The sequence below is a fragment of the Hemicordylus capensis genome, chromosome 3 (genome assembly GCF_027244095.1).
Source record: "Hemicordylus capensis ecotype Gifberg chromosome 3, rHemCap1.1.pri, whole genome shotgun sequence".
NCBI lineage: Eukaryota > Metazoa > Chordata > Lepidosauria > Squamata > Cordylidae > Hemicordylus > Hemicordylus capensis.
The window spans coordinates 36,284,080-36,525,613 of NC_069659.1; the positions used below are offsets into that span (position 1 = coordinate 36,284,080).

The 241,534-nt window shown below is 45.3% G+C and overlaps 1 protein-coding gene across 14 annotated transcripts; it reads right to left on the bottom strand.

Annotated features, from left to right (window-relative positions):
* Positions 1-1,479: 1,479 nt before the first annotated feature.
* On the bottom strand, positions 1,480-237,561 carry SPATA13 (spermatogenesis associated 13). 14 transcript variants are annotated; one of them, XM_053312442.1, is made up of 16 exons: positions 174,834-174,961; positions 116,639-116,729; positions 102,181-102,267; positions 101,709-101,786; positions 76,633-78,438; positions 58,378-58,734; positions 53,562-53,706; positions 36,083-36,219; positions 35,081-35,260; positions 28,043-28,222; positions 27,112-27,291; positions 24,070-24,302; positions 15,906-16,035; positions 14,557-14,929; positions 10,675-10,749; positions 1,480-8,969 (listed from the first exon to the last, which is right to left on the bottom strand). In XM_053312442.1, the coding sequence occupies exons 2-16, from the start codon at positions 116,705-116,707 to the stop codon at positions 8,788-8,790; spliced, it is 4,212 nt and encodes a 1,403-aa protein (XP_053168417.1). In that variant the 5' UTR covers positions 116,708-116,729; positions 174,834-174,961; the 3' UTR covers positions 1,480-8,787. The 14 variants fall into 14 exon arrangements, with proteins under 14 accessions (XP_053168417.1, XP_053168418.1, XP_053168419.1 ...); XM_053312443.1 differs by lacking the exon at positions 174,834-174,961 and adding an exon at positions 130,345-130,367; XM_053312444.1 differs by lacking the exon at positions 116,639-116,729 and having other exon boundaries at positions 174,834-174,970.
* Positions 237,562-241,534: the final 3,973 nt, after the last annotated feature.

Sequence of the window (241,534 nt, forward strand, 5' to 3'; positions counted from 1 at the left end):
TGGTAGAATACAGGAGGGGGTAACTGTACCTAGGTACAAAACAAGTGATGATGTATTAAATATCATCATGTCTCTGGGTTGTTGGCTTATAGGCACACCTCATACAAATTGAGTTGAGCCAGGGGCTGATGATTTCCACCACCACCACCACCAGAACCCTTTATCACAGACTGGTTGAATAGCTAACCTCTCCATTCCTCATGATTAATATGCTGCAGGGGAAGGGCAATTTTCACCAGTCCCCCTTTTCTTCTGCAGTCCTCTGTGCCTCCTGAAAATATGTCCCTGAGAGTCCTGCAGCCATCAGGGACATATATTTGGAAGGCACAGGGGACTGCAGAGAGATGAGAGAAAATTGCTCCTGTTGCGCAAGTACAATGTTTTTCAGTACACACATTAGTCTGGAGGGCAGTCATTGGCTAGAAAGAACACTCTGAAGAGCCATCACGATTACCTGCTGAATAGACGTAGCAGCAACACCATTATATTCATTTGCAAAAGAGGTGTGCCCAACACAGCCATTCCTGGTCACACCACATCAGGACATGATGTGACCACTTTCCTTCTGAAAGTGGCAGGGTGGGTGACTGAGCAGCAAGGAGCATTCTGCCACTTTTACTCACCTTAGATGGAGAGCAGGAGCAAGGGGGGGCATTTAGGACAGCTTGTCTATGGTCACACCAGAGCGGGACCTGGAGCCAGTGCACTCTGTAACAGGGATTCCCAGATGTTGTTGACTACAACTCCCATAATCCCAAACTGCAATGGCTAAATGTCATTGCAGCTGGGGATTATGGGAGTTGTAGTCAACATATGGGAATACCTGTTACAGGGAACACTGCCTGGAGTCACAGTATGCCCTAAGATTTGGCTCTGATGGCATCAGAGCAATGAGTTTACTTATTTGATTTTACCTTCGGTGGAAGTAAAAATTGGGTGCATGCTGTGTTTAATGTCTGTGGTAGCTCTCAGTTGGGGCATCGAAGACTTATGCCCCAAGCATTACTGTATGGGAGACGTAGGCCAGCCAATCCATTTGGATCTGGAATGGCAAATCATTGTGGAATTCATAGGAACATAGGAAGCTGCCATATACTGAGTCAGACTATTGGTCTATCTAGCTCAGTATTGTCTTCACAGACTGGCAGCGGCTTCTCCAAGGTTGCAGGCAGGAATCTCTCTCGGCCCTATCTTGGAGAAGCCAGGGAGGGAACTTGAAACCTTCTGCTCTGCTCTTCCCAGAGCGGCTTCATCCCCTGAGGGGAATATCTTGCAGTGCTCACACAACAAGTCTCCCTTTCATATGCAACCAGGGCAGACCCTGCTTAGCTATGGGGACAAGTCATGCTTGCTACCACAAGACCAGCTCTCCTCTCCTCATATGCAAGCTAGCTGTGTAACTCAGTGTTGTTGTTTTTTAAACAGCTCTTTCACAAGACAAGCTTATAAACCAAACAAACAAAAACATGATACTTTCGCTGTCATGATAGTGAACTCCACATACAAGATTTTATAGACTATGAAAAAAATCACAAAAATTAAAACTGTACAGCGAAATTATATAAGACACAGCTGAGAAATGTTAACATGCACATTCTTAATTAACACATGTAAAGTTAGAACAAGGTAAAAGGAATGTGTATATGTATTAATTTCCAGAAAATAGGTTTTGTTTTTGTTTTTACAAAAAAAGCAATTGAATGCAAAGAAATCTGGCAACAGAGATTACTTCACAGCAAATATATACGAAGGTAAAGGGATCCTATACATTATACTTTAGCTGTCAACAGCCAATAAATTTTTTTCTGAAGCCATGATCCCTGGCTTTCATATGTAGCAGCACATAGATGTTAAGATGCATAAAGCATATACAGAAGAAAAGAACATGTTATAGAACACTTGTCAAAATAAAATATACAGGCAAGTTAAACAAGCAGCCCTAATCATTACCAATAATCATAAATTACAGAATCATTCAGAAGGCATCTCCCATATGCAAATACTATACATATAGAGAAAGAAAGGCAGTCAACAAAAATATACCATTTAATTATGGCTAAGGTCCTTTGGCTCAAACTCCAAGCAATAATCTAAAATGTTTTTGTAAAAATGCCCCACATAACTAAATGAGGGATATTTCAGTCATTCAGCTCCTTCACTTGTTCTACATTGAAATGCAAGCCACTGTTAAAACTAGCTTAATTTATTTGCAAGAAGAGATACGAGTAGCAAATTAAAGAGTTAAGGTTTGGCGTTAGCTTAGCCTAACAGAAACAAGAGAAAGTGTTTGGGTTTGGGTTTTTTTTGCTTTTCATGCATGAAGTTAGGAGTCATCTGCACAAGTCTTTGCTAAGCGGTGCTTTACTGAAGCGAGGCACTCTTGGGCTCAGTGGGTGCATGGGAATATGGAAAAAGAACATTAAAAACATGCACGGGTTGCTGTGGAATTCAAAAGCAGTTCAATCCTGGCTTGAGGGTGGGGTTGATATGCAAATTCAAATACCTTATTAAAAAGGACATTAATTTGGTGAGACTCTGATCCAGGCAAACTTACAATAAGATGGAAACACAGTACTCGTGAATGTATAGCTGATTTCCCTGTAGACCTGGGCAAGGAACCATCCCAAAGGACTCCTCCAGGAATTCTTTGCCACATTTGAATTTTTTAAAAAATTAAAACAGGATAACAATTTATAAACAAGAAATAATAGTTCTGCATGCCTGGGAGAACTTTGGACATGTGTGTCTTAAATAGCAGCCCTCAATGATGCACAGCCAAAAAAACCCACCTAAAACTGAGACGAGTTGCAAAAGCTATTTGTGTTATGACAAAGGGATGCTCTGTGCAGAGAAGAAACACTCTACAAGTACAAGCCACTGGAATAACCTGAAGTGGCTCTTCGGATTTTGGTTAGCAAGCAACACTGAATTTTCTGGGTAACTGCTACTTGGATTGGTTGGGAGCACTGGAGTAACATGTGTATGAAAAGATCGTGCAGGAGTCTACACCTGGCCTATGGCTGGGATCCAGAGGTGCCCCTCCACTGACAGAAGGGCTGTTTCTGATTTAGGGGAAGTGCTTCATGAGAAATGTGACCCCAAATCCAGAGGAGTTCCTCTGTTTGCACAAGTTCTTGTGCAGGGCAAAGCACAAGCTCTTTTCAAAACCTTTGTATGGCTCACTAGAGTTTATGTGCCGCAACCAATATCTTGCTTATTCGCCATATTTCTTGTACTATAATGCAACCCCCAACACATTGTGGCTCTGCACTGTGACAAATCTCCCACGGACACGTTTGCCAGAGTTCACAGAACACCCCACTTCTGCTCACTGTTCTTTGGATCCAAGCCCACTTTTCCAGCCTTCAGATTAGGTGGCCAAAAAAGTCATGGTGCCGTTAAACAGCCCAGTTTGGTGTGCAAAGTACTGTGCAAAGCATTACTGTAGGTAACATCCTGAGTGACCTGAATGATACAATTTCCCCTCTCTTTGTCATGTTTGAGTTTCCTGACCAAAGGAATATCAGTGCATCTACAAGCAAATCCAAAACTTCCTGCTCCTTTCCATTGCTAATATATCAAAATGTGACCTTGGGGAAAGAGACACTGAGGCCCTTTACACAGTCAAAAACTGTGTTCTACCCGGGCTCGGGAGCTGTGTGTGCTCCCAATTTTTGGTTGTGTGGAAGGAAGGTAGGAGGGAAACCTGGGTATAAGTGATTGTATGGAAGCAAGGTAGGAGGAAAAGCTTCCCAGGTTCTCCTCCTACCTTGCTTCCACACAATCACTTCTACCCAGCTTTTCCTCCTACCTTGCTTCCACACAACCAAAAATAGGGAGCACACAAAACTCCCTAACCTGGGTAGAATATATTTTTTGATTGTGTGAACGACCTCACTGGGTGCAATCCTGTAGCAAGCAGGGTGCAGTGCTTCCAACAGAAGTCCCTTCCAATCCTCCCTCGAGGTCACAACTATAGACACAGCCTTCAGCACCAAGCTATGAGGCTCTCCACACGAGAGTGGAGAGCTGGATGGGGTTTGGCATGGAGTGTGGGCTTGGCCCACTCTCCCCGCAGACAATCATACAGCTCTCTCAGGGCGGCTGGATTGGCCACCCACATGATAACTGTCTCTGTCACGATCAAGGGCTGCCCAGCCCCCAGAAGTCCCAGAACGCCCCGCTCTGGGGAGCCCCTCAATGCCAGGAAGCTTGCTGCAGTCTCCCAGTCAGGGGTCTCCTCATGAGTCGCAGTGGCGTGGAGCCATGCCACACCCACAATCACAAAAATGGGAATTGCAGAGCACTCGCTCTGCTGACCTCGTTTTAGAAGAGGGATATTTAGGTGGGCTAGCCACGGGGCTCGCCTGCAAGCCTGGTGGTTCCTACGACCGCTGGAAAACAGGCTGGGCTCCCTTAGCCCACTTTCAAGCGGTCGTGAGAATAGCCTCTGAATAGTTAGTGGGAGGCACATGCTTTTTTAGGAACATTCAGAGCATTTCAGAATCATAGGACTGTAGAGCAGGAAGAGACCTCGGAGGTCTACCGTTCCAAACCCCAGCTTGGTGCAGGTATCTAGTATAATACCCCCGTCATACAGGATCAAGTGCCTTTGCTCAACTCCTGCTACCAGGGCTGGCCTTAGGGATGGGCAAGCTGGGCTGTTGCTCAGGGCGCCTGTCTGAAGGGGGCACTGAGCTGTGCTTGCACAAGCCAAAACAAGTTGGAGGGGCAAAGGCACTCTGCTCTCAGGGTGCTGTTTAGCCTAGGACCAGCCCTGCCAGCTTCTCAGAGCAGTCTGTGCACCAGGGGCCAAGGGAAAAAGAGCCTAGTGGATGATCCTAGGGCAGGCACAGGTGGGCAGGGGTCTAGGGGCCTGACCCCACTCAGAGATATTCCAGATGCACATCAATGCACAGCAGTACGACAGGAGTTGAGAGGAGAAAAGACTTCTAAGCAAACCAACCCACACCCTACTCTCTGTAGCTTTGGACAACAGAGACCGCGGATTATCTAGGAGGGGTGTGTCCAGCACCAATTCTTTGCCTTCGTGGCCTGGACACCTGGTCTGAGGCAGACACAGCTACTGCATGTGGAGGTGGGTCTGCTCTGTGGATGAGTCCAGTTTTAAAGGTTCTCCTCAGGTTTAACAGTTATATAGCGCCAAATCTTTACAGTTTCAAACTCCACTGGTGGGGGTCCAGCAGACAATTCCACACCTGTAGAATATAAATGCCAGGTGAGAGGAGCAGTGAGCCCGTGGCCTCCCATTTGTCCTCTGGAAGCAGGTGCTTGGGCAATTCAAAGGGGCAAGCCAGAGAACATTTGTTTGTTCCAAACGTAGATCTCCATTGCAATGGTTTTAAAAATGCTACTCTCTGATTCCGCTTCTCCAGCTCTCAACCATTTCTTTCATTTGAAAAAAGTTAATATTGAAAAGCAAGCAGGGAGGTTCACAACATGCTGGACAGTTCCCTTTAGCCTCAGTGCCTTTTTACAGCCAGTGCTGAGCTTTGTACAGAAGGCAAATCTAACATACCTGACTTTAAAAGCTATCGCCAGTTTCAAAATGCTTATTAGTTAAAACATCACTTTCATGGACAGGAAAAACACAGGCGCAAGCATTTCTTTTAACACACATCCTCAGACAACAGATTTACCAGGTTTTCTGCCAGTATTTGTATCTTATTAGAGATATGTTTTATTGGCTATTGCCACAGCTGCCATTCACGTTAACCATAAAAGCAATATATATATATTGTAGGCACAATCCAACCAGGGTGTAGCACTTTTGCGTCTTAGTGGCCGACATGAGATGCAGTCTTCTGTCAAGATAACCAATGCACTGGGGCTGCTGTGCTCCTAAAAGGCAGCTCTGGTGATCCTGTGGAAGCGTGCTCGTGCACAGTTCCTTAAAATCATTACTGCCACAGCTGCACTTTGCTACTCTCATTATATCCAAAGTTCATCATGGCAGTAGCATTGTGCAACTGCAATAGCACTGTTTTTAAGTAGCTGCACAAAATCATTGGGGCTGCCTTTTATGAGCATAGCAGCCCCAGGGCATTGGTTATGCCAGTTGGTGATGTGTGGACAAGCTCAATGTTGAACCAATTTGGTTCGACCATTCGGGGTCGAACCGAACCACCCCGTTTGGTCCAACCCCAGACCGAACCCACCTGAGGGTTGGGTTTTTAAAATTTTTTTTAACTTATCCCCTCTGGGGGAGTTGTTCGAGGCGGCGGGGGTGGGGTGTTTCCACAGAGGTTCCCCCTCCCCCACCGGTCTCCCTTATGCATTTGGCCACTCTTCGGCTGCTCTTTGGCCTTCCCCCCACCACCAAAATGGCCACCGTGCCGAGGGGGAAGGCCAATGAGCGACCAAACGTTTAAGAGAGGCTGGCAGGGGTAGGGGAAACCTCCATGGACCCCCACCCCCCGCCACCTTGAACTACTCCCCCGGAGGGGGCAAGTGGAATTTTTTAAAAAACAAAACACTACCGAGGGGGTGCCGGGCTGAACTGGTCCGGTTCCAGTTCGGACTCAAACCGAACCGGACCAGCAGGTTCTGTGTACACCCCTAATGCCAATGGAAGGCTGCACATCATGTCAGCCATTGATTTCAATGGGGAACTTTTAAATGTTCCCATTGGAACCAATGGAACTTAAAAGTGCTAGTTGACATTGCAAAAGCTTCCATTTGCCTTGTAATGAAGTGTGTGTGCAGTTGCACAACAGCGCTTTTTCACAAGTGTGCAAAACTGTGCCAACAGAATTGTGCAACCGACAGCCATTATTTCCAGCTCCATTTGCACAAGTTTGTTTGTTTGTGCAAGAGTGTGGTTGTGCAATTGCACACATGCTTCATTACAAGGCTAATAGAAGCTTGTGAAGTATGTCAGCTGCTGTACTGTGGTTGGGTTGTGTGTCTGTGTCTGAAGACTTTTCAAAATGGACTGTACATAAAAGGGAAAGAGAGAGAAACACTACAAGGTGAATAAACAGCCCAATGCTAAGCATGCTTTCTCACAGGAAAGTCCTACTAATTCCAAAGTGATTTGCATCCTAGTACATATGCTTAGGATTGCAGCCAAATACTTGTTCCACATAAGACTTTTCACGCTATGATAAAGATGCTTGGCTATAGCCCATTGTCCTTCATATAGTTTTCTACCAATAAACTAACTTGTGTTCACAGTTTTTAAAAAAGATCCTGAATCAACCTTCATTATCAAACAATGGCCCTGATCATCAGCACTGACTGGAAGAAATGTGGATAACTTTTGGAAACCAGTTTTCAAATAGAGAAAGTCTGTTACATAGGAAGCTGCCTTATACTGAGTCAGACCATTGGTCCATCTAGCTCAGTATTGTCCCAGTCTGTTTGTGTTGACAATGTGCGTTAGTACAAGCATTAATATATGACCACTGAGAAAAAGAATAAATACAGTAGCATGTGCCATAAGTTGCAATTTATGACCGTTTTCTCAGGGTAGCATATTTTGTAGCTAGAGTAAAAACAAATTTCATTTCACAGAACAGGAACAAAACAAAATAAGGGGAAATCCTTTTAATATTCCATAAATAGGCCAAATTTGACCTGAGTTTTGTTTTTTGTTTTTAAATAGTCTTCTTCAGTCAACCTTCATTTCTGATGCCCCCAGCTGTACCCTGGTGTAGGATCTGCTTGGCATCACTGCTAAGAAGCAATTCTCAAACAGCCCTCTTGCTTTACTGATGTTTGTAAGAATGACCAAACCAGAGAGCACTTTGGAAACCTTCTGAAGGCTTTTTTTAAGAGTCACTTGAGCCAGGTGTGTGCTTATGGGATTTAGGGACTAAAACCCCTTTCAAAGTTGGAGGTCTCTCAGATTTGTTACTCTGTATTATTCTTATTCATGTTATAATCATATTAGCGCCGTTCGAAACAGAGAACGCTTCAGCTTTCCATAGTGTAAAAGCAGGCATAATGGAAATAACAGAGGCAATTCTTATAGGCTAACAGTTGCATATAACAAAATAAAATGAAATCAGTTTCTTGAACTGTATACCATGCATGCTGCAAAGAACGGTGTTTGGTAATAGTCAACCCAAGATGCATCAGACCCTTCTTTCATTTTTTTGCAACGGCATGTGCAAATTTTTCTGTTTATCTTTTTATGTCGCCAAGTTCAAATTCTCTCCAGTTTTGCCGGGAAGATGCTAAGGCCTTTCAGGAAGTCCCAGTCCCATCTGACCAAATGGACAGAAACAAGCAGTGAACTAAAACAAAGAGGAAGGCCTGAGATCCACCAGTTCTTGCAATCGTGGCAACCTGATCAGATGAGATCCACGCACTTGCTCTGTATCTAGAAAAGGTGAAACCTCTTTGTTCACACGCCATGAGGGGGGAAATGCATGCCTTCCTATTTCTAAATTTGGCCATCAATTCATTATTAAGACAGATAAAATGGCCTAGAGATTTTAACCATTCCTTTGGTACAACATAAACAATACACCGCTGTTTGGAAATAGCAGCAACCTGCCCTTGTAACTGAGTGGTTCGTTCCTCATTAGCAACCTTTATTGACACAAGTCAACAAATGCTTCCGATCACACCACAGCCTTCTTCACTATACCGCTTGGACTTCATCCTTCTGAAACAAAGGTTATGGAGGAAAGTTGGGATCCTCTTTACTTCTTCCCTCCAGAACAAAATTCACCACTTTCCACCAGGACCAACAAATTGCTTGCTGGGCAATGGCTCTCCTTTAGCACACGTCCTTCCAGTATGGGGACCTTCAGCCATTCATTTCTTGAATGGTGTCAGTTTGTTAAAAGTGTGCCAGAAAAGTGATGGCTTCCGTTTCGGTTCTGCCAGGGCAAAGACTTGCTGCTGTGGAATGCTAGTGGGCACCGTGATGTGACGCTGATGGATGGGATGTAAACTCTGGTGTGGAGGTGGCACTGGGCATCCGCTGTAGCTAACACCTGTAGAATGAAAGCATTGAGAATGTGCGCAAGGTCAAAACAGAAAACTAGGGGTGACAGTGGATTAAAGACATGTGAGTCTTAGTTGACTAATTGGTCTATTCAATTTGCATATGCAAAAAACAATAACTCTGAAGCAAAAAGCATCCTTTCTTTGTTTTTAGATGAGGTGTACATAAACAGCAGGCATCATTTTAGAAGAGGCAATCCCTGCAGCTTGAGATAAAAGGAGGAATGCTTCTTACAATAACCTGCCGTTTATATAATAAGTACTGTATTAAAAGTAGTACTTGGTCTACTGCCCAGTTAATCTTTATGACTCAGACTGTCACAGCATCTGCCAATGGTGGCCAGTGCCACTGGAACTTGGGGGTGGAAGGTGGGCACAGAATGGGCAGCTGCAGCTGCAGCTACATGTCTCTCTATCCCCCCTCCTTGACTACCTCCGTTGTCCCCTGCCCTCTTCTTGCCCCGCCTTGGTTTTAATTTCAGTCGCACTGGCTGGTCATTTGCCAGGTTGTTGGGATACTCAGCCAATGACCACCCCACGCAGCTCAACCTGGCAAATGACCTATCCGCACAGCCCAAGTCAAAGCCAAGGCAGGTTAAAGCCCAAGAAGACAGAAAGGCAGCCAGGGCAGGGCGGGAAGAGAAGGCGAGCATGCGCACAAGAGAGATGCAGCTGTGGGCCATTTGGCGCCCACCTGCCTTGTGCCCCCAGCCCTGGCTACCACTGGCCCCTGCTCACAGTAACAACTCTAGAGTCCAGCCCCAGCCGAGCCCCGGATCTTGACACCAGCCAAGAACCTGAAAGCGCCCTGGGGCTGGAGTCTCCTGAGGAAGCTCTCGCAGGACCTGAGCTCCCCGAGGGAGCACCCTTGGAACCTAGGCCCATGACAGAGCCAGCCCACATCATCACGCCCACTGATATGCCCGGAACAAGGCCAGCAGGAGCAAATAGAGCAGTGGGGGAGTGCCAGACTCCAGGCCAAAGGCTGCCTCTATAAGGCTTCCACTCTCCAGGCAGGGTGGTGGAGCTCAGGAGGGCTAGTCTGGGTTCAGAGGTCCTTAAGGGGATCAGTCTGCACCTGGCTGGCATCAAGCCAACTTGCTCCCTCTGACTTCTCCAAGACCCTGCGGCCTTGCCTTGCTTCACTTGTCCCTCACCTCATGGCCAACCAGGCCAGGACATTAATCAGGGCACCTTTTTAGTTAATTAAAAGTATTTATAAATACATGCAATCTAATTGATTAATTGATCAGTTGTAGTACTACTGAAAATGAAAATAAATGGTTCATAATTTATGGCCAGTTTGCCTAAGACATTTTGCTCCAGGTCCAAGTTATGCCAGATGTCCCTGGGTGTGGACTCACGTAGATAAACATTACATGTGAACTATCACAGTTACAGCTGGCAGCATTATCTGCAATCTCACATCCTTTCCAGCCACTAAAGACACAGCAAGGGCTGTCACCCTGGACCTGCAATTTCCTACGATACAACAAATATTTATATACCGCTTTTCAACAAAAGTTCCCAAAGTCGTTTATATAGATATAAACAAACAGAATGGCTCCATGTTACCATCTTTCTCTGTCTAAGCAAGTGTCAAGCTCAGGACCCCTCATGTAAACAGGATCCTCCTTGTGTGAACCAGTCTTTGATCAAGCAAGGAAAAAGAGATTTAAAAATATATATATTCACCTTTAATCTTTCCGTGCCTTGATTTCCGTGCATTCAGCATGGCCTGTTTCTTTTGGTTTTCCGAGATCTCCATCCCTACATTTTGGGGCAGATATTTAAATGCAGTTTCAGCAGGGTGGAAAAAAATCAATGCTTTTTTTAAAAAGCAATTTAAATTAGACTTTAAATTTTTTTAAATGTAAAAAAACCACTAAATTTATTATTTTAAAAATAACATGGTTACAATTAAGTGGCATCACAAACATGCTAAACCTACACTTTGGCTGTCTTACAAATCCATTAATGGCTCTGTGTTACCACCAAGCCAACACAGTTTTATCCCATGAAAATGTAAACCACGCAGAGACTTAAGTTTGGGGTGGTGTACAAATATAATAAAATAAATAAATAAATAAAATAGGCTCTAGTCTGCTTGGCGCTACCCAGTATCTACCAGCTCTTGAGTCTTGAAATTTCTTGGCTTTTTAGTTTCTTTCTAAGCAGATTAAAGTCACATGTAAAAAGACAATGGACAGTAGGACGGTTGTTTTTGATGGGGCTGGGACAAGGCAGAGGAGTTACTTAAGACTATGAGACAGTGTGAGGAAGGAGGCAGAGCGGAAAGAAACACTGAAGCAACTGAAGAGCGCTGCAGGAGACTGCTGCAACTGCAGATGTGAAACATTTATGTAACACTTATGTTACATGTGTAAATATTATTTGGTTTAATAAAATGTAAGTGAACATAAGAAAATAAGAACAGCCCTGCTGGATCAGGCCCAAGGCCCATCTAGTCCAGCATCCTGTTTCACACAGTGGCCCACCAGATGCCTCTGGGGATCCCACAGGCAAGAGGTATGTGCATATCCTGTCTCTTGCTCTGCTCCCCTGCAACTGGTATTGAGAGGCATCGTGCCTCTGAGGCTGGAGGTGGCCCACAGCCACCAGACTAGTAGCCACTGATAGATCTGTCCTCCGTGAATTTGTCTACGCCCCTTTTAAAGCCATCCAAGCTGGTGGCCATCACCACATCCCATGTCAAGGAATTCCATAGATCAATTATGCGCTGTGTGAAAAATTACTTTCTCTTGTTGGTCCTAAATTTCCCAACCTTCAGTTTCATGGGGTGACCTCTGGTTCTAGTGTTGTGAGAGAGGGAGAAAAATTTCTCTCTGTCTACCCTCTCCACTCCATGCATAATTTTATGCACTTCGATCATGTCTCCCCTTAGTCGCCTCTTTTCCAGGGTAAAGAGCCCCAGAGGCTGTAACCTAGCCTTATAAGTAAGGAAGGTGCTCCAGGCCCCTGATCATTTTGGTTGCTTTCTTCTGGACCTTTCCCAGTTCTACAATATCCTTCTTAAAAACTGGAGTGCTACTTTGTGTGCACACGCACCCACAGAGAAAGCCTGGTTCCGAGCCACCACCAAATGAGTCAGTGGCACCTGCAACCAGACCTCTCCTGATGGTCTCAGCTGGTGCTGGAGCTCAGGATGAAGGAGGTGCTTTCTTCAATACCATTTAAGATGCAAGGGTACTTTAGTAATGGCATGAACATTTGAGGCTCTCAGTCTGTTGCTGAGCACAGGTTTCCAAGCAGTAGTGGAGCCAGACCAGCGGTGGCCCATGTCCAGCCACCACGGTGGCCCCGCTTGCCCTGCCCCCTACGTCTAACGTCAGACGCGGGGGCATGGTCTGGCTCCCAAATGGGGCCACAACGGCCCCGTTCAGGATTTCGATTCAGGCCAGCGCTGCATTCGCAGAATGGCCAGGAACGGCTCTTCCCTGCCTTAATGGCAGGGAGAGCGTCTCCTGGCTGCGCTGTGAATGCAGCGCTGGCCATCTAACTCTCGAATGGGGCTGTGTGGCCCTGCGAGGGAGCTAAACCAACCCCCACCCCACCTCATCTGATGTCTTTGAACCCGGTTGCCCAATAGTGGCTATGCCCCTGTTTCCAAGTACAGGTGCTAGTGCTTACCCTTAACACCTGCACGGCTTAGGACCCAGGTACTCCCCATATTGGCCAGGTCAGGCATGTCTGTCATTGGAAACACTCTTCTAGGTTCCCCAACGTCTAGAGTGAAGGTGCGTGGCAACCGGGGAGAAGGCCTTTAGTGCTCTGGCACCCCATCTATGGAATGCTCATTCTAGAAAGGCTTGCCTGGCACCTATTCGGGCGTAATTCTGGCACCAGGCATAAGAACAGCCCTGCTGGGTCAGGCCCAAGGCCCATCTGGTCCAGTATCCTGTTTCATACAGTGGCCCACCAGATGCCTTTGGGGAGCCCAAAGGCAAGAGGTGAGGGCATGCCCTCTCTCTTGCTGTTTCTCCCTGCAACTGGTATTGAGAGGCAGCGTGCCTCTGAGGCTGGAGGTGGCCCACAGCCACCAGGCTAGTAGCCATTGAGGCCATTCATACAATCAAAAACTGTGTTCAACCTGGGTTTGGGAGCTGCATGTGCTCCCAATTTTTGGTTGTGTGGGAGTATGGTAGGGGGAAAGGCTACCCAGGTTTTCCTCTAACCTTGCTTCCACACAACTGAAAACTGGGAGCACACACAGCTCCCAAGCCCAGATTGAACACAGTTTTTGATTGTGTGAATGGCCTCATTGATAGACTATGAGGTGGGTCTCACGATCCGTGAGACCCGCTTTTGTAAGAACTACGGGGAGAGCAGGCTAAGCCTACTCTCCCCACAGACAAGTGGGCAGGGAGCCCTGGGCGGCCGGATTGGCCGCCCACACGATGTCCGGCTCCGTGATATAGCTGGCAGGGGGTGGGGGGAGTGGGGGCCACGTGGCCCCCGCAAGCCCCAGTATGCCTTGCGCGAGCGCGCAGGGCATACTGGGGAGACCCCCGAGCCGGGAGGCGGCTTTTCACCTCCCGGCCGGGGGTCTACTCATGAGTAGGCGCGGCGCGAAGCCGCACCACAGCTACTCACAAGCCTAAAAAGCAGGTTTGCTGGAGCACTCGCTCCGCAAACCTGCTTTTTAGCAGGGGTTCCAGAGCGGGTTTGCCGCTCCAGAACCACCGGGCTTGGCTGCGAGCCCGGTGGTTCTGAGGGTCAACAAAAACTGGGCTAGCCTCTGCTGTGTCATGGAGCCGCGCTGTGGTGACTCACGATCCCAGAAACGGGTTTAGTAGAGCTGTTGCTGGTATCTGCCTTGTGTTTCTTTTTAGATTGTGAGCCCTACGCTTTTCCCTGTCCTTTAAAATCTCTGAAACCACTACTGACTATTCTGGTCACAGTATTTTAATGTTTTAATTCCCCATTCTCTCCTAGTGCATTTTATTGCTATTTAGTTTCCATGCGGTTTCTGTATTTTGATTTTTAAGCCTTGTGAGCTGCCCTAGGAGCACTCACATGCCGAAGGGAGGGAGAGTTTTTGAAACAAAGTAGCTTTGCTGCTGTTGCATCAGCAGAAAGGGAGGGTTTCTTCCACATGGCCACCAAACCTTTTGCTTGAGCATGGCCCTCTCTCTCTTTTGTTGTACTTGATGAACACCCCCTGCCTCCTTGCTCATTCAGCTACACTTTGTGTCTGGCAAATAGGCTGGGCCTTTAGCTTGACAATTCAGGGAACCCACCAAAAGCTTGAAGACAAGACTTCCTCTAATTTTTCTTTTGGTAGATGGTAAAGGTAAAGTGTGCCGCCGAGTCAGTGTCGACTCCTAACAACCAGAGAGCCCTGTGGTTGTCTTTGGTAGAATACAGGAGGGGTTTGCTATTGCCTCCTCCCGCACAGTATGAGATGATGCCTTTCAGCATCTTCTTATATCGCTGCTACCCGATATAGGTGTTTCCCACAGTCTGGGAAACATACCAGCAGGGATTCAAACTGGCAACCTCTGGCTTGCTAGTCAAGTCATTTCCCCACTGTACCATTAGTAGACGGACACATACCCATTTCCTTGTCCTCTTGCACTCGTCTCCTCTCGTTTGCAAAGGCCTCCAGCCACCTTTTCTTATCCCCCGGCTTTTTCCCACAAAACAGATGAACCTCTTCAGTGGCACTATTCACAATTTTGAAAGCATTCTTTACATTGATACTGAAGTCCTTGTCTCGGCCGTCCTCCACATCCAGCACTTCCCCCTCATCCATGTCCATCCGGCCCTTGTAGTAGAGCATGTCTCTTCTCAATAGATCTTTCTTGCAGAACACAAGCTGATGGTCAAAGAGAAAGAAAGTCCTTTGCTGGCTCTTGCCTTGTTTGGAGATTTTGGTCAGTTCTCCCGAGTGGATTAATTCTGAGCTTCTGCCTAAAATGTCTTGCCCCTAAAATATTGGCAGTGAATACAAAAGGGAATACTTTAATTCATTTTTATATACAATTATTAATAGCTTGCTTAGAATTAATTTGAAATAACCATACACTAAAAGCAGAAGATCCCAGGTTCTATTCCGGGCATTTCCAGGTAGGTCTGGGAAAGAATGATCTGACTTTGTATAAGGCAGCTTCCTATGATTAGCTGATCAATCCGTTGCTCTCTCTTGGAGTAACTGCAAGTTAATTAGCATATTCACCACAGACCAGGGCTTTTCAGTAGTTGTCTCCATGTTATGGAATGCCCTCTCCCTGGAGACTTATTTGACCTCATCCAGTGTTCTCTCTGTTTGTTTGTTTTTCCATCTGTGTGTGGAATGAGTTTTGTTCTGGGCGGCAGTATCAAGGCAGTGTGTGTGCATGTACATTCAGAATGGGGCTTTCCTGATTCAACCTGAGTGGGATCTAAAATGAACTGAGCAGACATAAAAAAAACTTGTGAGCGTGTGCACATGCACATGCCTTAGAGGGAACACTGGCCTCATCACTCTTCCTTTCTTGGAAGGCAGGCAAAAACATATCTGTTATTGTCATCTGTCAGGCTTTTGAGAGTGAGGGCTCTGTTGAGGCTGTGATTTGGAGATTCATCTGCTGCTGTTTCTGACTTGTTTTAATGTGTTTATTTTTGACTGATCGAATGTTTTAACCAATTTTATTTGGTTATTAGCTGAATTTCCTCTACAGCTTATAGCTGCACACAAACAGTTGTGTGATGCAACATTCTTTGGAAATAATGGACACTGCCTTTACACAACTTAAGTTTGGGCACCTCTGTGTCAGAGCAGAACTGCCCTGTTCTGCAGCCGCGCAGGTGGAGTTTACACACACTGCAGCAGTGCAGGCAGGACTCAGATGCTCGCGTATTGGTGTGCTGAATGTGGGCCAGTATCTTTAAGTGCTGAAAACTGCTTGGAAGTGCAAATTTACCTCCCAGCTGACGATGGACACCTGCCAACGGGCAATCTTGTCTATGCTTTCGAGCCTCCGTTTGCGCTCGTTGATCAGGCAGGCTACGTTCTTCATGGCTTCATAGGCTGCCTGTATATCGTTATAGTCGCTGCAAGGTAAAGGCATGGGTCAGTCATTTCATATTATTGTTTACTCCCTTCATGCCCTGCTTCCCAGAGACATTTGCCTGGCCACTGCTGGAAACAAAATGCTGTGCTAGATGGCCCTTGGTGTGATTCAGCAAGGCAGTTCTTATGTTCCTACGCAGTGAGCATGACTGCCCAGAGTTCAATACTTGGCTTCAAGCCCAGTTGAAACAGGACTGCTTACCGTTTAATTCCTTCTTCCCCCAACCACAGCTAGGCTTACCTGGCATGGACCGGAACCACAGTTACACTAACCAGGATTTTAAATTAGAGTGTAAAGCTAGTTTAAAACCCCAGAATCTTAGAGTTTTGTAGTTGATCGACGACCTTGGAGATCTTCTAGCCCAATCCCCTACTCAGGACAGGAATCCTAATTAATAAAGGTATTCACACAACTGGCAAGGCAGGCAGGAAGGGAAGGCACTTACCTTCCCCATAGAGGATCTTTTGTAAAATCTGCAGTGCGCTGCCACATGCCCAGACAATCCACGCTGCTCTGTGAAGCACAGATCATTCGAGGCCGGGACTCGTTTTCCTGGCCTCTGGCTATCCCCCAATGCACTGTGTGATGAGCACAGTGAAATGGGGGATGTGCCCGTCTCTGTGTGCACTTGGGCAAACAGCCTAAGCACCCACACGGCCCTGGCAACAGGGTTAAGGGGTTGAGGATGGGGCTTAAAAGTAAGGTTCGGCCAGGCAGGAGCAATGCGACACACCTAATTCAGGCTGGGCCGCCCTAGCCTGGGTTAGGCTACTCGTGAGCATAGCCTTCTTGAAAAACGTTGGTTAGTGTTAACCATGGTTAAGTTGGGTGCAGGTATAAGCCTTCACCCTGGTGCCTTCAAGGGAAATTCAAACTGAAAAACTGAGGGGCTGGAGGGGTTACATGTCGTCCCCTGCTAACTGAACAAAGAGCCACCTTTGAATGTGGTGATTCTTTATATTTAGCCGGGGGGGGGAGCAACTGTCCCTTTCCAACCCCAGCACAACACCCCTCCAATGACTGTTGCTGGTGTCTCCCTTGTGCTTCTTTTTAGAGCCCTTTGGGGACAAAATTCCTCCATCTTTTCTGCTTTTTATTTTTTATATAAATTGCTTTGAGAACTTTTGTAGTAGTAGTAGTAGTAGTAGTAGTAGTAGTAGTAGTAGTAGTAGTAGCAGTAGCAGTAGCAGTAGTAGTAGTCATCCTTTGGCCTGATCCTAATCCCCTTAGGGATGGTTAAGGGCTCAGAATACTGATGTCTGCTCTGTTTTTCTAAATTTTAAAGAGGACAAAAACATCTGTTAACATACGTTGGTGTTATAAACAACACAGGTCTCAACTGTACCATTGTTTTGGTGCACCCCTAACACTGTGCCCTGAGAGCTGGCGAACTGGAATGTATAAGAGGCTGAGCTGAGGTTGAGAACCACAACTTCCCTGACTCTTGCTTCTACCAAAAAATCACTTGGGAGTCCAGGCAAGCCACTTCTTCTCAGCCCCAGTTGCAATATGGGGGTAATACTTACTACCTTATAGGGTTAGTGTATGGATTAGAACTATATAATAAAATAATGATAATGATTATGATAGTTGATAGGTGATAATAATAATAATAATAATAATACATTAATAATCAACTTTATTTGTTAGCTGCTCCATAACAAATTGTTCTCTGGGCAGCTCACATCACAATGGTGAAAACAAAACAAACAAAATCTCCAATAAAAATACACAACACAAAACAAACACATAAAAATGCAAAACATTTTAAAACTATTTTTTAATATCAATTTGAAAAAGCCTGAGTGAACAGAAAGGAACAGGATGTGGTGACAGCCAACAACCTGGATGGCTTTAAGAGGGGTTTGGATGACTTCATGGAGGAGAGGTCTATCAATGGCTACTAGTCAGAGGGCTGTGGGCCACCTCCAGCCTCAAGGGCAGGATGTCTCTGAGTACCAGTTGCAGGGGAGTAATGGCAGGAGAGAGGGCATGCCCTCAACTCCTGCCTATGGCTTCCAGCGGCATCTGGTGGGCCACTGTGCGAAACAGGATGTTAGACTAGATGGGCCTTGGGCCTGATCCAGCAGGACTGTTCTTATGTCTTCACCTGGCATCTAAATGAACAACGTGATGACACCAGTTGAGATTTACTGGCGAGTGAAGCCATCCCATAGACGGGGTGCCACCATCGAAAAGGCCATTTCCCTAATAGCTACCCACCTCACTTAAATCGGGGGAGGGGCTCTCAGAGCAGGGCCTCCCCAAAGAAGATCTTTGGTCTCAGTCAGGACCAAACTGAGACACCGCCCCAAACTTTCGTCTCTGGGCAGTTAACAATAGCATAAAACAAGTTAAAACATATACGAAGACTTAAAACAATTTAAAAATTACCCACAAATTTAAACCTTAAAATTTTAAAGAATTGAAAAGGCTTGGGTAAAGAGATGGGTTTTCAAATGCTTTTTAAAAATTGTCAGAGATGAGGAGGATCGTATCTCAGTAGGGAGCGCATTCCACAGTCTCGGGGCAGCAACTGAGAAAGCCTGTGCCTGTGTGGCCACCAGCCGAGCTGGTGGCAACTGGAGACGGATCTCTCCGGATGACCTCAATGGGTGGTGGGGCTCATAATGAAGAAGATGTTCTCTTAGATACGAGAATCTAATATAATCTAGAGACGTTCTCTTAGGTAAGAGAATCTAATTCTCTTAGATAAAGCCCATTTAGGGCTTTATAAGTTATAACTAGCACTCTGTATTTTGCCCGGAAGCCTATTGGCAGCCAATGTAACTCTATCAGCAAAGGAGTGATGTGGTCTCTCTCAGATGATTCAGAGACCAACCTGGCCGCTGCATTCTGTACCAACTGAAGCTTCCGGACTATGTACAAAGGCAGCCCCACATAGAGCGCATTGCAGAAGATATGGGGCAAGGCACTCTCTGAGGGAACCTGCTCCCAAGCAATTTAGGGATATAAAGGTTAAAACCAGCACTTTGAATTGGGACTGGAAACATGCCAGGGTCAGTGCAGCTGACAATCATCATCATCATCATCATCACAATTTTGAATTAATAATACAATCATTACCATAGATATAGCAATAGCACTAGCACTTACATTTATATACCGCTCTATAGCCGAAGCTCTCTAAGCGGTTTACAATGATTTAGCATATTGCCCCCAACATTCTGGGTACTCATTTTACCGACCTCGGAAGGATGGAAGGCTGAGTCAACCTTGAGCCCCTGGTCAGGATTGAACTTGTAACCTTCTGGTTACAGGGCGGCAGTTTTACCACTGCGCCACCAGGGGCTCATAACTTTGGTATAACTTTGGTATGACATTTTATTGCATACAAGAAGCTCTCTTGCAACTTTTCTAATTAAACAGAGTATCTGGTTTAGATTATATTCAAGAACCACTCTTAGTATTTAGAGGCATACTTAATGGCTAACATCCTCACTAACGGTACAGAGGAACAGCATGAAAAGCACCTCCAAAGCATTTAGTAATGCTGAGTTACCCAGAGCTGCCCCAGAACTGCGCTGCAAGCATGGGGGGGCACTAATTTTTGCAACCCCCCCCTCCTCCAGAAGTGTTCCCTATGTCCCAGCAGTAGGTCTCTGAGGGTTGTGCAGCCCTCAGAGACCCATTTTTTGTTCTCATGGACCACTTTCTGGGTGAGGAGGATAAGCTAAAATTGCTCCCCTCCCCCATGCATGCAGCATGAATCTGGGTTATTAAACACTGCATAGGCGCTTTGCATGCTCTGCAGCATTAGTGAGAATATCAGCCAGTATCCACGCATTGCTTACTAAGATGCAGGACACTTCAGAAGGAACTAATTAAATTCTATCTAATTCCACATTTTCTGATGGCAGTGCCTAAAGCTTTAGGACACTGAGCAGCTGAGAAATGCTCTTAAGTCAAACCTTAAAACTGTTATTTTAAAAGTGCCAAATAAATCTCTGACTAATCTAATGACAATACTGAATGAAATAAAAAGATTTTTCTAAGACTGCAGTCTTATGGTAAATGGATAGGCTATAAATTCCTTTCTAATGGTCTGTCATCTATCGTAAACTTGCATTCTTTCTTCTACATTTTCCAGATTTTGTACAGCTTCAATTTCTGCCTTTTACATCTTATTAACAGGAATCTCATTGATAGTTTTAAAATCCACAGGTCTGAATAACTGCTCAAAATCTGAACAGGTTTCAGGACAACTGTACACAGAATTCTTCTTATACACACTAACTATGTCCTGCCTACTCTCTTCAGTTGTCTATTTTTTGCTTAAAATTCTAATATTTGAGAAAATCAATGAGCAATTGTAAAATGCACAAAAGAACTGCCATGGGTTCATTAAAAATAGCTTTAAAAGACATGGAGGAAAAGAGGTGTTTTGGGGGGGGGGGTGTCTATTGTTGCTAATCTGGGATCTTCACGTTGAGCCTGGACAATTGCTCAAACAGCAGTCCTTTTGTATGTGTAGATAGCACAATTGAACAGCTCAGATGAAGGGAAATCCCTGGCCCCTTTTCTGCACAAAGCTAAGACAGTTCTTTTCTTTTCTGAGACAGCAATGAATAAATGCTGAAGAAGAAAGTTGGAAAGGGAGCAAGAAGAGAACAATGCAGCCTGCCCCCCTCCAAAAAAGCCCTAGTCAGTTGAATCATGAGGCGTACTTTGAAGGGGGGAGGGAAGAACTTCTGAAGAGGATTATTGTGCTGAAAGAGAGTGTGGCATCAGCTGTGTAACTTCCTGGGCTGCCTGCACATAAACCACAACTTTAAGGATTGGCTCAGTGTCTGATCACTTTAGGACCTGGAATCAAAGCTTGTCCCTTGATGAAAAAAGATTTTGCCTGCGCAGCAATTGCTGGAGCGTTCTTCAGAAAATTTATATTTGTCTTGGGCTACTCTCCTTTGTCTATACTGCTTGTTTACCATCCATCAAAATCAATTTGAGGCAAGTGTTAAACCTATATCTTGGGGCTGATCCAAATCGGACAAGGAAGCTCTTCTTATGATCAGGGAGAAGAGCTTTGTGGCTAACGGCAGGGAAGGAGGGTTTAACCTTCCCTTCCCCGCAGATGGTCTGTGTTCCGTCCCTGGGTGGGCAGAGCGCCTGCCCAGATGAGCGGCGGCTCTCCTGAGGGCCGCTGTGCTTCGCACGGCCGCTCCGTGGGCTGGGCTCAGGGAAGCGCTGCTGCATGGCCCCCCAGCCCCCCAATACTTGTGTGGTGCATTACTGGGAGCCCTCCTCCCTCCTGAGTGTGCCTTCCGCAGCTGCTCACAGCCGCAGCAGACACACAATCATTTAAATGTGGATAAGGGAGAGCACAGTCCCTTAACTTCATTTAACGGGGAGGTTACTTTGGCGGGTTTGCCGCTGGGTAGCTACCGTGATCGTCCACAATCCCCGTGGTTCACACAAGCGAGCAAAACCGGGCTGGGCTCCCTTAGCCTGATTTTGCTCGCTTGTGTGAATAGTCTCAAGGTGGTACAGTTGTTTTACAGAACTTGATCACCTCAGAATTCAGGAGTCTGCTTGCTTGAAAACACTCAAGATTCCCGCCCACCCCCCACCTGGTATGTTGAGCTTTGCAAGTACAGGAAGCTTTTGCCATGGGAAAGCAAACAAGGGGGTGATAAAGGTTTTGTGAGAGGACCCTACTATCTCAGCAAATCTACTCTCTGCTTCAATTATCTATGCATGGACGGAAACATCACAAGCTGAACAACACAGTTGTTGCCTGTGGGCACAAACAATATTCTTCTTGTGCCTCCAAATAGTGCACAGTTCACATTTTTCTCTCATTTGCTCTTTACATGAGTAAGGGTTTGTTTGCTATTATCTAAATCCCTAAGAAAAACCCACCCAGGAGAATGGCAAACAAATTTCACCCTAAAGGAAATGTGTGCAGCTGCAAGGACCTATAACTGGCTATTTGCATGTTTCCTCCCCTCCTCCCCACAGCCGCCCGCATCGTCCTAAAATGATATTGCAACACTGTGCAGCAATTCCAATACTTTAAATATAGACTTAATTATTGCAACACAGAAAACACTGTTTCCTTTTGACTGTTCAGATATTCTAAGTGTGCCTTATTCCATTCAGCTAATGGGCAGACACATTGCTCAGTCAACGTAACCTTTGTGTGAAGGCTATGTATGATTCACCAACTATTTAAAGCAGAATGTTTAAAACTAGTTAATTAGTTTGACTTCCAGTAGGCTAAACAAAATTTAGGTGAGCTGCGGACTGTAACATAAAGGCACTTTTTAATGTAAATGGATATTGCCAACTCAAATGGCTAAATTAATCCCTTCGACACAGTTTAACCACCTTTTTATTCACAGCGCTGTTGGTCTTCTCTCACTCTCATTGTCAACTCAAATATGAAGGAGATATACTACCACTACTACTACTAGAAATATTTATATACTGCTTTTCAACAGAAGTTCTCAATGTGGTTTACACAGATAAATACATATACAAATTTGAGTTCGTGCTTGTGGTAACAGAATGAGTGAGTGCTAGCTATTGGGGCTATTCTCACGCGCAGACAAAACAGGGCAAAGGATGCCCAGTCTGGTCTTACTGGCGTGTGAGAGCGGCCGGGAGCCCTGTGGCTATTGGCGGTGGCAAACCCGCCTCTGGAGCCCGCCTTCAAAGTGAGGTAAAAGGAGCAAGTGCTCCCTTAATTTCATTTTTGCAGGTGTCTGCCAGCCCCAACTGCTTACAGCCGGGACAGGAAGACTGCATAATGCTGGAGGATCCCCATAATGCATTGCACACCTATGTGGTGCATTATGGGAGTTCCAAGCGCCTCCCGGCCCCCAAACCTCCCTGCTGCCAGCAGCGGCAGCAGATGGTCTGGGCGCGCAATCCATACAGCCAGCAAAGTGGAATGGATAATCTGTGAGGGAGATAAGCATGTGGAGGATTCCTTCCCTCGCCCCATGGAGCCCTTTCTCATGATCGTGAAGAGACCATATTACTCCTGCCTTAAGAACACTGCGCTGGCTGCTGCTACGTTTCTGGGTGAAATACAAAGTGCTGGTAATCACCTATAATACCCTAAATGGCTTAGGCCTGGGGTACTTCAGAGAGCTCATCCTTCTGCATGAAACCCACTGTTTCGTAAGATCATTTGGGGAAGTCCACCACCTGCAGTTGCCACCAGCTCATCTGGTGGCAACCGGGAGTTGAGCTTTCTTGATTGCTACCCTGGGGCTTTGGAATGTGCTCCCAGCAAAGATGAGGGGTTTCACCCCTCTGCCAGTTTTTTTTAAAAGGGCTTTAAAGACACACCCTTTAAATTTGGACTGGATTGTTTTTTTTAACTGTTCTAATTGTTGATTTAATTAAGTTTTAAATGTTGATTTTAAAAAGTGGAAACCACCTAGAAACGTGTTGAGTGGGCAGTCTAAAAATGCAATGAAGCTATTCTAATGAGCAGCAGAAACTGGGCTAAGGGAGCCCAGCCCGGTTTCTGCGGCTTGTGTGCACCAACAGGACCTGCACCGGCTCCCGCCAGCAGCTGGGTGGCAAGCCCACTGATGGAGCCCACCGCTTAACCCAGGTTTGGGGCATGAGCACTCCCAAAAATGGGTTACCAGATTGTGTGTCCGCTGCGGCTGCTTGTAGCTGCGGTGGACACACTAGGGGAGAGGGGGATCCCAGAAATGCACTGCCCACTCACGTGGTGCATTACTGGGGATTCCAGGAGGCAGGGTGCCATGCAGTGGTGCTTCCCTTCACCCAGACCCCGGGCAGGTGGATGGAAGGAGAGCTGCCACTCGTCTGCGCCACTGATCCGACCCCTCAGAGCCCTGGCTGTGATTGCCTGCAGGGAGATTAGCGCTTTCGGGCTTCCTCCCCGCAAAAGTGGGTAGCCTTCTCATGCAATCGTCAATGAATGAATGGATGGATGGATGAATAAGCAAGCCTATAAATGTGCCATAGCAAAAAGGGAAGAAAAAGAAAAAGAAAGATGCTTGCTTACCTGTGCTCCTGAGTGGTGTACTTGAGCAATTCGGCAAGCTGCAGAGGGTATTTACAGATTTTCTGAACGGGCGTGAGCAGAAAGCCATCAATGGCAATGTCAATCATTTGCTGAAGCAGGCGACAAGCCTCGAAGAAGTGGCGGTACTTGCCCTGTTTCATCAGGTTGGTCAGTTCAATGCAGGCACTGGGATGATTGTTACAATACTCAGAGTAGATAGCAAAGCCTTCTTGCTAAAAGAAAACAGCAACATTTTACTTGTAATAATTAAAAATATATATGGTAATAATTAAAAATATATATTGCCACCACTTCCTTTTCTTCCCTTCCATACTTTCTGAAACTGCTCAGAACTGAAGAGGTTAAGAGAAGAAGAAGAAGAAGAAGAAGAAGAAGAAGAAGAAGAAGAAGAAGAAGAAGAAGAAGAAGAAGAAGAAGAAGAAGAAGGGCGGCAAGTGAGGGTAAAAATCCACATACACCACACACGAGAACCAATGAAATGAAGGTATAAAACAGTGCATGAAGGAAAGACTGTCTCCTGAAGACATCCTTTGGATGTCAGAAATGCAAGCTGGGAAAGAGATGCACTCAAGGGGGATGGCGAAAAGCACAAAGGAAGAGCCATTCTGAATCAGACCAAAGGTTCCTCTAGTCCTGCATCTTGTCTCCCCCACTAGCCAACCAGATGGTCCCAGGAAGTCCACAAGCAGAGCAAGAAAGCAACAGCCCTCTCATATTGTTGCCCTCCAGTAACTGGTACCCAGCAACAGATACAGTGGTGTGGGCAGTTCTGCAATGTCCGCATTGCACTGTGGGACATATAAGCCACTGCCTCTGAAAACCGGTCTCACTTAGCTATGCTGGCTCCAAGTTATTGGCAGACCTGTCCTCGGGGGTCCACAAATTTAGGCTTAGCTCACCAGCCAGCCATTATTTATTGTCACCACCTATCCCCTCTCTTCCCTCAGATCCTTTTCTGGCACACAGGGAGAGGGCTTAGGAGAGAAGCGGGTCTTCTATCATTTGCACTGGGAGATGGAGATGGTAAGAAACAGTGGGAGCCCTCTTCTGCGGCTCTGAAAGGATTCCTGCTGTTTCTTGCCTTCTCAAAAATTTATTGCAAGTGAGACCTCTGGGGAGGAGATCTGTGAAACTGTAGATGCCTGCTTACCCTCCATATATGTATCTAAGCCCTTCAAAGAAGAACAGGAGTGGGAGGAGGTGGGACCAAAACCTACACTTTATACTTCACAGAGCAGCTCTCTCTAACCACATAGACACAGGAGCAGACAGTTCTCTCCCACGTATGTCTTTCTGTCTCAGTTTCCTCTGTCTTCTCCAGCTAGAAAGTGCCTTCAGAGGAAAAACTAGAAGAGTGTGTAAGCCACAAAGTATGGGAGCTTACTTTTTCCTCCCCTCCACAGCTATTGCATGAAGCACAGAGGGCAAGAGGACAGAGGGAGAGCCATAGTTAGGCTTTCCACCAAGACACTCTGGGGCTGGAACTTGACACACCACCCTGAAACACCACCATAGGAGGAGAGCTGGTCTTGTGGTAGGAAGCATGACTTGTCCCCTTAGCCAAGCAGGGTCTGTCCTGGTTGCATCTGAATGGGAGACTTGATGTGTGAGCACTGTAAGATATTCCCCTTAGGGGATGGAGCTGCTCTGGGAAGAGCAGAAGGTTCCAAGTTCCCTCCCTGGCATCTGCAAGATAGGGCTGAGAGAGACTCCTGCCTGCAACCTTGGAGAAGTCGCTGCCAGTCTGTGAAGACAATACTGAGCTAAATGGACCAATGGTCTGACTCAGTATAGGCAGCTTCCTATGTTCCTTTGTTCCACCTCTCGTTCAAAATGCCCCTGTGTAAAAACTGTTTTTAAAAACCCACAACCTCAGCTAGTGTGCTTGTACTCTATAGGCATATAGAGTGCAAGACGATTTAATATGCATACCATAAATGTGAGTAAATTTCAAACTGATGTATTAAACAACATTGCATTTTGATAAAATACTGTTTAATAAAATAATATTTTGAGCCATAAAAAGTTACAAAGCTTCCTAATGAATACAGGAACAAAGACTTCTACCTGGTCAGGGCAGTTCCTAAGGCATGCATGAGACTGCAGCCATTTGGAGAAAAATATTAAGGCTCTGCACACGATCCTAACCAGGCTCTGCGGGGAGCTTGCTCGGCAGCCGGATTAGCCACCCACACAACTACCAGCTCCATCACAGAGCCGGTAGGGGTGGCAGGGAGCAGGGGCTGCCCAGCCCCCAAAAGTCCTAGGTTGCCCCACGTGTTCATCAAGGGCACATGAATAGATTCAATAGCAATTTCTGCAATCATAGCTACTCCCAGAAGGGTGGTTGCATTTGCATTTGCAGAAATAGCAACAGAGTGCATCTATGAACCGCTGCTTCCCACGAGTCTCCCTTTGTACTGGGCTAACTGGCAATGGTTCACGGGTGGAGGGGGGAGCCAACAGCCAACAACCAGACTAATGTTGTGTGTGCAGTCCCACAACCCTCAATGACTTGATTTGGGGGAGCCCAGTTTCACAGAGAACAAGAGGATCAGCAAAAATCACCACTTCCCCATTATATGCATGAAGTTCTATGCATGTGACGTTAGCCTGGATGCTGGTCAATAACCACAGGAACAGACCTCAAAGGGGCTGGAAACCCAACCTATTTCTGTATGGTTTATTAGGAAGCTGGAAGCTTCTGCAGATGATACAGTACAGAGGTTTCTATCCATCTGTTACTTACAACTCCTTCCTCTGGAAAGGTCTATCCGGTAACGAAGTATGAACTGATTCTAACTGTTGTAGAACAAGCTACCCTAAGAGTGATGTTGATGCATGTGACATGAAATAAGCAAAGCCTGTATAGATAGCGGTATTTCGAAGCAAGGGAGATTCTTTAATGGGTTATACGGGCACTGCATTGGGCAGGGTTATCATACTGTAGTTATTCTTGATCATGAAACTACCTTTCCAGCAAAACATTTGCTTATCATATTCATGAATCAACCAACTTACATGCTGAAGAAAGCAGGATCCTATTTCACTTAAGTGGGGCTCTTCTTTGTTGTACTGCTTCTCTAGATCTCTCAAGAACTTTCTTTGGAATTTGTAAATGTCTTCAATGTTTCCAAAAATAGTGTTTAGTTGTGCTGCAGTAAACATTCCTGTATGCTTACGACACTGTCGAATGTACCCCTAGAAATGACACGGGAGGAGTTTGTCAGAGCAGATAAAGAAGAGGCTGAACCTAAGCTGGGTATCTAATAATATCCAGCATAAAAATGGCAGTCTTAATTGTTTCTTACGTGTCCTTTGAAACTCATATTAATGAAGGGTAATAAATGCGCATGTTGTCAAGATGCGTGGTTCGCATTCTAGTTCATTGTAGAATAAATGTGCTAGGGGACCCAGATACCAGCATCTCTCTCCGATATTGCCACTTATTGTCACGATATTGCCGATATTGTCATGATATTGCTACTCATCAAGTAGCAGTTGCCCCCTCAGAGCAACTCACTCGTAAATTTCAGTTGGCTCCCATACAGCAGTGCTAATTTCGCAAGCTAAGAAAACCCAGTGCTGTACTAGGGTGGTGGAACTCACAATGGTGGAACTCGCCCGAGTGGCGCAGTGGTAAAACTGCCGCCCTGTAACCAGAAGGTTACAAGTTCGATCCTGACCAGGGGCTCAAGGTTGACTCAGCCTTCCATCCTTCCAAGGTTGGTAAAATGAGTACCCAGAATGTTGGGGGCAATATGCTAAATCATTGTAAACCGCTTAGAGAGCTCCAGCTATAAAGCGGTATATAAATGTAAGTGCTATTGCTGTTGCTAATTTAGTCCTCTAGTCCAGAACATGAAGCAGGGCTATAAGTGGATGCATGTGATTATTGATACAAAGGTTTCCCCTGCTTAATCTTAAAAACTCTCTCAGATTCAATACTTACCTCACATATGTCCTTGAGGTGTTTGATATAGATCCGCTCTGTGTTCATGATTTCCTGAATAACATTTGTTCTCATCTGATCCTTGTTTTCAGCAATTTTTTGGCGGTGCTTCCCAGGGTCTGGCTCTTCATCTTGGAGGCTTCCACAATTCTCCGCAAGTTCTTCCTGATTAACCCGTAGCTGGAAACACAGGACAGAAAAACAACTGAGTTGCAGAAGTACAGCTGTAGGGCAGAGAATGCTAGAAACACAAAGCGATCAATAACCAGGCAATGCATTCAAATTAAATTTTAACACATATTCCTGTTAGATTCTATGCTACATATTGTGGCTACAAGCCCCACTGTTTCTGGAGCTGAAGCCACCCTGAAATCAGTGCGACTGAACTATGTTCAGTCTTCTAAGTCCACAAAAACATTAATGAGTCCACCAAAAAGAGTGATCAGCCCATAGATGTTGTCACTTGGATCTTAAATGAAAACAAGAACAAACCGTTGTAAAGCTTCGTTCTGAAAGAGATTCTTGCTCAGCACAGGAGATCACCTGTTTAAAAGCCTGGTTGTGTTCAACTTTGTGCAACGTTATGGTATACAGTTTGGAAGAGAGTCCTTGAAAGAACCATATTATGTACGCAGGTTCTCATGGACTTAAAGCTCTCTTAAACCCCCTTTATGCACAGTAAACTGATCTTATAGCAGACACATTTGTTTGGACTCATTTTGTCCAACATAAGAGGTGAATGAGATAAGCAGTGGTTTTAAACCATTGCCATCTAAAAAAAGAACATTAAGAAACCACTTCAAAATGGGCAAGATCAAATAGATGATCTAAAGAAGGGCCTCCAATTAATATCAACTTATCTTCCATAGAAAACCCTTTTAACCTTTATACTGACTGTTTAGCCTTTACAATAGGCTTTTAAAGTGATTAATTATTTATGTAGCAAGTAAAAAATAGCCCCATGAAACAGCACTTTGGAATGCTGAGTACCTGGATATTTGGCTGGACATAAGGAAATGGGCCCATTTCAAAAGATTGCTTTGGGAGAAAACAAAGGTTGCTTTTGATTTCTGCCTCATTTAAACCACTGTCAGGTTTACCTATTGTCACTATAAGGGGAGTGCAATGTACTAATTAAAGATGGGTGAGCCACACTCCCTCTCATCAAGTTGCCCTGGAAATAAGCATTGCTACTTCCTCACAAATTAGAAAATAGACTGGCTTATTTCTGAAGCAATCCAAATTTGGCTTACCCACCAACATCTTGTAAGCTCCAAGACCTGTCCCTTTGTCAGGGCTGAGTATCAGAGGGCAGGTTAAAGCCTGAAGCTGGTACCAAGAGAGCCCAGCAGAGGACTAGGAATGAGAGTCAACCAGAAACCAAAGGCTGGACAAGGAGTGAGAGCGGATTAGCAGGTCAAGAGTCAATGTCAAAGCCAAGGTTCAAAGTCAAGAGGACACCAGGAAGAAGGAGCAGAAAACTAGCCCAAGTCAGCGCCACAACTAGAGGTCAAGACCAGCAGACAAATGACCCAGGAATGGAAGACAAGTCGAAGGTCAGAGCCAAAGTCAGGGGTCAAGCTGAGCGGGAAATAGGACCAAAGAGATCCTGAAGCTGAGGCAAAGCCTGAGCCCAGAAAGGTAGCCTCTTGTTATTCCTGTCCCAGAAGACTCTAATGAAGCTATTTCCATGATCAGCAGAAAGCAGGCTAAGGGAGCTTAGCCCGCTTTCTACTGATAGGGGGAACCACCAGGCTTGCGGGTGAGCCCGGTGGTACCAAGGCGGCTCACCTGCCTAATTCCCCCTCCACTTAAATGAGGTGGAGCTCTGTTAACCTCATTTTTTGCTTGTGTGCCACTGCGGCGCATGGTGACACACGGGTAGACCCCTGACCGGGAAGCTGCAGCCAGCCTCCCAGCCTCGGGGTGTGTGTGTGTGTCTCCAGAAAGCCCCACACACTTGTGCGGGGCATCCTGGAACTTCCGGGGGCCGCACAGTCCCCAATCCCTGCAGCCTTCACCAGCTCAGTGCAGCTGGTAGCCATGTTGGCAGCCAATCTGCCCGCCCAGGGCTGCAGGCATGATCGTCTACAGGGAGAGTGAGCTAAGCCTGCTCTCTCCGCAAACCTGCCAAAAGCTCTTCTCATTGATCGTGAGAGGAGCTTCAATGAATAGCCTGGCTGGGCAAAGTCAGACTAGGTAGATAACTCCTTGATCTGGCAAGGCTGGTGTAGTTCAGCTAGCTGCCACATGAGGCAGCATTTTGCAGGTTCAAATTCCTAGCCTTAGCACAGGTAAGCCTTAGCACAGCCTTAGCACAGGTAGTCCTGACACCCCCTCCCTAATACCACCTATCCAGCCACTTTCTCCCCACCCCCCGCCTGCCGATCCCCCAATGTACTGTCTTCTTCAGCTCCGCTTACTGTGCTGGTCTGGTAGAAGCATGCCTGGGGTGAGAGAAAGAGGGAGATCTCTTCCCCTCTCCTCTCTGAAATGCTATGTAGCAGCACACAAAACCACAAGTAGCCCCCCGAGAAATGTAGCTTTCCTAAGGGCTAATGCAGTTCCAGTACCCCTTAGGGGATACATCTTCGGTCCCTAGGGCTACTTGTGACTCTCATGTTGCTACACAGCACATCAGGCACCAGCAAGGGGAGGGAGCAGAAACCTCCTTTCCTTCCTTGCTGCTGCCAGCTAGGGCAGCACAATCAGTGAGGTTTCAGGGGAAAGGAAAGAGTGATTGGTGGATGAACGGGAAAGGTGCTAGGTGGGTGGGTGGGAGGACTAGAGAGGAAGTAGGCTCTCAATTAGGCTTGTTCACACAATTGTTTGAATCTAGGTTTAATGTACATTTCCAGCATTGACGTGATGGTGTGAACCCATGCCGAGAAGGTTTATCGCCTGAGATCCCCACCTTGCCATGAGTTCACACAATCATGCTAATGTTGGTGATCCACATTAAACCTAGATTCAAAGAATTGTACAAAGAACAGGTCTCGTGTCAGAATACACAACACATTTTGGAATTTCACCATTCACGTACAATGCAGAGCTGCTGACAAGTGTTTCTCATTAGCAAAACATGGGGTAATTGGAGCAAGTTTTTACATCCCATGATCAGAAAGGGCGATGCCAATCTGAAACCACTGACTCATGGCCATTTCTTCTTACCCCACCCATTCATTCCTGTTTTCTTACAGAAACAGAAGTACCAAGGGCTGCTGTAGTATAGTGACTAACAGGATTTCCCCAAACTTTCACCTCTGCCATGAACCTACTGTGTGGCCTTAAACAAGCCACTGACTCCAAGGCTCAGTCTGTGCAACTTCACAAATCTCAATACCTGGCATACAGCCTGACCCTATGCATATTTATCCAAAGCTAAGTCCCTTGGACGTCAATGGAATTAACACCCAAATAATTGTATATAGGGCTGCAGTTTTAGTATCTTAATTGAATGTCCCACTCAACACAATATTCCACAGAAATGGCAAAATTTAGAGGAAGGACAGAATACTAATAAAAGCTCTGGTTTAAACTTTGATTATCTATCTTTGATTATCTATTATATTTGTATACTGCCCCAAACGTACACCTCTGGGCAGTTTACAATAAAATAAAACAAAAATTAAAACAATTTAAAACCACAATTCTAGTTTAAAAGCTTGGGTGAATAAATGCATATTTAGAGACTTTTTTTTAAGCTGTCAGAGATGGGGAGGATCTTACTTCAGCAGGGAGCACATTCCAAAGTCTCGGTACAACAACAGAGAAGGCCTGAGTAGCCACCAGACAAATTGGTGGCAACTGCAGATGGACCGCTCCAGAAGATCTCAATGGGAGTTGGGGCTCATAGTGAAGACAACATTCTCTTAAATGCTAAAATTAGCACTTAAGCTAAAATTAACTTCCTCTGTGTTATATTGGGCAAATCAATTAATTTTCCGTCCTCCTGTTCTTGAATGTAAAATGTCAACAAACACTTTTTTTAGTTTGCAAGTTACCCACAGCCTTTTATAATACACTGTCAGGCCTGCAGATGGAAGGCCCAGAAGTGAGTGCATAGCCAAAGTCAGGACAAAGGCATGGTCCAGAGCAGTGAGCAAAGATTCCCAGGGCCAGAGTCAAGTGCATAATCAGGTCAGGCAGAAGTCAAGACTCAGAGCAGCAAGCAGAGACCAGAACAGCCAGAGGCAGGTACATACCCAAGGCTGCACAGAGAGGCAGGTCCCAAAAGGCAGCAGGCCGAGAGAGGAGGCACAGGATGGCTACTCTACCGACATATTACTCAGACTGAGAAACCAGATCTGAGGCAGCAGTTAAGAAACCAGGGCCAGTGAGGCTCCGGTTGGCAGATACCCTGGCATGGCTAGGTTGATGAGCAGCAGTATCCTTTCTGGCCACTAGCTGACATCCTGACTACTTTACTCAATGAAGTCCCACTGAAATTAAAAGGACAAGTTCTTTTTTTCTTTATTATATGTTGATACCACACCATCTGTTAGCTCATGGGGATGTGTGTGTGTGTGTGTGGTGGTGGTTACAATAAATAAAACAAAGATCTAACAATCAATTAAAACCAGCAAAACAACCAAAAACTAAAACAATATAAAACAGTTTGGAATGGTTTAAGAACACGAGAAGGCCAGATTGAAAAAGGAAGTCTTAAGGGCTTTCCTGAAGGCCAGTAACATTGTTAAGCCCTGGATCTCGGCGGGGAACACATTTCACAGGCAAGGAGCAGCCATGAAGACGGCCTGATTCTGATGCACCACCAGACGAACTGGTGGCAACTGGAGATGAACGTCTCCAGATGACCTTAATGTGCGGTGGGGAATCATGCACAATAAGGCCCACTCTTAGCCCGCTCTCCCCACACACGGGCATGGAGCCGTCCCTGGGCAGCTTGAGCAGCCACCCACATGATTGCTGGCTCCGTCATGGGGCCAGCAGGAGTGGTGGGGATCGGGGGCCAATGGGCCCCTGGAAGTCCCAGGATGCCCCGGGTGAGTGTGCGGGACATCCTGCAGAGACCCCTGAGGCCGGTAGGCTTGTTGGAGCCTCCTGGTGGGGGTCTCCTCGAGAGTCAGCGTGGCACGAAGCCGCACTGCAGCACTTCATGACTGCAAAAACGCATTTAACCGAGTGAGTGCTCTGTTAACCTAGGTGGGCTAGCCTCCATGGAACCACCAGGTTCTAACAATCACTAGAATCCAGGCTGGGCTCCCTTATCCCGGTTTCTAGAGATTGTCAGAATAGCTTCTCTAACTTGTCCTTTAAACTTCAATGGGACTTCGAGTAAATTGAATCAGGATCTTAGTCATTGAGGCTGTTCTCATGCGCAGCCAAGACCAGGCTAAGAAAGCCCAGCCTGGTCTTTGCTGTGCATGAGAACCACCAGGATCCTGGCTGATCCTGGCAGGGCTTTGGTGGCAAACCCAGCTGCGGAGCCCGCCTCCTGAACAAGGTTAAGGAAGGGATCAGTCCCTTAGCCACGTTTCCCGACTTGTGGGCAGCAACGGCTGCTTTTAGCCGGCCCATCGCTGAGGGAATCTCCACAATGCACTGCACACTCACACAGTGCGTTGTGGGATTTCTAGGGGCTGGGATGATACATACCGGCCCCGCATCTCCGCTTTGCCAGAACCAGCAATGGAATGTCTGGGTGCACGATTCCCACACCCAGCAATGGAGCACCGATCATCTGAGGGGAAGGTAAGCTTTTCTAGCCTTCCTTCCCACGTGCCCTCAAGTCCTTCTCATGGATCGCAAGAAAGGGCTCATTATCTGGATGGTGCTGGAGTGCAGAGGACCAGGCCAATAGCTTCCTTTGCCTAGGAGTTGCAGTGGTGGTGCCAGGAGTAAGGCAGATGGCTCTGCTGCCCAATATCCTGGTTTGGTCTGCTCAAGAACTCATATGCAATTGTTTTTTAATGGCTGCCACATAGACAGAAATATCAGGATAGTTTCAATTTATCTAACCTGCCCATAATAACTATTGAGGCTATTCTTGCGACCACAAGAAAGCGGGCTAAGGGAGCCCAGTCCGCTTTCCTGCGGTCATGGGAACCACCAGGAGCTGTGGCTCCTGGTAATCAGCCCACTTAAGTCGCCACAGCGTGGCTCTGCACCACAGCGACTCGTGAGGAGACCCCCGCTGGGAGGCTAAAACAAGCCTCCCGGTCTCGGGAGTCTCCCCAGGATGCTCCAAGCATCCTGGGGCTTCTGGGGGCCTGGTGGCCCCTGATCCTCGCAGGCCCTACCGGCTCTGTGACGGAGCCGGTAATCGTGTGGGCAGCCGATCTGGCCGCCCAGGGCTCCGCGGGTGCTTTTGTGCAGGGAGAGCAGGCTTGGCCCACTCTCGGTGCCTATCCCTATCTGGCTCTCCACACTCTTGTGTGCAGAGCCTCATTAAGTAACATGGGAACCAGAATTTAGAATGAGGGAAACTTGTCATATAGACAAATGCAGGTGGTGATATGAGTTTCTATATTCTTTTACCACTTTGAGGGACAGAGGAAGACAATGCTAGTTGTGGATTTATCCTGTTGGCCGCATTCCTTAAGTTAATTTATTTGCTGCTACAAAATCCTTGGTTAAGGGTGCAAACATTAGCAACAAAAGGACGAGCCATATATGAAAGCCATATATGCTTGGCTCCTTCCGTGACACCTTCACATTTATCTATTTGTCTGTCTATCAAATTTATAGACCACCCCAGACTTCTGTCTCTGGGTGGTTTGAAGGTTAATTTGAAGGCTAATTTACATCTGTGCACTTTTTACAGAAACCAACCACTGTAACCTGCAAATGAAAGGAAGGAGAAGAAGGGGGCATTCTGGGTAGTGATATTACAACAGTTTGACGTACTTGAAACCAGTGGGCGGGGGGGAATTAAAAATGAAAATAATATAGTAGTATCACTTCAGTCTCAACATTACAGTGGGAAACAGAGCAGTATTGCTAAACTTAAGCAATGTACCAGCTACCCAAGGCCACACAATTGCGCAAAAGACACTGAGATTTGGCTTTACTCACCCTGACGAAGCTAGCAGGAAACCAGGCTTCCTTCTCCTCATTTCTTCCCCACCACCAATCCTTGTTGGATGCCTCAAGGACTTGGATGACGTCCCCAGCTTTGAAGGCTAATTCCTGATCGTCCATGGTCACATGATCCCAGAGTGCCTCTGCATAGACCATGCTCCCATCGCTTATCAGCTGAAATAGAAATTTGTGAAGGTAAAGGCTCTGTGGGACTGGCCAAAGGTAAATGTGTTAAGTAGCTTTGTATATAGACGTAAGCAGCAGGTGCAGTGACAGCAATACTGAGCCAATTCTTGTAGCTTCTAGGTATCAGCTAAGACAATCCTGCTGACATCCGGGCTAAGTGACTTCTGAATAGTCCAACCGAAATTAAGTACTCCTGCAGACTACTCCTTGAGTAGAACTATTCAGCATGTCAGTCATTGAGGCGGTTCTCATGAGCAGCGGGGAGTGCCTAAATGGAGTTAGCGGGGACCACAGACAAGCACGCCAGCAGCACGGCAACATGGAGCCGGTGGGGGCTGCAGGGATCGGGGGCTGTGCGGCCCCCGGAAGTTCCAGGCACGGGGCATCCTGGAGAGACCCCCAGGGCCAGGAAGCTTGTTTCAGTCTCCCACCGGGGGTCTCCTCGTGTGTTGGTGCGGAGCCACACCACAGCAATACACAATCAAATAGATAGGGTTAGCGGAGCACTCGCTCCGCTAACCTCGTCTAAGGGGAGGGCTACTTAAGCGGGTTACCTGCTTTGAGGAAACTGGGCTCAGCATCGTGCCTGGTGGTTCTCACGCTCGCCCCAAAACAGGCTAGGCTCCCTTAGCCCGCTTTTGGCCGATCATGAGAATAGCCTCAATATGTTTGGAAAATGATAGTAAATAAATTACATAATTTGGTCGTTCTCAGTAAAGAATAAGAGTGGATTAGAGACCCACAAATCTTAAACAGTAGGGCAGTAAATTAGGTGAAAAGATTCATGCACAAAAGTTATCTTCTTCTTACCTCGTTAATGGCTAGCTGTTCCCCTCCAGGCTGCAAGTATCTAGAACTGGCTTGGCAGAGGTCCTCATAACTATAATCCTCCTCACTACCATTATCATCCACTAAAGCAGAAGATTCTGTACCACCGTCTGTAGCACCTGGCCCAAAAGTGAAAAATTGACTAATCACATAGAGTTAAAGCCTTATGCGATGATATTATAAAACAAAATTCTACTTTAAAAAGCATCGTGCCCCGATTCCCACCTGCTCATGTACACTTGCATAAACCACAAATAAGCCCGCTGAAGAAGAAAAAAAGTTATGGCACTGAGAAATCAGAACCAATACTAAGAGCTGCTCTACACTTTACGTAGAATGAGCTGGTAGAATTCTGGATCACACCACTTCACACTGCACATGGAGGAGTTCAATGTTTTTGAATGTTCTGCCACATAAAAAGCTGCCATATAAACATGGTGATGCTAAATCTCTTTGATGTGTTGATTACATGGGGTTTGATCACAAGCAGGCAACATTCAAATACAGTAGTCCCTCGACTTACGTAAATAATCCATTCCGAACGCACGTTCGGAGGTCGAAATTTTCGTAAGTCAAGGAGCACACCACGGAAGTCTCAAAACACTCGTAATTCGAGGAAGCCGCATCTAAACATTCGTAGGTTGAGTAAGCTGATTCTAAACCGGCAACTACTTCCGGTCTTTTTTGTCGCTCGTAACTCGAAAAAAACGTAAGTTGAGTAGTTCATAGGTCGAGGGATTACTGTATATCACATGCTCCTCTCCCCCACCCCCCCTTACAGGCTGAAGTAGTTCAATCCAGATTCTATAAACTCCATCTACTACCTCTTGTATGTAATATATATAGATTGGCTCTAAGATTAGGCTCAGGGCATTTTTAATCTTTGGGGCACTGTCGCACATCAAAGCAGAACTTCAGCCCTTTTCCATCATGCATGCTGACAAAACACCACCTCTCTTCTGTATCAATGCAGCTATGTATCATCTTCCACAGTCATCTAGGGTCCTAGTCAGGAGTTCCCAACCTTGGGCCCCCAGATTCTGTTGGACTACCAACTCCCATCATACCCAACCACAATGACCTTTGACCATTCCACTGGGGATGATGGGAGATGTAGTCCAACATCTAGAGACCCAAGGTTGGTAACCTCTAGTTCAAGCGATTTCAATTATTTATTTACAGCTATTTACAGTGAAAATTACGTTCTCTTCCCAAAGTTATACACGATATTAAGGATGACCATAAAACCATTAGAATTCAAATATAAAAACAGTAAGCCATCTGTAAACCAAATATAGCGAAAACCATCCAAATCAAATGGAACCATATAATTGTACATATACAGAAAACTGCTAATAAAATCTCATAACACTGATTCCTCAGTAGTCAAAAACCTCCACTTTGACTCTGCAGCCCTCAAAAGCTAGGATATATGCTTTCCTGTTCTAATACGAGAATGTCTTCACTTCACAGACTACCTAGGGGAGGTGATGAGGCCATTGCCCTTGTGCGTGAATTCATTCTTATGGGTCCACAATACAAAGGCCCAGAATCTTCACTCTCATCAAGACAGAAGAGAAACTAGAGCCTCTCCAACTGGACTCAGGGTGGGAGGAATAAAACGGTTTTCCTTTATTAAGCCCGAAGATGCCAATTGCCAATTAGCTAAATATTATGCATAGTATTGAGGAAGGGCCTTGTCTGAAAATTACAAGTCTTTGGACAAGCAGCTGAGGAACACTGAGACAGAAGAGAGGTGGACAGAATGAAACAGGCTGGTTCACACAATCAGTAATTGGGTAGGACAAGCATCCTACCCAGGTTCAGGAAGTGTGTGCGCTCCTATTTTGTGATTGGGAGCAAGTAAAAAACTCGGTAGGAGCTGGGAGGAAGTGATAGGTCTGTGAGACTCCTGCTGAGTAGGAGGGCTCTGTCCCACCTAGCAACTGTTCCCTAGAGCTTTACTGCGGGTTTTCTGAGAGGCCAAACCATGAGTTTGAAACATGTTGCCCCCCCCAGTCGACACAAAACAGTGGATTTCAGGCTTCACTCCAATGCGTGATGAAAAACCTGAATTGTGTGTGAAATGCTCCCTGATAGCTTGCAGGGGCTTCGTGGTCAATTTGGCCGATATGTGGATGCACAGCCTCCATTCTGGATGAGATGTGAACCAAAAGCTGGATTTGAAAAACTTCCAGCAGTTTAATGAGGTAGGAGGAAAAGCTCTCCTACCCAGGGGTGTAGCTATAACTGAGCAGAGGGGTTCAAAGAACCCAGGCCCCTGAGCTCCTGAGGGCCCCCAGCTCCACCCCTCCCTATCTTCTTCATTATCTCCCTCACTCCAAGGGGCCCCTGGAGAGAAGGGTGAACACAGGTCCCCTCTCCTCTAGCTACATCCTTGACTCCTATCCCATGGCTGCCTCAAAGATGATCACTTCCCCTACCTGCTACTTTGTTTTTTTACTCTCATGTGATTGCAAAACGGGAGCACACATAGTTATCAAACTTGGGTAGGATGCTTGTCCTACCCAATTACTGATTGTGTGAACCAGCTTAAATAGGTATCAAGAGCAAGCCAAGAAGTATCCTAAAGGAACAGAAAGGAATCCAGAATGGCAAGAGGCCGTATTTTTGTTCCATTGTTCAGTATGGCAATCAGGTTATCTTGGGGGTGGGGGGAGAATCTACAAATACAACTGATTAGTTTCTGCCCATTTAGAAAGTAGAGAAGATACACAGCCAGACAGGCTGCTGCCAGAAAGCTACTGTAGGAAAGCTCAGAATATGTTTCTACAGGTCCAGTGGTGCTGGTTTGAACTTTTTTGAATCCTGAAATAATTACTTTTAAAAAACCTCTGTTGGGGGAAATAGGGGACAGCAACACTGGAGACACCAACTTAAAGGTCATACCAAGTGAAGAAGAAGAGGTAGAGGGAAATGAGTCAAGCTAATCAAGTAGATAATCTGTTAAACATCCAAAGTTACCAGAAAAAAATATACTGATGTCACTTTTCAGATAGCGAACAAAACAAGGAATTAAACCATGTAAAACTAGTGATCTTCAAAAAGATTATTTGGTTCCAGGAGTGGGTGCAAGCCCTTTTGGTTGTGAGGAAAAACACAAAAAAGAGCCTAAGTTGATTTATGGCACATCCACTTCAGGAAGAGGAAGGAGCCACCTTCTGGTTTCAAATGAAGAAAAAATTCTCCTGTTAAGTTGGCTGAAATAAAAATATATCATAATGAACGTAGATTACATTCTTCACACAAAGATGAAAGCATCAGCAACTTCAAAACTGGATGCCCTACCCTTTCTTTGGAGGCAAGGAGAAGTTGAGGCGCTTCACACAGTCGGTGTGAAGCGCCTGAGAGGGTTCTGCAGGGAGAGCGGGCTTAGCACACTCTCCCCGCAGATGAGCAGCCACTCATAGCTGGGTGGCTGGATTGGCCACCCACACAACTGCCGGCTCTGTCACAGAGCCAACAGGGGCGGAGGGATCGGGAGCCGCATGGCCCCCGGAAGTTCCAGGATGCTCTGCACAAGCGCGCAGGGCATCCTGGAGAGACCCCCAAGCCTGGGAGGCTCCTTGGTGGGGGTCTCCTCATATGTCGCCATGGTGTGGAGCTACGCCGTGGCAGCGCACGATCTGGAAACCCGGGTTAGTGGAGCGCTCACTCTGCTAGCCTGGGCTAAGGGGAGGGCTACTTTGGCGGGCTAGCCGCCAGAGAACCACCAGGCTCGCCTGCAAGTCCTCTGGTTCTCACGATGGGGGAAAAACGGGCTGGGCTTCTTTAGCCCAGTTTTCCCCGATCGTGAGAATAGCTTCGTTGTAACCGTATGACTTTTCATCCATGAACCTTAGGTAAGTTTATAACAACTGATCACAATTAATTATACTGGTACACAAGCGCCTTTGTATCCTGGGATGGAGAGGTAAAATCGAATTCTACCATGTTATTTCACTTGAAACCTCACCCCGCACTGATCTTCCATGGTTTCTCAAAGTTTTCCTTTTGTAGGATTTGTGCTAGTACTAGCATATTTTCAAGCTCAGAATCACCTGCTGAACAAGTTGTCAGTTTCCTAATAAATCCATGGGGACATGGCTAAGTTACGAAGAGCAGAAGCTGAAAAGCTTACATGAAATTGAAACACTATGGTCAATCCCACCCTCCCCACCCCTATATACAACAGGAGGCTTTGCTAACAAGAGATTTTGCTAACTAACAGTGAAACCCAGACTGTCTCAATTTCTCCAGGAAAGCTCTCTTTCAATAGTTTGTCTTCCATACAAGGGCCTTTCATGGGTTTGTTGAAATAAATGTTTTGAATTTCTACAAATTAAGCAAATGGCTCTCATTAGGGTCTATGGTAACATCAGGTACGCACGTGCCCAGTAGCAGTCTGCCAACAGTATAGAATTTTGGCGAGGAGAGAGAAAGCAGGAGGGGGAGCAACTGAGCAAAAGAGGGAAGGGGAGCAAACACTGACTGCTCCGTGTCCTCTGCCCATGTGGTTTTTAGCCCTGGAAACAGCTGAAAAGGGCCTCTGTCAGGATTGGTTAATCTGGCTCATAATTTCCATAACCACAGAAGCACAATTTGGCTAGGTTCAATATTAGTGCTGTTTTATTAATTGTGCTGATTGTAGCTGTTGCCTGCTGAGATAATAGCATGGTCATCATATGTTCAGAAGCACGTTACCAAATTAGTCTTAAACATTGCTGTAACAGTAATCCCCAGCTTTAGCTGTTGGCACCAGCCTATGCAGGCCATGGACTGGAGCAGGGAGGACAGAGCTAAATTGCTTTTCCAATGTTAAGATACTGTAGGCCAGGACAATATCTCAGACTGGACATCATGTCTCGTGCCCCCATGGCATGAACACCATGGGCCATCGAATCCCCCCACTTTTTGGAGTTCAGTTGGAGCTGCCACACCCATAATGATCCCTGTAACCAAGGTTGTTTGCTTTAATTAAAATAGCAATCACAGTTGATCATCTGCTTGTGCTGCTTGGAATTCTGGTAAAAGAAGAAGAAGTAAAAAGCCTTCTTGCCTTCTGTTTCCATTCACTTGTACAAAGACCAAGTAGACTCCCTCACTAGGTCATGAGTATTAAACCTGCAACATGGGAAGTACAGGAGAACCTTGTTACTCACAGGGGTTCCATTCCTCGGCTACTGCCATTGCTATGGGGAAAGCGGGGCTAGGTTCCAGGGTGGAGGGAAAACGGGGTGGAAACATCCAAAAACTGGCAAATTAACCCCCCCTCAAAAAAAAAAAAAACTTACTGTGCCATGCTCCACAGGGTCTGTATGTTGCCAGGAATCCTGTGTGCCCAGGAATGCCCTGAAATGCCCCACAAAACCATGTAAAATCATGGGGGAAAGTAAAAAAGGTCCGTTTTTGCAAGGAAATGAGCCATTTTATAAGGAAAGTAGGCAACCCCGAGACAAAATGTCGGGCGGGGTCACTTCCGGCCCACTAGGACCCATGGATACATGGGTTTTAGCCCTTTCGTACCCATGGATACTGAAAAAGGGTGTCAATGAGACACCCCGTGGATACACGGAACAACAAATAGCGGTTTTGTGAATAACGAGGTTCTCCTGTAGTAAAGACAGCTAGTGTTTAAAGCATGCTGGCACAAGGAACAAGAGGGCCTGTGAGCCTGGCTATGGCACAGAAGGAGGCCTGCATTCCTACCTATCTGTCCAGTGCTGCACAGTTGCTTGTTCCCTAGCTCAGTAGCCTAGAGGCAAAACCAAAGTACAGGAGAGCTTTGTGTTCACTGTACTACACAGCACAGTGGCCCACTCCATACTTTCCCCTTGGCCAAAAGTTGGCCAGTAAGTTCTCATAACAACACAGCTGATAAAAGTGCCCCAAACACTGAAATTGCTTCCTTTCTGCTTTTTGCTGTTGTATGACATCTGATCTTTAAAAAGAGCTAACAGAATCTTCCTGAAACATTTACATTGTAGATTTTGTTCCCCAGAAGGGCAAATCTGCCTTCATTCCTAGCCAACAACAAGGTCTTACTTTCAAATTTTATCCAGAATACATAATCCTGTTAGTCTATCATAATCTGAAATAGCTGCTATACTCCTAAAATGCAACATTACAAACAGAAATGAAAGATGATTAACTTACAAAAATGCATGTTTTGCCACATAAGACACATTGGAAAATCACTTTCTTGGAGGTCTGTAAATAGCTCTCAGACAATTTCATTCTCTCATTTTTACAGCCATGGTAAATAGTGAATACTGACAAATAAATTTTCTAGAAGGGGTGGGTGCTTATTGAAAATAACTAACTGGAATTTCAGTCCTCCTTTGCTCTCTATAACCTTAGAGTCTGCATATCTAGTTTGTTTTCCCTTGCTCTCTGTAGCCATTTATCTTTTGTTTACTGTCTGGAGTAAATATGTAGATATGAATGGGCATTTCTTATCCCTCTAATGGAATGTTAAAACAAACATTTTTTAAAAGACAATTCAAAATTGGTTCTCAGCTAATTTCATTTCTTTTCCTGGTCTAACTGCAAGCCTGACTAGTACAAGCATTATTTCATACCCAAATCAAGCCCTGTGATCATAACAGTTCAGACCGTACTGGCAAAAAGAAATAAATGGAGCTTATCCTTTGCTCAAACATACCTATCTGAAGACTGTCCAGGCTCCAAAACCGGGCCATTTCTCCTCTGGCTACCATCCTGCCGTCCAAAAAAAAAAAGGCCACACACAAAGCAGAACTTGGTTTTTAATAGCTAAAGCTTAGTACTAAAAAAAAAAATCAAATCACCGAGAACCAGGGAGGCTGCAAGCAACTGGAAATGCAGAAACAGCGCATTCATCGCTTTGAGCTTCTGTTTGTGCATTTCAGGCCAGAGTCTACTTTGAATCTGACAGCTCACTCTCTGTTCAGTGTAGCTGTGAGTTTAGTGCCTTCGGTGACATCATGGGGTACCCTTAGGGAGGAAGTTACAGAAAAGAAAAAAGCATGCACGCACACACACACCATTATACACAGCACTCAGTCACATAAAGCATGCACAGCCTACTGCACTTAGAGCTAACAAATTACAAATCTGCTTACAGTACAGATTTATGATTGTTATTCTGGATTAGACCGTCACTGGCATTCAGATACAGCTCAGTTTTTACTCCAACCCACAGGAAAAGCTTTCATCACCAAATAGCTGGATCCTTCTCCTAGCTACAGTATATGCAAAAAAAATGTGTCACCTGATGCAAGCTACCACATTATTGCAGAATGTATAAGTGTTTAAATTGCAAATGCAAGCTTAAAATATATGCAGAGGTGCTCTTACCCTGGACTTCCGGGCAAAAGCCCAGGGCCTCCACACCCCCTGGGGATCCTCTTTAGAGACAGAGGGGAGAGTGGGGAAAGAAACATGTGGGATGGGAATCTGTTAAGTTGTGTGTTGAAATGTTTCTGCTAATGCATATTTGCATAAATATACATGTTTTATATTCTTACTGTGAGTTCAGTTGCTGTTTGTGCCCTCAAGAACCCATGTGTAAAAAATATTGCATGTGTCACGGTGTGTGTGTGTGTGTGTGTGTGTGTGTAGGGGGATGGTGCTTAACTTGCAGTAAGGAAAGGGAGAACCTCCTGCGGGGGTGGAGGTGGTGGCTCCAAAGGCCTTTAGGTCCAGGCTCCAAAATTACATAGGCACATCTCTGAATATATGCATTTGAACCTGACGCTGGTAAAGATATACCACACTTCACTACCAATTAGCTGAATCTGTTTAGGATAGATTATTGTTGTTGTTGAGTGGTGCAAGAGATTTCCCCCCAATTGCTACGGTCCCAGTCCACCTTTGATACCTGGACATCCAGTTAAACGTAATAATATAAAAGAGATGCAGAGTCTTGTATCAGGGAGAAAATTTGATTTGCTATTCTAAAAAATAAATTAAGAGAAACTCAGGGGATGTTAACTTTAGCGGCAGAGAGGGGACACACGTGAAAAATGGATTTAAAAAAATATAAACTTTATCTTAAAATGGCAGGGCATTGACTGCAATGGAGCTGTGAGAAACTTTTTCAAAAACCTTATAATGTGTGTATGTACATATGCGTTCATCCTTCATCACAGTAATTAAAGAAAAAATAAAAAACAATTGAAAATCAGTTACAAAATTGCTCCTGGGCTGGGAATGGGGTGGAGAAGCTTGGCTACATGGTTCCAGTGACGCCAACAGCATTGGGCAATAGGTGCCTACAACAACTGTAAACCTATACATGAAAACAGCCTGGCTTGTCCTTCTGAAAGGAGGAATTGGGTTTTCCTAGGTGCAGCTTCAAGAAGGCCAAATGTTTGCAAAACCAACTTAAGCAAAAACTGCAGCAGGATAGGAAAAAATGTATAGGTGTGTCGTGGGTATCGAGGGCCCGCACCACCCTGAAGGCACAGGAACTGTTTCTGTTTCCTGTTTCCTTACACCTAAACTGCAGAGCTCTGCTCTGAAGGGCAATTTCATAGCATAACCTTTCTGTGAATTGCAAATGAAGGCTTAAAAGCTGGTGGAGGTGAAGGAGAAATCAGTAGAATACATGCGGCCAAACTTTCGGCTTCCCAATAGCCCAGTAAAGCAGTTACCTCGCTAGGTTTCAACACCTCAGAACTTGAAAAGTTTCTGAAGAGTTGCTCCCAGCATGGAGCACTTCCTTTCTTAAGAGTAGTGGAACTTATTCCCCACGGTCAGGGCTTATCTTTCCAGGCTGCTTCTGTGCCCATATGCCACATGGAGAGTGTGCCCATATGACAAGGATGGAGTACCAGTCTTTGGTAGCGAGCATGCACTGTCCCCTTTGATAAGCAGGGGTCACCTTGGTTTGCATTTGGATGGGTGGCCACGTGTGAGTGCTGTCTGCTGTAAGATTTTCGCCTTAGGGAATGGGCCATAGCTCAATGGAAGAGTGTCTGCTTTGTACGCAGAAGGCCCCAGTTTCAGTCCCTGGCATCTCCAGGTAGGGCTGGGAAAGACTCCAGCCTGAAACCTTGGAGAGCTGCTGCCAGTCATTGTAGACAATACTGAACCAGATGGGCCAATGGTCTGACTCAGTATAAAGCAGTTTCCTGTTCCACTTAGGCTAGCATCTTAGAATGTGTGTGTATGTATTTATACATACATACCCTGCCCTTCCAGTACACTGCTGCTCGGGGTGGCTCACAACATTAATAAAACAGATACAATGTAAAATAAGACTAATATTAAGTGATCTGAAGATAGTGGTGCCCATGCTGGTAACCTCCAGGCTTGACCACGGCAATGTACTCTATATGGGGCTGCCTTTGTACGTAATCCAGAAACTGCAATTGGTGCAGAATGCTGCTGCCAGATTAGTCTATTGGACGTCCCGAAGAGACCATATTACTTCAGTTTTAAAAGAACTGCACTGGCTAACAACAAGTTTGCAGGCAAAATACAAAGTGTTGGTTATCTATAGATATAATTCTCCTGGGTGTGCCAGGGAAAAATGCGTCCCGGCAGCTCAGCTGATTGGCTGAGCTGCGGGGGCGCCTGATTGGCTGGCGCACCCAGGAGAACAGCGGCGGCGGCGGCCATGGCCTCTGGCGGGCCCGGCCTGGCAGCGACGGGGACAGGCCGAGGCGGCGGGCCTGGCCGGGCGAGGCGAGGAGGCGGCGGGGGAAGCCGGGCGAGGTGGCGGCGGGCCCGGGCGGCAGCGGGCTCGGCCGGAGGAGGCGACAGGCCCGGCCGGGAGGAGGCGGCGGGCCCGGGGGAAGTGGAGGAGGCGGCGGGGGAAGCCGGGCGAGGCAGCGGCGGGCCCAGGCAGCGGCAGTGGGCCCGGCCGGAGCTGCGGGCGGCGGCGGCGGGCCCGGCCAGAGCCCAACTAGAGGCACAGATGCTCTGTGCCCGGGCCCACTAGTTACATATAAAGCCCTTAACGGCTTGGGCCCAGTGTATTTAAGAGAACGCCTTCTTTGGTATGAACCCCGATGCCTATTAAGATCTTCAAGGGAGATTCGTCTGAGGGTGCCGCCAGCTCGTATGGCAACAACTCAAAGGTAAGTCTTCTCTGTAGTTACCCCAGAGCTGTGGAAAGCACCTCTTGCCTAGATTAGAGCTGCTCCATTCCTGTTGGCTTTTAAGAATCAACTAAAGACACATCTCTTCAGCCAAGCTTTTTATCTATTTGGTAGTTTTTATGGGCAGCTATTTTAATCTGAACTTTTAATATGTTTTAATTGTTTTAAAACTTCTTGGTTTGTTCTATTTCTATTTCTGTAAACTGCCTAGAGACTTCAGTAGTGGGCGGCATACAAATACGTTAAATAAATAAAAATAATAATAAAGTTAAAAAAATTAAGTTAAACAAGTTAAAAGTCCAGACTAAAACCACAATTCAAATTACATTAAAAATAAATCAAAGCTCCCTTGGTTGGGCAAGGTGATTGAGAGGGAGGTGGCCGACCAGCTCCAGGCAGTCTTGGAGGAAACTGATTATCTAGACCCATTTCAAATTGGCTTTAGAGCTGGCTATGGGGTTGAGACAGCCTTGGTCGGCCTGATGGATGTGACCTTTACCAAGGAATCGACAGAGGGCGTGTGACTCTGCTGGTTCTTCTGGATCTCTTGGTGGCGTTCAATACCATCAACCAAGGTATCCTTCTGGATCGCCTGGGGGGGTTAGGGGGCACTGCTTTGCAGTGGTTCTGCTCCTGTCTCTTGGGTAGATTCCAGATGGTGGAGCTTGGTGACAGTTGCTCCTCAAAACGGGAACTGTTATATGGAGTCCCCCAGGGCTCCATTCTGTCACCAAGGCTTTTTAATATCTACATGATACCGCTGGGTGAAATCATCAGGAGATTTGGTGCTGGATGTTATCAGTATGCTGATGACACCCAAATCTACATCTTCTTTTCATCTTCCGGAAATGGCACTCATTCTCTAAATGCCTGCCTACAGGCAGTAATGGGCTTGATGAGGGATAACAAATTGATGCTGAATCCAAGCAAGATGGAGGTGCTCATTGTGGAGGCTCAGAATCTGAGGGGTGAATTAGATCTTCCTGTGCTAGATGGGGTTATGCTCCCCCAGAAGGAGCAGGTGCGCAGCTTGGGAGTACTCCGGGACACAGGCCTCACCCTGGTATCTCAGGTGGAGGCCATGGCTAGGAGTGCTTTCTAACAGCTTCAGCTAATTTGACAGCTGCACCCATTCCTTGAAGAGGATGACCTCAGAACAGTGGCGCATCAGCTGGTAACCTCCCAGCTTGACTATTGCAATGCGCGGGGCTGCCTTTGTACATAGTCTGGAAACTTCAGTTAGTTCAGAATGCGGCAGCCAGATTGGTCTCTGGGGCAACCCGGAGAGACCGTGTTATGCCTGTTTTGAAATAGTTACATTGGTTGCTGATATGTTTCCGGGCAAAATACAAAGTGCTGGTACCTTTAAAGCCCTGAATGGCTTAGGTCTGAGTTATCTTAGAGAGCACCTTCTTCTTCATGATCCCCAATGCACATTAAGGTCATCTGAGGAGGTCCGTCTCCAGTTACCACCAGTTCGTCTGGTGGCGACTCAGAAGCAGGCCTTCTCTGTAGCTGCTCCTGGGCTATGGAATGCACTCCCAGCAGAAATCCGTAATTCGAGATCATTACTTTCCTTCAGGAGAGCCCTTAAAACCTATCTGTTTGTCCTGGCCTTCGAGGATTTTTTAGCTGTTGAATTGTTTAATTGGTTTTATTCTGTTTTTATAGTTTTGATTTTAACTGTTACTTGTTTTAATCATTTTTACCTTGTTGTAAACCACCTTCAGCCATTTTGGAAGGGAGGTATATCAAATAAATAAATAAATAAATAAATAAATAAATAAATAGAAAGTTATTTTAAAAGCTAAAAATGGAGAACTATCCTTGTCACATACTGCCTGCATTTGGGTCACCTTTAAAAAATTGGTTTCAAAAAGCATTTAAAAAATGAAAGTATATGCATTTGATTTTGCTGTGCCACATTTCTATGATGTGTAGACCTCATGGCTATTTCATTTCAGAGACAATGAAGCTAAGTTATGCCAGTTCTCTAACTGAAGCATTTTTTCCTTCCACTGTTGGCTTGCTCAGAAGATCCTCGAGGCCTCTGCTGCATGCAAACTGTAGCAAGACACCCACAGATATCACATGGCTTCCTGAAGGCTGCTGGCTCAAAGGAAAAATGAGAAGCCAGACATTACATTGCAGTCTCTACACTTCTTGTTTTCTGATCAATCTGTACTTATCTGTCATTTGGAAGCAGCTGTCCTGTTGTGCAGAAAATGCCACCTGTCCTTCTGTATCAGCAGGCATAAGAAGAACCCTGTTAAATCAGACTAAGGGTCCACCTGGTTCACAATGTGGTTCCTAACACTGGCCAGTCAGGTGCCCCTAGGAAGCTGGGGATGGGGCTACAGCTCAGTGTCAGAGAATCTACTATACTTTCAGAAGGTCCCAGGTTCAATCCGTGGCATCTTCATGTAGGGCTAGGGGAAAGCCACAACAGCTGAAGAGCCAACATTGCCCACCCCTAAGCTGAAGAACTGTTGCCCATAAGAACATAGGAAGCTGCCTTATACAGAATCAGGCCATTAGTCTATCTAGTCTACGCTGATCAGCAATGGCTCTCCAAGGTTTCAGGCGAGAGTTTCTCTCAGCCCAACCTAGAGATACCAGTTTTTAATCTGGCCCATTCCACAGACTCAGAACAAATGACATTGGGCACAGTCCTTCCCTTCTGCATATGAGGCTCTATCTACTGAATCACCCATTGGTCCATCTTCCTCAAACTTCTCTGTACTGACTGGCATCCTCTCTCCAAGGCTTCAGACAGGACACTTTTGCAGACCTATTCAGTAGGGATGTGCATGGAACTGGTTCGGAGGCCCTTTGTGGGCCTCCGAACCAGTTCAAAAGGCGGTTGATTTTGCCGGTTTGATGGGGGGTGGGTGCTATTTTAAGAGCAGGGGAGGGTGCACTTACCCCTCCCTCTGCTCTTCCTCCGCCAGTGCTCCTTTCCCCCCAAAGTTCATCAGGGCGGCAGCGTACCTCCCTGTCACCCCGTTGCCCGCATTTACTGGATACAACCAGAAGTATCTGACGCGCAGGGGAGGAGCATGGGGCCGAGGTCTTGCGTGAGTTGCCCCCAATCCCGCAATGACTCACCGTCTTCAAGGGACAGCACGCTGCTATCCTGTGGGGGCCAGGCAGACGTTCCCTGGCCAGGGCAAGCAGCTACCTCCAGGGCTGCAGGGCTGGGAGGTTCTGTCACCGGCCACACTGGGAGGGTAGGTTCCTGAGTGCCAGCCCAATCTGTTGTGGCGGTCCGTGGACCATTGGGGGATCCCCGATAAGATGCTGTACCACTTAGCTACAAGCCCATCCCCTAAGGGGAATATCTTACAGTTACAGCAGACAACACTCACATGTAAGCACCCATCCAAATGCAAACCAGAGTGGACCCTGCTTAGCAAAGGGGACCATTCAAGCTTGCTACTGAAAGCTCTCTCAGGCAAACTGAGCTACATGGACAAAAGATTTGACTCAGTCTGAGTCCTACATACCTAGGAAAGGACACGAAGCATGAATGTGGCAGCCCTCCCAAGCACTTAGTAGTACTGAGTAGCATACTGCCCTACTCTACCAATGAGCTATAACCCCCTCCCCATATTGGTTTACGATGGTATTCAAAGATATTGAATATGTATGTAATCAACTTCCGTTTATGGCTATATTCAAATCTATTGCTTTAAAACGGTATCACGATACTGCACAATTTCTGTGTTTGGTTCTGATAACAACCTAATGGTAGTCATGCACAAATCACCACGTTTGCTTTTAGTTTTGGTTTGTTCCACTTCAAGCACTCGTTTCCCAATGGAATCAAAGTTAGCAGCCTTATTGTACACATCAGATAATCGCTTTGGCGGGGTGGGGAGTGGGACCTGTAAGGTAAAGTAAAGCAGGTCCTTACCTGCTCCACTTCCAAGCGGCGGCGGCACTGTCACACTCAAAAGTTCCTGCGTGGTTGCTGCGCTGACCTAGCAGCCTGTGTGCGACGCCGGGACACACATGGCCACTGCACTTGCACAGTGGCCATGTGCACCGTAGAGCAGTGCGCAGGCTGCTAGATTAGCACAGCAGCCACGCATGAACTCCACGCTGCAGCAGGAAAGTGATGGGCAGCAGAGGAGCAGGTAAGGACCTGCTTTACTCATCCTTAAAGGTCCACCCCCCCTGCTGAAACACTTCATGCACATCCCTGAAAGGAGTATACATTAGATCACGCAGGACTGCTTGGTCTGTTTTTGACTTAAAGTCTGTTTATTTTTAAATCTGTATCCCATCTTTTTATTTAAGCAAGGATATAAAGCAGGAATACAAATATTAAAGCCAATTCATATTTAATATTACCAAGTACTGGCTATTACCTATAAAGCCCTCAACAGCTTGGATCCAGCATACTTAAGAGAACAGTGTTATGAACCCTGCTGCCAATTAAGATAATCTGGGGAGGTCCAGTTATAGTTGCCACTGGCTCGTCTGATGGTGACATGGGACCGGACCTTCTCTGTGGCTGCCTCAGGGCTTTGGAATACACTCCCTGTCAAAATAACAGCTTCTCCATCTCTGACTGCTTTTTAAAAGAACCTCAAGACACAACCATTTTCTCAGACTTTTAATTAATATTAATTTTAAACTGTTACAGTTTTTAATTTGTTAAATTGTTCAAAAAAATTATTCTGTGAAATTGTTTTAATCGTGTTTATTCTACTTTATATTGTATTTTGGATTACGTTCACCGGTATGTTTCCCAGACTATGGGAAATACCTATATCGGGCAGCAGCGATATAGAAAGATGCTGAAAGGCATCATCTCATACTGCATGGAAGATGGGAGAGGTAAACCCCTCCTGTATTCTACCAAAGAAAACCACATGGCTCTGTGGTCTTCACGAGTCGACACCAACTTGACGGCACAACAACACTGGCTAAAGATACATATATTAGGTGGTATATAAATATGGTAAACAAACAACAAACAGAATAAATATTTAAACTTGGCTTTAGTGATCTGGAGCAGGCACTAAATTGTAGTTTTGAATTGTAGTTTTGGTGTTACATAGTTATCACCAGCCCAGATATTCTCCCTAACTAAGAACACAGCTTTATTTAAGGTTCTCAGAGTTAATTTAGGAGCATATTTGATGTAATCTTAATCTGGACTGCAGATTTACATTATACTGAAATCCACAACCTTATCTTACTTAAATTAAGTACCTGAGATTTCTTCCAGGGTGTGTATGAAAATCAAAGCAAGATTCTTTTCCAGTTAGTAGCAGTGATTTTGGTTTCCAGGCCAATGTTAATGAAAAATTAGTCTTTACAGTGAGGATGCTCTCAAGTATGTGAGAGAAGGCATTTGGCATTGACCAGAGAACATCTTCTGCTAAATGATTCATAAGCCAGTATTGAAGATAATGTGACAAGCAAGTGCTAATATAAAACTGAGGGTGAGGGAACCCCATGTGAGTGGTGACTAAAACATAAAAGTAAAATATATTTCTAAAGTCCTCACCATAACAGCACTGTATTCAAAACTGCCATTTACTAAATTTATCTCTGGGAGAAACTGATGCTGCTTAATGCCAGAAAAACTAAGTGGTGCTGTGCACTGCAGAATGACTTCAGTCGTAAGAAACAAGTAGATGGAAATATCAGCTTCAATTGCACTATATTTGCATGTTTGAAGCATGCAGTATAAATGGAAAGGAACTGTAACCAGGAAAGGAAGCTGGCAAGAAGAATGCCATTTTGTTCCTATAAGCATTTCCTTCTTCTACTGCCATTTTGCTTCTACTACTATTTATGGCCTATGAAGTGATTCATAATTATCATATTTCATGCCATATTTTAAATACAGGGCTGACATCTTGATTTACACTATGCACCTGTAGCCAAAGGAAGTACACATGCAACAGATGCGCTGCTGCTTCTATAGTACGGGCACCTCTGCAGCAGGTTGTAATTTTTATTGATCTCCCCTTCCTCCAGAAGTGCTCCACACCACTCACTAATATGTCCCCAAGGGTCATGCAGCATGTCGCACAGTATGGTTGCAGTCCTAAACCCATTTATTAACTAGAGAACAGTAACCTTCAATCAATTAATCAGTTAATCCAAGGGTTCTCAAACTTGGATTCCCAAGTGTTAAGACTACAGCTCCCATAATCCCCAGCCACAATGGTCAGAAGAGTTGTAGTACAACAGCCTTTTATCTTCTTAGCATGGATAGCTTTAAAAGGGGCCTAGACAAATTCATGGAGGACAGTTCTATCAAAGTCTGATGGCTATAGGCCAGCTTCAGAGGCAGGATGCCTCTACCAGTTGCAGGGGAGCAACAGCAGGAGAGAGGGCTCTCGCCTGTGGGCTTCTCAGAGGCATCTGGTGGGCCACTGTGGGAAGCAGGATGCTGGACTAGATAGGCCTTGGGCCTGATCCAACAGAGCTGTTCTTATCTGGTGGCCCAAATTTGATAACTCTTGGATTAATAAAGATTTTTTAAACTGGTTAAAAAGGCATTCTTGATTTAAAAAAATATTTTTAATTATTTTAAAATTAGTTCTATAAAAACTGCAGACAACAGGCACCATCTTGGAAGTGGCTTTTCTCCTTCACTCTCACATAATAGGGAATTGCTCTTTTAAGGTGGTCTAATATGCCAAATACATACACCATCTATCAACAAAGCAAGCATGTATTTTTCTTCAACAAGATTGTTTTAGTCATATGCAAATTTAAGCAGATTTAACAGAATGATTAAAAATAAAGTTATTAATTGATTAAGATTTATTAAATTGGATGACAGGCCTATTAAGGAGAATCCCAGTGAACTTAGTGGAGCTTACTTCTCAGTAAACAGGTAAAGCAGAGGTTCTATATCTGTGGTCCATGGAGTTTCATCCAGGTAGTCCACAGAGGGACTGAAGAACAACTGAGAATATCTGTAATTCACTCTTGTATTTTTTTTTTAAATTACATGAGTTATGAGCTGTGATTAATAGACTAACAAGAGTTTATTAAGTGGTATTCTGAAATTTTAGGTGATCCACGAAAAAAAGTTGGAAAATATAAAGGATTGTGATTTTTTTAAAAAACAAAAACACTTGTTTTTCTTGTTTATCCTCACAACTCTGTGAGGTAGTTGCTATTTTATAAATAAATAAAGAATATATACCTGCGAAGAAAGAATGGAAGCTGGGAGATTTTGACTTGCTTCTTAAAGCCACCTAGTTGTCAGTGGCTGAACAGCAAACATAGGTCTCCCAGGTCCTGGAAGTCTAATTTACTGTCACCGTAACACTCACCAATTAGAAAAAGCTTTGCATAATTTCAGGGGTTGTTTGCCCCCACACTCACAAGAAACTCACCATGGGATGCTCTCATTTGCCGTTTACATCCAACTCTGTCCAGACCAATAGGTGTGCTTTGTGAAAAGGTGAAGGGACGGAATCTGGCAGAAACAGCTTTATAAGGAGGGACTTGGTGTGCTGGTACTGGAGGGCGTGCGGCTGGCTAAAAAGGAAAGAATGCTTGTTACTAAGAAAGCCAAAGCTAAATAAAAGCCAACATTTTTTAGAAGCCATTTACACAGGCAAAAAGTGTTCTCTGCACCACACTATAGCAAATAAATATCGGGATTCCATGTAAATGCAAAAAAAAAAAAAAAAAAAACCCTGTGATTTTCCGCTCTTCTTTAAACTGGTATACAAACTCTTTCATGTGTGATATACAGGGCACAATCCTGTTGAACACATTAAAATCTCATTACATTAAATGGAAGAATTAAACACAGGTTTTTCTCTCTCCAATGTAAATAAATAAGACTTTAAAAGAAAAGATCGTCCTCTTAAGTTCTACTTGCATTTTATGTCACAATAGTGTAAGTGAGGTTCATCAGCATAAACATATATGTAAAATAATATATATTGAAGGGGGGAGTTATAGTATTTACCATCTGTAATGTTTTTTCCTGGACATTTCTCTATAATCTAGAGATAAATAAAAAATCTAGAGATAAATAAAGGCAGTACCATCACTTTGCAGCATGCTTATAGGAAATCAAACTCAAAAGCCCCAAATTAAAACCTCTGACCTTATAGTTGCCCAAACGTTTAATTACTATTAAACGTTAATTATATTTGGATTCTCCAAAGCAGTTCTTAAGAAATGCACTTCACACACTTAAGAGATTTATTTTTCTGTAAGCCAAACCTTGCAACTAAATGTGCACCTTGATTCATTACACTGAAAATCACTTGCTCTTATATACTGCTCTTTGGCCTATTTTTCTTATTTACTCTAGCTTTGTCCCCTTACCTAACAACTTTCACATTAAATTCCCAAATATCGCCACCATCTTCATATTTTCACAGCCTTTCAAAGACCCTTCCCCTCTTTGCAATACCTTAGAATGAATTACAACTGAAAGATTTCCTTTCCAGAAACCTTGGTTGAACTCTACTATGAAACAAGAGTTTTCCCTCGGATTAAATTGTTAAGCAAAACAAAAGTAATGTTAACAAATATTTTATCATCTCTTTCTTTTCTTTTTGGTACTTCACTGGGGATTTAGAGCTTTCAAGGAAAAATAAAACAGTGACAACCGGTCTTTAAAAGCTATTTATAAAATACTACTTAGGCATCTTTGTATTTTCACGTGTTTCTTCGTGATTTGTTGGCTTTATTTTAAATATGGATCTGCCCGTATTTATTATTTATGGATCTGAAGACTTCTTCATATGTTTGTTAATTTGCCTCATGTTATTCTTACTTTTCAAATGACTGATATCAAGCTGATATACAATTTCTATTTCAATTGCCCTATCAAACCACAGAGTTCAGTTCTAAAAACTGCTACTATTCAGAAGTCCCAGTTTTCAATTATTCATACTTTCAGGCAAAAGCAGCTGTGCATTGTTATGCTGGCAAGTGGAACCAAATACAGCTATTTTTTCATTCATGTATATTAAAGAAGCTAATTTTACAGTAAGGGTTTGATCCTACCCCTTTTCAAAGCAATTCAAAACAATTAATAAATGTCTGCTGAACTTCCAAAAGCAAAATTCAATCCTTGAAAATGTATTCCTGTTTTTTAAACAGTGGTAGTAAGAAGGAACCTTAAGTGGCGGAGCGGGGAAATGCAGAAGGTTGCCAGTTTGAATCCCCACTGCTACTATATTGGGCAGCAGCGATACAGAAAGATGCTGAAAGGCATCATCTCATATTGCACGGGAGGAGGCAATGTTGAACCCCTCCTGTATTTTACCAAAGAAAACCACAGGGCTCTGTGGGCGCCAGGAGTCGACACTGACTCGATGGCACACTTTACCTTACTAGTAACAAGGAAGAACCTACCTTCAAAACATCCATGTATTTTTAAATTTTGTCTTTATAATTCTAGCAAGGTATAAATTTAAATTCAGCAAGAATGCAAATTTAAAAGTACCGATACTGTATCCTACCTATGAGAACAGAGCATGTGCGAGGAATCACAGATGTGAAGGTTTTCCCCACTTTCCTATCTTTCTTTGAACAAGTTGTGCACTGCAGCAAGTCTGGATTAAAGAAGGAGGAAAACCTCCCACTTTGCTGGAATACTTGGAAAAAAATAATAAAATAAATGAAACCACATTTCCAGCCTATTAATAGTAACAAGGTTAGAGAGTTCTCATTTTCAGGCCATCTTTTAACTACAAAATTAGTGGATGAGTTGTTGCAAACTCAACCAAGTGCCCACTGTAACAGTAGAGCTAATAACTTTGGATAACTTCATGGAGGAGAGGTCTATCATCAGCTACTAGTTGGAGGACTATAGGCCACCTCCAGCCTCAAAGGCAGGATGCTTCTGAGTACCAGTTGCAGGGAGTAACAGCAGGAGAGAGGGCATGCCTTCAACTCCTGCCTGTGGCTTACAGCAGCATCTGGTGGGCCACTGTGTGAAACAGGATGCTGGACTAGATGGGCCTTGGGCCTGATCTAGCAGGACTATTCTTATGTTCCAACTAAGGTGCATATTTCCAGATCTTCTGCTGCAACCCATTCAAAGCAAAACTTCCACTTGTCTTTTTTGAAAAGTTTTACTGGGATGCAAAACCAGCCATTTTGCTTGAAAATATTCAAAGGATGATGACACACCCTTAGTAAATGTGCATATAAAAAGAATCTCCAGAAACTCTTCAAACTGTTCAGATACCTAGCGTGATTTAAACTAGGGCCTTCCAACTGTTATTGACTACAATTCCCATCATCCCCAGCCACACTAGCTGGGAATTATGGGAATTGTCCCCATCAGGAGGGCATAAATTGTGCAGCCCTGATTTAAATTTAAAGAGATTACTGCTTCTTTCTATGGAAATGTATGATCAGTCCAAGGATACCAGCTATGTTCAAATCTGTTGAGGACCAATTGTTGTTGTTTTTTACTGGCATTTGTTTTCAGGCATGTGGAGACTGACTCCTGAATCTTCCGTTCCTGAAAAGTAGTAACATATGGATTGGCTCTTATATTAAATCCAAGTCACATCATCAAAGCTCACTCATGAAAAAGCTGGCTCATGCTGAATTCTAGTTAGTTCTGGCTGTGCCAATGCAGTAACACACACGTCACTAGGAGGAACTGAGCTCAGCTTTTGGTATGCCTCTGCAAACCTCTCTATTGGTGTCCCAAGTGCAAATCTGGGCTGAATTAAGATCATGGGGTTGTACCCAGATGTACCTTGCATGAGTGGAAAGGCACTTCTGCTCAGACAACCTCCCCAATTACTTCCCATTCCCCCTTATCCCCGCAGCTCCTTGAACCCAGTCATTTTCTGTCCTGAACACTCAGTCCCCTGACCCTCAAGAGCAGATGCGGGATGGGAGTGTGCAGAGACTGCTGTAGTGGGGTGAGATAACCCCTTTGCATGAGTGGAACTCTACTTGGGCTTCTTTTGGACCCAACCCAAGATATCTAGCACACAGTTGGGTCCTTGACTGGAAGTTAACACAGGCCAAGTGTCACATGACCACCTAGGGGTAGAGTCCAGAGGGGTAACCATCTCGTAGCAGCTTAAAATAATACACTGGCTGTGGCATAAGCTCTTGAGGTACAGAGCCCACTTCATCACATGCATGAAAAAGTTTCCTATGTGGGCATATATATCACCCTAATATATGGTTTCTTCTTTAGCACTCAGAGTATATATACCTAGCACTCAGATGACCACTTCATCTGAGTGAAGTGACCATGAGGGGGGAAAGTTAATCTTTAAGGTTCTACAAAGATTCTTTGTTGTTTTGCTCAATTCTACCACTAACCAAAGCCCTCTTCAGACTTTGTTCTCTTCAGTCTTCAGACTCGTGAGTGCTCCCGAGCTGACGGTTACAGCTCCCAAGGCGGGGAGGAAGTCCCGCCCCAGAGCTGTCACTCACCTCCTCGAGCTGGGCGCTCAGGGTTGCAGTGCTGTATGTGTGAAGGGGGAAGCCCTGTAACTGTGATGGCCTGTACTTATATGAGCAGCAGCAGTACTTCCGTGCTCACAGAAGCACCAGCCATCACAGTTATGGTGCTTCCCCACTTCACAGAAATAGCACTGTAAATGTGAGCGTCCAGCTTGATGGAATGAGTGACAACTCTAGGGCGGAACTTTCTCCCCGCTTTGGGAGCTGTAACCGTGAGCGCAGTGGAACTCACAAACGTCTGAAGAGGGCTCAAGTCTGGGCCAGTTCCATCACATATTTCCAATCATATCACAACATTTTATCAGATTCATGACACTCATTTTTACTGTTTAAATGCCAAATTAGCACTTACTGTACACATAGTTCCATGTTAATAAACACTTTCAAAGTACTAATAAACAATCTGTCACATTCATATTGTTATTTGTATGCAAACACAGGCTATATCATTTATTACATATGCCATCTCTGGATGTAAACAAGGAACATTTTAAAACCTCAAGTGAAAGTATAAAGATACCATAAAGGAAAATGTTAGTATACAATGCAAGTGGAAATCATCCAGATAGCAGTATTAGTTAATCTGGTGTCATGCTCTTTAAAAAAAAAAAAAAAAAGTATTTGGTGGTGATTTGGGAGAAGCAGAAGGAAAGGAAAGATTTGTCCACTATTTTCTAACTTGAAGATTAGAGGCAAGGAAGGAGTAGGAGGAGGAGCGTCTTTTGAGTGCATTTTATGTCTTACTTGTGTAAGGAGATCTGATATTTCTTCTGTTGGGTTGTTCCCATAGAAACTGACCCCTCCAATGACAGAGATGGGTCTTCTTTTGTGCTCTCTTTGGTTGATTACTGTACAGGTTGCAGATTCTACAGAAGGCAATGCAAGCTCACTGTCACCATCCAAACAATCCACCTTCTGAGACTCCATAGCAACAGAATCTTCCGGTATTGAGAAACTCCTATTTGCCAACTGGCCATAATCTGAGAGGGGTCGAGGCCGAGATCGTTTTCCAGAGCCCCATCTCCTGGTTGTGACCTTCTGAGCATCTGTTCTTTCTTCATCTTGGAATGTGGGCTTCTTCCAGTGATCAGCAGTAACAACCTTTTTAAATGTGAACAAGTCAAATAAGCCAAGGCATTTCAGAAGTTAAACTATATCCTTTGCAATTGTGTAAGGCAGGGGTGGGCAATCTTGGCCCTCCAGCTGTTGTTGAACTACAATTCCCATCATTCCCAGACACACTTTACTGTGTTCAGCAACAGCTGGAGGCCAAGACTGCCCACCCCTGGTATAAGGACCAGATTTTTCTACACAAGGGTTAACTACGCATTAAGCACCCACCAATTTTTACACATGAAACAAAACACACTGAAGTAAATAAATATGACTGCGAGTTTAGAAACAAATTAAGACACAGCTAGCTGAAACGTGGTGGCTTGTGATAAGGCCAATTCAGAACCATTTGCTCTTTCTATCTGATGTTATAAAGTAAGATTTTTAAAAAAGAGATCTTCATTGAGAAATTCAATGGAAAGAAAAGATTTGCCATCTTGTTGTTTGATTTAAAAAAAATTAGAAGCGTTAGCAGGCAACCAACACAGAAAGCACCTTCAGAACCAACATATGAAAATCCCGTTGTGTTCAGCAACCGGGTTTTTACTGGAGAGTCAGTGTGGCATACCACAGTGTACAGGGGAATGGACTTTGGGTTACTATACTTGGGGATACTACTCATTGGCCAGCATCCAGATTAGCATGGCATGAGTACAGTAGTATGGAGTTCCAGACTATCATTGCACTGTTGCGGGGAAAGGGACAATTTTCACTAATTTCCCTATCCCTCTGAAGCCTACTGTACATCACAAGAATACATCCTTAAGGGTCACACAACTATCAGGGACATATTTTCGTGACGCATAATGGGCTTCAGAGAAAAGGGGAGATCGGTAAAAATTGCCCCTTCCCCTGCCCATGCAACAATGCAATGGTAGTATGTAACTCGACACTGCTGCACCCACACAGTGCTAGTCTGGATGCTAGCCATCATGTTAGGAAAGCCATCTCTTCACGGGTAATTTAAATATATCTTAATCCCTTAAAAACAAAGTGTATATAAAGTATTTGTACAGATATATCCAGGCAGAAAGGTCAATTCATTCCTAAATTTATTGATTTATTTTTTACATTTATATCCCGCTCTTCCTCACATGATTATTTTTATCCTCACAACAAACCAATATAATATAAGAATAAAGACCAACACATAACCAATATAATATAGGAATAAAGCCCAGAGCATGTTTTTCCCCCTGTGCAGCAGCCCTTTATTTCTCAAATAAAGATAAATAATCCTCACAACAACCCTGTGAGGTAGGTTAGGCTGAGAGACACATGTCTGGCCCAGAGTCACCCAGTGAGTTTCATGGTTGAATGGGGATTCGAACCCGGTCTTCCTAGTCCTACCAATATAATATAAGAATAAAGACAAAAACATAACCAATATAATAAAGGAATAAAGCCCAGAGCATGTTTCCCCCCTGTGCACCAGCCCTTTATTTCTCAAATAAAGATAAATAATAGTTATTCAAATTACAAATTATCTGTAACATGTTACTTGGAAGTAAACCCCATTGAGTTCCACGGGACTTGCTTCCAAAGGAACATGCTTCAGGACTGCAATACAAGACAATAATAATCAAATGTGATTATTAATAATTCAATATTATTAATACTAAACAGCTTGCCTTGCCACCCTCTGTCCTCAGTAATACTAGCAAATGTGCACCTTAAAACAGTGCCTTGCCTATGTTTTTGTTTTGGCTTTCTGGCAACCAATGTGCTTAAGACAGTATTTCAGACAAGACCTTTCCTCCACTCTGCAGTGGTTTTTGCAGTGTCCACTTGGTGAAGAGCCACAAGAAGCAGTTCACTAGCTCAGTGGTAGAGCATCTGTTTTGCATGCAGAAGGTCCCAGGTTCAATCCCTGGCAGCATCTCCAAGTAGAGCTGGGAAAGACTCCTGCCTGAAACCTTGGAGAGCTGCTGCCAGTCAGTGTAGACAGTACTGAGCTAGAAGTCTGCCTGTGGAATCTAACTCTGGAATGCGCTCCCTGCTGAAATAAGAGCCTCCCCACCTCTGACAACTTTTTAAAAGTCTCTATCGACACATTTATCCACCCAAGCTTTTTAGCTAGACTTGTGGTTTTAAATTGTTTTACGGTTTTAATTTCCATTTTAATTTGTTTTATGTTGCTGTAAACCACCCAGAGACAGAAATTTGGGGGCAATGCACAAATATAACAAACAACCCATCACAAGGCAGCTTCCTATGTTCCTAGGACTCATGGGATCCACATAAGATGCACCCAGCAGCTGCTTTGAACCCGCTACAAAGGTCTACAGGAAAGACACAGTGCAGTCACCAATTAGACACTTCCTTCAGATGACACAATTCCATCTGATTTATATCGAGCAGTGACTACAAATGTCATTGCATAATGAGAAAAAGTACTGTAGTTGCCGGCATCCTCCAGATGATAGCTGCTACGTAGCGTTGCCTCACTGTGGGCACCATGGAGAAATTTAACTCATGATTATGACAGTGGGCTTTTGCCTACTGATCCAGATCGTAACTATCGCAGGCATTCCTGCTACAAAACACTGGCACAGTGTTAAATCTTTATGGGCTGAGAGTAGTTTCCTTACCACCAGAGGGAGATCAGACCTGGTTTCCATTGTATGCTTGCACAATGAAAAGTGGGTCAAACATGCACACAAAATTCCTTTGTAAGTTAATATAGCAGCATTGCTGGCATTCATCCATGCTCCAGTTCATGACACAAGCAGGAAGTGCATACACAGTACAGCCCGCACGCTGACCACAATACCAGTCATGATGTGATTGCTGGAAAACAGTAGTAATAGTATGGGGACATGGCAGCTTCTATTATTTTTGCAATTATCATTTCACACTGACATTTGTGATTTAGCAGGAGGGACATTACAGGAGTACAGCAGGCTCCCACTTCGAGCAGAGTTTTGCAGGTAATTTTCACTTCCCTCACAAAGTGTTAACGTCTTGATTGTCCAGGCTCTAGCTGACAACTGAATGGATCCATTATTTCAGTATTACGCACATCAGAGCCCAGAGAGTTTAATGCCCAGCTATCTAGTTTTAAATACAATAGAAAACTCTTTTGATGCTATCCTAAAACAAAAACACCATGCACATGCAGTGCTGTAAGAAATAATTTTCATCGCCTAAATATTTAATATGGCCATTAATCAATAAATCAAATTCAGGATCTTGTGCTAAACTGCATCACTAAACTGCTGAGTCATCTGCATGTTTCCTTAGAGGCAAGCCCCATTCTGTTCAATGGGGCTTACCCCAAAATTAAGTATGCACAGGAATAGAGCTACAGAGGCCAAATCAAGGCATGTTTATATTCAAGACTACTCCCAGATAAGTGTGCACAGGGCTGCAATTGTACAGTACCTGCTTCCTTGGAAGTAAATTCTCCTGTGTTCTATGGTGCCTATTCCTTAGTATCCCTGCTAACTGGGCAAATGGTGCCTTGTAAAGTAATGGTTTAACAGGGAGGTAGCATTTCCCCCTCTTTTATTCCAGTATAGCACCTCTTCCAGTACTGGTTTGCTGGTGTCTCCCTTATTGATTGATTGATTGATTGATTGTTAAATCTATATACCGCCTTTCATTAAAAATCCCAAGGCGGTTTACAGCAAAAATTTAAACACAAGATGGTAAAAAAGATACAATTAATTAATAATTATACAATTAATTAATTATATGAGCCCATTGGAGAAAGGGAACCATTTCCTCATTGCTTTTGCTATGTAAACCACTTTGAGCACCTCAATATTTGCGGGGGCTCCATTCCACAACACAACTGCAGATACAGAAACTGCAAATATCTAAGCATTTGGGCAATTGGGAGTTAGGTTCCTGGTCGGGGGGAAACATCTTAAACTATCAGATTGGGGGGGGTGCGGGGGGGAGCTACCCACCATCATAGCTGCTCCTCCTGAATCACTCTGTACCCCCAAATGCCTACAAATTGGCTGAAAATCGGTGTTTGCTTTTTTTAAAACAGAGCCATTTTGAGGCTCTGAAACACAAAATGGCAGCTGGAAATTACCTCCATGGTCGTTTCCGGTCACGCCCAACCCATGGATACACAAGGTTGAAGTGTTTTTCCCCTTTCCCCCCACATATGCCGAGGTTGGGTGTCTTTTATTCGACTGCGGGTACGTGAATCCACTGATATTGAGGTCCTCCTGTATACAAATATTCTAAATAAATAGAATACATACATCTAGGATTGCAGCCCTAGTATAGTTCTAGTCCCAAAATATTTTATTAATGCATTACACAGTGCTAAATAAGTCATTCTTGTGCTATTTTACTTTTATTTTATAAAAGAGTCACATAGTCCTACATTTCAGATCAATCATTCAACCGTCTCCTCATATAGATCTAGAATGCCATTTGTTGGAAATCATGAGAAACTCTGATGAAGTACATAGAGAACTACTTTGCTTTACACCAGCTAAGGATCCCACTGGGCAGAAAAATCACTCTAATCAACAGTTTTCAGAAACCTACCTTGTAATCCAACACAGACACAGGAGTTCCACACACACACTGAGAAACCAAAGAGGTGACTAAAGTCATTTTCTTGCTGATTTCATTTCATTGCACATGAGCCACACAAAAGAAAGCACGACCCTCAACACTGCCAGCTAGACAGTCAAAATTTCACTTTTCATGACCTTGTACCTTTAACCAAGGAAAGAGCACGTCACATGTCCTCTTCTCATATGTTATTCATTGCCCTAGCTTAAGCAATAAAACTTGGTGAACAATCGGTGGTTACAACCTGTCGCACTCTGCCCAAATCGCAGTAGCAGAACCAGAGAACCATGTGTTCTGCGTGTGCTACACAGAGAAGGCTTTTACTGATGTTCTTTGATTTCTACTTATTTATTTGTATACTGCTTACTCCAGAAAGCAGTTAGGACTATGGCTAAGCAGCCAAGTTTTCCACAAATGTGATAAATAAACCAGAATTGCTTCACAAGCAAAATTATAAGATCACCACATATTTGATATTATCTTGAGTAAGTAATGATTATATTCGCTGGCAGTGTCTGCATCGTCTCATGAGGAAGGAAAAAGAGCTCAGTCCTCACAAGGAGCCACTAAGTGCACTGTGGATGAGGCTTAGCTTGCAGCATGGTGCGGACAGAGGGGGAAGCAGGTTGTCATTTCTCTCCCCTCCCTGCAAATACCTTTTCATGTCCAGGGATATGGCTGTGAGGGCTGCACAGCTAACAGAATTTAGGCCATTATCCTCACTGCATGTCTCCAGTATGGGCTTTATAAAGGCATTAAGTGTATCAATATCAAACAAGCTGCTCTTGAGTTAACACTGGTTTCTGATAAATACATATTAACAGCACAAATTTTATTATCACATTACAGTTTCATAGTTCTCTCTAAGGAGCTCAGGGTGGTACACAAGGTCCTATAGTTCATGTTGGACCAGGTCTCATGATCAGTGAGACCCGGTTCCTAGTGGTGAGCGGAAAGAGCGGGCTAAGCCCGCTCTCCCCGCTCACGAGCAGGCAGGGAGCCCTAGGTGGCCAGATCGGCTGCCCACACAATGGCCGGCTCTGTGATGGAGCCGGCGGGGGGTGGGGGGAGTGGGGGCCACATGGCCCCCGCAAGCCCCAGTATGCCCTGCGCGAGTGCGCAGGGCATACTGGGGAGACCCCCGAGCTGGGAGGCTGCTTTTAAGCCACCCGGCCGGGGGCTACTCGTGAGTAGCTGCGGCACGGAGCCGCGGCTACTCACGAGCAGATAGCCTGGGTTTGCGGAGCGCTCGCTCAGCAAACCCGGGCTAAGGGGTGGGCTACAGGAGCAGGTTAGCCGCTCCAGAACCACCGGGCTTGGCTGCAAGTCTGGTGGTTCTGACGGTCACAAAAATCAGGCTAGGATTTTGCTAGCCCAATTTTTGTGATCGTAAGAATAGCCCCGTTATCTGCATCACAACAACCCTGTGATGTAAGTTAGGCTCAGAAATATTGAGGCCGTTCACACGAGGTTGCCCATGTGAAATGCTGGGATCAAGCTCGATCTCAGGGCTGCCTTGGGAATTTACCCCAGGCTTAACCCTGGGTTTATGGGTGCAAATACATCCGTAGGTGAGGGTTCATGTGTGTGTGCAGGCTGCAGGCAGCTGGGCAGCAAGAGTGATCACAGCGAGCAGCAGAGTTGTTAAATGGCCATCACTCATGTGCAGGGAGGCAGGCAAGAGCCTGTCTCCTCACCAGCCCTGCACTGCGCCTAGATTTTTGGTCATGTGCACAACCTCAGTGGCTTGTTCAAGCTTACCCAGCGAGCTCTGTAGCTGAGTGTGGATTTGAACCCAGTCCTTCCTTATCCTCGTGAAATATACTAACCACGATGCCACACCAGCTCCTGATGAAGTTAATAACCTAGTGACCCACAATGCTTTGTGTGTGCCCGTTTTGACCACTGTGTGATTTTTCTGCTAATCTATACACACTAGTGACCTGGCAGCTAATGTTTTGGCTACTACTCCTGCCAGTGCCGAAACGCCAAATACCCCCCCAGCGCTGAAACGTTTTGGAGGCCTTACAATGGCCTCCAAAACATTTCGGGCACATGCCTACTTTCACCTCTCTGCCCCCACTACGCCAACAGGCAGATTCTCCATTTTTAGTCCCATCTAAGGCAACTCTGTGTTATGGCCCAGCCCAGGAATCTGTTTATAACACCAGAGCTGGCTGAGCCATCTATTCCTCCAGAAAAATGTCTATTCCAGGTTCTCCTCTTCCTTCCAGCCATCTCTTTCCTCCCTCTCATCCCCAAGACATTTAGGCATTAGCACGAATACGACAATACAAATAGGAAAGTATGATATGAAGCTGCCATTGGTCCCTGTGTCCAAACACTGGGGCCATTCATATGACCTACCGGGCGGGCAGGCAGGTGGGGGGACGGCTTCCCAAACCTTGCCTTCCCCCCAGTTGATTGTTTTGTTGGTGCGAGTATGCTCTGCACTCCCACATGATCAGCCCTGCTCTGTGCAGCATGGTACAAGGCAGACTGATCTGAGGCCGGGACTCTGTGAAGCCCACAATGCAGCACGTGACATGCGCACTGCATTGGGGGATTCCCCCAAGAGATGGGGGGCTCTAGACATCCATCTCTGTGTGCAGCCAGGCTGGAAGCCACCCGTGCTTGCACACGAGCAAGTAGTCAGGAGCGCTTATTCCCTATACCTCCGCCAGCCAGGGTAAATAGTGGGGCCAGAGCTGCCCTGCTGGGATCAGGCTAGATCCCGGCGGTACTCGCATGCAGCCTAACCAGGGCTGGGTGTCCCTAGCCCAGGACAGGCTGCGCGTGAGAACAGCCTCACTGTCTGCTCTTAACTGGCAGCAGCACTCCAAGGATTCAGAGCCAAACTAGACAACCTGTGTTTTGCATGATTCGGGGCTATATGCTCGGTTTTTCTAAAATAAATAGCAGCAATTCGGGGCCCTGATCTAGACTGGGACCATGACATGAGGGGGAGAGAGACGGTCACTCTTTGTCCCAAAATTTGAACTGGGACCAGGGGGATAGGCTGGAATATCCCCCTGCGGCCCCTGGAATAAAGCTCCCATTAGTACCAACGGGAGCTTTTCTTCCAGGTTAAATAGCAGTCATCAGGGTAGACATTCGGATCAGGACCATGGGAGCAGAAGTTTGTGTGGCTCTTATTGACATTGGGGAAACCAAGCATGTAGGATCCAACTGTGGCAAGCCTTTGCCTAATACTCCAGTCATCAACAGACATCTGTCCACCAGCCCTGACTGTTGAGTTGCATGCTGTAAATGCCTGTGTAAACAGGCAATTTGTCTTCCTGCAAGGACTTCCTGCAAGTCTTGAAAAATGGAGGAGAGACTCGAGTTGACAGATGCAGATTCTCAATTTAAGTCTGCCCACATCTGATGTTATCAGTCCTTCAACTCACGTTGTACTGCCACCTCAACCTAGGCTGCCACTTCCCTTTTTATTTCTACCCATTAAAGAGAAATAACTCATCAGTGTACATGCCGAGAGTTAATGTTCACCATTTATACAGTATATGTAAAGTAAAGGTAAAGTGTGCCATTGAGTCCATGTCAACTCCTGGTGCCCACAAAGCCCTGTGGTTTTCTTTGGTAGGATACAGGAGGGGTTTACCATTGCCTCCTCCCACGCAGTATGAGATGATGCCTTTCAGAATCTTCCTATATCGCTGCTGACCGATATAGGAGTTGCCCATAGTCTGGGAAACATACCAGCGGGGATTCAAACCGGCAACCTCATGCTTGCTAAGCAAGTCATTTCCCCGCTGCACCATTAGGTGGCTATGTACAAACGTTAAGTGGGAAATTAAATATTTCCTTCAGTGCTTGATTGTTTAACCTTTTGTACATACTTGCTCCTTTGTGGATAAAGCATCGGAAATGCACAGAGTGCTTTATCCTGATAAAGGAAACTCTTGCGGAACGCTTCTAAAACTAGAGAGGAAAACAGCAGGAGGTGCCAAAGCAGGTGGAAAAGATAAAAATTAATCTTGAATGTGTATGTCCCGTTATGCATAACCTTAAAATAAATGCACAGAATTACAGCCTATGATGAAATCAAATTGACATCTACCCACCTTCTCAGTGCCAGACATTTTCATACCTAAACTTGTGTTTTTCTATTTCCCATTACTTTGGGGGCAATTCTCTCTCTCTCTCTCTCTCTCACACACACACACACACACGCACACGCACACGCACACGCACCCCAGCAAAAAAAGGGCAATGCCCTGGAATCTGCTGCCTGAACTACCTCTTTTGATAAGACTCTATGAAAAAGTCTGGCCGGCACACCCCATAATGCATGCAGACAGTTAGGCTAAACAAACTGGGAAGATTAACAAATCATTCTGCATTTCCTTAGTTACAGATATGCTGTACTGATATGACTGAACAGAATCCCTGTTAATACTTTGTCCACAACCTTTTAAAATAGCATCATTTTTGTACTTGACATAGACTTATAGCTTAATATTACATCTGCATTATTATTTCCACAGTATATCTACAGAGGCAACTATTTAACATAAGCAACATCAACATCAAGTCCCTGTACATTGTAAATATTTTCCCCATCTTTAGAGAAAAGGCTTACATGAAGCCTTGCAGCCATTACTTTGACAAAACAATCTAGTTCTTGAAGCCAAACTCATCCAGCTCCCACTTGTGAGAGACTCCCATTGCTGGTTGTTTTAAGAAGAGTCAATCTGAAGAAAAAGCATTTCATTGCTCCCCGCCAGGAGATAACTAGCAAGTGTCTTCTCCTCCAAGTGGCAGTGGCTAGCTGTTCTTCAGATCTTATTCACTGCATCCAAGTCTTTTGGGTGACGTCTTTTAGAAGTCAGATAACATAAGCACATCTGCCAGCATTTTTCATGGCATATCAGGCCCATGTACTCTGTATTCACAGATGGTATCTAATAAACAAGGACATCTCCAAGCTAAGCCTCACTGGAAAAATGAATGAAATGCACTCAGTGGCTTCTCTGGGCTCTTCAAGAGTAGGACTTCCCATTTCAACATCCCTGCCTTTCAAAACATTGCCTCCTGTGTCTGAGTTGTACAACTCAAGCTTAGCCCTTCCTTCGCCGTCTTCTCTGACAGCTAACCCACTCTGATTCCCATGCACATTTCATTGTCCTTTCTTGGTTGATGACTGTGCCAAGGAATGCAACGTTCTTAACATCCAAAGCAGCTAAGGCAGATTGCGAGAAAAGAACAATGCTATCATTAATAGTCCAGCGAGGTTTCTCATTGCTTTGGCTACTTCTCTAATCTTCTGTGACTGGAACACCATTATTAAATTAATGCCTTTAATGTTTCATTTTAGTTTGATGGGAACAAAGAATGGATAGAAAGGTTCATAATCCAAGTGTCAGCAATGGCCCTGCTTCCCACATTCAAAATGGCTTCAAGTACTTGTGACAGGGGTTATTATCCATTCCTCGGAAAATACTTTTAAGACAAGAGGCAAACAATGTTTTGTCAGCCATTAACATTTCTTTTCTGTCTACCAACATGGTCAAAGTTTGTTTGTTTGTTTGTTTGCTACGAACACAACCTAAGGCTGCAATCTTAAGAATCCTTGTTTAGGAATATGATACCCATATTGAAATCAAAGAATCAGAAGTGCTATTTACACTCACAAAATTGTACCGCTGACATGTTGTTCAATCCTTCTTAATTGCATCAATGGCTTACAAGAGAGATGGCTACCCAACTCTTGTAATATTATGAGGGATTATGATTTCAGGAATTTATAAGACTAAAAATCACATTTATTGGAGGTGAAAGCTTGATCATTGCAGAGCCAAGGACCCCTAAGAAACATGGCTGGACTGCATTCTAGTGGTCCAGAAACTAAAAGATAAACCAGAAGCAAACATGTATTTCTCCCCCTCCCAAAACGAAACAGAAAGCAGGGACAAGTCCTGGAGCTTGTTCACACAATCCTAAACTGTGTCCTACCCAGGTTTGGGAGCTGAGGGTGCTCCCTATTCTCGGTTGTGCGTAAGCACAGTAGGAGGAAAACCTGGGTAGAAGTGATTGTGCATAAGCACAGTAGGAGGAAAAGTTTCATAGGTTTTCCTCCTACCGTGCTTCCACACAAGCACTTCTACCCAGGTTTCCCTCCTACCTTACTTCCACATAACCGAAAATAGGGAGCACACACAGCTCCCAAACCCGGGTAGGACACAGTTTTGGATTGCGTGAATGACCTCCTAGTCAGCTACACATTAATGTAATTAGTACTGTGTAGGTAGATAAATAAAAGCCCTTCTGAATACGTAATTTTGACTTTTTAAAAACAGAAGCATATTCCGAAATGTAAGGCAATAGATAGAGATGAGAAGAGTTGATATACCAGCTGTGCTATGGAGCTGTTCTCATGATTCGCATTACAGTAGGAGAGGCCTCCTGATCCAGACTGGGACCATGGCATGAGGGAGGGAGGGAGGGAGGGAGGGAGAGTGTAAGCCTTTATCCCCCTGGTCCCGGTTCAAAGGGGTGTGTGGGGGAGACAGCAGCCCCCCAAGTGACCATTGTGAGAATTCTACAAGCAAAGTCGGAAGAGGGGGAAACAAATGATCTTCTGTGAGCTGGGCAAGGAGGTGGGAGGCGTGGGGACTACCTCCCTTCCACCCTCACTCTGGAGCTGGGTACCAGTTCTGGGCTCACCACTGCCACTCGCCTCTAGACCCGGTTCCCAGACAATCATTTTCCACACTTCCTACCTTGCTTGTAGAATTCTCACACTGGCCAATCATGAGCACACAGCACTCCCGAATTAGGGTAGGAGGCTTCTCGTACCGAAACGCTGAGAGTGAAAACAGCCCTTATGTAAATAGTTCATGGCAGTGATCTCTTGGTCTCCCGTCCTGCAAAAGCAGAGCAGGGTGCAGAGCAGCCCCTCATAAGAAGACAATGCAATCTCCCCTCACTAACCAGGTGCCTCAACACTCGGTGCATCTCAGATGTTTATTAGAACATCCAGCAGCCTGCCCTTTCCCAGGCCCCTGTGCATAGCTCACTTTGCACTTCTTCTCGGAGCAACCTAGCCCAGTGGCTTGGAGAAAGGAGCAGGCTGTTGGATGCCTTTCGGGAAGGCATGGAGGGGCCTCAGTTTGCAGGGATGAGTCTGCTGAAGTCTAGCACACTTGGCGTGGACGCAGCACACTGAGCACAGAGGTGTCCTGGTGAAGAGTGGAGGCTACCCAGGCTTCTAATGAGGGACTACTCTGCTCCCTCTTCTATTTGTGTAGGGTGCAGGGTTGCAGATATCAGAATACCATATGGCACTCCATAGCTGGAACATAAATATAGGTGAGCCTGATGGTGATAATTAGGGATGTGCAAATCAATTCGGGTACAAATCGATTTATGCCCGAATCTAGCTGATTCGGGTGATTTGGAGACAGAACAAATCACCCCTGTGGTCCATTGGCTAGATTTGGGTCCAAATTGAATCGCGCCAAATTCTATTCAAATCGCTTCACAATTCAGATTCTTCCTATCATTTCCCCCAGATTCCCAGCTTTCATTTCATTTTTTTTAAAGGTGGGAGGAGGGTAAGCTCTAGCCCTTGTAGAAGGGGAGTTATGGAGCAAAATGTATATGGTCACTATTTTTCAAGTGTTTGGATTCTTTGGTGTATAATAACTTTCCCTCAATGAATCCCTATGAGGATTCATTACACATCTTCATTTCTTCTGTTCATTTTGACTGTCTCTGGACATTGCCAAAAGTCAACTGACATGTGCTAACTACACCCTGCTCCCAGTGGCAAGGCAATGGGATACTACTCAGTTTATGTTCTAGGCATTTTTTCAAGTGTTTAGACTCTTCGGTGTCTAATAACCTTTCCTCATAATGAATCCCTAGGAGGAATTCACCAAAGAATTTACACAACTCAAAAATTCCTAAAATAGAAACTGAGCACCCAGTGGCTTGCGGGATGGGGTGTAGTTGGCGGCCACTAATTCCCCACCCCCACCCAAAAGCAGTGGGGTCAAATGAACAGAAGAAATGAAGGTGTGTAATGAAGACACCAAAGATTCTAAACACTTCAAAAATTCCTAAAAAAGGAAACTGAGTACCCCAGTGGGGGGGGGGGGATGAGGTGGGTTTAGTTGACACATGGCAGTTGACAGTTGGCACTGTCCAAAGACAGTCAAACTGAACAGAAGAAATGAAGGCATATAATGAATCCTCATAGGGATTCATTATAAGGAAAGGTTATTAGACACCAAAGAATCTAAACACTTAAATATTCCTAAAAAATAAACTGAGTACCCCACTGCCTTGCAGATGGGAAGATGTAGTTGGCACATGGCAGTTGACTGTTGGCAGTCAAAATGAACAGGAGAAATGAAGGTGTGCAATGAAACCTCATAGGGATTCATTATGAAGAAAAGTTATTATACACCAAAGAATCCAATCACTTGAAAAATAGTGACCGCACATTTTGCCCCATAACTCCATTTCTACAAGGGCTAGAGCTTAGTTTTGTTGTGTTGGGGTCCATGAAAGCTGGGGGTCCATGTTAGGGTTAGGATAGGACAACTTCGAATCTTCATTATTTCCTATGCCCAAAATATACAAAATCAGTATAAAATATACAAAATCAGTAAAAAAATATACAAAATCAGTTAAAAAAAACTAAAACAAAATCATTAAAAATCAACCAAGTGCCCCACTGCCTTGAAATTTGGGTGGTAGGTGGCACCCATCGGGAACTACCCACCACCCAAATTTGGTGCCCCTAGGACCTTTATAAGTGGTGTGAATCTATCTGAATCATATCAAATCCAAATTGAATCTGGGGTGAGTCAGGGGGACAGATTTGGACACAAAACAAATCAGGGGTGATTCAATTTGGGCACAAATCAAATTTTTTAAAAAAATGATTTGCACACATCCCTATTATGCAGCATGTCAGCCACTATGGATATGTCTTTAAAACTACAAGGGGCTTTTCTCCCTTCAGATTCTTTGCTCTGCAGCAGTTGCAGCTTAGTTACAACTAGGCAGCACAACAGATGGATTATTATTGTTGCTTCATCATCAGTACAGCACCTAGCACAGCTCAGAGAAGCAAGAAAGACAGAGGAGCCTGCCCTGAGGTGTTTACAATCCAAATTTCACTGGTGGGGAAGGCAACACAGGGAAGGGAGAATGAAAACATTCTCATTCTCCAAACTAAGCTTCAATCTTTCCCCCATAGCTTTGGACCATTCCAGGAAACTATACAAGTATTTTGGCACTCCCCGGCAGGGTAGGCAACCTGTGGTTGAGCTACAACTCCCTTATCCCAGCCACAACGTATGGTCACTGGGGATGATGGGAGTTGTAGTTCAGCAACAGCTGGAATGCCAAAAGGTTGCCTACCCTGGCAGTCGAACTTTAGAGGGCTTTTCTCCCAAGTAGCTACCCCAGATGCCACTTGATCAAGCGGCAATAAAGGAGTTGCAAAATGCTGCACTGGGGTTCATAGGGGGGGAAATCAGAACACCCATTAAATGAAATCCCTTGGATATACCTAAGGAAGTTTTCTAGGTCAGAGGCAACTTCATGTAGCACATGGCTTGATCAAATTCCAAGCCCAAACTGGCAAACCTGCAAGGCAACTCTAGTCTTATCACATCTTACCACTAGATGGCAGGTTGAGAACATGAACAAACTATTCAGTCAAATACTACTACTTGGCAGCTTGCTTCCATAAGATGCCTTTGACAGAATAAGTCCAGGAAGCTTCAGTTTCTCATAGTTTTTCTATGTGAAATAATATAATCACTGAGTATGAAAACAGAACACTGATCTTGCGGCCTACAAGCCAACACCACAGGCATGCAGGTGCACAGATCAGCAGCAGCACTTTGCTCCAGAACCAGGAACACAAAGCTTCTCAGCTTTCATTTAAAATGTTTCTAGTTCTCATGGAGGCAGAAGACTCAATCAGTCTTCATATCTACGGCTTTCCTGCTTTTCTTACCAAATCTAAGAACAAGTTATACCACTGAAGGCAGAAAAACCACAGTTCAGAAAATCTGGTTCTCGGAGGGCTCTGGATCTCAGCAAAACCTTGTTTTCAAAATATGAAGATGCTTCACAGGGGGTGGGTGTGTGTGTCAGAATTTTCATTACATGAAATCCCTTGAAATACCTAAGGAACCTTTCTAGATCACTGTTAACTTTGGCCTACTATTGTCTACTTATACTGACATAATTTGAACCTGGGACCTTCTGCATGCAATGGCACTCAATGGGTGACAGAGAGACAGATTAATGAACATCTAGCTAGTGTATATTGTTTATTTCAAGGAGATAATTCGGATATTCTGTGTGTAGGATTCTTCAGCCTGGGCTAGAATACACACTAACATGTACAATCTGAAACATTACGATTTACAGTCTGAAATTATTTTGCAGACTTGCAATCTTGACATTCAATTATCTTTTGGATATTAGGGCGATTTGTAAGTGAGAAAAGAGAGACAGCCTGACATTCGGATCAATGAAGCACTGTTGCAACAGAACAAGCAGCAGAGTAGCACCAATACTTCTGAAGTGTTCCAGACTAATGTTGCACTGGTGGTAGTGTGCATGTGGGGGAATTTCATTGACCTCCCCTTCCCTTGGAAGCCCCTGTGTCACCCAAAAATATGTCCCTGAGGGCTGTGCAACCCTCAAGGACATATCTTCAAGTGGCACAGGGCACTTCCTGGGAAAAGGGTTATCATGGAAATCTAACCCTACCACTGAACCAGGGGCAGAGATGAGTTAGCTGAACGTTTTAGAAGCACCAGTGTTTCCTTAGGATGTCAGCCACTGTGTTTATATTCTCTTTTGCCTATTGCCATTTGACTGAACTGTGTTGCTATAGGTGGATCTTCCCCTTATTCTTATGCATCTGTAGTATAAAGTATTTAAATTTAACATGTTATCTAAAAGAATAAAGATACCTATCTAATAACTTTCAACTATTGCAGAATACCAGGCTTCAGTGACATGAATATTACACTCTATGAAAGTGGCCACAGAATGATTAGGGGGGCAGGAAGTTTGATTTGTGTAATATCTCCCTTGGTTTTGTAAACTACTGCTTTCAAGTAGCAAGAAAGCTGCTATATATTTGGTGAACCACAAGGCTTAAACACAGTTCCACACACTTACAAAAATTCAGTCTAAGCTGTATTTTACAGAAAACATCTGAGCAGCATCAGTAGCAGGCAGGTCCACCACAGGATTTCAGAAGACCAACAGCTGCCTTAAAATCACATCAGTAGGAGTGAAACCTCCTCACTGTACATGAGACTAGAAGACTAGAAGTGTGAGCACTGTAAGATATTCCCCTCAGAGGATGGAACAGCTCTGGGAAGAGCAGAAGGTTCCAAGTTCCCTCCCTGGCTTCTCCAAGATAGGGCTGAGAGAGATTCCTGCCTGCAACCTCAGAGAAGCTGCTGCCAGTCTGTGAAGACAATACTGAGCTAGATAGACCAATGATTCCTATGTTCCTATGTACATCTCTTTAGTCTTTCTACCCTGCATATTAAGAAACAGGAAGTAACATTAAAGTAAGAGTGATGCCTAGTTTAAGCTGACTATCAGTCTGGTAACCCAGGCTCCCTTCCCCGTTCCTACATAAATCCCCTGTGACCCTAATGTGGGCAGCTGGTGAGTGGGTGGGACGGTGGGTGGGTGAGTGGGTGTGACAATGCTCCACCACCAGTTAAAGCCACAAAATCAGGGATGAAAGCACTTTGCACCAAAAGGTCCAAATACTGCTTTTGGAATCAGCTATGGTTATTAAGTGCAGGTACATGTATTTACCCAGTTCCATTCCCAAAGTTCAGTTTTCAAAGCATTTCAAACTTTAGAGGGTGGGGTTTGTTGTCAAAGGGCCAGGCACTGGAAAGAGGGAGATTATTTATTATCTCTCCGTGTAAACCGCCCTGAGCCATTTTTGGAAGGGCAGTATAGAAATTGATTTTTATTATTATTATTTATTGACACAGTCAGACAAGTGTTATTGACTGGTTTGTTTTATCCAGACATCGAGTCCTTCCCAAGGACCTGGGATGGCTGAATTTTATTGTCAGTGTTGTTGCTGTTGTTATTATAGATATTGTCGCAGAAAATAGGCTGTTCCCAGTAAAGTTGTTTTTTGTAATTGGTTGATGGTGATTTCTGTGGCCCCTATGGTGTTGAGGTGCTCTTCAAGGTCTTTTGGAACTGCACCCAAGGTGCCAATTACCACTGGGATGATTTTGGTCTTTTTCTGCCACAGCCTTTCAATTTCTAGATCTTGGTTTATTATTATTATTATTAATAATAATAATAATATGGGAATAATGTGCAGGGCAAATAGGGCAAGCTGTTGTGGCAGGACACTCAACTCCCTTCTGGACCCCTGAAGTTCTGACTAGTCCACCAAGGTTTTTTTGAACTTTTATAAAACAAAATTTGAAGTTATTATCATTCAACATGAGGGCTAGAAACCTGCATTAAAATATACACGAGATTCTCAGAATGCTATGTGCAGCTCCAGAAATGAGATTCTATATGAAGCACTAGAAAGCAAAGTGGCCACCGTACTTTCCACATTATTCCAATACTGTAATAAGTATATTAATGACTATGACTGTGAAGCATTCATAATATTCAATAGGGGATGCAGCAAGTTAACACACACACACACAAAACACCAATCCATGACAACCTTGTAATTATTATCCTATTATGTCTCCAGCTGTCATTTCATAAACAGACCACAGCAAAGAACAGTTTCCCTTTGAAATATGCCTCTGACTACATCTCTTTAAATAATTTACCACCAAGCACAGCCACTCAAGCACAGCACAAGGGCAATGACACCTCTTGTGTATGCAGTGTCTGTCTGTCACTGGAGAAATCTTATCATGTTTGGGACCGACTCCAAGGTCACTCCTCAGCTTACCACCACCACTGGCATCTGGCTTGCGCTTCGTGTTGCTTGTCCAGGCACCAGCCAAGAACTCTCCTAGCTGCAGCCTGCTCTGCCTTGATCCCGTCACAAGGCAGTAATGTTGCAAACTGCAATAAAGCTGCCCTTGAAAATGTACCCAAGCACTCTCCTTTCCAGGGCTTTATTAATCTTCACAGGAGGCAAAATAACTTGACTATCACCTTCAAAGCAAGGTTCTTGATGAGGGAGACCCCTCCACACAAGCATTGCTCTACACACAGGCTCACACAAAGCAGCTAAGTACACCTGCTAGTACAAAGGAGCAGCAGCCAATGCCTATTTTACCCAGGACGTGTGGCATTCTGGCCCAACTTAAAAGATCTCCGTCTTACCTCTTCCTTCTTTTCATCAGCACTTGGAGCTAAATTGAGACTCAGCTGAGAGTGGCTGCTGATGCCGCTGTCTTCATTCGTGTCATCGTAATACATGGCTTGCACAGCATCCTGGAAGCCAACGGGGCTCTTCTCCAGCTTGATGGGAGGCCCCTCCCCTCTCCCCTCGCTTTCCACTGAGCTGAGTGACAAGGTGCTGCGCCGGTCGGGACAATGGACATTCATATTGCACTTGATGTTTTCAGCAGTTGGGCTCTGAGGCTTGGGGACGGCGGGTCTGGCAGGGACACTGGGCTGCCCAGAGCTGCATGTAAACTGGCTGGAACTTTTTGGTTCATCAAAGTCTTCATAAAACACTTCGTTAGGGATTGGGCCAATGTCCTTAAGCGGAGGCGATAAACACAAAGCATCAGGGAAGTCGCAGGATGATATTTGGTGGCCATTGGCATCAGGGGTTAACACAGCAGTCCCAGCATTGTCAGCCTCAGAAGTCAGGAGACTAGTTCTGGGAAAGTTAGTGTCTGGGCTACACCTGGTCGGTAGGCACCTTCGCCTGTCGTTTTCAGTGCTGCTTGAAACCCTACGTGAATAATCATCATGTAGCCTGCTATTTGGCCTCGTCCTCTGGTTCTGTACGCTGGATGAGGAAGTTTCACTCTTAGGACTGTCTTTCTTTATCGCAACATCAGTAACGTTGCTGACAAGTTTCAAAACTCTGTCAAAATCCTTGGCTCTAATCGGGCTCTTCCAGCGCTTTGATCTCCACTCTGAGTTCCGGTTGGTTTTATCAGAGTCAGCTGAAGAAATGCTTGTGGTCCTCTGTGGTGTCTGCTTATCATATGCAGCTTTGAGGTCGGTGAGGTTTGAGGTGGACTTCCTCTTGAATGAGCTCTTTTTCAGAAAGTTCAGATTATCTGTACTCTTGCTTCTCCTGAAGACCACCTTGTTGCTTTCAGAATCTTTCAAGATTATTTCACAAATCTGAGATTCCTGGATGACAGGGGAAACCGGCCTGGTACTGTTCTGATGATCCTGAGTTTTGTCTGTGTCTAATAAATTTATACGACCGATGCCATAAGCACGCCTGATGCTGCGTGACCGGCGAGTGTTCCTCAGGAAGGAATCATCGCTTTCCTCCCCATCAGAGTTATCAGAAGCCAAAGTATTCTCTGCTGTGCTTTGAAAATCATGGAGGGGCCCGGAATAAGAATACCTATTGGTCTGTACTCTCACCACCGTACTGTTTGGGACACGCTTTCTGATATTGTTCTCCAGCGTGCTGTCATTTAAGTTGTCTAGGTCTTCCTTGGCTTGGATTCCTTGGAGAACTGAGGATTTCAACTTCTTGAAAGACCCCATTTTTCTAATGGAAGACAAAGCATTCCATGTTGAGGGATTCCCCATAACTATCAGAGAATGAGGCCTTTCCACATTGGAGCCAGATCTTTTCCGAGGAGCAGAGAAAAAGCGCATGATTTTGGAAGGACTGACTTTATTATCCTGGCCGTCATCCTCATAGCTGTGACTTGTGTCACATCCCCCATTGTGACATAAAGAGGTAGAATTGCTCCTCGGTTCTTTATTATCCATTACTATACAGGTAACTGAGGTGCCATTTCCACAGCCATTCGGATACGTTGTCATGCTCTCAGCGCCGTAAGCATGAGGGTATAGGGTGTCGTAGCTCACATCCAAAACCTTGCTTTCTTCATCCTCTCCAGACCCCAGCCCTTTCTCAGTTGTGCATCTTTTTGAGCTGTTTTCACATCTGTTGTGTGAATTTAGCTCTCCAGTAGTCTGCACTGCCTGCACCAAGAAAACAAAGCCAGCATTTAGCATTTTTTTCCCACAGAAAAGAGGGAGTCTTTGTATAAAACACAAGGAATTCTTAAATAAGCCTCTCTCTCGGAGCCGAGAAAGGCTTTGAGAATGACACCAAGATTAACCTAGCCATTAATTAAAGGAATTATTGTCTGATGAGTATGTATTTGCTTTTCTGGCATGGATACTGGCAATCTGGTGCCATGGTTGGACTAGGAAGATCTGGGTTCAAATCCTCATGTAGCCATGAAGCTCAGGGGTGACCAATCATTCTCCCTCAGACTAACCTGCCTCACAAGGTTATTGTGAGGATAAAATGGTGGTAGAGAGGAGAACTATGTACCTAGGACTGAGCTCCTTGCTGGAAAGGCAGAATAAAAATCTGATAACTAGGCACAAGCCAAAAATATGATGTGGGAAAGGATTATTACATCAATGGCATTTTTTTCTTTGGTGAGGGTTTTCTTTTCCATATGATGTCACTGGGCCTGGGCCTCTATCTATTTTCCAGAGGGCCTATCTGTAAAACTCATTGGCTCATACGTCGATCTTTATGCAAGAGTTATACACAAGAATCTTCATGCCTGCTGAACAGATGGTGCTATCCACTGAAAGCACCAATCACCTGTTTGAGACCAGGGGATCTGGATCCAGAGCAAGCAGAACTGATTGAACTGATCTTGTGTTAAATGATTCAGGCAAGTATCATGGAGTAAATCACCCTTGCTGGATCAAAGCATTTGATGCTTTTCATTGGAAGGCAACCCTTGATTATATGAACCCATTGAGCTAATCTGTAAGAAAAGCCTCTTAGAAACCATAAAAGCTGAGAAGAGGCAACCCAAAGAAGCAGGAAGATAGACAGTTGCCCTGTGCATAGGCTTTAAGCAATGCCTCTCCATCACAATCTGTAGTGAAAATTAGATGTAGTGAATTCTTAGTTAGTGCTAAAGATAATGCATAAAAAAGAAAGACCCCATCAGCTGAAAATAAAGTGCCCCCAGTCACATAAACAAGGAACAAATGAACTTTCTACATAAGAGTCTCAGACACTGAAACACCTATTTAAGTTTTCAATCTTGTTTTTATTTCTCCCCCGGAAGAAAGATATATTGCATAAATAATATCTAGTGCATGCTTGATATAATTACTTGGAAACTCACAAAATCCCTTAATTTAAACTCCTTCTACAAAGAATTTATTATATTTAAAGCTTGGTTACCGCATGTGGGTGGGTGTAGGCTTCTGTGAAATGTTTAACATATCTTTTGTAATTTCATCCCCTCCTGCTACCTTATTCACATTTTCACATCTTAACCCTACCTCCTGCAATAAGAATAATTATCTTATGCTATGGCATATTTAACTTGAAACGGCTAGCATCCAAAATAAATTATCCATGAAATTACCCATTGAAATCAGTGGGATAAGTTAGTCATGACTAACTTGTCCCATGAATTTCAATGGGGCTGCTTATGAGCAACACAGTCTGACTACGAGCCAATATTTAGAGGGCATCACTATGCACCGGTCTGGGACAATATCCAAGATACATTTGAGGGGCTTCAGATTCTCCCAAATTGGCATTCCTCTACTTCTGATTAGATTTTAAAAGGGAAACTGGGGTTAGGGGGCGGGGAGAAAGAGATGGGTCAAGTCTATGGCTTTCATCAGAAAACATGATAAATGGTTTAAAGTGGCACACTTAATGGTAGAACACAAGAGGAAGAAAAGTGCAAACTGTGGAAAGGGAGAACAACTTTAATCACACAGGATATCACCTTATCATTTAAAACAGTAATTGTTTTAACAGCCACACCTCTAAATATATTATCTATCTATCTATCTATTTAATTTGTATACCGCCCACTACCAAAGTCTCTAGGTGGTTTACAACATAAAACAAACCAAGAACAAAAAACATATAAAAACAGGTTAAAATATACATAAAAACACCAAATAACTAAAAAGCGTGGCTGAAGAGAGGTGTCGTCAGCTGTTTCCTAAAAGCCAACAGGGATGGAGCAGCTCTAATCTCAGCAGGACGTGCATTCCACACAGTCTTTGGGCATCTACAGAGAAGGCAGTTGGCACCCTCAGATGAACCTCCCCTGAAGATCTTAATAGGTAGTGGGATTCATAACGAAGAAGGCGTTCTCTTAAATACCATGGGACCAAGCCAGTAAGGGCTTTATAGGTAATAACCAACACTTTGCATTTTGCCTGGAAACCTATTGGAATCCAGTATAGATCTTTTAGAATCAGAGTAATATGGTCCCTACGGGACATCCTGAAGACCAATCTGACAGCAGCATTCTATACCAATTGCCGTTTCTAGACTACGTACAAAGGCAGCCCCACGCAGAGTGCATTGCACTAGTCAAGCCTGGAGGTTACCAAAATGTGTACCACTGACTTAAGGTCACTCGCTTCCAGGAAAAGGTGCAGTTGGCGAACCAGTCGAAGCTGATAAAAAGCACTCCTGGCCATCGCCTCCCTGAAATATCAGGGAGACGGTTGGGACCAGAAGTACTCCCAAACTGTGAACCTGGTCCTTCTGGGCTAGTGTAACCCCATCCAGTACAGGCAGATCTATCCCATTTCCCGAACTGCAGCTTCCTACAGTGAGAACTTCCATCTTTTTTAGAATCAGTCTCAGTTTGTTATCCCTCATCCAGGCCTGTCTCAATTACTGTTTCAAGGCAGACATTTAAGGAAGTTATGCCATTGCCTGATGAAGCTGACATGGAGAAGTAGATATGGGTGTCACCAGTGTACTGATAACACCCTGCACCAAATCCCCTGGTGATCTCTCCTAGGTTTCATGGAGACAAAATGGAGTCCCGAGAGACACCATACAAAAGTTCTCACTTTGTAGAGCAACAATCTCCAAGTAACAGCTTCTAAAATCTGCCCTGAGAGGTATGAGCGGAACCACTGCAAAGCAGTGCCCCCTATATCCAGTCCCCGCAGGTGATCCAGGATACCATGTTCGATGGTATTGAAAGCCGCCAAAAGATCCAAAAGGACCAACAGAGTCACACTCCCTCTGTCAATTCCCCCTTGGAGATCATCCATCAGGGCAACCAAAGCAGTCTCCACCCCTTAACCTGCCCCAAAGCTAGTCTGAAATGGGTCCGGATAATCTGTTTCATCCAAGACTGCCTGGAGTTGAGAAGCCACCACCCTCTCAATCACCTGGGCCAACCATGGGAGATTGGAGACAGGTCTAGAATTGCCCAACTCTGAGGGATCCAGTGTAGGCTTCTTGAAAAGAGGTCTAATAATTGCCTCCTTTAAATAAGGAAGCATCCTACCTTCCCTCAGAGAAGCAACAATCTCCTTGCTTGATAGTATAAGCCATGCTGGACAAGGGTAGAGAGAACAGGTGGTAGGTTGCACAATTCCAATCAGCTTTTTCACGTCCTCAGCACTGTTCCCTCTAAGGTGTGTGCTCACAAGTTTTATGGATGCCCACTCAGTTCGTTTTAGATCCTGCTCAGGTTGAATCAGGGAGCTCTCACTCTGAATGCATGTGTGCACACACTGCCTTGATACTGCTGCCCAGAAAAAAAAACTCATTCTGCACAGAGATGAAATAAATTAGAGGGACCACTGCACTGATCCTCAGGAGTCACAAACTGAAACTGATCAATATAACTGATCCAATATAAACATACACACTAGAAGGGGTGGTGTGGGGGGACGGACTAATATATGTCTTGTTTTATACCGCCTTTCATTAAAGCTATCTCAAGGCAGTTCACAAAGTATTTAAACCTATTCAACAGCTAAACAATAAAAATATTAATCTGGGATCTAATCTAATTAAAATTAAAGCAAATCTAAATTAAATTAAAACAAATCTAATTAAAAGTTTAAAAAAACATATACACAATGAGACCCTAAAATGCAGAACGGGATTTCATTTATTTATGCATATACAGAGCGGGGGGGGGCAACAGCTCCCTCCAGGCTTTTAGCGACTCATTTTCTCACAGGCTGGCAAAGGCAGCTCGCCTTTCTCCCCCGTCGCCCGCCCTTGTCGGCTTCCAAAGTTCGCTTTGGTCTAACTTGCGGTCGCTGGTGGTGGAAGCACCTGCTAGGCTCCGCGGTGGCTCTTTTTTTAATCCCAGAGAAGAAGGGGAAAAGCAGGAAGAGGGCCGGCTGATGTGCTCGTGTCGCTAAGGAAGCCGGGGAAACCCATGCCTATATTTGCCCACCCCGCGCGACAAATCCTGGCGGAGGCGGCGGCGGCGGCAGCTTTACCTGGAAAGAAGGGCAGAACTGCATGCACCGGACGGCAGATCTCTCAGACAGAATCGGAAAGCGCAGCGAGCCGCCCAGGTCCTCCTAAATCCCTCACAGCAACCCAGGGGGAAGAAAGGACGGGGCAGGAGGAGGAGCAGCAGCAGCAGCAGCAACAACAGAAACTCCCCCTGCCGCTGTGGCGGCTGCTGCTGCTGCTGCTTTCCCCCTGGGTAGAGGCTAATCAGCTTCCACACATCGCTATGGTAGCAACCGGAACAGAGGGGAGGGGAAGCCCTATAGGAGCGCGCACAGGCGTGAGCAGCAGGCAGGCTGCAGGAGCAGCGCCCGCCGAGGAAAGTTGGTGGAGTTCAAAGGCGCTTTGAAGGGACAGCAAAGGCAGAGCGCGGAGGAGGAGGAGGGAGGAAAGAAGCGCCTCGGCGCAATGGGAGTCGGAGAGCACAGAGGCGTCCTTCCTCCTGGCGGACTGAGGGTGCCCGCTGGCCTGGGAGGCTCAAAGACCGTCCCTCTGTCCTTTCCCCTCACGTCCCCCTCCTCGAGCCTCCCGAGATAAATCCGACTTCTTTCCTCAGCGAGGGGGGAGGAAAAGATCACAGCTGATCCCCCCCGCCCCGGCCACCCGCTTTGGCCTCTTCACCCTGGAGACAGCAGAGTCCACGGCCCTTTATCTGCAAAACACAACAAAAGTTGACCCAGGACGTGGTGGTGCGGGGCGGGAAAGAGTGGGATTAAGTAATAATGCATCTCACTTAACAGACTGATTTACATTGGGGCAAACACTCATTAAGGCGTCGATTTCCCCCCTTTCCCGCCTTCCTTCCGACTCCGCTGCCAGAGACAAAGGCAGGCTGTGTGGCTCCTTTCGAAATCCATCCCATTCTCCTTTAAACAGCTCACAACAAGACTAGCGCGCTCAGTACAAATCAAACCACTCGGGGCCCTGGAGCTGAAAACGTGGTTTTTAAAATGCCACACGCATATAACTTGCCAAATTATAAACACTTATATCAAATTATGGCAATACTTTTTATTAAGATAAAATAGGTTTTATTCCCCCCCCCCAAGAGTGCTGACTAGTCCATATTGTCAATTTTTCTCTCTGAAATATGAGAGCGAGGGTTTGGGTTTTTTTTTAAAGCTGACATGGTGATAATAACCCTGTACAATAACTTTCCAATTAAGCCACCACAATTGTCATAAGCCTCACCCCTGTGTACTCAGTTCAAAAGATTGTTAAGATAGTTTTAGAATAAACAGAAGACTGGGTAAGATGAGAACCCCAGAGAGATATTCACATATAAATTAACTAATTTAATGCCTTGTTAACTGCACAGCTGAGAATGCTGCATTCTCATTTGCAGAGATATTTACTTCAAACTTGAATGAACTAAATTTCCCATGTCTCTCAAAAGATTCCATGTGCAATCCGAAAATTCCCATATATTCTAGCTCAGGCACTGAGCAGGATAACATCTCTTATGGATGTACACCCAGGGCTTCTTTGAATTGTGCACATCACCTTGCAAAGGAGGTAACAGGGCTGTCCTTACATTCTAATTGTGTGCATCGAATGCATGCCGGAGGTGGGGAGCAGGAATTGCCCCTGCTTGCTTGGCACCATCCCCACCCCATAGGCATTCAGCACAACTTCTGAAAGTGCCTACTTGCATACAGAGTTTTACTAGATGTATATGCAAAAAGCAGAGGGCAAATGCACAGTGCCCTGTGCATGCATAGTTTACATGCACATAGGCGCTTTCCAAAGTTATGAGGGGTGATTTGCGGAACAGGGAGGACCAGCACGCTCCATCCCACTCCACCTTCCACCCATGTTCATTGTACACTATTACTATTATTACTACTAGCAAGTGTGAACAGTCCTAACATGTTTCAAACGCATGCAGGGGAACAGCTGTACTTGAACAAGGGGAAACAAATGTCCCTGGGTGAGGGAAGGGGGCCTGCTGGCTGGGTGACAGTTTGATCTTTGCTCTCCCACTCATGCTCTCTGAAGAAGCAGAGGGGCCCATCTTCACTATTTGTCCCGGGGTCCATTCCAACCTTGCTAGGCCTTGGAAGCTAGTATATGTACTGTAGAGAGAGTGTGCCGTCAAGTCAATTTCAACTCCTGGCGCCCACAGAACCCTGTGGTTGTATTTGATAGAATACAGGAGGGGTTTACCATTGCAAACTCCTCCCGCGCAGTATGAGATAATGCCTTTCAGCATCTTTCTATATCGCCGCTGCCCGATACAGCACCAGCGGGGATTCAAACCGGCAACCTTCTGCTTGTTAGTCAAGCATTTCCCCGCTGGTTCACCCAATTTCTACTTTGTTTCCATCCATTTTCAAACATGGAAGGACTGCAGAAATCAGGCAAAAGTTACAAGCTGGCAAGTACCAAGCCGATGACTTCGTGGAGGGCATGTGCCCATCAAAGGTTGGAGGTACCACATTCATCAATTTCTGAACTGGCCCTCTGTTAATTTCTAAAGAAAGACAAATTGCATGCTGAATGAAGCACACATCAGCCCACTGAAATCAATGGTTTAGAAACACCTAACCCTGCATAGAATCCAGCTGAGAGTGGTGATTTTGTCAATCAGATATGACTGCAGTCTCATTAGATTAGGTAAGAAAATCTGAACTGCGTTATTTTTGGGTAAAACTCATGCAAAATTCATACTTGGGACTTAAGAGTCACAGATTTTGTGGATCACCCAAAGAAGAATCCTCATTTCTGCAGAAACAAAAGATGTGATGCTCTCTCCTAGCAGAAGATCACCATGTAAATGATTAATTGCTGGAAATTATTTCAGGGAATAAATTGAGGTGGATCTTGCATATCACGTGTTCAGGGACTGAATGTTATTTATCACAAAAGGCACTACAATGGGCTAGTGCAAACACAATGCTCTGGTTCAAATGTAAAGCTACTTGATTGCCAGATCTTGGTTTGGACTCTAGACATCCTCCCCTTCCCTCCTTCCTCACCCTTGCAAGTCCACCCCCTTCCCTGGTTAGTATTAACTACGGTGCAGTGTTACATGTGCACTGCTGTAACCATAGTTACTGCTACCATAGTATAACTTAAAACAGACTGAAAACAGGATTAGAAATTGGCTTAGGCTTCAGTGAGGAAAAAGCCCTCAGAGATAACAATCCCTGATCAAATGGTAGTCAGAAGAGAACTGAATAGTCAGCCTCATCCCACCCCTTAAGGCATGAACATAACACTTCAAGTCTCTCCTTTAAGGGAGAGATGTGAATTCCTGGTACCTAACTAAAGGTCTAGAAAAAGGGCAGCCAACCTGAGGCTCCCCAGCTGTTGTTGGACTCCAACTCCCACCATCCCCAGCCACAATTTATTGGCCACCCCTGGTCTAGAACATTCCAAGGTATGTTCTATGCAGGCTCATAAGGACTGCACACAGAAGCCACAAAGAACTGTAGCTAGTACAAACTGTAGTTAGCTTTTAAACAAGAGTGGAAACCAGGATTAAAAATTGGTTTCTATCTCTGGTTTAAAAATTAACCATGATTTGCAAAAACTAAAGTTAAAGGCTAAGGATGGTGAGCAGTAACTACTGTTACACTGGTTCAGATGTAATGGTGCACTGTAGCTAATGCTAACAAAGAAGGAGAGGGGTGCATAAGAACTCATGGAGCACTCTCTATCACCAAACTATTGTTTGGCAATTGAGAGGAGAGTTGGTCTTGTGGTAGCAAGCATGACTTGCCCCCTTAGCTAAGCAGGGTCTGCCCTGGTGGCATATGAATGGGAGACTTGCTGTGTGAGCACTGCAAGATCCCCTTAGGGGATGGAGCCACTCTGGGAAGAGCAGAAGGTTTCAAGTTCCCTCTCTGGCTTCTCCAAGATAGGGCTGAGAGAGATTCCTGCCTACAACCTTGGAGAAGCCGCTGCCAGTCTGTGTAGGCAATACTGAACTAGATGGACCTATAGTCTGACTCAGTATATGGCAGCTTCCTATGTTCCTATGTGAGCTGAGGGTCTGTTGACTCTTTCCTCTCACCATCTCGTTTCTTGAATGTTAACTCTATTGTCTATTTTCAGTGTGGTTAAGCAATGACATTGGTAACAGTGGCCTCATTCGCACGTAACGTGAAACCAGCATCGCAGACGTTCGTCCAACCACGGTCTGGCAACCTCTGGTTTCAGGACAGGGGAGCCCCTCCCTCTTCCTAGTCCACTGAGACCGCATGCCAGCAAGTTCTATAACCCTGGTGTCTCCAGACTGTGGTCAAGACATCAGCATGTCACAGGAGCAGCTGCTATTGGCCATGTTCTTAAAGGGGACATGCCAACTGTGATTGTGCCTTTTCTGAACAGTCCGCCCACCTTGGAAAGGGCATTTAAATCCCTTTAAATGCCATGCCAGTGCTTTTTCTGACATTGATAGCTCTGCCACCCTCCTCTGGGTTCAGACTGGTGTTCTGCCATATGCAAATCTGCTGCTGCAGAGAATTGCGAGAGGGGATGCTCTGATTTTCAGCAACCCCAGGAGAGTGAGGTCACCATTTCAGGGCACAAGCAAGGGTGGACATGTCCAAAAGGGTGAAAGGGCTGGCAGAGGGCATGCTTTGACAGCTTCTTGGCGGCAGTCACCAAGACAGGGAGAGCAGTTGCAGGGGTATCCGTCCCCACGGCTTTTCTGTGTAAAGCAACTTGGCTGGGCAGAATCTGCCATCTGGCCCCCATGGACTGACACTCTCGTGAGAGAGTGGCCCGTGGGAGAAGAGGATGTCACCGCACATTATTAGTGATTTGGCTCAACACCAGTGTTCCCTCTAATAGGGATTCCCAAATGCTGTTCACAACAACTCCCAGCAATGGCCTTTGGCTGGGGAATATTGGGAGTTGTAGTCAAGAACATCTGGGAATCCGTGTTAGAGGGAACACTGCTCAACACCCCTGTCCCCACCAATGGTTCTTCTCATGAATTGTGAGGGGATGTCTCCATGGCCTTACACTCTCACTAGTGAGCAGTCCTCTCAGGATCAGCATCCATCATTATCACAGAGGAGGAATCTCCCCTCTCAGTGTTGGCAATGCTGTTTCTGCTGCCTGGCCCTTCTCATGAGTAAGCCTGGGGACCGAACAGGTATAAGGGCTGGGGCTCCTTCCCCTACATCACTGTACAAAAAATAGACCTTAGGCATTCAAGAATCCTTGGTTGGAGCTGCCCATAAAACACAACCCTGGGTATCCCAACTCAGCCTTAAGTTTCGATTCCAGGGTTCTGTGGGGTGCCCTGTTGATATTGCTACCTGGAGTGCTTGTGAACATTTTTGTCGCTTCATTTCCGGGAAGCAAAGCACTTAGTGCCCATCCTAACATCCTGTCCCCTTTCCTTCCTGCTTGCCAGGAGTGGGGAACAAGGGACGGAGTGGGAAGAGGGCATACTCCTATGTGACTTTGTCATTTGACAAAGCCTGGGCTGGGATGCAGTACTGGGATACAGTTGCCCTGTTGCCGGACAATTGCTTTGTTGGATTCAAGGGGTGGGGTGAGTGCTCGGAGTGGCAAGCAGTGAGCATGGAGCAAGCACCATCTCTGTGACTGCGGTTTCGGGAACTGCATGGAACTGCAGTTATGGTGCCGTCCACATTTTGAAACCAAAGGTTCAAATTTGAGTTTGGCAAGGGAAACCACAGATTGCTTTTGCCATGAAACCACAAAACCACAATTGCACACATTAGGACATAACAGAATTCCAACTTCTGCCCCGTTTAACTCCGGTTTCGCGTTGCGTCCAAATCCGGCCAATGATTACTGCTGTTCAGGCTAACCAGCCTTCCTACTTGTCCAGAACTTGAAACCAGGGTACAAACTTTAGTTAAGTGGGAACCATAGCTAACCTATATCACACCAGAGTAGTGCAGGCAGGGCCAGTGTAGTGCAGTGGTTAGAGTGCTGACTAGGGAGACCTGAGTTCAAATCCCCATTCAGCCATGAGACTCACTTCATGACTCTGGACCAGTCACTTAACTCTCAGCCTAACCTAGGGTTGTTGTGAGGATAAAAATAACCATGTACACAGCTCTGGGCTCCTTGAAGGAAGTGCAGGATATAAATGTAAAAAATAAATAAATGGTTAATTGCTGATGTGAATATAATCTGTGGTTAAGACTGGTGATGCCTTAACCAGAGAATGGGAAAGAGCATGTTATCCTCCAACCAGCAACCAATTGCTTAACCATGGTTAACCAAGGTCTGCCAGTACAGGGCCTACAAGATGGAAATACACAAAACTGAACAAGACATTTATAGATGGTACTAAAAAGCTGCAATACACTGTTATTTGCAACTTATTATTTTACCCCCAACTGAACAATACAAGATATAATTAAATCAGTGCTTCTGCTAACATTATAAAGTGTAGGAGACGCATTTCTAATGAACAGAAAATGTGGAGAACAAATTCCAGATTGATGTGAGACAAAGAGCTATTAGTAACTGTTTGATTATGATGGTCACAAGTATTTATAGCAACAAAATATAAAGCATGTTTTAGAATTTTAAATCTCTGATTTAAAGAAGGTTTAATATGCATGTGACAAGGAATGAGGAGGATTATAAACTGGAGAAATGTGTGAAATGATTACAAAAATGTGACAGGAAACAAGGAAATATTGGAGGCAGTTTTGTGTCTAAAGAAGAAACAAATTAAGGAAAGAAGCAATAATATATGTTGTGGATATTGACAATTTGCATGAATCACTTATATAGTCCTTTTAAAAATGTGTTTCAATTTTTGCTGTGTTTATGTTCTCACCACCCTGCCTGTGTAATGTCATTTTTATCCCCTTTACAGATGGGGACCAGAGACTGAGGGGCTATTCTCACGATTAACAAAAATCGGGCTAGGAGAGACTAGCCTGATTTTTGTTAATTGTCAGAACCACCGGGCTCGGCTGCGAGCCCGGTGGTTCTAGAGCGGGTAACCCGCTCTGGAACCCCTGGAACCGCTCCGCATAGAGCGCTCCGCAAACCTGCTTTTTACAATAGTGAGTAGCCTACTCATGAGTAGACCCCCGGCTGGGAGGCAAAAAGCTGCCTCCCAGCTCGGGGGTCTCCCCAGTATGCCCTGCGCACTTGCGCAGGGCATACTGGGGCTTGCGGGGGCCATGCGGCCCCTGAGCTCCCTAGTCCCTGCCGGCTCCTTCTTGAAGCCGGCAATCGTGTGGGCAGCCGATCCAGCCGCCCAGGGCTCCCTCTCCGCTCACGAGTGGGGAGAGCGGGCTTAGCCTGCTCTCCTCGCTCATCCGAAGAAACCGGGTCTCACAGATCGTGAGATTTGACTCTGAGAGTGTATCTTGCCAAAGACTACCTTGTGTAAATGGCAGAGGAAAGATGCATCCAAATCACCCTGAAATTAGCTCAATTCCAGATGTGATCATTCTGTTGCTTTGTGTGGTAAATTCCCATTTTCACAGCTTATGTGCCCTCTTTGGCATATCAAATGGTATGTCAATCAGATCTTGTGAATTATTAAAGGGAAAGGCCAACACATTTAGTTAATAAGCCAGTAGTACACTGTACATCACGAAGATCTTCTTGTAGATGAAATTATCTCCCAACATATCCCGTAGTCCTAGGGATATCTGCCAACTCTGTAGCTTTCCCAGTAAACTACAGGACTGCCCTGTGAGAAGCTGAATGTGTGTTCTACTTGGTTCCGAGTCAAGTTCACATGACCCAGATTTGCTTAATGAGATTGGTCCTGTTTGCTAAGGGGATTTGGCAGATATGGCCCAGTGCCTCCTGTACAAAACCTTCACTAAGGAGCGTTTTTACCTGTGTTTTCTCAGGCAAAGAGTATTTTATTTTAAAGCAATGTCAGCTTGTGGACCTTTCAGATAATGAGTATTCACAAGCTTTTAGGCCCTATCAAGGAAGTAGAGATGTGTAGAACGGGTCGTGGTTGGAGTGTTCTGACCGTGAACCGGGCATTCTGTGTTCCGAGCTCGGAACAGAACACCCTTTAAATGAAGGGCCTGTTCTGAGCTTGGAACAGAATGACCCCATTCCTTGCTCGGAACACTCAGAACGTTCCAAGCACCATTTCGGAATCCAAAATGGTGCTCTTCTGGTCTCTGTACATATACGACGGTCAGAAGAGCACCATTTTGGATTCTGAAATGGCACTTGGAAGAGTCTGATGGAAAGGGGGTAATTCTGTCGGAACAACCGGCTTGACCAGTTGTTCTGACGGACCATTCCGTGGATCTTGCATTCCATTCCAAGCTCGGAACAGAATGCAAGGTCTATATTGTGCATAACCCTAAAAGAAAGTCATCCACTGCCTGCTACCCTTATAAGACTGGCCCTGAGAGAGTTACTGAAGCTATTCTCACGACCAGGAGAAATCGGACTAAGGGAGCCTAGCCTGATTTCTCCTGGTCTGCTGCAATGGGATCCGCGTGGCTCCTGGCAGCAACCTACCAAAAGTATCCCCTCCCCTTAAACGAGGTTAGCGGAGCGAGCGCTCTGCTAACCATGTATGGTTGATCGTGTGCTGCCGTGGCATGGCTCTGTGCCATGGCAACACACGAGGAGACCCCTGCTGGGAGGCGGAAAAAAGCCTCCTGGCCCTGGGGATCTCTCCAGAATGCCCCACGCACTTGCACGGGGCATCCTGGAACTTCTGGGGGTCAGTTGGTCCTCGATCCCCCCCACCCCTGCCGGCTCCGTGACGGAGCCGGCAATCATGTGGGTGGCCAATCCAGCCGCCCAGGAATGGCTCCCTGCCCATGTGTGGGGAGAGAGGGGCTAAGCCCGCTCTCCCTGCACTAACCCTAATGGCATTTGTTTCACACAAATTTTATGAAGTGCCTCATAGACTGACAGCCTGACTAAATTTACTCAAGGAAGTCCCATTGAAATGAAAAGGACAAGTTAGGCATGCTTAAGTTATCTTTTTAATTTTAATGAGACTCCCTAGGGTAACCTCACAGGGTTGTTGTGAGGATAAACATAGGAACATAGGAAACTGCCATATACTGAGTCAGACCATTGGTCTATCTAGCTCAGTATTGTCTTCACAGCCTGGCAGTGGCTTCTCCAAGGTTGCAGGCAGGAACCTCTCTCAGCCCTATCTTGGAGAAGCCAGAGAGGGAACTTGAAACACAAACCTTGTACAACCTCCTCTAGGCTCCTTGGAGGAAGAGTGGGATATAAATATAAAAATAAATTAATACAATCAATCAACTAAAATTGTCAGTCACTGACATTAAAACAAGAAGCACTGCAAGAGTTCTTGCAAAACAAGGAGGGTATTCTCACGATCAGTGGAAAGCAGGCTAAGGGAGCTTAGCCCACTTCCCACGGATCGTGGGAGCCACCGGGCTCGCAGGTGAGCCTGGTTTCCCCAAAGCGGGTCACCCACTTAACTCCCCCTCCTGGGTTTTTTGGTCATGTATTGCTGCAGTGTGGCTCCGCACCACGACAACACATGAGGAGACCCCCACCGGGAGGCTGAAACAAGCCTCCCGGCCCTGGGGGTCTCTCCAGGATGCCCTGCACGCTTGCGTGAGGCATCCTGGAACTTCTGGGAGCCGCATGGCCCCTGATCCCTGCAGCCCCCGCCAGCTCCATGACAGAGCCGGCAGTCATGTGGGTGGCCGATCTGGCCACCCAGGGCTGCCTAAATGTCTGAAGGGAGAGCGGGCTAAGCCTGCTTTACCTGCAAACCCACTCTTGGTGAGTCTCACTGATTGTGAGACTCGTCTCAAGTTCTTGCAAAACATGTGTTGCAAGACACTTGAAAACCAATATTTATCATCAATTTTATACACATACACCAAGTTTCAAACCTTCAATTGTTTATGCTTCTATTAATTTGCGTTGAACTTACATGACATTCAACAGAGTTATCCAAATGCAGTAGATTATTGACCACACATTTGTTGGTTACTGGCAACCCATTCAATTCCAGGGTTTAGTCAATGTGAGGAATGGGTTTGTAATACACACGTATGAAATTGCTGGGTTGCCTTTTTAATTTGAAAGGAAGATGTAGAATAATTTACACAATCGCTCTGTTATAAAGATTCCACCACTTCCCTAATGTTCACTGAGTTAACATCCGTGAAGTCAAGCAGAAAAGAATTTGTCCCTAATACGAAGACTGAAACGTACGACAAGTAAAGACAAATTTCAACTTTATGAGACAGCACACTTCTTCAAGTTTGCTGAGAGCTTATTGCACTCCACTCCAGTTGGCACCGAGATGTAATTTAGGTTGGGGAAGAAAAGCTTTGTGGAATGACGTAATCTGAGAAACAGGACCTCCGTGTACCAGGTTACCATTATACTCTACCAGAGCTGCTCTCTACCCTCCCACCTACACCATTGCAGCTGCATGCAACTTAATGATGGATTCAGCCTTTCAATCTGTAGAAAGCTATTTATATCCTCATTGAGCCTGCCTGTGACGCTATTGTTGTGCTCCCATCCTCAAGAGGCATTATTCAGGCAGCATGACAAGAAGAGACGGCTTCATACTAGAGAAGCGCAGTTTCTAATAAATAGATCATTGTACACAAACATAAAGAAAACTTCCTGTTTCCAGTTAAGAAGGCTGCAACTCTACATTTCCCCCCTCTTCTTATGACTCAACATTTTAAAAATGGGGAAGTGAAACCATGCAGATAGAAGGTGGGGGGGGGGAGAAACAGGCTGATGGAACAGACCGAGTTTCTTCAACTTTTCATTTCTCTGAATTATCTTCTGCATCCAGAGTGTTTTTTAAAGAAATTATGGCTAACAGATTTCTTGTTAAATAAAAGGTATATCTAGATTACAGTGAATCATATTTTAGATGGAAAGAAAGTAGATATAAAGATGAGCAAGAGTCTACCCCTTCTACACACTTTTAGTTATGGCCACCTTGCATATAAGCCTGGTTCACACAATTGTTTGAATCTAGGTTTAATATCGGTTACTGACATGAGCGTGATTGTATGAATCCACACCAATGCGGGGATCTCAGATTCATCTTGAACGGTAAACTACTCTGGCATGGCTTCACACAGTCACACTACTGTTGGTGATCCACATTAAACCTAGATTTGAATGGTTGTGTGTACCAGGCCATAACCATGAGGGCCAATCCATATGTTGCCATAATGGCATGGGAGTAACCCTCATGGAAAACAACATGCATATGAGAAAGGACCATATAGCTGGCCCTGCACACATGAGTTTTGAATCCTAATGTTGCTGGAAGCATTACAAATAAGATATGGGGAAGTGACTCTCATGCTTTTGTATGAACCTGTATGGCAGTATATCTGTAATTATCAGGTGCTGAAGCTATTCCCACGACCAGGAGAAATCAGGCTAAGGTAGGCTAGCCCAATTTCTCTTGGTCGTCCGCTGCCATGGGAGCTGCGTGGCTCCTGGCAGCAAACTACCGAAACTACCCCCCTCCTTAAAAGAGGTTAGCAGAGCAAGAGCTCCACTAACTCCGTTTAGTTGATTGTGTGTTGCCGCGGCACAGCTTCGCGCCACAGCAACACAAAAGGATACCCCCGCCGGGAGACTAAAACAAGCCTCCTGGCCTCAGGGGTCTCTCCAGAAGGCCCCCTGTGCTTGCATGGGGCATCCTGGAACTTCCGGGGGCCAGGCAGCCCCTGATCCCCATAGCCCTCCACAGCGCCATGACAGAGCCGGTAGTTGTGTGGGCAGCCGATCCAGCCACCCAGGACTTGGAGGTTGCTCGTGTGTGGGCACAAACCCTCCTGGAGCTTCGCATGTGTTGTGTGAAGCACCTCGCTGAGTGCAAACAACAGGAAAAGGACATTATCTTAATGGCCTGCTTATAAGCTTTCCGTAGACATCTGGTTTGACCTTCATTGGAAACAGAATTCTGGGCTAGATGTAACTTTGGTATGATCTTGAAATATGCATTAAAGTGCTTCTTTTAGTTTAATACCTGCCCTAACGCAGGCTCCGTAATGATATGGCAAAAATATAGAAGACACTGAGGCTCTACACATGATTGGTGTGTAGAGCCAGGAGGGATTTGGCAGAGAGAGCGGGTCAAGCCCGTTTTCCCCGCACATGAAGAAGCCATTCTCACAATGGGGGGAAACAGCCCAGTTTGTGTGAATGACTTCACTTTTTCCTATCCCGAACTCCCTCACAATCTATAGCCTTCCGTGCATACTGTACAATGCAAAAAAGGAATCGGTAGTTGAATCTCCAGTTTGCAAAGACTAGGCAAATCCGCCATCCACCAAAATACTTTTTTATATGGCAACTTTTCAATCGGTATATAAGAAATTATGTGCTTAACTCCAAAATTACATTGTGAATCAAAAGTAATCTGGCAAAGATTTTCCAGCTTCTATTCTTCTAATATTGCAGTAATAGAAGCATTTCTCAACTGCATAACTGACTTGCATGATGCAAGAAAAATACCCCAATGAATTTGGTTAGAGTCTGTTACCTTAGCTGCCTCTGTGGTTGTTATGTCAAAAGACTCTGGACAATTGCAGGTGGGTAGATGTGTACAGAAAAATTAACTGTATCTGTTAACTGTATCTGAGCTAGATAGGACAGCTTCATACATGCATTGTAAAGGGCAGCCCTTGTAGGTGTAGTAGCTCCTTGAATGCATGAGAGCCCCTGCAATTTATTTGTCTCTCTGAGTCACTTTGGACTTTACTACTGTGTAAAATAAACAGGAAGCACAATACAACTATCTCACACGATGAGGTCATTCACACAATCGAAAACTGTGTTCTACTCAGGTTTGGGAGCTGTGTGTACTCCCAATTTTTGATTGTGTGGAAGCAAGGTTAGAGAAAAACCTGGGTAGCCTTTCTTCCTACCTTGCTTCCACACAATCACTTCTACCCAGGTTTTCCGCTAACTTTGCTTCTACACAATCAAAAACTGGGAGTACACACAGCTCCCAAACCCAGGTAGAACACTGTTTTCGATTGTGTGAATGACCTCAATGAGGTGCTTCTCACTCATTGGTGTGAAGCACCGGGAGGGCCATTGCTTAGGCCAGGGCTCAGCCCACTCTCCCCACACACAAGCGGTCGCTCGTTGCTGGGCAGCCAGATTGGCCACCCAGATGAGCGGCTGCTCCGGTCAGGTGCTCCTGCGCCCGGCCACAGCTCCATCAGGAGCTCCAGCGATCGGGGAAAGGGGAGCACCACCACGCAGTGCCCCACCCCCAAATTCCAGGAATGCACCACACAGTGCCTTCCTGGGGTTCCCCACTTCCCTCTCCCCTCTCCCTCCACCCTGACTGTGCCAGCCATTGCTGCAAGCAGCCGCAGCTGACACACGATTGAAAAAACTAGGTTATCGGACCTCTCGCTCAATTAACCTTGTTTAAGGGGAGGGGTTGTTAGGCGGGCTAGCCACCAGGGAACCAGCAGCCTCGCGTGCAAACCCGGTGGTTCCCACGATTGATCAAGACTGGGCTGGTCTCTGATAGCTCAGTTTTGATCAATCGTGTGCATAGCTTCATAGAGGTCATTCACACAATCAAAGAGGCGATTCTCACGATCACCAAAAAGTGGGCTAAGGGAGTCTAGCCCACTTTCTGGCAACTGTGAGAACCACAAGGTTCCCACAGCGCTCCCCTAAGCCCAAGTTAGCGGAGCGAGCGCTCCTCTAACTGGGCTCTACGATCGTGTGTTGCCGCACCGCAGCAATGCATGAGGAGACCCCCGACCAGGAGACTAGAAAGCAGCCTCCTGGCTCAGGGGTCTCTCCAGCATGCTCTGCGCACTCGCACAGAGCATGCTGGAACTTCTGGGGGCTGCACAGCCTCCAATCCCCGCAGCCCCTGCCGGCTCCATGACAGAGCCGGCAGTTGTGTGGGTGGCTGATCTGGCCACCCAGGGAGGGCTCAATGATTGTCTGTGGGAAGAGCGGGCTTAGCCCACTCTCCACGCAAACCCTCTGGAGGTGGATCTCACCAATCGTGAGACCCGCCTCAAAATCTGTGTTCTACCTAGGTTTGGGAACTGTGTGTGCTCCCAATTTTCGGTTGTGTGGAAGCAAGGTAGGAGGAAAACCTGGGTAGAAGTGATTGTATGGAAGCAAGACAGGAAGAAAAGCTACCCAGGTTTTCCTCCTACCTTGCTTGCACACAACCGAAAATTGGGAGCAGACACAGCTCCCAATCCTGGGTAGAACACAGTAAGGCTATTCTCACAGCCTCCCCAAACTGGGCTAAGGGAGCATAGCCTAGTTTGGGGAGATCGTGTTCAGCACCGGGAGCCGTGCAGCTCCTGGCTGCTAGGTCTCCAAAGTACCACTCCTCTAAAACCAAGTTAGTGGAGCAAGCGCTCCACTAACCCCGTTCTTTTGATTGTGAGCCGCCACGGCGCAGCTCCGCGCTGCGGTGACTCAGAAGGAGACTCCTGTCTGGGAGGCTACAGCAAGCCTCCCGGCCTTGGGGGTCTAGTGCGCACGGCATTCTGGGACTTCTGGGGGCCGGGTCCCCCGATCCCCACCGCCCCTACCAGCTCTGTGATGGAGCTGGTAATCGTGTGGGGGACCACCCAAGGCTTATGTGCGGAGAGAGTGGGCTTGACCCGCTCTCCCCGCCAAATCCGCGGAGATCCATGTGGAGATCCTCAGTTTTTGATTGTGTGAATGACCTCTTTGTTTCACTGCATCTCCGCAGGCTACCGAGGCCAGGGACAGCTTACTTATTGCCCTTCATTGCATTTGGAGTAGCACAGAGATGTAATAGCATTGTTGTAGTGTTCAAAGCTGCTCACATTAATATTCATTCATTCATTCAGCCAGCAGTCTGTTCCTCTATTCTGGTGTGTTTCACTCTTGTTAGCTTTATGGAACCTTGCGATCAGCATACAAGAAATTCCACACTTAACTAGACAGAACTGCCATCCATCAAAACGGTGAGGCTCCTGCTCGCCCTGCAGATGATCAAGAGGCAGCCCTGGGCAGCTGGACCGGCTACCCACACAACTGCTGGCTCCGTCATGGAGCCGGTGGGGGCTGCGGGCATCGGGGGCCACACAGCCCCCGGAAGTTCTAGGATGCCCCGTGCGAGCACACAGGGCATCCTGGAGAGATCCCCGAGACCTAGAGGCTGCCTGCAGCCTCCTGGTCGGGGGTCTACTTGTATGTCGCTGTGCGCCGTGGCAACACACGAGCAAAAAGATGAGGTTAACCTTGTCTGAGGGGTTAACCTCATCTTTTAGTGGTAATTAGGCGGGCTAGCTGCCTTGGGAGCACCGGGCTCACCTGAGAGCCCGGTGGTTCCCACGATCCCTGGAAAGTGGGCTAAGCTCCCTTAGCCCGCTTTTCAGTGATCGTGAGAATAGCTTTACTGTCTTAAATGCGAACCTTTCAATCAGGATACCAAAAAATTATGTGCTTAACTCTCACTTTATAATATAGATTGTAAATAAAAAGTAATCTGGGAAAGATTTTTCCATTTCTTTTCTTCTAATATTACAATAACAGAGCATATGCACAACAGCATATTCACAACAGAAGCAGCACACAACAGTATAAATGATCTTGCATGCTGCAAGAAAAAAAAAAACCCCAATTAATTTGGTAAGAGTGTGTTACCTTAGCTGCCTGTGCACATTGACTCATCTACAAAGGAACCTCTGGATATCTACCACAAGTTTTCTTGTGGATCCTGGGAACTGTTCTAGAATATGCATTCAGTTCAAGCAAGGCTATTGGTCAGGACCATCTGACCTCATCATTGCTGAGTGTGAATTGAGCAACCCTATTGAGCACTCCCAACATCTTCCCATAGGAGGCTGTGCACGTGGGCAATGGAATAGTAGCAGCAGTAGGCATGGAATCTTTCAGGGAAGCTTGTCTACCATTATTTCTCACTGAGGAATATCTCTGAAGCTTTTGAGAAGCCCCGGGGTTCCCAGAAAAGCTGGAAAACTACAGCTCTGTTCTATGTTCACGTATGACTAAAGCTACTAGTTTTTTAAAAAGGGACTGAAGACTCTTGTATAATGCTCTGAAATTATTTAAAATTTAAATCTCATTAAAACTCCCTTTGAAGACCTAGTGGTTAACTCAGAACAGATTTCTCAAGAGTTTTTCATTGTGACATACACCCCCACATTTGCTTCTATTTTATTTTTTTTATTTTTGTAGGCGGTTCTGCTTATACTTGTCAATGCTGCAGAGTTTTTCCATCTCCTACCGCCAAGCTTTCTCACAGTCTGACGAGTTAATGTCTCACTACACATGTAGCCATTACACCATGACAATGGCAGCCTTGTGCTGTGTAATATAGTTGCAATCCTATGCACTGCCAGCACCGAAACAGAAATTAAGACAATATCAACAGGAAAAAAAGGAACAACAAAAGCCAGTTCACAGTTTTCCTAGTAATTCTACCACCCCTCTGAAATCACGATGCTGCACACTGACTATACACCTATAGTACTTACTCAGGGATGCCTGCATGGAACCAACATGGAATAGTAGGAATCCCAAAATGGTGTCACAGAAGCCATTTCATATTTCCTGCCATGGTCTATGGGTATGCTCCCAGAAAGATATGAGCATGCTCCTAGAAAGAGCCCACAGTTTCCCATGGTCTAATGGTTGGGAGGGCAGCAACTGATGCAGGCAAAAACTCCAGGACTCCCCTGTCCTAGGGGTTCAAAACAACCCTTTTCACAGGGCCAGAGCTGGGGCCAATCATAGAAGGAAGGAGTGCCATCCCAGTCACAACAAGCCCATTCCATAGCCCAATAGGAAGGAAACCTGCACATCAAACCTATTGGTCACAAGTCCCCCAGGAAGAGAGTTCAAGTCCAACCACAGTATCAAGAATTCCACGCAGACAAATCCATAACGATGCATACAATGAGTATCAGTGTGAAAACAATGAGCATTTCGCAAGGGAAGGGAAAGGAAACCACTTGAAGAGTGAAGAATTAACACTACAGTAGCAAATTCACAGAAGGCAATACCATGAGATGACGGGTAACTCAGTGGGAAATTTAAATTTGAGGTTTAAAAAGGGAGAGGCATGAGGCAACCAGTCTAGAAACAAGGCCTCTCATTCCAGGAAGCAACACTATGTCCATGTAGATGGAGGAGATGCTCATGATGGGGTCATTGTGGTCTCCAAGAGACTTAGCTCATGACACGCCCCCCCTTCCTCCCACCCACACCGCTCCATGCATCACCTGTGTAACTTGCAATCATACAGTTCAGTAAGTGTAGCTGTAGCACAGCTCAGCATATGATAGGGCCCCGGTTCAATCCCTGACTCCCAGGGAAATGGGCTGGGAAAGTCAAGCACACATACCTGAAACAGAGCAGTGACATCATTGTCAATCAGAAGGACTGGACATGGACTGATAGCATCACTCAGGATGCCTCTGACTTTCCCCTGTACCCATCATCCGATCCAATCACACTTTCCCCCACCCCACCACCATCCGGGGGCAAATTAAGCTCTTTGCAGCCCATAAGCAAAAAGGCTTTTGTCACCCTTTTACTTTAAACAAAAAAAGGTTTGCAGATAGATAGATAGATAGATAGATAGATAGATAGATAGATAGAGTAAAGGCGGAGGACTTTCTCCTCTCCCACTCTACCCTTGCTGTAGCCGCTGCTGCCCACAGAGAGGGGCCGCAAAATTTGAGGAGGGTTTAAATTTGCTGCTCCTCAAATTTTGCCGCCATAGGCAAATGCCTCCTCTGACTCTCTATTAATCCATCACTGCCACCACCCATATTCATTTGGTTGATTGTCAGTGTCTGCAAGTTAATTCTTTAGCACACCTTGCTAGCAATCTCTTAGGAACAAAGGAAGCTGCCAAGTCAGACCATTGGTCCATCTAGCTCAGTATTATCTATACAGACTGGCAGTGGCTTCTCCAAGGCTGCAGGCAGGAATCTCTTTCTGCCCTATCTTGGAGATGCTGCCAGGGAGGGAACTTGAAACCTTCTGCTCTTTCCAGAGCAGCCCCATCCCCTGAGGGGAATATCTTACAGTGCTCACACATGTTCTCCCATTCAAATGCAAACCAGGGTGGACTGTGCTTAGTAAAGTAAATTCATGCTTGCTACCACAAGAACAGTCCTGGCAACAACACTGTTTGGTTTAGTATCACATCAGCAGGAGTGTGTGTGTGTGTGTGTGTGTGTGTGTGTGTGTGTGTGTGTGTGTGTGCAGGACACGGAGTTGCTGACACCTCCCTTCTTACTCTTGCTAGTGCTCCAGCAACAAGGTGATGGCAAGGTAAGACCTTCAGCCCAGGAAGGATGTGGTATATACAGAACGCACTACCCCCACCCTCCAACTCTGAGTGACCCACAGCAAAAATGTCAGCTAACCACTAGGAGAACAGAGAGAGAGAGCTGACACAGGCACCACTTTTATTTAAAAGTATCAGTGTTGGCATTACGTTCTGACAGCATCACCACAACATGAGGTTGCCCACCGGGTTGGTACCAGACACCTTAGCCTCAGAAAGCTTCCTGACAGACATCAGAACAAGTGCCACTTTCTCCATCACTACATCCCTCTGCTAGATACTGCTGCACCTCCTACATTTCTGGCTGTCACGCACTGCTGAGAGGCCCAGGAGAGCAGGCAGAAGAAAAAGAGGACAACCTTGAGCAGGAAAACTGGTTTCCCATTAGTCACTGCTGCTGCAGGCTTTGCTTGTGTTTTGCATAGCTCTGGTGGGATGGAGGGGGCGTCCTTGCCCTGAAGAGTGTTCAGTGGCTATCGGGTTGCCTGTGGAGAGATAAGGCAAATATGGGGATTGTGATGAATGCTGAGCAGCAACTGCAACAGATAGGTCTTAGGGCGCGGCGCTCATTTGAGAGTTCTTCTCACCATCAAGAACATTTGGGGGGTTTCATGTTTAAGAAAGAGGGTGCTCTTCCATTCCTTTTGCCCCTGACTCACTCCACTACTGGTAGCCTCTTGTGAAGATAAGGTGGATGTTAATACTTACTGGTCTCATCCAGGGTGTTGCTTTGGTATTCTGTTTCCAGGGACTGCTTGTTCTGTTCTGTGTGCTCTGGCTCCAACCCTGCAAGGAAGAACGCACTGTGTTTGGCCAGCTATCCCAACAAGAGGAATACAACCGTGCTCATCCATCAACAGGAGTGGCTATGCTCCCCACAGCCTTCTCCAGTGCATGGGGGGCAGCTTATCTGAGTTGTGGCCAACAGCCCCTGCCCCCAAGTTTGCACAGTGCCTGCATACCCCTGCTGTATCTCCTGTGTGGGAGACACTGGTACACCATGCTGAATAAGGGAGGGATGCAAGACCAGTACACAGCTTCCTCACAATGCTGAACGAGGGGGAGGAATGCTGTGGCCATGAACATCTGAGTATTCTAGACCCCTTGGAGTGCTTAAGGTGGAGGGATGGAGCATGGGCAAGCATCATACTTTGAGGGATGGGTTCCCCCTCTGGATTACCTGTGTGGGATGCCTTCTCCTGGCAGCTCCAGTTGCCGCTGAGTGGAGGCTCCTGATGGCTCTTGCAGCAGAGTGCCTGTAAAGTTGCTGAGAGAAGACCAGGGTTATTCATCTGTCTTTGTTGGCCTGGGCTGTTTGGTGAAAGGGAGAACTCCACACAGCAGGTGCATTTTGCACAACGTTCCCCATCACCAATATATTTCCAGTTGTGCACATGTATAATCACAATTCTGCACCCTGTGGGAGGGGGGGCAGAGTGATGTAGCCCTACACCACGTATTTTGATATGTGATCTGCGTTCCATTTGGGGGCATGTATGGCAAGGAAGCAGCATCCTATATTTATCAAAAGTCCATTCCAAACTCCAAGGGACTGACCGCGAAACAGAGGAAGCCATGTTATATCATCAGACCATAGTTTCATCTAGCTCAGTATTGTCTACACTGACTGGCAGAATCCAGGTTCTTCAAAATTTTGGGCAGGAGTCAATCCCAGCCCTACTTGGAGATGACAAGAGGTGAACATGGGACCTTAGAGCAAGCAGATGCTCTGAGCTATCACCTCATCTCCAAAGGGGAATATCTTACAGCACTCACACAAATACAAACCAATGTGAACCCTGTTAGCAAAGTGGACAATTCATGCTTGCTACCACAAGACAGGCTGTCCTGTCCCATATGTGCTATCATATCCCTGACCCACTGGATGGAGATGGACTACTACTAATTTTTGCCACCCCAACAAGAAGCTACACATGACATCAGGGCAAGAAAAACCCTTAAACAAGTATGGATCTGAACTAAGGCACTCCTCTCTGACTCTACCACGACTTAGCCAGATTTTCTCTTTGTGCTGGCACAGAAGATATGTGTCAGCAGTATACAGTACCAGCACAGCAATGGCACAACATCAGTGTAGACCAGGGCTGCTCAACTTCGGCCCTCCTTCAGATGTTGGCCTACAACTCCCATAATCCCTGACTATTGGCTACTGTGGCTGGGAATTATGGGAGTTGTAGTCCAAAAACAGCTGGCGGGGGGGGCCTAAGCTGAGCAAGCCTAGTGTAGACAAACTACACTGATGTAGCTTCTCCTTCCATAATGGCAACAGGATTTGCTACTCAAAAGAATTTAGCAGAAATTCTATTTCCACATAGGAGGATATAAGTCGTGGATAAGATCACAATTCCTCAACATATGGAATAGGCCTTTGGTGAACACAGGATGTTCTTTCCTTATAATAAAGACATGAGAAGTATGCTGTAAGGGGCAGTTTACACGCAGCCTGGACATGTAGATTATCCATGCAACAGGGCACAGAAGTAAGTCTCAGATTTGCACGCACACATGGCCTGTAATGAGAATCTGTTTGCACTGCCTTACATAAGCTGTCATTTTGATTACTGGTTATAGGCACCGTGAGGAAGAGTAAATCTGTGATTTTGCACCGTGAGGAGGTGCAAGTAAATAATATATCAGAATATACTAATTATATTATTATTTAATACAATAATACAGTGAACTTCACTATTTTTCAAGCAGGGGACGCTTTGGCAAAAAAAAACCCTCCAATGTGAGAGCCATTTCCCTCTGTGCCGACCTCTGCACATAACTGCACTTTTCTCAGTGCTGAGAGGGCCCTTTAAGAAAGATGGGGTCCTCTCTTAAGAGCTCTATGAGGAAGACACTGAGAAGGACTACACTTCCCAGCACTCTGTGCACAACTTCCAGGATGGTGCTGGGGCTCAACAAGGCTTAGTTTGCCTTAAAGAAGCTCCCCAGCCCTTGGCAAAGCACAACACTGTATGGTTTGGAATGGTCATCTTTGTATGTTGCCAGAGGGACCGTGTAGAGAATTCAGCTTTAGCCAAAGCTTCACACAGGCACAATACATAAGTAGCCAGGAAGCCACACTTAGAGTGGATGGGGGCTGCCACTGGCCTTACGATGAAGAACACTGCAATAATATGTTACGTTAATCTCTTCTAATCAGAAGTTAGAATGCATGTTGAACAGCAGTTCGTGAAAAAGAATGTGATGTCTCTTGCAGAATTCTGATGTTCTTTGTCATTGCTTGCTTGCCAAGCATCCAAATCTCAATTTGGAGCTGAACATGTTGTATGACCATGTTGTACGGCCAGTTTATGTTGTAGACAAAGTGTACATATATGCATATGGACATGCATATGGGATTCATATTTTCGTCAGCATCATCAACACGAGAAAGATCAATTTTATAAGCACAATCAGCACCCCAGCTTTCAATATGACTTTAACAGCAAAACCAGTTTTCAGACAGAAAGGAAAACCTGATTCTCTCATTCTGATCTTGTAAGCACATAATATGCCACCCCCTCACCCACCCCAATATATCTCTTGCAGGAGTCCTTTAGATACTGTAAACCCAACACTGGTCCCATGCATGCTCCAGAGAAATAAACAAGACCTGTTCAGAAGCAACGTTTGGCAGATTGTGCCTCTTTTCAGCAGTGTAGGGTAACTTTTTCTAGCACGTATGAGACTTGCATAAAAGGCTTTCATTACAAACAGTGGGAAAATCTTTGTGGGTCTGAAGGAAATAATCTTTTCACACAATATGCTGGCAGCATTACCACTTTTTCCATGAAAAAATAAACATAAAGCAAGCAGGAGAGTAAAAAGCAGATCATTGTAACAAGCAGTTCCAACTGATCGAGGCATTAATCCAACAGCACCAAATCAAGAAAATGTCATTAAATATATTCAAAACCCCTTTGAAATGCAATTGATTGAATATTTTCATTTAACAGCCAGCCTTTGGGTTGTCAGATCAACACTTCCAATCCCCTAGACTGCAGCTTGACAAGTACATAAAACAGTCACCACAGCACTCTCTTCCCAATGCTCCATCTTTCTGAATACCACTAAAAACTATGGCCAACATTCAGACTAATGTTAAGCACACTGAGTCATATTCCAAACATGCAATGGAGGAGGGGTGATTTTTTGCCAATCTCCCTTTCCTTCTGCAGCTTTCTGTGCCTCCTGAAAATATGGCCCTGAAGGTCCTGCAGTCCTCAGGGACATATTTTCAGGAGGCAACTCCAAAAACGGTGTTTTTCTGACTTTTTTTTTTAAGAACAGTGATACAGCTCTGCAATTACTATACATGTGGATTGTTGTCAGCACCACTGCTCCATCTTTTTGGATAGGTGGGTTCTTAATAGAGATTTGCACGAATGGCTCATGAATGGCTAGTGGGTCAGGGAGTGACTCCCTGAAGGAGCCAGCTATTTGCATGACAACGCTGAGCAGAAGCTGCAGGGAACAGTGCCACAGCTCTGCACGGCTGTTCCTAGGGTGAGCACCGCCAGCAGAAAAGTGACAGGGCGGGGACGAGCAGGTAAGGAGCTCTTTACTGGCTCCTTAGGGGAACCACTCCCTGCCTCATTGAGTCGGTTTGAACGCTGGTGCCCGAACCGGTTTAGCTCTTTCCAGAGGAGGTGCTGAACCAGCTCATGCACATCCCTAGTTCTTAATATAACCAGTGATGTTGAAGGGGACTGAGACCAATCACCACATCTCTGCACTTGTGTGCCAGAGCACACCTACACCTTTTCTATTTCTTTTCCGGCTACTGTCATTAAAGGTTATTTTGCGGGGAGGTCATACCATTATTCAAGTTTTTTCAAATCAAATTGTGTTGCAACTTAACATCATATTGACATAGCACTAATAGAGTATTGGTAGAGTGTGTAAATACTACATCACTACTTATATGTATTTGTGCTTACATTGCATCAGTGCTTATATTAACTTTATTTGGATTAGGATAAACAACACAGGTGTGGAAGTAGCTATGCAATTCTGCTGGAGACTTAAAGTGGAAAAGTAATGACTGGGTGTTACTATAAGGGGCATGCCTGGAAGTGCCCTCAGATGAGTGTATCCGGTGGTATGCAAATGTGTGTTAATCAGTCTTCATTTCAGAACACAAGCAAGAGAGTAGGCATATTTTCAGCACCTTCAACAGATTCAGTTGCTAGGGTAGCTAATATTTTTTTCTGGCAGGGTTGGGGAAAGTCGGTAGCAGAAGCTTATCTATTACTGCAAGTGCACACGGAAAAAAGGCTCACCAACACAAGTATGTCATGTATCTGTTAAAGGCATAAGAACTTAACAAGCACACAGCTAGCAAATGCAATGTAATGTAATGCACACATACTATGTAGGCACGCAGGCACTGAAATTGTTGCAATACTTCACAATGAACTGGTGTCCAAGACATTCTTAATTATTAATAAAATAAATAATCAATCAATCAAAACTGGACATTCCTTCTCCCTCAAAACAAGGAATTCAGATGGTAGCCCCACATAATTAAGGTACTGCCTGAATACTCAGAAAGCTGAAATGTGACATACATGTATCCCAAGAGAGACCTTTGTGCATCTCTTTCTAGAAACATGGGCAAGAACTGCACCCCCAAATAGTCCAGGTACTTCCAATCCACCCAGAAATCTGAACTGTAGCACATACACAGCTCCCAAAACATAGATTACTAGAAAAATAATTGTATATTTTATTTAAAATTCTTTCCCTAGAACAGTAGAGAAGAAAATAACAAATTCTAAAATTAATTAAATAGCACTTTACATACTTCCATTTTAAAGTCTTCAGATAATGGTGCCATAAGAGATTGGTTGCCTTTGAAAAGGAGACTTCCTGAGCACATGGCTATAATTTCTACAGAATGAACCTTGCTCCACTGGGAGCAAAAAAATATTTTGCTTGGCTTCGGATAATTAAATGTTCACTGTTGCCTGCGTATTAACTGACTCAGTTCAGCAAGGTGATGAGGGCATAAGAGTAAAGAGTCCACAGTTTCAAGCAGGGGCTCTGAGCATTACGAAGACTTAAAACCCGAGTTAATACATAACAGATATTTGCAATGAAGTGTATAAGATCACCAAGTTAAACATACTGTATATGTTCAAAATCAATACATCCCCCTGAAAGCATGAATCCATCGCAATATATCACTTCATTTCATGACACATACCAATAAATTATTATTGTTATTGTATTTATCATAACACATGATGACAGACTCATCATTGCCATAGGCAATACATTAATCCACAAGAGGGAAAACTTTTCATTTATTAAAGGAATATACTGACTCTGTTAATAACAGATCCCTAGTTAAATATTATGCAAGTTGTGAGTAGTTTGCCATGGCTAAGAGATCAAAATAATTTTAGATGAATTTGATCACCCTAATAAAACAGGAAGATACTTATTGTAAAGAAGCAAAATTCTGTATTTATGCTGTAGCATTGTCATTGTTGTGTGTAGAGGGCAGGGTATGTATGAACAAGTGTTAGAACAGAAGAGTTGTTTAAATTGTTTAGTTTAATAAAAATTTGAAAAGAGAGCCTTACTGATCAAAGGATACAATCAGCTCTTTTTTGTTGTTGTTGTTGTAGGAAATTTTGCTTTTATCTTGATTACTTCTGGCTTTAGGTTTCCATTGCCCACAATAAAATTCCTGTTTTTAAGGATTTATTGTCAAACCTGCCGTGATCATCCCGCCAGTCGCCCTATTCAAATGCTCAAAATGGCTTTTTCAATCAGGTCTATAAATCACCACATCATCCAAATATGCAGACCTATGATTTTCATGCAGTTGAAGCACATGATCCATCAATTGCTGAAATGAATCCAAAGATTCATGTAAGCCAAAAGGCATAACTATGAATGGATATAACCAATGTGATGAAGCAAAGGCACTTATATTTGCAATTTTCTTTCACAGGATTTTGACAATAAACCCTTGGCTAGATCTAATGTATTAATACACTTAGCAGTTTCCAATGAATCCATCAACTCATCAGTTCATGGCATTGAATAATTGTAAAATTGTAAAATTCTATGCAGCCTTTTAACATCAATACAAAAACATTTCTCCATTCTTTTTTAACCAATAAAGCACTACGGGAGAACACTATGGTCTTCTTTCAAAGTCTAGCTATCAAGCATTCAAGCAATCGCAGCTTTTCCTTTGAGATGTTCTACTATTACTATTTATATTTCACTTTTCAACAAAAGTTTCCAAAGCGGTTTACATAGAATGAATAAATAGGTAAAATATAGATGGTTCCTTGTCTGCAAGGGGTGCACAATCTTAAAACAAACAAAAGATATGCACCAGCAACAGCCACTGGAGTGATGTTGTGCTGGGGTTAGATAGAGACAGTTGCTCTCTCCGTGCTAAATATAAGAGAATCACCACTTTGAAAGGTGCCTCTTTGCTTAGTCAGCAGGGGTTCTGGCACTCAATAAGATTTTATAGGAAGAGATGGGTTTGTCTCTACATCAGTCATAGAAGCTCTTCTCACAACTGGTGAAAAGAGCTTCTGGCAGGTCTGCTGGGAGAGCAGGCTTAGCCCACTCTCCCTGCAGATGAGAAGCCTCCAAGCCCTGGGCAGCCGGATTGGCTATGCATATGACTGTGGGCTCCATCACAGAGCCGGTGCAGACTGTGGGGATAGGGGGCTGCACAGCCCCCAGAAGTTCCAGGATGCTGCGCACGAATGCGTGGGGCATCCTGGAGAGACCCCCGGGACCGGGAGGCTTGTTTCAGCCTCCCAGCAGGGGTCTCCTCATGTGTTGCCGCAGCACGGAGCCGTGCCATGACGGCACACAACTAGAAAACCCGGGTTAGCGGAGCACTCACTCCACTAACCTGCGTTAAGAGGAGGGCTTCTTTGGCAGGCTAGCTGCCGCAAAAACACCGGGCTTGCCCACAAGCCCGGTGGTTCTCATGATGGATGAAAACCAGGCTAGTCTCCTTGAGCCCGGTTTTCATCCATCATGAGAATAGCCTCATAGTATCTTCTGTCCATGTGGACAAGATGATAAAATGGTCAAACCTCATTTGGAATAACAGTGTCCATTTCCGGGCACATTTTTTAGGATATTGACATACTGGATTGGGTTCAGAGGAGGGCAACAAACGACGAGGAGTCTGGAAACCAAGTCCTAAGAGACCAAAGGAAGCTGGGTATGTTTAGCCTGGAGAAAATTAAGAGAAGATATGATAGACATGTTCAAATATCTGAAAGGCTGTCACACTGAAGAAGGAGCGGACTTGTTCTCTGTCGCTCCTATTGGGAAGACTAGAACCAATGGGTTGAAATTACAAGCAAGTAGATTTAGGCTAGACCATAGGAGGAATTTCCTAATGGCAAGAGCTGTTGTTTGACAATGAAACAGTCTGTCTCGGGCAGTTACAATATAGGCTCCCGTTCGCTGGCAGTTTCCAAACAGAGGCTGGGTAGCCATCTGTCAGAGATGCTGGAGCAAATTCCTGCACTGAGCAGGAGATAGGACCTCCAAGGCCCCTTCCAACTCTGAAAGCCTAATTTGAGCTTGGATCTAATACTGAAAACACATCCCTCCGCTGAGCATGTCTCAGAGGAAAATTGCTTGATTCCAAGCGTATGTCTGTCCGCTGAGCCCCTACTTTGCACCTGGCTCCAGTTGGTGGACCACAGAATATGAGCAAAAAACCCCAAGTAGATCCAGCATGAATGAAGTCTGCCCAACCCTGATTTACAGCACACAACATCGAATGTGACTATTAAGGAGCTGTAATAGAGAAATTAGTGGTTTAGTACCACTGAGAACCAAAACCTAGGCACCATCATTGGCGGACTGTAAAAGGTGAATTCTCAGCCAGCTTACTGGAATAAAGGAGGAGAACAATGTCTGGCATTTCCTCCAAAAACCCACAAAGGGGAAAATAATAAGTTTTGAAACATGAAACTCATTTAGCAAACCTGTTTTTTCCTCCTGTCTCCCTGCTCTTTGATACATTCCCTCCAGCAACAACACTACATTTCTCTCTCTCTCTCTCTGTACGCACTGAGAAAATTGAGCCCAAATGTAGGCAGCTTCCCACAGTTGTTCTTTTAAAAGGATACTGGAGGACGTTGACAGCTCATGGGGCAAAGTGCCTCCATGTTCTACACAGAAGAAAATAAGTCCTTACATTGAAAGTCATGAAATAAAGCACCAACTTAATTAATTAGGCTCCCCAACTGCTGGGTGCGAATGGCATCATTAAAACAGATCTCAAGAGAATGATTAATATTTTGGAAATGGATGCTGTTCATTGCCGCAGAATAACTCCAATTCACTAACGTCTTCTCTTGAATAAGAAAATCCATTGAAATTAATAGCTATTCACACCCCACAACACACACTCATTGTCCTATGTTAGTTATCTTCACTATTTTTGATGTTGGGGCAATTTTGGCAAAAAACAACAACCCTCCAATTTGAGAGCCATTTCCCACTGTACTGACCTCCTCACACACTACTTTTCTCAGTACTGGGAGGGCTTGTAAAAGAGATGGATCCCTCTCTGAAGAGCTCTGTGGAGAAAGTACTGGGAAGGGCTACACATCCCAGCCCTCTGTGTGCACCTCCCAAGATGGTGCAGGAGCTCAAGGGGGTTCAATTCTCTTAAAGGAGCCGCCAGTGCTGGGCAAAGCCAAGCATAGCATGGCACAGTGAAAATGGTCCTCTCCACATTGTGCCAGGGGGATTATTCAGAGTATTGAGCTTTGGCAGAAACTTCACACATACCCAATAAACAATTCAAGGGAGGAGAGCTGGTCTTGTGCTAGCAAGCTTGACATGTGCCCTTAGCTAAGCAGGGTCCACCCTGGTTGCATATGAAAGGGAGACTACAAGTGTGAGCACTGCAAGATATTCCCCTCAGGGGATGGAGCTGCTCTGGGAAGAGCATCTAGGTTCCAAGCTCCCTCCCTGGCATCTCCAAGATAGGGCTGAGAGAGATTCCTGCCTTCAGCCTTGGAGAAGCCGCTGCCAGTCTGTGTAGACAGTACTGAGCGAGATGGACCTATGGTCTGACTCGGTATATGGCATGTTCCTATGTTCCTAGTCTCACTTAGGGTTGATGGGGGCTGCCTGCCACTGCCCTGCAAGCCTTACAGTGAAAAACATGGTCTGTGTTCTTGCACAAGAGACTATCTATCTATCTATCTATCTATCTATCTATCTATCTATCTATCATATTTTTACACCGCCCAAAACTTACGTCTCTGGGTGGTTTACAACAAGATTAAAAAGTAAAACATTAATTAAAAACAAAAACAAAACAAAACAAAAAATTTAAAAGCAAGAAATGTAAAACACACTTAAAAATTTTTTAAACAATATTCTAAAAATAACAATTTAACAATTTGACAATGCCATGAGGACAACTGGTCAGGAGTGGAACTGCAGGCTCTTCCAGCCAGCAGGCAGAAACCTCTGTGCAGAGCCCTTCTAGCTAGTATGTCAAGGGATCAGGACAGAGCAATAACCTCCTATATCACTGGTTGATTTTAACTGTTTTGTGATATTTGTGAACCGCCCTGAGCTGTTCTGTAAGGGCGGTCTAGAAATCGAACAAACAAATAAATAAATAGTAAATATATAGGCCCCAGGGCCTACTATTGCTGCTCAGTTTGCATAACTGGTCACCTGGGGAAAGTCATTTGGCTGCTCCACAGCATCTCTCAGTTTCCTCATCTGGAGGAGACTAGCCAGCCAATCTTCTTATTTCTATCTACTTCATTCATTTATTGGGAATATTTCCATCAGCCTACCAACATTTTAAAACAAAATACTAAAGTCACAAAAATTAGCACACAAAGAACAACAGAATGTAGTTCTAACTCCCCCCTGCTAACTGAGCAGAGTGGTGGTTCGCTTTCATTTAGCAGGGGAAGAGCAACTGGTCCTATCTGGTTCCAGCACAGCATCCCTCCAGTGGCTGTTGCTGGTGTCTGTCTTGAGTTTCTTCTTAGGCTGCGAGTCCTTTTGGGACAGGGAGCCTTCTTTATTTGTTATTTTTCTGTGTAAACCGCTTTGGAAACTTTGTTGAAAGGTGATATATAAGTATTATTTCTTGTTTACACAGTCAGACAGGTGTTATTGACTGGTTTGTTTTATCCAGACATCGAGTCCTTCCCAAGGACCTGGGATGCCAGAATTTTATTGTCAATTGTTATAGATATCGTCACAGAATATAGGCTGTTCCCAGTAAAGCTGCTTTTTGTAATTGGCTGATGGTGATTTCTGTGGCCCCTATGGTGTAGAGGTGCTCTTCAAGGTCTTTTGGAACTTCCAGACAGGTGTTATTGACTCGTTTGTTTTATCCAGACATCGAGTCCTTCCCAAGGACCTGGGATGCCAGAATTTTATCATCAGTACTGTTGGTTATTATAGATATCGTAACAAAATATAGGCTGTTCCCAGTAAAGTTGCTTTTTGTAATTGGCTGGTGGTGATTTCTGTGGCCCCTATGGTGTTGAGGTGCTCTTCAAGTTGTTTTGGAATTGTACCTAGGGTGCCAATTACCACTGGGATGATTTTGGTCTTTTTCTGCCACAGCCTTTCAATTTCAATTTGTAGGTCTTTGTATTTTGTTATTTTTTCTATTTCTTTTTCTTCTATTCTGCTATCCCCTGGTATTGCTATGTCGATTATTTTGACTTGTTTTTCTTTCTTCTTGACTACAGTTATATCTGGTGTATTGTGTGGCAGATGTTTGTCTGTTTGTAGTCGGAAGTCCCATAATATTTTTACATCTTCATTTTCTACAACTTTTTCAATTGTATGGTCCCACCCATTTTTGGCTACAGGTAGCTTGTATTTTTTGCAGATGTTCCAGTGTATCATCCCTGCTACCTTGTCATGCCTTTGTTTGTAGTCAGTCTGTGAGATCTTTTTACAACAGCTGATTAGGTGGTCCACGGTTTCATCTGCTTCTCTACAAAGGCAGCACCTGCTGTTTGTTGTTGACTTTTCGACTTTTGCTCTTATTGCATTTGTTCTTAGCACCTGTTCTTGTGCAGCCAGTATTAAACCCTCTGTTTCTTTCTTCAAGTTGCCATTCTTAAGCCATTGCCAGGTCTTGGTGATGTCTAATTTTCCACTTATATGGTGCAAATATTGACCATGCAGTGGCTTATTTCTCCATTTTTCTGCTCGGTTCTTGACTTGTTCTTTCTTGTAGGCCTGCTTTCTTTCATTGGTGTTGAATAGTTACTCGTTGCTGACCATTTGAAGTGCATCTTCTTAACTGTCCTTGATATATTCTTCAAGGCCTCTTTTCTCCTCCTCTGCTGTTTGATGGACTTGCAGTATTCCTCTTCCACCTGAGCTGCAAGGGAGGTATAGCCTGTCTACATCACTGAGGGGGTGCAGAGCATGATTGATGGTCATTATTTTCCTGGTTTTACGATCTAGCATCTTTAGCTCTGCCTGGGTCCAGTCTATTATTCCTGCAGTGTATCTGATAACAGGTATAATCCCAGGTGTTTATGGCTTGTATGGTGTTCCCGCCATTGAGTTTGGACTTGAGGATTTTTCTAACTCTCCTGATGTATTCACTTCCCATTTTTCTTTTAACTTCAGTGTGTGCAATGTTATCAGCCTGGAAAATGCCCAAGTATTTGTAATGTTCTTTCTCTTCCAGGTTCTTGATGTTGCTTCCATTGGGCAGTTCTGTTCCTTCTGTTTTTATTACTTTCCCTCTGTTCATTATTAATGCAGCACACGTGTCTAGTCCAAACTCCATTGCTATATTGCTATTGAATATACGGACAGTGTTTAGCAGTGATTCAATTTCTGACTGGGATTTTCCATATAACTTCAGATCATCCATGTACAGCAGATGGTTGATTTTACTTGATGTTTTAGATGTTTGGTATCCGAGGCCTGTTTTGTTTAGCTGTTGTTGTTGTTGTTGTTGTTGTTATTTATTAGTGGCAGTAGTAGTAATAGTAGTAGAAGGAATACTAAAACAGACTCAGTCAACAGCCAGGAATACAACTACAATAAAATCAAATGCCATTAAAAGCAGGAGAAAAATACAAATACTTTACTTGTTATGTAAGTGCAATCCAAGTGGGTAACTGATGAACTAATTGGACAGAGAATTCCAAAGATGAAGTAACAACTGATGGGAGTCCTGCTTATGACTCTACCTGTTCCTGTCTTGCTTGAATGCCTGATTCTCCTAGAACTACAGGAAGAAGCCATCACTCGGTGACAGAGTTTTTCCATAAGATCAAGAATTCCAGCATTACATGCTCACTTTCCCTCCAAAGTTTCCACTACTTCAGCTTTGTTGACCATCTCTTTCCTATTAGTTAGGATCAAGTCAAGGATGCACTTGCTCCTTCCACCTTCTGAAGGAGGAAGCTGTCAGCATGGCACATTGCTGAGATTCAATGTTAAGGAGAGTTTGTCTCTGAACAGATATCAGCATACATGAAATTCTCCATTACGACTCATTCTTATTTATTTGAAACACCTGTAATTTGCTTGGATTAGTGTTCTGCAGCATAATCCAGTTAGTGTTGTTCCTTTCTTCTGCTTTTCTATACCCAAATGCTCTCCACTGGGTTAACATCCATGCTCACTCTCTTGGATTGCTGTGCAGATGTAGACATTTTTGCCATACAGTGCTACTTCTGCTCCCTTTATGTTGCATCTATTCTATCTGAAGAAGTTCTACCCTTCAGTTGTTACATTCCAAACCTGGGAGTCATCCCATGAAGTCTCAGTTTACCTTCCTGAACTAGAAGCTCAAGCTTCTCTTGTTTATTTCACATACGCTGTGCATTAGTATATAGACATCACAAACCACAATTATTATACTCCAGCGTTTCTGCTACTTTTTTAACTGGGTGGCTTCACACAATGACAAGGATCCTGGTTAATCAGGATTAGTGAGCCCTGTAGAGCGTATTGTGAGAATCAGGCTTTCAGGGCAATCCTGGTGAAACCACTCTGGATAGCCAACATTTAAGCAAGATAGATAACCAGGATTCAGACTTGGTTATCTATCTTGGTTAAATGCTGGTTAACTGGAGTGATTTGACCAGGATTGCCCTGAAAGCCCGATTCTCACAATCCGCTCCACAGGGCTCACTAATCCTGATTAACCAGGATCCTTGTCATTGTGTGAAGCCACCCAGTTAAAAAAAGTAGCAGAAACGCTGGAGTATAATAATTGTGGCTTGTGATGTCTATATACTAATGCACAAAGTATTAACTTTTAATGCAAAGAGTATTAACTTTTTAACCAGGATCCTTGTCATTGAGCCGGGTCTCACGATCAGTGAGACCCGATTTGGGAAGCTCAGCGAGGAGAGTGGGCTAAGCCCGCTCTCTCTGCAGACGATCAGGGCAGAAGCCCTGGGTGGCTGGATCGGCCACCCACACGATTGCCGGCTCCGTGACGGAGCCTGTGGGGGCTGGGGAGTTCGGGGGCCGCGCGGCATACTGGGGAGACTCCCGAGCCGGGAGGCTGCTTTTCAGCCTCCCGCTGGGGTCTACTCATGAGTAACCGCAGTGTAGAGGCACACCATGGCTACTCATGATTTTAAAAAACCTGGTTTGCGGAGTACTCGCTCCGTAAACCCAGTTTTAGGGGCGGGCTACTTGAGCGGGTTACCTGCTCAAGAACCACTGGGCTCGCAGCCGAGCCCAGTGGTTCTCACAATTGTAGAAAATCAGGCTAGCGGAAGCTAGCCCAATTTTCTACAATCATGTGAATAGCCTCATTGTGTGAAGAGACAGCCATGGTGGAGTTTACAAGGCAACCCTCTAACCACCCTCCCAGCTTCTCCTGTAGCTCTGAAATCTGACTTTAGTACTTGCTACTACTACCACTACTACTACTGTTCTGTTTATACAATGTTTTTCAACAAATATTTTTCTACATTTAGACAAATAATAAACTAGTTGATCCCACACAGAGCATCTGTGCGGTAGTACACTCCCCCCACCTTCAGGCCCAGTTTGTTCTCCCCACAACCTTCTGCCCAAGTTAGTTTTTGCCCCACCCTTCAGGTGGTGGGGACTTCTCAGCTTTCTGCCTCAGTCTCCCCTGCCCTCCCCCCACCTTCTGCCCAGTCTCCCCTGCCCCCCCCACCTTCTGCCCCAGTCTCCCCCCTACCTCCTGCTCCAGTCTCCCATCCCATCTTCTGTCCGCCAGCCCACCCTCCTCCCGTCCTGCTCCTCAGGGTGGTGGGGCTTCGCCTACCACCCATCCTCCTCCATCCTGGCCTATCCTCCTCTGTCTTGGCACTCATTACTGGTGCATGGGTCAGCGTGCTGGAACTCTCACGGGATCTCGCAAGAGTTCCACCACGCATCCCCACGCATTCTGGCTTAGAGAATTAATTATATAAATAGATGAGATGGTCCCCTGTCCCCAAAGGGCTCACAATCTAAAAAGAAACATATGGCAGACACCAGCAACAGCCACTGGGAGGATGGTGTGCTGAGGTTGGATGGGGTCATTTGCTCTCCCCCTACTAACTGTAAGAGAAGCAGCACTTTAAAAGGTGCCTCTTTGCTCAGATAGTAAGGCTTGCTTTTGTATTTACCTTTGGGTTTTTGTTTTGATGTTCATCTTGCTGTTGTCTCCACTTTAATAGCCTCCCTTTTCTTCTCATTTTAGCAGCTTGTGGGGTTTAGCTGCCAAGACAGATGAAAGGTAAACACTTGAAGGATGCTGCAGAAATATTTAGGTAGTTCAGGGAGGTCCTAACCGAAGCCTTCAAATAAAGGCTAACATTCTAATTGAAATAGCTAAACTATGAAACTTTTTTACTCCTCCAATTCATTGAATTTTTAATTAAGAAAACTACTTGTAATAACAACGAATGTTCTTGTCACTTATTAGGTATAACAACAAGCAGCTGCTGAGAGCCAAACATCTTTTATGAACAGAGCTGCCTAGCTGTATTTGGTAGCACTCCTTACACGACTGAGTGAGGAAAGCAGGAGCTGGCCCACTATTGTGAAGTCTGGTTCAACAAAAGGATGCCTATCTGTTACATGCCACTGGGAAACTGAATGGAAGCTATCTCTGCACAAAGTAGTGTCCAATAACAGCCTACAAAAAGGATCTTCTGTCCCTGGAGTACTTGCATGTATCATACAGAGAATCTTCCTTGGGAGTCTGTCCAAGTACGAATGTGTCCAAAAGGTTCTTGGACTTGGTTGGAACAAAAATGGCTAATCTGCTGTTGTTTTTAAAGGCTGGTACATGAAATCATGAAGGGAACATCTCACAGCTCCGTTCACATATGAATTGTCACCAGAAAAGGAATTATATCTTGCTATTGCTAGTTATCAGCAACTTGCAAGCCCCCCTTGGCTTGCATGGGGTTGGGATCAGAAATAAGCAGAGATATTTCCCTCTGTGCACGTACGTGTGTGTGGCGTGTGTGCACACATATACAACATGTGCACGTGCACCAGGAACTTCTGTTCACTTCTGGTCCGAGGAAGCAACGGGGCAGCAGGGAGATACGCTGCTGTCCTGAAAGACCATTTGAATACACAGCCCTGGCGGGGGGAACGCGGTGGGAGGGGTAAGAGCACCCTCCCCTGCCCTTAAAGTTATCCACACAGACACCACCTTTGAACTGGCTCGAACGCTGGTCCACGGAACCGGTTCAGCGCTCCTAGAATGGAGCACTAAATGGTTCTGTGCACATCTCTATTCCTCGTCCCACACAAAACACTATTTGGGGCATGGAAAGTGATTTTTCTGCATATTTGCACGGCATATGCCCTGCTCAGCAGTTGTGACTAGAATGAGGAAATAAAATGGCTAAACTTCTGGTTCTGATGACCCTGTACAGAAAATACAAAATTCAGAAGGCTGGAGTCTGGAAAATCAAGGTGTCTCTGTATTGTACTCATCACTTTGTCCTAGCATTGTTAAAACTATCCCCCTCCTCTGCCTTTTTCCTCCACTGCCCTTCGCCTGCATGGCTTGTCTTTAAATCTGCAGGGCTGACAACAGGACCTATGTTATAGAGAGTGCCTGCCACCAGCTTATTTCTTGAATTTTAATTTACCTGAGCTACTTTGGGAGAACCACCTTAAGTGGTGCAACGGGGAAATGCTTGACTAACAAGCAGAAGGTTGCCAGTTTGAATCCCTGCTGGTACTATATCGAACAGCTGCAATATAGGATGATGCTGAAAGGCATCATCTCATACTGTGCGGGAGGAGGCAGTGGTAAACCCCTCCTGTATCCTACAAAAGAAAACCACAGGGCTCTGTGGGCACCAGGAGTCGACACCGACTCAACAGAACACTTTACCTTTACTTTGGGAGACCTTTTCTCTCTGAAAGGTGGAATAAAAATATAACACATAATAATACTACATACAGATGCAACACTGTTCCATTCCACTGCAATGCATGTCTATTGGAAGTAAATCCTGCTGGATCCAATGAGACTTAGAGTCAATTCACACTTACCTACAGCAGTATGGGAGCAAATGCCTTGTGGTGTAATCCCATACAGCTCTGGGAGTGTGTTATGTGAAGGAACTGCACAAATAGGGTCAATCATGTGGTTCTTTCCCATGAGAATGTTGCCCTCTCTTCCTGCAAGAGCATCGTGGCCGGGTGAGCAGCAGGTGCAGCTGTCACTCAGATGCTCACCTGGGAGCTATTGACATTGGCCCCAAGCAAGAGACCTAACACAAGCCTGTAGTGCAAAACTGAAAGGATGAGAAGAAAGAGGAAGGTACCACAACATTCAGGGTCTTTTCTGCAGTTTGCAAGGCAGCCTGTGCTACCCATGCCCCGAGATTCCCCTGAACGTCTCCTGTTTTGTCACAGACTATTAGTCAGTGTGGCCTATGCACAATGGCTATGCAATTATGGATTGGATGTCAATTGGAGTCATTCTCACCCCTCTCACCCAGTCCCTGCTGCCTCCTCGCTCTCCCTTGCCTCGCCCTTGCACACAGGGTGGCTGTTTGCCGGGTTGGGGAATTGGGCAAATTACCAGTCCACATGCAAGGGGTTAACACCATGGCTGGGTGCAGTGAGGGAGAGCAAGACAGCCAGGACTGGGCAAGAAGAGTGAGAATGTGTGTCACCTGAAGCTCGTTTATCCCCACCTGTACCAGCTGCCACTGGGTGGAGGGGGAAAGTGGACACGGACAGAAAAAAACATGCCTCAAAATTGAGGAATATCACCACAACTCCGCTGTGTCCCATCTTTTAAGACCAGAGGGAACCAAATGCAAACAACTTGAATTATTTTTAATTTTTGTATTCCCTGCCTTCTGAGTGTAATACTCCCCAAGGCAGCTAACACAAGATATTTAAAAGCATTAAAACAGTGTTGTATTCAGGGGCGTAGCCACCTTTAGGTGACCGGGTTCAAAGAACCTGGGCCACTACCCCTCAGGGGCCGTACCTCGTGGCCCCAACACACACACACACACCCGCGTCTGATCTCAGACACCGAGGGCCTGGCTTAGCTCCCGAGTGGGGCCACACAGCCCCGTTTGAGAGTTAAATAGCCATCGCTGCATTCGCAGCGTGGCCAGGAGCGGATCATCCCTGCCTTAACGGGGCCATGCAACTGAACAGGGCCTTGCCAGACCATGTCTGATGTCAGATATAGGAGGTGGGGCAAGTGGGGCAGTGGTGGTAGCTGGTTGTATTCTATCCAGTATCTTTTATGTTTTGTTGTTTAGAGGTTTGTCCCAAGGAGGATCCTGTAGAGAATGTGGGGATAGAGTGAGAAAGAAAAAGGGAGGGAAAGGAAAACAAGAAAATGGAGTTGTTTCTAAATAAACTCTTCGTTAAATCTATATACAATTATGTTGTGTTTGTGAGGGAAGCGGCTGTAAGACAACAATCAATATAAAAATATTTTTAGAAGCTAGGCAGATTTTTAAAAGCAATAATAGCTAAAATATATTTTAAAACCTGGCACAGTCAGCCTGGTCACCACAGTCACTAAGACAAGCCTGCACAACGTAAGGCCCAAGGGCTGGATCTGGCCCACGGGGACTTTTTTGCTGGCCCTAGGGGTGGGCCCAAAGTTTTGTGGTGCCTGAGGTGAGGTGCAAAATGCTGCCTTGCCATGGAGGGGATCAGCCGCCTTTCAAAATCAAGCTTTGAAAGTACATGAAGGGCAGGGAGGAGGAACGGTTGTTAGCAAGCTCCTCTTCTCTCCTCAAACTAATAATTGCTTTCATTAATATTTAAAATGACTAATTAATAATTGCTTTCATCTATATTTAATAATTCCTTTATTGTAACCATGATTGTGCTGAACATTTACCTCGGGGGCCCCCCCACACACACCAAGTCATGGTTGGTTCTGGCCCACTAGGGTATTTGAGTTGTGCCCCCCTGCACTAAGACAAATCTATAGGGCTCAACACATCTCTACATACATACTGCCAAGCAGTGGCGTCGGGAGGGCAGAGAGACTGTGTGTAGTACATCCATTCATTATTTATTTATTACATTTTTTATACCGCCCCACATTCATCAGCGAAGCCAGCTGGGATGCCCAAAGAGCATGTGCCCTGATATGGACATAGGAAGCTGCCCTATACCGAGTCAGACCATTAGTCTATCTAACTCAGTATTGTCTACACAGATTGGCAGCAGCTTCTCCAAGGTTGCAGGCAGGAATCTCCCTCAGCCCCCACCCCTGAGTTACAGTACTACCTGCATATACTTCATAACCTTGTGGGTTTCCAAATCATTGTGTGTAAATCTCTGTAGATATATCATGTACAAACAACCACTTTGTATATAATTGTGCTTTGGCAACGTACTGTATGCTTTGGTAGTTTGTTGGTTCAATAAAAAAAAATCTTGTCCTATAAAAAAAAACACCAAACAAACTTGTCCTATCTTGGAGATGCTGCCAGGGAGGGAACTGGAAACGTTTTGTTCTCCCCAGAGCGGCTTCGTTCCCTAAGGGGAATATCTTCTAGTGCTCACACTTCTAGTCTCCCATTCATACGCAACCAGGGCGGACCCTGCATAGCTAAGGGGACAAGTCATGCCTGCTACCACAAGACCAGCTCTCCTCCACTGTGCCTTCCCAGCTGGTTCTGTACTGGTGGGAAGCAAGACCACCCCATTTGGGGCCTTCTTGCTTCCCATTGGCCAGAGAGTCTGGTGAGTGGGTGGCAGGAGCCTGGCAATCAGGCAGCGAGGCAGGTGGCAGGACAGGGAGAGGGAGCTCCTGAAGAGTGAGTGGCTCATGCTCATAGAACATGTTCTCCCACTTATAGCACCACCTCTGCTGCCAAGTGCTGATGGGTTGCTCTCCAACTTAACTCTGAAGATCAGAGAACAACACAAAGACCCGTAAAGCCTTTCTTCGTTCAATCCGCAGCCTTTAAGGCATGTTGCTGAACCAACTCTCTCCATTCCTGGAACATCTTTGTTCTGACAAATGCACAGCTGAATGTTTGCGAGTTATACTTAACTTTCATCATAAACTGCTTAGAGTGCTTATCCCAACAAATGAGCAGAGTTCTGTTTATGTTGTAATTGCTTGTCCAGGGCTTTACTTATCAGGTCTATGTTCTTGTCAGGTCTATCAATGGCTACTAGTCCAAGGGCTATAGGCCACCTCCAGCCTCAGAGGCAAGATGCCTAAACACCAGTTGCAGGGGGGTAACAGCAGGAGAAAGGGCATGCCCTTGTCTGTGGGCTTCTGTGGGCTTCCCAGAGGCATATGGGAATTAATCAAATACCGTTTTTAACATGGTTTTAAAATATTGTTTTAGGGTTTTAAATTGTTGTAATGTTTTAACTTTTTGCTGTCATTTATTTTAAGCAATGTTTTAATTTCTCTATCGTCATTATTTGTTTTAACTAATGTTTTAACTTTTTTTTTAAATTATTCGAAATAACTTTTCTGTTATTTTTGTTGTAAACCGCCCAGAGACATAAGTTGTGGGCAGTATAAAAATATGTCAAATAAATAAATAAATAAATAAATAAATAAATAAATAAATAAATAAGGTGGGCTACTGTGTGAAACAGGATGCTGCACTAGATGGGCCTTGGGCCTGATCCAGCAGGGCTGTTCTTGTGTGTGTTTTTTAAGTGCTACCACTGCGAAATGCAAAGTTCTTTTTTTTTCGTTCTAAAAAGAACATTTGTGCAGTCCAAAAATGTAAGTCATGCAAAAGTTGTATTATGTTAGATGCTGTAGAAAGTGACCGATAATGAAATGAGTAAAGTGTGTAGTCCACACGCCTTAGAGGGAACAGCTCCTCCAGAACCTGTACCCTGATCAAGCAGACTCAATTCTCCTCCCTCTGCCAAAGACGTCAAATGCTTCCCACAGACTCCACTGCTATTCCCCAGAGTCTTCACCAATAAACATAAAACTCTTCTGCAATAGTGGTGTCAAACAACCAATTCTAAGGGTTTTCTTCCTTCTAAATGTCATGGAATGACTCAAGCCAACAAGGGATGTGTGCACAGACAAAGAAAATACACAGATGTGTGTTGTAGCAGCACATTCCATGCACGTGAGTTATACTCACATACCATTGTGCAGTTCTGAACTTTCCTCTTTAAAAGCCCTGAGCGTGTCTGTATGTGTTTAAGGATAAAAAAGAACCACCACCTTTTTTGCTCTGTGCAAACATTACAAGGGACCTAGGGTGTCTCATACAACACCAACAGTAGGATCCAAAAGAGGTTTTTCAGCAGGGAAGAGATTAACATACAATATTGCATTTTGCTGTCAAACAATTCTACTTACAAGATGGTTGTCGTCCTATCACCTCTCTGTCAGCATTCACCTTAAAATCCAAAGAAAGGCTCCCTCTGTCACTAACGTCATGATTACTCTGGAAGTCTGCATGTAGCTCATGGAAAGAACAAATGCTCCACCATTATTTGGTTCCTCCTTGGTCACTCTATGCCCTGTGGGGCTAATTTAACTAATAGCCCAATAATTATTTACTTGGTGAGCATTAATTATCTTATGTCATGGTGCTTCAAAACAGTAAAGACTTAAAACATTCGCTCACAGCAGCACCCTTTCCTCTCTGTGGTGGGAAAGAAGACCAACAGAATTTTCCATCCCAGCATGAGGTCAGCTGGCAAATTCTGCAGAACTTAATTACACTGAGGCAGAGGAGAGGAGAGACACATACCCCTGGATTACCCTTTGATCTTATTCATTCCCAGATCCTTTGTTAAGACCAAGTCACACATTATGTGCCTAAGAACTCTGATTGCTGTGTGCACTTTCTGTGTCTTCCTAGTGATCACAGTGTGAAGGGAAGTGTGAAGGGAAGATCAGTCTTTCTAAATTGCATAATCTGGCTACTTAAACAAATAAACAAATAAATAAATGTATTATTGTTATTATTGTTTACACAGGATAGGTGTTATTGACTGGTTTGTTTTATCCAGACATTGAGTCCTTCCCAAGGAGCTGGGATGGCTGAATTTTATTGTCGATGTTGTTGCTGTTGTTATAGATATCGTTGCAGAATATAGGCTGTTCCCAGTAAAGTTGCTTTTTGTAATTGGCTGATGGTGATTTCTGTGGCCCCTATGGTGTTGAGGTGCTCTTCAAGGTCTTTTGGAACTGCACCCAGGGCGCCAATTATCACTGGGATTATTTTGGTCTTTTTCTGCCACAGCCTTTCAATTTCAATTTGTAGATCTTTGTATTTGGTGATTTGGTGATTTTTTAATATTTCTTTTTCTTCTATTCTGCTATCCCCTGGTATCGCTATGTCGATTATTTTAACTTGTTTTTCTTTCTTCTCGACTACAGTTATATCTGGTGTATTGTGTGGCAGATGTTTGTCTGTTTGTAGTCGAAATCTCCATAATATTTTTACATCTTCATTTTCTTCAACTTTTTCAATTTTATGGTCCCACCAATTTTTGGCTACAGGTAGCTTGTATTTTTTGCAGATGTTCCAGTGTATCATCCCTGCTACCTTGTCATGCCTTTGTTTGTAGTCAGTCTGTGCGATCTTTTTGCAACAGCTGATTAGGTGTTGTTGTGGTTATTAGCACCTAACCTACCTCACAGTGTTGTTGTGGGGATAAACATAACCATGTAGACCACTCTGGGCTCCTTGGAGGAAGAGCAGCATATAAAAGAGTGGCATGCGCACACAAACACACACACACATGCACACACACTATTATTAACAATTTACCTTAGAAATGTATGACTACATTAAACCAGGGATAGGCAGATGTAAGACTTCTGGACTCCTCTTTCTTTTTGCCTGAGCCCTGGGAACTATCTGCACAAAATAGCCACTTGGGGATGCAAAGCCTATCACATAATGGCCGCTTGTACAAATACTTACACCAACAGAACATCAAACACACTCTAAATTACAAAATAATTTTGCTTCAAACAGAAGAGGAGCAGAAAAGACTGCTTTGTGGAGAAGGAACTGGAGAGAAATTGATGGGAGAGAAAGTAAAAGTAACCTTGAGCACAGAGAGAGAGAGAGAGAGAGAGAGAGAGAGAGAGAGAGATATGAAACCTGGCAGGGGCATGCTCCCACTCATCCAGCCAATCAGATTTGCACTATGAGCTGGAAGAGAAAGGAGGAAGAAGCAAGCCCAAACGCCTGGAGAACCACTTCAAAGTTGGGAGCTACCAGTAGTTCCCAAGCTACCTAATGCCCACATTTGCCCTAAACTATACAAGAGAAGTCCCAATAGAAATGTTCTTACTTTGCATGAATGCATCCTAAATTATTCTGCCACACTGCTGTAGGAGCCACTTTCCAACAAGAAAATCCTTCACCATTGGAGAATATGAGGCTATTCACACCATGGAGGAAAATCAGGCTAAGGGAGCCAAGCACAGTTTTCCTCCATTGTGAGAATGACCTCCATTGCGGGTGAGCCCAGTGGTTCAACGGCAGCTAGCCCACCAAAGTAGCCCTCCCCTTACATAGAAACATAGGAAGCTGCCTTATACTGAGTCAGACCATTGGTCTATCTAGTTCAGTATTGTCTGCACAGACTGGCAGCGGCTTCTCCAAGGTTGCAGGCAGGAATCTCTCTCAGCCCTATCTTGGAGGACACTCACATTTCTTAAAAGAGTGTGTGGTAGCCAAAATAGTGTGGCAGGGAGTAAGCAAGCTGTTAGGGTGGCCTGATTTGGAAAAACAGACTTGGGAAGAACTAACCTCGGGTTTGAGTGATAGAACCTCCTTTTGAGGTCCCAGAAAGAAACCTTCAAGGAAATGGGACAGAACGGGTGCCCTCATACTAGGGAATTGGAATGTTCCCCTTCTCGTAATCAGGTTAGTAAACCTGTATGTCATTTATGCAATGCTCCTGCATAGGAATAGAGAGGGAAGACACGACCAAGAGGTTCACGCAGATGAGACAGTAAATCTCTTCTGGAAAAGTTTGTATGCTTATGTGCAAAAAGACAAGAGTATCTCTTTCTAAACAGCAATGGGACAAATTGTGGAAATGGACGTCGGACGTAACCCCCCCCCCAATTACCTGATGTGCCTTGAAATCCCCCACCCCCGAGTTACAGAACTACCTGCATATACTTCATAACCTTGTGGGTTTCCAAATCATTGTGTGTAAATCTTTGTAGATATATCATGTACAAACAACCACTTTGTATATAATTGTGCTTTGGCAACGTACTGTATGCTTTGGTAGTTTGTTGGTTCAATAAAAAAAATCTTGTCCTACCTTGGAGAAGCCAGGGAGGGAACTTGAAACTTTCTGCACTTCCCAGTGTGGCTCCATCCCCCATTTATATGTGACCAGACCTTTCTTAGCTAAGGGGACAAATCATGCTTGCTACCACAAGACCTGCTAGGTTAGTGAAGCGAGGTTAGTGAAGCGAGTACAAAATTCCATTTATGCAAAGTTGCAGGAGATCTGTATATATGTAATTCTAGAAAAGTGCTTACCTTAAGGTAGCAACACTGAAAGATCTGCAGAAGCTAATTTTTTTTTCTGAGGTGTGTGCCTTCAATAGTGTCATGATAGTGTGCCTTCAGCTAGTGAGGCATATAATTCTTGGTAATGATGCACATTTTGTCCTTTCTAAATTTCTGTGGCTTGCCAGCAGGAACAACTTCATGCAGATAAGGTGGCAGTTTTTGTATTCCACAGACCATCTGTTCCAATCTGCATTTCATTAGCACTCATACTCACTGGTAACTGGCATATCACTGAGTGATATGCAATCTTTTAAACTACAATAGAGCTCATTAGTGGAGCTCTGGCTAATGCAAACACCTTTCAAACAGCAGACCTGTGAAGTCCTAGTGTTTTCATACACTAAGCAATGACAGAAGTGTGTATATTCCTAATACAAGCCTACATCTTGATCATGCAACATTTAAAGTAGGGCTTTCAGCCAAATGGATACTTTTGGTTGATTAATCACCTGCCTTTTAATTGATAAAACTTTCATATGTGGTGGCTTCATCTATACACTTATGAATCATGCTAATAACTGTATATGATGTTGGACTGATTGCATTGGCAGCAAGATCATAAGAACGTAAGAACAGCCCTGCTGGATCAGGCCTAAGGCACATCTAGTCCAGCATCCTGTTTCACACAGTGGCCCACCAGATGCCACTGGAAGCCTACGGGCAGGAGTTGAGGGCATGCCCTCCCTCCTGCTGTTACTCCCCTGCAACTGGTACTCAGAAGCATCCTGCCTTTGAGGCTGGAGGTGGCCTATAGCAGGCCTGCTCAACTTCGGCCCTCCTGCAGATGTTGGCCTATAATTCCCATAATCCCTGGCTATTGGCTGCTGTGGCTGAGAATTATGGGAGTTGTAGTCCAAAAACAGCTGGGGGGGCCTAAGTTGAGCAGGCCTGGCCTATAGCCATCCAACTAGTAGCTGAGGATAGACCTCTCCTCCATGAAGTTATCCAAACCCTTCTTAAAGCCATCCAGGTTGTTGGCTGTCACCACATCTTGTGGCAGAGAATTCCACAAGTTGATTATGCGTTGTGTGAAAAAATACTTCCATTTGTTGTTCCTAAATTTCCCTGCAATCAATTTCATGGGATGACCCCTGGTTCTCGTGCTATATGAGAGGGAGAAGAATTTCTCTCTATCCATTTCCTCCACTCCATGCGTGATTTTATAGACCACCATCATATCTCCCCACAATTGTCTTTTTTCTAAACTGTGTGTGTGTCTACCACAGCACAGTCCCAGATGCTTCATTACTACAAAAAGATGTGTCAGGATTTCTGCTCCCTGTTTGGAGTTTCATTTTAAAACTAATTTTGCAAACAACCCAGTAAAGTTGCATGCACAGCTGCCTTGCCTTTGGGAATATTTAACATCCATTTTTAGTTTTAAACTAGCATTTCAAAAAACGGCTCACAGCCAAGAGGTGGAGGGTCTTTGAAAAGCATTTAAATTAAAAACCTTACCTGGTACAACTGCAATGAAAAAGTTCAACTTCTTTGGAGCTGATGTGCTGGAGTATGCAACTTCTAGGTCACTCCATCATTATTGGCTACCAGTCCACTTCTGGGCTCAATTCAAAGTGCTGGTCATTAATAAATCCCTAAACAATTTGGGATGGTCACCATAAGTGGTGCAGTGGGGAAATGCTTGACTAACAAGCAGAAGGATGCTGTTTCAAATCCCCCTGGTACTATATTTAGCAGCAGCGATATAGGAAGATGCTGAAAGGCATCATCTCACACTGTGCGGGAGGAGGCAATGGTAAACCCCTCCTGTATTCTACCAAAAGAAAACCACAGGGCTCTGTGGACGCCAGGAATCAAAATCGACTTGATGGAACACTTTACCTTTACTTTAAACAATTTGGGATTGGGATACTTAAAGGAATGTCCCATTTGATTCTGTCTGCGCACAGAGGTTGACCAAGGAGGTTGACGGGAGGACAGTTGGTTTATGGGAGGAGGTTTATGGTAACAAGAATAACACGCTCCTCTTTGCTAAGCAGAGTCTCCCCAGGTTTGCATTTGAATGGGAGACTACATGTAAAATATTCCACTTAGGGGATGGGGCTGCTCTGGGAAGAAAGAGCGAGCTGCATGCTTGCATGCAAAAGGTTCCAAGTTCCCTTCCTGGCATCTCCAGATAGGGCTGGGGCTGGGAGAGACTCCTGTGTGTAACTTTGGGAAAGCTGCTGTAGGTCTGTGTAGACAATACTGAGTTAGATGGACCAATGGTCTGACTCAGTATATGGCAGCTTCCTATGTTCCCATGAGGCCCTGCACATCCCATGGTTGGCTGGGTGCATGAAAAGGCATTCTCTTTGCAGTGCCCAAGTTGTGGAATGTTCTGCCCTGGGACATTTATCTTCCTCTGCCTCAGATGCTATTCCACTTGCTGCTGAAGATATTGTTGTTTAAGAAGGCATTAAGCAGGCAGTTCCTCTGAGCAGAGGTTGAATATCCCTGGATGCCCTCAACAGATTATAGTAATTCAACCTGCCTACCCGGCCTGTTGCTGTTTAAATTGTTGTTCTAACAAATTGCATTGCCCTTTTTTATTGTTGATTGTTCACAGCCTTGGGCATTTCCCCCTAAAATGGAAAGTGTGGGTGGGGGGTAATAAACACCCCTAAATAAATCAGTAAATATAGGGAAAACATGTAGAGATAAGTACATTTTCTAACAAATTGTTGTGTTGACTGTTTTTATTGTGGATTGTTCACTACCTTGGGCACCTTTTCCTACAACAGAAAAGTAGGATAAAAAAGCTGCTAAATAAGTAATTAAGTATGAATATGACAAATATTTATATACTGCTTTTCAACAAAAGTTCCCAAAGCTGTTTACAGAGACATACATACATACATACATACATACATAAAATGGCTCCCTGTTCCCAAAGGGCTCAAAATCTAAAACAGAAATATAAGATAGACACCAGCAGCAGCCACTGAAGGGATGCTGTGCTGGGGATGGATAGGTTCAGTTGTTCTCCCTCTGCGAAACAAAGAGAATCACCACTTTTAAAAGGTGCCTCTTTGCTCTGTTAGCAGGGGACTAGGTAAATTTAAAAAAAATTGAAAACATGTAGAGATCAGCACTAGGATGCTGAGGAACTGGGACAAAATGCAAATTTTTAAAAAAAGGGGGGGGGCAGAAAAATGCATTGGCAGAGACATACACCAAGCTGGGAGAAAGGGGAAATTAAATTCAGCACACATGCTGGGGAGGAGGACACACCTTTACCTGCCATAATAGGTCTCCTAATGAGATGTAATTGTTCTCAGCAACTGTTTTATTCTCCAGAAAGAAAAGATGCTTTCGTTTTGTTGTTCTGAACCTTTCAGTAGTCAGCACAGGATTTAAAAAGTCCCCTTTTACTAGAATAATGAACCTGTCACACCTAAATGGTTGCATCTGAATCAGCAGATAAGGTCATAATATGTGAGCAGTTTTCTTTTCTTTTTGCTTGACTCCACTGAAAAACCTCTGCCCAGCTGTGTCAGGTATTTATTTGAAAACTAAATTGGACCCTGCTGTCATTTAAAAACATTTTAATAGCTCAAGCAGTGCATTTCTGGCCCCTTGTAGTGACTTAAAAGGCCTCAGTTTAGCTTTGAATGTTTCCCCATTTATAAAACAAATAACTTATGTTTGTGGGGTTGTTTCTAACTATTTGCAAAAAAAAAGTCTAATGCAAACTGTACACTGATTTCAACTAAAGGAAGAGGTTATGGCTGCTCTAGGATTTCTTATTAAACCTGAGGGACTGGCAAGAACTATAAAGAAAATGTGATATGTTAAAAAATAATAATACGCATTTTGCCACCACTTTTCCTTATGGGGGGAAAGGAAAATACCCACAATGAGGCCACACTGACTCATTTCCTCTTATCCCCTGGGAACCACATACTTGCCAACATATCCCTATTTTCCCATTCAGGTGAAGGGGGAAATAGGGACACATTGGCAGGTATGGAGCCATCAATATAATATACCCCTGCTAAATTTTTTTTCTTGCTAAATTGGCCATTCCCGGTGATCAGTGAGAAGTGGGATAACAGTGCAAAACTGGCCAGCCACTTCTTTTCTGTGCTGCCCATTATACTCAGATATCATAATCCATGCGCATAAGCAGGAACATGCCAAGCCCATCTGTGAAGTGGGTGGCCTCCTACGTTTGATCTCAGATACAGGCAGTACATTCACAAGACTTCCAGTCCTTCTTGGCTGAGGCTAAATTAATCACTGCTCCTCTCAAATGCACCTCTGCTCTTGAAACAATTTTGAAAAATTAAATATCTTCATCTGAGTGTGTAAAAGCTACTTACTGCATCCTGCTCTTCCAAGATTTTGTCACACTTCAGAGTAACCAAGGAACAGAATCTAGAATGGAACTATGTCGATAAAAGCAATCTGCCTTCTGAACTACCATATTTACCTGAATAGAAGGCAACTCTAAATGTAAGATGATGCTTTAAAAGATAGGGGCTAAATACAGGTTATACCTGTATTTACCCAAAAGAAAGAGGAATCTGAATCTAAGACAAACCCCAAATATTTAATAGAAAATAACTGGGGAGAAACCGCATCTTAAATTCGAGTAAATATGGTAGTTCCCATCCAAATGGTGCCCCAACAGCTCACCCTTTTGCATTTCCTATTTAAGTGAATAGCTTACTTACTTACTACATCTATATCCTTCTCTTTCTCCAAGGAGCCCAGAGCAGTTTACATGGTTATATTTAACCTCACAACAACCCTGTGAGGTAGGATTGGCTCAGGGATAAGTGACTGGCCCATGGCTGAATGGGGATTTGAATTTGGGTCTCCTAATCCAACACTCTAACCACTACACCACACTGGCTCCCAGCTGCCATTAATTCCTGTGGGGAAAAGTCAAATGTTGCACTTGAGGACAAAGATGTGGTCCCGTGATCCATAAACCAGGATGGCTGTCATTAGGGTTGCCATATTCAGCAGTAGTGGAGCAAGGCAAGGGAGAGCCAGACGAGCCACCTTAAGCCACGTGAGGAGCCAACAGCAGGAGGCAAAGCCACAGAACCTACCTTTCTTTCCCCTCCTTCTCTGCCCTCTCATGTGATTGCATACAGGCAAACCGGGTGGCACATTTTAAATCCGGGTAAATCTGGGTGGAATTTAGCAGCTGGGTGGAGGAGCCAAAATCCGGGGGCTACCCTCAATTCTGGGAAACAGGGCAAGGCTAGCCGTAGTCCTGGCAAGGAACAGCCCACAGCAGGGGCGTAGCAAGGTTGGAGGGGGCCCAGAGACAAGATTTTAAAATGGGCCCCTCGCTGATATACACACACAAACACACTTCACAATATATAGTGCACTCACACTCACATCCCCATTATGAATACGGTGAATATCTAGTTCACATTGAATCTAGTTTTTTTACTCTCTGCTCCTGCCGATCTCCAAGAGACTCAACATAATTCATAGGGGGTGCAACATGGGTGGGCGAGGAGTCATGTGATGTGCCTCTGGGGGGCCCCTCGAGGCAGTGGGGCCCCAAGACGACTGCCTCCCCTTGCCTAATGGTAGTTACGCCCCTGGCCCACAGCTGCCTAGCCCTCTTTTCATGCACAAAACAGGAAGAGGAGAGGACAGAGCCCACTGCTCTTTGAGGCTCATTCTCTTAGTGGGAAACCATGGCTTCCTGTTTCGATTGGACCAGACAAGACGGATTCCAAGAACAGCAACAAGAGATCTACTTTGTTGGCCAGGCAAGGTCTAAGTTAGGTGTTTACACTGGCACTGGCCAGTCTTCTTCTTGCGCTCTTTTGAAGAGGCTGTTCCCTGTTGACGCTCAAGATGTAATCCTGAAAAGCCCACCCAGCTAAGATTTTGTCTTGTCTTGAGCTCCTGTCCCCATGATGCCTGGTTTTAGCTCTATCCCTGCTAGGGAGGCTCTTCACACAAGCAGTGTGGACAGCCTAACCAGGCTTTGTGGGGGGGTTAGCTAGCTCTCCCTGCAGACGAGCAGAGAGCCTTCCCTGGGTGGCCAGATTGGCCGCCCACATGACTACCGGCTCCGTCACGGAGCTGGTAGGGGCAATGGGGATCGCGAAAGTCCCAGGTGTGGGGCATCCCAGGGAGATCCCCGAGGCCAGGAGGCTTGTTGGAGCTGCCTCGTTGAAGGTCTACTCATGTGTCATCGTGGCACGGAGTCACGCTGCAGCGGCACATGATCAACTAGATGGGGTTAACAGAGCACTCGCTCCGCTAACCTCATTTAAGGGGAGGGGTATTTTGTGAGGTTTGCTGCCAGAAGCTGCGCAGCTCCTGTGGCAACATACGATCAGGAGGAACCGGGCTAGGCTCCCTTAGCCCGGTTTCTCCTGGTCGTGAGAATAGCCTCAGGATCTTTTTTCTGCACAAAATGAATAGCTGAGTGATTTCAGTGGGGCAAGTTGATGTAAGTTGAATATCATCAATGGATATAAAGAAAGTTCTTGATCTGAACTAGGGAAGCTCGAACTAGAGATTCTCGAATGTTACATCACTTCCCCCGAGATTCTCTAGTGTTATATCATTTCCCTTGCATTTCTCTGGTGTTACATTACTTTTCTTCCGGGCAGGGATGTAGCTATAATGGAATGGATGAATTCAAAGAATGGGGACCCCCCCCCAGCTCTTGAGGGTCCCCCAGGTCCACCCCTCCAATTTTCTTCATTATCTCCCTCACTCCGCGGGGCCACTGGGGAGAGGGGTGCACACGGGCCCCTAGCTACACCCCTGCTTCTGGGTTTCACAGTGAGTACAATTTCCCAGTTTTAATTTTGGTGTTTTAACTGCCTTGTAATTGGAAAATAAACCTCGACCCAGACCTTCAAGGGTCCAAAGGGCCCTCAACTAATATTTGTGGGATCAAGTCAGACCGGGTCGACTCAATCCCAACATTTGCAAATATGCACAGGCCTCCTGAGTGACATTTAAAAATACAGTGTCTTTTAGGGGGCATGAACACAGTCTGACAGAGCAGGAGAAGCATGAAGGCTTCTTGGGGCCTGCCTCTCCAAGAAGCCTAGTCATGATGACTGAGTCCATAAGGAAGAAGAAGTGTCAGGAACATTTCCTGCCTATTCATTGGGACTTAAGGATCTGTAATCCTGCAGGCAGGAGTTGCCTTGTCCTTGTCCCATTGCCCTGCCCCTGTCAGCACTGCACATGGCAACTGTCTGACTCCTCACCCAAAACGGTTTGCAGAGGTTGCTCACATGGACCTTCTTTTGCTGACTCCTTCCTCAGCACCATTTCTAGGATTTATTGGGAGCCCTTGCAGCTCTCTCCATGGGTCTATTTCTCCGGGAGCAGCCCTGATTCAAGGCTGTGAGAGTCATATCCAGAATATTTATATCCCACTTTTCAACAAACAAACAAAAGTTCTCAAAGTGGTCTGAGTAGGACAGAGGCAGCCAACCCACACCGCCTACTGAGCGCTTGATCGAGGTTGAAGGAAAAGCACATCCCACGCCATCCTGCCTTGATCACAGCTAGCACACAACCATTTCCCTATCCTCCCACCTCGATATTTGCCAACACGTGACCATTTATTCTTGGGAGCATGCAAGAGCCTTGGAGCCTGGCCGGACACTCCTCCCACCCAGCTGTCAGTCATGAGAACAAGCCTAAAATATCATGGGTTGGCAGGAAAACAGATGAAGAGGCTGTGCCCTTCTCATTAGCACAAATGAAGCTGTATCCAGTACAGGGTGCAAGCTTACTATTGTGTCAATAAATGACACTGTGCCTGGGCCCCCAGTTTAGTTACGGCACAACACAGCAGCATTTTAATCATAATTAATGTCAAATGGCCTGCTTGCGGCATCAATCCAGTATGTGAAACTCCAAAATATGTTCTTGCTATGATGTGAAATAGCATGAATATGGCAAGCTGATCAGGTATTATACTGATCAGCTTTCTTTATGATTATTGGTTATTACAAACAAACAAATATTCCCAGGCTGCTAGTTCAACAGAGAGAACATTTGGACACATGTTACTTTGAACATGGGCATGTGGGAAGCAAGAGGACTAGATACTCTGTCCCGGCTCCCAAATCCCATGTACTCATTGAATGTTTGCATAGAGCCTTCACATGGAAATCTCCTTCTGTGCAATTAGGAAACCTGGGAATGGAAGATTACTGTCCATTGAGTGGAGAGAATTGTGTGCAGAGGGTTAACAGCCAAAAGTCAACTGAATGCATGGAGGTCAGGAGTGAGGACGTGCAGTACTGCTCCCCACCTGCCATCAAAGCAACATAGCTCAGTGAAAGCACTTCTGCTTTGCCTGCAGAAGGTTCCAGGTTCAATCTCCAGGCAGGACTGAGAAACACCTGTCTGAAAACCTGGAGAGCTGCTGTGAGACCAGGAATCCCAACCTTGGGTCTCCAGCTGTGTTCTCACTCATTTCCCCCCACCCCATCTGTGTGCAGAATGAGTTTTGTTCTGGGTGGCAGGATCAAGGCAGTGTGTACGTGCAGGAAGAGTGGGACCTTCCTGATTCAATGTGAGCGGACGTTAAAAAAAACTTGTGTGCACGTGCACATGTGCACACCTTAGAAGGAACACTGGTTCCCCAGCTGTTGGACTGCAACTCCCAAGGCCTTTGTAGCTGGGGATGATGGGAGTTGTAGTACAATAGCTGGGGACGACTAAGGTTGTAGACAACAGCGAGCTAGGTGGATCAGTGGGCTGACTTAGTATAAGGCAGCTTCCTATGTCCTCAAGTTTGAGACAGTGTGCTTTGGGGTGGGGTGGGGATTAGCCCTGCTAACTGTCAATAAAAGGGGAGAGCTGGGGGCTCTCAGGGGACCTGTTGGAGCATATAGATGGGTGGGAGGTGCCAAAAGAGGAAGGACGGACATTGGCATTCTAAAAACCAGCAGCATCTCAAACAACGTTCTTGAATTCTCTTCGCTCTCCCAGTCAATCTATTCTCCCACTTGACTAATTTAACGCCGATGAAATATCTACATGAATCTTCAAAGAGAAGGGGGGGGGAGAATTGGATACTTATGTTAGCAATGCCTACGTAACACACTCCTGTGGCTAACCTTTTAAAAACAGCAGTAGCAAGAATGATCACATAAGCACACAAAGATAACACCTACGGTATATGTCCAGATTTATTTATTTTTTTGCAAGGGCCAATGATCAGACATACAGAGCATATGCCTGTACAATTTGTATGCACACTCTAACCAAGTGCACATAGGGTGGGAGTAGGTCTTGCCACATTGCTACCCCCCAATACGCACATTCATTCAACCTAGTGTCATTCTCAATAATTAGTCTTGCAAATCCACATAACACCTCCAACCTCCCACCATAGAGCCCTAATGTCAAGGTAACCCTGGGTAAACAGCACTCTTCTTATGTCAGCCTTTGATCATGCCATGCGGCTAAAACATTTATTGTACATGTTACACCCCAGTCCTAACCACATTGACTGAACATATTTATTGCCTTGGAGCCAGCTAGAGAAAAGGAGGGATATAAAAAGAACAGGCAAATATTCAGAAATAAATCTCACTGACTGAGACACACCACTAAGTAAGTAAGTACAGGCTTGCTGTCACAGACAGCCAAACGAGATACAAATCTTCACACCCCACATTCTGCAAGCCATGGTCCATGCGCCCCTAACTTTGGAAGCCCTGAAAAGACCAAAGAGTATCCAATATCAAAGATCAGAATTAGACTCAAGGAGCTGTACGTATCAGAACACTCCAGGTTTGTAGGAACCTGTCTCCAGGTTTAACTTTTTCTAACCATGTATTTGTTTTAAAGATTTATCACACATCTTTCTTACGTACATCTCATTTCTACGCAGGTTTTATTTAAAGTACATCCTGCTGAGTCCAATGAAATTCACTTCCAAGTGAACGTGCTTAGAAGGTTGCCTTTTTTATTCAGCCATAGACTTTACAACAGAAGCATTCAAACAGAATAATTTTAAACCTTAGCATTTTGTGGAACAATTTTTTAAAACAATGCCTCCACCGCCAACTTTTGATTGCCACAATCACGCAATTCATTGCTCATGACACAACAAGCCAGTTTGCTTTGATGGTTGTGCCACACACTTTTTCCACACTCCTGTTATAACCTCCCTGTGAACCAAAGAAAAGGAAAAAGGAGAGGGAAAGGCAAAAGTGTCGGTGAACAAGCATAACAGCCTTACCTGTCTGAATACCACAGGAAGAGCCGTGGGGCACCTGCTGCAAATCCTTAACTGAAGGAAGGAACGGATCCCAAATTATATTTCTCCAGCAGCAGAAAAATAAAAGCTAGTGCTCCAGCTTTTCCCCAGCAATCCGCCCCCAGCAACCTTTTGGTTTTGTGACTAATATTTACCCTTCCTAACTAAGCCTGGGCGAAGTACAGTGGGTACCTCAAGCGTTCTAAATGGATTCTGAGTGCTCAGTACACCTCACTATTTTCAGTAGCAGAGGCTTCCACCAATCAACAGCTTCGAAACCAACATCTCCTCCTCCTGTTTCTTCCCAGCCCAACCTCTCCTCACTCTGTTGTAGGAGGCAGAGTTGGGAATGAGTGTCAAAAAAAGCATGGAACAAGCCCGTTTCATAATTTTTGCCCTCAGTCTGTCTGGAGACATCAGGTCTTCTCTTCCTCCTCCTCCTCCTCCTCCTCCTCAAGAACATATACCCAGATACTGCAGTTTGTTGACAGAGTAACCACACCTTACTGGTGTACTGGTGTATGTGTAATTCCGCCCCCCCCCTTTTTTTTCTTTTCTAGTTTCTGTATGAAAGAATCCACTGTGCAAAAGGATTTGCTCAGTCTTCAGCAGCCTGGAAAGATGTGGTTATGCTTGTAAATTGGGGGTGGGGTGGAGAGAAAGAGAATGGAGGAGATTGTGGGGTCTGGGGGAGAAACAGCCATTCGCAGGAAGCTGCTGTGGTCCATCTAGCTCAGTACGGTCTACACTGACTGGCAGCAGCTCTCCGAGGTTTCAGGCAGAAATATTCCCCAGCCCTACCTGGAGATGCTGCCAGGGATTGAACCTGGGATCTTCTGCATGCAAGCAGATCTGTGGTGTAGTGGTTAGAGTGCTGGACTAGGACCAGGAAGACCCAAGTTCAAATCCCCATTCAGCCATGATACTTGCTGGGTGACTCTGGGCCAGTCACTTCTCTCTCAGCCTAACCTACTTCACAGGGTTGTTGTGAGGAGAAACTTAAGGATGTAGTACATCGCTCTGGGCTCCTTGGAGGAAGAGCGGGATATAAAATGTAAAATAAATAAATCATCTTTGGCCTCAGTCTTACAGTTCCAAAGCCCTGATATTTTTCCAACAAGGGTAGAGGATCTTTAGGTCAGAACACACCCATCCCACTACCACAGGTCTGCACTTTACAAAAAGAGGGAGTTAATACTAGAGAACTAAATGAAGAAACACTGACAAATAAAACCTGTTCACCAGCCAGTGTGATCTGTTGAGAATACATTTCCACTCTTAAACACAATGCTCTAACAGACCTTGAACACGAAAGCCAAATGTATTACCTGAACTTGCCCAAGACAAGATCACATAAGGAAGATCACTTGCCCCTTTATACCCTTTGATCACCCTTATACTCACAGTTAGGATGAAGTGTGGGATCTTCCATCTTTTCAGCGCAGCTTTCTCCTGAAGGAGGCTGCATTTATGCCCTAGACACTGTTGAATCCACATTGGTGATTGTAAATATAGACTTGGATGTCTGTATGTGTATGGTAGTTCCTCTGGATTAATGAATGTGGAGATCAGGAATATGATCTTAGGTATCTGACATAAGAGAAAATTGTGGCTACGAGAAAAGATGTGTTCCCAGCTCCTCTGCCTTTATCTCCAGAGTTCAGTCATTTCTGACCAGGTGCAATGAAAATTGCAAATCCAAACAGACTAACCTCAGGGCCATATTTCATAGTTCAGTCTGGGGAGGTGCCCACAAGATCTTGTGATGACAGCTGCTAAATGCAGTCCATGCCATTTTGGAATACTGCCATGTGTGTCCAGTCATTCAGGAAAATTCATGGTTTTGTTAATTTAAGACATTTATATTCTGCCCTTCTTCACAAAGGACCAGAAGCTAACAGCCACTGGATGGAAAGAGAGCAATTTCCAAAACCAATATGCTAATGTGTGCCATGTTTGTATATTTTATTTTAAAGATTTATACTACACTTTCCCATTAAAAATGCTCCAGGTGCCTTCCAGCATCAAAACATTATTCAAATAATAAAAGAGCAAAATATAAACAAATGTTCCTTGATGGACAATGGTCATTTATTTTGCATGAGCACACAAAAAGCAAGTACATTAAATCTTTTCCCAATCAAAATGTGTACTACTACTACTAATAATAATAATAATAAACAACCTTATTTGTTAGCCACCCCATAACAGATTGTTCGCTGGGTGGCTCACAACGCAGGATTAAAATATACAATAAAAACACACAACATATTAAATCATAACAGACAAAAAGGGAAACAAGAAAATACAAAATACAATACAAAGCAGTTTAAAAACTCATTTAAAATTTGTTAAAAATCAGACCATATCAGATCTGAAAATCAGAATGTAAAAGGCCTGGATGAACAAAAAGGTCTTTACCTGGCGTCTAAAAGAACAAAGTGAGGAAGCCAGGCTTCCTCACTGGGGAGGCTATTCCATAAACAAGGTGCAACCACCAAAAAGGCCCTCTCCCTAGTAGCCACTGCCTCACTTCATTTGGCCTCCAAAGAAGATCTTAAGGTCCAGATTGGGACATTCAGTATAGGGCAAGGCACTCTCTCAGGTAACCTGGATTCCAAGACATTTAGGGCTTTAAAGGTTAAAACCAGCACTTTGAATTGATCCTGGAAACATTACTGTTCTGGTGTGGGGGTTGAATGCACCCAAAAGCAAGTCATACAAATAACAAATTGTGGTGTGGGTGTGTGTGCTTTGAGCATGACACCAACCGCAAAGGGGGAAAATCAACTCTTTGTGAAGTGTTTGCACTTTGGCACTACAGGAACAGACTAGCAGGAAAAATAATGAAGTCAATAATAACAAAAGGTTTGTACATACAAACGTTTCCGAACATAAGAAGCTATGTTCTGAGTCAGACCATTGGTCCATCTAGCTCAGTACTGCCTACATTGATTGGCAGCGTCCCTCCAAGGCTTCTGGCAGAGGTCTTTCCCAGCCCTACCTAGAGATGCCAAGGATGGGGCCTGGAACCATTTTCATGCAAGCAGATGCTCTGCCTCTGAACTACAGTCCCTTCCCCTAAGGCAGGGCTGAACAACTTTAGACCTCCTGCAGATGTTGGACTACAACTCTCAACATCCCTGACTGTGGCCATTGTGGCTGGGGATGATGGGAGTTGTAGTCCAGTAATAGATAGAAGGCCAAAGTTGTGCAGCCCCACCCTAACAGAAGTATCTTACAGCAGGCAGTGCTCACAAGTAGTCGCCGATCCAAATGCAAGCCAGGGCAAACTCTGCTTAGCAAAGGGGACAATTTATGCTCACTACCTCAAGACCGGCTCTTCAGCCGACAGGTGCTGGTCAGTTTCAGTTTCCCACTCAAAACAATAAGAGTACACATGTCCCCAATACCATTAGAGTCAGTATACTACATCATCATCATCATCATCATCATCATTTTTAAAAAAAAAAACCCTTTAAGTGAAAGTTTAAAATGGCATCCATGGTGGATTCAGCAAGTAGGGCTGAGTTTGCAAATTTTGTGAGGCATGCATGCTTACTTGGAAATAAATCCCAGTTGGTTCATGGAAAATTACTCCCAGGTATCTGTGCAAAGGACTGCAGTCTTGGAACACATTTTCTTGGATTCCAATTGACAACATACTTCACTCTCATGCCCACATTCTCACTACAGTTCACATTCTCCAAGCAACAGCAATGACCCTGGGACTCCCCTGAGACTTTGAGTGGGCTGTCTGGGAGGAATCCTAGCATATCCATAGGGGATGATGCTTCTGCCCATATATGGACACTGTGGACTCAGTGCCACAAAAGGTTGTCCTGGCGTGCTTGGAAGCACCTGTTTGGCAGAGTGTCCAGTGCGTAATATTGTGTGTCCACAGTTTGGCAGAGTGTCCACAGTAATATTGCTTTAAAATATACACTCGAAAAGGTGATTCAGAGACAGAAGGGTGATTAAAATACCAAAAAAGTATCATTTTCAGTAAAATGCATCCATTGGTCATGCGGCACACCCTTAAGGAAACATTGGAGTAGAGGTTTGGTGTTGGTGCCAGCACTCAGAAGTATAAAGCACAGGTCATGCTAATCTCTGCAATTTATTCTGGATATTCCTGTTGGTGCTTCTGAAAATCTCAGCTGGTCAGAACATTCTGTCCATATTTCAAAGGCACAGCAATATCCGTTTCCTTTTCTCTCACTCAATTAAGATCCCCCCCGCCAATATAATTATTTGAAGAGAGATAGCCAGAACCCTGCTTGATGTATCCATCTGTCACAAAGATATGCGAGTAGCTGCAATGATGAATAAAACGCCAAGATTATTCCTCTGCCTCCAGATAATTTACAAAATTGCATTATAGGCATCTTCCCCCGTAAAGGTTGTGTTAAGTGCCTTTGGTGACAATGAATGCAGTAATGTTGGTGTCACTGCAGGCAGAATCATTTGCTCTCCCAGTGGCCATTCGCTCCTCAACTCCATCACAGTTTTTAGAAAGCTTGTTAAATCTTGGCTTTTTATCCAGGCTTTTACATGATTGTTTTTATTGCTGCTTCTATGTGTTTTTACCTGTGTATAGTTTTTATACTTGTATTTTATAGGTTTTTAATTTGGTTTGTTTTTATATTTTTAGCTTAATTATTCTTATTGTCATTTTATTGTATGTTTTTTAACTTTTGTAAACCGCCTTGAGATTGTTTTTAATGAAAGGTGGTATATAAATTCAACAATTAAATATTTATTTATTTATTTATTTATTTATTTGCTACTGCTGCTGAAAAGTGGTGTAGCGAAGAGATCAGGAGCACAAGCTGTGGGCCAAGAAGTACATTTGGTTAAACCAGATGATACGTCTAGTGTTTAATTGTGACCTGCATGCTATATTTTTCGAATGTAAAAAGCAGCCTTGTCACCTGTGGTGCCCTGAACATAAGAACATAAGAAAAAGCCCTGCTAGATCAGGTCAAAGGCTCACCTAGTTGGGCATCCTGCTTCATGCAGTGGCCAACCAGGTGCATCTGGGAAGCCTGAAAGCAGGGGTCAGGTGGGAAACAGGGGAACTGCCCCATCCTGTTGGTGTTCCCTAGCACCTGGGGTTCAGCGGGATCAGATACCGCTCTGATCCTGGTGAATATACAGAGCTATCGAGGCTAGTATGCCTCTTTGCCCAGTTAACAGGGGATTAGCAATCATGCTAATGTTGGTTGCTGACTTTAAACCCTAGACTCAAATGGTTGTGTGTGTGCCAGGCCAACATGAAGATAATAACACACATCTACCTTGTAGGGTTACAGCAAACTCTGCAAAGTCTTCAAAAGTGTTAAAGTCTTGAAAAGTTAGGTATTGTAATAAATGTAACTCTCCTATTTAAATTTCTCATTCATTTCAATGGAAGAGTTAAGCCAGTGTAGTGTGGTGGTTAGAACATCAGACCAGAGGTTCACCCCATGGTTCAAAATCCTGATTGTCAAGGAGCTTGTTGGGTGATCTTGACCCATCACTCTGTTTCAGTTTAACCTATCTCACAGGGTTGTTGCAACTTGCAAGGATAAAGGAGAAGGGAAGAAGAATCTTGTAAAACACTCAGAGCACCTTGGAGAATGGGTGACATTAGGAACATAGGAAGCTGCCATATACTAAGTCAGACCATTGGTCCATCTAGCTCAATATTGTCTGGCAGTGGCTTCTCCAAGACTGCAGGCAGGAGTCTCTCTCAGCCCTGCATATACCTCATAACCTTGTGGGTTTCCAAATCCTTGTGTGTAAATCTTTGTAGAGATATTATGTACAAACAACTGCTTTGTATATAATTGTGCTTTGGAAACGTACTGTATGCTTTGGTAGTTTGTTGGTTCAATAAAAAAATCTTGTCCTATCTTGAAGAAGCCAGGTAGGGAACTTGAAACCTTCTGCTCTTCCCAGAGTGGCTCCATCCCCTGAGGGGAATATCTTACAGTGCTCACACTTCTAGTCTCCCTTTCATATGCAACCAGGATGGCCCCTGCTTTGCTAAGGGGACAAGTCATGCTTGCTACCACAAGACCAGCTTTCCTCTCCTGAAAGGCATTACAGCATATAAGCACATCATTACATCTCCCTCATTAGAATAAATGGGATATAAATATTATTCCTTTTGGCTGCATTGTGCCCATTTAAGCTACAATTTCAACAAATCAGAACTTACCTTGTTTACCAAATTGATATAATTTATTTGAGCCAAAGACAATTCCTCTGCCCTGTATTTTTCAAGACACTGCTAGATGTCTGCTTAGCATACCATTCCTAGTGCAAAATACATACCAGGATTGTGCTCAGTGTTAGTTTTGCTTATCTAGAGCAGGTTTCGGCCAAAATATTGTACTTACAACTGTTTACTTTTTTCTTATGAGCACTACAGAATATGTGTTTTGGAACTGACATGATGAAGCGATTCCTCAACCCCAGTATTATGATGAATACCAAAACACCACCAGGAATCTGTGGAACAAGCTCCAGAAAGTGTCCATGTACTTTGATAAACAAAGATGCATGTATATGTGTGTATTTGTGTGTGTGCACGCACATGCACATGCGCCCAAGCATACTGTACATGTAGTATGCTACAAGGAGCAATAGCAGCTTAGTGCAGGATTAGATTAGATTCATAATCAGTCATGGGCCCAAAAAAATATTAGTTTTGAATTGAAACTAATGTAAGGCAATTTCAACTCCTCAGCTTCAAACAATGCTCATTCTTTCTAGAAGGCCAATACAGGAAAGTACCATGAAAGCAACACTTGTGGTCTGTGGCATGGCAAAAACTGAAGGAGTCTGCCACTATCTACTGTGATGTCCTATTTATTAATGGCCAAAGAAGATTTTGAACTTTGGTGCTGGAAAAGACTTTTAAGGATACCATGGACAGCCAGGAAAACAAACAATGGATCATAGAACAAATCAATCCAGAATTTTCACTCCAGGCACAAATGATCAGGCTCAAACTATCATACTTCGGACACATTATACGAAAACCCAGCTCCCTTGAGAAGTCCATAATGCTGGGAAAAGTTGAAGCAAAGAGAAGAGGACAACCAGCAACAAGGTGGATGGACTCGATCACAACAGCAATGAATGCACCACTGAGAGACCTTAAAGGCCAAGCTGAAGACAGATCTTCCTGGAGAGAATCTATCTATGTGGTTGCTAAGAGTTGACACCTACTTGATGGCACTTAATCAATCAATCAATCAATCAACCAAGGAAGAAAGTTAGCCCCCTGCTAACTTGGCAAAGAGGCACCTTTTTACCATGGTGATTCTCTTTATTTAGAAGGGGGAGAGTAACTGGCCCTATCTACCCCCAGCACAGTACTTCCAGTGACTGTTGTTGGTGTCTGTCTTATGTTTCTTTTAGATTGTGAGCCCTTTGGTGACAGGGATCCATCTTGTTTATTTATTATTTCTCTATGTAAACCGCCCTGAGCCATTTTTGGAAGGGTGGTATAGAAATTGAATTATTATTATTATTATTATTATTATTATTATCATCATCATCATCATCATCATCATCATCATCATCATCTCAGGTCAGGGGAGTTGATCATAGACTTTCCAGCTGTAACAGCGGACTTCTAAGGGCAGGTTCCAACATAACGGCAGCACCTCAGATTGCTGCTACCCTGGGAGTATGCACTCCTCCCCAAGTGTGCCGGTCTCGATAATGATATGCCAAGATTGGTGGTGTGATAGGAACCCACCAGTCTCAGCATATCTTACCCATTTGTGGCATGAAACTCAACCACTGTAACTTAGATTTGAGGTGAGTGACAGATATCAGGTTCCCAGGAGCAAGTAAGGTAGGATACGCCAAGATTGGTGGGTTTGTACATGACCAGTCTTGCACCAGTCTGTTATTTCCTGAGACCGGAAGTAGGGTAGGCGTACTCTCCCGGGGGTGTGGCAGCTCATAGCAACTTCAGGTGCCACGTTGTGTGAATACATCCTAACCATCTTTCTTAGAGTAACCAGACTTATTCTCCAGACTCAGCAACTTAGGAAGGATTTAATGGAGTTCAAGTGGTCAGTTGCTTAGCTGATGATCTGTGCTAGTATTTATTGTTAATGTATATTATATTTTGTGTCATGTTGTTTTCAATATTTATTGCTCTCAGTAGTTCAAACTTTTTTGGCCAACCAACAAATTAAGCTGAAACTGAAAATCATCTATGCAGTGATTCAGCCAAAAGGAAAACACTTCTATGTGTTGAGGTTTCTTGGTTCACTGCTCATTTTCCTAATTGCTACACTACACTGATGGAGCAATTTCAGTCCCCTATGCGTTATCCAAGCCGTTTCAGCAAATGCATCAAAACTATAACCTACATTTTACTGGGTCACACCAAATATGAATTCCACATAAGTAATACAAAAGTCAAGGAGCACAGAATGATTTAGGGTCTGCTAAAGATGGAGACGATACTGGCATTGACTATGAAAAGAAAATATATGGTAGGGATGTGCACAGAACTCGCAGCGGCCAATTTGACGGTGGGGGCGGGGCGGTTCCTGACCTTTAAGGAGCAGGGAGGGTGCTCTTATCACCGCCACCCACTGCATTTCCCCCACCGGCACTGTGTTTAAACCCAATCCTGTGGGCCACCGGGCACTTCCAGTCCGACATGCACCGGTGCAGCTGCCACCCTGTGGGACAGTTTGTAAACACAGCGCAGGCAGGGGGGAAATAAGAGCACCCTGCCTGCTCTTTAAAGGTAACCCCTACCCGTCGAACTGGCTGAACCGCCAGTCCTTCGGACTGGTTCAGAGATCTGTAACAAGGCCTCTGAAATGGTCCGTGTACATCCCTAATATACGGATACATTTCAAAAGGTAATGGCTGCAATCCAGACTCTCCCGTCCCAAGCAAGTATAGCATACTGTGCTCTGGCAGCCACCGAGACTTTTTATTTTAATTAATTAATTAATTAATTTAAAAATATTTCTATACTGCCCCAAACTTGTGTCTCTGGGTGGTTTACAATTAAAATCATTTAAAACATTAAATCAATTAACAATTAAAATCATTTAAAGGATAAAAACATTTAAAAATTTAAAAATTTATTTAAAACTATAAATCTAATTAAAAGCCTGGGTGAAAAAATGTGTCTTCAGTGCCTTTTTTAAAGTTGTCAGAGATGGGGAGGCTCTTATTTCAACAGGGAGCACATTCCAAAGTCCAGGGGCTGCAACGGAGAAGGCCCGTTCCCAAGTAGCCGCCAAACAAGTTGGCGGCAGCCAGAGGCTAACCTCTCCAGATGATCTTAGCAGGCAGTGGGGCTCATGGTGAAGAAGACGTTCTCTTAAATACCCAGGGCCTAACCTGTTTAGGACTTTATAGGTAATGACCAGCACCTTGTATTTTGCCCAGAAACATATCGGCAGCCAGTGCAGTTCCTTCAAGAAAGGAGTAATAGGGTCTCTCCTAGATGACCCAGAGACCAACCTGGCTGCCGCGTTCTGAACCAACTGCAGTTTCCAGACTACGTACAAAGACAGCCCCACACAGAGTGCATGGCAATAATCCAGCCCAGAGGTTACCAGCAGATGTACCACTGTTTTGTGGTCATTCATCTCAAGAAACTGATGCAGCTGGCATATCAGCCTAAGCTGATAAAAAGCACCTCCGGCCACTGCCTCAACCTGGGACATTAGGGAGAGGTTCTGATCCAGAAGCACCCCCAGACAGCTTACCTGTTACTTCTGGGGAAGTGTGATCCCATCCAGGACAGGCAGATCAAAATTGTCTCCCGAGTTTTGACCCTGCACAATGAGTACCTCCGTCTTATCTGGATTCAGTCTCAGTTATTTATCCCTCATCCAGCCCATTACTGCCTCCAGGCAGGCATTTAGGGAGGTTATGCCTTCTCCCGATGAGGTTGACATGGAGAAATAGATATGGGTGTCATCACCATTTTGATAACACCCTGCACCAAATCCCCTGATGATCTCTCCCAGCGGTTTCATGTAGATGTTAAACAACATCGGAGACAATACGGAGCCTGAGGGACACCATACAAAAGTTCAGATTTCGAAGAACAACAGTCTCCAAGAGACACCATCTGGAATCTGCCCGTGAGGTAGGAGCAGAACCACTGCAAAGCAGTGCCTCCTACCTCCAATCCCCTCAGACGTTCCAGAAGGATACTGTGATCAATAGTATTGAAAACTGCCGAGAGATCCAAAAGCACCAACACAGTCACACTCCCTCTGTCCATTCCAAATTGGAGATAATCCATCAGACTGACCAATGCTGATGGATACCTTGTTCCATTGCTAGCAAGAAGGGAAGTCTTGACTTTGCTGGATTGTGGCCAGTGTCTTCTGTGTCTGAACAAATGTTTCATCAATCCAACCTGGGCACTTAGAACTCGATTCATCAAAAATATTTAAAGACATAAAGGAAAAGTTGTGCTGCCTAGTCAGTGTCAACTCCTGGCGACCACAGAGCCATGTGGTTTTCTGGGTAGAATACAGGAGGAGTTTACCATTGCCTTCTCCCATGCATTATGAGATGATGATGCCTTTCAGCGGCTTCCTATATCGCTGCTGTCCGATATAGGCATTTCCCATATTCTGGGAAACACACCTGTGGGGATTCGAACCAACAGCCTCCTGCTCTCTAGGCAGGTTACTTCCCCACTGCGCCACATTGAAATAAATAAGTTTTTAATTAATGCAAGTGCTTTAGTGAATCAGAGATACAGATTTCCTTAGAATGGTGGCATAACAAAGTCTGGAGGGTTCCATGTTCCATAACTGAACACTGATATCTCTCTCTCTCTCTCTCTCTCTCTCTCGCAGTGCCACCAGTGCCATCAGATACTTAATTTTCTTGGCAGCTCCTGCTGCTGCCAGAAGTAGGGCAGCCCCACTGTTACAGCTCCACTGCAGGAGCTGCCCTGCCCTGCCACCATCAGTCACCTGCCCGTGTGCCTTGCTTGCTCACTCACCAGCACCGCAGTCCACATGATCCACTGTCACAAATCAGCCACCCGCCCACCCGCCTGCCTTGCTCACCTCCGCCCCCTCCTTCCCTCCCACCAGCACCAACAAAGTGCCAGCGCATATGGGGCCAGGGCCAGGGGAAGCGCTTGCCTGCTTGCCTGTCTGCTCACCCACTTGCTGCAGTGAGTTTAACTCACTGCAGGGGAGGGGAACTCACCTGCCTGTACATGCTGGCACTGGCAAAGCCAATGAGGGATAATAACATTACTGCCTTCCCCAGCCCCATCCCTATGCATGCTGGCTCTTTGCCAGTGCCACTGAGGGAGGGAGAGAGGGAAGTGGGTAGGTGGCTGATAGTATTGGGCAGGCGGGGAGCTGGCGATGGCAGGTCATTGAGGTTGGGGGAGGCAGGCAGGCAGGCGAGGGGGCCTGGTGTGGCTCATGTTCCTTGAACATGTCGGCTCAATTATAGATACAGCCCTGCCTTAGATGTAAGTCCCACTGGGTTCAATGGTAAGTGTGCTACTGACTGTAGCCCAAGACAGTGCGTGTGTATCTAGATGGAGAAGCACATAGGCTCTCTGGAAGAAGCACTTACACAGCATTTCCACGCATATCTGTTGTAGCTTCTCACTCACAAGCTGATCTGACAGGCAATTACATCAGTCCTGGACAGGCCATCTAAACCACATTAGAAGCCCTTTCCACCGGAAGCCTATGTTTGTGGTGCACAGATAATAACTCTCTTGAAAGATATTAACCAATGCCTGACGAACATGTGGTTCAGATATTCATAACATTTGAAAATACTTCAATAAATATAGAGAGTTTCACTTCTCTATGGTTCTCTAATGCGGTTTGAGAATCACAGAGAAGTGAAACTAGATATTTAAAGACCGTGGTGGGGTGGGGTGGTGGGGGTGGAGAGGAAACAGGGTTTGGGGAAAGGGGAAAAAATGTCTCCCCAGGTTTCTCCCCCAGACGTTCACATCACTAAATGAAGCTCAACATTTCACTTCTCTTTGGTTCTCAACCTCTATTAGTGAACAGAGTGTCGGACTTAAGAGACCTTGATTCCAACTCCCATGCAGGCATGAAGCTCACTGAGTAATCTCTGGCCAGTCTCAGATTAATTCACCTTACATGGTTGTTGTCAGGATAAGAGGACTTAAACCCCATTGAGGGGGGAGGGGATCCAGACCTTTGGTGCAGTGGTGCTCTGTTGTCCGAAGCTCCTTCTGTTCACACAGGTCACGTTGTGCAGGCACCAGGGACCCTTCCATTTGCAGGACTCCTTGTCTTAGCACAACTCTCCTTCCATTGAGAGACAGAACTCCTAACACCACTGACCCAAGATTGGCATGCTGCCCCATGAATGCCACCCGGAGCTCCTTGGAAGAACACAGGAGCATAGGAAGCTGCCTTGCACAGAGTCTTATACCATTGGTCCATCTAACTCAGTATTGTCTATTCTGACAGGCAGTGGCTCTCCAAGTAGTCAGCCAAGAGTCTTTCCCAACCCCCTCCCCCACTGAAGAAGTCAGGGATTGAAACTTGGCAACGCAGTTGCTCCCCCACTGGCCCCATCTCCAGGAAGCATGGGATGTAACTTAGATAATAAGAGCAATAGCCTGGTTCATGAGTTTTCGATCTAGCCCCTAGCACACATTCGGGACCCTTCCCTACATAAATTAGGGGTGCCAGCTGCTTTCTCTTGCACAAGATAAGACACCAGCAAACCACCTTTCCCGACTGTGAACAGCACCGGAGGATTTCACAGGGTCTTCCCCTTGCCACACAATCCAGCTACTCACTCCCTAAAACAGAGACAAAGGCCTTCCCATGGGTGTGAGCCAAAATAAGAGGCCCTGTCAAAACTCTTAGAAACACAGGTGGTTATGCATTTTCAGCGATGGCCCATGAGACACAGGCCCCCAATGAATTGCTCAGAGCAATTAACCTCATCTGCCACCTTCCTCCTTCATGACCTCTTCCAGAATGGAAGTGCTACAGTGGAGGCACCTGCACAGATCATGGGTGAGAGCTCCTGCAGACAGTGGGTGGGTGGGGAATGGCACTGCTTCTGAATAAAGTCTCCGTTAAACCAACATAAGATGTCTTTGTGTTTACAAAGGAAGCAGCTATAAAACAATAATGAAAGGGGTGAGGCTGTAGAACAGACTTTACTACTCCATTCTGCAGGTAGTGATGTGATCACTTTTGTGAAAGTTCCCTTATGTCGTTTTTAAAAAACCCATACAGATAAAAAACTAGCACAGCAGAGAGAAGCTGTGGATCCAGGAGCGGAGCCATCATTGAGTGAATAGGTTCAAAGAATCCAGGCCACCAATGAAAAGGGTCATTTCCCTGTTGCGCATAATGTCACACACAAAGAGCGAGGGGTCTGATTGCCCGAAAGCCCGCCCCAGTCATCCCCCTCTAATTTCCAGGCAGCGCTTGCTGCCAGACAGCATTTATTTCCCTTCCTCTTCCTCCAGAGAGGGAGAAGAAGGGAAATAAATACTGTCAGGCTGCAAACACTGCCTGAAATGAGATGGGGAGAGCTTGCTTGGGACTCTCTGGTGCCCGAACCATGCCCCTGTGCGCATGACATCACACGCACGGGGCGTCACTGGAGGGGGCACTGGGCGGGGCCAAACACAGGCCACCGTCCAGTTGGCTCTGCTCCTGTGTGGATCCTTCTTCCTGAAGGCTAGAATCTTTAACCCTGCTGTGCTAATGTTCTAACTGCATGGCTTTTTGTACACGGGGGAACATTTAAGAATGGTATTTTAATTTTTTTTAAAAAAAATTTTACATTTCTATACCGCCTTTCGTTAAAAGAAAACCCCAAGGCGGTTTACAAAAATTAAAACATACAATAAAAGCAGTAAAAACATCAAGCAATAAAAACATCAAGCTAAAAACATATAAACAAGCATAAAAACACAACAACATAACAGATAAAAACACAGAGAAGCCGCAGTAAAAACGATCATGTAAAAGCCTGGGTAAAAAGCCAAGTCTTTAAAAGCTTTCTAAAAGCCATGATGGAGTCTGAGGAACGAATGGCCACCGGGAGAGCATTCCAGAGTCTAGGGGCAGCAACAGAGAAGGCCCTGTCCTGAGTGCACGAAAGCCGGACCTCCCTCATTGTTGGCACCCGGAGCAGAGCCCCCTCAGATGTCCTTGTCAAGCGGGCAGCAACCCTTGGGAACAGGCGGTCCCTCAAATACCCTGGGCCCAAACCATTGAGGGCTTTAAAGGTCAAAACCAGCACCTTGAATTGGACCCGGAAACAAACCGGCAGCCAGTGCAGCTCTTTCAAAATGGGGGTGATATGTTCCCAACGGGCAGCTCCAGATAACACCCTCGCTGCCGCGTTTTGCACTAGCTGCAGTTTCCGGATATTCTTCAAGGGCAGCCCCACGTAGAGCGCGTTACAGTAATCCAGCCGCGGCGTGACTAAAGCGTGGGTAACCGTGGCCAGATCTGCCTTCTCGAGAAAGGGACGCAGCTGGTGCACCAGCCGAAGCCGTGCAAAGGCACCCCTAGCCACCGCCTCCACCTGAGCTTCCAAAAGCAGAACCGGGTCCAGTAATACCCCCAAGCTGCGTACTTGCTCCTTCAAGGGGAGTGCAACCCCATCCAGAACCGGTAAAATCTCCTCATCCCGATTGGCTCTCCTACTGACCAATAGTACCTCCGTCTTATCCGGATTCAATTTCAGTTTGTTAGCCCACATCCACCCCATCACGGCCTCCAGCCCCCGATTCAGGACATCCACCGCCTCCCTAGGATCAGATGACAAGGAGAGATAGAGCTGAGTGTCATCCGCATATTGCTGACAACTCAGTCCAAATCCCCGGATGAGCTCTCCCAGCGGCTTCATGTAGATGTTAAACAGCATGGGGGACAAGACCGATCCCTGCGGGACCCCACGGGCCAACGGCCACGGGGCCGAGCAGTAGTCCCCCAGCACCACCTTCTGGACCCTCCCCTCAAGAAAGGACTGGAACCACTGCAACGCAGTGCCTCCGATTCCCATACTCGAGAGGCGGCCCAGAAGGATACCATGGTCGATGGTATCGAACGCCGCCGAGAGGTCCAGCAGAACCAACAGGGACGCACTCCCCCTGTCTAGTTCCTGGCGCAGGTCATCCACTAGAGCGACCAAGGCAGTCTCAGTCCCATACCCGGGGCGGAAGCCAGATTGAAAAGGGTCCAGATAATCCGTATCATCCAAGACCCTCTGCAGCTGGGACGCCACCACACGCTCCATCACCTTGCCCAAAAAGGGAAGGTTAGACACAGGTCTATAGTTGTCCAGGTTGGAGGGATCAAGGGAGGGCTTTTTTAATAGTGGTCTTACCACCGCCTACTTGAGGCACGATGGCATCCTGCCCTCCCTTAATGAAGCATTAACGATCACCTCCAGCCATCTGCCTGTCCCCTCCCTGGCAGCTTTTATTAACCATGAAGGGCAAGGGTCAAGAGCGCACGAAGTCGCCCGCACACTGCCGAGGATCTTGTCCACATCCTCAGGCCGCACCAACCGACAAGAATCCAACACAACGGGACCAGATGGTACCAAAGTCACGTCTGCGGGAACTGCCAAAACTCTGGAGTCCAGGTCAGCACGGATGCAAGCGACTTTATCTGCAAAGCGACAGGCAAACCGATCACAAAGAGCTGTAGATGACTCCTCCCCCATTGTCCCCCCCAGATGTGTGGAGCAAGGTTTTCACCACACGAAACAGCTCTGTTTGTCTGCACTGAGCAGACGCAATGGAGGTGGAGAAAAAGCATTTCTTCACCTCCCCCACCGCCCCCACCGCCACGGCATAGTCCCTAAAATGGGCTCTAGCCCGTGTTCGGTCGGATTCATGACGACTCTTCCTCCAGCGTCGCTCCAGCCGTTGCCCTAGTTGCTTCATCGCCCTAAGCTCCGAGGACAACCAAGGAGCCGAACGGGCTCCACCAAGCCGGAGAGGGCGTTTAGGAGCAACCGTGTCAACAGCCCGGGCCATCTCTCCATTCCAGAGATCAACCAAGGCCTCGACAGGGTCACCAGCTCTGGACACTGGAAACTCCTTGAGGGCCGTCTGAAATCCGAGCGGATCCATAAGCCTCCGGGGGTGGACCATCTTCATTGGCCCACCACCCCTGCAGAGGGCAGACGGAGCAGTCAAACTAAACCCCACCAGGTGATGATCTGTCCATGACAAGGGAGTGGTCTCAAATTCCCCCACCTCCAGATCATTTATTTTCCCAGTCGACAAAACCAGATCCAGAGTGTGTCCCGCCACGTTGGTAGGGCCCGATACCAATTGAGACAGGCCCATGGTTGCCATGGAGGCCATGAAATCCTGAGCCGCACCCACTAGGGGGGCCTCAGCGTGGACATTGAAATCCTCCAAAACAATAAGCCTGGGGGAACCCAAGGCCACCTCCAAGACCACCCCCGCCAGCTCAGGTAGGGAGACTGAAGTGCAGCGGGGTGGTCGGTATTGGTGGGTGAGGTGACACTCTCCCAGAAGGAACAGGCAGGCAGTTTGGTAGTAGTCCTGGGTCAAAGCTTCTCTTTGGTGTCACAGAATGAGGCAGTGGCTGGAAGTGCTTTGTATCAGCTGCGGCTGATATGCCAGTGGTGCCCATTTCTGGAAGAAGGCAATCTTAAAACAGTGGTGAAGATGCTGGTAACCTCCAGGCTCAACTACTGTAATGTAATCTATGTTGGGCTGCCTTTGTGTTTTGTAGTCGAGAATTGGTGCAAAATGTGGCAGTCAGGCTGGTCTCTGGGACAACCTGAAGAGAGACCATATTACTCCCATCTTAAAAGAATTACGTTGACTGCCGATATGTTTCCAGGTGAAATACAAAGTGCAGGCAATTACCTATAGAGCTCTAAACAGCTTGGGTCCAGGTTAGTTAAGAGAATACCTTCTTCTTAATGAGCCCCATTGCTTACAAAGATTGTCTAGGGCAGGCCTCCTCAACATAGGCCCTCCCAGCTGTTTTTGGACTACAACTCCCATAATTCTCAGCCACAGCAGCCAATAGCCAGGGATTATGGGAATTGTAGGCCAACATCTGCAGGAGGGCCGAAGTTGAGCAGGCCTGGTCTAGGGAGATCTGCCTATGATTGCCACCATCCGTTCATCTGGTGGTGATCGTGTGTCAGGCCCTCTCTGTAGCAGCCCCAAGACTCAGGAATACGCTCCTGGCTGGAATTAGAGTTTCAATGTTTCTGGCAGCCTTCAGAAAGAATCTCAAGTCACACTTTTTTAGCCAGGCTTTTGTTTGGTCACGTAGTTTTAAAATTGTGTGGGGTTTTAAAAAAAAAATGTTTGTAATTATTATACTTGTTTTAATTTTTGTGCCTTCTGTTTTGAATTGTGTGTAAACCACCTGGAGTCGCAGACTTTTGGCAGTATATACATGTTTTCAATAAACAGATAAAATTAAAATTAAAATTAAAATTAAAAAATATGAGTTGCCAAGCAGTGGCCTCTTCATTAAGAGCATGAGGTGCTCATTCCATTTTAGTTTGTGATTTGTTTAATTTAATGTATATGCTGCCTTTCTGTTACATGGATTGGATGAAGTAGGCTACTACCTACCAACACTGTTTTCCTGGACAGCACCCCCATGAAAGAGTTAACTTCTACAAGACTGCCACTTTGTCCCATTCAGCAACCAACTGCGAAATGACTTCAGGCCACAGTTCTGCAAATGGGAGTGTATTCTGGTGATGTAAGCCTTGTAATGTGATAACCTGCTGCCAGGGTAGTGTGCTCTTAACGCTTTCTGGGCAACAAAAGGAGTCAAACCTGTTCCTCCCTCCCTGACTTCCTTGTGCAGTTTCACTTAAGTAGGATTGCATCAGTGTCTGAAGAAAATCAGTTATTTGCCTCAGGAGTCTTAAATTGCTTAAGTACAAATGTAATTTCTCTTTGCTGTGTGCCAGCAGAGAAGTGACACTGTCATTACCTGTGAATAATTAAAAGCCAGCAGAGAGGACCTGAGCAGAGGAAAGGAGAGGGGTTCACACAGGGCAACGTATCCAAATGAAAATGCCAGTACTGCAGATGATTTCTTTCATCTCACCTTATTCCACACTCATAGGATCTGTCCTGTTTTTCCTGACAAGAAGATTAGCAACAGCTGACTAGTTTATAATAAATTACATTTTTATTGGCATTTGATTCTTTAGATGTAGGGTTTTGAAAAGAAAAAAACTTGCATTGTGACGTTGCATTGGACAGAGAAATCTTTCTACCTCTCTCACTACACTAGAACCAGGGGTCACCCCATGAAACTGAAGGTTGGGAAATGTAGGGCTGACAAGAGGGAGTACTTTTTCACACAGCGCCTAATTAATCTATGGAATTCTTTGCCATGGGATGTGGTGATGTCCACTAGCTTGGATGGCTTTAAAAGGGGCTTAGATAAATTCATGGAGGACAGGCCTATCAATGGCTACTAGTCTGGTGGCTGTAGGCCACCTCCAGCCTCAGAGGGATGCCTCTCAATACCAGTTGCAGGGGAGCAACAGCAGGAGAGAGGGCATGCACATACCTCTTGCCTGTGGGCTCCCCAGAGGCATCTGGACTAGATGCTGGACTAGATAGGCCTTGGGCCTGATCCAGCAGGGCTGTCCTTATGTTTCTACTTACCCCTAAGCATTAGGATAGGACTTGAAAGACTATGGGGACAATCCAATATGCTCTTGTGTAGCTCTAGGGGTGGAGCCACCATTGGGTGAACAGGTTCAAAGAACCCGGGCCACCGTCAATCAGGGGCTGCCACTCGTGGCCCCGACACACACACCCCCAGTGTCTGACGTCAGATGCGGGGGTGCTGGTTTTGCTTCTGAGCAGGGGCCGTGCGGCCTCCATTCTGGAGTTAAATGGCCACTCCTGGCCGTGCTGCAAATGCCGCGCTGGCCCCAACCTAGCTCCCGAACAGGGCCGCGTGGCCCCGTTCAAGAGTTGGACGGCCAACGCTGCGTTCACAACATGGCCAGAAGCGGCTCTCCCTTGCCTTTAAGGCAGGGAAGAGCCGTACCTGGCCACACTGCAAAGCCAGACTCAAACTCCCGAACAGAGCCATGTGGCTCCATTTGGGAGGAAGACCACTCCCCCCGTGTCTGATGGTCTGACTCCGTGCCGGTGTAGCTCCCATACCTTTCAGCAGAATTTAGGCAGAAGAATCCTTTGACGGATTGTGCTCTTGAGAACGAAATCATATAGAAAGGGTATTCAAGGGGGCAGTCTAACCCTGGCTAGGGCAGCCCTTTCAAACCAAGCAAACTCTGCAGTTCACTTTACCTCGGCCAGCATTGTTTGTCTGGGCGATTGCAGCCAGGTTCAACAGCTTCCCCCAAGCTCACCACCATTTCCAGCAGCAAGCCAGCAGGAAGGAGAGGCTGTGCTGACTGCAGCAGCTGCTCGAACAAGAGCAGCCACCACGCTTGTGCCCTCGGGTGCCCTGGGAGGTGGGAGGGGGGAAGTCCTCCTGCTCCCAGCATTCCCTAAGCCACACCATTGCTTGGTGGGCGTGTGGTGCAGCAGAGGGGAAACGGTGACTGCTCATTTGCCGGAGAAGGCAGGAGAGCCCCTCCCCCCTGTAGCCCACCCGCCCTCCCTGGCGAGGTTGTGTGCATGACCTCAGAATCTATTATATATTTTGAAGAACTTGTTAGTTATAACTTCATGGCGGTCTGCAACCAATATTAACCACATCCTTGGATTAAGATATTTTAAAACCATACAATTATACATAAATATGTATAATAAAGCAGCATAGGAAAAATGCGGGGCTTTTTTTGTTTGAGATGATAACTTGTTTGTTTGTGGGTGTGTTTGTGTGAAATAAAGTTAATACTTCCTGATTACCTACAGATACCATATTTTGCATACAAAATCCTGTCACTAAAATTAGCTGAATTCACTACTTTTTGCACCAGAATATGTTGGAGGAAAGGTTTAATTGTTTATTATTATTATTTTTTTAAAGAAGGAATTCTGAATATAATTGCCTATTTTAACTGTTATTGTTCTCAATGGATTTTTAACACAGACCCATAACTTCAGACCAATAACTCCAGAACGACTTCATGCCCCAAAGAAGCAGAAGACCTTTCTCAGATTCAAATTTATTATGATTCCAATTGGTCATATATGGTAATTATTCAATAAAATGAATAGTATTTGAAGTTGGAATTCCACAATTTTCAAACTGTTCTTCTGCTTCTGAAGATAGCAAAACATACCATCCAGCGGCGGCCCAAGTTACAGTGGCAGGCAAGGTGTAAAATGCTGCCTTACCCCATGCCCCTGGTCAGTCCCTTTTCACAACCTTGCAAGCTTTGAAGGTGCTCAGGGAGGGGCAGGGAGAAGCGAAGGTTGCCAGCAGCCTCCTCTTTGCTCTTTGTGTTTCTCGCAAGTTTTGCAAAGAGCGTGAGGAGAAGCACACCTTGCAAAGCCTGGAAGGTTCAGATTTGTCCCAAAGAGCTGCTTCAATGGCAATGGTGGGGGTGGGGAATCTTGCTGTCCTGCTGCTGCCCCAATGATCCACTGCTTGCGGTGACCGCTTCACCTCATCTCATGAAAGGGCCGCCCCGATTCCAAGGAATCACATAACACTTGAAAATCAAAATGAGGACGCTAGGCAACTTGGCAGCCTAATTCTATGCCTGTTTATTTGGAAGTGAAGTCCCACTATGTTTAATGAAACTCATTCCCACTTTTTCTAGTTTCCAGGCCACTTCTTAGGAAAATGAAATAACATGTTCCCAGGATTTTGCAGTAAGGATGGGGAAGGGGGAAAAAAAGGAGGCTGGAATAAATTAGCATTGCTGGCTGCAGATAGACAGTGGACATGGTCATCACGTCAGTCCTGATTTCACCATCAAAAGAGCAGAACATGTATTTACTTTAGGTTGTTCAAGGCTTTCAGGACAAAGTCTGAATGTCAGTTAAAAAAAAATACTGCCTCCCCAATCCTTACCCTGTCAGTGCAGCTTTGTTAATGATTAAGTCACAATCAGAAGCTGGCTTGGGAAGGGTTTGTTTTATTTCGCTCCCTTTGAAACGGTGTTCCCAAATATTGGCTACGTTTCTGCTTTTCATTTTTAGAATGAAACTAGCAAAATGATTGTCATAATGACTGGGGTGTTGTTTTGGGGAGAGCTCCTATACGGCAAGTGTGTGTGTGTGTGTGTGTGTGTGTGGTGCTTCTTTGTGCAGTCTTTGCATAGACACACACGCCCCTCCCCCCCATGAGAACTGAGCCACCTGGTGCAAAGTTCTGCCCTCACTGCAACAGTGTCTCCAAGTTTAGCATTTCACTTTGGCCCTCCCCACCCAGGAATGAATAGCAATCATTTGTTAATGTGGGAGACAGTAAAGGGAGGCACTTCAGGACCCACACTGTTAGATCTCTGTCCCTGATGAACCCCACTATTGAGAATCTAAAAGCCCAACAAGATATAATAAGGACACCATGTTTCCTGTTGACATCTCGTTCCTTTATAAAGCAAGGAGTGGTTGTGGGTTTCATTTACACTGAAAGAGATATGCAGGTAACTAAGCCAACCCCTTTCCCTTACCTCCCCATGGCCTTTTGCCTGAATTTCTCTTCCCCACCCTCCAGCCGATCTTCAATACCAAAAGCAAACCAAGCTGGGAGAAAGTGCCTGAAGCACGGCTAGGTAAGATTGGGTAAGAGGGCTTCAGCACCCCTCATCCACACACCCCTTCTGGTCAGATCCCACTGACCCCCGTTCTTTATATGTGATGGGGCAGACAGGTGAACTAACAGGCCTGGCTGCCCTCATCACTGCCATAGCTGGGAAGACCATAGCTGGGAAAGACTCCTGCCCGAAACCTTGGAGAGCACAATGTCAGCCAGGGAGTTATTCACACATGGCTTCATGCTGCGGGGTAAATGCTGAGCGAAGCCACTTCAAATTACACTCGCAGCATTGAGGGAAGCAGCCCCTCCTCTCTGATCTCGGGTTTTATTCTGGTGCAGGTTCACATGATTTCCTTCTAGCCAATGTAAAGGTATGTGCCGTCACGTCAATCTCGACTCCTGGCGCCCACAGAGCCCTGTGGTTTTCTTTGGTAGACTGCAGGAGGGGTTTATCATTGCCTCCTCCTGCGCAGTCTGGGATGATGCCTTTCAGCATCTTCCTGTATCGCTGCTGCCCAATATAGTACCAGCGGGGATTTGAACTGGCAACCTTCTGCTTGTTAGTCAAGCATTTCCCCACTGCGCCACTTAAAGTGACTCTAGCCAATTTGCTTGCCCAGAAAGAGAAGAGAGATCATTGCGGGGAGGTAAGTGCTAGAAGCCTTCCTCTCCATTTTCCCTCAAGCCCCTTCTCACCCATCGTGAGAAAGGGCTCACCTTGTATGCAATAGGTCCTAGGTTAAATCCCTGGTGTTCCCAGGTAGAGCTGGGAAAAAACATCTGAAATACCTGAGAGCCACAGCCAGTCAGTGTGGACATGCTGAGCTAGCTGGATCAATGGTATAAGGCAACTCCCTATGTTCTTTCCCATATATACTCAAGCAATTTTGAATATTTTACCTTCCATAGGGCAAAAGACTTTCTAAACGTGTATGGATAAAAGCTACTCAGTCTGTTTGGTTTTCAGTTACCCCTGCTAACTGAGCAAAGAGACACCTTCTAAGTGATGATTCTCTTATATTTAGCAGGGGGGGAGCAACTGGCCCTGTCCAACCCATCACAGCATCCCTCCAGTGGCTGCTGCTGGTATTTGCTGTATGTTTCTTTTTAGATTGTTATTGTGAGCCCCCTTTGGGGACAGGGGACCATCTTATTTATGTATTATTTATTTTTCTATGTAAACTGCTTTGAGAACTTTGGTTGAAGAGCAGTATATAAATATTCATAGTATTAGTAGTAGTAGTTTGCTCATGAAAGACATATTTTTGTCTGTCCATAAGAATTCTACATAAGCATCATTCTAGACACCCACTAAAGAAAACCTTAAAGGTTGTCTGGATAGAAAATCTTTTTTTGTTCTTCTGGAACATGAATGCTCCAGGGCTCTTGCCCAGTTGGCTCGAGAAGCAGTAAGACCGGTTTACGTTTCGTTTTCATGGTGGGTTTTAATTTCCCTTTTACCTAGGAATGCTTCCTGCAGTTGAAAACAGCCTCAGTAAAACAGCTGTCTTCAGGTTGCAGGGCTTTCTAGGTTTGTTTGTTTATTTTATTTTATTTTATTTTATTTATATACCACCCTTCCAAAATGGCTCAGGGTGGTTTACAACAGGATAAAAACAATTAAAACCAGTTAACAATTAAAATCAAAACTATAGAAACAGAATAAAATCAATTTAAACATTCAAACAGTTAAAAACCCTGGAAAAACCAGGGCAACCATTTAAAAACAATTTAAAACAGTTTACAGTAGTTTAAAAACCCTGGAAGGCCAGGCCAAACAGATAGGTTTTAAGGGCTCTCCTGAAAGACAGTAATGAACTCAAATGATGGATTTCTGCCAATAGTGCATTCCACAGCCCAGGAGCAGCTACAGAGAAGGCCTGCCTGCGAGTTGCCACCAGGTGAACCAGAGGTAACTGGAGTCGGACCTCCTCAGACGACCTTAACGTGCGGTGGGGATCATGCAGAAGACGGTGCTCTCTAAGGTAACTCAGACCTAAGCCGTTCAGGGTTTTAAAGGTAATAACTAGCACTTTGTATTTTGCCCAGAAACATATCGGCAGCCAGTGTAGTTGTTATATAACTGTATATCCCCTGTTGTGGCCTGTTACTACTCAATCAGAGCTCACATCATCCTTTTAAAAATGCCCTTCCTTGTTTTAACTCAAAGTTGAACCTTATCAGCTGGCTCAGGCAGAAGATTCTGGAATCTGCACAATTGAAACAAAGTTTTCTGTACATTTTGTACGGAGAAGTAAGGGACCATCTTCTGTGTGCCCAAAACCAGGGCTTTCCAAAGTGAAAAGTGGGGTGTTTGTTGCATCTGATCAGATGTGAGCCTGGCGTGGAAGCCGAGGAACACAGGAAGTGGCCTTATACAGAGTCAGACCATTGGTCCATCTGCCATAGCTCTGTCTGGTCTGCACAGACCAGCTGTAGTTTTGCCAAGGCTACTGGCAGGAGTCTCTCTCAGCCCTATCTTGGAGATGCCAGAGAAGGAACCTGGGACCTTCCGAATGCAAGCATGAAGATGCTCTTCCACTGAGCTTGGCCCCATCCAGTGTTCCCTCTAACAGGAATTCCCAGATGATGTTGACTACTACTCCCAGAATCCCCAGCCAAAGGCCATTACAGCTGGGGATGCTGGGAGTTGTAGTTAACAACACCTGGGACTCCCTGTTAGAGGGAACACTGGCCCCATCCCCTAAGGAAAACATTTTACAGTGCTCACATGTAGTGTCCCATTCAAATGCAAACCAGGGTGGACCCTACTTATCAAAGGGAACAACTCATGCTTACTATCACAAGCCCAGATGAAATTCTATATGTAATCTATGGAATTCACTACCACAGGATGTGTTGATGGCCATGGGCTCAGATGGCTTTTAAAGGGAAATTAGATAAATTCATGGAAGACAAGTCTATCGATAGCATATACCCATCAAGCTATCTCCAACTTCAGAGGCAGAAACCTCTGGGGAGAAATGGCGGGAGAGGGGGTATGCCTTCTCCTCCTGCTTGGGGGTTTCCCAAGTTGGCTACTTTGAATGCTGGGTCAGACAGGCCTTGGCCTGACTCTGCGGGGCTCTTCTTATGTTCTGATGATTCTCCCCATTAGGAAAATGTAGGGTCACTGACAATTAGGTGATTATTAGGTTTGCCAGTTTGCTCAAATAACCCTGGCAGACATACAGAGAAAGGATGTACCAGTACAGTGAGAAAGCAGCCTAGCAGAACTTCCCAATAAACTGCATTGGTGCAGCCATTTTCGATGCCCTCCCCTGCCCTAGGAATCCCTCTGGGCTACTTGAAAATGTGTCCCTGACAGTTGCACAACCCTCAGAGCCGTATTTCAGACGGCACAGAGGGCTTCCTGGGGAAGGGGAGGGTGTCAAAATTTGCCTCTTTCCTGCTGCATCAGTGCAATTAGTTGCAACGTTCTACTAGGCTGCTATCACACTGCTCTGGTGCATCCTTGCTCTGTATATCAGCTCCTGTTTCTCCAGGATCACTATGGAAGAAGAACAAACTACAGTCACACATTAACACAAACTGAGGTCCAACTTGGACCTGGAATTGGTAGACCAGCTGCATTTATGGGATGCATGTAATTCTCGGCAATATTCCAATATGATGAGTATTGCATTCAAATTTCCATTATTTTCCATCCCCCTTCCCCGCCCCCCCAACCAAAAGCCTTGTGGCTTTAAAATGAGTGTATTGAAGCACGAGCCTTTCAGAAGCAAGAGCCTGCTTTATTAGCTCTATTAGTGAACATTACTGCTAGAACAGGCTTTAATTTGCAGATTACTTGAACAGTATTCTTCAGGGCCACTCATGGTAGACCCCTTGGCATGGATGTTTCATCAAAGGAACAGAAGGACTTTGCATTGTTCACATTCCACATTTTGCAAATACTTCTTTGATAACATGGTCGTCAGCTGGGGACATGGCATTCTCGGTGGAGAGCCCTCATCTCTGGAATGCATCACCCCAATTAGCCAATCAGAGATCAAGTCTGTCCAGTGGGTTCTTCAACTGCTTACATGGCATACACTATGCATTCCTTTGGCAGGAGCCCTTCACTGTTGCTTACTCCTGCCATCCATCACCTGAGTGATACTTCCTCCCTCCCTCCCTTCCAATCTCTCCTCAAAAGAAACCTTTTTCACAAAACGTTTGGCACAACCCCCTAGTCCTCCAACCCTACAGCAATTAAGCCTAACTAAGTGGACATGAAATAATTGCATATCCTTCTCCTCTTATGCCTTAAACTGAGTCAGACCATTAGTCCACTTAGCTCAGTATTGTCTAATACGGAATGCCTATGGCTCTCTTCTGTAAGGTGTGGGGCAGTGTGCCCACGTTGAACCTGCTTTGCGCCAGTTACATAGGTGACCAAATGTCGGTATGCTTTCAGGTTCATTTTAAAACACTAGTTTTCACTGTTAACAGTCTTTATGGCCTGGGACTGATATAGACAAAGGGTGGCCTCTATATGAGCCCACATGCCATCCAAGATCAAGTCAGTTCCCACTGCTTGGTGCAATTCTTGCAGCAAGAAAGAATAGTAGCAATTAGAACTAAGACTTGTATAGCAATGACCCCTACATTTCTATCTATCTATCTATCTATCTATCTATCTATCTATCTATCTATCTATCTATCTATCTATCTCAGGGGTGTAGCTATAATGGAGCAGATGGGTTCAAAGAACCCAGGTCCCCCAGCTCCTGAGCTCTTCCCCTATTTTCTTCATTATATCCCTCACTTCAAGGGGCCACCAAGGAGAGGGGGAACACCAGAGGCGTAACTAGGGAAAACGGCGCCCGGGGCAAGCACTGAAATTGCGCCCCCCCGCCACCCCCCCAACATACATCTGACTGACACACATGTTTCAGAAAACTTTTATTTTAAAATTTTTTAAAATTACAAAAAATACCAAAATTTTTAAAATGCACTACATACTTAGGTTTTTCCTCACAACAACCCTGTGAAGTTGGCTTGTATCTCAAACATCAGAATTATGATGCAATGATGATACATACTACATTATACTTAGGTTTTTCCTCACAACAACCCTGTGAAGTTGGCTTGTATCTCAAACATCAGAATTATGATGCAATGATGATGATTATGATTATGATGCCCCTCCCTCACGCCCTGGTTCTGTTCCTGACTTTCCCTTGTGAGTGACTGTATTTTAACAAAATGAAAACCAAGGACTCCAAAGTAATTCGAGGGACTAGGGTGATAGTGCTAAAGACTCCTTATTCTCCCGCTGTTAAAGAAAGACTCCCCTTTTCCAAAACCACGCACTATTTACACCAGAAAAGGTTTCAAATGGAGGGGGAAGCATTTATGCATTTATGCTTTGTTTTATGTTACGATTTCAAAGTTAGAAAAACTATAGAAGGGCCATTTTAGAGAAGATATTCACTGCCTTAGTTGCAAATCCTGCTTTTTTGAGATTCCCTGCAATTGAATAAAGCGATAATATACACCTTTGCTATTTAAATTGGTTGGAGAGTATTTATGACAATAAAAAATGAAATGGCATTTCAGATGCAACATTGGTTGCCTAAGACCACTCAGATTTAACTAATCTTCTTCACATTGACAAAAAGAGCAATTAAAATTAAAATACATGACTAAAACCAAACCACTTTGGGGTTGTTTTTAATGAAAGGTGGTATATAAATTTAACAATAAATGTTTAGAAGCATATACTTTCACCCCCTGCCCAACCTACAATTAATTCCAGCTTATTTTCAAAGGGCTTCAAGTTTTATTTACAAATTGCTTGGCAGCACCAATGTTTAAGTAATCGCTAATTGTTCCTAATGATAGTTTTACTTATTGTTAAATTTATATACCACCTTTCATTAAAACATTCTCTGTTCATCTGATTTTCAGTCTGGTTAATTAAATCGGTGGAGGTTTAGACTTTCCTGATGGGCTGAAACAGCTAATCCATTTTGATGATGACATATAATTAAATTAGCTTGCATTACATAGTGAAAAAGTCCAGGAAGGGAGAGATGGGGGGATGTGGAACCCAAGGGGGGGGATGTGAAACCCCCTCCCTGAAACTTTTCAGTTAAAACGTGGTTAGATTATAGGGGAGGAAGGACTTGAATGAGCAAAAAGGGGAACTGGTTCGGGCGTTCAGGAAGTTGTTCAGAAGAGGGAGTTGTTCAGGAAGTTTGCTCTGGTGCGTGTCCTCCTCTCGACGCGTGCGCGACTGGTGGCGGGGCGCGCCGGGGAGTGAGAGTCAGAGACTTGGACTACGAAGACGCCGTGGCGCCCAGTGCTGGATGAGCAATGCCAATGGGGGGGGCGGCGCCGGGACCGGGGGAGGGGGACTGCTCTGCAATAAATAAATAAATAAATAAATAAATAAATAATAATTTCCGGCAAATCGGCGGGGGCACTTTTTTGCGCCCCCTGCCAAGTGGTGCCTGGGGCACGTGCCCCCCCTGCCCCCCTATAGTTACGCCTATGGGGAACACGCCCCCCCTCTCCTAGCTATGCCCCTGATCTATCTATCTATCTATCTATCTATCTATCTATCTATCTATCTATCTATCTATCTATCTAAAACACACATACATTGTAATCGGCAAATGCTGCAAAAAGGAATGGAAATTTTACTCTTGTGTGCCCTCTCTGGCTTCTGTTTTTACTGTTGATGTGACTAAAAGTAAGTTCATCCAAAACACCCAATAATTTAACAAGCATTCTCTGAAGAATGTATGCCCTTAAACTAAACTAGAGTGGGAACTGCAGTGTTTAAATTCAGTTTCGGGGGAGTTGAGAGTCCTTCATCTAGTTCTGATTACAGCAGATGAGATTCCTTAGCTCAGCTCAGCCTTGCCTGATGTAACCATGGGAGCTAACCAACAATATTCACCAACAATATAACCAACATTTTCTCTCTCTCTCTCAACAGATGATGTTAGCTCTGTGCCCTACAGATTCTGAGTTTACTCCCCAGAAAGTCATTTCAGTGGCAATGGAGGATGGATGGGCAACCAGAAACACATAGCTGTAAGCATGAAAAGAGGTTAGATGGGTGATATGCCAGTACTGTAATAATTTCAGAGAGGAGCAGTTAAACTGATTTCTCCAAGGAGACAGAATACCCCTTGATCAGTTTTTCTGCACAAAAAGGGATCTTGGCTCAAACAAAAAATCTAAGGAAGTGAAAGAAGTTTAAGTAAAAATCATAATTCTGTGATCAATACAGAACCTTACAATGAATCCAAAAAAGATGTCTAGTCAAAAGCAGGAATGCCCCACATGCTTTAGTAGTTCATTGTCTAGCACAGAGGTTCTCAATCTGTGGTCTGTGGACCACCAGTGGTCCATGAGCTACACCCAGGTGGTCTGCGGGGAGGCTGCAGAACAATTCAGAACTTCTGTTGTTCACCCTGCAGTTAATCTTTTAAAGTTGTTTTTTATTTTATATACATTATGCATTTGATTTGTAGAACAAAAAAGTTTCCTAAGTGGTCTGCCGAGACCCCAAATAATTTCCAAGTGGTCAACAAAAGGGGAAAAAAGAAAGAAAAATAAAGAGGATTTCTGGTCTAACATGTTTCAGATGTCTCTGTCAGAAGTGGCCAGCCACAAACCAGATGCCTGCTGTTGAGAGGTCATTCCAGCCTGCTAGATGCAGCAACATCTAGAAGGCATTGTTCTTGGCTTCTTCTAGCTCCCCATTTAACTCTACCATTAGTCGAATATTTATATGCTGTAGTATGTCACTTTCAGCAGTTCTCAAAGCAATTTACATAGAATATTAAATAAAATGGTTCCCTGTCCCCAAAGGCTTACAATCTAACAAGAAGTTCTGGCAAAAGCTAATCTACCTACTTTCCTTTCAGTATCCCTATAACTGGACTAAATTTGGTCCAAATCAGTTAAGCAGTTCCTAAGTTAGCCCACTTGCACCTCAAATGTTCACACACCTGCCATTTTGAATTGGGGTGGATGATGACATCATCACAAGCTATGCTGTTGAGATGTCCCTATGTGTCCCAACAAGTGTTCCAAATTTGGTTCAAATGAGTTAGGTGGTTCACAAGTTAACCCACTTGTGCCTCAAATGTTCATGTGTCCACCATCTTGAATTAGGGTGAATGACATTATTACAAACTATGTAATGATGAGGCGTCACTATGTGTAACTCACTACAGCTGTAAAAATTTAGTTCAAATCGGTGAGACAGTCCACAAGTTAGCTCACTTGCACCTCAAACTTTCATACATCCAACATCTTTAATTGAGGTGGATGACATCATTACAAACTATGTCACCGAGGTGTCCCTATGTGTCCCTACAACTGTAGAAAATTTAGTTCAAATTGGTTAGGTGGTTCAGAAGTTAGCCCACTTGAGTCTCAAACGTTTATATGTCTGCCATTTTGAATCAGGGTGGATGACATCATCACAAACCATGCCATTGAGGTGTCCCTATGTGTACCTACACCTGTACCCAATTTGGTTCATATTGATGCAGGTATTGTGAAGTTGATAAAGACACATACAGAATGTTGGGTGAAAACAGGCTAAAAAGAAATACAAAGTAGACACCAGCAACAGCCAGGGGAGGAATGATGTGCTGGGATTGGATATGGACAGTTGTTCTTCCCCTGCTGAATATAAGCATATTCCTTGATTCCTCCAACCCAGACAACTATAGACCAGTCTCTAACCTGCCTTTTTTGGGCAAAGTGATAGAGCGTGTGGTGGCGTCCCAGCTGCAGAAGGTTTTGGATGATATGGATTATCTGGACCCTTTTCAATCTGGCTTCCGCCCCGGATATGGGACTGAGATTGCCTTGGTTGCTCTAGTGGATTACCTATGCTGGGAACTAGACGGGGCAGTGCGTCCCTGTTGGTTCTGCTGGACCTCTCGGCAGCTTTTGATACCATCGACCATGGTATCCTTCTGGGCCGCCTCTCAAGTATGGGAATTGGAGGTACTGCATTGCAGTGGTTCCGGTCCTTTCTTGGGGGGAGGGTCCAGAAGATGGTGCTGGGGGACTACTGCTCAGCTCCGAGGCCATTGGCCTGTGGAGTCCTGCAGGGTTCGGTCTTGTCCCCCATGCTTAACATCTACATCTTAACATCTTAACATGCTTAACATCTTTAACATCTACATGAAACCGCTGGGAAAGGTCATCCGGGGACTTGGACTGAGTTGTCAGCAATATGCGGATGACACTCAGCTCTATCTTTCCTTGTCACCTGATCCTAGGGAGGCGGTGGATGTCCTGAATCAGGGGCTGGAGGCCGTGATGGGTTGGATGTGGGCTAATAAACTGAAATTGAATCCGGACAAGACGGAGGTGATGTTGGTCAGTAGGAGAACCAATCGGGATGAGGAGAATTTACCGGTTCTGGATGGCTTTACACTCCCCTTGAAGGAGCAAGTATGCAGCTTGGGGTACTACTGGACCCGGCTCTGCTTTTGGAAGCTCAGGTGGAGGCGGTGGCCAGGGGTGCCTTTGCATGGCTTCGGCTAGTGCGCCAGCTGTGTCCCTTTCTCGAGAAGGCAGATCTGGCCATGGTTACCCATGCCTTAGTCACGTCACAGCTGGATTACTGTAACACGCTCTATGTGGGGCTGCCCTTGAAGAATATCCAGAAACGGCAGCTAGTGCAAAATGCGGCAGCGAGGGTTTTATCTGGAGCTGCCCGGTGGGAGCACATCACACCCATTTTAAAAGAATTGCACTGACTACCAGTTTGTTTCCGGGTCCAATTCAAGGTGCTGGTTTTGACCTTGAAAGCCCTTAACAGTTTGGGCCCAGGATACCTGAGGGACTGCCTGCTCCCAAGGGTGCTGCCCACTTGAAGAAGTCATCTGAGGGGGCTCTGCTCCGGGTGCCGACAATGAGGGAGGCTCGGTTGTCGTGCACGCAGGACAGGGCCTACTCTGTTGCTGCCCCCAGACTCTGGAATGCTCTCCCAGTGGCTATTCGCTCCTCGGTCTCCATCACCGCTTTTAGAAAGAGTGTAAAATCTTGGCTTTTTGCCCAGGCATTTATTTCATTCTTTGCTGCTGCTTTTTGAACTCTGTATTGCTTTTATGCTTTTGTTTTAAATTTTTAATCAGATTTGTTTAATATTTTTCACTTAATATTTTAATTGTGTCTTTTTTACCATCTTGTTTTTAAATTTTGCTGTAAAGTGCCTTGGGATTGTTTTAATGAAAGGCGGTATATAAATTTAACAATGAATGAATGAATGAATGAATGAATAAATAAGAGAATCACCATTTAAAAGGTGCCTCTTGCTCAGTTAGCTGAAGGTGAACTGAATTAGCTGAGGTAACTTCATGACCCTGACTGACCATATATAACTTACAGGTCAGATTTTGGCTTTTGCCTAAGTAACATATGGAGGCTATTCTCCAGATGGGGGGAAACCGGGCTAAAGGAGCCCAGCCCTTTCCTCCATTGTGAGGACTCCCGGGCGAGCCCGGTGGTTCCACGGTGGCTAGCCCGCCTAAAAAACCCTCCCCTTAAATGAGGTTAACAGAGCGATCACTCTGTTAACTTTGTTTGCTTGATCGTGTGTCAGCCGCGGTTGCTTGCAGCTGCAGCTGACAAACTCAGGGTGGAAGAGGGAGAGGTGAGGGGGGACCCCAAGGTACTGCATTCACACAGTGGCTTCCTGGGGCTCCAGGGGCCGGGGCTCCACGCAGCGGCACTCCCCTTCCCCCTACCCCCGGAGCTCCCGAGGGAGCTGTGGCCGGGCGCAGGAGCGTCCGACCAAAGCAGCCGCCCAGCCTCGCTCTCCCCAGATAACCCCATGAGGCTCTACACATTGATCGTGTGTAGAGCCTCATGCTGTCTTGATGATGCCTCCCTTCTATTCTTGAATCTTTTGTCCCTTCATGTGCTCTGCTCTAGTCCAGCTACACATTGGTCAAGTGCACACTTAATGCAGAAACAGAGCTTCCTGTGTCCTCTCTCAGCCCCAGGATCATGCACTCCCCCTCCCATCCCCACACATGTGTCTAACCCTGCAGACTGGGCAAAGAGGCATCTTTCAGTGGCGATTCTCTATATTAAGCAGGGAGAGAGCAACTGGCCCGATCCAAGCCCAGCACAACCTCCCTCCAGTGGCTGTTGCTGGTGTCTGCTTTGTGTTTCTTTTTAGACTGTGAGCCCTTTGGGGACAGGGAACCATTCCTTCTTATTCTTTTTCTATGTAAACTGTATTGAGAATTTTTCATTGAAAAGTGGTATGTATGTGTGCATGTATGTATAAATCATTCATTCATTCATAGGTTAGAATATGCCAAGACTGGTGGGTTCAGACTTGCAATCTTGTCATATTCTAATCTACAAAGGAAGTAAGCATGTGTGCGAGGATGGGAAGGGGAGAGGGAACTCCCAGGGCTGAAGGAGGTTGCACAAACCTTGAATTCCATATTATGTGTGAACCCAGCCAGTGTCTCTGCCCACCTGCTGGCTGCTCCTGCCTCTATTCCTTCCTACCACTCAGACCCTCTCAGCAGATTCAAATCTCCACTTTGCCTTGGATTGGGTCTGAATTTGACACCCAGTTTGTGTCTCTTGCTTGTCTACCCGACTTCCCTGCAGACTGACTTTTCACCTGTGACCCTGTGCATCACCATTAGTAACTGCTCCAACCTTGCCAAGGCAGGCTCCTTTCATCTCTAGGAACATCATCCTTCCTGTCCTACTGATAGCACCACTCGCTGTCATAGGTCAACAGTAATTTTTTCAGGCCTAGCTACAGGAACTGGTGCCATAGGACAACACAGCAACAACTCATTCATCAAAGGAGAAGTCAAGACTATGGACACCTTTCAATTTAATGCCCTTTGTACTGACAGGATCCTAATAAGATTATCACAATGATGGGCTCACTGAGTGGCCCATTCAGACAGCAGGTCTGTGTTCTGTGTTCTGTTTGGTCTGATGCATTAAAAAATATCTGGAAGTAGACAAATCAAGTATTTTTTCCCATTGAAATGTGAACTCCCATCACTAGAATATGCTGGAAATACTGCTTGTATATCTTTAAAGTATATCTCAACAAACTCGGAGGCAAAACTCCCTCCCGCTTATTTAATTATTATTTCATGAAACACCTAAGGAACATTTAGGACTTCTGAAATTCAAATAATCAGTAATTCAGATTTCTTGCCCAGAGTCTCACACAGAGTCACCATCTATTCATTAAAATATCTATATCTATATCTATAATTACCTAAGACCTACCCGTTGCTAATCCCATGTGTGGCAGCTCTCATGAGAGTTCACAAGCAAGCTGCCGGGAGGGGGAGAGGAAGGCAGCGGTGGGGGAAATAAAATGGCGACAGCCAGGGGGGGCTGAGAATGAGGGGAGATCCAAGAGGGAGGGGGGAAGGAGGAGGGAGACCTAGAGGCATAGATGCTCTACACCCAGGCCAGCTAGTTAAAATTAATTCTTTAATTACTGCCACATTGGTCCCATAGAAAGAGACATAATCGATTGTGAGACTAACCTTCAATCAGACCAATCTTGGTTGGGGAAAGCCATAACTCAGTGGTAGAGCACATGGTCTGCATGGAGGATAGAGTTTCCATCCCCAGCAGTTAGGGCTGGAAAGGACACATTCTCAAACCCTGGAGAGCTGTTGCCAGTCAGTGTAGACAATATTGAGCTAGACAGACCAAAGGTCTAACTCAGCAGCTTCATATGTTGACTATATTTCAAAAGCTTGCAAAGTGCTTTCTCAGTCAACACTTGATATGAACAAAATAGGGTTGATGAAGCAGAGAACGCCTTCTTCATCAACCCTGCCACCTGTTAGGATCATCTGGGGAGGTCCAGTTGTGGTTGCCACTGGCTCTGTTGGTGGCGACTCAAAACCGGGCCTTTTCTAGAGTTGCCCCGGGACTCTGGAATGCGCTTCCTAATGAAATTAGAGTTTCCCATTCTCTGAATGTTTTTAATAGAACCTTAAACCATACCTGTTTAGTCGGGCTGTTAGTTTATAGTTTTAAAGCTTTGAGTCTTATAAATTGTATCTTTAGATTGTTTTAATTGTGTTAATGTTTTAATGGTTTTTAGATTGTGACCCGCCCCGGGACATTTATATATATATACAAATGTATTAAATAAATAAATGGGTTCAGGATATTTATTTACTCATTATAGTTATATCTCTGTACACAGAGCTACACAGAGTAATGTCAGCAAAGAATCAGCTCCTGCCCAGAGGAGTTTTCAGTCTAGATTACTCAAGGGGGTGCAATGAAAATATGCCCATATGGCTCATTTCTGCAGCACAACATGTAAATAGATTTATTTTGGAGCAGCTGATCTGGATTCACTCTTGTGTGGCGCTGCACCTTGCTCCATGCCCCCTCCTTTCCATTAGTTTCTTCTGTGGGATGCTCTGGCTACACTTCTTATTTATGAACTCACCTTTAAGAGACTAAGGGGGATTTCACTGCGGTGTGAATGGATCGTGTATGCTATTTGCTCCCTGACGTTCCTGTGAGTTTCCACCCTGCCACATTCCAGTTGCAGTTCATCAGGTCACCGGAGTAAATCAGATGCACCAGCTACTCACGCAGCACATTTGCACGTGCACCCAAGTAAGTGGAACTGCTCATCTGTGGGAGTCAGCATGCATCTGGAAGCTGTAAGTCAGCTCTCTCCAGCACTGAATTAATGCTCTATCTTGCTGATGGCATCTTTATGTTCCTGTGACTAAGAGACAGAGCTGATATGGCTCTAAGCTGATGCGATTTGTCTGCCGTAACTCCAAATGTGAAGCTATGCTAGCAAAACGTCTAGATACATGAGAAATGCAACAACAGTAAAGAACCTGCAACTTAATACATATTCTGTGCAAGGGGGAGGACGTGACCCCTCAGACAAGCAATTTCTCCCCACTCCCTAATTTTGTTTCAGAAATCTAATATTAATTTCTGGGTCTGCCCACCCAGAAATGCACTCTGCCCCTTCTGTGCCCCCCTCTTCCCACCCCCTTAGTAATTCTATGATAATAGAATTCGATGATGATCATCACCCCTTCCAGGGGGCATTGTGGGGCAATTGACAGGAGGAAAATGCAGCATTTTAAAGCACTGCCACTGCCATTTTCCAATCAGAAGACAGGGAGAAAGAAAAAGGTAAGCCCACTTCTTGAATTCAGGTACCAATTCAGGCATCCCCCACCAATAGAGTATTTACTGGACTTTTTTTTCATCAGATCAGATCAGATGAAAATTTGTCTGATAAGGCTTGCAGCGTATCAGTTCCTCTTATGGGCCTGGTGTAAAGCAGAGCTCTAGAAGATGGTCCTGGGAGGGGAAGAGCCAAATGTTGACTTATTGCCACTAAGGGCTTCAGCGGCTTCGGGGGTGGTGGTGGTGGTGCTGTGGCGGCCATGGGGGCGGGTTCCTTCGGCAGCTCTCCTCACCCTGCATGTGTGTGTTTGTGTGTCTCCGGCTACTCCCCCTCCCCTGCCAGCCTCCCCCTAGGCCGCTTTGGGCCATTCCAGCCCTGTATGTGCACACGGCAGCCAGTTTTTTGGGCCGCTGTGCCATATTCAGATAGCCAGTATGCATGCATGGTGGCCCAAAAAATGGCCAGCGCATGCACACACAGGGCCGAAATGACCCCCAAATGTGGGGTGCCGGCTACCTTTGGTGGTGGGGCTGAGGGGGTGGAGCCAATGCATTGTGTTAGACTCCCGGAAAGGAACCTCCTGTTATATTGTTGCTGCCCTGTGATTAGCTATGATTCAACTTGAGCAGGATCTAAAATGATCTGAGCAGACATAAAAAAACTTATGAGCATGCACACTTGCACATGCCTTAGAGGGAACACTGCCCACCACCACCATGTTGTCAGAGCCAGTGCTTTAAAAACAACAACAATAGGCAAGGTCCCTTTAAGAAACAGATCCTTCTGTAAGAGGGGGTGGGGCTAAGTCATTCTAAGGGGTGGGGCTATGTTACTGGGAAGGGGTGGGGCTAAGTCACTCTTCGCTAAGGAATGGGTGGAGCTAAGTCTTTTTAGGCAACAGCCTTAAAGGCTGGCAGTCTGTTCTGAGAAGCTGCTGGAGCAACAGTCTGTTAATATTGTCACACCCAGCTCCTGTGATCCCATTCTGTGCAAATGGAGGTTCTTACTTCTGGCGCTCAAAATGTCCACAGCCTGTGGCACTCCTGAATCCCTACCTAGGCAGACCCTTGCTCAGGACCATAGCTTCATCATTTCTCCTCACTATCTGAGTCGCATCTGCTTGTTTTGCAGGACACCATTATACAGTAACTTTCTGACTCCAGTAACTCCTCCAGACCCATAAAATTACCTGACAGACATGCATGCTGAGAAAGCTCCCAACTACTAAAATCTGCAACCATGAAGAGAGCAACACAGCAGCACCCCAGTTCCCCTAAGTCTCATGCCAAATAGACTGCTGGAATCTTAAAGTCCTCCATCCCTGGGAATGTGCCTGCTTCTTTCTTTGTCATGTGGTGAAGCAACAGCCTCCATGTTAATTACTCTGAGGAAGCTTTTTAGCGGTGAAGTCTCACACAGTCCCTGCCTCTGGCAATTCTCAAATAACTTCACCACATAAGAAACCTATTCTGTGCCGCACCAGACACAATTAATTCAGCCCTGTTTACAATGGCTTAGTTTCAGTAAACAACAGTACTGAAGTGTGGCAAATGGAACATCCTAAATAGAATTTTTATTTTAAAAAAAGAAAAAATCTTGCCACAAAACAGGCACAAGATAAAAAAGAAAAGATCAAACACGGGAACAGTGGAATGAATGTGCTCATTTTTTGAAGGGGAACCCAACAGGCTTCTTTCCTCCCACAAATGACAAATTTCCCACTTTGTACTTTGAATACTGACTGACCTCCATGGCTTTCCCCCACCCCTCCTCTTGACATCCTCCTGGTGTGAGAGAAGAACTCCTCATCTCAAGAGATTTTATCTACATACTCGTTTCAATCATTGTCACCAGTAATTTTACACGTCAAATACCATACACTAATCCCCATTCAACAAAAACCAGGGAGTTTTTTAGACCAGTTTCTCATTCGTGTGTGTGTGTGTGTGTGTGTGTGTGTATAATATAGCATAGTATACATGTATTTTAAAGGGCCATTTAAGTAATGACAAAATGGCACTGAAAGTAAAGATCAAGCTTTCTTTCAATACTAATATATTATCAGGCACTCTTGGATTAAATGGATTATCTATCAGAGATTCCCAACCTTGAGTCCCCAGATGTTGTTGGACTGCAGTTCCCATCATCCCCAGATACAATGATCTTTGGCCCTTGTGGCTGGGGATGATGGCAGTTGTAGTCCAAGGTGAACGACATCCTTGTCAGTCTGTCTGTGGTTGGGCCAGAAGAGGTTTTGGTCATCCTGATGGATGAGCTGTAGTGAGAGAGACAGAAGGGGTGTGACTCAGTTCTCCTGGATCTCTCGGCAGCTTTTGATACCTTCAGCCATGATATCCTCCTGGACCAGGTTCCTGGATTGTTCTTATCTCACAAGGCGGTTCTAACAGGTTAATTAATTATACACAATTGCACTGAGTGAATGTAAGAATTTCATAAGGGTCTTGCTGAAGTACTGAGTTTTGGAGGTTTGCTGCCATGTTCTCCTTGAAAAAGCAGGCTTGCTAGGACAAAGTTGGGCCTCCTTTCTAGCTGCTTCACACTGCAGCTTGCCCTTCAAATGAGGTGTGTCAGCTTCGGCTTCATTCTGAGTACACCTGAAAAGAGAGCTTGTGCCTTCAAGTATGTTTACCATGGAGAACCATTCTATTAAATTCACCACTCCCTTTTTAATTGTTATAATAAAATAATGTGTCATACCTTGGAAAAATCCATGAGTTGTTACACCTCAGGCCATACTACTTCTATCCTCTGTTGCTCTTTCCTCCGCCATCTGTTCCATTTTCCCTGTTCCTAGCTCCTACACACTTCTTCCATCCCACTTCCTACAGTGTTAGGAACAGATAATTTCACTCCACTGGGGTGTCATTATGATGTCACTTGTAAGTCATCAGTGAATCATGCCAACTGTGATGTATGTGTTGGTGCCCTTGGTCACCAAGGGTACCAATACATTGCAAGTTAATTCAGGGGTGGTCAACCTGAGAGTCTCCAGCTGTGGACTACAACTCCCATCACCCCCAGCTTCAATAAATTGGGGTTGGGGATAATGGAAGTTGTAGTCCAGGAACAGCTGGAGAGCCTCTGGTTGGCCACCCCTGGCATAGGGTTATGGAGAATCCCCTTTTTGTCATCTCCTCTGCATTTAAACCAAGGGCTGGCTCTCACAGCCATTTTTATTACTCTATAACGGCAGCATTGAGTATTGACTTGAAAGTCTGAATGAGCCATCTCAGATTACAGTTCTGGGCACCAACTATTAAGCACTTTGATAAACTGGTTTCAGAAGAAGGCAACAAAGATGGTGGGTAAGGGGGTCTGGAAATCAAGTCCTATGAGGAATAATTATAGGGGCTGGGTATGTTCAGCCCAGAAAGAAAAGGGGAGGTACAATGACCATCTTCAAATCTAGAAGGAACAGACATGCTCTCAATTGCTTGCTACTGAAATAGGAAGCAATGGAAGTAGATTTCAGTGGACTGAAATTACAATGAAGCAGATGCAGGCTAGGCTTGGTTTTCCCAGTGGCAAGAGCTGTTTGACAATGGAACAATCTGCTTCATATAATGGGGGCCTCTCCTCTGCTGCAAGCTTTTAAAAAGGAAGGTGGACAGCAGCAGATTTCTGCAATACTGAGCAGAGGGTTGGACTAGGAGACTTCCAAGGTCCCTTCCAACTCTAAAGGTCTATAAAAACACAGCTCAGGTTTTAAATTCAGAATAGCCAACATGCCCCCACCCCCAGGTGGGATGCTCAAAATCTTCTGGAAAAGTGGCAAGCTTAAGTATAGCATAATGATTGAAATGGAAATGTATTTGCACTCCATTTAAATATGGAAAGAGTCAATTATATTCCTTCCGCTCTGTGTCAGTTTTCCCCCTGTTCTTCTTGGAAGAGAGCCTACAAAAAGAATGTTACCAACATTAATCCACATTTAATGAAGCAGCATGATGGTTATATAACCAATGCCGGTTTTGTAAAGGTTCCCACTTAGAAGCACATGGTGATTTATGATCATGTTCTGCTCCGAACGGAGTCTGAACAGATAGTTTCAGTGGTAAGTGTTAGCTATTGAAAACAACTAGGCGTTGCTATTTCTGACTATGCTTCAATGGCAACTATAGCTAGAAATACAAAGTCGCACTCATGTGGGAATCAAATCCTCGCAAGTTCTCCCTTTTAAAAGCAAGATAATGGGGCCATTCACACGACCGGGTGGGCGGGGGTGCGAGCGGGCAGGGGGAATGTTGCACGAATCTTACCTCCCTCCAGACGAGCCACTGGATGTTGCTGGGAGGGCAAACTGCACTCCTGGCTGATCTGCTGCTGTGTGTTGTCCCAGCCTCTGGGTATCCCACAATGCACTGAGCGCAGTGCATTGGGTGATTCACCCAGGAGACGGGCACTCTAGGCTCCTATCTGTGTGTCTTCTTGGGCTAAACATAGTCTGAGAAGATACACAATCCCTGAGCCTGGGTTAACGGCATGCTGGTGCTGTTAACCCAGGCTAACAGCCGGGCTAAAAAGCCGGGCTAGGTGCCCCGTTGGTCTTGCTCCCTTAATCTTATGTGTCGACTACCAATCAAAATGGAAATGGTCAATTGAGACAATCAAAATGGAAATGGTCAATTGAGACAAAAATACCAATCAAAATGGAAATGGTCAATTGAGACAAAAATAGGATCTTTGGGCCTTTGATTCTGCTTAATATGGGCTACGATCAGGCCAAAGCTTCAATCAAACAGTGTATAATGAGCCCCATGAGCCCCTGGTGGCGCAGTGGTAAAACTGCGCCCCTAATGAGCAACCATGAGCCCCTAATGAGCAACCATGAGCCCCTAATGAGCCCCTAATGAGCAACCATGAGCCCCTGGTGGCGCAGTGGTAAAACTGCCGCCCTGTAACCAGAAGGTTACAAGTTCGATCCTGACCAGGGGCTCAAGGTTGACTCAGCCTTCCATCCTTCCGAGGTCGGTAAAATGAGTACCCAGAATGTTGGGGGCAATATGCTAAATCATTGTAAACCGCTTAGAGAGCTTCGGCTATAGAGCGGTATATAAATGTAAGTGCTATTGCTATTGCTATAATGGACATAGAGCACCAAACCGATCTAAGCAGGGACCTGAATGTTCTCATCAGTGAAGGTCTTACATATTTACCCTCCCCTGCGTCATATCTTACTCAACTGGAAGTCCTAAAACATAGGAAAGCATTCACCTTGGCACGTTGTCATGCCCTCCCCTCAGCTGTGCTTGAATGCTGTTTCAGAAAAATCCCATGCGCAGAGAGACAATGCCCCTGAAACAACTGAGCATGTCCTACTTCACTGTTTGTATTACAGAGAAATTCGCTCTTCCTTTATCCACTCATTGCTATGCAAGTACCCAGGATGTTCGAGTCATTTCTATGTCTCTGTGCTGCTTTCTGACTCTAAGCCCACTATTACAATACATACAGCGTTGCCAGGTTCTTCACGGCAGCGTCCAAAATCTGTTGGATGCTGGTAAGCGGTGCTTCCAAGCAGCTCTAGGCTGAACTCCTGCTGGCTCCTGCGTGCTATAATGCATTCATCCAACACAGAGCACCAGCGATATCTATCTATCTATCATATTTTTATATCGCCTGATATGCACATCTCTAGGCAGTGTACAAAATTTAAAACAATATTTAAAAATCAACAGAGATTAAAATACACAAAACAACAAAAACACAGTAGCATAAAACATTAAAACAAATTATTAAAATTAATTCTAATTAAAAGTCTGTGAGAACAGGTACATTGAGGGTCTTCCTGAAAACAGAGAAGGAGATGCTCTTATTTCAGCAGGGAGTGTATTCCAAAGCCCTGGGGCAGCCACAGAAAAGACCCGGTCCCGGGTCATCATCAAACAAGCTGGTGGCAACCATAATCGGAGGACCTCCCCAGAAGATCGTAACAGGAGTAGGGTTCATGACAAAGGAGGCACTCTCTTAAATACCCTGGACCTAAGCCATTAAGGGCTTTATAGGTAATAACTAGCACTTTGTATTTCACCTGGAAACATATTAGCAGCCAGTGCAGTTCTTTTAGAATTGGTGTTATATGGTCCCTTCGGGTAAACCCAGAGACCAGTCCGGCTGCCACATTCTGTACCAATTGTAGTTTCTGAACTACATACAAAGGCAGCCCCACATAGAGCGCATTACAGTAGTCAAGCCTGGAGGTTACCAGCATATGTACCACTGTTTTAAGGTCATTTATCTCTAGAAATGGATGTAGCTGATGTATCAGCCGAAGCTGATAAAAAAAGTGCTTCTGGCCACTGCCTCAACCTGAGAAACCAGGGAGAGCTTGGGATCCAGGAGTACTCCCAAGCTACATACCTGACATTCAAGGGAAGTATAACCCCATCCTGAACAGGTAGATCTCAACCTTCTCTCAGGAACAGAGGCAGCAGGATCAAGGCAGTGTGCGTGTGCACATAACTCTCACTCTCTCCCTCTCTCTCTCACACACACACAGAAGTAATGCGCATAAAAAATCTTATTCCCCCCCCCCACCTACTATGGCCCCCTGCCACAGTCTTTCCTGGCTGCCCAGGAGGTGCAAGGGGGAGCCGCCGCCACCGCTCCCATCCTCCTCCCTCTGTCCTCCGTCTGCAGATCTCGACAGAGGTCTCACAGGATCTGCAGCTGGAACTGGAGGAAAAGGAAGGGGGAGAGGGGAGGCAGTGGCAGGTGGTAGCCCGGCCGGGGAGAGGGGGAAACGGGGCAATGCTTCCTGGCTGGGGATAGGGGGTAACAGGGTGCCGGTTGGGCGGTGGTGGCAGGCGCAGCAGACATTGGGAGCCCACCAGAAACTGCTGCACAGTGGCCTGGGGGTTTGTGCACACACATGTGCACACTTTAGAGGGAACGGTGCTTAGGTTATACCCAGTACCCTGGGTATTTAAGAGAACGTCTTCTTCACCATGAGCCCCATTGCTCATTAAGACTGTCTGGAGAGGTTTGTCTGGGGTTGCTGCCAGCTCACCTGGCGGCTACTTGGGGACTGGCCTTCTCCATTGCTGCCCCTGGGCATTGGAATGTGCTTCCTGTTGGAATGGAAGCCTCTGGATCTCTGTCAACTTTTTAAAAGGCTCTGAAGACATATTTATTCACCCAGGGCATTTAATTAAATTTATACTTTTAATACTTTTAATGCTGGTTTTTAACTGATTTCAATGTTAATGATTTTAATGTTTAAATGATTTTATTTGTAAACCTCCCAGAGACACAAGTTTTGGGTGGTATAGAAATATGTTAAACAAACAAACAAACAAACAAACAAACAAACTCCCTCCCTCCCTCCCTTTCTCCCTAAGGAAGGTCTTCTCATTCCTTCCTTGCTGGCCTTTAGATGCCCAACCGAGGTGAGCCTCTAAAAAGAGGGATTTTAGCATTCTCTGATGCATGGCCATTTATTTAAAACATTTTATTGCTTGTTGGAATGTTATTGTCCTAATTAGTCTGGATAGTCTTTAGATGATGAGCCCTTTCTCACAACTGCATGAGAGGGCTTCAGGGCACACAGTGGGGAAGCCAGCAGAAGCTCACTTTCCTGGCAGATGATTTGGCGGCCAGGTCTGGGAGGGTTAAGGGGCACCCAGATCACGCACCCAGACTGTCCACTGCTGCCCCAGACAATGCGAAGGCGAGGGGTTCGGGATGTGTCATGCCAGCCCTTGGAAATCCCACAATGCCCACCGCACAAGCGCACGGTACATTGTGAGGATCTCCCCAGCGACAGCCGGGAGCAGCCAGAGCTCGCACATGAGCAATTAGGCCAAGTCAAGGGCATGCTCACGCCCTTAACCCCAGCTAACCAGCAGGCTCTGTAGGTGCGTTTGCTGCCAGGGCGCTGCTGGGAGTTACGCAGCTCCTGCCAGTTCTGTAGCCTGGGCTTAGCTGCCTTAGTGTCAATTTATATGGATTTCTAGGTTACTGCATAAGCCACCAGGGAGACTTCAAATCAAAAGGTGAGTAATAATTTATGACGAATATATAAATAAAACTCTTCCTTTATTGGTTTTAACCATAGTTTAGCCTTATGTCTGCACCAAGGGTAGCTGTGGGTTCACCCGCGCCAGTGTTCCCATCTTAACCAGGACTTGAAACGAAGATTTAAAGGTGGTTTGCAAATTAAGACAGATCAACCACGAGTAGTGCTGTTGCAGATACAACACTAATGCATGGTTCAGGTTGTCAAGGGAACTGATTGCGAAACTGCAGGAGAGAGGGGGGAACAGAGGAAACTGACTTACACAGTCAGGCCGTTGGTCCAAATAGTTCAGTATTGTCTACATGAACTGGCAGCAGCTCTCTAAGGTTTCAAGCCAGGGTTTTCCCCAGTCCTTCCTGGGGATGACAGGGAATGAAATTGAGACCGCCTGCATCCAAAGCAGATGCTTTACCACTGAGCTATGGGCCCATCATGTAGAAGAAGTGGGGGACAGAGCATGTGGACACATGGTCTGCCCCCTGCCTCTTTAAGTATGAAATCTGTATTGGGCCATTGCTACAATTGTTTGAAAAAAATAGCTAATAATAATAATAATAATAATGGTGGTGGTGGTGGTGGTGGTGGTATCATAGACCTTAAGAGAACTTGCACAGGTGGGCACATTTGATTGCAAAATGAGTGCAATTAAAGTGTGGGAGTGGAGGAGGCTATCACAATGGGGTTAATTGGTGTGTGGCAGCCCATTCATCAGCTTTCACTAGATTCCCCTGGCAAATAATTTGAGGTGAGTCATTCCAGCCATGCATTCAAGACAGCTGAAAACTCTTTGCTAATTAAAATCTACACCCCATGGCAGTTCATTACTTCCAGATTGACACATCCCAATTCTACAGCAACTCTTTCCTACACATGCGTGTTATAAACAATCTTTATTATGTCTTCACCTGAGAAAAGGAACAAAGGTTTAAACGTGCAACTTTGAAAGGCATAGAGAAGCCCTGCGAAAGAAAGAGCTGGCAGCCCAAATAGACACTTCCTATAAGCCCAGGACAGAGCGGGAGACATGCAGGGCCATTAAGGTTAACATCTGTAACCTATAATAGTTTAACAGAAGACTTATCACAGAACAGAGGATCCCAAGTCAGTAGAGTAACTCAGGTGAAAGGACTTGTGGGCCTATAGCAGTTCGTCACTGCTTGTGGCCCACCTCACAGACAGAGGTGCACCTAGGTAATTTTGGAGCCTGGACCTAAACGCCTTTGGAACCCACCCATCCCCACCCTTGCACACACACACAAACACACACACCGTGAAAAACATGATATTTTAAACCCTTGGGTTCTAGAGGGCACAAAGCAACTGAACTGACAAGAATGCAAGAATATAAAACAGGTATATTTATGCCAATATTTATTTAATTTATTTATTTAAAATATTTCTATACCACCCAAAACTTGCATCTCTGGGAGGTTTTAGCATTAGCACAAACATTAGCACAAACATTTGGGCATTAGCAGAAACACTTCAACACAGAACTTTTCATATTCCCATCGCACGTTTACTTCTTTCCCCACTTCCCCTCCTGTCTCTAAAGGAACATAGGAAACAGCCATATACTGAGTCAGACCATTGGTCTATCTAGCTCAGTATTGTCTTCACAGACTGGCAGCGGCTTCTCCAAGGTTGCAGGCAGGAATCTCTCTCAGCCCTATCTTGGAGATGCTGCCAGGGAGGGAACTTGAAAGCTTCTGCTCTTCCCAGAGCGGCTCCATACCCTGAGGGAAATACCTTACAGTGCTCACACTTCTAGTCTCCCATTCAGATGCAACCAGGGCAGACCCTGCTTAGCTATGGGGACAAGTCATGCTTGCTAGCACAAGACCAGCTCTCCTCCACAAGCATCCAGCACAGGTCATAATCACACTCGGCCACTCAGCACAGTGCGTGCGAGTGGCAACCACACCACCCAGGACAGACTAAAGAGGATTGGCGGGGGGTGTGTGTGGAGGCCCTGGACTTAGGCCCCGAGGTCCAAGGGTAAGAGCACCATTGCTCACAGCACATCTTTGATGGACTTTAAGACGGTCTGGAAAATGGATTTCTTTGGTCAGGTCTTTACCTGATGTTTTTAAACTGGTTTTTAAAAACTGTTTTAATTGTTCTTTACTGTTTGTGTTTTTAAAGAGCTTCAAGGCTTGATTATTGCCGGTATATAAATATAAAACTCGCATATAAATAAGAAATCAATAGACTAAAATCAAGAAAATTGTTCTGACAAAACCCTCACATCCCTAAGTACATAAGAACAGCCCTGCTGGATCAGGCCCAAGGCCTATCTAGTCCTGCATCCTGCTTCACACAGTGGCCCACCACATGCCTCTGGGAAGCCCACAGACAAGAACTGAGGGCACGCCCTCTCTCTTGCTGTTGTTCCCCTGCAACTGGTATTTAGAGGCATCTTGCCTCTGAGACTGGAGGTGGCCTATAGCCACCAGACTAGTAGCCAAAGAGCCGGGTCTCACGATTAGTGAGACCCGGGTTTTTGTGAGTGCACGGGGAGAGCGAGCTAAGCCTGATCTCCCCACACACAAGCAGGGAGGGAGCCCTGGGTGGCCAGATTGGCCGCCCACACGATTGCCAGCTCCACGACGGAGCTGGTGGGGGATGGGGAGTTCGGGGGCCAATCGAGCGCGCAGGGCATGCTGGCGAGACCCCCCAGAGCCAGGAGGTGGCTTTTCGCCTCCCTTCTGAGGGTCTTCTCGTGAGTAGCTGTGGTGCGGAGCTGCACCGCAGCTACTCACAATCAGGAAGCGCGGGTTTGCGGAGCGCTTGCTCCACAAACCCGGGCTAAGGATGGGCTACAAAAGAGGGCTAGCCACTTGTAAGCCACCAGCACTGCCTGCGAGCCCGGTAGTTTACACAATCAGCAGAAATCGGGCTAGGCTCTCCTAGCCCAATTTTTGCTGATTGTGAGAATAGCCCCAAGGACTACTAGACTAGTCTATTACCCTGCACTGCATCTTAGCAGTCTGATTCACAAAATTGTTCAAATCTAGGTTTAAATTGGATTGTTGACATTAGCGTGATCGTGTGAACCAGCGATAAGGTATTTATGGTCCAAAATGTGGGATTCTTGCCTTGGCATGGCTTCACACAATATGCTTGTTCATACAATTGTTTGAATCTACAGAGGTTTCATGTGTTTTACCAACATTGAAGTGATTGTGTGAACCCATGCCAAGATGGTTTATGGCCCTTGGAGATACACCTTGGCATGGGTTCATTCAGTCATACTAATGTCAGTAATCTGCATTAAACCTAGATTTGGACTATTGTGTGATAGGCCTCTGCTGCCTATCAATGTCCTATTCTGTTCCTTCTTCACTAATATAACACATGAGATTTCAGATCTGACATGGCATTTCTATCACATTTCTGTCTTGCTTTCATTACTATCATTTATATACTACATTTCAACAAAAGGTCCTCAAAGCAGTTTACATAGGATGCTATGTATTGCACATTGCTGAAGGTTCTTCACCATTTGTCTGTGTGCAATATACATTTATTTCTGTAATAGCCTGTCCTCCACTGATTGACACACCGAGGAAGTGTTCCCTGTAACTGAGATTCCCGAATGTTGTTGACTACAACTTCCATAACCCCCAGGCAAAAACCATTGCAGCTGGGGATGATGGTACTTGTAGTCAACATCTGTTACAGAAAATACTGCTGAGAGGGTGTTTGTTCTTTTCTTTAAAGATATACTAGGGGGGGAAGTGTCCAGCATCAGACCAGTTCAGATGTTGCATGGAACCATGGTTAAATTTCTGTTCTGCACAGCATCCCTTGGGGAAAAACCAGGGTCCACGGAATGGAGGAGGGGGGGAAATGCAAAACTCGTGAACAAAAAAACCCAAAGTAAATGATGGATAAATAACCAGCTCTCAACACACGTGAAAATAATCAAACACATTTGTATAACACATATAAAAATACAATGGCATAATACCAAGTAGAATTACAAAATACAATGAAAAGAATGAGAAACCAGTATATACAGGTGTCCAAACAGAGTCCGAGATGTCTTCAAAATGAGAAATTGAAGAGTACATACAGTACAGGTAATGAGTCCTCAAATGCAGAGGAAGGAAATGATGTACTCAGTAAGATGTTGCGAATGCATGTAGTTCAAGGCATGAATCTATTCGAGGAAAGCAATCAGCATGCTCTGTAATGACTGATAATAATAGGTGATGGAAGACAAAACACACCAGGGAAAAACCACGACAGCTACCCCAGGATAAGGAGCTGTTTCGCCCAAAGCTTCCAAAAATCTAAAAAAATGGATTAGAAAATCCAAAGCTAAAAAATCTTTTGGATTAATTATTGCTTGTGTTTATGACCCATGTTTAGCTTTTCATTAGTAAAGTGAATCCTAAGTCTTTTAATAAGCTTGGATAAGCTTAAATGTTTTGAAACTTTATATTTTGTGAGTGGTTTTTGCGTTCAGTTTTTCATACTTTACAGAGTTATAGATATTGTTTTATGTTCTCATTTCATTGTTCCAGCCTGTACTAATGGGAACCAGCCCCTGATGAAGCTTTGGGCGAAACAGCTCCTTATCCCGGGGTGGGGCCTCCGCTAGACCAGTTCTCTGTAATCGTGAGAACCATCAGGCTTGGCTGCGAGCCCGTTGGTTCTAGAGTGGGTAACCCGCTCAAGTACCCCTTGCCTAAAACCAGATTTGCGGAGCGAGAGCTCCTCAAACTCAGTTTTCAAGATCGTGAGTAGCCGCGGTGCGGCTCCGCACCATGCCTACTCATGAGGAGACCCCAGAGGTGAGGTGAAAAGCCGCCTCCTGGCTCCGAGGGTCTCTCCAGTATGCCCTGCACGCTCATGCAGGGCATACTGGAGCTTCTGGGTGCCGCGCAACCTGCGAACTCCCCAGCCCCCTCCGGCTCCATCACGGAGCCAGCAATCGTGTGGGCGGCCAATCCGGCCGCCCAGGGCTCCCGCTTGCTCGTGTGCAGGGACAGCGAGCTTAGCCCACTCTCCCCACTCAACTTCGCAAACCGGGTCTTGGCTCAATGTTAGTAACATGCTCTAACAAAATATTAAGACAACGAGGCTATTCCCACGATCACTGGAAAGCAGGCTAAGGGAGTTTAGCCTGCTTTCCAGGGTTCATGGGAACCACCGGGCTCGCAGGCGAGCCTGGTGCTCCCAAGGCGGTTAGCTCGCCTAATTCCCCCTCCTCCTAAATGAGGTTAACGGAGTGAGCGCTCCATTAACCTCATTTGGTTGCTCATGTGTTGCCGCGGCATGCAGTGACACACAAGTAGAACCCCATCCGGGAGGCTGCGGATAGCCTTCCAGTCTCGGGGGTCTCTCCAGGATGCCCTGTGTGCTCGCCTGGGGCATCCTGGAACCTCCGGAAGTTGGGTGGCCCCCGATTCCCCCAGCCCCTGCTGGCTTCATGATGGAGCCAACAGTCATATGGGCAGCTGATCCAGCTGCCCAGGGCTGCCTTTTGATCATCTGCGGGGAGAGATCATCTGCTAAGCCCGCTCTCCCCGCAGACAACGAAGAAGCTCTTTTCACCGATCGTGAGAAGAGCTTCAACATCTCCAAAAGGCAGAATGATTTACCAGGGACCAGAAACAGTGCAAATGGTTAGACATATGGTTACATAGATATCTTAGGTGTATGTTAAAAGGGAAACAAAATCAGGCTAGTACAGACACATTCCTGCCAGGTTTAAAGTGAATATTGCTCCACATGATTAAAGCTTAATACCTTTCAAATACCCAGCAAATCCCACAAAATCCATTGCTAGGCATAACAGGCATACTTCTGAGTCATTTTATAAACTATGTTTTTCCTAACCCGCTGGGAATTAGAAACCCTATAACCTGTATGTATGGCACACTCTAAAACTCATAAGAGTCAGACAGAGGTATATTGAATTCCCTGCCTCTGCCATTTTAGGAACATGCAGTATAACTACATTGAAAAAAAGTGTGTGTGTGTGGTGTGGGGAGCATAAACGAATATCTTGTTCATGCTAAGATATTGTGTAGGTGGGCTGCGTTATCTCTCCCACCATGGGAGGATAATTAAGAAAGCAATGAAGAATGAACTATGAAAACTTTTTGGAATGCTTGTTAAAAGAGACTGTCAGAAAAAGCCAGGGAGTCTCATTTGGGCTCACTCAAGGACTGTCAAGGGTAGGAATTTTAATGGGATAAAGGTAGCAAGGGGAAAGCTTTGGTGGGCAGAAAAAGGAATATGAAGTTGTCACTAGCAATGAATTAATCTCATAAAATATTGGGTGAGCACTCAAGAGAATTCACATTTGTTGGAAGTCTATGAAGCTCTGAAGCTATTCACACATGCAGGAAACACCAGGTGAAGGAAGCCCAGCCCGGTTTTGCCTGCACGTGTGCACCACTGGGGTGGGGCCTGATCCCGGCAGCACCTCGATGGAAAACCTGCCTAGGCAGCCACCCTTCAAAACAAGGTTAGGAGAGCGAGTGCTCTCCTAACCCTGTTTCTGTGATTGTCTGCCTGCCATGGCTGCTTGCAGAGATCCCTGAGTCAGACTATTGGTCTATCTCGCTCAATATTGTCTTCACAGACTGGCAGCGGCTTCTCCAAGGTTGCAGGCAGGAATCTCTCTCAGCCCTATCTTGGAGATGCTGCCAGGGAGGGAACTTGGAACCTTCTGCTCTTCCCAGAGTGGCTCCATCCCCTGAGGGGAATATCTTGCAGTGCTCACACATCAAGTCTCCCATTCATTTGCAACCAGGGCAGACCCTGCTTAGCTATGGGGACAAGTCATGCTTGCTACCACAAGACCAGCTTTCCTCTTCTCAAGGGGAGAGGAGATCTGGGGATTCCGCATTATGGAATCCCCATAATGCACTGAGCACTTGCGTGGTGCATTATTGGAGCGCGGTGGCGGGGGGGGGGAATGCATCCCAGCACCCTGGTCCTCCGAGCTACCAGCAGAAGCCAGTAGTTGTCTGGGTGGGCAATCCGCCTGCTGAAGTGGACACCCTCGATTGTCTGCGGTGAGTTAAGCTCTTTAGGGCTTCCTCCCACTAACCCTCTGCTCGTGAAAAAGGGCTCTATATCGTGTCTTCCAAGTAGATGAGGACACAATCCAGCAGGAAGCCTCAGATTCCAGTTCCTTACCTCCTGTGTCACTAGCACCCTCTTCCCATGGCAGATCTAGGCGACTGAGCTCTGTGCCAGCATACAGTACAATAGAAAGCTACCTTATACTGAGTCAGACCATTGGTCCATCTCGTTCAGTACTGTCTGCACTGACTGGCCATGGCTTGCTAAGATTCAGCCAGGAGTCTTCCCCAGCCCTGCTTGGAAATGCCAATGATTGAATTTGGAACCCTTCTGCATGCAAAGCAGGTGCTCTATCACTGTCTTTGTAAGGCTTGGGAGACAGGGCTTGGCTTGGCTTGGCTTGGCTTGGTCATGCCCTATAAAGACTTAGAGGCAAGTCTCGCGATCAGTGAGACCCGCCTTAAGAGGGTTCGTGAGGAGAGCGGGCTTAGCGCAGATGATCACAATTGCAGCCCTGGGCAGCCGGATTGGCTGCCCATATGACTGCCGGCTCCATCACGGAGCCGGCCGGGGTTGCCGGTATCAGGGGCCACGTGGCCCCCGGAAGTTCCAGATGCCCCATGCGCTCTCTGCTGGAGAGACCCCCAGGCCTGGGAGGCTGCAGGGGTCTTCTCGTGTGCTGCCACGGCACGGAGCTGCCCCACAGCAACACATGATCACAAAGACGAGGTTCACGGAGCGCTCACGAAGTGGAGGGGTACTTGGGGAGGTTTGCTGCCGGGAGCCCCGCAGCTCCCCTGGCAGCAGACGATCAGCAACAAGCAGGCTAGGCTCCCTTAGCCTGCTTTTTGCCAATTATGAGAATCGCCTCTTAGGCTCAGAACGTGCCCCTTAGTCAGAGCAACTTCTCTTATGTGCCAAGACTCTACATAAAGTCCTGCTCTCATTCTCCATGACTGCTGTCTTGGCTCTTGAGCCTTGAACCCTTCTTAGTTTATAACCCTGCATCTCCTGATCCTTTCCTTGATACCTGAGCCCTCCCTGTTTTGGACCACATGCTTGCTTCTATCCCACTCGGTCAGCCAGCTTCTTTCTATCTAGTCCTGGAACCTGACGGCTTAGAACTTGACTTGTCTCTGTCCACATGTACGTATAAGACAAGACTGTCATTGCACAAAAACCTTGACCTCCCTAGTTTTATTTATTACATTGATTGCCTCTCTTCCATCTTGGAACTCAAGGCAGCATACATGGGGGCTATTCTCACGAGCAGTGAAAATCAGACTAGGCGAGCCTAGCCCAATTTTCGCTGCTCATGTAAACCACCAGGCTCGCAGGCGAGACTGGTGGCTTACAAGCGGCTAGCCCGCTTTTGTAGCCCTCCCCTAAGCCCGGATTTGTGGAGTGAGCACTCCTCAAACCCAGACTTCCCGATCGTGAGTAGCCGTGGCGCGGCTCCATGCCGCGGCTACTCACAAGTACATCCCCCAGAGGGGAGGTGAAAAATCGCCTCCCGGCTCCGGGGGTCTCCCCAGTATGCCCTGGGCACTCGTGCAGGGCATACTGGGGCTTCCGGGGGGCACGGAGCCCCCACTCCCCCCAGCCCCTGCTGGCTCCATCATGGAGCCGGCAATCACTCTCATTGATCGTGAGACCCAGCTCATGGAGTTCCCGGGCAGTCTCCCACCCAGACACTGGCTGACATCTAGACAAACACTGTACAAGGGCAGACTGGCAGCTGCTCTGGGAAGAGCAGAGGGTTTAAAGTTCCCTCCCTGGCAGCATCTCCAAAATAGGGCTGAGAGAGATTCCTGCCTGCAGTCTTGGAGAAGCCACTGCCAGTCTGTGAAGACAATACTGAGCTGGATGGACCAATGGTCTGACTCAGTATATGGCAGATTCCTATGTTCCTATGTTCATGTGGCACTAGCACAAGAATGTTGCACTACCTGGTTCCACTATGTCATGAGCCTGCATTCCATACAAGTGCGCAAGAAACTGAACAGTTTTGAGCATCCACTGAGCAACGTGACCTTCTTGAATGGGTGCAAATTTTTTCATTGCACTAACACAGTGTTAGTTTGGATGTCAGCCACAGACCAAACCCAGATTTACTTAGCTTCAGTAAAGTGGCTTTCTTATGTGCCTTCAGACCACCACACTGACCCAAGACTAAAAGTTCTATCATACCAAGTGACTGTAGCAGTGCCTTTATGGTAGCTGTACGTAGACCAGAGAGGTCTTCAGACAGAGGCTGGATGGCCATCTGCTGTTCTGTAGCAGTTTTGGGAGACTTGTCAAGACCTCCAAGGTCCTTTCCAATGCTAAGATCCTATGACTCTATCACCACTGAGAGAATGAAATACATTATCTCCATTACAACATTCTAAGCCCTTTCACACAGGCATCTGGGGGTGGTTTTGTGGGGTGAAGAGCTCCTACCCCAGTCCTGATAGATAAGCAGAGACCCCATTTGGCTCTGGAAGCCTCACACACACGAGTAACACAGTTGCATTCTCAATTTTAGTGCCAAAGAGCTGGATTCTCCAAGGATTGAAAGAGCAATCCCATGATGCATTGTGCTGGTTGGAGACTGGAAATCCCCATTACACCATCAGCCACCCTCTGTTTGGACATGAGAGACAAGGAGGTGGACCCAAGCCATTTTGAGGAAAGGGTCATAGAGTGTGTCATGCAGAGTGGCACATACACACATATCAGCCCCTGTAGCCACTGTTTTCTATTACAAACATGGCAGCTGGCTGCTAGGAGCTGCTGCAAAAGGGAAATGCCAACATACAATCAAAACCATCAAGGTAAGGAAGTTCCCTTTCCTTCCTACCTTGGTAAAAAAACAAATAAGGTAGAGAAGCTTGGCTACGCACATTTAAGCGAGCTAAATTGGAGGAATTTTTGTGGGTTCTCATGAGCCTCCAAACCTGGGCTTCATGCCTCCAACCTTGCATGTGAATAGCCCTTCTGTGTCCTTGAGGCTCTACACACAATTGGTGTGTAGAGTCTAATAGGATTCTTCAGGAAGAGTGGGTCCCCGCAGACCATCAGGGGACTAGCCCTGGGTGGCTGGATCGGCCACCGACACGCTTACTGGCTCTGTCACGGAGCCGGTTGGGGCTGTGGGGATCGGGGGTTGTCTGGCCGCTAGAAGTCCCAGAATGCCCCACATGAGCGTGTGGGGCATTCTGGGGAGACCCCCGATGCCAGGAGGCTTGTTTTAGCCTCCCGGTTGGGGGTCTCCTTGTGAGTTACTGAGCCGGGTCTCACAATCCGTGAGACCCGGTTTGGGGAAGTGAGCGGGAAGAGCAGGCTGAGCCCGCGCTCCCTGCTCACGAGCGGGGAGGGAGCCCTGGGTGGCTGGATTGGCCGCCCACACAATGACCGGCTCCAAGACAGAGCCGGCGGGGGGTGGGGGGAGCGGGTTAGGGTAAACTTTGTAAACTGCTTTGAGAACTTTGGTTGAAAAGCAGTATATAGATATTTGTAGTAGTAGTAGTAGTAGTAGTGCTCACTCCACTAACCTCATTTTAGGGAGGGGTATTTAGGTGGACTAGCCACCACTGAACCACCGGGCTCACCCACAAGCCCAGTGGTTCTCATGACCACTCGAAAGAGGGCCGGGCACCCTTAGCCCGCTTTTGAGCAATTGTGATAATAGCCTGCTTGTTTCCTAACTTGAAGCTTACTGTCTAAGTCCTAATAAAAACTCAGGACAACATCATATCCTAGATGTTCCACATTAGCTTCCCACACAATTCTTCAGAAGATTGAAACAAGTTTCCTCGGCAATTAACTTTGGGATGTTTGGGGATGCGTTAGAAACAACACGGATGCAGATTACAAGCCAATCCTTCTTCGGAGTCATCCATTCCACATCTCCTAAAACTAACAAACTTAGTTTATGTAAGGAAGAATGTTTCTTTTTCCAAAGCACTGAGCTTGTCCTCAGGTTACTTGTGTTTTATCACAGCAAGCTATCTAAAGCCTGGTTTCTCAAATGTGACCACTGGGGACTTTTGATGCCATTTCATATCATCTCAGCATTTAGCAGATGAAAATAGGGACCGGTGCTCTCTGGGAACCCTGGTTCCCAGACATTGTTAACTTCAACTCACAGCATGCCCAACTGCAATGGTCTTTGACGGGGGATTGTGAGAGTTGTACGCAATAACATCTGGGAATCCCTGTTAAGTGGGACACTGACAGGGACCTGTATGTAACACCCCAGTTCTCACACCAAGGATCACTGCCTGAGCTTCCTAACCGCACTATTACATATTGCTGAAGGCTCTCCACTGTACGTTAGTCTAAAATACCCTGTCCTTCATTGATTTAAAGCCAAGAGGGTGTTTGTTCTGTTGGTTAAAGAAAAGTGTAATTGTCTTACAATGAGGCTTTTGTAAGGGCTGCCCCAAGCAGGGTTAGGCTGCTTGTGAGAAGCAGCAGGATCCTTGCGGTTCCCTCCCCTCCCCTCCCGCATAACCCCCTTAATAACCCTGGGTTCTAGCTGAGGTTAAGGGGGCTCTTGCCCCTTAACTTGGCTACCGGGTTACCCTTACCAGTTACCAGATTACCGGTTACCGGGTTACCAGTACAAGTTACCGGTTACTGGGTTACTGGTTAACCTGGCTACCGGCCCAAGGAATTACAGAGATGGGCGCATAGAGTGCCGGCCAGAGGGGGAAATCCCCAATGCAATGTGCGTGCCATGCGTTGCACTGAGGGATGCCTAGAAGCCAGAACAAGATGTTCCAGCCCCAGATCCCTCCGCTCTGCTCTGTGCATCATGGAGTTGCACGGGGCAGGGCTATCCATGTGGGCGTGTGGGAGGCATGCCGCTTGGTCATCTGGATAAGTGAAAAGCAGCCTTCCCCCGTGCCCTCCCTGCCTGCCCAGGGTGATTGTGGGAACTGGCCCACTAAGTTATCGACAGTTCAAAATATACATCTAAAGTTGCAATGTGCAAAATGGCAGAATCCTGCATAGTACCTTAGTGGTTCATGCACATACATTTACATGGATATGCACTAGAGACAAAATCCAATGCATCCTCCTCTTAATACACAGCTGTCTCATGTATAGATGGGGCAGGTAAAACAATCGTGGCTACCTCTTTCACATCTACCTTGTCCCTCGCCTTCACTCTTTTACTTTTATCATGGATTGAGCCAGTGTAGTGCACCAATCAGAGGCCTCATTAGCATGTAATGGGACCAGAATTGGAGGGACCTGCAGTTTTCTTACCGTTACATTCGAACCCAGTCAATTCCAGTCCTATCCAAAGCGTGACCTGAGGTCATGCTGAGACTCCAGTTTGAACCTTCAATTTGCAGTGAGTTTCGCTACTCCAAATCAAGGGTCCAGGGAGCTTCCTTTCCATCCGAATGCAGCACTTAACTGGAGTTGAGGGAGGAAGCTCTTTTCTCCCTCCCTCCCTGATTGGCTGTGCAGGCTGTCCTTCAAGCAAGAAGGAAGCCCACACAGGCAGCTCCACACAATGGCTGGCTCTGTGACGGAGGCGGCAGGGGGTGGGGGGAGCAGGGGCCACATGGCCCCCGCAAGCCCCAGTATGCCCTGCACAAGCGCGCAGGGCATACTGAGGAGACCCCCAAGCCAGGAGGCAGCTTTTCGCCTCCCGGCTGGGGGGTCTACTCATGAGTAGGGGCAGCGCGAAGCCATGCCGCGGCTACTCACGAGCCTAAAAAGCAGGTTTGCTGGAGCGCTCGCTCCGCAAACCTGCTTTTTAGCAGGGGTTCTCGAGCGGGTTACCCGCTCAAGAACCACTGGGCTCGGCTGCGAGCCCGGTGTTTCTTAACCCAATTTTTGTTGGTCGTGATAATCGCCCCCATGTCTTCTTACTTATTTCTACGTACAGTGCCTAGCTGCCATAGTCGAATGACAATAAAATATGATTAGCTGTTGGGTAGAGTTCTACTTTTTTACACACTCCTCCAAATCCAGAAATTTTATGTGAAGCAGCTGTCAAACCGCCCTTAGCCATTTTTAGAAGGGCGGTATATAAATAAAATAATTTAAAAAAAAATAAACATAGTGCTTTGACATTTCTTCACACATACTGAAGCTGGCATTTCCATTGGGATATGCTTTATTTGGAATAAAGTCAGGTGACATTTCCTGAGTGTGTGAGTGAGACTGAGGAGAGAGAGAGAGAGAGAGAGAGAGAGAGAGAGTGTCTGTGGCCCCCTGTGGAGAGGCAAGTCAGACAGCTAAATTGCCTTTTGGACTAGAAAACAGTCTGTTTTCACTCCCATCCCTGAATGGGTGTTGTTTGTCACAGTGTTAAAAGGTCAACACAGCCAATAAATATCACTGATTGTCCACTGTGCCCCTTTGTGATCTTGACAGATTATTTAGAAAATGCATGAATAGCTCTCTCAGGGTCCCTGGAAGATGCTATCTAATGGAGGCCAAAAGGGCTTGCCCATGCATATTGAAAACCGAGGACTAAACATGGGCTGTGATTGTAAAGGCCTTGGTGGGCAACCTGTCAGTATGACTTCCCCCAACTCCAATGAGAGAAAGTAAAGGGTCTGCAATTGGCACACAATTGAGGAGAGGACAAAATTTGCCCCTCCAGACCCCTCCATTGGGGCCATGAGTGTTTATCACTGTCCCAGGCAATATCCCTGGTAGAAAGCCCTCTATAGACTCTCTTAGAAATCAATGGCTCCCACTGTCTTCTATGAAAGAAGTTTATGGAGCAATGACCAGCGACTCCACAGAGGTAGGATTAACATGTTTCTAGCACCCCAGTGGGCCCTGGGTCAGGGAAGGGGGCAGCCTATTTCAAGTCTTCTTGATTGCAGACCAGTGGAAGCCATTGACTTCTGGGAGGAGAAAGTAGCTGAGAACTGTGAGAGGAAAGGGCTGCACAAATCCATCCCTTGGGAGCAAGGGAGGAGCATGGTGTATTAATTCCGAGAGATTATCTGGAAATTAAAGCCCTATTCAGATCTGTATGTGTGCTCAGGCCTCTTTGTGCAAATGACTGTACATGAGTTCATTTTAAACGTGAATGTAGATACAGACCCCCTCAAATACAGGTGCCAATAGAAAGTGTACGGCTGTATGTATGTATGTTTAACATATTAATATAATGCCCTATATAAAACCTCAGTGATTTTGATATGATAATGATTTTGACTATGATAAATGATACAGTATATGCATGTATCATAGTGTGTGAGTACATGTATACACTGTACACAGACTGTATATGCATCGAACAGAGTGTGTGGAGAGCCCTTTCCCCTTCTGTCTCTGTACATACAAGGTTACCAGTTTCCCATTTCAAAAACAGTGGTCTCTGGGTACTGCCGGGGCAAGCATAACCCGGGGCAAAATTTGGAAGAAACTAGTGAGTCAGGGATGAAGATTAAACATTTGTTTGGTTATTTAATCAAACTCTGCTTTGTAACCAATTAGCTAGGTAATTTAAATTAGCATGTGTATTGCCCAAACATCAATACAGGTGCCTTAAGGACAGGGGGAGGCAACCATGGCATTCCAGCTGTTGTTGAGCTATAATTCTCATCATCCCCAGCCATAATAAATTGTGGGGATTCTGGCTGCCCTGGATGGTGTGCCATGGTTGCCTACCTGTTTTAAGACACTGAAGGAAGTGTCAGATAACGTACAAAGTAACATTAGAAGGTGCCCTATGTGTGTCAGGGTGTGTGCCCCCCAACCCCCTGGCCTTGTGACCTCGCCTCAGTAAAGTTCCAGATCCCATAACCATCTTGCTCATCACAGCCACTTGTTTGCAGCCTGTGGCAGCTTTCCCTTCATCATGCACAGGCAGCTGTCAAAAACTGTGGCCATCGACAAGTCACCTGAGTCTGACTGCCCATGAGATCCAGTTCCCTGCACCTGGAAGGGTGGCAAGTACATTAAGTAGGAGGCTAGTGGTCTGAACTGAGGACTTCTTCAGCTCTTATATAGCTCCAAGAGGCACTGGCTCAGGCTCAGCTCTCCAAGATCACCTGATTCCAAGGAGCGGGAAGATTCTAGCCTGTGGTATTTCTATCCTGCATAGAATTCCCTCCTCCAACCAGTAGCCCTGTTGGTGTAGAGTAGGCTGGAGAGAACAATTCCCTAAGATGCTTGGTTTGAGTTTGGTGATGCCTGACATGCTGCAGTGCATAGCAGTCCGGAGAATCAGCAGTCAACCACTAAGATATCCACACCTTCCCTCCCTCCCTCTCCCTCCCTCTCTCTCTCTCTCACACACACACACAGATACACAGAGTCAACTGGAAATATCACACAAATGGTGGCCTACACTTCCCTGCCCCCCCTTTCAGTGTATAAAACAGTTTTGTGGAAAAAACACAAATCTAGCATAAACACCCACTAAAACGCCACCCATAAATAACCTCAAAATTTTCTTTTCTCCTCAGAACACATTGCCAAGTAATCACTTCTGATTGAGGGATGGGAAGAAAAAAATCGAGGGATGGTGTGGGGAGAGAAACCTGTTTCAAAGTTCTAATCCCAATCTGTTTTTCTTTCCCTAGGAGAGGAGGGCGGGGGGAGATAAGATGCAAAGCTGAAGCCAAGAAAACCTTCTGGCTTTTGAAGCATTCTACCGATGTCACATATGTGGGAATGGATTTGTTCAGAGCAGCATGAACTGGCGCTGTGGTAGTCCATTACCAAGCATCACAGCACAGTCAAAGCGGACAAGCTGGCCCAGATCTTAATTGGGGCCCTGAACTTCTCCAGCCACCAGCACCTGAATGTACCAGATGACTTAACCTAGTCCTATTGTAAACAGAGGAGACAGAAGTACATGAAGCATGCTTTTAGCCACAATGCAACTCCTGTGTCACTCTGAAAAATGTTTGGAAGGCTACAGAATTTCAAAGCAGATAATGCAGCCACTGGGGCTAGGAGGAAGTCTCTTTGATGCTTTGCTAGCAGGGTAGCCTTGATGCAGCTCAATCTAATCCATTGTGATTAATGCCACTAAATGAGTTTTCCTGACACCTGTGATTTTGCTACATGGAGGGATGATTGAGGATGATGGGTTATGATCCCAACACAGCAAATGCCTCCAAGGACTCTACAATGAAGAGTTAATATCTTCCCCAAACAAATAAGATGGAAACCCCTAACTCATTTTTCTTTAATTAACTCCTCCCTAGGTTGCTTCGGGTCCCATTTGCACCCCTCTGGTCCAAAACAAAAGAAGTGTTCTCTGTCTGGTTTGGGCTTACGTAAGTGTGCTCCATGCAACCCAGGTCACAGCTTTCTCACAGTGGCAGGAGGAGAATTGGGAGAATGATTAATTCGAAAACATGAAGCTGCCTTAGATCAAATTGCCCAGTGGTCTATCTAGCCCAGCATTGTCTACTGTGACAGCCAGTGGCTCTCCAAGATGGCAGCTAGAGAGTTTTCCAGGCCTGCTTTCTGAGATCTCCTGGGAGAACCGGATATAGTATACCTGAGGGTGGATATCCTACAGTCAGCCACAGAGCCAGCCAAACAGCCTCCTGGGTGCGGCCCCGCTCAGTGGCCCCTCCAGATACACCCATGCGTGTGATGTCACATGCAGGGGGTGTGGCTCGGGCTCCAGAGGACCCCAGAGTGAACTCCCACCTCCCACCTGGAACATCCTATCAGGCAGCCAGCACTGCCTGAAATAACGAGCTGAGAGCTCGCTCAAGCTCAAGCCTGGGCCACGCCCCCTTTGCATCTGACATCACGTGCAAAGGGGGCGTGGTCTGGGTTGCCAAGGGCCCGAGTGAACTCTCTGTTTGTTATTTTAGGCAGCACCAGCTGCCCGATAGGACGTTTCCCCCTTTCTTTCCCTGGAAGAGAGACACGTGATGTCATGTGCAAAGGGGGCATAGCCCAGGCTGTTGAGAGCCCAAGCGAGCTCTCAGCTTGTCATTTCAGGCAGCACTGGCTGCCCAATAGGACGTTTTCCCCATTCTCTCCCTCCAGAGAGGGAGAGAAAGGGGAAAACACCCTGCCTAAAATAACCAACAGAGAGTTTGCTCGGGCTCTTGGTAGCCCAGGTGTGGGAGGGGTGAGTTTGCTCTGGACTCCTCCTGAGCCCAAGCTATGGGGCTTCGGCAGCTCTTTTCATTGGCGGCCCAGGTTCTTTGAACCCATTCGCACAATGGTGACTATGCCCCTGCCTACAGTGATGGCACAGTCAAATGCTGCCCCCCCCCTTTGTGCACCCTCCTCCCCATCTTCCAGTGTTCCCTGTAATGGGGATTCCCAGATATTATCGACTGTAACTCCCATCACCCCTAGCCAAAGACCACTGCAGCTGAGGATGATGAGAGCTGTAGTCAACAACATCTGGGACTCCCTGTTACAGGAAATGCTGCCATCTTCTCTCCCTTCTTTAAAAGCAGGGGGCAGATGGACATCTTGTCACTTCGCTGGTGTCCCAATAATCTACTGCCTGAGATGACTGCCCCACCGCCTCACAGAAGGACCACTCCTGATTTGTTACGCCCTTGAATGCTATCTCATATTCTGCTTGTTGTATTTAATGTGTTATTACAGGAAGTTTATTTTTTCTCCCTCTCTCATAACACTAGAACTAGGGGTCATCCCATGAAACTGAGTGCCAAGAGATTTAGGACCAACAAAAGGAAGTACTTTTTCACACAACACATAGGGAGAGTGGGCTTAGCCCGCTCTCCCCACACATGAGCAGTCAGTCTGCTCCAGGCAGCCGAAGCAGCCGCCCACACAACCGCTGGCTCCGTTACAGAGCTGGCAGGGGCTGGGAGGATCGGGGACCATGCTGGAAAGACCCCCCAAGCCTGGAGGCTGCTTTTCAGCCTCCCGGTCGGGGGTCTACTCGTGAGTTGCCACAGCGCAGAGCCACGCCTCAGCAACACACGATTCAAAAACCCAGGTTTGCGGAGCGCTTGATCTGTAAACCTGGTTTTAGGGCAGGGCTACTTAAGCGGGTTACCCGCTGAAGAACCACCGGGCTCGCAGCCAAGCCCGATGGTTCTCATGATGGGAGGAAATTGGGCTAGCCTCCGCTAGCCCAATTTTCTCATATTGTGTGAATAGCATCATAATCAACCTATGGAATTCTCTGCCACAAGATGTGGTTACAGCCAACCAGGGGTGGAGGGAGGCCAGCGGCAGCTTTTAGAAGGCAGGGAGAGTTGCTCTGGCCGCACTGTGAATGCAGTGCTGCTGGTTTAACTCCCAAATGGGGCTGCACAGCCTCATAAATGCTGTATTTGCCTGTTGTAGGAGGCAATGGATTTCAATTGAGGTTTTCAATCGGCACCACAAAACATCACAGTTGGCACCACTTTTTGCAGTGTAAAGCTCACTGTCTGGAAACCACCCCGTTGGGCCACTGTGTGAAACAGGAAGCTGGATTAGATAGGCCTTGGGCCTGATCCAGCAGGGCTGTTCTTATGTTTTTATGGAATCCCCAACTTACAAACAAGTTGTGTTCCAAATGCTCGTTTGCAAGTCAAATGTTCATCACTCAGAATGCATATAGTTCCCAAGAGGGACGACTTGTTTGTATATATGGGTTGTAATTTGGGGACTTCATTCATGTAATAGATTATGGAGCTTTATTTGTAAATCTCAGTGTTTGTAAATTGGGTGCTTGTAACTCGGGTAGTGCCTTTATTATTTTAAAGTTTAGGGGCAGTATGTTGTTTTGTAACATTTTACATTGCCAGGCACACAATGAGAAAACAATTAAGAAAGTGCATCAATAAATAGAAACCAGGCACAGAGTTGGGCTGGGCATGCAAAGCCATCTTGGGACAACTGGGACAAACCCCTATTGCCTCTGCTAATTCCTCACCCCCACCCCAAGTCTGCTCTTTGGACAAAGGGCCTCTGTAGTCACTTGAGGACTTTTTAGTGTTGAGCATGTTGACTCAGTGTGCCTGGTAGTTTAAAAAAAAAAATCCTTCCGCTGGAAGAACACACTGGAATACAGCAGGGGCCTACCAGATACAGACATTATTAGGAGAGCTTGAGCTGTCTCCCAGAACTCACGCAAGTCACTTTTTTGGCATTAATTTGGGGTGAAACCACTTCTTAAAACACTCTTCTATATTTAAAGGGGAGAAAAATGACTCACTGGGTTGGAATTGTTCTTAACACTAGCTTGGAGGAGGTCCATCTAGAATAGCTCTTTTCTGTTGTAAATACTTTCCTCCTCTGAAGATAATAAACCTTGACATTCAAGTCAATTTGTCCCCATCGGAGACAAGGCTCTGATGCTGGCACACAAGGACATAAATTGGCATTTAGCCACATCAGTATGGATGGGATTTTTTTGTACAGGGTTTAGAGGGCCAGCAGATGTCAACTGCCAAGTGCCCGTATGAATGGGCCTATTGGAATTTCACCAGTTGTCAGGAACACACTTTCCTTTGAATAGCCATTATGGTCTTTAAAAAAAAGAAAAAAGACCACAAGATTACTCATTTGCTTGATAAGAAAGGAGAGAGAGAAGACATTCTTTCCCCTTTATAGCAAATAGTGTAAAACATAGGGCCTGTTCTCATGGCAGATGACAGAAAGAACTAGGAACGTAGGAATCTGCCTTATACCAAGTCAGACCATTCATCCATCCAGCTCAGTATTGTCTACACTGACTGGCAGCAGCTCTCCAAGACAGGGATTGAACCTGGGACCTTCTGCATGCAAGGCGGATGCTCTGCAGATGTTCTAGAGCAGTGGTTTGCAACTTGGGGGCCTCCAGATGTTGCTGAACTACAACTCTCATCATCCCCAGCCACAATAAATTGTCGCTGGGGTGATGGGAGTTGCAGTTCAGCAATGTCTTCTTCTTCTTCTTCTACTACTACTACTACCAGCCACAGAGCGAGGCTGGCGTCAATCCATGTTCGGCTGCCACGGCCCCTGGCCCTGCCCCCGCATCTGACATCAGACGCCCAGCTAGCCACACCCCCGCGTCTGACGTCAGACCCGGGGGCATGGTCTCCCTCCCAAATGGGGCCATGCGGCCCCATTTGCAAGGCAGATCGGCAGAGAGAGCCGTTCTGGCCGCGCTGCCAATGTAGCGCGGGCCGATCTCTGGGAGGGAGATCAGTCCTGCTGCAAGGCAGGGAGTGTCACTCCAGCCTGTGCTGCCAATGCAGTGTGGGCCAATTTTGTCCCCAAACGGGGCCACGGGGGCCCCACGATCCATGAGAAGAGTTTCCACTGGGTCTGTGGGGAGAGTGGGCTTAGGCCGCTCTCCCCGCAGATGAGCAGCTGCTCGTAGCTGGGTGGCCGGATCAGTCACCCACACAGCTGCTGGCTTCGTTACAGTGCGATAAGCGCGCAGGGCATCCTGGAGAGACCTCAGAGCCCAAGAGGCTGCTTGCAGACTCCCAGTTGGATGTCTACTTGTGTGTCGCAGCATGCCGTGGTGACACACGAGCAACGAAATGTGGTTATAGGAGTGCTCGCTCCATTAGCCTCATTAAGGGGAGGGTGCTGTAGGCGGGCTAGCCACCTTGGGAGCACCAGGCTCGCCTGCGAGCCTGGTGGTTCCCATGATCCACAGAAAGCGGGCTATGCTCCCTTGGCCCGCTTTCCATGGATCGTAGGAATAGCCTCATTGTGTGAACCACCCTAACCTCTGAATAGGGCTAGAGAGATCCGTCTAAAAGTCAACCCAAACACCCAGAGGATCAAGCAAGTTTTCAGTAGTCCCTGAAACACAAGGGGGGTTGGAACAGTACAGGAGAGAGTTCCAGATCCTGGGTGCAGCTACCAAGAAGGCCCTGTTCCACACATTAAAAACAGTTAAGTCTCTGCAGGCATTGACATGAAGATCAGCTGCTAACATGAGGCATTACTCCTCACAAAGACCTTGAGGCTATTTACACGATGGGAGGAAATCGGGCTAGTGGAGGCTAGCCCGATTTCCTCCCATCGTGAGAGCCACCGGGCTCGGCTGCAAGCCCAGTGGTTCTTAAGCGGGTCATCCACTTAAGTACCCGGCAGTTAAACCGGGTTTGCAGAGCGAGCGCTCGGCAAACCTGTTTTTTCTGCTCATGAGTTGCTGCAGCACGCGCCGCGCCGTGACTACTCACGAGGAGACCCCCGACCGGCTAAGCCCTCTCTCCCCACAGAGCCTCCTAAACTGATAGGTAGATCCATATGTAGGCAGGCGGTCCTTAAGATATCCCAGGCCCAGGGATGGCCCAAGGCATTACATCACCTGAGCTGAGGTGCCAGATGCTGCCTTGCCTCATGTTCCTGGTGGGGCTCTGCCCCTATTCAAAGCTGCTCCTTGCAAGCTTGGAAGGTAGTGCAGGGGGTGGGGAGGAGGGGAGGTTGCCAGCAGCCTCCTTTCCCCCTTTGAGGCTTCTTGCAAGCACTACAAAGAGTTTGAGGAGAGGCATTCCTTGCTAAGCTTGCAGGCAGGGCCAGATTGGTCCTGAAGAGATGCCCCAGTGGAGGTGGCGGAGGGGCAATTTGCCACCTAACTAGCACCCTAATAATAGGCTGCCTGTGAAGGCCACCTTGCCTCATGAAAAGGCCACCCCACCTTTCCTCATAAGGGCCACCCCTGCCTGGACCAAGGCTGATCGGGTGAGGTGCTGCTGCAAAGGGGATTGACTAGAAAGTCATCTCCAGCTCAGATTCCCAAATGCCTCATCTCTCCTCCAAGAGCTGATCAGTTTGTCTCATTAAGAAACTGACTCTGAAATTAATCCTGAGTGATGGGAAGCAAGGTTTTGGTGCAAAGCATTAGGCGAGAGTGTCACAGAGGAGGATTGATATTCACAGGGAAAACTGGAATTTTTGACAGATTGAAACACGTTCTGTTTACCTGAGATCAATAACTATGATCTGCCACCAAGACTTTCTCAAGTGCCTTCCTTCATGCAAGGTGCTGCCGATGCAATTAAGTGCAGCCACTTATAAACATTGATTAAACAACATCTTTTCATTCTAGTTGGAATTGCAGTATATTCTACAATGCACTGAGTGTAACTATTTACCAGGTTCTTGGAAAGTTTGTAAAACTAAAGGTGCGACTATCTAATCTTCATTGCACTTCTAAATGAGGAAATCCAATCTTGAATCCACATAAAAGCCTTGTTTCTCTTGGACACATTCCGGTTTGCTCAAGGGACACAGCAGGGTAATGAAAAAACAAAATGGGGTACTTATGTGTCACCGCGGGCTGTGGCTACACATGAGCAACCAACTGAGCTTAGTGGAGTGCTCGCTCCATTGACCTCATTTAAGAGGAGAGGGAATTAGGCGGGCTAGCCCCCTTGGGAGCACCAGGCTCACCTGCGAGCCCGGTGGTTCTCACGATCCCTGGAAACCGGGCTAAGTTCCTTTAGCCCACTTTCCAGTGATCATGGGAATAGCCACAGAGGCTATTCCGCCGAGCAACAAAAATCGGGCTAGGAGAGCCTAGCCCGATTTTTGCTGCTTGTGTAAACCACCGGACTCACAGGCTCTTCCGGGCTCTTCCTTTTCATTACATAGTTCTTGTATAGTTTGGTAGGGATCCTATTGTTTCTTGCTCATCGCAAATCTCTCAGCCTAACCTACCTCAAAGGGTTGTTGCAAGGATAAGCATACGCATGTACACCACTCTGGACTCCTTGGAGGAAGAGCAGGTTATAAATGTAAAAATAAATAAATAAAAGTGATTTGAGCCATAGACAGGTGAGTACTCCAACCAGAGTAAATTATTTATTTATGCATTTGTCAAATATTCATGGAAAAAACATTGGAATTGTGTTTAAACCTCCAAGAACATTGCATTGCACCATTGTGCTATGCAGGAATCAGAAATCACCAAAAGGTATAACCTGACAAATGCAGGAGCAAGACCCATAACCCTCCTTCATTGACTCTCTTCACTGTCCATTTTACAGAAACATGGGACCACATTAGCATGCTTGTCAGTCCAGTTCAGTGGCTTATTACAGGAAGCAATAAAACCACAGTGCTTTAGCAGAGGCACAACAGAATAATTGGCTAGCTTATAACTGGTCCTGCTGCATTTGTTACAGTAGGGAGGGACCCCACAACAATATTCATCTGTTGTATTCCAAGTACACGCTGAGCTCCAGAACCTGTTTTAAGCACTTAAGAATAGTCTTGCTGGATCAGACACAAAGCCTATCTCATCCAGCACCCTGCTTCCACATTGCCCCAGCAGATGCCCCTGGAAAACCTACAAGCAGGAGATGAAGGCATGCCCCCTCTCCTGCTGTTGCTCCCCTGCAACTGGTATTCAGTGGCATCCTGCCTCTGAAGCTGGAAATAGCCTATAGCCATCAAGACAAGTTGACACTGATAGACCTGGCCTCCGGGAATTTGTCTAAGTCCCTTTTAAAGCCATCCAAGCTGGTGGCCATCACCACATCCTGTGGCAGAGAATTCCATAGATTACTTATGTGCTATTGTGAGAGAGGGGGGAATACCAGCACTTAGGCCTGATATATGTGGCATAATAAAGAATGCCTCTGAACTACTCAAGGCACAAATGACCAGGCTCAAACTATCATATTTCGGACTCATTATTCAAAAACCCAGCTCCCTTGAGAAGTCCATCATGCTGGGAAAAGTTGAAGGAAAGAGAAGAAGAGGATGACCAGCAGCAAGGTGGATGGATTCGATTATGACAGCAATGAATGCACCACTGAGAAACCTTAAAGGCCAAGTGGAAGACAGATCAGCCTGGAGAGAATCTATCTATGTGGTTGCTAAGAGTCGACACCGACTTGACGGCACTTAATCAATCTTAATTGATCTGAACACATTCCCTCATCATTGACTGAATAATCACAGCCTATCCCAGTAATGTAGTGATGTGGGCAGTGGTGGGCTGTTTTTTTTTTTTGTTTGTTTGTTTTTTGGTGGCTCCCACCACTGCCCCTGCCCCTAACCTCTGCCTGTCTACCCATTCCTGCACCTCTCTCGCTCCCTCCCACTGCTACCGCCTGCCTGCCTGCCTCTCTCCACCCATCAAAGAACTGGCGTGCAGACTATTGACATCACCTCCCAGTACGTGTCGCTGAGTAGTGATGTCATTAGCCTGCACACCAGCTCTTTGCCACCTCCGGCAACCGGGAGAGAGGCAGACGGGCAGGTTGCTCTGGAAGCAGGCAGCACACGGCTCCCCCAGCCCCACTGGGCGGCCTGTGTTCACTGCACACGACCTGCCCTGACCTACCCTCAGTCATCTGCAAGAGTAAAGCAGGGCTTCCAGGATAGGAGATGTCCCTTCCAGGCATGCTTGGTTGCTCACAATACTCTATTTAGATATTTACCTCTGGTTGTGAATAACATCTTTGATAATGAGGAGCTAGTAAAATTAAATTTGGGGTAACTGGGATTGTAGCAGTAAAGGCTACTTCTGCTGGTTTGGGAACAAAAGTATTTTATGGCATGGCTTAATTTTCAATCCCTTTGTATTTGCAGTTGTCATGCTCATAGTATGTGCCAGATCAACCTTCATTCAGTGGTGATGAGTAGAGGCTGCAGATTACGATGAGCTGCAAATATAGTGTGGGGGAAGAGAAAGAACCCACCCATTGTTGCTCTCAAAAACCTCTGTCCCCGTCTTCTAAATGTTTTGAGGTTACATGTTGAAATGGGGGGCGGGGGGGGGGGGGCGCAGGCATTCATATCCAGATGAACTCCCAGGTGAAAATAAATATGCGCTTCTGATTAAACAAGATTTCGCAACACCAAACAAAAATGACACAGGGAAATCAACAGAAATAAAAACGAACAAATCCACTTCATGTGGGAAAGCTACCTACCGAGAGAAATCCTAAAGTGCAGGCTTTATTCTGAAACAAATTTGAAGTATAGTGTTCATTCCAGCACTGTTCAGGCGTTATAAAAACTGGGGACACTATATTCTCACAGGGTGTCCCCAAGAGTGTGCACTGAAGACTTGCTCTCCACTGACAGCTCAGAAGCCCTGTCCCTGAGTTCAAACTTGCAGCAGTTACAGAGACAAATGCTGCATTCATGAAAACTCTTTCCCTGTGATTGGAATGTTGGGGTGCATGATGCATTCTTCATCATGGAAAGAATCTGCCCATGTGTACAGCTTTTGCCCCTGCAGATGATGTGGCCTGGTTCACACAATCCTTTGAATCTAGGTTTAACGTGAGTTACCAACATTACTGTAGTTGTGGGCACCCATGCCAGGATAACCCGAGATGAATCTAAGATTCCTGCCTTGGCATGGGTTCACACAATCACGCTAATGTCAGTGACCTACATTAAAACTAGATTCGAACAATTGTGTGAACAAGCCTTGTAAGTGTGGGCAGCTGGGGGTGGGGCTTCTGAGCACATTGTGGCGGTGCAGCTTCTGAATATGCTATCAGGAACACTGTCTGCAAGTACAGAATCTGCAGTTTTTACAACAGGGCTTCCAAGATGCTGCCATTACCACACTATAATAATGATGCCTACGGATGATCCTAAATAAAAGCCATAGGAGTCTCATAAACCTTTGGGATTCACAGTGTAGATTAAGTAGCATGAATTAGTTACACCTTAACTTACCCTTCAATAATTATTTGGCAGTCAACATTTCCTGCCCTTTCAGTGCATATTTATTATAGAGTACTGATTCATATTCAACACTAGAGATTAACACTGTTTAGATTTTATAATGCTTGCTGGCTACATTGGCTGACACTGACTACATTTACTAGAAGTCCTGCTGAAATTTAGTTGTCTCTTAGACTACTCTCCGAGCTGTCCTATGTGGCAAATCAGTCTGGATATCGGCCACTGTTACCGAGGAAGAGAGGGAGAACAGGAGCATGCCACTTTTTTGTGCCCTTCCACAATCAAACCCCCTGTTCTTCCTAGGTTTTGCACTTGCCTGCAGAGCGAAACAATGTTAATTTATAACATTCCAAAATTAATTGCCTCATCTTTATTGGTTATCCCAGTGCCTTTATATTCAGAAGACTGGAAAGGAAGAGCAGGTTTACTTCTTACTGAAGAACAGCACAAAACAGAGTTTCTCACTGTGGTTCCTGGACCCCTAGCAGTCAACGAGCACCACCGATGTGGTCCATAGAAAGATTGCCAAAGAGCTGAGAATATCTATAGTTCACCCTGCACTTGATTATATTTTTTTAAAAAAATAAATAAATTATGAGGCAGATCCCACGATCAGTGGCAGCCGCCTGGGGAGGGTTAGCAGGGAGAGCGGGCTTAGCCCACTTTCCCCCACACGAGCAGGCAGTCTACTCCGGGCTGCCGAAGCGGCCGCCCCCACAACTGTAGGCTCCGTTACAGAGTTGGCGGGGGCTGGGAGGATCGGGGGCCACATGGCCCCCGGAAGCTCCAGCATGCCCTGCGTGAGCACACAGGGCATGCTGGAGAGATGCTTTTCAGCCTCCTGGTCGGGGGTCTACACGTGAGTTGCTGTGCTGCGGAGCCACACCACGGCAACTCACGATCGGAAAGCCCAGGTTAGCGGAGTGCTTGCTCTGCTAACCTGGTCTTAAGGCAGGGGCAATTCAGTGAGTTACCCGATTTGACTCAACCGGGCTCGGCTGCGAGCCCGGTGAGTCTCACGATTGGTGGGAAGCGGGCTAAGCACCCTCAGCCCGCTTTCCACTGATCGTGGGAATAGCTTCTATATCATTTATGTACTTTGATTGGTAGAAAAAAACATTTATTAAGTGGTCTGCCAAGACCTCAAGCACTTTTCAAAAGGAAGGAAGGAAGGAAGGAAGGAAGGAAGGAAGGAAGGAAGGAAGGAAGGAAGGAAGGAAGGAAGGATCCCTAGTACACAGGGGTGCAGCTAGGTAATTCTGGTTGCTGAATAAACTAAAGAACCCCCGCCCCACCCTGCAAAGTAAGCACCCTCTCTGTATATACAGACAGGCCTCACTATATGTGGATTCGTGGTTGGGTAACTGACACCCGACCTCAGCATATGTAGGGAGGAAAGACAAAAAGGGGGTTAATTTCGCATATCTGCAGTTTGGAGATGGTCGGAAATGACCTTGAAAATAATTTCTGGCCGCCATTTTGTGAAAGGGAGCCACTTGGTGGCTCATTTAGTGTTGTTGTTTTTTAAAAGAACCTCCCCCGGTGGAAAAATGAAATAATTTGGGCTTCTAGGGGACATCACTGGATAGCTGGAGGCCTGCAGAGCATGGTAGGGCACTTTATTTCACCCCTTTAAACATTTTTGGGCTGTTTTTCCTGCGATTTTTGACCCTATGTGAACTTAACCCCCAAATTCCCATACACGCAATGACTTGTTATTTGTGGTTTCATTATTTGTGGTTGTAGGTGACGAACAGAACCCCCATGAATAACGAGGTATGTCTGCATACATTTTACCACAAACCTTCAGGTCTGGGCCAGAATGCATATGAGAAGGAAAAAAGATTATACAACCTCCAAAGGATCCATACATCTTCTTGATCATTCACCACAAACCCCCAGATCTGGGCCAGTGTGCATTTGCCCCTGCCCCCCAAAAGATTATGCAGGCCCCAATGGATTTACATGGTTTTTTGACCATTCACAAACTAACTGGAACACATCACAAATCCCTTGCTCCACAGTTCAAATAAAAAACCAACTTGGACATATAGTTCATTCGTAGGGAAAAACAAATTGAAATCACAACACATGTCCCTTGCTTCACAGTTCTCATGCAGACCTTCTGGAGCACTAGTAAACCTGAGCATAGTGCGTTCCTTTAAAAAAAAAAAAAAAGCTTCTTTATTTGGATGTTAACAGTAATTCTATTTCCACTAGGTGTGAAGTTCTCTATGGTCAGAGACAACACTTTCTGGCAGTTTTACTGCAGTAGGGGGAAAAAATCATTAAAAATCACAGGATTGGCACTTTTTTATGAAGGCAAAGGCCAGAATCTTTAAAGGGGGAGGAATGATGGTCAGGGTGTGTGTGTGTCTTCATTTCCAAAGGTTTTTATAATTTTCTGCCATGAAACAAGCCACTTACAGGACCTGTTTAAAAGTTTTTTTAATTCAAAAACAATCATTAAAAATCAATAGAGTGGCCAATCCACTTCCAAATCGATATCCAGAGTCCTGCTAACCTGTCCTACATCTGTGTCCAATTTCAGAACTCTAAGCCAAGCCATTCCAGAAACATAAAAGGGGCCCTCTTTTCCCTTGGGGAAGATCATGGGGCCCTCTAGGAAAGTGGGTACACTGACCCAGGGCCCCAGGTCCATGCCTAATGGCACCCCTGATGGTACAGAATAGGGTCTTCTGCTTTTCCTTTTATCTCTATGGGCTGGAGACTTGCATTTTTAAAAAGAAGTAATCTCTAAAGCGTTAGGGAAGAGGTCTGGAATATCCCTGAATGGCTCTGGCTCCCCTGGGGGTTCTATCCCTGGATACCAAGTTACTTTCTCCAAAATGTTGATCAGGAGGAAGAGAAAAAAGAAAACTGGTGATAGCTTATGCCAGGGATGTACTTTATACAAAGAAGTGACTGGGTATTTCTAAGGACAAATCCCTACAGAGATCATTGCTAAATAAAAGAAATGCCATCCAACATAAAAACAATCTAAAGCAAATGTCAGCATCTTGAACACAAACGGAAAAGGAAGCCATCGTACATGGACATCTGAAAACAAATTAGTGTTTTTCACATCTGCCGTCTGATTTGCAAAGCTGAGGGTGGGAGCTCTAGTTTGCTCAACACTCATTGTTCTCTCATGAAACTGATATTGCAGCCAACTGTAAAGAAAATGCAGCAAAGAGCCAATTCAATGAAAAATTACATCTGTTATCTGGGTTTGTTTGTTGGTTGGTTTTGTTAATGCAAAGTTTTGAAGCACCTGCAGTCTCAAAAACTAAGACTTAAAGTACGGAGTGTCAACAACGCCATGATTGGCCTTCGGAGCACTGTCAGGCTCCCCGCCACCCACGCACCCCACGCATGACAAGTTGTATTCTTGTGAGCAAGAATAAGTACAGTGGAAAACCTTGGCATACACATGATTTAAAAATGTGTTTCTTGGTTGCTAAGCAATTGAGATGCAAAATTACTTTTTAGAAATTAAGACATGCTGTCTCGCACTTTAAGAACAGTATGCATTCATTCCAGAGTCTTCTCCAAGTAGCTTTTCTGGCAGTGTTTTCTTCTGACCTCTAGTGATAAGAATAAGAAATGCAGTTTCAAATCTCCAGTTCATTGTACAGCTTTATGGTAATATTGATAGATGTTGTGAGGTCTAGATTTTGAAAAGACTGGCCCTATTCACATGCTATGGTCAATCCACATACAATCTATGTAGAGATAATCTGTGTACAGATAATTGTATATGTGTACACATCTATACAGTGTACACACTATATGTCTGCACACAGGTACAATTGTTCATACATTATGTTCAATGCATGTACAATAGCACACTTCCTATCTGTACCCTGCATTTAAGGGGACCTGTACACAGGTTCAGTTTTAAAATGAACACATGTACAGTCATTTACACAAGAACACCAAAACATATATAGACATCTATATGCATGTGTAACATAATGGGCCCGTTTCTAACCAGGATCCCAGACAAGCTGTATGTCAAGGTAGGAGGAGAGGGAAGTGACCACATGCTAGCCACAATCTGAGTAGGATGGTACAGGGTGTACATTTCATTCACCCTTGAAACAATGCTGAGTAAACTATGTTGGCTGGCCACCACAATCGCTTCCCCCTCCAGCTCCTCCTACTGTGATTTTTGCCAAAACACAACTGATTCTTGGGTGCACACACAGGTCTGAGATTCTGGCTGGATGCTCCTCCAATCCAGACTTTGTTCATGAGAACAGGCTTAGCCTTTGAACAGGGCTTTTGGCAACAATCCAGACGACACCAAGAGCGTGCATACGGCTAAGGATGGATTCAGATGACTGAAGCAATGAAGCTATGCAAGAGTGACACCCTCCCCACCTGCCACAGTGTATCTGTATAAGAATATGGAATGCTACAGCACAGGGATTTTCAAGCATCCTACTTTCAGAAAACCCTTTCTGTGTTTGAGCAGAGGCCATAGCTCAATGGTGGAACACATGCTTTGCATGCAGAAGGTCCCAGGTTCAGTCCCCAGCTCCTTCAGACACAGGATCGGGTAGCAGGTGCTTCCCCCGGCCTGCACCACTGTCAATCAGAGTAGACAATCCTTGGCTACATGCATAAGTGAGTAGATTCAGTAGATTCATGTGTTCAACCAGAGTGGGCCAGAGACAGGCAGATTCTAGGGTACCATTCTGCCAATTACTTTATTTTTCTGCAACACCACTATTTGCTTTTTCTGGCTCAGACACCAATATCAAATTGTCAGTTGAGCAATCCCTATGCACAAAAGACCCCCAAATATGCCCCACCAATGAGGTGCTGGCTGGCCCATTGGCTTGGCCAATGCTTTGCATTAACTCAAAACTAGGAAAACAGGAAGCTGCCTTATAAGTCAGACCATTGGTCCATCTAACTCAATGTTGTCCACACAGACTGGAAGCAGCTTCTCCAAGGCTGCAAGCAGGAGTCTCTCTCAGCCCTATCTTGGAGGTGCTGTCAGGGAGGGAACTTGCAACCTTCTAAATTGAAGCAGGCAGATGCTCTTCCCAGAGCAGCCCCATCCCTTAAGGGGAATATCTTACAGAGTCTACACATGTAGTCTCCCAATCAAATGCAAACCAGGGAAGGGCTCTGTTTAGCAAAGGGGACAATTCATGCTTGCTATCACATGGCACACACATTTCCCCTGTGGCACCTCAATGCAAAGGTTGGTGGGTAATGGTGGGTCCACTGTCTTTGAGGGGAAATTGTCCACCATTACTGCTAATTGAGGAAGCCTCTGAGGAACCCTATGGTTTCCTTGACACAAGCTGATGTCAAGATGGTGGCTCACAGCCACCAGTTTTCAGGGCATCAAAGATTCATATTCCAGGGGTAGGCAACATTGGCACTCCAGCTGTTGTTGAACTACAACTCCCATCATCTCTAGCCACAATTTATAGTGACGGGCCTGGGGATGATGGGAATTGTAGTTCAACAGCTGAAATGCCAAGGCTGCCCACCACTGCCCTATTGATTAGTGTGTTTATGAGGTCCAAGAGGCCTGTTGGGCCTAGCCAAAGGCCTCAGCAAACAAAGTAAGCTTGGGAATTGGCCAAACATTCCTCCGAGACTGTGCATCACAGGTGAAGATGGCTAGTGGGAAACAAGCTGTGCTTTGGATAGTTTGTTCACCACAACTGGTCATCTCATCACAAAACCTCGATGAGTTTGAAATCCACAAATACAGAAGGATTTCCCCCATCTTAATAGTGATTTGCCGTATGAGAGAGGAACAAACTATTGGATGCAAGCTGTGCTGTGTCACTGCAGCAGATGATTAATCGTCTCACATGCAAGTAAATTGGCTACTCTATGTTAACTGGGCTGTGGCATTTCTATTGGCTACAAGTGGCAGAAAATGGATAAAATCTATGCCTTGGTTCAACATATGCTCTCACTTGAGCACATATTTACAAGGTTCATTATCCTGAGATAATTGCACCCTTAACTCACTTCCGTTTCTGATCTGTTTACACAACCTGCAGGTTAATCAAAAGTGGAAGCAAGCAGAAAGAAAAGACACCCTGGATAATTAGGTGTTCTTGACTTTATTCTCTCTCACGGTATTGCAAAAATGCTATGGCCATGTTGGCATGCATTATTTAGATGTGTAGTTCATCAGACCCAAGGTATCATTGCAGATATCCCATAAAGGTATCCCTTGAAAAGGATACCTTTCAAGGAATAGCTATCCAAAGGTATCCCATGAAACTGAAGGCCAGGAAATGTAGGACTGACATAAGGAAGTACTTTTTCACACAGTGCCTAATTAATCTATGGAATTCTCTGTCATGGATGACAAGGTGATGGCCACTAGCTTGGGTGGCTTTAAAAGGGGATTTGACAAATTCATGGAGGGCAGGTCTATCAATGGCTACTAGGCTGGTGGCTATAGGCCACCTCCAGCCTTATAGTTTTGTTAGGTAATGCTATTTTGAAAGGGAAAAATCTATATTGATCTACATTTCACTTGCACACATGTATATTATTATTATATTTATTTATTTATTCAATTTCTATACCGCCCTTCCAGAAATGGCTCAGGGTGGTTTACACAGAAAAATAATGAATGAATGAATGAATGAATGCATGAATGAATAAGATGGAACCCTGTCCCCAAAGGGCTCACAATCTAAAAAGAAACATAAGACAGACACCAGCAACAGTCACTGGAGGTACTGTGCTGGGGGTGGATAGGGCCAGTTACTCTCCCCCTGCTAAATAAAGAGAATCACCACTTTAAAAGGTGCCTCTTTGCCAAGTTAGCATGTTAATGTTAATAATGTTTTATTCACATTAAAATAAATGTTTGCAATGAACCATAAGTCTTGACCATTGAACATTTCCTCAGAAAGACCCGTGTAATCATCCCGGCCCATGTGTTTGTAGCATTTGCACACATACCACAACAATATGGGATAGCACCATGGGGAAGCAGCTCCCACACAGCACAGCAAGTATGTGAAAGGGAACTACAGTTCTGGCCAGCTGTATCTGCATTGGCAGAATCCTAGTTGTAACCTCCATGCTTTTCTCTGCAGTGGCCCTTACTGTTTCATGACCTTCACTTTTATCCTATTAGAAGTCCCCCATATCTTGACTTCAAGTCTTCCAGTGTGTGGGCAAGCAAGACAATCAGAGTCCGGTTCTCCAGATGGGCTCCATCCCTCTAACGCTGCTTTACAGGTGAAACTCGGAAAATTAGAATATTGTGCAAAAGTCCATTAATTTCAGTAATGCAAATTAAAAGGTGAAACTGATATATGAGACAGACGCATTACATGCAAAGCGAGATAAGTCAAGCCTTAATTTGTTATAATTGTAATGATCATGGCGTACAGCTCATGAAAACCCCAAATCCACAATCCCAGAAAATTAGAATATTACATGGAACCAAGAAGACAAGGATTGTAGAACAGAACAATATCGGACCTCTGAAAAGTATAAGCATGCATATGTATTCAGTACTTGGTTTGGGCCCCTTTTGCAGCAATTACTGCCTCAATGCGGCGTGGCATGGATGCTATCAGCCTGTGGCACTGCTGAGGTGTTATGGAAGACCAGGATGCTTCATTAGCGGCCTTCAGCAATTCTGCATTGTTTGGTCTCATGTCTCTCATCCTTCTCTTGGCAACGCCCCATAGATTCTCTATGGGGTCAGGTCAGGCGAGTTTGCTGGCCAGTCAAGCACAGTACACTGTATACTTTTCAGAGGTCCAATATTGTTCTATTCTACAATCCTTGTCTTCTTGGTTCCATGTAATATTCTAATTTTCTGAGATTGTGGATTTGGGGTTTTCATGAGCTGTATGCCATGATCATCACAATTATAACAAATTAAGGCTTGACCTATCTCGCCTTGCATGTAATGCGTCTGTCTCATATATCAGTTTCACCTTTTAATTTGCATTACTGAAATTAATGGACTTTTGCACGATAGTCTAATTTTCCGAGTTTCACCTGTATATTGGCACTTTCTCCTTGCCTTCCAGTAAGTTTCTCTTTTTGCTCTGGGGACTTTTTGCCACTCCCAACCTTTCACCAAGTAAATTGCAATCAGCATCTCCAGAAGAAGTGGATAATGCCACAAACATGAAAGAGAAAGCTTTACTCAATAAAGATAACTGAACTGAAGCCTGGATCCTCAAAACATTTATTTCAGCATAAGCTTCCACAGGCTAAAAGTCCACTTCATCAGCATAAAGTGTTACTTATATGTATGTAGCATAAAGTGTTACTTATATGTATGTAGGCAGATATACATATACAGAGGAAACTGTTGTAAACAGTGGAGTCAAATGGAATGCAGAAGACCTCAGCCCTATTCAGACAGTTCTTTAAAAACCCTCTGTAATTGTGTACAGAGGGGAAAGTGGGTAATAAGCCCCCCTCCTGGTGCATCTCTGGGGCACCAGAAATCTTGCAACCGGCTCTCTTCACACTTAGGACATTCATCTGAAGAGGCAAACACCCTAAGCATGATCACTATCATTTCCATGCTCAGCAGGCTCAGAGGCGTAACTATAGGGGGGGCAGGGGGGCATGTGCCCCGGGTGCCATCTTTTCTGGTCACATGGGGGGCGCCGCCATGACCAAATTTTTTTTTAAAAAAATTAAAATTTTTTGTTAATACAAATGTTTCCTGCTCAGTGCAGCAGCGCTGCAGCAGTCAAGGGAGCGCGTCAGTGCCCCCTTCCCCATGAGCGGTCCCTTCCGTGCCGCCTGCGCCCCCCCCCCCCATTGCTTTGCTGGCGCCTGGAGGCCAGTCAGTGGCCTGGCTTGGCGGCGGCGGCAGCGGGCGCTTGTGAGGAAAAACCTAAGTATAATGTAGTATGTTGGGGGGGCGACGGGGGGCACAGTGGGGGGGCGCCATTTCAGTGTTTGCCCCGGGCGCCGTTTTCCCTAGTTACGCCTCTGAGCAGGCTGCAATCAAAGAACCTGTGGCAAGGTGTCTGATGAGCAGGAGAGGTGCTGAGGGCCTCTGATCCGCTTTGCCCCTTTGTACATGCTTACAGCAGGCCTTTTAACAAATGTCTGAAATAGACTTTCGTTTTTGACAATTGTGCAAAAAAGCTAAGTTAAGCTTCTCAGGGACAGAGGCTACAGAACTGAGTCAGAAAGAGGTGATAAGAGATGACGTTCCAAACTGTCTGGAAAAATTAAGAATTAACAAATCGCCAGGGCCACATGGCATCTACCCAAGAGTCCTTAAAGAACTCAAATGTGAAATTGCCAACCTCCTTGCAAAAATATGTAACTTATCCCTACAATCAGGCTCTGTACAGGAGGACTGGAAAGTAGCCAATGTAACACCGATTTTCAAAAAGGGATCCAGGAGGAATTACAGGCCAGTTAGCTTAAAGTCTGTGCCGGGCAAATTGATGGAAAGCATTCTCAAAGATAAAATCATTAAGTGTATAGAAGAACAGTCCCTGTTGAAGGAGAACCAGCATGGCTTCTGCAAAGGTAAATCTTGCCTCACCAACCTTTTAGAGTTCTTTGAAAGTGTCAACAGGTGTGTGGATAAAGGTGATCCAGTTGACATAGTATACTTGGACTTCCAAAAGGCTTTCAGCAAAGTTTTTTATCAAAGGCTCTTGAGAAAACTTAGCAGTCATGGGATCAGGGGACCAGTTCATGTGTGGATTGCTAACTAGCTGAAGAACAGGAAACTGAGGGTAGGGATAAATGGACAGTTTTCACAATGGAGGGAAGTAAGAAGTGGGATCCCCCAGGGATTAAAAATTAAAGCTTTTTAATGTATTTATAAATGATCTAGATTTTGAGGTAAACAGTGTGGTGGCCAAATCTGCAGATGACACCAAACTATTTAGGGTAGTGAAATCCAAAACAGATTGCGAAGAGCTCCAAAAGGATGTCTCCAAACTGGGAAAGTGGGCAACAAAACGGAAGATGCAGTTCGATGCTAACAAGTATAAGTGATGCATACTACTGGGGCAAAACCCCCAACTTCACATATACTCTGATGGGGCCTGAGCTGTCGGTGACTGACCAGGAGAGAGATCTTGGCATCATAGTGGACAGCTCATTGAAAGTGTTGACTCAGTGGTTGGCAGCTGTGAAAACTGACAATTTCATGCTTGGAATCATTAGGAAAGGGACTGAAAATGAAACTGTTAATACCATAATGCCTTATAGAAATCAATGGTGCAGCCACATTTGGAGTACTGTGTACAATTCTGGTCACCATATCATTATACCTCAAAAAGGACATTATAGAACTGGAAAAGGTGCAGAAGAGGGCAACTAAGATGACCCCTGCTAACTGGGCAAAGAGGCACCTTTTTAACATGGTGATTCTCTTTATTTAGCACGGGGAGAGTAACTGGCCCTATCCACCCCCAGCACAGTACTTCCAGTGACTGTTGCTGGTGTCTATCTTATGTTTCTTTTTAAATTGTGAGCCCTTTGGGGACAGGGATCCATCTTATTTATTTATTATTTCTCAATGTACACCATTTTGGAAACTTTAGTTGAAAAGTGGTATATAAATATTTTGTTGTTGTTGATTATGATGATGATCAGGGGCCTGGAGCACCATCCTTATGAGATAAGGCTACAACACCTGGGGCTTTTTAGTTTAGAAAAAAGACAACTGAGGGGTAACATGATAAAGGTCTATAAAATTATGCATGGTGTGGAGAAAGAAATTATTTCCCCTCTTGCATGATACCAGAACAAGGGGCCATCCCATGAAACTGATTGCCAATAAATTTTAGGACTGAAAAAAGGAAGTACTTTTTCACAAAATGCATAATTAACCTATGGAAATCTCTGCCACAAGATGTGGTGATAGCCACCACCAGCCTGGATGGCTTTAAAAAGGGTTAGATAAATTCTTGGTGGACAAGTCTATCAATGACTACTAGTCTGGTGACTATAGGCCACCTCCAGCCTCAGGGGCAAGATGCATCTAAATACCAACAAACAACAACAACAACAAATATTTATATACCGCTTCTCAACAAAAGTTTCCTTGCAGGGGAGCAACAGCAGGAGAGAGCTCATGACCTCAGCTCTTGCCTATGGGCTTTTCAGAGGCATCTGGTGGGCCACTGCGTGAAACAAGATGCTGGACTAGATGAGCCTTGGGCCTAATCCAGCAGGGCTGTTCTTATGTTCTTCTTAAGCATTATGACAATTCACAACAAAATCAATTCACAACAATATCAAAATCAAAGAAAAAACCGAACCAATCTTTTTAAAGGTATGGAACGAATGGCCCTGAAACATCTGAGTCACTTATCCCAAAATAATCTTTGGTACAGGTGTTCTGTAGTTTACAATAACGCCTATTTGCATATAAAAATATCACTTCATCTCTACAGCCCTCAATTTCAGTTAGCTCCCTAAGTGTAAATATTTCCCTGGCATATCTGTGTGCAACACTGGTGACATTGCAGCAGTACTAGCATAACATGAAATACAGTCAAAAGTAAGTACTTTTAAGCAGCTTTGATTTAGGAGAAATTGCATTGCATGCCTCCTTCATCCACTAATGAGACTTAGATGGCCATAATAACGTTTTGAGCTGCTTGCCTTATCACCACAGTCTAGGCATCCAGCCTAAGTTAGCTACTGATTATTATAAAAAAATTTCATATACCAGTTTTCAAGAAAAATATTATCAAAGCAGTTTAAGAAATAGTTCCTGGTGCAGTAAGTTTCAGAATGGAGACATAAGGAGTTAATTTTGTACCATCTGCCATTCTTGCTTGTGACTTTGTACTATGAGTAATTTAATTTGTTCTATGTTCTGTTCTTCCCACATTTCTTAAGCAAGCTACTTATCCCAGAATTTCAAAGTGCAATGATGCATCTGTAATAATTTATAGAACTCTGTTGTGCAAAAGAAGTCTTCTCAGAAACTGATGTTAGGATTGCCCAACATTCTCTCCAGGGATGTGCAAAATGTATCGCACATGAAATGTTTCAAGTTTGAAATGGGCCATTTTGAGTGTTTCAAGCTCGAAACAAACACCCTTTTAAAAGTTGGGGGGCTGTTTCAAGCTCGAAATGGAACAACCCCATTTCAACTCAAAACATTTTGAGTGTTTCCAGCGCCATTTTGGTGGGCTGTTTTCCCCTTCCTGATTGGTTTTCTGGCACTTTCATGTGATCGGCTTGCAATCTCCCTGCTTCTTGTTCACCATGGAATCCCTAAATGCACGGTGCTGCTTGCATGACACATTTGGGAATTCCTGGAGGCCGGGACTCATAAGAACATAGAACATAAGAACAGCCCTGCTGGATCAGGCCCAAGGTCCATCTAGTCCAGCATCCTGTTTTGCACAATGGCCCACCAGATGCCTCTGGAAGCCACAGGCAGGAGTTGAGGGCATGCCCTCTCTCCCGCTGTTACTCCCCCGCAACTGGTACTCAGAGGCATCCTGCTTTTGAGGCTGGAGGTGGTCTGTAGCCCTCTGACTAGTAGCTGATGATAGACCTCTCCTCCATGAAGTTATCCAAACCCCTCTTAAAACCATCCAGGTTGTTGGCTGTCACCACATCTTGTGGCAGAGAATTCCACAAGTTGATATGCGTTGTGTGAAAAAAAACTTCCATTTGTTGGTCCTAAGTTTCCTGGCAATCAATTTAATGGGATGAGCCTTGGTTCTAGTGTTATGGGAGAGGGAGAAGAATTTCTCTCTATCTACTTTCTCCACACCATGCATGATTTTATAGACCTCTATCATGTCTTCCTGCAGTCATCTTTTTTCTAAACTAAATAGCCCCAGGTGCTGTAGCCTTGCCTCGTAAGAAAGGTGCTCTAGGCCCCTGATCATCTTGATTGCCTTCTTCTGCACCTTTTCCAGTTCTACAATGTCCTTTTTTAGATGTGGTGACCAGAATTGTACACAGTACTCCAAGTGTGGCTGCACCGTAGTTCTGTATAAGGGCATTATAATATTAGCCATTTTATTTTCAATCCCCTTCCTAATGATCCCTAGCATGGAATTGGCCTTTTCCACAGCTGCCACACACGGAGTCGACACTTTCAACGAGCTGTCCACCATGACCCCAAGATCCCTCTCCTGGTCAGTCACCGACAGCTCAGATCCCATCAGCATATACTTGACGTTGAGGTTCTTCGTTCCAATGGGCATCATTTTACACTTGCCAACACTGAACCGCATTTGCCACTTTGTCGCCCATTCACCCAGTTTGGAGAGATCCTTTTGGAGGTCCTCACAATCCATTTTGGATTTCACTACCCAAAAGAGTTTGTTATCATCTGCAAATTTGGCCACCTCGCTGCTTACCCCTACTCATTCTCCTGGCCTTCAAAGGCCAGGCGCGCACAGTGCAGATTGTGGTGGGCATGCAAGCTGTGCATCCCACATGTGGATTTCACTCATCTGCGGGGAAGGTAAGCTGGATCTTGCCTTCCCCTTGTGCCCTCCCCACCTGTCAACTATGGTCATGTGCACAACCTTAATAGGTACCAACATTATTTCAGGCTACACACACACACACACACACACACAGCAATGTAGGGCTAATAACAAATGGACCATACCAAGTTAGGAGCCATAGTGGAACATATATTTGAAATGGATATCGTCTTCTTTACCATGAGCCCCACCGCTGGTTGAGATCATCTAGAGAGATTTGCCTGCAGTTGCCACCAACTCGTTTGTTGGCAACTTGGGAATGGGCCTTCTCTGTTGCTGCCCCAGGGCTTTAGAATGCGCTCCTTGTTGAAATAAGAGCCTCCCCATCTCTGGCAACTTTTTAAAAGGCACTGGAGACACATTCATTCACCCAGGCTTTTAATTAGATTTGTGGTTTAAATTTTTAATGCTGGGTTTAAATGATTTTAATGCTAATGTATTTAATGTTTAAATGATTTAGTTTTGATTTTAACTGTTAAATTGATTTTAATTGTTTTTATTTGTTGTAAAATGCCCTGAGCCATTTTGGAGGGGTGGTATATTAATTAATTAAGTAATTAAATAAATAGATATTAAGAAATAAAATCTAGCATGCGCTCACTGATTTGTACAGCTGCTTCCTATCAGCATAAACTACTGATCCTTATCTGTGGATCTCTTGGTGGCCTCCATAATTCCATCTCATATACCAATTCCTTTTGGCTTTTCATCTTAGCTGAAACTATGTCTGCAGCTGGATTTGTTTGCATTCGTCCCTTGCTCCCCTTGCTTCTCCCTTTCTCCCTCTGTAGTCTACCTCCCTTGCACAGTCTAAATTTAGATAGAAAGCTCTTTGGGACAGAAGCCTGTCTTCAGTTTATGTTGAACACCAATGGTGCTATACGGAATAACAACTTTTAATTGCAAATGGCCAATTTATTTATCCCAAAGGCTCATGCCACTCACAAGAGTGTGCATGCCCACAATCACAGCATTATGCTCATCTGGTCGACTAGATTCCTTGAAACATTAGCTAGCCTGGGGAAATTGAACTCATCTGAGCAGGGGAAAAGATGGTAAAATAAGAAAAAAGGTATCCACCACAAGGTGGCGCTTTCACCAAGAGTCTACTAAAGGACATGCACTGCAACAGAGTGACATCTCTGCAGCCTGGTCCTGCAGACTGACTGGAGCAAAAAGAACTTGGTAGCAACAGCTGTGGCTCCTTTAATGCAGCATGAGCTTTTAGAGACAACATCCTAATGCATCTGATGGGCAGATGCTCTGAAATCCCAGCATGGCTCACTTTACTGCATGTTTTGACTACTTTCCTGCATTCCCCTCTTCAGTCTGCCATCAAATCATGCCACTTCTAGGATACTGCAGGAGTACAGCCGTTCCTTTCTGCCCCTTAGCAAAACTCTAGTTGAGTTTTGATCATCTCTTGCTTTGACTCATGCAACCTTCTCCTCTTAGTCTTCCATGGTTTCGCTTGGCCCCCTCACCTTTTTCCGGTACTCTGCTGCCAGAATCAGTCACCACTCTCATCACACCAACCAAATCACACCCCTCCTTCAGTCCCACTGGCTCTTGGATCCAGCATAAGCCACAGGGGGTCATAGGTCTGTGGTCCAGCATCTGCTTTGCATGCAGAAGGTCCCAAGTTCTAGTCCCAGGTTCTGGGCTTTGCATGCATCTGCTTTGCATGCAGAAGGCTGCAGGCAGTAGCACACATAGGCAATCTGAGGGCCCAGACTGCCCCTGCCACAAGCCCCCCCCCCAAGGCCTGCGAGCCTTCCTCCTCACCGCCACCACGAGGCTGAGCCACCAATATTCTAGCCGCCATGTGCGTGGCTGAGGGGGTGGGGGTGAGGTGAGCAGGCCTCCCCCACCTCTGTGGCAGTGGGCAGAACAGGTGGCCTGACTGAGCGTGACTGTCCAGCTCAGCGGCCTCTGAGGACTGCGAGGCGCTCCAGTGCACCTGCGCCGTTTGAATAGAGGGCCGCAAGCCCATGACATCATTCATTTGCCAGGAAATGCAGGGCCAACAAATGGAAGTACTTTTTCACACAACACATAATCCACTTGTGGAATTCTCTGCCACAAGATGTGGTGACAGCCAACAACCTGGATGGCTTTAAGAGGGGTTTGGATAACTTCATGGAGGAGAGGTCTATCATCAGCTACTAGTCAGAGCAGTTGCAGGGGAGTAACAGCAGGAGAGAGGGCATGCCCTCAACTCCTGCCGTAGGCTTCCAATGGCATCTAGTGGGCCACTGTGCGAAACAGGATGCGGGACTAGATGGGCTTCCTTGGGCCTGATCCAGCAGGGCTGGCACAAATAGTGGATTTTTAAAATTATTTTTAAAATAAATAAAAAAGATTTTATTTATTTATTTAGACCGTAAGCCCATTGGGGACAGGGATCCATTTTATTAATATCTGTTTAAACCACTTTGGGAACTTTTGTGGAAAAACAGGATATACATATTCGTCCTATTTGTTTATTTATGGATTTGAAATATTTATACCCCGCCCCTCCAGTATACTACTGCTCAAGCCGGCTCACAACATTAATAAAATACATACAATGTGAAATAAAAGATTAATAAATGAGTTAAAAGACTAGAAGCTTTCCCAGACAGTAGGCTTTACTGAGGGTTTACTGTGAGGCTTGACTGTAAGTTCAAAGTTCTCCCCAAAAAACGATGCAAAAAGTGGATGTTTTTACCCTGGATATAAAATTGCGCTACACTCTAAACACACAGTGAAAAACCCGAATTGTGTGTGAACGGCTCCCTGATAACTCGCAGGGACTTCAGGGTAAATCTGGCTGATATGTTAAAGCACCCCCTCCACTCCAGAGGATATGTGAGTTAAAGGGCTTTAAATGCCCCATGTCGGGCTGGGAAAGACTCCTGCCTGAAACCTTGGAGAAGCTGCAGTCACCCGGGGTAGACAGTACTGAGCTAGATGGGCCCATGGTCTGACTCCTGTGCGCCCTTCATCCTCATCTTCAGTGCCTTCCATGACTTTGTCTCCCCTGCCTCTCCGTTCTCATATCCTCATATCTCATATCATTCCCGACTGTGACCATCACTCCTCCAGCTTCACCACTGCCAAGGTCTCCTGCATCAAGAGGGAGACCAGCATTCCTAATCACAGGAAGAATCTCTCTCCAGATACAGCATTTGTCTTCTCAGACAATAATTTGTCACCCCAATAAACAGTGGGTGGGTGGGTGGGTCTACAGAGCACTGTAGCCCCACAGTGGGCTTGCCAGCAAGGCACAGCATCCACAAATTTCCATTAGGTCTGAATGGATTTTTTAGCCTACTTGCCTTTAGGAAAGTAAACTTATGAGATCACCCAACATTGTGTGTGTGTGTGTGTGTGTGTGTGTGTGTGTGTGTGTGTGTGTGTGTGTCCCATGATCAACTTTGCAATGCCTGGACCAATATGAACCAAATTTTGTATAGTTGTAGGGACACACAGAGAAATGTCAATGGCAGCGTTTGTGATTATGTCATCCGCCTGAATTCAAAATGGTGGACACATGAATGTTTGAGATGCAAGTGGGCTAATCTTTGAACCGCCAAACCGATTTGAACCAAATTTGCTACAGCTGTGGGGACACATAGGGATGGCTCAAGGGCATAGTTTGTGATGATGCCATCCACCCCAATTCAAGATGGTGGATACATGAATGGTTGAGGCACAAATGGGCTAACTTGTGGACTGCTAAATCAATCTGAACCAAATTTGATACAGTTGTAATGAGTGACATATAGGGACACCTCATCAGCATAGTTTGTGATGGTGTCATCCACCACCCCAGCTCAAGATGGCGGATGTGTGAATGTTTAAGGCTGAAATGGGTTAACTTGTGAGGATGGTAATAATCAATTAAGATTATAGTAAAATGAAAGTAGGCAGATTAGTTCTTACCAGAACAACTTGTTTTCTCTTGTACATGTACAACCTGAGTTTCCTCAAAAAATAAAACTTTGAAGACACTCTACAGATCTTTGGTGTTGACTTTATGATAGAATAAGGTCATTTCACAACTATCCCAGTTAGTTCTAAGCCGAGTACAGCAAACAGAATGAGACAGCTGTATTATTTCAGACTTTTTGCAGAGAGTTATGTATATACAGGGGAAGGGGGGAAGACAGTGTGGGCAACATTACAACCCACATTCATCAGAGGAATGTGAAATTCTGAAAAGCACACCCAAGGTGCCTGGATGTGGGGGAGATGTCTTATGTTACATTCCCCACATCTTGCTTTCCCCATAAATGCAGATGCAAGAGTGCAATGTGAAGAAGTAATTTGTCAATGGATTCTTAGGCTGGATTCTGACACTAGTCTCCTGCAGAAGCCATGTATTCATTAACCTTACATATGCAGATGGTTCTTCCATAAGGCAGAGTGGGGAGGCTGCCTCAAGCGCAGGTGTGGGGAGGGGCGAAGGGGTCAGCAGGTCCCAGGCCTCTGCCACTACAGGTGCCACCCTGTCGTCTACTGCCACCACCCTCCCTCACCCCACTGGAGCCTGCCGTTCATTTCCCCCCTTTTTGCCCCAGTAGAACACACCTCTTATTTCCCCTCCAACAATCTAGGAATGCCCCTGCCACCACTGCCTGGCCTGGCGGCATTGTCTGAGATTGCTTGCATGTCCCTACTGCCTCGGCAGCCATGGAAATCCAGAGGGGGAGCAAGTGGGGGGGGCACTGGATTGAGATTGGATTGAGCCTATCCACCTCTCCGGCACCGTTTTCCCCAACTTGAACCCACCCAAAGGCAAACCTGCTCCCCTTTCCCACCAATGTTGTGAGGCGGGGGAGCCCCAGGGGGCAGGCAGCATCATTGTAGTCAGTGCCATGCTCCAGGCGCTCCAGCCAGTGGGCCAGGCAGGCAGCAGGCCTCCTCTGGGGGTCTTATGCACCTGCCTGGCTTCCTGCAGCATGAAGGGAAGGAGGGAGAGATGTGCAATTTGCCTGGTCTTGCCTTAGCCCTGGGAAGTGACAGAGGCTGCAGCTCAGATGGGGAAGCAAGTAAGTGAAAGACAATGAGGTCGTTCACACAATCAAAAACGGCGTTCTACCCGGGTTTGGGAGCTGTGTGTACTCCCAATTTTTGATTGTGTGGAAGCAGGGTTAGAGGAAAACCTGGTTAGAAGTGATTGTGTGGAAGCAAGGTAGGAGAAAAAACTACCCAGGTTTTCCTCTAACCTTGCTTCCACACAATCAAAAATTGGGAGTACACACAGCTCCCAAACCCGAGTAGAACATAGTTTTCGATTGTGTGAATGACCTCAATCAGAGCATGGCACAGGGCACAATGCCCAAGCTTTCTCCTCACCCCCCAAAAAGTCCTGCAGATGCCCATTCTCAGGCATGGCCTGAGAATTCTGAGTGCCCATCTCTAGATGGGGACAGGGAAATATGTATTGCCCTTTGCCTTGGGAAGCAAAATGTCATACATAAAGAAGAACAGGGTCAGTAGCCAAACTGGAGGAAGATGCTTTTGCAAATTCATACATTATGATAAACTGCTAAATCCAGAGCTTTATGTTTCAGGTTGCCTGAAATAATGCCTTGCCCCATATGTCCCTAACTGGAGCTTGAGATCTTTTTCAAAGGCCATGCTCCAAGGACCCCCACCAAATGAGGTGAGGCTGGTGGTTAATAGGAATAGGGCCTTTTCAGTGGTGGCACCCCACTGAATTTTAAAAAGGTTTTTGGATTTTATTGTAATGTTTTGTTTTGTTTTTAATGTGCTGTTAATTATATGTTTTTATTCCATTGTTGTTTGATGGTTTTACTTTGAGAGCTGCCCAGAGAACAATTGCGATGGGGAGGCTAACAAATAAAGTGGTTGTTGCTTATTATTAATTATTATTTATTATTGTAAACCACCCAGATTTGTTGTAAACCAACCAGAGATGTGAGGTTTGGGCGGTATAAAAATATGTTCAATAAATAAATAAATATAAATAAATAAATTATTATTATTATTATTATTATTATTATTATTATTAATTGTTGTTGTTGTTTATGTCCCAGACCCCAGACCATGATTCTGAGGCAGAAGGTGCCTTCACAGAGATGTGGGCCAGTTACATCAGGAATCTTGCAGACCCTGTGATCCAGTCCTAGGAAGAGCAGAGCATTCTGCAGGCCACCTATCCTATTCTGGGCTGAGTTGAGGTCTTTGTTGAGGCCGTTATCCAGGAACAACACAGAACTCAAACAGTGACAAGGACAAAGGAGTCAGAACTTCAACGACCAGGAACACAAGAGCAAGGATAGCAACATAACTTGGAGCAGCGGACTACTGGTTTTTATGACCGCTGCCTAGGTAAAGTGGATTGACCTCATCTGTTCTCTAGGGAAGGCTCTGTTTCTTAGAGGATTTCTTAAGCACTGGCCCTAGTGGTGCTCAGGGGCTTCTACTAGGGGTGATCAGTCCTGAGGAAACATTTCTGAGGCAGAAGACAAAGGCAGGGCTGTGTCCTCATGGTAGAGGTGCTTGCCAGAAACCTTGCCCATGTTGGCACATCTGTAGACCTAACACTTCTCTCCCTACATTTAGCTGGCACCTAGGGGCAGCTAACTTTATTACCACATGTATTAGCATAAAAACCCCAGCTATAACACAATTATCAGATGCCGCTGTTTGTTTGATCCCTCTTAAGCACAGCTGTGCTACTATTCCTATCACTACCTGTGCTTGCTGCGTATATCAGAGGCGTATCTAGGGAAAATAGCGCCTAGGGCAAGCACTGAAATTGCGCCCCTTGTCCAAGCATCTGACACCCATCTTTCAAATAACTTTACCATAATATCAGCTGAAAAATACAAGTCAAGCTCGTTAATCTTTTAATTTTTCAAAAACTATTTAGCAGTGGACGTAGCCAGACCAAGAAAATGCTGGAAAACTACAAATTTCAGTATGCTAGGGCTCATGAAATACCTAAATATTATGCGGAGGTGTACTTGGAAAAACTAAATAGAAGTGCCTGTCTAATTCTCTGCTATACATTGTAGCATCACGATTACATAAGTTTTAAAAATAAATGGAGAATTTGACTTTTACCAGATACTCTGAAAATAATTAAAGGCTATGCAGAGTAAACTGTGTCACTGCTTGGAATACATTCTAGTATTTCAGAAAGACAGTTAAAATGGGAGAAAGAGCAAGAAACTCCCAGTGGGCCTTAATACTAAGGATTTCACACTGATTCAAAGAAAAACTCACCATTAATAGCCATATTTAAGACATCACATTTAACTCACTTATCACAAGAAGCAAAGTAAGAGCAAATGCATACAATCTTAGCTCATAAACTTCAGTGCAGTATTCACAAGCCCTGATTCTCTGTACATAGTTCCAGTCTGAATATGTGTACAGTGACCTATATTATATTAATTTTTTTTAAAAAAAATTACCTGTAGCCCCTTTGGGGGACTTCCTCAAGGCTGTGGGCAGTCTGCAAAGTTTCCCCCTCCTCCCACTGGCCTCTAGGGCCTCAAAGGCACCATTTGAGCATGTTCGGTGGTCATTTTTTAAAATAATTTTTTTAAAGAAATGGCCGCTGAAAACAAAATGGCCACCACGCTTGCTCAAATGGCCTCTGCAAGGCCTGGCATGGCCTAGGGCCTCACAGAGGCCATTTGAGCATGTCCAGTGGCCATTTTGTTTCTGGCGGCCATTTTAAAATTTTTTTTAATTTTAAGAAATGGCGCCCCCTTCAAGTGGCGCCCGGGGCATGTGCCCTGCCTGCCCCACCCTAGATACGCCCCTGGCGTATATTACTATACTACGAACAGATCAAAACTTGAACACCTCATTCTTTGACTCTGCTGGAGGATGGGTCCCAGGTGTTGCACAACCTAAACCTGGCTTGGCTAAATGGAACCAGACCAGTACTTGTTGCTAGACGACTCATAAGACCCCTAGGACAGCTTCCATTCAGCATTCGCAGTCTCAGAACCTGGCTGAGGATGATGCTGATCCTTCCACTCATTCTCTGCCTAATATTCAGTTTCTAAGAATGTAAGAACAGCCTTGCTGGATCAGGCTCAAGGACTATCTAGTCCAGCACCCTGTTTCACACAGTGACCCACCAGATGCCTCTGAGAAGCTCACAGGCAAGAGGTCAGAGCATTCCTTCTCTCCTGATGTTGCTCCCCTGCAACTGGTATTTAGAAGCATCTTGCCTTTGAGGCTGAAGGTGGCCTATAGCCCTCAGACTAGTAGCCATTGATAGACCTGTCCTCCATGAATTTGTCCAAGCCCCTTTTAAAGCCATCCAAGCTAGTGGCCATAACCACATCTCGTGGCAGAGAATTCATAGATTAATTATGTGCCGTGTGAAAAAGTACTTCCTGTTGTCAGTCCTAGATTTCCTGGTCTTCAGTTTCATGGAATGATCCTTGGTTCGAGTGTTGTAAGAGAGGGAGAAAAATTTCTCTCTGTCTACTCTCTCCGTTCCATGCATAATTTTGTACACCTCTATCATGTCTCCGCATAGTTGCTAAAAAAAGAAAAGAAAGAAACCCAGGAAATTTTTCACATGGGGCTTTTAAAGCCCCTTAACTCACATCTCCTCCAGAATGAAAGGGGTGTGTTCACATAATGGCCAGATTTACCCCAAAGTTCCTGCAAGTTATCAGGGAGCAGCACACACACAATTCAGGGTTTTCACTGCACGTTAGAGTGTAGCCTGATTTATATCCGGGGTTAAAAAATAATCCACAATTTGAGTCATTTTTTGAGGGACAACTTTGATTTCACAGTTAAGCTTCCCAGTAAACTTGTGGTAAAGCCTGCTGTATGTAAAAGTCTCAGGTGTTGTACCCTTTCCTTGTAAGGAAGGTGCTGGAGGCCCCTAATCACCTTGGTTGCCTTCTTCTGCACATTTTCCCGTTCTGCAAAGTCCTTCTTAAGATATGATGACCAAAACTGCACACAGTACTTCAAATGCGGTCACACCATAGATTTGGATAAGGGCAAATCTAATTTGTGTAAAATAATTAATACTAAGTATAAACGAGATAAGTGGCACAGGTAAACATCTCCATTCCTAAATTGTTCAGGAGATTTTAAAAAAAATGCTAGTGGGAAGATAACAAAACTTTGTGTGACCACAAATCAGTTTCAGTTGTACACTTGGCAATCAGCATTGTTCATTTGTTATGTTGTTAATGGACCCTATTGTCATGAAAATGACATCCAAAAAACGTTTGCATGCTACTTACTGGCATGCTTGTGTTTTGGCATGTATCCAGAACTTCTGCAACATTTTCCAGAACTCTGGACATCCAAAGAATGAAATATTTCACTCCACCAATCTCTATCACTTGGTTTTAAACAACATGTGATTCTGTTTACTGCTTGCTCCACTTGAAGCATAGTGAATGGCTCTTGTGTTCCACCTCAAAGTCACACAGGTTAATGTCTAACAAGGAAGCATCTATACAAATACAAACAAAAATATGTTCACTTTCAGGTCAATAAAATGAAAATGCAAGAAAATTATATTTTTAAAAATGCTAACAGCAACAATGCTCATTTATGTAGTGAATTTTGCTTACTCAGTGTTCAGTCACTGCAATCAGCTACCAAATGTGTATGAGAACTATTACTACTACAGATATTTAAATACTACTACAGATATTTATATATTGCTCTTCAACCAAAGTATGCACAGCAGTTTACAGAGAAAAATAAATAATACATAAATAAGATGGTCCCCTGTCCCCAAAGGGCTCACAGTCTAAAAAGCGAGCTTAACTTCCTCCTGGGCATTTTCTGGACTATGAGATTTGCAACGGTTAATGCATTGCAAACTGTGATGGAATAGTACAACAGTTTCAAAACAAGAGCAAAGGGTTGTTTAATGCTTCATTGTAAGCTGGTGGCCATTCATATTTTTTGTCCACTGCAATGTATTTTCCAGGCAGGGGTGTCCATATTCTCATTGAAACACAGTTATCTGCCTCTCCTCCTGGTCCATTTGGGCCAATGGAGTTGTGGAGTGTGTGTGACATGATGACCTTTTAAATATATATATATATATATATATATATATATATATATATATATATATATATATAAAATTTCTCGACTGCCTTGCGCTAATCCACCAGCAGGGGGAAGCGTGGTTCCAAAACAAAACCTTTTGCCGTTGCATCCTTGCGCAAGTGATTCCAGGAATATTTTTTAATTAATTAATGATAATAATAATAATAATAATACTGGGGAAGAAAAAGGGAATCTTATGGTGAGCCTGGAAAGGCGGAAAAGAGGAACTGGAGCTCCTGGGTGGGCGCTCTCTTCCATGGTGGTGGCAGCCAGTAGCCTCTCAGCTCCCCCATCAAGGCTGCTGGGGGCGGCTGCAGCAGCAGCAGCAACCTCTGCCACTCCTCCTCAGTCGGTGGTGCCCCAGGCAGAGCCTCGCTAGGGCCAGGGAGCCTTGAGGCAGTGGTGGGGTGCCTTTCTCCTCTCCGCTGTTGCCCTCGCTGCTTCCCTCCTGCCGGGCCTTCTCCTTCAGAGAAGCATGCCTCCACAGAAATAAATAAATAAATAAATAAGAAGAGGCGGAGGGGAGCGCTCTTCCAGTGAGGGCTGTGGGATTGCACAGAAGTAAATGAATCATGATTCAGTTAAATGGGCTTCCTTTGAAGTAAGTGACTGTTCTCTCTCCCTGCCCTTTGCCTTGTAGTAAGTGGGACTGCACAGAAGTAAATGATTTAGTTCAATGGGCTTCCTCTTCAGTAAAAAGTGCATGAGAAAAGGTTGGATTCAGCAACCTGCTCTGCTGCTCTCCCCTCCTCTTCGGCATTGACAAGCACAAGTTATAGTGGAAGCAAGCGGAGGAGGAGGGAGGTGAGTGGCTTGGGATCTGTGGTGAGGAAAGGAGGGGAAAGCCAAGATTTCTCCCTGCCTCTTTCTCTCCCCGCGGTGAGGGCGGTGGAAGAAGCAAGCATGGGCCGGGGGGAGGGGAGAACTGTCCATACTGCCACATGCTGCAAAGGATAAAATGCAGGGCAAGGTTCTCTGCAACAGAAAAATACAGCTGCTTTCCTGCAGTGCATTTACAATGTTGTAGGGCAAAAACACATCCTTAAAATTCAAATCAGGGCATGAGAAATATGAACGGCACCCTGCTGACAACGCAGCGACACCAATGTAGAGACACGGGCAATATGGAGGGCCACTCAGTGGATACATTGCAAGGACGTTGCAGCGTGTTATCTGGAACAGGGATTCTCAACGTTGGGTCCTTGGATGTTATTGGACTTCAACTCCCATAATCCCCAGCCCCATTGGCCTTTGGTTGGGGATTATGGGAGTTGAAGTCCAATAACATTTGGGGACCCAACGTTGAGAATCTCTGATCTGGAATACGCCCCAGGCACTTTCCAGATCACACGCTACAACAGTGTCACTACTGTCCGTTAAGTGTGCCTTTGTACTGCCTGTGTTTCGACACTGCTGTCCCTGCGCTGTCAGCAAGGTGCCGTTCACATTCCCAATGCTTTCTTTCGGATTTTATCCTTCCATTTTAGCCCTACAGTGTTGCATGTGTGGCACATATAAATAGCTGCATTTTCCCATCGTAGGAGGGTTCTGCAAGCTATTTATTTTTTCAAAACAATCCTGCCAAGCCTGAAGCATTTTACTGCTGAACAGAGAGCAATCTGAAAAGCGCCCTGGCTTCGCCAAATGAATGTTGGCTTAGTTTCAATTTTTATTCTCCCCACATCATTATAGTTACTGCTTCGCAACCCAAACACAATCTTTTAAATCTCCCGCTAAAGCCGAAGACTTGGCAGCTGCATCTCCTTACATCTGTTCTCTTCTTGGCTCGGTTGTTCTCCTTTAGGCAGGAGTGGCCCTTCCATGAAGCCAGGTGAGGCTGTCACCTCAGGCAGCAGATTATTGGGGTGCCAGCAGGGCAATGATGCCCCCCCCCACAGCTGCCATCAGACCAGCAGTACTGGACCAATCTGACCCTTGCAAGCTTTGCAGTGAGCACCTCTCCTCATACGCCTTGCAAAGCTTGTAAGAAACACAAGGAAAGAAGAGGAGGGTGCTAGCAACCTTCCCTTTCCTGTGCCACTATTAAAACTTGCAAAGATTGGCTTCGAAAGAAAACTTGCTTGCTTTATTTGTTTGTTTAGACCGTAAGCCCATTGGGGACAGGGAGCCATTTTATTAATATCTATGTAAACCACTTTGGGAACTTTTGTGGAAAAACAGGATATACATATTCATCCTATTCGTTTATTTATGGATTTGAAATATTTATACCCCGCCCCTCCAGTATACTACTGCTCAAGCCGGCTCACAACATTAATAAAATACATACAATGTGAAATAAAAGATTAATAAACGAGTTAAAAGACTAGAAGCTTTCCCAGACAGTAGGCTTTACTGAGGGTTTACTGTGAGGCTTGACTGTAAGTTCGAAGTTGTCCCCAAAAACCGATGCAAAAAGTGGATGTTTTTACCCTGGATATAAATTGGGCTGCATTCTAACGCACAGTGAAAAACCTGAATCGTGTGTGAAGTGTACCCCAATAGCTCACAGGGACTTTGGGGTAAATTTGGCCAATAAGTGAACGCACACCATTCTGGAGGAGATGTGAACTAAAAGCCAGGTGTGAAAAACTCCCAGCTAAAATAACATTTAAAATTACAATTGTTAAAAAAGTTTCAAATTAGAAGTTATTAATAAAAAGCTAAAAACTGAGAACTATAAAAACCTACCAGCTGTAAGCAGCAGATAAAATATTTAAAAGCCTCTTTTAAAAGGTGTGTTTTTAATTGTGGGTTTTTTTAAAACACTGAGGGGGGAGCATGGCGAAGCTCTTCGGGGAGGGCATTCCAAAGCCAAGGGGCCACAACCGAAAAGGCCCCATCTTTAATCCCTGTCAACTAGATCTCTCTTAGTGGCGGGTCCATGAGCAGAGCCTAAGATGCCGAGCGGAGGGCACTGTCAAGTTCATATCGGTGAATATGGCCCAACAGATCCGTAGCTGGCCATATTCAGGACCATGTTATTGACCCACCCTTCCTGGGTCATGGGCCAAGGCAGCATTTAGCATCTCACCTCAGGCACCACAGTACCGAGGGCCACCCTTGGCTTTAGGAGCTACAGGAGCAAGAACAAACAGTCTTTGGATCTGTACATCTGTTTCAAAAGACAATGAAACTACTTTTGCCATTCTCAGAGACAAGTTTCTATGCAACAAAGATAAATCAGTGCAACCAAGAGACAAAGACTTTGTGCCTTTATCCGAGAGAAAACATACTACTGGTTACGGCTCCAGCCTTCAAGAGAAGTCTGAGCGATTCAATGGGAACAAAGACTACTGATCATTTTGAATTATTCCCCATAAAATACTCCCTGAGCATAGAAAACCTAGCATTTATATGCATAGGGAGGTTTATAAAGGGACAACACTGTTCATGGCTAATGCTTTTGTTTATAGGATGCCTCATATGTCTTGCCATCTTTTCTTCCAACCTAGCATTGCATCACTAAACAAGTAAGATGGATAAGTTTCCACTCCTAATGGTTCTAATTATCAGAGAGAGAGAGAATTTAGGACTGACAAGAGGAAGTACTTTTTCACATAGTGTATAATTAATCTATGGAATTCTTTGCCATGGGATTTGGTGATAGCCACCAACATGGATGGCTTTAAAAGGAGCTTAGACAAATTCATGGAGGACATGTCTATCAATGGCTAGTAGTCTCAGGGCTAAAGGCCACCTCCAGACTCAGAGGCACGATGCCTCTCAATACCTGTTGCAGGGGTGCAACAGCAGGAGTGAGGGCATGCCGTCACCTCTTGCCCACCCCAGAGGCATCTGGTGGGTCACTGTGTGGAACAGGGTGCTGGACTAGATAGGCCTTGGGTCTGATCAGTGTTCCCTCTAACAAGGATTCCCAGATGTTGTTGACTTCAACTCCCAGAATCCCCAGCTGCAATGGCTTTTGCTTGGGGATTCTGGGAGTTGTAGTCAACAACATCTGGGAATCCTTGTTAGAGGGAACACTGGGACTGATCCAGCAGGGCTGTTCTAATGTACACACACATTAGCACTGGCTCAGCATTAGTCTGGAACTCTTCAGAAGCACTGGTGCTACACTGGTGCTTCTCCCACTGTACCTGTGCTTCATTAGTCAGGATGTCAGCCATTGACTTTTGTCCATATATTCCACCCACTATTATCCAGGATTGGACATCAATGCAACAGTACAACGTCTTGTCAATAGAAAAGTAATTTTTGGTAGTAGCCGTGAGGCAACATTTGAATCAGCTCTCCAAAATCATCCCTTCTTATGACAGTCTGAATAGGGTCTCAGCATTATCATCTACACACTGCTGTTAAATAACTCCAGAGCTTATGGAGCAGGCCTGCTCAACGTTGCCCCCCCCCGCCCCCAGTTGTTTTTGGATTACAACTTCCATAATCCCCAGCCACACTGGTCAATAGCCAGGGATTATGGGAGTTGTAGGCCAACATCTGATCACCTTAAGTGGCACAGCAGGGAAATGTTTGATTAACAAGCAGAAGGTTGCCAGTTCAAATCCCCGCTGGTACTATATCGGGCAGCAGCGATATAGGAAAATGCTGAAAGGCCATCATCCCATACTGTGCGGGAAATAGCAATGGTAAACCATTGCCATTTGGGCGCCTGTATTCTACCAAAGAAAACCACAGGGCTCTGTGGGCGCCAGGAGTCGAAATCCACTTGATGGCACACTTTACTTTAATAGGTCAACATCTGCTGGAGGGCCGAAGTTGAGCAGGCTTGTTATGGAGGCTTCAAGGACCAAAGCCTTCTCAGGGAAAAAAGGGTTCTTCCACTCCATTATTACTAGGGTCACAGGAGCCACAAGCACCCTCCCAATCAATATACTCTGAGAGAAACGTTTCAGCAGGAATCAGAAAAGGAAATAATAAAATTCCAGTACCTATAACGTTAGGTCACCTAATGGTGCAGTGGGGAAGTAACCTGCCTAGAGAGCAGGAGGCTGTTGGTTCGAATCCCCACTGGTCTGTTTCCCAGACTATGGGAAACTCCTATATCAGGCAGCCATGATATAGGAAAGATGCTGAAAGGCATCATCTCATACTGCGCAGGGAGAGACAATGGTAAACCCCTCCTGTATTCTGCCAAGAAAACCACATGGCTCTGTGGTCGCCAGGAGTCAAACTGAGGAGGAGTCAAAACTTGTGCCCCCCAGATGACCACAACTCACGCACCCACACAGATGCTACAGCGGCATTCTTCACTGCTGAAAGTGGAAGCTGGCGCCTTCACATACACTACAATGCATTGTAAGAGCAGTGGAGAGGCAGCCCTCAGTACTGCAGCAGCTCTCTTCTCCCCGGCCCCACAAGCCACAGGACTGCATGCTAAACATGGCTGCCAGCTGCCTGGGAGCAGTTTAAAACCCTGTGGCAGCTCAGACAACTAGAAAAGAAGGTGGGACAGACTCTGTTTTCCTCCTACCCCACTTTTAACCTGGGTAGCGTATCTGAGCCACCCAGGTTCAGAATTGTTGAGTCAGGAGGTCTCCTGGCTCCCCAGATGACCACGAATTCCTTATTTGCACCACCACAGTCATGGAGTTAACCATGTCCTACCCAGGAACCTGTGGTCATGAGAACAGGCTCATCATCTACCGTATTACACCAAAGGATCTTTAAAGTGATATATCAAGCTCTTCCAAAAGCAAAGAAAAGAGGACAAGATTTTGAACAGCAATCAAGTCCATCCATAAACCCAATTTCTTAAAATAGTCTGTTTTTAAAAAGCTCAGCTTTACAGTGCAGTCATGTGAAATGGGGTGTGTGTGTGTGTGATATTATTTAATGAAAATAAATTGATGGTTTCACAGTTTGTTTGTTTGTTTGTTTGTTTTGTATACCGCCTAGTATAAAAATTGCAAGGCAGTGTACAGAATTAAAACATAAAATATAAAACATTAAAATTCACAAAAAGATAAAAATAATAGATTAAAACACATTAAAATTTCATAGTTAGTGAATCTTTAACTTCACAGCACATTTCCCCCAATATTAGCATCCCTAGATTATCTCTAGATTTATGGTGTACGTCATTTTCACTTAGAGTGCATTTGAAATGTGTCCCCCCCCCCCTTTATTTCATTATGGCCCAAAGCTGTATATCTTATCTTAAAGAAAATGATGAGCAATGTGTTTTTCACACCAGCCATAATTAAAATGTCAATTATAGGAAGTGATGTCATTGATATCAGAAAGTAAATAAGAACAGAAGATATATTTTCTTGAAACACTAAAAATGAATAGTAGTAACGTCAGTAAATTAACAATTTTTTTCATGGAGACTAGAAATAAGCTTAGATCATGCTGCAATCGTTGGAAGTTGTAGGGTAGATAAATATAGACAGGCCAATGCTTGTGCATTCTAATCCTTCACTGCTTCCTGGTCCTTGGCATGGAATCTGCATCATGATTGCCTGTATTATAGTTGAGAGTGGATGTCAGAGTATACTGGGAAGGATAGCCAAGCTACAACTCTCCTTACTGAAATGTCTACTGTCTCTTTAATTAGATATTTGTGCATGCATGTGAGCAAATGATGAGACTAGAACTCTGATAAGGCATAATTCCATATCAGATTTACCTTATACCACCACATTCAGAGTCAACACTGACTTGACGGCACTTAATCAATCAATCAATCAATCAATGCTCTAATGCCTATAGGTCACAGCTACAACAGCAGCCTGATGGCCCATACCAAGCTCTTTACAAACAAGAAGAGACAACCCTTGGTCACAGGAATATGCTCTCCAAGAAGAGGTGGAGCAGACAACACAGCCCGCCAGGAACTTCTCCTGCGCACTTCCTGGCTGGAATTAAGGCAGGGCTGCACAGAGTGCAGATCTGCTTTTACACATATCCTCTTAATTTCAATGGAACCAGTAATAATTGCTGTAGATTAGTCTGCAGGAGGTAGATTAAAGTGACTGATGTTCACATATATTTTATCTTTATACATCCATAGATGAAGTGTCAATGGGCCCCCTTTCCATGTTACTATTAATAGCTGGCTGATTCCCGACAGGTCACATTTACTTCAGCTAATGCTCCTACTTAACATTTATTTAATGCCAGTTTTGTACTGTACACAGCATTCTGCAGGACATACCTATATGCCACAGGTTATTCATTTGTTTTACCATTTATATACCCCCCTTTCTGAAATAAAGCAGTGAAAGCAGCGTATATCAAAAGAATAAAACAAAATTAGAAGTACAAAAGAACCTACATAAAACCACAGCATTAGAAAAAAGCATAAAAACAAGGCGAAATGTAACACGACTTACATGCAGTTGGCCATGACATTCCCAAGAACATTCCCCCACTCTTGTCTTTACACAGCAGAAACTCTACTTTCTAGCAGGAAGTTACATTGTAGAGGCATTAACAGCACTGGGCAGAGACTTAAGTCATTAATAGATAGAAATGAAATTAAGAAATAAAGTCCTTAATTTCATGATGTAGCAAATTCAGACCAGATTATGAATGTCTTTCAAAGAAGTCCTCTGCACAAGCTAATCAAATTACAGTCCAGAAGGCAGCTGCCATTGCACCCTGCATAAGGAGAAAACCCCTTTTCTGATACATATCATCATCTTATAAAACAAAAACCTGCCCAAATGAAATTTCACCCCAAAAAATCATGTTAGGAGCTTGAAAAATACTTGGAAACAAAATAGATGAGGTTAGGGCATTTTCCAAATTTCTGACTACTGCAGCTACAAGATTCCCCTCCTCTCCCATTTCTGTGGATTTAGATTTTGCTTCAGACCACATGAATGAGTTCCAAAAGGGAAGACCAGACTACAAACTGCTTCTTAAAATCAAACGCAAATATTTATTTCCTCCTAATTGTATTTATCTTTGAATATGCAACTTTGCACCATCTTGAGCCTTGCTGGGGATCTTAATACTAAAAGTTTCTTGCTCGTTTCTTTGCATTCTACAAATATTTTTGCTCTTACCTTCCATGTGATGGAGGGGCAGGCTGCCAAAGTGAAGGTAACTTTCTCCGTCACCACATTGAATGTGACGCGGAACATGGTTCGTATTCATGTGGTTCCAAGGCCCAGATTAGGACACAGAATTTCCCCTGCTTGTTGGCTAGCTTCACACTTCCATGCCGCGCTGATGCATTCAGCACCCCCTAACCTATTGATCCCAGCAGAAGCTTCAAAGTGCTACGAAGGCCCCAGTTTTCCTTGCAGCCTTCCTTCGTGTGTGTGTGTATGAGAGAGAGAGAGAGAACTAATCAGATTAGCTGGTTTTACCAGTCTGAGTTGAGACTAACAGGTTAGCCAAAGCCAAACAGTTTGCGTGGGGGAAGGGTGAGATCTGGATAAACAAATCAAATTGGCGCATTTATTAAAGCAGAAGAAACAGACCTCCTTTGAGAAACGCTCCTTTGTGTCTCCTCTCGATGCGAACACAGAGCCATGACACGCATTGTACATTTTGACATGCTGCGCAGGCAGCTGAATTCCTGTATGCCTATCTTAACTTTCAACTGCTCTTCAGTACTGACAAAGTCTACCAAAAAAATGACCTTTAAGAATGGGTTATGGCTGTTGCACAGAGAAATCTCTCTCTTGGCAAAGCTATAGGCATCCCCATATGATTAGCTCCACTCAGCATTTCTCAGCATTATTTACAATTGTTAAAAAGTACATGGGAACAACTAGCTAACACTAGTTCATTCCCTCAAGTATACCACTAGAGGAAAAACGTACAGCAATTCCCAAGAAAGTTGTTTTAGCATGTAATGAATAAAGTAAGTAGTACACGCAGCCCCAAAATACCGTCCCCAAAAACCAATCCAGCCAATGATTTTTAAATTTTGGTGCAGATTGTGAACCAGCACATTTGCTTTCATTAGAGAGCTGCCACATTGGTGTCTTCCAAATTCAAACCTGAATTTCTTCTACATTCCATTAGTGAGTGTGCAGGATGAAGTGAAAAGAAAGGGGGATCATAGATAGATAGTAGGAAAGCATCAGAGCGCAGAAATAATGTAATTTTAATTTGCATTTTTGTCAGCGTTTTGCTTTGGAAAAAGCTTCACTTATATTTCTTTATATTTCTCTTGCAGACTACCAGTAGACCACAGTTTAGAAGCCACTTATTGCAATATTACTTTGATTAAAGCTCTGCTTCCAGGGCGCTTTCCAGACTAGCTGCTCAACAGCAGCAAAATGCCTCTGTTCAGGCAAGTCGCATTCGGAACATAAACAGCAGGGGGAGAAGTCTCGCAGCAACTAACAACCTGAACAAACAGCAATTTTTTCACACCAGATATATGACATCCTTGCTCTATAGCACGGCGATTAAATTCGCCACAAGGCATTGGAAATGTGAATGGCACCCTGCTGTCCATGTTGGGACTGTGGTGTCACGATGCAGGAAGTGTGGAAGCACACTTCCGAGATTCGTCCTGACCCCATTGTAGGGTCTAGTCTGGAAAGCACCCAGGTTTTGTACTGGGAAAGTTAGTGCTTTATAAAGTGGTGCTAACTTCCCTGTAATCTCTCTCTGCCTTGTCCCCTTCTTCCAAATGGCACTTTCTGATCCTTACTCATGCGTAAATTCATTTGAAACAGCATTGTTATGGCTATGCCACATCTATTTGCAAGTAAATGTACAGTCAAACAATTATAAAATATTTGTAAAACCTTAAGTGGCGCAGTGGGGAAATGCTTGACTAACAAGCAGTAGGTTGCCAGTTTGAAACCCTGCTGGCATGTCGGGAAGCAGCGATATAGGAAGATGCTGAAAGGCACCATCTCATACTGCGCGGGAGGAGGCAATGGTAAACCCTCCCTGTATTTTACCAAAGAAAACCACAAGGCTCTGTGGGTGCCAGGAGTCGAAATCGACTTGACAGCACACTCTGCCTTTTACCTAAACGTGTATGATCCCCTTTATTAACAAGAAACGTTGCTTCAGGAGTGGAGTGGAGCAGATACAGCCAGTTTCTTGTTTGCAATGGATACATAAATGTGCTGCTGCCATTATAGAAATCAATACTATGAAGCTGTGGTCATATCTGCAGAGGGCTCAGACTACATGCTAAATGTATCTACCTGTATATACCGTACTTATTCCCGGAGGCACAATTTGTGTTCCTTTTGTAATAGCATGTGAACTAGCCTCAGGAGGAGGAGGAGGAAGAGGAAGAAGAAGAAGGACTCCAAGCTAGTGCTTTTCTCCCCAGTGCCTTTTCTGCTCGGATGTGGGGCATTCTGCAGAGACCCCCGAGCCTGGTCAGGGGTCTACTCGTGTGTCGCCAGGTGGTTCCCACGATCCATGGGAAGCTGGCTAAGCTCCCTTAGCCTGCTTTCTGTGGATCGTGGGAACAGCCTCATTATGTTCAAGATAAGTTTTTAGTGCTTTGGTCAGTTGCTTATAACCTAACTGAGCAACGAGGGACCTTTTTAAAGTGTTGATTCTCTTTATTTAGCAGGGAAAGAGAGTAACTGGCCCTATCCATCCCCAGCACAACATTCCTCCAGTGGCTGTTGCTGGTGTCCATCTTGTGTTTCTTTTTGGGATTGTGAGCCCTTTGGGGACAGGGAGCCATTTTATTTATGTATTTATATCTTTGTAAACTACTTTGGGAACTTTTGTTGAAAGCAGTGTATACATACATAATATATATTCGGTCATTGACCAGCAGTTTTACAAATACAGACATTTCAGACATGAACTAAACATTAGAACGTGTTTTGCAGAGAATATAACAGTATTTTGCCACAGTTCTAATTTTATCTTCATCACATAAAGAAAATAAAAACCTCAATAAGACATCATCTTCTCTTCCATTAAGATTTACCAAAAGGGGAGAAAGTAACTTTCCTCTGGCTTCTTCATAAAAATTGCAATGTAAAAAGGCATGTGCTATTGTTTCAACACAGCCCATGTCAAAAGGACATATGCGATTCACCAAACGAATTCCTGCATATCTGCCAAACAGAACTTCAGACAGAAGAACATCTAACCTGGCCAGCATCATGGCTCATCTGTATTCAGGAATCGTGACTACCCGAAGATAGAAGGCCAAATTAAATCCGCTGAGTTGGTCACCCATGAACAATCTTTTGGATATCTGGGAGATTTCATATTGCAACTCCATATCCATTAAGCATTGAATAATTTGGATACGAGCTCTGTCGTAACCAAGCTCCTGTACGACCTCTAATGAGTATCCACAGCGGGCCAGCTTCTCAATGGCCTCGGTATGCCATCTAAATTTAAAGGAATCCTGTTTTATAAAAGCAACCAAGCCCTCCCGCGAAAAATAAATTTTTAGCCAGTAAAGGATAATGACTCTCCATAGGCATGTCTGAAGCCTAACCATTCTGACCTCTCTTCTCAGAGCCACCGTGGGGACACATCTAGGGACAGCCAATACGGCTCTTAACAATTTAGACTGCACTCACTGCAGTGCCTCCAACAGATCAAGATTTTTAACTATGCCCAACTGAGCTCCATAAAAAAGTTGAGGCAAAACCTTTGTCGAGAATAGTTTGACCATGGCCGGATGCACCCTTAGTCTAATAATAAAAAAAGAATATAGTATAGTATAAGTATAATAATATACTTAGTATAATATACTTAGTATAATAATAAAAGAATATAGATTTAACGACTGGTTTGGCCTTTAAAAGTGCCGCGTCGAGGTGAGGTTTGTGTAAACAGGAAGAATGAAATAATACTCCTATATACCTAGAGGGCTTAACCTGCTCTATCCTCTGTGAAAGCAGTATATAAAAACTCATCCCATTCATATTCGTTTAATGGCTCTGCTTAGCCCATGCACTCCTAGCCCTTTCTTGTAAGCAGCAGGCTCAGGGATTTAACTTAAAGCTTCCATCCTAACCATTTCAGTCACCGGCTCTTTCAAGTTGCTCTAGCCAGTCATCTCATTCTTGTTTTTCTCCATTGAGGCTCTGCGCATGAGCAGTGTGGAGAGCCGAGGAGGGTTTGATGGGGAGAGTGGGCTTGGCCCACTCTCCCCATTCACGAGCACTCCACCCTCCCTGGGTGGCTGGATCAGCTGCCCACACACTTACCGGTTCCATCACCATCAGTAGGGGTGTCGGGGATTGGGGGCCGTGCAGCCCCCAGAAGTCCCAGGATGCTCCGCTCGAGTGCACGGGGCATTCTGGAGAAAGCTCCGAGCCCGGCTGCAGCCTCCC

Excerpts from the sequence above, each read along its gene's own strand:
- SPATA13 (XM_053312442.1), bottom strand. The coding sequence starts at position 116,707 with ATGAGAAGAAAAGGGAGGCTATTAAAGTGGAGACAACAGCAAGATGAA. Across the intron at positions 102,268-116,638 it reads ATCAAAACAAAAACCCAAAG|CAACTTTACAGGCACTCTGC; the intron begins GTAAATACAAAA and ends GTCTTCTCTCAG. Across the intron at positions 24,303-27,111 it reads GATCCTGCTTTCTTCAGCAT|CAAGAAGGCTTTGCTATCTA; the intron begins GTAAGTTGGTTG and ends GTTTTCTTTTAG.